General features: G+C 38.5%; 6 protein-coding genes across 22 annotated transcripts; 3 read left to right on the top strand and 3 right to left on the bottom strand.

The window, feature by feature from the left end:
* Positions 1-5331: 5331 nt before the first annotated feature.
* Positions 5332-18167, top strand: TCEANC (transcription elongation factor A N-terminal and central domain containing). Of its 6 annotated transcripts, none has more exons than XM_062601103.1 (3): positions 5332-5386; positions 6358-6494; positions 16907-18167. In XM_062601103.1, exon 3 carries the CDS (start codon positions 16915-16917, stop codon positions 17995-17997), a length of 1083 nt encoding a protein of 360 aa, XP_062457087.1. In that variant the 5' UTR covers positions 5332-5386; positions 6358-6494; positions 16907-16914; the 3' UTR covers positions 17998-18167. The 6 variants fall into 6 exon arrangements, 5 of the variants coding, with proteins under 5 accessions (XP_062457087.1, XP_062457102.1, XP_062457095.1 ...); XM_062601118.1 differs by lacking the exon at positions 5332-5386 and adding an exon at positions 5393-5420; XM_062601111.1 differs by lacking the exon at positions 5332-5386 and adding an exon at positions 5472-5645.
* Positions 18168-26021: 7854 nt separating this feature from the next.
* RAB9A (RAB9A, member RAS oncogene family) lies at positions 26022-35498 on the top strand. Its single transcript, XM_062601082.1, has 2 exons — positions 26022-26129; positions 34417-35498. Exon 2 carries the CDS (start codon positions 34452-34454, stop codon positions 35055-35057), a length of 606 nt encoding a protein of 201 aa, XP_062457066.1. The 5' UTR covers positions 26022-26129; positions 34417-34451; the 3' UTR covers positions 35058-35498.
* A 3728-nt stretch (positions 35499-39226) lies between these two features.
* TRAPPC2 (trafficking protein particle complex subunit 2) lies at positions 39227-45230 on the bottom strand. The gene is made up of 5 exons (XM_062601092.1): positions 45142-45230; positions 44314-44423; positions 42125-42267; positions 41220-41307; positions 39227-40523 (listed from the first exon to the last, which is right to left on the bottom strand). Exons 2-5 carry the CDS (start codon positions 44404-44406, stop codon positions 40425-40427), a joined length of 423 nt encoding a protein of 140 aa, XP_062457076.1. The 5' UTR covers positions 44407-44423; positions 45142-45230; the 3' UTR covers positions 39227-40424.
* Positions 45231-45477: 247 nt separating this feature from the next.
* Positions 45478-82576, top strand: OFD1 (OFD1 centriole and centriolar satellite protein). 6 transcript variants are annotated; one of them, XM_062601005.1, is made up of 23 exons: positions 45479-45503; positions 45635-45736; positions 47697-47897; positions 48700-48768; positions 48855-48885; positions 49701-49808; positions 50291-50427; positions 51687-51860; positions 53752-53858; positions 54674-54793; positions 57321-57394; positions 58122-58213; positions 58382-58571; positions 59498-59628; positions 59973-60084; positions 61570-62181; positions 68170-68302; positions 73353-73453; positions 77274-77393; positions 78614-78768; positions 79787-79957; positions 80368-80438; positions 81565-82575. In XM_062601005.1, the coding sequence occupies exons 2-23, from the start codon at positions 45641-45643 to the stop codon at positions 81608-81610; spliced, it is 3051 nt and encodes a 1016-aa protein (XP_062456989.1). In that variant the 5' UTR covers positions 45479-45503; positions 45635-45640; the 3' UTR covers positions 81611-82575. The 6 variants fall into 6 exon arrangements, with proteins under 6 accessions (XP_062457004.1, XP_062456989.1, XP_062456997.1 ...); XM_062601020.1 differs by lacking the exon at positions 45635-45736 and having other exon boundaries at positions 45478-45503; XM_062601013.1 differs by lacking the exon at positions 45479-45503 and having other exon boundaries at positions 45564-45736; positions 78617-78768.
* Positions 82577-83309: 733 nt separating this feature from the next.
* GPM6B (glycoprotein M6B) lies at positions 83310-196297 on the bottom strand. Of its 5 annotated transcripts, none has more exons than XM_062601044.1 (8): positions 113685-113745; positions 106035-106154; positions 95383-95569; positions 92430-92586; positions 89392-89563; positions 87595-87668; positions 87215-87280; positions 83310-84748 (listed from the first exon to the last, which is right to left on the bottom strand). In XM_062601044.1, exons 1-8 carry the CDS (start codon positions 113743-113745, stop codon positions 84599-84601), a joined length of 987 nt encoding a protein of 328 aa, XP_062457028.1. In that variant the 3' UTR covers positions 83310-84598. The 5 variants fall into 5 exon arrangements, with proteins under 5 accessions (XP_062457028.1, XP_062457052.1, XP_062457044.1 ...); XM_062601052.1 differs by having other exon boundaries at positions 84661-86395; XM_062601068.1 differs by lacking the exons at positions 106035-106154; positions 113685-113745 and adding an exon at positions 196180-196297.
* A 15703-nt stretch (positions 196298-212000) lies between these two features.
* On the bottom strand, positions 212001-240671 carry GEMIN8 (gem nuclear organelle associated protein 8). 3 transcript variants are annotated; one of them, XM_062574512.1, is made up of 5 exons: positions 240596-240671; positions 239665-239716; positions 234944-234982; positions 231841-232282; positions 212001-214078 (listed from the first exon to the last, which is right to left on the bottom strand). In XM_062574512.1, the coding sequence occupies exons 3-5, from the start codon at positions 234944-234946 to the stop codon at positions 213822-213824; spliced, it is 702 nt and encodes a 233-aa protein (XP_062430496.1). In that variant the 5' UTR covers positions 234947-234982; positions 239665-239716; positions 240596-240671; the 3' UTR covers positions 212001-213821. The 3 variants fall into 3 exon arrangements, with proteins under 3 accessions (XP_062430496.1, XP_062430512.1, XP_062430504.1); XM_062574528.1 differs by lacking the exon at positions 240596-240671 and adding an exon at positions 240298-240446; XM_062574520.1 differs by lacking the exon at positions 240596-240671 and adding an exon at positions 239869-239930.
* Positions 240672-246389: the final 5718 nt, after the last annotated feature.

The following is a 246389-nucleotide window of genomic DNA, read 5'->3' as shown; positions in this document are numbered from 1 at the left end:
AAAGGACAGAAAGACAACCAGCCAACCTTCACCTTCATCTTTAAACAGCTAAGGAATCTTTTATAACAGGGGAGCTGTTGTGTAGGTCCGCTGAGACTTCAGAGCCCATATGTTATATGTCAGTTCAAGGACTAATGCCAAAAGTATTCATTATGCAGTTCAAAAATTGAGTAGAGGTAAGACATACTACACAACGTATCTTCCACAGCTATCCTCAGCTATTTTTTCTACAGTTAGGATGTCTCAGGAACAAAGATCCACAATTTTGTTAGTACCTTTTTGCTCTTGTCTTCATGCAATCACAATGAGAATGATAAAATAATCCTCATGATCTAATCTACAGTAACATCATGTGCAAAATACCAGTCATGTTTACTTCTCCTCAGGTGAAATTTTTCATCATTGTTTAGACACCACTTTCAACCACTAATACTATAACTCAAATTGCCATAATGGCTGGTGAATAGTGAAGGCTTACCCTAAACTAAGACAAGGCAATACAATCTATAAAGTATTAAAATATCCCAAGGCACAAATTCTGTTATGATATCCTCCCACTGAAACAAACTGGCCACTACATAACAAAATGTTGTAGAAATTAGACATTAGGCAATCTCAGAACAGGAAAGGTAACCCAGGATAATGATAATTAATTGGAATATAGCAGAAGTAGGAAAGCCTATGTAAAACTCAATATTTTCTTGTGTCTGATCTTACTACTCCCTGATCATATTAATATACACTCTTACTACAAGATTTGGTAAGTCAATCAATCTTGTAAATAAACAAAACACTTTGAAAATGTGTATTTCAGCTTCTTCTGCTGTCCCAGCTGCCTTCCTGCACAAGATGGAAATGATTTGAGGGCCTTATGCTAAGACATTTATAATTGCATACTCCACTCAAATTGCATGTGAAATTAAAAGCCTTCTTTTTGACTTACATTCCTCTGTCAGAAGACAGATGCCTCATCTGGCTAATGTCTGTTAGATTTGAGAGTCAGAAAATCTTGCAGAGAAATGAAATCTGTCAGTGACAGATTCAGGAATGAACTTACTGGCGAATCAGGGCTACATGCTCCCTGAGGAATTTGGCTGGGAAAGTCTTCAAAATCACTGGAAAATATTTTCTTATTTGACTCCCACACCTTCAACTTCTCCAAAGTCTGCTTTTTGCAGTACTTGCCTCTGCTTGTCACTTTCTGCTCTGCTATTTCAGCAACATCTTTTCCTTAACACAAAGACATTTGGGAGCCCTTCAGTTTAATCAGTCAGTACTGTTCTTAATCATTCTTGGCTTTCTAGGTTTTTCAAAAATGATATAATTTTTCCTAGGCAGGAAACACAATATTAAAAATCATGTTTCAGAACCTGTGACAGGAAATGTCCAAAATTCTGAACCTCTCTCTCATTTTATCTTTGCAAATAGTCATATTATCGAGGAGATTTAGTATGAAAGTCTCCCATGGCTAATTCAGTGCTATGCAAATGTATTTAAAAGGGCTGCAAGAAATATAAATCAAACAAGATTATGGTTCTTTGTAGGATTAATAGTATTTTTAATAATAGTATTTATAATTCTGCCTGTCTTTGATTTTCAGTCAGAAAGCAAGGGTATTTTTTGATCATTCATCACAACTTCAGCATTCAAACTTTTGGGTGAAGATACAGAGACAAATTCTGTTCTCAGAAATGCTTTTGTAAATCTACTACTCATCTGATCTCCCTACTGACGTTTTGATTTTATACTGATATTACTGAAAGCAGAAATTGACTTTCCCTCCCTATTTAGAAATATTTCTAGCAAGTGACCAAATAGTTCCTTTTTTTTTCAAGGAAGTTTCCCTGATTCCGTTTTATAACCTGTGCACAGTGTTTTAGAAAGTTCAACTCACAAATTCAGTGCTTTTATCTAGAGATTATACAGGAAACACCTGTTAATCAGTCCTTCCCACCAGAACATATTTTGCCTGAGCTAATCTGAAAAGCCAATGTTTACAATTCCAAGAATGGAGGGTAAAAAAGTAGACACTAAAACTATACCCTTCAGAAAGCAAATTAAAGAAAGAAGCCAGTAATATGTAGCAGTGTGGAACACTGCTAGGGGAACTTTAAGGGAATTCACACATACTTTGTTTTAAATAACTTTCTTACAAATATTTTGTAAATGAGAGTACATCTCTGCAATATTTATTGCTAACATATCATCAATACACAACATTTTCAAAACTAGTTAAACCAAACTTTTCATTTCATTAGAACAAACTGCATTATCACTGTTTTGCTTTCAGTGACTGTGATCTCTTTCACAGATATACATATAAATTAATAAATAAAGTAATAATTGTGGCAATTTTGCAAGATGTTTTCTGCTTGATGGCATGCCACAACTATTCTTATGCTAATGTAGTCCTTCTGTAGATAGTAGGTAGACAATGTTGAACCACAGCTGATTTAACTCAGAAATGTTAAATTATTATAGTATGTCAAAAAATGATGTGTTATATCACTTTGGGATTACATAAGAAAGCATTAATATTACATGACAAAACAGCAGGCATTGCTAGTCCTGATAAGACATAATTAAAAAAAAATAAATAAAAGCTATAAAAATTAATTTCATAGAATAAATATCACCCATCTATTTTGTTTTAATCTTTTTTTTCCTTTAAAGAGAACCGTTGCTTTGGAAGAAATCTTTTTTAGGGAAGCTTACTGGAAACTGATACAATTCTGTGCATGAATCTTATGATGAATACTGTTTGACTAACCTTTTTCCAACTAGTTCTGTAAATACCTTTAGCAGCTGGTAGAATATCACATTTTGTTGAATAATGGTCTATGTTTTTAGAGTAGTAGATACATACCATAGCCAACAGTGAAGTCTCATGAACTTGGAACTTGTAGGTGTTATAGTAGCACTGATCTGATTCTGAAAAAAATGTACAAAGATATATATATATATACATCATTACACACACATGTATATATGAATATAGCATGTATATCATGTTTGTCAGATTTCTATTTTATTTTACTTCAAGAGTAATTGAGAAAGCGTTATTGTTCCTGTTTTATAAATGGAACAATGACTCGTTATTCATTAACCCAAAGATGATTTAATGGAGAAGCTGACACAGTCCCTTGAACTGGAATCAGACCTTCGCACCCACCCTGAGAGGGATGTGCTGGGTTCTGAGCCTGGCTCAAAAGGGACTAATGACAAGGGACAGTGAGTTATGCTCCTTCTTGTACTTCTCTCTGCCAAATGAGCTCTGTGTCTTTGGGGTGGGCAATACACTTTCAGCAGAGGGTGTAAAAGAATCCTCTAAAAACCATATTCAAAATCTTAGCAGATAGAAGAAGTTTAAAGAAAACTAGCTTTGGAGAGTTCTTGGGACCCTCAAACTGAGACTATACTGAACGTCTCAGATACTGCAATGGCAGTAACTGCTAAGTTCATAATAAATGCATGCTGCAGAAAAACATAAATACATGCAAGATAGCCCACTGGATGCTGCATGGACTTGAAAGGCTTGGACTATGTTGCTGTTCTCCTAGCAGTTTGCTGGGACAGGTCTTGGAAGTCACCCTTTCTGTTCCAGAGTCTTTATCTCCTCTTATCTTGTAAAACTACAGACTCTTTGGGATAGATCTTGTCCCACACCTTCTTGCTGCATGAGCCACAGAGATGAGGCACAGAGCAGGCCACATCTCAACGGTGGTCTCTGTTTGCCTGTAATAGGTACCACTATGGAACAACGCTAACCATTGCGCCATGTGTTCAATCACTAATGAATTTGTTAGCTTGATACACATAAACTAGGAGAAGAGTTAATTATTACTTGAAATCAGCAATCATTTAAGATTCCTCAGTTATCAGTGTATAACTCCACCACTGCAGCACTAATAAAGTCTGCATCTTCAAACTCTACAGACCCTGATAGTTCAAGATGATTTAATTATTCTTATTCTTATGCCACTTTACAGTATATACAGCAATTGTAGTTTTTTTTTTTTCCTTTGATTAGTACTAGTGATATTTATTATGTAAAAAGGCAGGGGAATTGAGGTGTGTCTGTCTTACATGGTATTAATGCTAAAAAAATGCATTTGAAAAGTTCAGGTAGAAGCCTTTATTGTCAGCAGAGGGCACCACTGGCCTCATTAGTAATTTAAATAAAAACTTGTCTTAAAAATGACCTGGATTTTCCACTGTGATTGAGAAAAAAACATCTTCTATGCACCTCTGCATTTGCAGTAAAACCAACTATATGTATTAATCTTTTACATGAGCATTTTGAATATCCTGTGTAAAATACATATGAAAGAGGAAAGTACAGCAATAAAAAATCAGTAACAAACATAGTAGCTTTGCCTAAAATACATTAACTTCTAGATGTTTATTGCTGAATCAGGTATGTTCAGCACATGTCATTATATCCGAAAGCTTTACCCTGTGAACTATGTTTTATAGTATTTAACTTGTGTATAAGGATAGTTCAATTTGTCATAAAACAGACTGTATGGCTATACTGAAAGTAATGCAGCAGCCTGTTGAAAATGGGTGGGTTTCCAGTGGCTTTGCTCTTCTCAGTTAGCTGCAGATATCATACTCATTTACATTACTGAGTTACACCTTATTTCTCTAGCTGCCTTTGATTGAGAGAGGTACATACTCACACTGAGGTTAAATTTTAAAATTAAGCATTACCTATTTTTCCACAAGGCTCAGGACAGAGCAGGGCCAAAGTGCTTTTCCCACTTCCTGGAAAACTCGTGGCCCCCCCAAGGACGCCGCTGCGCAGCACCGCGGGGCTCCCCGTGGCCTCCGCACTGAGCAGCGACCCTTTGCGGCCCCCTGGGGAGACATGCCCGCTGCCCCATGCACCACACGGCCATTTCAGAAACCGGAACAGTGCAATGCCAAAATCTTGGGATGGGCTATGAGGTCGGGACCTCAGTAGAAGCTATGTATTTTCATGCCTGAGGCCATTTATGATGGAAAAGCTTTCTTTTTATTTTTTCCCTCATCCTATTGTTTTCTGACAGGCACACTCAGCTCTGCTGTGACTCTGGCGGTCAACACCAGGGCCCCCTTCGGGCAAGGCGCACCCCATCCGATAATGGCGCGGCAGCAGTGCTGCGCGGGGACAGCTCCATGCTCTATGCCCCAGCCCAGGCTCCTCCCGTCCACCCGGCGAGCAAACAGCGGCGTGTCCGCACGCTGCTGCGAGCGTCGACACCAGCGCCAGGCACCAGGTTGCCTGCCCCGCGGCGCGTCAGAGGGAGCTGGCGACAAGATGGCGGCGCCTGGGCAGCCCGCAGAGGGGCGGGAAGTGGGGGAGGGAAGAGGGGGAGGCGCCATGTTGAGGCCTGGCGCGGAGGTAACGGTGACGGTCCCGGTGGCGGTTGGGGGAGGTGGGAGTGCGGCACGGGGGCTTCCTCCGCGCTGCCTGTAAGGTGGTGCCGGGGGAGCGACCCCGCCTCGTCTCCGGGCGTTGGGAGCGCGGGCAGGGCGGGCACGGCGCCCCCGCGGCGCCCCGAAATGGCGCCTCGCGGCCTCCCCCCCCGGCGGCGCCGCGGCGCCCAGAGCCGCGGGCAGGAGCTGTCCGCGCCGCTTCCCCCGGTGGCGCGTTGATACGGGTGCGCGGCTGGTCCCGTTTCTCCCGTGGGGTGACACGCGTGCAAGCCCGGGCTCCGGCCCCGGGGGGCTTGGAGCAAGGGAGAAGCGGTGAGGGGCGGCATGGCCAGCTGGTTTTGATGTGGAGGAAACACCGGCAGGTTTTGTACGAGTGTGTATGGCAGGGCTGGTTGCCTGTGCTGTTGTGATTATGCTCCCAATTTATCGTGAGTGGCCGTAGTCCTCTGCAAGAGGGTATAAGCAGTATTTATGGAGACTGAAAAACAACTAGACATGCAAAAATGTCCGAGGAGATCTGTCACCTAAAAGTCAGCTTTAAGCCTGCAGCTCGCAGCAAGCACTTCAGTTCAGTAAGAGGTTCAAAATTGATTTTATTTAGCTGAATGAATGAGAAATGCAAAAGAAAGTCAGAAAATAGTGAAGGAAAGATCTAGTGCTCAGCAGGAACTTGGGAGATAACTTCATTATAGGTGAACATGGAACATATTGTCAGGCTTTTGCAGTTTTAATAAAATGCTTATAATTTTTCCGTTTCTTGAAGTACCATTTTCTGGAACCGTATTGGACATGATGGTGTCAGCTTTCTTTTTCAAATAATTAAACTAATTATTCTGGGTGTGGAGGGCAGGTGTGAATGGTAAAAGGCTGTAAAGAGAGAGACAGAGAGAACTTCATAAATGGAAACTGTTAGCATAACTGTATTGCTTCCTCCAGGTAAATTCTGAAGAAAACACCACACTCCCTTGGAAGATGTTTCAGCCTTGCTGCAGCAACTACTCTGTTGGTTTGCTGTCCTAAGCAATTGGAAGTATGAATTTGATGGTTCCCGTCCATCCAGATTAAAAATTTAGGTAACTAATCTGTGTTGAATTAAATCACTTATAAACTATGACACTTAACATGGTTAAATAATATTAGTGTCTCCTCTTGGTGTTTTCTTTCAGTGAGAAAAATGCTTACAGCATCCACCTGCAATGAGAAAATAGTGAAATACCATTCTTCAACTTGTCTTTCAAGTTTTATAATAATAATAATAATAAATTCTTTTGCTTTTAAAATCTATTACTATGGAAAAAATATGAATGTTAGAAAATGAAGCAATCATTCCATGAAGTGCAACTGAAATAATTTCAAGCAGTGAAGTTTTAATTGCATGCTATAGTAGATGATATGAGAATGACATAAGGAAAAACTAGCATTTTCTGCTTATTTCAGATTAAGCTTTGCTCTTCATGACAGGTGTGTTGGCAAAGTACAAAAGATGCTCCTAGTAAGCTTGATTTTTTTTTTTTTTTTTGTGCAGATAGTAAGGTATACTGTGTAGTTTGCAAGAGAGCCTGTTAATTTACAATCAAAATAATTATTTTATGATTTGTGGAAAAATTATATGCAGCACACAAAAAACATAAACCCCTTGAAATATGTTGCTCTAGTAGGTCAGATTAATTCTTGCAAATTACATGTGTCACAGTCCTTATTCCCACCATAGCTAGTGAGCAATAATTCACAGTTGAGTTTTCTGTTTAAATTTTATTGATCACTTTTATTTTCCTATGAACTATTATTTGGCTATAGATGATAAATATACATGTTTTGAACATGTGCTCCTTATTTAAAAGCTTGACTTCTGACCTGCTGGGAGCTCCAGCAGAGAAAAGAATCAACATTCTTATCTACTGGACACCGCTATTGCCTGATCCTGGCAAATACTGCAAAGTGACTGAGAGAGAAGATATTTCTCTGCCAGATACAGCTTTGTCACAAGGATTTGGAAAAATGGAGAGCCCTTTAGAAAATTTGTTTGATTTTTGCATCCACATTTTAAGACATAATTGTGAATAGAATCAGTTAATACTTTAAAAATCATCTGATTGTAGGTTAGAGAAGCTATGTAAACATTTCTATATGTGAAATGGTGCTGATCTTAAAGCATATAAAAACAAAGTAATTCATGGCAAGTCTATCTGAACTATGTATTCATTTTATTATTGCTATATGGAATCATAGTGTATTAGAATAGATTACAAATCTGTACAGCTATCTAGTCATGAAAAAGATAGGCTAATACCTCTACTTGATCCTTGCAGTCTGTAACTTCTTAAAGCTAAACTTTGCCATTTTTTTAACTCCTTAAAAATATTATATTAAGAAAGTTGAGCATATCAATGGAAATTAAAAGATTCAGAATCTGTGGAATAATTAAATACCTGTAACATTTTCAGGCTTTGAGGTGAAAATCTGCATCTTGTTTGTCTAATTTAGACAGAGGACCACTTAGTTTAGTAGAAAAATTCACATGGTAAGATAAGATATGGGAAAAGATAAAATACCATCCAATGAGAATTAGTTTAATTCTAAAGTAATTATTAAGAGAAACTTTCAGCAAGGTAAAACCTCTTTTGGGATGCATGTTTTTATTGTAAGATCAACTAGAACTCTTAGAATAAAACAGCTGTAGCATGAGTGGTTTAATTTGTAGATAATGTTGTCAGCTAGTTTTACCAGTGAGAAAAGTCAGAGATGTTATTTGCAAGGTGCAGCTGTAACGTTTTTAGTCCTTTTTTTTTTTTTTTTTGAGCTTCAGCATACATACAGATACCAAATGAAGACAGTGGCTGAGCATTCTAGTAAGGGCAACAGATTTTCCTTTCTCATTAAGTCTATACATGTTTGTTTGATCTTATCAGAAAATGCGCTGGCAACTCTACCTTGTTCTTGATCCCCGAGGCCTGAAAACTTCATTATGCAGTCTATTGATTTTTGTTTTTCTTTCTTTTTGTTAAAAAAAATATAAATTAGAATATAATTAAAAATTCAGATTCTAGGGGAAGCAATTCCAAATTAGGATAAAAGTTAGCCTTTTGTTTACATCCTCACATAAATGCAATCTACTGCCTCCAGTCTCTCCCCTGCAAACTCCCTATCTGGCAAAGAAAGCCATGAGAATGGATCAGTGAGAGAAATCTAAGGTAGGGACAGTATAAATCCAGACCAGCTAACACAACTGTAGTTAAAGCAGTCTTTTTAGTGTAGGTGATGCAGCATGAAACTATTGCTCTGCCAGACTGTTTCTTATTATTTACATGCTCTTTTTCCTTTTGTTTTCAAAAATGTTTTTTACATGGTATTTTAACATAATTGTCTGTTCACTGCAATTCCACTGTGCTGTGAGCAGTGAAACAGAAAGTTCATTTGCCTCTTGTACTACAGTTACAGAGTTTTGTAAGTGAAGGGGAGATTTCTGGAATGGCTTTGCGGTACTGTTGGAGCGATGTTTAGAACAACAGTCCTACTGAGATCATGTACTCTGCTTCTTCCAGATCTGTGACTAAGGTGACTCTTCTAGTCAGTGAGTTGTCCAGTGGTCATGGACACCTGGCAGTGGTACTATTTATTATCTCAGCTGTTATTGTATTAACTCAGTTTTATTCATGTGGCTTTCTTTAAAGTTGACACTGTAAAGTTCAGAAGTCTTTGTTGGGGGACGCAGTCCCACTGAGAAACAGGAAGAACTCTGCTTTTTGGCCACAATTAAATAAAAGCACAGGAAAATGATTTATTGATGATGTCTTTAATATCTGCTCTCCCACTATAGATGGGATGAAAGAATGCTTTTTAGGTCTGGAGACTAGCTGTGAGAATTCTCTGATTTCCTTTTATTCTGCAAGTTTGAAATAACATCTGATCATTTTCATTATTTATATGGATTTACGTTGCCCAAGGCTTCCAGGGCTGTACTACACAGCATCTCAACTATACCATTAATCACATTTTTAGTAGAAGATTTTTTGCACCTATAGGAGAATTCAGCCTCTTCTGATCTTTTTCTTGCTTGTTATCTCGGTTTCTTCTGATTACATAGAATTCCTCGGCAGGAGGAGGGAAATCATCTACATCTCAGGTTAGGCTGAAGGAGAAGGGGATTGGTACTCAGCCTTCTCTGCACTTTCAAGATATTCATACACACCCACTTGGATGCATTGAGTTTGTCTTGGAAAATACACAAGTTAGCTACACTAAGGCAGAGTAGGCTATGGCTCTGAATTGATTCAGGCATACTGTTGGGACAAGGCGTTTACCCCAGTTGAGTTTGCAGAAGGCCCTGTTTTTTTTCCAGGGATTGTCTTTGCAGTTAGCAGCAAATGTCTCGGCCTGGTTGTTGTTGTTATTTTAGTCATTTTATTGATTTTAACTTTTTTAAATTTAGTGTTACTACAGTATTAGTCATTTCAAATCTGAGACAACCTAATCTTTTTTTCCCTTAGAAGGGACTTAAAAATTTTAATTGTTCACCATTGTTTATTTCTTTATAAGCAAGTGACTCATTAGACTGTGCAGTGTGAGAAGTCCTGAACATTTGTCAAGGAAGTACCTCATAAGCACAGTGTTAAAGGATCTATTTGTAAATATGAGTCAGTCTTTACCTTGTAACCTTCAAGTATACAGTTTCAATTGAAGTGAATGTTGTCATGCACTGATAAAGTTAAGCAGAATGGAAATGCCATGTGTAGTTGCAGGAGAGATGGGGACTGTTTATTTTGTACAGCACAAAACTGTCATCTTGTTACTGTAGATAAACAATAACAAAAATGTATGATGCATTTCATAACCTCAGAGAAAGAACATGCGTACTTGTCTTTTTCTTATATTTCTTTCCTATTCAACTAGCAAGACAGCAGAATACCAAAGGAGTATGAGTACATGATTCAGTTAGTTTTACCAGTGTTTGTTCAGCATATGTTAAATAGTACTAAATCAGGTAATGATTTATGAGTGAAAGAGAAATGTGCAGGACAATGCCGAGATAAGGGGTGTGCACTTCCCCTTGTCTCTGTATACCAGCACCTTTGGACATACAGAGGCTTTGGCCAACTTTAGGCAAACAGGTACCTTAACAATGTGAAGTCTTCATAGCTAATCTTAAAGATCTTAGAGAGGAAAATAGTTTTCTCTTTTTCTTAACAGCCTGGAGTTCTTTATTATGCACAAGATTGCTTGACTCTGCTATATTACAGCTCCCTCAAGTGGCAACATTTTATCTTTTAAAACTTCACCTAGCTTTTTGTGAAACTCTTAATTTCTCTTCAGAAAGCTTTGAAGCTTTCCCCTGCTTCCTCTTTGTTTTGCCACTGTTCGGCTGTTCATAATGTTGAACATTTGAGATCAGGACTGTGAGGCTATCGGAGAGGTAGAGCTATGGGTTGAGATGTTGTGCTTGTGTTTTTTATTCTGCAGCTTACTTACTGAACCAGGTTAGGAAGGCCATTTCACCCTGTAAGCCTTACTTTTGTCATCTGAGAAATGGAGGGAATTATAGATACTTGTAGAATACCTATAGCTGTTTAATGTTTCAATTTCTTTACTTGTAAGTCTTCATTTCAAACAAAGATTTTGCTTATCTAACGTAATAGAAGATTACTTAAAAATTTTGGAACAGCAGGAGAGCTGGCTACTGTCTTGGACACCACGGACTTTCACTATTCTTTTTGCATAGTAACAAAATAAAGCAAGCAAAGTTCTACCTGGGAGAAGAACATAGAGTGTATGTTTTCAATTTTGCCATCATTCCACAAAACACAGAAAACCTGTTTCGCAGCAGAAGCACCATCGTTCAAGGAATGGGAGTCTGAGCAGTAAAGAACTCAGACATACTCTCCTTTGGCTCCAAGAAAAATACTGCTAGAAAATGTACTCCAGTGTTACTGCTAGCTTCACACATCAATAATTCTTTATTCTTCCCTACAAATATATGAAAAACACATTTTCTTCAATTGTTGGGGGAGTCATGTTGTGCATCAATCCTAGAAGCAAAGAAGATTTTGACATCCAGACTTAAGATGATTGGCTTTGACGTTTCCTGCTATTAGGGAACAGCTCTACCTCATCCTCTGAAAAAAGCCTGTAGTAGTAAAACAAACCATTTCATAACCTTTTATGTGCTTTGTAAGTACAAGAATCTCTGTATTATTATTATTACACAGAACTAGAAATTAAACTCTCCCATCAGCCATAATGATTAAAATCCAGTCTTTGCTTTATTTACAGAGCAAGAAGTGCATGAACTGTTTTTTCCTACCACATTGCCTTTTAATATGAAACTGAGATGAAATTTATGATTGAGTAGTTAGCACAGTATTTTATATGTATGTATTACATTTCATACCAGAAGATCTTAAAATTCCTTTCAAACTAGGTTCCTTGCTATGCTAGGTACAGTGCCATTCCAAGAATGCATTCCTCACAGAAACTTCTTTATCGTCATTGATAAAGATGTGCATTACCTTTATTGAGTGTTTTCTCTGCTGGCTATGTTTGTTGTGCTTCAGCCAGTTACCAGTGAATATCCCATTCCAATAAAGTCATTACTTATGGGATTCGATTCAGTTATTATCATATATTTCAATGAGTTATCTTTTCTGATTCTTCTTTCTAGCCTTGCTGAATAAGTTTGAAGGGAGACACTCAGTTTTACCTCTTTACTATTCATCATACCTAATTGAGGAAAGCCTTTCCTAAGAAGTGATTGTTTAGCCTTAAATGCAAGTTGCCTATTGAGTGTTTGAATTACTAACATTATTTTTAAGTCATTGTTCTTAATTCAGTGTTCATGTTCTGTTTTGAATTTGTTTGTTTAATTGTTCCATAGTCTTTACGTACTTGAATTTAATGTTACAAAAACTCAGAAAAGTCAATGCATGACTACAAAGATATTTAAATTTTCAAGAATTTAATTATTACCTTAGTGTATATATGGGAAAAGACAGTAAGGAGAATGTATATACTACATTTAATCCAGTTGAAAACAACCTATATTTGCTAGAGGGTTGAAAAAACGGGCTGTCTTAGACTTGCCTATTAGGAAAAAGAAAATGCATCTTATTGTGGGGTAATGAGCTGGTGTATGTCAGCTCCTTTTCAGTAACTGTGTGTTCAGTACGTGTAAAGTAATTTACTGTGAATGTGTGGCAGAATAGCAGTCTGTGCAGATGCCAACGCATGCGTTCCAGCACCCCTCAAGAGGCTGTGTTAGTCAGCCTAGCTGTAAATGGTATTCATACTTGTAGAAATGAAGGAATCTTTTCAGCCACGTGATTTTCTTATGTGAGATTGGCCACCGAAACTGGCATGTCTTAACTCTGTCACCCTGGTGGGTTGTCTGGCATCAGGGGGATAACCAGGAGCAACAACCATTAATGTAAAGCAGATGACATGTGCTGACTTAATGCTCCATTTCCTACATACAGGTCCTCACTCTGCAGTATTGGAAAGGAAAGTTTGTGTAGCCTAGTCCTCAAGGAAAGAGGATCAAAATACCTCACCTTTCCCACAGGGTAAAAGGATGTACATGGACAAATTACCACCCGGGCATTTTTTGAGTAGTAATTTCTTTTCATGGCATAGACCCCAGTGTAGTAAGTGGGAGGGAGGGAAATTTTGCAGCACCACAGCTATATATGATAGGCTGTGCTAAGCTATGGCTCCCATTTGTAGCTCTTTCTCACTACAAATCTGTATCAGTACAGTAAGACTGAATATACATATATAATATATATATATATATATATATATAAAAACTGTATCTTTTATAAACCTGCATACTGTATACTAAATGCTAAATACTAAATTCATGAGTTCGTCTTACATTTGGATAAGTAAACTATTTTCCAGTATGTTTTGTGTAACACAATACATATATATAGGTACAAGAACTGAAAAAAAAAAGTTTAAAGTGGAGTGCATTAGAAGGAGCAGAGCTGATTCTAAGGCACAAGGCAAAACGTTTTGGTTGAGCATATGACAGTGGCACTATGTCTGCCCTAAAAAAACAGTAAATGTCAGCAGATTAGCATCTTCTAACATAAACTGCTTAGTGTTTGGGAGATAGGTTCCCTATCTACTGTTAATGATGGCCGCACTATATAAAAAACCTCTTCCCAGTCACACAGGCCCTTTGTTGTCCTACAGCAGAACAGATGAGCGAAGATACAATTATACATACATTTTGGTATGAAGATGCATAGGGTTCAACTAACATATTTGAAGAATGCATCCCGTTTTTTTCTTTGTTTCTGGAACTGTACCTGAGTAGTAGATCTGTTTCTGTAATACCTATTATTGAGGTCTCACAAGATTTCAAAAATGTCAGGCAAGAATGAGCTGTTAAAAGACAGGCTAAGTGAATGCAGACAGTATTCACTGTTGAGGTTAGGTTTATCTGTGGTTCCTGATTGTGGAAACAATATGTAGGTTTGTCCTTCTTCTCTGTCTCTCCCTCTCTCTTCTCTTCTTCTTCAGACCTCTGAGGCCCTACCTAAAGTTTGAACTTATTTCTGGTGCAGAGAAAACAAACAGGGCTGTTAGTTACTGAAGACAGCAGAGTGTACAAGTTATCCAGCCATATCTCTTCTCCCTCTTCCCACCTGTTTTGGGGAGATTTCGTCATGGAAATAGTGATAGTGCAAGACGTGCTGATAAGTCCATTTAAATATACACATGGGTAGCTGGCCTTGTCTCAGTCTCTATCTCTCTGATGACTGTTTCTGGACTAGAATCAGGATTTATGCAGCTTCATACAAAACATTGTGTATGAATTGAGAAGATAAAATCCTATGAAAAGAGGAACATGCTTATGCTCACAACACACTGCTCAATTCTGTATTCAATTCTTCTTGGCAAATGGGAGAATAATCTTTAGTATTAAATTTGGGGGTAAATTTGTACATTGTTCTAAGCAGAAGATTTTTTGTGTATGTAAAAAGGTTTTTAAAAAAAGAAACAAAAGAAATCTTATTAAAGGCATGCGAATCTACATTCTAAAATTCTTTTTTCATTTAAAGCTAGTCAGAATACATTAGGGGTGCCTTATGAATGTTATTACTGTAAGACAAAAGATATATGAGGTACTTCATAAGTATACAAGGAGGTGTCTTTAGCCTTTAAGAATTTGCAGAAATAGGAAGTAGCAGTTTGTAGGTCAGTGTTTTGCAACTACCCTGTCCTGATAAGCAACTGTAATATGATGACAGAGCCAGCAAGGGAAAGGGTGGCGTCAGAGTCCTTGGTTAAAAGTTTACTAGTCAAATTCACCTCTTGGTTGGCAGCTGTAAAGGGAAGCTGGTGGAAGAGGAATAATGCATGATCTTTTGCATAATGGGTGAGAGGTGGAGGTGTTTTTTGAGGGTCATGGGTGCTCTAAGGACCAAAATCTGTTTTTTGGTTCAAGATCCAGTGGATTGTGTCAATCTTGCTTGCTTAAACCTGATGCAGAGTGGCTCCCAACCTTAGCACTGCAGTTTTCAATAAAATGTATTCAGCTATTTGTTGTTGATTAACTAAAGAAATCCTTTCTATCAAGTCATGGTCATATATGGAAATTATTTTAAAGGCCTGGAAAGTCTGTCCTCTTCAACAAATGCCTGAAAAAATACCTAAAATAGGTCAGTATTTTTGATCAGATAATATTCCCTCATTAGCTGTTTAATTTTATTCTTTTGAAATAAAAAAAGGCTTGCGGAAAAAGTCTGAAATAAAGAACCAATCCACATAATTTCATGTCTGCTGTAAATGTTAATATAAACTAATATAATGTGGGTGTTCACATTTTCAAAAACTTTCAAACTTGGTATGTTTTGTGGGGAGTTCTCAATATACATATATATTTTCTGCATATATTAATAGTTGTTTAATGCTTACAAACAGAAAAATGGACTTCTAGTTTATTTGTCAAGGCAAGAATGTGATTCAGTGTCATACAGATGAGTGGCAACAACAGACAAATTTTTGAAAAACATAGCTTTGCTACGTGTTATTCCCCACTCCAGATTAGGCTTGTAAAGCCAGTACCTTTGATTTTAACTAAGGAGTTTGTTATGAGAAATCAAATGGAAACTTTTGTTCTCTATTAAAAAAAAACGAAGCACAGATAGCTAAACAACTCAGCATTTATAGGGTTTGTGAAAAAAATCTTACTAAGTTAGAGTATGGCTGTAGGGACAAACTGATCTGGAAAACAGAAAAAAGAAAAAACATCATAATACAGATTATCTGGACACACCTTTTTTTCTTTTTCTAACATTCTGTACCATTACAACTTTAACTGAGTTCATTTTTAATCAGATGCTTGAAAGCTGTGAAGAATGGGAAAAGATATTTAAATAAGAGTTCCCAAAAGCTGAGATATAACTCAGTTTTTCTGGGAAAGATAACTTTACATATGCATTCTAGAAAGATGGCAGCAATTAGATTTGAGTCTTGCGGTAAACTTTCATGTCACTGCAACTTTCAGATTAAATTAGTGTAATCTGCCCTTGAAGATTATCAGGAAGCTAGTACAGAGTGCACTTGACAGCCTGAGGACATTGTTATGTTACTTAGAAAACTGATACAGCGGTAGATCACAGACATTTTTTTTAATAGACTGTGTAAATCTGTGATGGAGAAAAACACTGATTCTGAAAACAGCATTTATTATTCAACTCATCTGGTTAACACCAATACTATGAAAAATCCAAATTATATTTTTCTTGCTTGTAGATATGTGTAAGGAGGGGGAGTTACATTGCCTATAAAGCTTTTTCTTTTCTCTTTCCTGTCACTCTCTTTCCTGTCGCTCTCTTTCAACGTTATTTCCTAACAATATCTAGATTTTATACATCAACAAGTGTTCATCTGGCTCTTTTGTTGAAAAATATTGAATTTCAGAACTCACTTGCTCCTCAGTGGTCCAGTGGATCTGGAGTCTACAAATGTACAAAGCAATGTGTAGAATCTAGTCTCAGAAATCTGGCAAAGTGGTGGTGTAGTTACCTGTGTTCTTGCAGTAGTTCAGAATCTGCTTGTGTACTTCTGATTTGGCATTTGTGCATAGAAAAAAAGTAGGACAGGCAGTGTCTTTGTTACTATGTTTTTTGGCAATAAACTATGCTTTTCCTTAAAAAATAGTGTCATGCCCTACTTTTTAATTGTTAACCCTGCCCCAGCAGAAGTTGCTAGTCTCTTCTGTGTCCAGACAGTATTTTCCTTTCAGAAGTTAAACTAGCTTGCGCACTTGCACATTCCCAGGACCCAGGCTCCTCCACATTTTGATTTTGCCATGCCCACTATACACAGATTCATGAAAAAGTTGGCAAAAACAGTGATAGATAAAAATAAAATAGTTTAAAATCGTATACAACAAAAAGAAAATCTTATGAAAATATTTTAAAAATGAACTAGCAGATGACATAACTATGGTAAATATTATAAAACTTTTTTTGGCTTTCAGGTTTAAAAATGTCTGACCAGAAAATTATTGTGCACAGAGCCCATTGTATTGAAAAGCTACTGTCTGAGAATAATTTCCAAGATATTGAAAATCATCTTAAAGCGCTTGAAGGTATTAATATGACTGTAGAATATCTTCAGGGGACAGAAGCTGCCAAGACGGTATACCGAATACTCAAGAGCTGCCCTTCAGCAGTGTTGAAAAAGAAAGCAAAGCATTTATTATCTAGGTGGAAAGCACTTTACAAGAATAACCATGTTCACTCAATGCAAGTTAAAAAGTCAGGCTCTATGTATTTGGAAGAAGACAATGAACGTAATGTGATTCCAAAAGAACAGTCACTGTCAGATGGAGCATGTCAGCAGGAGGTATTAGATGCTACTAGTTCTAGAATTTTGGTCCCATCACAAAATATTGACAAAAATTTACATAATGATCCAGAAAGCAATGTGGATAATCAGCTTTCTCTTTTTGAAAAACAGCATACAAGTAATGGAGATTCTAAACCTCTTGTTGATGAATCAAGCTTGCAGCAGGGTCACATGAAAGCTCTGAGGTATAAATGCACAGATCTTCTTTATAAAGCTTTGACTGATTCTACTGAAGATGAAAAAGAAATCAAGAAGTGGCTAAAGCTGTCAAAAGAAATTGAAGAGCATGTATTTGCTCTTCATGCTAAAAATGACAAGAAGTATAAAAATTGCATCAGAAGCAAAATCTCTAACTTGAAGAACCCTAAAAGTTGTCACTTAAAACATAACCTTTCTACAGGGACTTTGAGTCCAAAGGCCTTTGCTGAGATGACAGTGATGGAAATGGCTAGTGATGAACTGAAACAGCTCAGGGCTCTTTACACAGAATCTTCTGTTCAGGAACATCAGCTTCCACAAGTCATAAACGGCACACAGACAAACAAAATAAAGTGTAGGCGCTGTGAAAAATTCGATTGCACTGTCACAATGATTGCCAGAGGAACTCTCTTTCTTCCAGGTTGGGTGCGAAACACAAACCCAGATGACCAAATGATGACTTACGTTATTTGTAAGGCATGTGGAGAACAATGGTATCATAGCAGATGGGTCTGTTTGTAATATTGTAACTCTTTATAAGTGATTTAGAAACAAAAATTGCAAAATGTTAAAATACTTCTGCATGGATATGAGAAGGCATCTCTGTTGAAACTGTATAATTTATAGTTTATGTTGATATTATTATATAGATGCTGCAACTAATAAATTGCAAGATGCCAATTAAAAAAAAATACTAGGTTATTTCTGAAGGTGATTTGATCAGATCTTCTGTGATTTTATAAATGTGTGTCAATATGTTTAAAACAAAAACAAACCAAAAAAAAAAAAAAAAAAAAACCTCATGGTTAGTTACTGTGAATCTGAAAGAGGAAATACCCTCTAGTAAATCCATTACAAATATTCCAAGTACTGCAAAATCTTTTTTTTTCTCCTCAGATGTATTGATTACTTGGAACTTTAGTTATCTTCAGCAAGAGTTCTTTCACAGAATATGAGTTTATACAAAACAAACTATTTACAAAACTGCAGTACACATACTTTTATGCATTGTGAAATGTTCAGCATGGATTCAGTCCTTAATTAAATCACTTTTTGCAAGTAAATGCAAGATAGATATTACCTATCGAACCAATATATTTAAAAGCAAAAAAGGAATGAAAAATGGTGTGTAAGAGTGGGGGAAGGCAGCTAGCAAATGAAAGCAAAATACACTTTTATTTTAGCTTTTTTTGAGCTATTGGGAAAAATAGAGTAAGACTGCTTATCAGTATGGTTTATGACACAGTCTGTCAGGCTGAAGCTCAGACTTGCACTGTTAGATGTTATGTACTGTGCCTGTTAAGTTCATGGATAACTGGACAGTGGTTTATTTCATGAAACTCTGCAAATCCATTATTAACTTTATCCTTCTTCAATAAATAAAGGTATGAAACTAATCATGTTCTGATTGGCTATCCTGTCTTGAACTGGGACATCTGCCACTAAGATTATTTATTCATTTAAAAGAAAACAATCTTTTAAAATAAATTCCTCTGAACTGAGCAAATTAATGTTTTTATGTCCTGCAGGCTACTCAGGAAAATTAATAGAAAGAAATTTATTAGCAAAGGTTTTTATAAATCTTTTTCATTCCAAAGTCAATAGTGGCTGTATATACCAGAACTATTTATTTATCAGAAAAAATCATACCACCTTAATGTTCTTCTCACTCAACTATCAGTCCTATTTTTTTCTCAGGAGCTTTACGTTATTCAGAAATCAGCCATCCAAATACTTTGAGTGGAGCATATAACAGAAGTCAGGGAGATGCTTTTTTTCTTAGTTGCTAGAAGCACCCAAGTTAGGACAACATATGCTGCTGTGTCTGTAAAATAATACGTTCATGTTCTTGTGTCCATATTTTGTTTTTTTGCATTGTTTCTTACTATAGCTTCTTAAATGTTAAAAGAAAATGGATCTTCCATTGAGTTCTAATTCTCTGAGGATGTGAGTGTGTCTACTGATGGACCTAAGGGTATAGGATATTGTAAAAAATACATCTACCCTGCCTGAGAGGCTTGGGACTTGCAGCAAAGCAGTATCACTGTCAGGAAACATAACTTTCATAGAAGGTTCCTTGTTGAGTACTTACTAGCTGGTGAAATGGGTCAATAAATTGCCAAAGGAAATGGCACAAATATCAATGGCCCAAATGCAATTCATGTAATAACCCTTTTGCTTTAGGCACAAAGGAAGTTACAAACATAATAAAACTATATACTTGCCATTGTTGTAGCAGTGGCATAATGTAGATTCAAAATACACAAGTATTCTGCAGTTCAAGGCTAAAATTTATTAGCTGAACAGAGAACCTATCAAATACCTGCCGGAGGAGTTAAGGATGGTTCCTGCACCTGCCTTCCCGTAACACAGCTGAGGCTTTTTAGCTCCCCTGGGCTAACACACTATCCTGGAGCCATCAGAGGAAGTGGTTTCAGAGATAAGATGAGAAAATAGCTGCTGGGGAATTCAAGCCAACTAGGACTAAATATAAAACAGGCTTTTACCTGAAAGAAAAATCTTTTTCATTCTTTGAAGCTAACAGTGTGAGTACTTTCAGCAAAGTCATTTTCTTTGGCATTACTCAGATTTTATCATGTGAAAATGAACGGAGCTAATGTAAAACAAGTATTGAAGCATTAGGACAGACCTTCAGTGTTCAAGGGTATAACCGGTCAGTTCATACCTGACATTTCCAACACTTACGTGTGTGCTGGAATTGATGTCTATGAAGAGTCTTGTTTGTTTATGTGGAGTTCTGTGCAAAATACTATATTTAGCTTTCAATTAAACCATAAAACAATAAAATACTTTGATGGTTCACAGTAAGCACAGAATTATGTGCTGTCACTTTGGAGGTCATGGTCCTACTGAGAGCTGTACATTAGTACAGCACCATATAAGAACATTGTGTAGCAAGACACTTTATTTTAGCTGTGAACAGCGGACACTTGTAGTTTTCTGTCTGCAGACTCTTTTAAAGCCATTCCAGTAACGTGCAGCTCATCCAAGTTTTGTCCTAGAGAAGGGAAATATTAAAAGACATGGACAGCCTTTTTAAGAGGCAGAATATATTTCAAAAGTAAAATCAGTAGCCCTAATACTGACTACAGTTGTGACATAATGTGAAACATCATTTTCTTTTAAATGGCCCATCACTAAATGTATAGCATTAAGCTATGCACTCCAATGTGACTGAGGTTTTCTACAGAGCTCTATTTACTGAGCAGTTAAAGAATAAACAGTGGCTATGCTGAAATTTTCTAGATCATTGAACACATTTGCCTCAATGTTGACCTGAGTGAACTGTACCTGCAGCAGCAGCAAGTGGGTTTCCTTTCCAATCCTTTCACTTGTCTTTTCTCCTAAGAGTAAGAATAACAATATCCAGTTACCAACAACTGCAGTCGTTGTTTATGATACAGAAATGATTGTCAGTAACTACATAGTCAAATCAGTTATAACCATGCCCCCTTTGCTACTATCCTTTAAGCTTTCTGTCATCCATTTGGAATTGATTGCAGGTAGTACTCTTAGGGCAAGGTCTCAGTATCTTGCAGTTCTAAATTCAGAATTTTTAAGTAGTTTTCTATGGTAATAAGACATGAGCAGGTATCCTCCATTGCCTTCCTTCCCAATAACAGTTGAACCTGATAGCTGTCTATAACTATTCTTTTTACAAGGATAGACATTAAAGGAGGGTATTTCTATAAATTTTGTGAAATTCAATAATCATAACAACAGAAAGAATTTATGCTCTTACTGAAAGAGACCTTAGAGCTACCTATTCTGCTTGAGCTGTTAACTCTTACACACACACATACACACTCACACAGTTTCTGGGTTTTGGTATTACCTTAAAACCAGTTACAGAATATGCTGCTTCTTGCCCAGATACTAGTTTGGGATAGGGAAGAGATCTGGTAGTTGTGGCAGAAATGTATTCGGCAGGAGGGAGGAGTGAATAGGGATCATTGCAAGTATGATCAGGCCCCAAATCTATATGAAATCAGGCTTTGTTAGTCCTAGTGTGGATAAAGAAACTTGTCTGGATTCAGTTTCACCTTATACCTAGTTCATGTTCAGAAATGTGCTGCTTGCAACTTCATTTAACAGTTGGCAAAACTACATAAAGCCATCAATAATTGTATTACCTTCTTGATCATCTTATCTTATGCTATTATCTTCACGTAATTTGGTTTATTACTGCTGTAGCCGTTTTTCCATCTGTGTTTCCATCCAAACCTGTTTCCTATAAAGCATATATGATCTATCATGTCACTATGTATCTGAATGCACTACTGCTGTGCAGTGCCAAGTATTAGAGGCAATAATTCAAATCGAGTAGACTTTCTGCTATTATTTAAAAAGGTGTGGTCTTAGTTTTTCTATGCAAAATACAGCTCCTGACTGTAGTTTGTCAATAGGTTATATTGTTCCTATCTAGATTGTGTAACAGAGCAGGCTTATAATGTTTGACTGGATAAAACTGTATGCTTTGGCTCAAAATGGCTCCAAAAAGTCAGCTTGCAACTACACAGCATACACGTCAGCATGAGGGTCCAGATAACTGGAATTCAGGAAGTGTCAGAGTCCAGAAGCAAAAATAAAAGGAAAACTTTCCAAAAATAGATTATTTTTGTGTTGTTGAAGACTTTCTTTCTACAGTTGTTCCTGATGGCAAAAATCTCTTAACTTTTTCAAGCAGAGACAGTTACTTTTGGTGTGATGTTTAGCATATCTATGGTGCTACTCCACAAAGTAGCACAATGACATTAGAGGTACTGCAAACTGAGTACGCAGAGTAAGGCTTAAGTCCATCTTTGTCTTCACTGGGATTTTCCAGAAATGCTGCCTGTAAATCTGTACACAGCTACTTCCTGAATTCTCTGGTTTATTAGAAAGGCTTTAGATGTAGATTGTACTACAGCTGCAAGACATTTAATATGCGGCTTAGGATGATGATAGCTAAATTCATAATTAATTTCACACATTTTTAATGTAAAAGCAAAGATATTATGCTGAGAAGTATTTTATTAATAAATAAGACTTGATATTGCTTCCTTAATGATAAAACTCCTACTGCTTCCAAGAGTTTCACTGCAAGATCCACTGCATTCCATTCTGTTAAAGGCCTCTTATATCTGCCTCACAACTATTTCACTATAGCACTTTTCAGCGGAATATTCTGCTGCCATTTGTTTATATCTTTTTCTTCCTTTCCTAGCCAAAGGGAAAGTTGGGCTATTTATTTAAAATGTATTATTTTCAGTCTGCAGTGCTATGTATATTTGTTATTGGAGACATGAACTGTATCTCTTCAAACAGAAAAAAGAGCCACTTCTTTTTTTCAGGAACAAAGAAAATTTACCTGGTAACACTATCAGGCTAGGAAGCAAATCTGTTGAATCACAGTCCTTCAGGAAATCTTCTGGGTGTAATGGCCCAGTTCATTGAGTGCCTTAAGATAAGGAAAGAAACAAGAGCACTTTGATAAATTCTTGGATTGCTTGAGGGCTTGCTTGCTGTTCTCATATTAGCAGAGCCATAAAGGCAGATGACTTCATATCCCCTTATTCTGTACTGCTGTAATGCAGCCAGGGGGTGACAAAGTTATGTTTTATTGAGGCCATGTCATCACTTGCCAGGATGGGACAAAGTCTCCTTGCCAGCTACGGATGGTAAAAAGCATTATTCACAAGCTCTGCTGATACAGAACTTTTTCTTACACACACACTCAAAAAAAAAAGTCCTTTATTTGCCATTGGGATGTTACTCTGAGCCATTTGCTAGCCCATGTGACATCAAAACAATTATCTCTATTCATGATTACAACTATGTGAATAAAATCTTTAAGGTCCGAAATCGAGTTCCCGATGCACGCAGCAGCAGGAGCTGGTCGCTCGGCCCAGGAGGTGGACCACAGCCAAGGGTGACGCGGCAGCCTGTGGCAGTGGCTGCGGTGAGGAGGGGACGCAGTCCCCCCAGTACCCAAAAAAGAACAGAGCTGTCCGGCTGGCAATAACCAGGACCAGCCCAGGGTTCGGGGATCATGAGGAGCCCGTGGCAGCGAGGCAGGACTACGGGGGCTGGAGCTGCACGGAGGAGGCCGCGTGGCGTATGCAGCCCCCAGGCCAGGGCTGGAGCCAAACCGCTGCCCCCAGACACAAGGGGATCCCGGGCAGCCGAGGCGCTCCTGCTCGGCTCCACGTGATGCTGGGGCTGGCCCGGGGCCAGGCAACCGCGTGGGTACAGCGGGCCTGGGGCAGAGGCATCATCTGTGCATCTAAAACCAGAATGATTTTGGTGTATGCATTTCGAAACGGCACTCAGCCGGGCATTTTTCCAGCTGTTCCTAATTACTGCCAGGTGTTTTTCAGGTGCACAGTCACAGGCCTATCAAGGACATAATTCATTCTTGAGTTTTTTTCTCATTCTACAGCAACTATTTGTTCTGCTGTAAACATTAATAATAGGGTGGAAGAGATGCCAAAAAGCAGTCTTAGTCCCTGATCCTCAAGCAAGTTTTATTTTATATGCTTAATTTTAACCGTAAGAGTAACTCCATTAATACGTTTACAAAATCATAGTCATAACAGGTCATGATTATGCCATGTTCCTTTTTTTATTTACTTTTCCAATTTAAAGGAAATAAAACTAAATCTTTTCACATAAACTGAAGAATTTTGTTTCTAACTAGAATTTTAAAATTTACCTAAGTGCACCCATGTTCTGAGAACAAGTGTTGTCTCAAGAAAAAAAAAAAGTTGCTTCATCCCAAAAGAGACTAATGCAAAATAAATATTTCTTCCACTTCTAAGAACAGATTTTATTTTCAAATCACATAATACCACCATAAATGATCAGAACTTATGTCTTAGAATTATAATTTAACTACACCACTTTCTACCCCCAGCACTTCCTCATATTATGCTTCAGCATTGTATAAATGCTGATCACAAGAAAAAAAGAACTGAAAAATTTTCAAAGTCCAGCTTTGATAAATAAGAATGGGTCTCCTATCATCAGATTTGCCTCTAGCATGGACTGCCTTTTAATAATCTGCCTCTTGCCAGGAGGAGATATTTCCTCTTGATATTATTGAAACCTTGTTTTCCATTCCTTAGGCCATGTTGTAAATATGATCCAAAAAGCGATGACTGTGCAAATGCTAAAGCCAGTCCAACTGCATCTCTCATATTGCATGTGAAGTCTGTTAGAGCAGGCTGGTACTTTTCAAATGCTTTTCCTTTTAAGTCCAGAATCACCTATTCCTGTTGAAGATGCAGAAATCTCTTTAAATAAATGTTTTTTTTTTGGGGGGGGGGGTTATTTACATTTTACCCTAACTTTCTGAAGTGTTGTTGGATCACAGAAAATAGCTTCAGTCTCTTTCGATTTATTTCTTGCAATATTGTTGAAACTCACAGATTGGCCTTTTCTGAATGATTACAGAAAACAAGGTGTCTGACTAAATGCTCCTTTTGAATAGTACTCTTCAAGATTTTATTTAGTTCTTTCACTGGTATATACATTTAAACCTCTCTGGCAGTAAAGTGAATCTGTCCTGCAATCATGAATCTGCCTCTATGGGCCTCTGGTGCAGACAGCTCTAACACTACTACTGTGAATAACCAACTCTCAACTGCCGCTAATATATAAGGCGATTTTAAAGCATAATTCAGAGAATTCTAGAGCAAACAACAACAAAAAAAAAAAGTTGTACCTTCCTGCGACAGAAAAATGATTTTTTTTAAAATATTACATAATAGTGTTAACTCAGAAGTATTGGCACACTTTGATAACTGTCAATATATTGATAACATATTATCAATATATTGTATCATATTATTACATTATTATATCAATGTATTGATACTAAGTGTCACATAGCAGCTTACTGAGGCAGAAAGTTTTCTCCTGTTCACGAACAGGTGGTTGAACAAAAATATCACAGTCTGGTTTTTCCCTGCTTACAGGGGACATTGGTTTTATTCTACTTAGTCTAAATGGGGACTCCCATGGGAATCCCCAGCCCTGAGACATTTATGCTAAATACTTTCCAGAAAGGAGAGCTTTTCTCAGTACACATCTCTCCAGAGAGCTTACTTTCAATAAATGTGTAAAAACGAGTGCAGTTAGATAATAAGCTTAGTTAAAGAACATTGCCGTTCGGGTGCTCTATGCACCACCCCCTTTCCCTGGCTCCTTAGTTATTATTTCTTTCACACCCCCCTCGAAGCCCTAGCAGTTCAAGTTAATTTTTTTTTAACCAGGATGGACCACACCAAACAGGCGCCCCACCTCGGGTGCCACCACAGCCCCAGGCCGTGCCTGCTCCCCCGTCCCAGCGCCAGGCCTCAGCTGTGGGCAGCACTGCGGGGAGGCGGGGGCACGGCGGCCCCGCCCCCCAGAGACCCCGCCCCCCTAGGCCCCGCCCCCAAGCCTTGCCGTCCTGGCGGGACAGTGAGCCACACACACCCCGCCCCCGCCCCCGGAGTGGGAGGGGCCTCCGGGAGGGCGGGCTCTGCCCGCGTGACCCCGCCCCCTTCCGCCATGTTGCGTCTTCCTTCCCCGGCGGCCGGTGGCGGTCGTGACTTTGGGCAGCGGTGCAGCCCCGGCTCGGGACCGGCAGCGGCAGCCTCCACCCGCGGGCAAGTATCGGCTGCCGTGGCGGGGCCGCCGCCACCCTTCCTCCCCTCCCCTCCCCTCCCCTCCCCTCCCCGTCCTCTCCTTTACGCCGGCAGGTGCGGGGGCTTTGCGCCCCCCCCCCCCCCCCCCCCCGCCGGGTGCCGTGGCCCGGCGGTCGCCGGTGCGAGCCCGCGGGGGCAGCGGGCCGGCCGGGAGCCGCGGGCTGCGGCGGAGCCCGCGGCGCGGGAGGGTGGCGTGACCGGGGATCCCGTGACCGGCGCCTCGCCGGAGAGGCAGCTCCAGCCGCGCGATTCCCGGCTGGCGCGTGATCCGTCTCCGCGGCGCTGCCGCAGCGCCGGGCCTGGGCTCCCCGCTCTGCCCGGCTGAGGCGTGGGTTCGCGGCTGCCTCCTCGGCATCCTTCGCGGTAAAGCAGGAGGATCCCTTTTGGTGCCTGCCGGAGAAGCGGTGCCGTGTTTCCCGGGGGACCCTGAACTGCTAGCGCGCTGTGAAGAGGCGGCGTGAGTTAGCGCTGTCGTGTGCGGCAGCCGGTGGCTCTTGTGGCCGTGCAAAATTCCATTTTGTGATGGCCGGAGAGCCGCAAGCAGTGGGTTAGCGTTGTTCAGTCTTCTGTGTCAGTACTAGACTTCATGGTAAATGTTTCTTCTGTGAAATAAGTGGATCAGAAACAGACTATTACAAAAGTAACAGCTTTTTAAACCTGTTTTCTTGCAGTATCGTAATGCCATCTCTAGTAAGGTTACATATACACGGGGAGCACTGAGTTCTATTAACTTGGGTGAAGTAGGCTGGCAGGGAACTCCCCTTGGCTAACTTCTTATTTAGGAATTTAAACAAAATGCTAATTAGTTTGCAGATAGCTGTTATGGAGTCTGCTACCCTATGTCCCCCTCCCCCCCCTTCCCCCCCCCCCTTCTGTACAGTTCTACTAAATAAGCATGTTTTTGTTTGCCTTGACTCTTTAAGTTGTTGTACAGTACTGAAATTGTCACTATCCTTACTGGTTTCATGCTTTTTCTTTGTTTCATTTTTTTAGAGCAGTAAGGTTTATAAAGTAACAACCAGGAAAGGCAGGCTGGAGGGAGAACTGTTTGCTGGACTTACCTACTTAAGACTTTTTCTGGCACCTTGATTCCTGGAGAAACCTAACCAAAGACTCCTACTGCATCTCTGTCTCTGTTACAAATGGAGTTTATAATGAGCCCCCCTTCTCCCCCCCCCATCCCCCAGGTTACTCTGAGTTCTGTTTATTTTATTAACTTCAGTAAAGCTTTTTTTCCCATTAAGTCAAAAATAATGAGGATTAAAGAATTCAGGGTGATCTCTGATTGTGTGTGTTTCATTTCTGAGTGGTCAAATGTTCCATTAATTTTCTTAAACTTAAAATATATTGTAATAATTGCTGAGTATCAAATGAGGTATTTGATTTTTTTTTCAAGCTGTATTTTTTTCAGTTTTATAATAACTTGTGAGAAACATCTCAGCTTCTTGAGACTGAAATTTTACATAAATATTTCACAATGAGTAAGAACTTTCCAACAAAAAAGCATGTCAAATGCTTTAAGGCTTTTTTTTTCTTCTTTCTTTCTCTTCCTTAATTCTCTTGAGCATATACAGTCTATTGGTCTAATACTGAGTAACTCAGTTGCTTTCTTAGGGATGGGATTTGATAACATAGTTACAGTGGAAGGAATATGAATTCGCAATGTAATCTGACAATACAGGCTTCTACTGCTAAGAGTCCCTGGAGAAAACTAGTGTAAAGGAGAAAGACTAGCACATATGAACCGAAACAAATGCTTGATGAGACTGAGAGTGTGGAAGCAGTAACAGAGAAGTGAGTTGCAAGGAGAATGTCAATTAATGTGGTCTCACAAATCCATAGAAATAAAGATTGGGCCAAGCCCAGCAGCACTTAATGATGTTTTGGAGTTGGCTGAAAACAATGGAATATTTCAGATGGGAGATGTTCAGCTGGGAGCTGCTGAGAGAGACCTGAACTAGTTAAATCAGAAAAAATAAGCAACAGATTTTGCTCATTCTGCTTGAAAATAGGAAAGATATGGAATGTGAAGGCCAGGTCCCTGCGAGACTAAATTAGCAGAGAGATAAATGCATGCATTTCTCCTGAGAAGTTTTATTAATTGAGTTTTGTGGTTAGATATGAGCTCTGGTAAGTAGAGCGATCAGGCAACAGACACTGGAACAGTTTCATGATCTAGGGGTTATGCAGACTTCAGGAATTCGTGCTTTTGGCTGCTGTTTCCTGCATGGTCCTGAGTGATGGCAGGGCACAGTTTGAACTAGAGCACTGAACTACATAGGACTTGACACTTTTGAGTTTCTTTGAGGTTGTTGTTGTTTGTTTTGGTTATATATACGAGACACAATACCACTTTGCTGTATGTGTGGGGGAATCTCCTTAACTGCCAGTATTTCCCCGTGTGGAAATTTTAAGTGCGTATGGAGTTGTAATGGAAAATGGAAGTGCAACTTCTATCAGTGTGTTCTGTTGATTTTTTTTTTTTTTGGTAACTTTTTTATTGTGTCACTCTAGTTTGAATTATGTTCATATTAAAAATACCACTAAATTTTATAAGTATTCCTATGTTAGGTAGATAAGGTATGTATAGTCTAGTTGGAGCTAAGGACAATTCAGATGGAAGGAGGATTCAAAATTTGTCCAACACACAAACTACTGTCACAGCTGTTTAGTAGCAGCATCACATAAAGGAAGGAAGGCTTTCAAGACATTAGAATCTCAATAGGTCAAGCTATGTGATTCCTAAGCTTCCAGATTTATTGAGAAATACGTCACTGATAATGAGTATGTCAGACTTTTAGTAAAGGAGTATTCCTAATACGTAGCTCTTACGTAGGTCCCCTATGGAAGGAAGATCAGTTTTGAGGCTGCATCATATACAAGCTTGTAATGCGTTCAGAAGTACACAACATACAGCATTTTGACTTAATTTCTGTATGTTCCCTCTTTTATTTAAAAGAACCATATATCTTAAGGTTAAACACTAAAACATGGACTAATTTCTTCTAAGTACATGAACAATGAATGGCCTGAGTAGAGGGAGAAGGAGTAAACTTGCTTCTGTCCTTCTTAGCTTTGTGGAAACTTGCAGATCAGCGGTGGTTGATCAGTATAAATATGCTGTAGTAATTGAGGGCTGGAGGATAAAAAAGAGTGAGAAGTAGTTTTCAACACTTGAATAGTTCTGGGTTCTGCCTCTGCTGTTGCAACGCTGCTAGTTCTTCTGATTTTTCAGATATCTTGCAGAGAGAAGCAATTTGTGTCATTATGAGCTACTGCAAACAACAACCCACAGGAAACAACTTTTTCCATGTTAAAATGATAAATAATCAAATGCTTCAAGTTAGCTTTAAGAAAAAACTACTTATGAGACAGTAAATTGATACTGTAAATTGATACAGGGGAAGTATTTCTTTTTTCTAGAAGAAACACTTGAAATGTTGGTGTCCTTTTTCTAAACCATTAATGTCTGATACTTGTGGCTTAACAGAGGAAGGTGACTTAGTGAAGAAAACTGTGAATAACCTTCAAAGCTGATAACCTGCTATCTCAAATTGACACATTAAACACATTGTTATGAAACATTGTCCGTGTTATGGAATGGCTAATTGTGAGTACTTGTCAGTAAAAAGATTTTGTTTTTTGAAATACAGTGTTTCTTCTTGAATGTTTGATGAAGATGGTCCTTTTTTACAGCAGGCTTGTAGGCTGAAAGTGTGAAACAAGCATGATTAGTTGGAACAAATTTGAGTCTGCCTTATCTCAGATTTGTAGTGATCTCCAAGTCAACTGGCACTCCTTAACAACTTTAGTTTTAAGCAAGTATTGGAGAACTGAAGGCTTATTGTTTTAAGAAAAATCTTTAAAGATTGGCCTCAGGGATTGAGCACGACATTTTGAAGGAAGCTTTTGAGTTTAATCTTGATTTCATATAGCAAGTGGTTTATGTAGCAACCATTTGCTGAAAATGGCAAATTGTGTTTTCTTTTTTCTTTTTTTACTCTTTCCAAGCGAGAAAGATGGAAAGTAGATGCATCTGGAGTAGCAGTAGTCTGAAAACTTGAAGTGTTGCTTACATCTGTTTCCTTTCTTCAGTAATATGGGGGGGGGGGGGGAGGGAGGGCGAAGTCAGTGATTCAGTTGCAACAAAGCCAGTTTCTGGAGTTCATTTAAAATTTTTTTGCAGCAACTCATTTTTTTTCTGTTTAGCTGCTAGGTCTTTTTTCTGGTGTATTGCTGTGCCTGGTATCACTCTGGTAAAAGTGGAACTGTAAATTGGTTCAACTGGCTCTGTTGACCTAATAGTTTTAAGTGAGGCTGTACCTTGCTGCACCATAGCTACAGAGTGATTACTGTGTTGGCTGACTGTGTTTCTATAGACAATGCTTGAGTTCAGCACGTGCACCCTTTTTTGCAGCCTTTGGCACTCTCTGATTAATGATTTTTATAATAAAAATGACATTCCTAGACTAGATTTGCATATTGCTGCTATGGTTTTCTAGACCTAGACAGAGAATCTATTTCTGTTGCTTCAGCACCTCAAAGTTTAAAAGAGCTAATTGCCCTCAAAGTGAACAGGCAGCTTCAAAGCTGTCTTCATGAAATCAGAAAAATAAAGGCAGAAAAATACTTGCCCTGTCTAGTCTGTCTGCCAAAGCTTTGCAGGGCTAGAAAACAAAGATTTTTGTAGTGGGGACTGATTTTCTGAAATGACTTAGTGTGCTGTTTTCAGTCTCACTATCAAATGTTCAGACTGCTAATAGAAATGGTTCAGACTTGCCATTCACCATTTAAAAGGGAGAGTCTGTGAGGAGACTATTAAATTACTACCTGGCTGATGGTGTATGATAGTGTTAGAAATTGTATTTTAGTAGAAACTTTTCTGATGTTTAAAGGAATACTGAAGTCAGTGGTCTAGGAGCTTTATTCCTTAGAAGCTAGAGGAGGAAATTTGGAAATATTTTTCAAAATGGACCGTAGTGGAGCTGCTTTTTACTTGTTTGTTCTGGATTTTTTGTTTGGGGTTAAATATTTAAATAACAGGGGAATGTGAGGGGAAATAATCTGTTTACAGACTCCTTTATGCATTAGGTTTTGAGACTATTTTTGCATTAAGCAAATTAAGCTTATCGCATAACGAGAAATAACTGGAATGAATATTTATCTATAGTTCTGTGGTGTTTTGCAGTTCCTGATGTTGGTTAAAACAATGAGATACATATCGGAGATCAAGTTTTCATTTTGTTTTCAGATGCTGAATGATGATTTAAACTGAACAAATAAGGCAATAAATCTCCACAAATATGATATCAGATGTTGATGGTGTTTTTCCCCAAAACATTATACAGATGAGCTTAGTATGTAATAGGAGAAATAACACTAATCCTCCAAGAGACTTAACTATTTTATTTCATTGGTCTTTGTTGGAGTGTTAGGGCTTTGTATTTTAGAGAATTAATTACAAAAACTGATCTTTAAAAATATAATTTAAGATGTTGAGGCTGGGGGGAAGTATGGCAGCAACCCACTGTGCTGAAACTATTGTCCTGATCCTGTAGATACTCTAACTCTTGTAAAAGTCAGTGGGACCACAAATGATTAAATACCTGTAGGAGTTGGTTATATAGTCAACAGAAGCTGTTTGTAGTTATATAAAGCCTTTGCTGTTTCAAAACATACACACTTAGGTTTGCCTTTAAACATGTTTCTGTGCACCTTCAGGTGAGGTTTCTAAGCGCATGCCTAAAGGACTGAAAATATATCCTACTTATTTCAAACTAAAAACTTTACGAAGTGTTGGTTGAGCCTGACAGCTTCTACTTGTGGAAGCTGAATGTACTGGAATGTGATGTTGCTTGCAGCATCGTACTGAGATGCCATGAAGACTGCTTCTATAGTCTTTGTGTTAAAGTTGCACCAGTTTCGTTCCAGTCTGACACACACTTTTAATAGCTTATGTGGCTGACTTACAGAGTAACTGTCTGCCTAGTGAAGGTATTTTTGTGGTCATCAATCTCTTAAGACCTCAGTGTAAGTTCCATGTAGCTTAAATAGTTTAAGTTAACTTTTCAGGTTCTAGATGCACACACATACTAGATATTGTTTAACAGAGTTTCCTTATGATCTGTTTCAAATTGGCTTCTACAGTTAAAAAAAACTGCACTTAGACAATAGTTCATATTATGAAATTATCCATGAAGCCACAAGAAACAAGTGCATAGTACCAGCCTGAACAATGTTAGTTGGCTTCTTATTCACATTTTGTCTTCTAGAGAAGCTGTGATTTCAGTAGAACAGGCAAAAAAAAAAATTTTTTTCCATCCACTGAAGTGGAAAAACAGTGAAATATTCAGTACCCTCTGTTCTCACAAACACATTATATCGTAACAACTTCTAATAAATAATGGAGTAGGTCAAGTAACTTATTCCTTAACTAATAGTAAGAACTAAGAGATAAATGGAGACACTAGAGCATTTTAAAGACTTCCAGCATGAACCTGGAAAACATATGCAAATAGTCCAGTGACTGTATTAAGGCTGTTGTTCACATGTATATAGAATGGTATATGCTTGTATCATGAGCAATTATCCTGTAGCTCTGTGAACAGTAACTAAACAATCCACTTGTAGCTCTTCAGCAGTTTTTTTCAGTACTGTTGTGATGTAAACTTTGTTCAAGTACTAAAGATTTTTAAACATTATTTTTAATTATGCAGTACAAGCATGAATAAACTTACTTGTTCTGAAAAAACTCTTACTGGAAGCAGTTTTTGTTTCTTACATTTTGAAAGGATTTCTTATGAACATCTTACTGAAATTGTTTCTAACAAATGTTCAATGATGGAATGCTGAAGATGAAAGAATTCCTGAAATTCTCAGTTTCTAATGTAGGCCTTGATTCTAAGGCAGCACTTACCATGTGATTCATATGCCAGCTTGTATCAGTATTAATTCTATAACCATATTCCGCAGGTGATGTATATACCAGTAACACTAACCACAACTAGCAAGACCACATTCCTTCCCTCAGAGAAGGAGATGAAACAGCCTACTTACAACCTAGTTCCACTTCAAATAGGCACTATTTTAATAGAAGCCTACTTCTATTTTAATAGAAGCCTGAATTAATTTGAGCTCAAGTAAAACCGAAACAGCAGTTCTTGTACAAAAACTTTGAGCTCCTCAAAACAAAGCTTTACCCTCAGGATTAAAACACTTTTTTCCCGCTATTTTTACAGTATTACTGTAAAATTATTGGTGTAATGAGGAAAAACCTTAGGCAGGCAAAAATACCAATGAATTCAAAAAAAAAAAAAATTACCTAACCCTGAAGTCTGACAGTTAATAATAAAAAGAAAAGTCTTTGTTGCCACTGATTTACCATCCCTGTGCTGGCAGTCAGACTCTTTTGAGCACTTTGAGGCTTTTTGAGTTATTTTAGGGGAGGTATTTACTATTAACTGAACTGTTGGTGTAGGCTTGGCCACAGTGTTTAGCATTTTTCTTGAGTACAATTTTAAAGCAGCAGCAGTGAATTTGCTTTTGTAGTAGTTGTAATAGTAGTATTTGCTTCAGCACCACTGTTTTGCAAGGAGTATGCTGTTTAGTTTTGAATGTGTACCAATACTGTCTTACAAAATGAGCTAGCCACATGGCTTACAAAATTACAGTATTTGCATTTGGGCTGTAGATTACTGTATTCCTTGGGAGCTGATTTAAGAGTCCTTATTTGGTTGCAATTTGGAGTAAAGTGTAGCAGTAATTACACTAGAACAGATAATGTCCTGCTTTATTCCTAAAGCTTCTTTTTCACTTTTATATATTAAAAATAACTTTGATAAAGAAATATGGGGCTGAAGTGACAAGTTATAAAGGCATGCACTCTACGAAATCTTCTCACCCCTCTTCGTCAACAGATTATTTTTCAGTAAATGTAAATGAGTTATTGCCTTCATCAAATTTGTTCTCTATTCTACACAATCTGTGGAGGGTTACGCTGTATCTTAAGAACTTCAGATTTATGGGGACAAATGTTTTAAGTGCCATGCAGACTGAAGTCTGTGGAAGAGATCTCTTACGATAAATATCTACACCTTACCTATTTAGTATACTCCTCTTATTTTTGTGGCATTTGATGTTGGTAGATTTTAATTAAGTTTCTTAGCTATTAATGCGTGTACATGTGTTTAAAATGTTCTGTTCATTCTTTCACAAGTCCACTTTTCAACAGTTTTCTTCATCTTTGCAGGTCTAGAAAAACCAGGAGGATCCATTCCCATAACAATGGCAGCAAAATCATCACTCCTTAAAGTAATACTGTTAGGAGATGGTGGAGTTGGGAAGAGTTCACTTATGAATAGATATGTCACTAACAAGTTTGATGCACAGCTGTTTCATACAATAGGTGTGGAGTTCTTAAATAAAGATTTGGAAGTGGATGGACACTTTGTTACAATGCAGATATGGGACACAGCTGGTCAAGAACGTTTTAGGAGCTTGCGAACTCCTTTCTATAGAGGTTCTGACTGTTGCCTGCTTACTTTCAGTGTGGATGACTCTCAAAGTTTCCAGAACTTAAGCAACTGGAAGAAAGAATTCATTTATTATGCAGATGTCAAGGAGCCTGAAAGTTTTCCATTTGTGATACTTGGTAACAAAGTTGATATTGATGAAAGGCAAGTGTCTACAGAAGAAGCCCAAGCCTGGTGCAGAAATAATGGTAACCATCCCTATTTTGAAACCAGTGCAAAAGATGCCACTAATGTTGCAGCAGCCTTTGAAGAAGCTGTCAGAAGAGTTCTAGCCTCTGAAGATAGATCAGATCACTTTATTCAAACAGATACAGTAAACCTTCATCGGAAACAGAAACCCAGTTCATCTTGTTGTTGACTTAACTTTTTTCGGCCAAATTACTTTTGACTAGTTTGCTCTATATGAGGGTTGGAAAGGTGTGGTAGATAAAATAACAAATGGGTTCCACTCTGTTATTAAAGTTGTAATTCTCTGCTGCTTTCTTGGGGGAGCGAAGGGGAACATAAGAAAAACTTCCATTCATGAGTGACCCATTATTGAATTAGTGACATCTTTTGTTTAGGAAGATGTCAAGAAAAAATAGACTAAGAATGTAATTTGTCAAGTTAATCAAATGATAAATACTATGAATATAATTAAAACTTGAAAGTTCTAGAAGCACTACTTTGGAGAACCTGTTCTGGAATTCAGACATAAAAGAAACTTTTATATATGTGTATATATTTTTATGGAATCAGCATTCCATTTTTGTTTCACTAAAAGTCTATTTCATAACAATGCTAGATATTAAACTTCAATCTCATTACATTCCTTTCAATGTGTACTTTATATATATAAACTTTCTTAATATAAGTTAATATAATCCTTCAGGTTTTCTGTAACTGCCTAACATCGCTAGCCTTTATGTAGGTTTAAAGGTAGGAAAAAAAAATTCCTACATATTTAATGTTTTTTTCCCTTCATTAATATTTTAAAGCCATAGTAATTTTTCCTGCAGTTTAATGCAAAATACTCATGACTTTTAATGTTAATACATGTCTCTGCCTTAAGTCCTGTTCTAGCATGTTTCTGATTGATCAGGTAAAAATATGGGTAATTGAAGTTGCAACAATTTTAGTTATGTAATATATATGCTTTATTTGGAAAGCTTCTAATAGCTCTTTGGGAGATCCAAGTTATGACAAATGTGTAAGAGGACTTCTAGTTTACAATTCAATTCGAAATTTCTTGGTACTGTTTACCCGAGCTATGAATGTATCTATTGGCAATCTCTGTACTGTGAAACTAAGGATTGGCAATACACAGAGAACTCAGGAAGCTCTTGACTTACTGTGATTGTGACAACTTTTAGCTCTAGTGTAAGTAAATGCCAGCAGTTAACATTTGAGCTGAATTTGATCCTTATTTAATTTGCCATTGTAGGATCTGGAATTAAAAATTCCAGTATCTTTAATATTACTGTACCTGTTAAAGGATGATGAATAGAAGTTCCATATTTAATAGTCTCTATAAAGTAATGCAGATATTTGAGGTTCTCCATTGCAGTTCAGTTGTAGAGTATTTGTAGAAGTTGTTTAAAGTTAGCTCTCAAAAGAATAGTATTCACAATATGCTCTTGTTTCAGTGTGTGATCTGACTGCTAACAGGCATTCCTGCACCCACATTGTAGACTTCAAACAGAAGTCAGAGGCTTATAGGACAAACCATGTTATTCACTATGCAGACTCTACTTCTTGTAGAGCAACTTTCTTTTCCTAACATGGGAAAAGCTTTCTTAAACATATAGTAACTGCAAGAGTTTTCTCGTATCTGTTCAAACTCTGTACCAGGTGTAAGTATTTGAAACTAAAGCTTGCAAAACAAACTGTACTTATAGCTCTTAATATACTTTTTTTCCTCCCCTCTGGATTTATGGTACTCTTATTTGTACCTTTCTAGGACTGATTTTATTCCATAGATAAGCTTTTGCTTAGAAGTGACATCTTTGTGCTCATTGTACTTTCTGTCATTCTAACAGTTTTACATACATACACTGCCACAGAGCTATTTTTTAAGCTATAGCTACCTAATTGCTAAAGGTAGATTGAGCTGCTACTTATGTCATATTTAGTTTAGGTTTGTAGTCAATGGCTGAAAGATCTGTGAGGAAAGAAAATCTTAAATCTTAAGTCTTCCAACTAACTTTACATTGAGATAAAAAGCTTGTTTTGGGGAATACTAAAATAATATGAAATTGTTCTTGTAAAGTAAACCTATACTTCAGTACTTAAAGCTCTGTTTTACCTTCAGATTAGCAGAGGTAAGGTTACAAGAAAATAATAATAGATAAAGGTAGTATGATTTGGGTAGTGTAGATGTAACTCAAGTCAGTGAGCTAAAAGGAAACAGATTAAGGATGAGAACTACTGTAAAACTTGGAAAGATTGATGTGATTTTCCTGTGCCTAGCAGTCCTTGACCGTGTTTTGCCCTTCGTTTCCTTTCTATATAATGTCACAGTTACTAAGTCTGCAAACTAAGAAGTAGTAGGTTTAATACATTTGCATTATATTAAGGTTTTTTTATTACTTGTGCCCTAGGAACGGCTGCAGCAAATACAACAATACTGCGAGGGAGACTGAGTACTTGAAAGAAATAGGAGAGAGGAGGAGTAAATTCTGAGAAGCAGATATGGATAACTCCAAAAAGCGCTTCATAATTTTTAAATAATAAATATGCACTCCTACTCTTTGTGAAGGCTTAGCATCTATGATTCAATATGGAGATAAGGCAGGTACTTCTGGCTTATTTTTCAATTCCACTATTAATGTAGCTGAAGTATTAGGGGTCTTGTTAGCAACAGTTAGGGTTCTGTGAAGTGACATAAAGCATACTACAAGTTACATATGCAAAATTCCAGATCCCTTAAGAGGAGCAAGAAAGTTATTAGAGAAGCAGTTCTGGTAGAACATACTCAAAAAAGGAACCTGAAAGTAAAAAGTGTCATGCAAATAGCTTTCACCAATCTCTTTGCATTAAAACAGACTCAAAACAGGGATGAGGGAAAGAGACTGCATTTCTGCCTAAACTTCAGTGTACAAGAGTTAGGACATATGCTAACAGCTTATGTTACAACATAGTACATAGATGCTAGGAGCACAAGACTGCTGTGAGAACCAGTCTGCTCCTTATTTTAGTGGCTGTATAGTTGCTCAGACTGATCTAGTTCTAAGTTGACTCAGTTAACTAGGACAGATTCCTTAATAACAGAACCTTGCTGGAAGTTGACTCTAGGAACTGTATTTCCAGCTTGGTTTTGTTAAGGCTGGTTCATACTCTTAGCTTGCTGTCACTTCTTTTTGTGTGTGTGTTATAGAGCAATTTAACTTATGGGTTTTTTTATTTTATTTCATAATATAGATTATCTACTACTTTCTTGTAGTTTCTGCAATTAAGTGCCTTCATTTGAATTTGTATGTCTGAGCCTCTGAGCTTGGATATGTACTTAATTCTTGGAAAGGGGGTCTGTCTTCTGCCCTGCCCACTGACCTTCAGGTTGCTGGAAGTATACTGCCTGATGCATGATAGAACTATGTATTTCATAGCTACAGCACACTTGTGACTTAAGTCCTCCCCCTGTTGCTTCCAGATGTCACTTTCTGCAGTAAGATGAAAGAATGCTAACACAAAACACTAAGCACTCTGTGTACTGGAAAATCCAAGAGACCTAACCTAGTCTCTTGGAAATTCCTAAGATAAAGTTTCTTCCCCTTCATGGTCACTGATAGCCCATCTTCATTAAAGCTTATAGGACCTACCTTCCTGTTTACAGTTCCTAGTTTCAGAGGAAAATAACTGGCAGAAGGCAGAAGGCAATTAGGCAAATGATACCTGTTCTTAGGAGATTCACTTTCATTTTATTAAAAATCCCTACTCTAATGACAGCAAAGAATGCAATTATCCTGGTTTAAGTGACAGAAACTCTCAGCACTAATCCTTTATTTTTACCTTCTCATTATCATCTGAATGACTATTTAACATTAGTATTTCCTCAGTGGACCTTTACTATTTAGTATTGATTAGTATTTTTCTAATCAGCTGCTACTGAATTAAAAGGTTGTTCTCTTAACTTTCTCACTCATAGATTCCTGCAAGTATGGTAATTCTTACTTTCAAACAGCTAATAATGTCTAATTAAGAAACTTAAAATATTGTATATGTCAATATTTAAGTGAAAGTACACTTACTGCCATATTGGGGGAAGCAGCAGAAACAGCATAAGGGCTCCACCTAAATGGCTCCTACTGTCTAAATAAGAATGCCTTACCTCAGGTGTGTTTCTCCTGATATAATGTATGTACCTACCAAGAACCAGTTGATTTACATGAGATTAGATGACACTATCAAAGTGTGGAATGATGCAGTTTTATGAAATACTACTACAGAGAAGTATTCCCATCTTCACTTTCTATCCCTCCAATAAAAGGTAGCCAATGGCCATCTACTTTTCTCCTAAATCATTTCAAGTACACTCAACAGGCACCCATACCTCATCATATCACATTTTATTTAAGGTAAATATCTGGATTTTACATATAATCTTACTGTTTTTTTCATGGCATATTTTACAGTGACAATTTAGGAGGAAGCATACATTACAAAGATAATAACTAACTATACATTCGAAACACCTAGTCACATGGTTTTTTAAAGTAGTGCATACAGACTATGCAAAATATACCTTCTAGAACAGCTTGCTACTTCCTTTAGAAATTACTTTAAATATCTCAAAACAAAAGGTGCAAGAAAACAGTTTATACAGTTTTGCTGGAAAAAGAAAAGACTTTTTTAAAAAAAATGTACAATGAATGAAAGTTAGATGTTTGCTAAATTACTATTTCAAAATAATGTTAAGTTTTGCAAAGAAGTCCTTAACCACAATTCATAATGAAATAATGCTTTTTGGAACCTCAGCAAATGGAATTTCACAGTAAAGATGGATCTCAATATGTACATTAGCATTTTTTCTACTGTGAATTAGATTGAAAGTCAGAGGAAACCAAACTGTTTCTGTCTACTTTATTCACTCATTTCATCGATACAACACTGCAGCTAAGTATGTATTGCACTAAACATCTGGTAATTTGCAATTTCAAGCTTTAGAACTTGCTAAAAGACTACAGAAAACTGCAGAGCTTTTTCTGACACCCTTCTCATTCCTTTATACTTAGCACTTTACATATTTTACAATATTGATATAGAACTGATTTAATACCATGACAGGTAAAATTAGTCTGTTGTTTTTCAGAGTAAGTTTTCTATCTAAAGACTGTAAGTAGAAAGCTTTATAGCAAAATTAAGCATTTAGGCCAAACAGTCAAAAATTCCTTTTTGCTCACGTTAGATCACATGAATTAAAGACATCTTTTGTGTTTAGAACAAATTTTCTTCCACCCTCTATAAAGAGGCTTAAATTTTGCATATACATTGACACCCATATGTCCCAAAGCGTACCTACTCAGCCTGACATTTTAAAACTTAATTTTCGTAAGCTATAAATGGAAACTACATCTTCTTTTCACCGGAGAAGCTAGGTTGTTTTTGTTTGTATCAGCAAAAAACCATCTTCAGCATCCAATTTATCAGTGTTCAGAAAGATAAGCGTCAGGCATGCTAACCAAAAAATACTACAGTTCAAATAATCAGAAAAGTACAAAAAAGCACTGACTTAGGAAAAGTTATTTATTCAGCTTAAAAGGTGTTTCTTCCCAAGGAACTGCACTTTCCTTTCAAAGGCACTTGATCGAATAGGAGAATTGGGTTCATAAAATGGATTCATTGCAAACTGAGGAAAGAAGAAAAACTCATAAATATACACAATGTCTAGAACTGAAAACAAGTATTTCAACTGACAACTAGTATTAGCTTTCAGTCTATTTAGTGCTATTTAAGAGCACAGAACACTTAAATACTGACTTTCAAGTCACTTGCTCTTATGTTCTCCCTACATATTTTACTAAGGGATGATTTTGCACATATTCTAAGACATAATCCATCATGACACTGGTGGAAACTTCTGTTTTAAAAAAAAAGTAGCACCTTTTGAGTCTTGGTAGGAGGCTAAGATGGGCATCTTGAAATCAGTGTTTGTAGTTGCTCCATCTAGTGGAAACATAGCCCAGTTGTGAAAACATCGTTTACTCCTGCTCAAGAGATGCATTTTTTTTCCCACACTGTTCTGTAGAACAGTCATTTGCTTTCATTCTCACCATAAGTGACAAAATGCTACCCCAAATAAGTGGACTAAAATGAAAATCTGAAGTGGCATAATTTATAAATGATTTTAAAAAATCTATTTTGTTAAACTGTGTATACAGCATTTATGTCACACATTATCAACTCTGGCTACTGTAACAGCATGGGTGCTTTTTCCCTTACATTGGCCAGGATAAGAAAACATGGTAATATAGGCATGTTTAAACATGTACAACAGAACACACTTAAAAGTATTACTGTGAGTTCATAAGAAGTTGGTTCTTACCTTTATATACAAGTCATAGACATCATTAAAGAAGTTCTTAATTCCATCTTCTTGCCTTACATCATGAAGCATTATAAATCTCATATGTAAAGCAATTAAGGAAATTTTAACTTTCATCAATATCTCTCCAAGTAATTTTACAAATAAAAAAGACAAGATTTAAAACATCTTTGAGATAAACATTTACACCTAATTCTGCACATATGTAAAATATTTAGCTGTACGTAAAATAACAGCCATTCCATGGGAGGAAGCATTTAAAGAAATAACTGAAGCACTAAATTTAGAAAGCATTACATTTCCATCTACATTTAAAAATTCCCCCATTTGAAAACAAAATGAATCACCTCTGCATTCAAGCTTATTCTTTTTAAAGACAGACCATTCTGAATTGGAATGACCTTCTCAGCAACTTTTGCCCCATATCCCTGAAATTACAGTGACATTCAAGATTATTTGCTGTAAATAACAACTGTTTCACAATGAACACCTTCATATTTTTGTAAGATCAAGCTTTGATACTTGTATTTTCAGAATGTGGGGGACCACACATGTTTATCCCTGCTTTTCCTCTTTAGCACTATCAAATGGATGGAAGTAGAAAAGCTTGCACAGACCCTCTCATACCATTCCCCTCTCATTCCTCTTTCCTTTACTTCATATAATCCTCACATTTCATCTGGCTATTTCAGCTCCTCCAAAAGGAAACATCCATCTTTCTAATTAATTCCAATATGCAGTAACTTTTGTGCCTCCCAACTTACTTCCTCCTGAAGTTTGTGACTCTCTAACAAAATAGCTGAAACTAGCAGAGATCTGTTTCAAAGTCACTTCATCTAATTTTTCACTTTCTGGCAAAAAGCTTCATAATTACAGGGAGAGAGATGAGGGAAGGAAGGATATGTCCAGCTGTGACAAAAGCAGAAACAAACCATTCATTAAATTTGTCCACAGTCTTCAGATACATGTTGTTAGAAAGCCACATGTTCTCATCTACTAGGTCAAGAGCAGCATGGGCAATGAACTGGTTGAGATGGCGATGATCATCCTAATACATTTTCAGAAAACAGATGATTAGTAATTCAAGGAGTTAAATCCAAATGATAATTTGCTCAAGCTGCTGAACAACTAGTGCTCAAGTTACACGAGGTTCTATACATCCTTCTTTTCTGCCACATATGAGCATCTTTTGATTAACTTAACTAGTATAACATGTAGTCACAATTTTTGGTTTCAAGATTCAAAAAAGGTGAAGCATCACCAAAACAGTCTTGTGAACAGTAAAAACAATAAAGCCTGTTACCTGTGCATTTACATATCAACGACTTCACATGTGGAATCACCAAAGTTTACCAGATAAGGTATTTTTCCTGCATGGCAGTCATCTGCTTTTCTGAAATTTATGCAATTTAGGATATTTTAGACCATAACTTCTGTACCAGATTTGACCAAAACTGAACTATGAGTTAAAATATGTAAAATGTAGGGGAGAGGAAGGCAAAATAAAAACACAGAGGACAGATATATTGATAGCATTATCAGTGAAAGATTCTCTTTTTTTCAGATTTGCCTAGAAACACAGGATTTTTGTTTGTTTGTTTGTTTTGGGGCTTCTTCCCCTACCCGCTCCGGCCAAAGGGCACAGCAGTCAGAAAAAAAGTCCTACAACTGGTATTACGTATATCTCCAGTAGATGTAAGTTGCATCTCTTTATAAAATATACAGTAATGGCCTTCATACAGTAAACAGTGCTTGGCCTTGATACTAGAATAACTTGTATAGGGAAAAGTTCACTTAATAGAACCAGCACATTAGCAGACATCCGCTAAAAAGAAACATGGGCTTAAATCATTCTATAAGCTTCTATTAGACTGGAAGTGTGAGTAGTCTTGCATAGTTTCTTGTAATATTGTCCTTGTACAATACTGTACAACATACTATTAATGCTGCTCTCATACTTTGCAGTGCACTATATTCTTCCCCCAAATCAAGTCTGACTCAGAGTATTAACAGCCTTGCCAATTCCATTAAAACATACTGAGCAATAGACTAAGCTGTAAAGTTTAAAGAGCAAAAGCTTGTGCTGATTTACATGTACATACAAGATGTTTACTTCAGGATGCTGTGAATCTGCAGTGAATTCACTCTTAAATGATGCATCTCAGAAACAAGAGTGATAGTTGCCAATCCCTACTAGTTTTTCAGTACATACAGAGTTTAGTCTCTCTTAGGAGTAAATTTAGTACTAAATCTTCAATCAGACAAGAAACTTACCTGAGTCAAGCTATTTTCATGAGCACAATGCAGAAAATGTTTTCTTCCACTATCCAAAACATTCCCATACCAAGTCTAACCTGAAAAATCTTATGTTCTTTTACAGAACACTAGTTCAAAATATAGATGAACTCATGCTATTTATATCAGTGACAGCACATACTTCCATTTTTTGATAGAGGCATCCACTTTCATTCTAAAGTCTACTAATTCTTTGATGCAATATGACAATTAATAGATTTGTTCTCTTCCAACTACATATTGAATAGTCATACATTTCTCATACTCTCAAATCCATATCAATACATGTTTTAAAATTGCCTTACTGGAAAGGAACCATGAATACTAAATAAATGTTAAATGGTAGATTTTTTTGTATCATAAATATTTAAAAGAATAAAATACAGCTTTCAAATTTATACCCCTAACTTTTCCTTATTACTGTGTACAGATGCACTAAAAGAGGTAATTACATTAAGCAGTATTAGATAAAGAACAATCACAATAAAGGCACTATAAACTAGCAGTAATGATTGAGGCATGACTAGCATATAAACTTCACAATACAGCACTAGGGTATATAAGGAAGCTATGTTCATGGAGACTAGTACGATCTGGTGAGAAATTTTAGAAGACTCACTCCTCCAGAGTTCTGCTCCCTATTACTAAGTTTCTGTAAAAAAACACAAGATAGTGGATACTAATATGACTTTTGACAACATTTTGTTTGTTTCCAATACACTGTAAAATTATCAAAGAGAACGCACCATAATTATGTCACAGAGCAGTACAGGGAAAAACAATTCACACATACACGCACCTTGGTTTCTACTTTTCCAGGAGGTAGAAATTCCATTTCAAATATGGGATTATCATGATGACCCACAATTACAAAGTAGAAGCTTCCAGACATTCTTCAAAATAATGTTTCTTAAGAAAAAGATACACACGCTTTACTAATGATGCTACATACAAACTCTTAGTGCATCTCAAGGTCCTCCTAAATATCAGCCAACACACTTCCTATTCACATTTACTGTCGATTAAAAACTGATAATCATTCACCCTGGCAGGTATACTTTAAAAAAAAGAGAAAAATAACTGGAGAGCCTATCATCATCAGGAAATAATTCCAATTACTACTACCTAAAGACTTATTCTGGAAATGATGAGTCAGTTTATCTACTGACAGCACTCCCAGTGACTTAGATGGTACTGATCATGTGAAATAATGTCGTAAATCTGTCTCCTAAAATTATCATCTTTTTCCTCCTGGGGGTCCTCCATACCATCAGTAAAAAGGGGAACGGACGGAGATGAAGAGCTCCGCCGCTCTCTGGGCGTACATCGCCCTGCCGCGCAGCGTGGGACAGGCCTGGCCGCTACCCGAGGCGCCGCGGCCCGGCCCCATCCCTAGCGACTCCAGGGCTACCCGGAGGAAAAGAAACACCGCCTCAGGGCTCTCCTCGCCGCGCCACGGCCTCCTGAGCACCGCCCACGCCCTCGGGCCTACGGCAACACCGCCCGCTACTGCCGAGGGCTGCGGTCTCCAGACGGAGGGCCAAGCTCCGCCGTGAGGAGCTGGCGGGGGGGAGGAGATACCCTGCACCCGCCGGCGGGCCGCCCCGGGCCCGGCCCGGCCGCCTACCCCGAAGCGCGAGCTCTCCAACGGCTCCCAACGGCCACCCGGAAGCGCTCTTCCCGGCGCACCCGCCGTGACGCTCCAGCGCCGCGACCAATGCCGCGGTACCGCCCGGCGGCGGCGGCGGCGGCGGCGGCCAGCTCTCGCGAGAGCTGCCGAGGGGCGCTCCGCAACGGTGCGGGAGCGGCCGGCGCCGATTCGCGAGAGCCGCTGCCGGCGCCGGGTGCGCCGTGACGGCGGGGCCGGGGCAGGTGGCGGGCTCCGCGCGGGGGGGGTGGGGGGAAGGGGGGAGGAGGCTCGGGCCGATCGGCCTCGGGAAGCCCCCGGGTGCCCCGCGGAGCAGCGCAAGCGGGAGCCGGCGGTTGGAGGTGCGCGAGGTTGCCGCCGGCAACCGCCTGGAGCTGGCGGGCGGGGGCGGGCGGGGACTGTGGGCGCTGGGTGCGCGGCGCGGCCCGCGGGTCGAGCTCGGAGTCGGTGAGGTGTCTTTCTGGTGCCGTAGGGCAGGATGTCCTCGGCTCAACGGGAGGCGCTGTCCGAGGATGAGCTCCGGAAAAGACTCTACCAGACTTTTAAGAATCGAGGTGTATTGGACACACTTAAGGTGTGTGTTTTATTTTCAGCGGGTGCTGTCTATGACTCGCTGCGCTAGCTGACACTGAAAGTAGTCAGTGAAACTCCTGATTAATAAATGTTTTCCATTCTCCCCATATGCTATTTTTACTGTAGCATAAAGCATATTCAGCTTTCCTAACAGAATGTTTTTCCATAAAGTAGAAACGCTTTTCATTGTTGATTTGTCTCGTAGTCTTTGCCAGGAAGATTAATAGTTTCTATGAGGCCTTTAAAATTTCTGTGTTTGCGAAGGACATCAAGTAGGAAGGAGAGGAATAGAGGAGCATACAGGTTGGAAAGGACCTCCTAGATCGCAGAGTCTGCTCGTTACCATAGATATTTTAGCTCCTACTTTTTATGTCAAATTCATTAAAACATAAAAAAAAATCACAAGCTGTTCTTTAAGAAAACCACTGTTAATCTTATAGCCAAAATTTCCTCAGGACTGCTTGTTTCTTTCCTTTAGTGATTGCTATACCAAACTTGCAATACTTGAACCATTCCTCATCTTGTTTGATTTAACTAAGTCTGTCAGGTGACTTGCTATTCACATCATTTTTTTTCTGCTTAATTTTCCTTGTCTAGAAGGTTATTCATCTTAAAAAATGTATTATTTGCTTTGCTGAGCTTAAGAACTAATGAAGTTGGGTTTCTTGTGGGTGCCTGCAAACACTCTTGCATCTTCCAATGAGAATATGCTCAACTTCCCAATGGTCTTTTCTGACTATCTCTGCTGTTAGGAAACAGTGCATACCTTGGTTGATCTGGAGCTAGACATGTGCTGAATGGCCAACTGTTACCTCCTGTCAAAAAGGGTAATTGTGTAACAACTGACTGATTTCCCCCCTCCCCATCCCTGTTCCCTTAGCAGGGACAAGGATTTAGCCATCCCTTTTCCATTTGTGCTTTGTTACAAGATGTGTAAGAGATTGCTCATCTCAGCTTATTTTTGAGACAACCTTATCACTGTCAAAGTTAGTTAAAATTGGGTAAGTGCAGAAGGTACTGAGGGCGCTGATTATAACCTTCTGTCAGGAGTATTCATTTCTTTTTGTTACCAACGCTGTATCTAGAAAGAGCCATGCTAACCTATCAGTATATTCTGATTTGATTTAGCCCTGGTAAGTTTTGGTAAGCATTATTTGTTTCATCTCATTTTTGGTAGCACACTCTTTCTTTAGTCAACTTTAGAACTTTGTCATGTGCACAGCTGCTCTTGACAGCTTAAAACACTAACTTCTGTCACATTTTTGTAGTACACTATAGACATTCTGTATAATTACAGAATGAAAGTTATTATTTCTTCTTATAGTTTTTCCTTTCTGACTTCAGGTAACTTCTTTTTCTATCAGAACACACATCATTACATTGCATTTTTACTAGATATTTATTTGTGTGATTGGTAGTGCCTCTAGGCATTATTTGATTAGTATGCTTTATTTCTCTGCAGAATAATTGATGATATTAAAAACACTGCATTTCCTGTTTTACCAGCTACTTTTGATACAGAATTAGTGGCTTTTTGATTTAAGGCTTAGAAGAGAACTTGTGCGTTTTTCAAGCATACCTGAAACTGAAGCCATGTTAGATGGGCTTCACTTAATACAGAGAGAAAGAGAACAGGAAAGCAGTAATCTGAAAATGAAGCTGAGGGGAGGGAGAGTACTGGCATGGTATTCATGTGAGTTTTTTGACAGAAACCATTGTTTCTTCTCAATCCTATGTTTTGAGGAAAGTCAAACATCACTGTAGAACCATTAGTGAATGTTGAAAGTGTGAAGAAAACCATGGGTGTCCTGCACAGTCCAAATTTTGCTAAATTTAGTCTGCCTCCCTTTCTGTTACATAGATTGTAATACAGCTGATACAAATACAGTGAGACTGCCATGGTCTTTGAAAAATAAAACCTCATTTTCTCTATTTACCTATTGTTAACATTTCTGTACCAGACACAGCTCCGAAACCAGCTAATCCATGAATTAATGCACCCGATTTTAAGCGGAGAACTTCAACCACAAACTGTTACAAGTGATGATGGCTCACTTTTGATCATAGCTTCCAACAGTTTGGTAGCAGATCATCTGCAGAGATGTGGCTATGAGTATTCGCTCTCTGTTTTCTTTCCAGAAAGTGGATTAGAGAAGAAGAAGGTAAGCTCAGTAATTTACCTCTTCTAAGACATCTGGGAGCTTTGCAAATATTCCTCTTTCAGCATAATAGGAAAATCCCCCTTTTGTGACAGTGCAGCTTCTGAGTAGGGCTATTTTCACAAATACTTTTAAGCTGGCAATAAGCTAATGATGTTGTTTTGGAAAGACATAGAGTCTCTTGAAGTCACGCTTGCTTCAACCACAACCATAGTCTGCTGTGACCATCTTTTTTGCTATGTGGCAGATTACTTGAACTGATTCTGATTAAAGGTAGTGTCTTTTTTTTGACCCAGTTAAATGTCTGAAAGTGTGGTTCACCATCAGTTTAAGCTGTTCTAACTGCAGGTTGTGGCTGGAAAGAGCAATCCTGGTCCTTTGTTTTCTCTCTGTGATTACTTCATAATGTGGTGAAGATGTTTCTAAGTGAAAATTTGTCGTTCAAACTGCAGAGTAATTAGTATCATTTGTATTAATGAGCTGATCTGCTCTATATGATGTAGCTAGAAATGATACAAGGAAAGCAGCAAGAACGTGTCTGGTTTGAAAAGAAAATAGAAGCATCTCTTCTCAGCTTCAGTCAGTCATGATACTGCACACTGCCAGATATCTTAGATAAAAGAGATAGTAAACATGCTACTAGGACAGCAAGCCTCTGAAAATGGTTTTACAAGGTGATATATAGACCTTTCTCAAATGGAAAACATTGTAACAGTGTCAAATAGTGGCTGTTACATATTTGAAATGTTTTGAAGATAGTTAACCTTCTCTAATTTATCTTTTTTTTTCTTCTTTTCCCTCAAAGCTGTTGACTATGCAAGATCTTCTTCAGTTAATCAGGATCAATCCAAAATCCAGTCTTTACAAATCATTGGTAAAATTATTTTGGTTAAAAATTACAGTTGAATTACAGTTGTGGTGAAATAGGCTGGATAAAATGCCATCTTTTGTTTCTTACAGACTTTGAGAACTCAGAAGGAAAATAAAAAAGGTATATGATGTTTATATTTGATGCACACAATGACAGTCATGTCAGCTTCATTTTAATTAAGATATGAGCAATGGAAACTTAAATTCCTTGAGTATACATTGATATTGAATAATTTGGATTTAATAGGATTTTTTTAAAGAAACTTCTAGTACATCTGGATAGTAAACATTGTATTTCAGGATGATGTAACTCTCAGTTGTGGTAGAGATGAAGCATTAATCTTCACATGCAAACTATAATAAATGACTTATAATTATGAAAAAAATCTGTAATCAGGTATTAAATATAATGCTCGTTGGAAGCTTTGCACTCTAATGTTGATGAGTTCAGGTTTTGGTTTATTTATAACCAGCTGCATTAGGTTGCATGGAGTGCTTCAATACCTGGTCAAAGATTTAGTTAATTTTTCATTGTGTTTTTTCGTAATAGTTATCGTGTCTGTGTGGTGAAAGCCAACTACATTATACAGCCTAAGTGGCTTGATCTTCAAAAACTCTTATTTCTCTTGTTGCATAACATCCTCATAATTAAAGTAGTAATAATTTGCCCTCTCAAGTAAGTCTGGAAATCAAAGAGAAATACATAAAAGGAAAAGTAGCAAAAATACAGTCTTTTTAGAAGGAGATGGACAGGAACATACTCATAATAAAAATCTTAATAGTTTACTAGCATTGATTTTATTTAATTTTTACTGGATTCCTTCAGTAAATTGGATGTGTTTTCATTGTTTAGTGAATATTGGTTTTTTTAGTTTTATGCTTGAAAATTCAATTTGTTATGAAATCAGAAGTAACTAATATATTGGATCTTGAAAGGTTTTCTTATGCAGATCTTAATGGAACTGATTGAGCATCATCTAAGTAAGGAAAGTCATGACACAGAAACTCAGACAAGCTTAATGCCTCCTTTCAGGGAATCTCTTGGTAAGTGCAACCTTTGCAGGCAATGATCCCCGAATATTTTCATATTAGATAAATGGTATGGATGAATAAATTGGATGAATAGTGTTCATTCATCATTTATTCATGTGCAGCCTAAAGTAAAAATCAAGCTATACCTAACACTAATACATTCTTTTCTCACCTTTCTTAAAGTAAGATTAAAGTCCTATCACAAATCTGTTATTGCTCAGATGTTTTCTTAGATATTTAACTAATAGTTACAACATTTGGGATGGATTGTTAATACTATGTGTTGAAATATGTTCTGGAAAACATGATGGTAACTATGTGCATTACTTCTTCATGTCGTTTCTCTGTTACCGTGGCTATTGTACCATGTGGATCTTTCTGTGATTGTCCTACTCATGTACACTAAGGAACTTTATATGGAGAGACAAATCTCTATAGTCTTTGGTAGTCAACACAGTTATCCTAATTTATTTTTAAATGATGGATTTTTATAGCTGAGAAGCTTCAGCTGATAGATGAACAGTTTGCAGACTCTTATCCCCAGCATCAGAAATATGAATCTTTGGATGTAAAACTTCATGAATATAAAAAAGAAATAGAGAAGCAGCTTCAAGCAGAAATGTCTCAAAAGGTATAATTCCAGTCATTAAATTAGAGTGAGAAATTTGTTAATTTTGACTTTGCAACTTAAACTTTTAATGTTTATAAAAAATTTAATGAAATGATTTAATACTAATTTATAGTAAATACAAAAGGCTAAGTTAATCCAATATCAATAGGTAACTTGATGATGTTGCATGTGTATATTTTTCATTCTCCTTTTTTGTTAGGCATATACAGATTCTTAAACTTTTTTACTCTTATGTTAATTTGGAAATGTATCTCTTTTTCTTTCTTAATTTGGTAAACTTTATTTGTCCTTTGATTTTCTTTATATTGTTTTATGGAGAAAAGTTTACTCTGCTCAATCATAATATTTCTTTTCATCCCAGTAAGATTTTGAAGCTTGAATTTCAGTATATTACATAGCGACCAAGAAAAGCTAATTGCTGCTATATAGTTAGAAATTGAGTTAGTTTTTGGTATTGATTAGAATCTGCATACCATTCTAAAACATTGAAGAGAAACTCAACAGCTGCAATATTTTTAATTATTTGTGGTTTTCTTCGTACTAGAATTGAAGTTAGAGCTTTTTTTGAGGCTTTTCCCTGCACTTCAGGAGTAAGATTACAGTCTTTTTTTTTTTTTTTTTTTCCTGCATAATCCTTCCCTAGTCCCCGAGTTTGAAAAGTGAAACACAGAGAATGTACTACAGTTCTCTTAAATATGCTTTTTCCATGATTTTCTGTTAAAGTGTACTTTTTTAATACTTGGCTAGAAAGATTTACTCATTGGTTATTAGTTAGAATATTTAGGCATGCTTATAAAAAGGCACTCATATACATGTAAATTGTTTGAAAATATAGATTTAGCCATGTTTATTGGGATAGACAAATAAAAGCATGGAAAATTAAATCTGAAATCAATGCATTTGATCTTCATTCTTCGTTCATTCTTCATTTCCCTGCAGGCACTGTCTTATTAGTACGTAAAACATGTTAATTTTTGTGTAGTTAAGTTTTTCTCAGTTTAGGCAAAGCAGTTGCAACAAAGGAGACCGGGATCTTGATTCAATTTAGAAGTGATTTATATCTATTTAACTTTACATAGATTATTTAGCAGTGTGAAGTGAATTAGTGAACTTCTAATCCAAGTTGTGTATGTACAATGGAAGCTGTACTGTCTCACTTTTTTTAAAAAAAAAAAAATTTCCACATAATTTATGCCAGGGATTGTCTGTTCATTTGAAGATGGACCTATTTAAATCTCTCTTTCTCCTTTACTTAAAAGCTAGAACATTTTAAAGAAGTTGAAATAGCAAAGATTAAAATGGAGGAGAAAGTGCAGGCCCAAAAAGAAATCTCTGAGCTGCGGCGTGAGTTTGAAAGAACACATCAAGCCAAGTCTGAAGCCCTGATTTCTCGTGAAAGGAATGCTATTGAGAGGCTTCAAAAACAACAAGAGGTAAAGCTCCAAATATATATATTTTTAATGTTGTACTGAGTGTTTCAGTGAGTTGATTAAACTTGATCTTTTGGGAGGTCTACATTGAGATCTTTCTTGTCTTATTAGTGAAAACTTTGAATTTACTGTTGTTCCCATAAATAAAGGAACATCATTAAGCAGCTACACAGATGCATATGGATAAATATTTAAGTAGACCTTGATGGAATAGGAATAGTTCTGTAAGCTAGGACTGAAATGTAATATGTACTTTTTAATCTATTTTAATAGTTTTTCTGAATTCAGACCTCTAAAGATTTTTTAATAGAAAGTTGATGTGATCATTCACTTTTGTTTGATTCCAAAACACAGCATTTAGTTGAAGTAGAATTCTTCCTATCAATTCAAAGAATTTATAAACTAAATGGAATATATAGTCTGCATGGTCTGGATATACTGTTGCAGTATGTCACAATATGTTTAATATTTTCAGTAGCTATTCTCTTTGCGGCAAGCTGTCATCTTGTTTCTTTGAACACTCTGTGTTGATGAGCTACTCCTTTGGTCTGGCTGTTAACATTTGGTGTTTTGCCAGAGTAGTAAGTATTAATGCAACACAAAACAAATCTTATATAGCCTAAATTGCTTCTCACAGATTCTATGACTTCTCAGTTTTTGATAGAATATGTTGCTTGCTGTTCTGTCGTTCATTTACCATCCCCCCTCTGTCTGCAGTAGACCTTCCTATGTATGTAATTTAGTCATCCACAAATGTTACCTCTTTCCTGCTCATGTGCCCCCCACTTTGGAGCATGGGGTATTCATTAATGAAGCAGTCGTATAGGTCTCTAAGCACTCTGCTGTTGACATCCTTCCATTTCAAAAATTAAACATTTTATCACTGCTCTGTGAAATTCTTTCATGGTTATGTCCTTAAAAACTGTGCATTTTATGCCATCAGTCCTCTTTAGGCATGAAATTAATTCAGTAATTCAGAAAAATACATGGATCAGCATATCTGTCAAGTTTTATGTATGGATATTTGGTTGTTCTTGTCAGCTTCTGCACTTCCATTTACCTGGAGGTTCTTTTAACAGAGACCAGCAGCTCTACTGAATTAAAGTATATTTGTATTAAAAGTAAAAGGTCATTTAGCCTTTACTAAGGTGATTTTATGCCCAGGAAACACAGCTTGACAAATCTATTCTTTGCACAGGGAACAGCAGGTAATTCTTTCAACATATGCGCATGACTGCAGACTTGATAGGAGCACCTATAGGGCAAAATCATCATTTGTTTTTTTTTCCCTTAATGCACTTAGTCTTTCTTTGGAGAGAAATAATACCTTGTATGCCTAAGAACAACGTAAGCTCTTTTTTTTTTTTTTTTTTTTGGTAAGAAGATATGTGACTTCTGGGATTAACAAGTTCATCACCTTGATTCCTTTAATACTTTGTTTAATTTGTGTAAGTTAATTTGTGAAAGTAAAAAGACTGCTGGTTGGATCAATATTTCAGTTTCAAATCATGTTTAATCAGAGATTTTTGCATTTCTTTTTTCACTGTTGTCTTTTTGAAGACCATAAAATTGTTTATTAAAAAGATGTTTGAACATGTTTATTCTGTAAATAATGAAAAAAATCTTTTATGTAAATTTAAACCCATGCAATTTCTTAAAAGAGAGCCAGTAATGTCTTCTTCCAAGGCATTTTTACTCAGCATAACATTAGGATAAGGGGATGTAAAGATAATTACATTAGATTCTGCATGTTACTTCAAATTGTGAATATATAAATAATATTTGTTGGGATAAGACTGATTCCTGAAGAAGTTCCTTGAAAGTTTCAACATGTTAAACAGCAAATACTGTATGAAATGTGAAGTAAAACTAACGATAATATTTTCTCATTCAGATTGAAGCAAAGGAAGTATATGCTCAGAGACAAACTCTACTGAAAGATATTGAAGTCATAAGAACCAGAGAGGCAGAATTGAAGCAAAGAATCGAGGCATTTGAAATGTGAGTTACTGGTGGGCCTATGCAATACTAAACATTGTTCTTTCTTTCTAGACAACATGCTTCAACATGCTGTTGCTTTTATGAAGTTGAAAAGGATTTTACCTATTCCAAGAGTTGTGAAAGTGTTTTGAGCGGTATTGCATATCTGCCTTTCTTAGCAGATATACGGCAGGGACACCTCATACAGAGCTAAGCTTTAGTTTTTTCCTCTCATCCAACCAAAACAGGGTGGCATTGCTTCAGAGGCAAGGAGCCAAATGTTTACTTTGCAGTTCAGGGAGACGGGAACAATACGAAATTGTAAAATTGAGGCATGTAATCCTGCTTTTGTGTTGATATCTATTAAAGTGTTGTGCTTAAAAAGATTGTTTTTCCTTAGTTAAAAAAAAAAATTTTTTTGCCAGGTTTTCAATACTGCTTAATTTTATTACTCTTTCCTCTGATTTTGTTTTAGAGAAAAGAATGTCACAAAGGCTTGTTTTTCAGCATACCAGCAGAGGGTGCTTATAGAATAGCATGCTCTGCATTATGTTTTCTGAAGGCTTTCCTAGGTGGGAAACTGAGCTTGGGTTACCCCAGGATAGCTGCATAATAGATTGGTGCTGGTTTTTAAATAGGGCAATTTAGTGTGTGCAAATTCTCCTTGTTCTTAATGAATGACAATGACAGATTCTGATCATAATTTTAAATTGCTAAATTTCTCCAAGCAATCAATTACCTTCTGACTTCTCTAAATGTTATTAAAAAAAAAAAAAGAAAAGAAGAAGTTTTGCCTTCATAACTGGTCACTGTCTATATATTTATGAATATTTCAGCACTCAGAAACTTCAGGAAGAAAAGAATAAAACAATTGATGATGCACTTCGACGTCGAGAGGTTGCCGTGAAGAACATAGAGGAGACTTATGACCAAAAGCTTAAGACTGAACTCTTGAAGTAAATTTTTCTTTTGTCTCTTTACAGAATACATATTTCCTATGAAAACAGAATAATATATTTTATAGAATTTATTGATCAGAAATATAACAAAGCAAGGACTTTAAAAATGTGTGCTAAGATTTTTATTTTAATCAGTCTGAATTGTTTACATGTTGCTTATATCTCTGCTACTGAGACTTGACGATTCTGTCAGGTTAAAAGAAAAGCTTGCTATGTGAAATAAGTATCTTTTAATCCTAGGTTAGGTTATTTTTGTAACTTAAGTTTTGTGTTATTACCTGACAAAAGGTTGTGACATGGATTTTTGTTTAGACAAGAAGATGTGAGCAATTTTAATGATTTCCTGTGGCTGGAATTTAAATACTGATCATTTTACGAATGCGTAAAAGGCACAGAGGTGAAGTTAGCATTAAAGAAGTGTTACTATTTTCTTGGAGAAGGGATGAGAGATACAGTAGCCCATATGAAGTACAGATAGACAGGTTCTTACCTCAACCACCCATTCACCTCCTTTTTGGGCATCTGTCTTACAGATCACCTTATGTTATTAAATCCCATCTGTCTGAATGTCTAGTTTCAAAGAGTAGTTCTAAGCAAATTCTTTGAAACTACAATGTTATCTGTGACCACTTTTGAAACATTGCAAAGGGTTTATGCTGACTTTGCTGTTACAGGTGCTTTGAGTGCTTTGGCCACTTGAGGGTTATTTCAAGCTTCAGTGTAGGCAAGTGCTCTCAGGACATTGTTGCTCATGCCTACCTGATGGCATGAACCTCACTTCCAGTTAGGAAGGTCAACCAAATGGCTCACACACCATGATTTGTCTTCAAGCCAAGTTATTAACTGTTAGTATCAGCTATCAGTAAATAGTAGGTATTGTCTATGCTGGTGTATCTTCATTTAAACTACAGAAGACAGATGTAAAGAGTGGATGTTGGTAAAAAAGGTGCTTTAGCTGAAACTGAGTTATTTCAGTTATTTGACAGAGAACAACAACATGCAATGAATTGTTTCACCTTGGTTAAACCCATGTATCTTAATTTATCCAGGTAGTCCATAACTGCTAGTTACAAGTAATGCTTTTAAGTGCTTTTGCTTCATGTGGAAAAGGAAGTCATTTTAAGGATCATCTGTTGCTTAGCTTATTTTATCAGTAAACAAAATATTTTAGGCATTCTCCAGACGCTCAAGTAGATAAAAACCATGTCCTTATTAATCTTTGATGAGAAGTAGTGAAGAACTGCTATTTAGTGTGTAGAAATAATGATGTTTGTTAGAAAATAATTTTTTTATTATTATTAAGTAAACTTTAAATTCCATGACTCGGAGAAGGATCTCAGTGATCTGGGCCATTTACAATTACAAGATGGGGATAGAGATATTTGATAACGTTTATAATGTAATGTGTCCCAATCACACAAAACATTGAGTACTCTTAACTGTTGTAGATTTCAGTAAAATTGAATATTGAGGTTGAATGAGTGCTGGTTGTGGATAGTTGGGCAGTGCTTAGTGTCTTGCTGGTTACTGATGACAAACAGAGAGCCCTTGAGGCCAGTACTAGGACTTCTACTATCCAATACCTTCATCACTCACCTGGATGATGACACAGTGCATCCTCAGCAAATTTGCACATGATGCTTGATTGAGGGGAACGACTGCCATAACAAATGGCAAAGTTTTAGTGCAGAGGGACTTTGATAACCTGGTGATTGAGCCAATATAATCTCAGGAATTTTAACAAGAAGTGCAGAATTCTACATTTGAGACCAAATATCTCTGTGAAGTGGTTGTATATAGGAAAAGGAATTTGCTGAATAGCAGTGTTTCTGAAAGGGACATGGGAGTTACAGTTACTGTCAGGTTGAATATGATGCAGCAGCATGCTCTGGCAAATAAGGCAAACAGCATGATGGGCTACATTAGGAGGTGAATAGCCAGCAGGCTAAGGGAAGTTGTTACCCCTTCAAATATTGCTGAAGACTGCACCTGGAATACCATGCCCAGTTTTGAGGTCCCCAATTCAAGACAATTACGGAGAAACTGAACATGATCAGGGCCTAGTAGAAGTCTGTCAAGATAGTTATGGGACTGTTGGTCATGAGCTCTGAGGAAAGTTTGAGGAGGAGTAGCTTGTTCAGTCTGTTGAGGAGGCTGAAGGATGATCTAACAGCACCCACAACTACTTGAATTCAATTCAGTCATTTTTTGTAGGTTTTTTTCATATATTTTGTTGCTTGGGAGTCCTAAACGATCTAGTGGACCACAGTGGCCATAAACTGTGGCTTGAGAGGTTGGATCTTAAGGAAAAAAAGATTACTAATAGAACAGAGTAGTATTTGCATAGATTCCCCAGGGAGACTGTGGAATATACATCTATCATCAATTTCTGTGATTCTGTGAGAAAGAATTTTGTCAACAAATAATTGTGTAGTTACAGTTTAGTCTGGGAAAATTTGGAATTCCACCCCCCTACCCTCCACACACATCTACTTTGGGAATACATAACTGTTTTTACTTCTAGATATCAGCTTGACTTGAAAGAAGAATACATAGCTAGAACCAGCAGAGTTACTGAAGATGAGAAGAAGAATAAAGGTATCTCTGAGATAAATGACGTATCTGTTGTTAATTTCTAGAGCTTTTACCAAGAGGCTTCAAAACACTATTATCATTAAACTAAAGTTCAGTGACAGTTCAGTGTGAGTGACAAAGAGAATGCCAAAGCAGATATGGAAAAATATGTAACAGGATCCAGGGACACGTCAGCAACTCCTTGCAGTTCAGAATACGGTGGGAACCAATTAGCTGGTACTTCACATGGAGGCTGCAAAGTGTCCTTCTTTCTCTGAAGGTTTCCCAGCTACTTCTGAAGTTCTACCAGCTAGTTCTGTAACTGAAGTCTGGTACAGCCTGGTACTGTATCCTTGAAAGGTTGCCAGCTGCTACATTTATCATGCACAAGATGTTTAACTGAAGCTTGAGGAAAGGCAGCTGGAATGGATAACATATTTAGACTTTTAAGTCAGGGTCATGTGGAAAAATTATGTATCATGCGTGTGAATTTATGACTTAATTATGATGAAGTGTGTGTATTCACATATATATGTATACATGCACACACATATATACAGACGGATTTACTTAATTTTGAGGGAATGTGCTTGTGTGTGTATATACACACACATATAAAATCATTTAAATTTTGAATTAAATTGAATTTTTGTCTTAGCAACCTCAGTTGGGTTTTGCTGATGCAATATCTATCTTTTTTTAATGCAGCACTCTATACATTTTAATTTAACATTTGTAATTCTCCTTGCAGAGAAGGCTATTCTTTTGCATGAAGAAGCCATTGCTGTTAATTCAAAAAAAGAGGAACTGAAGCAAGCTATCTCACGTACGAAAGAGCTTGAGGTAATTGTAAATATTAATTTAGAAGAGCAGTATTCTAATTAGCGCATTTGAACTACATTTTCAAAAAAAAAAAAAAAGAAAATATGAAATAAGTAATTGCTAACTAATACAAATTTGTTTTTTGGGGGAAACACCTTTTAAAGATTCTGAAATGTTCTTTGTCTGCAGCTGGATTTGGAGTCAGCGAAGGCCCAGATTCTGCTGGTAAATAAACAGAATCAGTTGTTGACAGAAAAACTGAAAGAGGTTTCAGACTATCCCTTGCTAAAGGAGGAGAAATTGGAGCTCCAAGTGCAGAATAAAATACTTAGGCAACAGCTGGAGGAGACTCGCAGTGAGAACCAGCATCTCCGAGACAGTTAGTGTGAATGATTTTGTAAATTTCTTTTTTATGTGTTTCTACAGGTACTTGTTTAGAAATTTTAATTAAATTATTTTTATTATGTTTACTGGTAGTTCACTCTAATCCTTGATTTATGTTAGTGAAAAATGAAACAAGTGTCTTCAAAAACAATCTCAAAGCTTTGACAACTTGTTTTTATGCTGTTTTTTTTCTAGATAGATTTATTTTTCCTCCTGTAAATTTTTAACTTAGTTTGTGTCTGATGATTGATTAATGTCTCTCTTATTTATAGAATCATAAAGCTTCATGTCTTGAGTTCAGTTTTCAGATAGGTTGTAACATTTTGGCTGAGTTTGGGTGAACTATATAATCCTTCTCTACTTCCATTTTAGTTTTTTGAAAAGCATCTTTAAATAATAGTAACATCTTTGTTTAGTTTAGAAAATCATTGACAATAAATGCTATTTTCTTAAATACAACTGTATAATACAAATTTTGAAATAAGAGATAAATATAGTGATAATATTATGAATAGCCCTTTCATCTTCTGAAAAATACAGTATAGTATTTCCCTCCACAGCAATAGTATGGTTAGTAAAAGTAAGAAAAACTTTGCATTTTTTTTTGAGGGTTCACCTAACTACAGTTACAAAATGTGCGTCTGAGATTATGGCAAAGAAGAGATGTGCACCCAGTTAGGTAAGGTAGGAAAGTAAGGGTAAGAAAACCCTGAAGTAGCTTTTAAGTGACTATATCAACAAAAGTTTCGAGACCCGTATAAAAGCCAAAATATATCCCTAAGTATTTTATTCAGATGAAGTTTAATTGTGGAAGATTTGTTATGGGCTCAAAAACAAATCAGTTTGAAGTTTCAAAGTCATGTTATGTAAAAAAGTGAAGGCTCATATTGTTAAGTATCTTCTTTTTCTTTTTCTTGAAAGAACTTGCCCAGCCCTCAGCGGAGCTTCTGGCCTGCCAGGCAGAGTTGAGAAGAATGGAACATTCTAGAAAGCTGGAACAGGATGAATTTGAAAGTCACAAGCAATTTCTGGAAAAGCAGCTACAAAGTGAGGTAAATTAATTACTCTTTCTAATCTAAATAGTTTGAATACTACTTCTTCCTAACATCTTGATAACATTTACCCTTGTGTATATCATTCTGAATGTTACTGGAATGCTTTGAACTCTTCTTATTTTTATGTAAACAACTTTAAAAAATCAGCCAAAGTCTATCTTTTCCACCCTTTATGTTGTTGGTACTGACTTTCATTAGTTTACTACATATATGTGTTTTGACTTGACATGGAAAACACTTGGAAGTAAACAAGCATTCAGCAAGTCAGGATATTTTTATTTATTTGGATTATGTGTCTCTTCTCCTCCCCCTCTGCTCCCCCTCTCCCCAATATCCTCTAGGTTGAGCGCTGTGCCCAGTTAAAGACCCAGCTGTTGGACTCCGAAGCTACTCTGAGGAAGTTAAACATACAGGTTGAAGAACTGAAACTGCAGTTGAAACAAACACAGGCAGGTTTGTATCTCATACAAAAGAAGCTCCTTTTAAAGCACTCTTATCAAACCAACCTAAGCATTTCCAGAGGCTTAAAAAGGTCTTTGGTTACGTGGAACTAATATATCATCAGTGCATAGATTTCAAGTTTAAAATCATCTGTTTAAAAACGCAGTTTAAAATGGAAACTTACCCACAGCTTCCTTGCCTTACAAGAAAACTAAGGAGAAAACAAAAGGGAGAAAGGAAAACATACCTATCTGAATACTATCATTTTTTTATTGTTTATGTTACTCCTCACAATGAAGACATTAATGTTTGGTGATAACATAAATCACCTTAGTGGGTGTATTGTGTTTTAATGCTTTTTCATTCTATAATGTTAATATTAAAAATAATCATTTTGAAATTGTATTATGTGTCTCAATTTTAAACCTATTTTTTTGACAATTGTAGTCAGCGCTGTTAACTTGAGCACCTCATATGAGCATAGGAAGAGGAGGGCATTCACTCTGCCTAACACATGTAGTTCTAAAGATGCCTATCTGTCAAATTTCTAATATCAAGTAAAATAAATTTAGGTTTTGATACATAAACTTAATTAAAAATATGCAGTGGATATATACAACAGATACTGAAACAGGTAAAGTGTATATTACATGCAGGATATATTGCACATAGTTCAGTATATGAGATACTTAATATTATTCACTAGACCAATAAATATATTTTCATGTATGGTACAACTGTAGGTACCATATGTGATTGGAATTTGATCAGTGTCAATATAATAAATATTTTGAAAATAATTTTGTGTCTAATTAAATGACAAAGTACTGTAAGAAATTTTGCATCAGAGATAAGGATGTTGTAATCGTTTGTGTAGAATACAAGAAAGGTAGTAATTTGTGTGGAGAAAGATACTGCCCTCTAGTTCTGGGCTTACTGAAACATGCAAAAGCAAACCAGGAAGCAGCTAGCCTCAGAACAGTGATATTCAGTTTAACCAATAATTTTTGAGGAATATTTTTCTTTTAAACCTCATGCTGTGTGTGTGATGTGGCTTGTTCTGAATTTCTTTTAGATCTAAATATGACCAATCTATTAAGGCTTCTGGCCTACGCTGAGTCCCTCACACTTTGAACAGCATAACTGCATATACTGTGAATCCAAAGTGGTGAAACTTTAATTTTGAATGTAAGAAATCACAATTTAAGAAATCATGCTTTTTAGAATTGTTTAGTAAGAATATATACTTCAAATAAAGATTTACTTGAAGAGGAAGAGAAATGTATAAAATAATGAAGAATATCAGTCATAATTTGCACTTATGCAGTCTTATAAAGATATATTTAAATGAGTACATTAAACTCTCAGAATTGAAGTAAGTTTCATGTTAAGATCATTTTGATTAAATTGGAATTTAAATCCTGTCTTAATCTTTATGTTTACTTACAAGTCTCTCTATCTCTCCCTCTCTCTCTTCATGTATTCTTGGTCGTGTAGTTCTAGAAAATGAAGTGTATCGGAATCCAAAGCCTTCACTTGTTGACCGCTCTATCATTGACTTCACTGATGATAGAATTGTGCCTCCTGATATTTATGTGGATAGCGCATTCTTGAAGACTCAGATTATGAATGATGTCATTAAGGGAAATGCTGTTGCAAGAGCTGGTTATCGTCAGCAGCTGCAGACACGGAGTGCTTCTCCAGATTCTGACCTGGAATGTATGGCTCAAACCAGGGCTAGAATAAAAGAACTAGAAAAAGAGGCAGAATACTTGGAAGAAGCCTACAGAAACTATCAAAACCGAGTGATCCAGGATGCAGCTGCAAGCAGAGCATCAAGAAAGCAGCAGTCCCCTTTACTTCTACAGTGTGCTACTAGCAGAGCCCCCTTGACTACACAGCATGAACTTCTAGAGGACAATCCTAGCTCTCAGCATTCCCCTCTGAGCAGTCCAAGTGGTCCAAAATACATTGGAAGAATTGGGCAGGTTGATATCTTAAAAAATCCTCTCACACCACCACACAAGAGGGTGTCTTCCTCAAGACGCCTTTCTTCCACTCCTGTTTCCAAAATGGAAAGAGATCTCAATAAAAAGAAACTTTCAGATGGTAAGCTACTTGTTAATATGGTATGGTTTTGGTGTTCTGTTTATTGTTCCTGATTCATGATTGGAAGAGGAAGATTTAACAGTGATAATCTTTTACTCATTTAGTATTTGCTAAGAGGCAGGAGAAGGTTAGAAGCAAAATTTACTAACTGAATGGAATATCAGTTCTTCATGAAAACAATATTGAAGAAGTCCATTGAGAGAGGGTAAACATACTGTACTTAGTTCAGGTACTTTTAAAGATAAGACTATGCCATATAATTCACTGCAATTGTAATCTTATGCAGAGTTTCATTTAAAAGTTGGTATTTAGTACTATGAGACATTAATTATAATTTCCTAGCTTATACCAGCCTTTATATCTATTCTCATCTTTTCCTTTAGCAGCTGTAGTTACATGTGCACAGCAGAAGGTGATTACTTCAGCTGTCTTCTGTTACATTCAGGTTTCCAGTCTCAAAGGACTATATTTGCTTTTGTTTGTGCATTTTACTATGGCATCTTTATCATCAAATATTCTTGAGCAATTGTGAGGTACAGAAATACAGAGTTTTTTTTAATTATTATTGTCTGGTCATGACTGGAATAGTAATTTGCTATTAATTTCACAATGTCTAATAATTATTTTAATAATTATTTTTAAAAGTGGCAGTAGTCAGAAAAGCAAACAAAACAGAAAATTGAAAATAAAAGAAAACTTCATGCTATTTCAAATCTGTATATTACACCTGTTGCCTGAATCATGCAGTTCTTGTCATCCCATCTCAAACTTGATTTGGTAGGATGAGAAAAAAGTATGATAACAAGGATGATAATGATCAGCTTCTGTATAAAGAAAGGTTAAATAGGAAAAGGTAGTTCAGTTTGTAAGAGAGTTGGTTAAGGTGGGCTGTGGGAAATCTGAAGAGCCATGCATGATGTGGAAAAGGTGAAGAAGAACTGATAAATCACTGCTTCACAGAATGCAGAAACTAGGGGACATTCTGTCAGGTTTAAAGAAGGCAGAAAGTACTTTTTTGCATCATAAATAAGTTGTGGAATTTATTGGTCCTGTGGCAACAAGGATAAATCCAGGAATAAAACTTTCTTATCAGGAGGACCTGAAAAATTACAGATTGTTGAAAGCTGGGATAGAGTAAGGTGTCAGAGGTAAAATGTCACTCTATTCTTATTTTTAATTTTACCTGTTCCAAATATTTAGTAATGGATCTTGTTAGAAACAGGTTACGAAGAATGGTCTATTCTAGCTGTTTCTGTGTTTCTACATGTAGACTACGACATTCTGTTATTGAACCTGCTGTATTTTTATATTAGCAGTCAGCCTTTGTGTGAATTACTTACAGTCTATTCTTGTAGGCCTGCGCACAAAAAATCCTTCGTAACAGTAAAAGTAGGGTTGTGTTGTGAAATTAAGAGATGTCAAAATTTAAGTTCTATGTATAAGCTTAACAATCTTCCCTTTCTTTGTATCTGTGAGAGGCTAGTTGAATGATAGTTTGTTTATTTTTCTGTAGGATCGTTTCCTTGTTTAGTGCACAAGATTGGTTTGGTTCTGGAGAGGAATAGGAGTTGTCAAAGGAAGGCATTAACTGACTTTGGTATTACAGAAACTAGAAGATAACCTTGAGTGTGAATCAGAGTTACAGCTAGGTATTATGGTTTCAAGGTGAACTGAGTTGATCACTGCTCTCAAAAAGTGTTTTTCCACTAATACAGGCATTTTGTAAATTTGATTTCTTCTTCCTAAATACTGTACATTTCCCTTGCTATTTTATTGAATTATATCATGTTTGTTTCACTTAATATTTCAAATTCATAGCTTGTTTTTTTTTTAAGTCACTTCTGCCCCTGTTTTATGGTGATTTAATCAAGATGACGTTTTTCTTTCTTGCTGATGAGAATATTGTGAGGGACTATGTCAAGGCCTATTAAAGTAAAAATGCTATATCTGCCACTTCCCTTTATGTTTTAGAAAGTTTACTCTGTTGAAGAAGTTAAATAAGTTTAACATTACTTATTCTTAATAAACCCTTGGCAACTGTTGTGTTAACCTCTATGAAAGCTTAGTCTTGTTTACGATAACTGGAACTTCCTAGGTTATCTGTTTCAAGAAAGTAAATCATTTGCTATTTAGCTCTAAGAATTTTCAAAAATAGTGCAGCTTCAGTACATTCCTACAAGCTTTCAGGTAAATTTCATCAGGTGTTCACGCTTCGGAAGCCTTTAACTCAGAATCTTTAATATCTCTATTATTATTTAACGATCTTTAACTATTCTTACTATTTTTTTATATATATTTGTTGATCTTCCATCTGCTTCTCAGAATTTTTAGCATCAAGTATGTAGTGCATATTAATGTGAATACTGATACAAAAGAGTGACTATTGCTATTTTTTATCAGCATTTTTTTTTGTTTATCAGTAAAGAATATCTGTGTTTTCTTTTGACTTCCTGTAATTATTACTGCTTATCTAGTAAAGCACTACAGCCAGACAGAGATACTTAAGTTCTTGGACTGTGTTTAGAAATAGCTTTTTGTTTCGGAGAGTGGGGAAATTATGTAGAGAAGTAGGAATTTTAAGTGAAATTCTGATTAATAGGAAAGAATGAATTGATGATCAGAAAATGCAAGTGATAATGAAGTGGTGAAATTTACAGGTCCAAACAGAAGAAACAGGACAATAGGTTTAAAGGAAAGCAACTTTGAGCATCTTCCCAAGAAACCCAGTTTCCAGTCTCCTTAGCTTTTTCAAAGACAAAGGAAGATTGCAGGTGATTTGGCAGTTTGAACAACAAACTAGCTGAATTAGGTGGAAAATTTAATGACAGACCAATATAGCTACTGCAGTAGCTCTTAAACATCAAGAAGTACAAAAAGTAGAGCAAAGGGTACATGAGTAAGGGTAAATACAAAGAACAGATATAAATCAGCTCCTCCTTCATCAGGACTTCTGCCAGAACACGTTAATAAATCCTCAGTTTCTCTTGCAACTGATTTCTCACAGCCGACGACAGAATATGTCATTCAGCAGTGACCACCTCTGTACTGATACAGTACGTGCCCCTACTGAAATCAGAGCTATAGTTTCAGTGCTAATGTGCTATGCAGTGATTTATGTGCTTCCAGGCATTAGATTGCTACCGCTTTGATATCCCTCTGCTCTGTAACAGCAGGAAGTTTCAAGAGTCTTCTCATGTTTGTTTCACTTTGTATTTCAAATTCACAGCTTGTTTTTCTTTAAGTCACTTCTGCCCCTGTTTTATGGTGATTTAATCTTTTATGCTGGTATATAGGCGCTTTTATGTTGGTATATAGGTTATCCTTTTTGCCAGAGGTGGCTAAAGCGCTAATTAGTGTTTTTTGCTAGAAAACCATAAGTCATTCTGGAACCTTCCATGGAGTTTTTCAGTGCAGCTGAAGATGCTTATCTGAAGAGCTCAGGATAAATGTCAAGATATATATATATATATATATATATATATATATATATATATATATATATATATATATAGACATACATATATATACCCTGCATGTGAGCCTGAGAGATTTGCTTTTCCTTTAAATGAGCTATACTGGAGTCAATTCATGTGTAAGAATAAATTCCAGCTCAGTTACCAGCAGCTATCTTCGAAGGATGAAAGGAAGGAGTTGGCCTTGTGTAGCACTTGCAGTTAACGGATCCAGCAACTGTTTGACTATATAATCTGTCAGTTGAAGGATGTGCAGTTTTCTCTTGTCCTTTAAATTAGCTTATATATTTGACTGCTTTCCTTCCCAAGCCCATGCATGTTTGATGTTTTTCAGGCTTCATCTTTCTGTTGGGAAGGAGTAAGCCTATTTCTTGTCAGAGTTACTAAAAGTGGGAAAGGATCCTTTTTCTGTTCTCCCCTATTTACTGTCTCCTTGTCTCCAATCTCTGGTGGCCCTTGGGCAGCATTACTGATAAAGTGATAGAGGACAGGGTCAGACAGCATCAGAATTTGTTCTTAGTAACCAACTTTTTGCTTCTGGTGAGAAAGAGCAAGGTTTGCAAGCCTTGCAGGCAGCATGCTGCAAGCCAATAGCTGCACCTATTTGTCTTTTATTAGAAGATCAGTAAGTTCAAGTCCAGATAATTTCTAAATAGTAGTAGGCTGTGGTGAATTGTTATATGACACGGCTGATGCACCACGTGTCCTTCCGTCCCTACAGTGCATGTTAGGCTGAGTAAGTTCATGTAGTAAGTACCATGTGTGCTTTTTTGTTTTTATTTTGTTTTATTTTTTGGTTCCTTTGTTCTGCCTGTGATAATTTGCCTCTTCATTTTATAGCAGATTAGATGTGCTTGGGCTGAGGGTTCCCACTATTAACAGATACTGCTGATGTGTCAATATGACATAACTGCAAGGTCACATTCTGTGAGTGCTTCCTTAGAGGGTGTTCCTGTATGTTCCATGGGTAAAGAGGCTATCTGCAGTAGTATTGTTTTTATTAAGCATTAGTCTCTTGTTCAGACATCTTTCTCAGACAGCCAGTTTGTTTGCGATATACTACAGTCTGTTTCATTAGACTTAGGATTCTTCCTCTTTGAGTGATGTACTGCTTGGAGCTCTCCTGAAGTTACATATATGTACTCAAGACCTCAAAGAAGAAAAAAATTGTCACGTTTATTGATAACTGAACTTCTTTAAGGTGTATTTTGTACTTATGTTCCAGTCCTTTTTTCCCTTACTTTGTTGACTCAGAGTTTTTTGACTATGAAGAACAAATGACCTGTAAGTTGCTCTGATTGTTCTTCCCTTGGTCTTTGGAATGAACATTGTGGAAATAAAACTACAAGGGCAACCCCAGTCTAAAGCATCCTGACTTCTGGTACGTGAAGTGCGCTATGAATAGTGCACTGTTATACAGATATCTGAAAGAACTTCAAGTAGGGAAGTGTGAATAATGACTTTTGCTCTGTTGTTAGAGCTGAATTTGAGTAGACTGCAGTAAAAAAAAAGGGGGGGGAGAAAAATGCTAGTACCTACTTGCTGAGTGATACTGGCTTTTGTGGGTAAAAGAAAATGTGCAATCAAGTAATGAAAGACTTGTGCAGCTGTACAGGAAAGGAAAAATAAGATTGCAAAGCAAAATTTAAGTAAAATGCTGGACTTCCCAATTTTGATAAAATCTTTTTAATGCAATTTTAATTCATTTTTTTTTTACCTGAGTATCTTAGGAAACCCAGGACTTCTTTGTTGTACTCTGTTATTCTTCCCTGATAACTTTACAGCTCTTACAAAGGAGATAAAATGTTCAAAGATTTTTCTTCTTTACTCAGCCACCTATTTTCACAAATCTGTAGAAACTGGAGATTTCTCAGAGAAACTGGAGACCCTAGGCATTTTCTTTTGTTGGCTAGTAATGACATCCCTACCTTGAAGTCAGTCTTAGAACTACTTCTTCTAATTCCAGTCTTGGAGAGATTCTTAGATGTTGAGGAAAGGCAGTTTTACGTGAGCGTGGAGGTAGAGTGGGGAGTGGAAGATGATAAGGCTTTCTGAAGAATAAGTTTGTAATAGTGAAGGCTTGTAAAGGAGAATTTATAGGGAAATGACTGCAAGCTGGTAGTTCTGCAGCTGACAATGATTTATTTAACAGCATTATTGCTTAAAAGCAATTACAAAAAAAAAATGCATTTTAATTCTCCCCCCCCCCTTATACTTTTTGCATCACTGACAGACTTCAAATGCTGACCTCTTCTGTTTTTCAGGTCCCTGCCATTGAGGAAATTTTTGTTGTTTTCATGACAGGTCCTAACCCAGCTCTGAAGAAATGAAAGTACATAGTACAAGAAAGCCCATAATAATCCTGGTAGATTTTGATGCCAGTTGTGCCATAGTGGTGGTGCTTGCACAATCCAATCATGGACATTTTGTCTGAGAAGTCTTAGTGTAAAGAAGTGGTTAATACAAATTAATCACAAAGCAAATTAATACAAATTGCTTGTTTTTTGTTCTACAGATACCTGTGGCTCATATCTTGCCTCTTCCCAGCAAAGTGTTGACCAGGTGCTTTCTCCTATTTCAAAACCACGCCATCTTTCATCTTCTGAGTCTATTCCTTCCTCACCATCCAGTCATGGAGAGAAAAACAGGTAATATTGTTTACAAAACAAAATTTGTAACCTTTTTTTTTAATAAAAAAACAAACCCATAAGCATATGTCTAACTGTAAGACACATGATGATAGCTACTTTTACAATTCAAGTAAGCCATGAATTTTATGAGTCAGAACTTTTCTAAAGTTGCTTCAGGAGTTCCATTCTTGAATGTCATGCCTCAAGAAGAAGTTAGTTCGAAAAAAGAATCTTCCCTTTGGCAAATATGACTTGACCTTTTCAGTTCTGTTCTATCTGTGCTTCTTACAGTGCAAAGTATGTGCAGTGCAATACGTGAACCTCAAGTACATCAAGTATATCGGAAACTTCAGACGATTGCAGTATTTCCAACTTAGTGGTTGTTGGTGTATGCACTTTTCTGAGAAATTGTCAGAATATATGTATAAAAATGTAACTAAAAGAATTTCAAAAATTTCTGTCTTAGCTTGTGACAAAGTAAAATATGATTGGTTTAGAAAATGTTCTGCAAAGTCATTTCACTACTGTAAGTGAGGAAGGGTGAAAGATTATTCCAGACCTTCCCTGTGTTGGGAAGGAATGGGAATGTCAACACTAACTTCAAAGCCTAAAAAAGACGGTGCCATGAAAAAGTGGTAGATGAAGGACTAAGAAGCCAGGAGAGTGAGAACATGAAGAAACCTGGAGAGACTGAGGTAACCTAGAGGCACGTTGTTTTTATGCACATGTAGCAAACTGATAAATATTCACCAGTGAAACGTAGCTCAAATTCTACTCTTAAAGGGAATTAGTTCTTCTGTTTAGAACTGAGTTTCTAAGCAATTTCAGTCTGTGTTACTTCATTCAGTTTAAATATTCTTGCTTAATTACAATTTAATCTATGGGTTCTGAGATAGACAATACTTCATTTAGTGTTTGCACTGCTCGGCAGTAAGACATACCTCGCAGATTAAGTTGTATAAAGTTTAGAGGTGCCTGGGCTCAGGCCAAACTAATTTACCTTGCTGACTTTCTGACTGCTGTATAGGTATCTCTTTATATATAGCTCTAGATTTAACCATACACCTTTTTTAAATCCTTTTTTAAAAACTTCATTTATTTATGTGTCAATGTTGTAATGAACTTTTGAAAGCACTGAACACTTGATTTAAAACAAGGTAACTCTAGATCCTCATATTTTAAGACAACCATTATACATTGCTTTAAAATCTGTTACATCAGTGTAGACCTTTGTAGAACTTCAGTTTGATTCTACTCTTCTTACACAGTAGACCATTTACAAACAGAGCTGAACAAAAGCTTCACCATTAATAAGTAACTAGTCAATTATTCACTGATTTCAGAAAACATACTTGCTATTTTTTCCTAAAAGTAAATCTGTAGCATGCAAGTCAGCTACTCTTTAATTCTGTGCAATATCTGTCTTGACTGAATTTATTAAATTTATTTTATTTTTTCTCTCAAATATGTATGGGGAACTCTGGACATCAGAATCTCTGGGGATTAGGTTCAGGTCAGCCTGAAGGTTAAGAAGGCTCAATAACAAGCTGTCTGAGATGTATATGACTTTTCCTTGTGTTCCATCACACTGGATTGCATTGATGATTTAAAAATTCAGCTGCATACTTTTTCAATGCAAGAATAATGCCTAATGGACGTTGCAGATGGGAATATGAGATATTAATGGTCAATTAAATGACTATCAATTGACATGTCTTGTTAACAACAGTACTATCAGAGTTCCTCACTCTTACGTGGATACCTGAATATGTATGTATTTTTAGCAGCTCACTGTCTTGAGCTTTAGAGGATTTGACAGTTTTGGACCTTGTACTAGGCTTCTGTGCCAGTGATATAAATATGATCCTGATAAGGCTAATGAGAATTACTGACATTGTAGACTACCACAAGTACTTCATTGCAGAAGCCAATGTTGCATCTTTAGGGCAGGATAAGCTTCATGCTTAAATGATTTGAAATAATTCTGAAGGAAAAGGTAGAGCTACAAACTTATCATAGGTTCTTGTCCAAAATGGTGATGATCTCTCATCTTTTTCATATCAGAACATCTCTTTTGCATATGTTTGATGTTAAAAGGCTATTGAGATTATATTTGAGACATGCAAAAACTTTTAAAAACACTAATTCCTTTAACAACAATATTTTTCTTTCATTATATGTCTATTTTTCACATCTGTGACTTGAATGACATTTTTTTTGTTAGCTAAAGCTCAGTAGTTTCCGCTGGCTGTTTAAATCACAGCAATTGAGTATTTTCACTTCATTCATTAACAAGTTCTAATGCTAGCATTTTTTTTCTCTGAAGAGCTGGTTCATGTGCCCATATAACCTTCTGAATAGAAGTCCTCAGTCTCCCCTGCATGTGGGAAGGGGGTGGGTAGCTGGACTTTTCTCTTTTCTGTTGTTTTGTTATATTTTAAATAAATTAATAACTTTTCAAACTAAATTGCACAAAATCATTTCCTCTTCCCGTGTTTCTTTCTTACCAATGGCTTGCTAGTGTTTCTGCAGATGTCTCGTGAGCACTACTCATGAATGAGAACCCTAAATAGGTATCTTTAGAAAAAGCATGATTACTTCATCTATAATTTTGCTGCTCTGGTAAAGGACACTTGAAATAGATCATACCCACCACCCATCATTCCAGATTTGAAGACTAAAGAAAAATAACTTGTACTGAAGCAACTCTAGCAGGCATTCACAGACCTATCTTATTTTGGTGTCATCCAATACAATATTCCTCTAATTTAATGTAGAGAGGATTCTTTTTCATAGTTAGAGTTTGGGGAGCTTTGTTGTTCTAGGACTTGAAAAGAACCTGTTGGAATTTCTAGGGACTGTGAGATTTGTTCTGGCTTTGCTTGGTGCCTCACTGTAGGCGCTTGTCTCTTCCTTCCACTGCTCTTTCACACTTGCTACAGCATGCTTTAGATTTCCTGTCTTCCTGTGACAGACCATACCAGCTGAAGGTTGAATGTTACCTGCACGTGAAGGCTACATGGGGAAAATGTTATAATACTGTGAGGGAGTGTACTTTTTTGAGAGACCTTAGTGTCCACATTTTACAAAAGGAGATGCACTGCCTGGATAATAAACAGTGTGAACAAGTTGTGTTGCAGAGAGTAGGCCAGACTCTGAGCAGGCAGCATAAGTTATACTTGCTGTCTTAGGTTCCTCTTGACAAAACAAGGACATGAGTCTCGCTAACTTTCTTGACCTTGCTGCTTTCCCAAGACTTTCTGTAAGGGAAGATATTCTTTCCTTGAATATTTTTGATTCTCTTTTGCCTTGGACTGTTTTCTATTACATAAAATACTTCATTTCTTTATGTACTTGAGAAATACATATGTTGGCTTTTCCAGATATTTTTCTTCACTATTAGGCAAATGGCGCATCATTACTGTGTATTTTGAGATTAGTTCATGATCTATAGATTTTAAGTGGTGATGGAAACTTACTTTAAGTAAAATACGATGCTGTAACACTCGTAAGCCATTACAAGTTAGACCTCTCTTAGCAGGGGAGAACAATTACTTCTATGACTACAGGAACTCTCTGTTTATTTTTATTTCAAGATATGAGTGAATATGAAGAGGGTTAATAAATACAAACAGGAAGACTAGAGTTATAAAGCAGATTGCTATCTAAACCATTCCTTTTATGTTGAGGGCTGAGAAAAGTGATTCTGAGTCAGTTTTAATGTAGAGAATTACTTTTTAGCTTGATAGAAGCCAAGTGTTGTTGGAGGGTTTTTTGTTTATTCTTTAATGGGCTTTTTAAGTGTAACTTGTGAAATTCAGTCATTTGGTGTTGATTGGCACACCAGTACTGTCTTATGGAATATTGTTGTTAAATACAGCTCAGGTTTTGATTGTCAACTTTGTTTGACAAAATGAATTTTGAAAACGATTTAAAAATTCATGTATTTAATTGTGTTAATGAGGCACAGCTCTCTGTTTACTGAATCAGAGGGACTGAATTGAATGCCTATTCAGCAGTGTTGCAGGATACAGTATTGAAGAAAGCAGCATGCATGTGCTTGAACCGTGGACGCTGAAGAATTATTTAGCTACTAACTGTTTCTATGAAGGAGAGACTAAAAACATGATGTAAATTTCAAAAAACTTGAAGTTCTACTTAGTGTGTTTTATTTAATTTACAGTGCATTTTTCCCCAGTGACATTACTGAACCATCCTTCTCATAAGGCGGATTTATTTGTGTTTTTACCCAGATTTACTGTTTTTATTGAACATGTCTCTTTGTGGTGGTTGTTTTATTTGTTATCCCCTTCCATCCCACTGAAAACCTGAATTCCTTAGAAACCGTAAGCCCAAATGTATTTATGCAATGATAAAAAGCAACAGCTGGTATGAAGTAAGCTCCTTTATAAAGTGCTGCTGGTGAATTTCATTACTGACTGTACTACTTTTGCTATTCTGATTCTGGTTAAGTTTAGTAGCTAGGGCATGTGGGAGTTATTGTTCTTTCATGTTATTTATCTGATTAGATAAACAGGGAATTAAAATGAGGGCACTAACTCCATTTTTCATAGAACCCAGATTTTCATCAATGCATCTATGTTTTGCCAGACATCTAATCCCGATATTTTTCTAACACATCTGTTAATATGATGTCAAAGCAAAACACGTTGTCTCAAAAGGTAAATTTCTTAATTTCAGTCCACTGTGTGTGTCACACTTTGTTTTCTTTCTCCTTTTTTATTTCCTCTTTATGCCTTTTCAGAATATATCTTGTTTTAATGTAATGCGTTTATCTTAGTTATATGTGGGCCTTGGGGAAAGGCAGCAGGGCAACACCTGATCAAAGAGATGGAGATGAGGTTTGGTGAAAGTTGGAGAACTGTATTCAAATACTTCAACTTGTAAGTCAGAACATTATGGCATTTTTCTTGTATGCTTTTACACTTGATTTAGTCTGTTGCTAAACATGTGAGTAATCCTTGTGTTTAAATCTCAGATCATTGCTTGCTTAAAAGCTTAGCAATTATATTTACTAAATTCTTTGTGTTCTTCCTTCTTCTTTCAGACTTCATAATCAACCAGCAGACAAACAGTATTTCAGTGATATCCTCAAACCAGAGAAACTAATATATGAGGACCTTGAAGAACATGTTTCTTCCCTTGAATGTAAGTTTTGGAGTATTTTAGGCAGTTATTCCAGTAAATTGGAAGAGTAATACATCCTACTTTTTTCCTTTGAATTGTCTTATTTTGCCCTAGGATTATCAGAGACTGTTAGTGGATACATTTAAAAATGGTAATTTATAAGGGAAAAGTGTTTAACATATTAGGGAATAACAACAGCAAGACAGTTGGTATGATAGTTTGAGACTATAGTTGGAGAGGAAAAATTCTGATGCTGAGTATAAGAAAAACTGGATCAAATGATTAGGGACTAATTTTCTTCATATTTGCTTCTTTAGAAGGCTAAGTTATATATTAAGAAGTAGATATTAAAATACAGTGATTCTGAAATCTGAGATTATACTTTTTGTTCAAAACTTGAATAATCTTGTTTTGATTATTGCATTAGGTCTGACATTTGTTTCAGAATGTTTTAAAACTATATAAAAATATATTTTTTAAAAAGCAAAATGTATAATAAGTGCATAAGTTAGCTTGAGGTCCTATTGTATTTATTGCATAAAACAAAGAACTCCAAAGAATCTTTATGTACCAAAATTGGAGCAGTATTACCAAATGTAGTTCTGAAGATGAATTTCTGCAGCCTTTGCACCTGCTATTATTGTAGGTTTCTTTTCCCTTCAGTCACTGAGACTTAAATAGTATTATGTATTAGAACTTGCCTCAGAAGCATCTGTAAATACATGAAAAACACTTGAAGTTACAATGGCGATAGTCAGTATCTCAGATTGTTTTTGGAATATATGGTTAAGTTACTGGAACATGAATTTAATCCTGTTTTTTTTTCCTGAGATAAGCATGTTACTAAGGTATTACTGCTACATGTTGATTGCAGAGTTTTGTCATTATTGTTTTATGCTGCATACTGTAAAAATGTTTCCTTCACCTTTATATGTTGGAGTTAAGCCTGCAAGATCAATTTTAGAAAGTTAGAAATGAGCTAGTAGATGCTAATGTACTTTATAGTCACTTAAATGGAGAGAGAAATAGAAGCACAGTTACTGTCTTTTATTTCCTAGTTTTTCAGCATACAAGGGGCATATAAATGTTAGGCCTGAGCAGCCTTATCTACTGGAAAACTGTGGGTTTTAAATAAGTGAAATAGTTAATGAGAAGGATGTAAGCAGTAAGCTTCTGTTTTCCAAATCTTTTTAGGTCTGTAATGTCTTGGGACTGATAAAGATATGTGATTTGGTGTTACAGTTAAATTCACGGTAAAATTCAAAGAGGTGCTAATTATCATACAGGAGAAGCAAACCCACTGATTTCAAGGAAAATGTTATTCCTAACTAATGCGTGTTTTTCTGGATACCAGACTGGCTCATGTATTCTGTTTTTGGTTAGGTCATATTTCATATATTCACTCTGCTGAACTGTGCATTCAAATGACAAAAAAAAAAAAAAAAAAAAAAAGGAAAAGGAAAAAAAATAAAATAAACACCCCAAACCCTGTTTGTTTGCAAAGGAAATGTTCTGATAGTGTTTAGTGATAACTAGAAGGAGGAATGACTTATCTGTGCATTTCTCCCTGAAGTTTTACTCAATATAGGGGTGTTTTTAATTTATCTCATTTCATTTTCTTTTTACCAGTCTTAAATACTTACTGTGAACTGAGTCTGTAGCCACTAGTGATTTCTACTCATCTCATAAGTCGATTAGATTTGATTCATTTGTTTAATTTTATATTAGAGACTTTTAGGAACATGCTCTGTATTTCGTATTGCTTTTATTTTATCAATATTAGACTAGATTGACCTTTTTTAATAATTAGGCCGGAGTAAATGCTGTGCCCAAATAGCTTGCTACTATATCATTCAGTGACATGTGGCAGTCAAAAAAATAATTTTAAGAGTTTGCATATATTGTTGCTTTCTAAAATAACGTGTTTCAATTGGATCAGATTGCGTCACAAGACAACCTCAGTATGTCTAGAGGGAGATCAGAAAGGCTAAAAAAGGGAGAGGGTGCCGGGAAAGTTTAGCTGGGAAGAAGCACGTACAATCTAAAAAAGTATCTGTAGTATAACATACAGTGAAAAAAGGAGAGGAGAACCAGAATATAAAAACAATGGTATTCTTCCACACTAGAGACTATGAAAAGCTCTTTAATTCTAATGTGAGCAAGCTCCAGCAAGAAAAGATTGGAATTTCTCTTGGCAGTAATGGCCATTAGTTGATACAGCTATCTTAGGTGAATAAATTGGGTCTCTTACCATGCTTATATAAAAGAAGGAAAGTATACAAAAAAACAAGTTTCTGCTTATTTTCTTTGCAGAATGGGCAATATAAAGATAATTCTTGCTGTATTATTTTGTTTGAGTGGTTAATTCATTTTTAAGAGTTGGATACAATATTTAGCAGGAATATGTTTGTGATAGAAATTCTTTGACTATTTAAACAAGAATCAGTACAATAGATATTTTAGATCTTGTTTAAAGCCTTTCTTATTATTAATTCTCATCTTTAAAATATTTTTAAATGGTTTTGATAATGAGTTATTCCTTACCAGTTGTACAGATCTGTCTTGAAAGGGGGGTAAAAGTATCCATGAGCTTCTGCTCTGCTAAGCATTACATCTGCCCTGAGTACATACTGATGCTTCATATGGAAATAATTTTCATGTTGATAATCTTATAATTTAAACCTAATGTTAAAGAGAGAGCAAAAAAGGTGGTAGTGTTTTTTGAGGTTTTTTTTTTTTTTTTTTTTTTTGAGTGTGATAATCCATTGTTTTGCTCTAGCATAGAACATGTGTAGAATTTGCTTTCCTAGGCAAAGCTGGTAGGACCTCCTGTTGCTATTGAAAGAAACTAGAAGCCTTTTCATAGCTTTGATACACTGACAATTTGGCTCAAATTTTCTATGATGCTTTAAAAAGCCTTTAAAAAAATTGAAGTGATTCAGACTTTTTTGAGAGTGAGGCTAATTAGTTTGGGTGTCTTGTTTTTCTTTGTGCAAAATATTTTAATTTTATTACAACATGGAAAAGAAAAATTTTTGAAACCATGATAATATTTAAAGAATGAGAAATTGATTTTTCTTTACATTTTTACCAGAACTTAAGGAGAAACATAAGATATCTGTGCTACATTACACTAAATTCCTGGGAGAATGGTCCTGTATAGTTGAGGTTGGGTATCTAGAGCTAGTGGATGCATTTGACTTTTTTCTCTTTACTTGCTTTCTCCCATAAAATTGGGATAGTATTGGTTTACATATGGGTTGGAAGTAAATAGTTAAGAAGCAGTTGAGTACAGTAGTGACTAGGATCACAAAGGAAATACAATAATATTTTTGTAAGTAAGTTTGGAGCTTCATGGCACAAGGAGAAGAACATACTATGTAGAATATCTAAGTTAGAAGTATCTATCCTGTGCATTGAAGAAGTCAGGGATCCTAATAAAGAAATAGTATGTGATCAGATAGTTAAAAGATGTTTCATATGCATGGAAAGAATGAGCTAAACTTGGACATGTTATTTTTGTGTAATATGTATCTTAATTATGTAAAGAAATGAAAACATTCTGGTGTTCTATTGTATATCTGTCCATGAATCTGTTTTGCATTTGTTACACATGTGTTCCAATAGCTATTTTCAAAACCAACAATTCTGTAATTGAAAAAGCAAGTACAGTTTATGATAATTCTTAATTCTCAGGAGAATGGTCAAGTTGGAGGGAAAATGCTCAATTAGTGCTTATATTTGTGTTCTAATGCAGCCATTCCCACACTTTGTGTCCTTTTCTTTGTCCCACTATTGTAATTACAAAATAATGAAGCTATTGTTCAAATATCTTCTCCAGATCAGGGGGACATTCCAGAGCAGTGTGAAAGTGATGTCTTGCATCCATTTGAGGACACTGTCAATGGAAACCATGTCACTACCGCTATGCCAGCAACAGCCTCTTCACAGCAGGACTTGAGTGAGTTCTCAGCTTAGAAACAGAAGTGAATACCCTTTTTAGATGGCAAATGTGTGACACTCCTCCTATTCCCCAATATTTAACATTCTGTAGATAATTATGCTGAAGTGATTTAAGAAAAAAAACTTTTTCCAAAAGTGGTGATTATATAATAAAGAGGAAGGAATGCTTTCTTCTGCTTTATTGTGTAAGGACGATTTTTTCATCTTTGTTTTGGTTGAATTTGTTTTTAATTTAATCATTTTAAGCCCACCATCCCAGCTTATAGAGAGAGATTTTGATTTCTTTTTCTTTGTTTAGGAGGATTACTAAATATTATTTCTTATAGAAGTAAGACATTAAAACTTCTTTTAAAAGTATTTTCCATGCCTCATCTGATTTTTTTTTGATTTTCTTGATGCATAGTTCACAAAGTGTATTATCAGTTGCTGATTTAATTCTCTGGGTAGATGAGGAAGATTTCAATGCTATTTATGTAACTTTTCTGGTTGTTTTTGATAGCATTATGATTACTTTCATGTATAGTAGAGCTTTATAGCTTTTAATAATTCCCATTATTTTCTTTGACCATCTAATTACCATCTGAATACTGTTCTACTTGCATAGCTTTTTAAATCTACTGATCAAATTAGCAAGAGTGTCCTTAAATAATTTTCAAAGGTTTTTAAAGTATTTTTGCTTTATAAATAAAAAAAAACAATATCCAATGACATTCCGCAGATGAAAAGAGCAGTGTGAATTTTAAGATAACAGAGATATATGTAAGCTGAAAATGACATCTTCTTTAGCACCTAAATGTACACTTATTTCAGTGGAGACTTACGTGCATGCACATAGGAATTTTCAAATTTAAAGAGAAAGTCCGTGATAGGAATGAGGAATGTAATGAGATTTTTCCACTCTCTGACCTCTATTTAGCTCTGCTGTTTAGCTCTTACAGATGCATATATCAAGGTAGAAATATGTAGAGGTGGAAAGAAATGTTGCCAGATACATTAAGATAATTATGTGTGTGGAGGGGAAGGGCGTATACACATGTGAAACATATCTAGTTGTTTTTCATTTACTATTGTATGTCCTTTATTTTGATTTTGTCCAATCTTAATTACAAACTGGCTTGTTATCAAGATGCTTATTACAGTGGATTTCAGTGTTTGCTACTGTAGTAGATTACTGAACAATGTAAATCAAATCATGGATGTTGAAATAATTTTTCACAGCAGTGTTGGATCAAAGACAGACTGACCAACAGAAGAGCGAAGATGAGAAAAAGTTGGAAGAAGAAACAAGAGGTAAAGAAGAAAGAAGACAGAGAGAAGAGCAGGAAGCTTTGGAAAGAGAGCAAAAAGAACTGGAAAATCTTAAGAAGGACATGGTGATTTAGTATTTTAATTTCTGACAGTAATGTGGCTTTGTAGTGCCATATATTTTATGATTGGTATGTTTGTTACTTGATTAAAAACAGATTTTACTCTTTTTTAGATGAAAGTAATACAGGCTAAATTCTTTTATGTATGTGTGCAATTAACCAAAGAGTTTTGCTAAAATCTCTTCTGTATCAAGTAACTTTTTCACTGGAAGCAGATACTTTGATTATACGAAGCATGAAAGAAAAAAGTATCAAAATCAAAAACTCCTTATTTCATGTAACTAGAAACTATATAGTTTTATGACCAGAACTTAGAACTCAGCTATCTCCAGACTATTAAAACAAGCTATAAATTTGCAGTCTTTCTGGTCTGGACTGTTGCTGGTGTAGCACCACCAGATGTGTATGTCCACCAATTGATTAATCTGTATCAGGATATTTAGGGTACTTTTTTTGGAAGTAGGAGTTGCAAGAAGGCTTTGTAGTTGTCTACTTGTTTAAATCCCCTTGAGCTGATGTAGCACATGTTGAAATAGTGTTCTGAACTTCTGGATCCCGTAAAAAAGTTGGTTATTGCTCCCTCCCCTTTCCTATTCTTGTCCCCAACCTTAAACCTTGCTTAATTTGATTCAGCTTAGTGCTGCTTAGCAGGTATGCTCATGTCGCATTCGCCTGCTAGCAAATTGAGCCCTTCAAGGAACTTGCACACCTACCTCAGCTCATCCTTTTTCAATTCATATGTAAATGTTTGCCTCAGCCCAGATCTTTAGCCATATGGAGAAGCCAGGACCTAAGTACTCACAGCATTTTAGTCATTCAGACAGGTTAGAGTGTGATTTCTTGAATGACACTGGAGTTTAAAGCAATAACTTAGTTCATCTTTAACTAAATGTAACAAGCTTAGTGCTGTTTAGCATATTTTGGCATATTTTATGGAGTTTAATATGAAATCCTGTATGTAGTACAACATGTAAATACTTTTCTTGAGCTGATCAATATTTAATTTTGATTTTGTGTCCTGAAGTGTATCCAAGACCCGATGAAAATAGATGAAGAAAAAAAAGAAAAGGAAAGAGAAAAATGTGAAAACAGTAATTCTGGTGCTGAAGATAACATAAAGGATTCGTCTCCAAATCCATTAGAAAAATACATGAAAATAATTCAGCAGAGCAGAGAGCAGGAACTGGCCAACAAGGTGATTATTTCAAAACTGGGCCCCCAAAAATATGTTACTTAAATTGCTTTTTTACTAAGTATATTTAGATTGCAAACAATATTCTCTTCATTTCTTTTTTTCATTTTTCTTCATTCAGAAGATTAAAATAACCTCCTGAGATGAGTGGTTGGATTTGTGCTGTAGAAATCTGTTGATTCAAAAGGAAAAAATGGAAAACTTTATTTTTTATAAAGTTTTGTGCAACTATGCTGTGTTTTGTTAGCTACTAAGATGCTACATTAAATTTAAATGCCTGCAATTTTAGTAGCCTGCATTTAATAAGATGTTTCAATAAGCTGTCTTAAGATACAGATGCAATTATTGGAGTCACTGATAAAGCTAGACTTAAGAACTAATTACAGAAAGTGTATTTTCCTCTTTGCTACTAGGATTCAAAAAAGGAAGAAATGGAAGAATTATCACTTATAGAAGGACTTCTTTCTAGTGAGAAAGATGACAGGTAAGACTGGTGAATGATTAATAACTTTTGTTACTCCTTTATTAATAGTTACAGTTTGATGGTTCAGAGATACCTGTCTTTTATAAAGCAAAATAAACAAACCTGTAATCAAAAGCAAGTATGTTGAAAAATTGAGGACCCTCCCAATTCTTGTACAGGTAGAACTAATGCACTGTATGGAATTAGGATCTAGGAATTTCATTCAATGATTTGTTTCAACAGATGTAGTAATAAAAACTTTCTTTCTGCAACTGAGCAGTATCTATCTCAGTTCTTTCAGTGAACTGAAGTATAAGGGATTCTTCCTTAGCAATGACCAAAGTTTGTTAGTGCTGCAGGTTGCTTATAGTCTGTTATTAGCATTGACTCTAGCATTGATTTATTAGTAGCATCACAGACTTCAACAAACTAGTTTACACACTTTTTCAGAGAGATTTAAGCAACCTGCACTAAGCTAACGTAGTTAGGGTATTGGCTATGATTATCTCTAGAAACCAAGAAATAAGGATATATAGTTTTCAGTTCCTTGATAGCAAAAAAAAAAAAAAAAAAAAAAAAAAAATCTTTGTCAAATCTTTTAGGTTTTATTGAAGATTTAGAATTGAAAATAGATATAAGCAAAATATTGAAGAAAGAAAAAATAATATACTCAAACCAGAAGTAATAAAGTTTTGGTATTATTTGCCCATTTGAAGGGCTATTTTATATACCAGACCCTACACTGAGGCATCTGAATTATATCTTCGTAGCGTTCTTTTTCACTGAAAATTAAGTTAATCCTAGTATAAGAAGCATGTCTCTGTGAAAGTTGGACTGAGAAAAGATTTCCTACAAAACAGAAGTACTGGATGAGTACTGTGGAAGTAGTAGATGGTATTGCTTTTTGGTAGATGTGAGGGCTTGCTGTTTATGAAGGACTAAATCCTTACTTTTAAGGAGGATTTTTACTTCAGTTTACTGAAAAGTAATCCTATGTGGACATCAAATAGCACTTGTGACTATATGAAGTCCCTTAAAGTGCATGGAAATTCAACTTTCTCTTTTAAACAAGTATGTATATTTAAGATATAGTGCTTTGGAGCAATACCACTCAATATTTTTTTTTTCTTCCTGTTTCCAAATACAGTGCTGCAGGCATTTCTTACGGAGAGGCTGATGAAAACTTCTGGTGAACAGCTACTTCTAGGTTATTACAGTAAAAAATTAATTTTTAACAGCTTTTTGGCTGTAAGTGAAGCTGTATGAAATGTTACAGCCTGTACAAGGATTGTATGCTGTATAACTGTAAACATACAAAGCTGACACGGAGCCATCTCATCATGATGTCAGTCATCATTGAATTCAAACAGTGAGTCTAGATGTGTTACTAATTCATAAGGAGGCCTGTCCTTTGAATGTAGTGACAGGACAAAGCAGTGTAAAGAAGCAGATGGATATGTTCAGGTAGATTGGTTTGACATTGAGTCTCTTTACTTTGACAGCTTTTGAAGTGTTGTTTCCCTTCCTCATTACATGATGTTACAAATAGTAGGTCAAAGAGACAGCGTAAGTAAAAGTAAGTAAGTGTAACAAAAAAAAAAAAAATCAAATATTGCTCGTTTTTAAAGGTACTCTTTGGAGAACCTTGGCTGATGCAGTTTTAAGAGCAGAGTGTGACACAACCAAATTAAATTGCTCCCTTTACTGCTATTTTAAGGGAAACAGACACTTTTAAAAAGAGCCTTATTTCAAGCATCGCTTTTTTTGGTATTAACCACTTCAGAGCGGAGAGATTCAAATAGAATTGCTATTTCACTCATCTTTATTTAAGCTTTATATTTTGTAGGTAGATTATAGGCAATATCATTAAACTTTATTTACAATATAAAATACAATATTTCTAATCAGTGAAGTAGTTTTGATTGGCAGCATATAGTACAACTCACACTCATTTGTGGCTGCTCACCCTGACCTAAGTATAAGAACATGAAGCCAAGTTTGACAGAAGTTAGGGGCAAAAACTCAAGTTCTTACTTGAATTTATTGGATGTTGAAATGCTGTGTACCAGAAGTGTGACAGAAATAAAGCTTGTTTTTTAAAAAAAAAAAATTAAGATGAAGAGTGATTTGGTGGCTAGTCCAGTTTTACATGCTGCTTAATTTGGTGTTGTAGCAAAGTTGGAATTTACAACATTCTGTTTGATGTCACGAATGGGATGAATAGTGCTTGTTGCATTATGCTGGCCTGGAGCAATCATCAAAATTTAATGCTAGAAAAACCTTTAGCATATACCTACAGGGCATCCTTTCCCAGTTCGTTATCAAATGGATAATACTGAACAAAATATGTTTTAACGTCTTAAGAGAGATGTAGAGCAAGAGATGCACCAGTATAGAATAGCTGTAAGTCTGTTTTCAAATAAGCATACACAAGTGTTAGGTCTATTATCTACAAATATTTATTGTAACACTTGGATGTAACTACAGGAAGCCCTTGGCACTGATAGAAAATATTGGTTCACTGTTAGGTTACAAAAATTTATACATAGCAAAATTTAATGCTCTTTACATAAAAATATTAGACTACTTAAACAAAACTTCAAAAAACTCCCAGTAATAGCTACACTGAATTAGAAAAGAATTAGGCTTTAAGACACTGCCTCCATTATTACCCTTATGCAAACACTGGGCTAGAACATCACCTGCATTGCTGTAGAAATGTCTCCTTCATGCAACAGGTAAGAACATACACTAGGCTATTTTGTCGTATTTGCTCTACATTGATAAACTTTGCCCCTTTTTTTAAACTGTCAAATTAGACTTCAGTATTTTACCAAAAAAATCATATTTGAATAACCCTCCCCCCCAAAAATCATTTCATTTAATACTGACTTGAAGAAACTTGTGCTTCCTTTTATTTATATTCAGCAAACAGTCAAAACTATCAAACCACACGTCAGCTTAACATGGGTATGACTTGAATATTTAATTTTTCAAATGACTGATGTATTTTACTTTTCCCCCAACATTTATAGATATATCATATAGAACAAACACCAAATATACCATCACTAATACTCAAGATATCACTGAATGCTTCTGAAAAAAAACATTAATTAGAAGGCAGACTTCTATGGGAAATGACTTTAAAATGGCACCATTTTTCTTCCAAACACCACATTTTCTTAATGTGCTAGTTAAGTTGTAAAAAGGAAAACACATAAGCACTGACTATAAATTTGCTAAGCACCAAGATAGAGAAAAAGGTGGACATCCTGTGTTCTGCTTTATGGCTGTAATTCTTTTTATTGTTTGTGTAAAACTGCAAAATTACTTCTCCGCTCATTTGGAGTAGTTAAATTGGTGTCATTTTAATAAGGTAACACTTTTCACTTAAAATGTAGGATAATGGTCTCCTGCTGCTTTATAAATGCTAAGACATTTATAGAAAATAAATATTAAGGCAAAGCTGACATTTATTTTCAAAGAAGGGGATCATTATCCAGATCCAAGGATCTACATTCCATTAAATAGTTAATAAAAAAAAAATAAAACTTGGGACATCTATTCAATGCTCATGTAAGCACAGTACTGTGACTGCTTCTTTATATAAAAGTGTGGCACAAAAGTAGATTGCTATTCCTGTGGCTCATTTAAAGAGTGTCTAAAGACTGCCCTGTTGTAACTTACTTGTCTAATGAAATACTGCAACTGTGCTGTCAAATAAGCACAAGTAATTAAGTTTTAGCTAGCCACAGTTTCATTTGGTATATAAATTGAGATAATAAATCACACATTGTACATGTGCCTTTGTACAGAGTCTGTACAAAGATCTACTACTTGCTGGTTTGGAGCACCTGCCAAAGTCTTGTGCAGGAATTCATGCTGTAGTATGTGTCAAATATTAAATACCAAAAGTCTTAAAGAAGAATAATTTGGTCACTTGTTGTGAAGTGTTGCCTTTTAAAATGTCTGGAATAAAACCTCCATTCTCTGTATTAAAGGATGGAAGATTACCCATGGGAAGAGTTCCCTATGAACATGCTTCCAGGAGCTTGAATTTGAAGCTTTTACACTTCTGTATTATTTTGTTTGGTAGACACATATCTGTACTGCAGAGCAGCTATTTGTTGATTTGTCAGAGCTACAGAATCCTTCTGTTGAACTACTGTGGCAAACATTTATGTGTAAGAATTGAGTTGCTCTTTTGACCGAGACTGGATGTCCTGAAGCTCCTGCTCTTCTTTTGTTTTGATATCTTGGTAGGCCTGCATTTTGCTTGCATCCTTTAAGTAGGCCCAGTTAGAGGACAGTATCATGAGGAAGTGGATCTGGAAGAGAAGGGTGAGCATGATGGCTAGTGAGCATGTCAAGAGGCAAAGCAAAGCTGCTAGTTAGATTAATAGACGCTCTTTACAATAGTAAACAAAAAAGTTATTCTACGTTAATAAGCATTCTGTTGTTAAAACAAGCACCAGAGGCTATTTTCAATGATCTCTAGAATTTTGCATGCTAATATTTAAATCGGTTATTTAAAATTTAGAGAAAGTTAGTACAAGTAATAAAATGAGCTAGAGTTTTACTGATCAATTAAAATGCAGAACAGGGAAAAGCTGGAAAAAAGTTTCATATATGGCAATTTAAATCTGTAAACAAAAAGGTGCTCAGAAGAACTGCTTTCTAAGGTTGTGGTGTTTTCTGTATTTACAAGCACAGATTCTGGTAATTCTTTTTTCCCCCCAACAAGCAGATGAGAGTTCTACGCCCCCCCTACCCACCTCCGAAAAAGACTAAAATTGTAAACAGTTTTATTTATATGAACAAAGCTACATTAACATACTGAAAAATTAAACAACAAAATGTGAGTCCAAAACTAAGCAAAAGCATGCAATCTCTGGGTTAAGAAGTCCTAATAACGTATTTTTATAACTACATTTTAAATGCCCATTGTCTAACTTCTTAAGTTTTATACCAAGTATAGAAATTGGTTGGGTGTTTTTGTTGTATGGGTGTTTTATTTTTATTTTTATTTTTTTTTTTAGTTTTTGAAGTGAATACATCTCTTTCCAACTTCTTTTCAGCATACTTCATGCAAAAGAAATCTACATCTGAAAACACTGATTCACCGCTCCTTTTTCAACAGTGTAAAAACAGCACTATGATGTATGCATGGTTTTGCTTCCTCTGTAATCATACTTACATTTTTGAGATCTGGCTACTGAGAAATCAGTTACTAAAGTGCAAGCCATACAAAAACTGAAGTTATCTGAAGACAATTTCCTATTAGTTTGGGTTCCAAAAGAAAATGTGATTGTTTTACGCAGACCTAGTACAAGGATATATTTTATTCCAGAGAGAGCATGGTTTGGCAACCACTTGAAAATTAATTACAAAAAGTCAGTTTTATCATCAGTACACCAGAAATGCAGGCCAACTAATTTACAATACCTGGGCTTTGCCAAAAGATAAAGATGCTAACACTACTTTATTACTCTTCTCATACCGTATAAATTGTAAGCTCCCAGTTTTTTGTAGTTGGTGTTCAGGATGATGATGAACAAACTAGTAACTCTGACCCTGAACTGTTCAAGTATTTGTTTTAGAGATGACTGTTAGAAAGTAAGTGGAGATCTTAAATGAAAATATCCCAGTCTTCAAAAGGATGATCTGTAACACCCCTACAGTAACTGAATCCTCTCAACATGAACCAATAGCCAGATCTCATCCACATTATAGTTCATATACAAGAAGTCATTTTATTAATCTGATAAGCTAAATGGTGCTTACTGAAGCTATTTACAATTACTGTAACAAAATTCAAAAAACTAGACTTTTAGCCTAGGGTGTCAGTGGTATTTCAAGCTACGCAATGCAGCTCTTTACTGGGCTTATACAATTTAGAATTTAGTGCAGCAATCTTCCCGACTCTTAAACTTCAAAACCGCATAGTTATATGTAGTAGCCATCATGTAGATCAGCTGGTGGAAGAGAACAAAATACAGGATAGTAAGATACAAAAAGGTGACGGCTCAAGCCCATTTGGGCAATTTTTTGATAATTACAACAGCTGTTATTCCGAGCTTCTTCGAGGACAAAGATGCAAGATAAATAATTTGCCGTCTCTCTTTAGAGTATAATCTACAAGCAGACCTAAGGCTGTTTCGTCAAAGAATAGTGAATATTACACTTGGACTTGGCTGACAAGAAGTTAGAAGCTGGTAGCTACAGGAAGTGTTAGACATGTGAAGCAAATCCTCTTGTTACAGTCCAACTGCTATCTTTAACTGGCACTGCAGAGCTGGACTACTCAATTTGCCTGGGTCCAGACAAAAAGAACAAACAGTCACAAGCTGCTGATCAATTAGAAACTACAAAAATGAAAAGAGATAGTTTGGATATAAAAATTGTAGAGGTAGGATATTCAAAGGGGATGCAAAGTTTTTTTTTCCTAAGGATGGAAGAGGTGAGTTAATACAATTTCTTAAAGCAAAAATTTGAGACTTTCTGATTTGTAATGACCAAAACTAGGAATTGCTACAAAAGGGGGAGTCAGACAAGTCAAAAGTTTGGAGGAACTTACCAAGTTTTAAAGGATTTTTTTTTTTTTTTAAGGTTAGACCCTGTTGTAGGTCCTAAGGTAAGAAAACTGCAGCCAGTGCCAGAGTAGCAAAGTTATACTTAGCTTGCCTTCCTTAATCTGTAGTATCACTATTTTTTAAGATACACAAAACTTAATTTTAAAATACATTAAACCTGAAAGGAACGTGTTACACAAAAACAACAAAAATGCTACCCACCAATGCTATGACAGTGGCACCAGCTCCAGCACAGGCCACAATGAACAGGTGATAAGACATGTAGAACTAGGGAAAAAACAAGTTAAAAATGTTAAAGTATTTGGGGATGGTGAAAAATACATTCCAGCCATTTTAGAGAATAAGAATAATAAAACTGGCTTCATTATAAGAGGTTCAAAGCTTTAAAAACCAAAAATTTTTAGAAATGATTTTCATTTTTTTTTGCATGAGAGAGTAATTTCAGTATTCTACTTAAATCAATCTCTTTATACTATTAACTTGAAGAGACTGCTAAGTTTTCTCCAAAACTTTTGAGTTTTTATCACTCTGTGCCTATGTAACTTGGAGGCAAAAGTTGCATATAGGTTATTTTTCTGTACCTCATTCGTGTTGCAGATATTCTCTAAAATTGGACCACAAGCCCTGCCCGGTACAGCATTCCAGGGGATGATACCTGAAATATCAGAGCAAAAGAAATCACTAATTCTAACAAGCAACACACTGTTCCTTTCTACTCTTTCCCACCCACTTGCTAGTTGTGTTCCCATTTTGTGCATCCACACATTGACCAGTACAGCTTTGAGTTGGCAAGTAGAATTAAAACAACTCACTCACATTGTGTCTTCTCCTTATACCAAGGCTTGCTGCCAAGAAATGTTCTCAGAGGTGGTTTTCCCATATGGCAGCCAAATGGTTGGTTTTTTTGTGCTTCAGGTCCAGTCACACACTGACTACTCCCCCACTCATAATTGAAAGGGATAATCTGCATCTCAGAGATACTTGGCGCCTTTCAGGATAGCACTTAATATCAATTCTTTACTAGATTAAGTTCTACTTGACCAAGCAAATACTGTAGGGGAGTGTGAATATGCAGCCAGAGGGAATAATTACAAAAGGATTTTTTCGGTTTTAGTTCCAGTAGAAACAGAAAAAACACCACCATCTCCTCAACATAACTTGCAGTTCAGATTCAATTGGTTGGAATGAGCAGCTCTGTAAGAAATAGGTCATTTCAGCTCCGGCTTTCAAAAGGATTTTTTTAGGATTTACTTTAGTTAGTTTCTCTGCATGTTCAAAATACACTTGAAGCCACTAAGTTATCAGTACCACCACCTCAACGGTAGTTGAGTGACATGAGAGAGCAGCTTCCGAACAGGCTAGTCCTGTCACTCCCTGAAAGCACCAGTCCATTAAAAGTTGCACTAGTAGAGCTGAGAACATCAGAGGTAGAAGGAAGTAGGAATGGATATTCCTACTACTCTTCCAGGCTTTGCTGCTGAAGGATACGTGCTTCCCAGCCTCTTGCTGTCAGTTGCTAAACTAGAGTGCAACTGTTGTTTAACCAATTTGTTTTTTTTTTTTGTTTGTTTGTTTTTTTTTTTTAAGTAAATGTACCTTAGTCTTTTGTACTGGACATAAATTCTGGATAGAAAAGCATAAACCAAACTTTCTTCCTTTTTCAGCTCTGCATCAATTTCTCACTTTTCAATGGATCAGTCCAAAGAACTGAACATTCTTAGAAAATGTTAGCTAAAATTAAGCCAAAAGTAATTAAGGCACAAGCTTTACTGCACAAGGGCAGCTGAAAGGATTAACTTCAGGAAAAAATCACCTTAAGGACTGAACTTTTTGAAAAGCGTAACCATATTTTATGTTATTTTTGCCCTCCTCTGCTACTTCCTCTCCCTTTATATTTCTACATCTAATTAGAAAGCAGTACTAATTCCTTAATATTTGAGGCAGACTCTTGATTGCATGTTTTGGGATTTTTAACCAAAAGTGATTGGTTAGAGCAAAGTTATGTTAACTTCAAATTTAATTTTAAAATAGCTTTTTGAAAATAAACGATATGTAAAAGTGGGTTCAAAGAACAGAATCTGGTTATCTGTTTCTTAGCTCTGTTTCTAAGCAGTATATTTTGAGGCTGATCTATTTTTAAGCCTAATATTGTAGTACTAGAAACAGCTACAAAATCATTTTAGATAAATGACTTGCCAGCTCAAATTGATTGCATCTGAAAGAAGATCAATGTAATCTGAATTAATTAGAAAAGTAATAGCACATTCAGAGATACTAGATGCTGTTGCATTTGGTTCATCTGATAAGGGTGAAACAAAACTACTGAAGCTAGACCAAGGAGAAAGGATAAAGCATTTAATCAGGATTGAAATAAGTACCATATTGCCTGATATCCACGCAGATCTGGTCCCCGGGAACTGTCATATTCGTCTGAAGCGATTTGATGACTTCGCAAGTTGACCATATGTTATAGAACATAAAGACAGGCACAGCGGAGAAGCCAAAGACCCCGAGCCAGGCCACTCCCAGCACGTAGGTGAGGAAAACAAACTGAGCAGAGAAAACATACGCACTTCACATTTTTCCCCTGGAAGGAATACTTGAATCTACCTTAAAAATGCATCAAAATAATCTCTAAAAGTACATTCAGATTAAGTAATAAAAAAGTTCATATCCGTGCACAAATAAAAGTGGTGTCCTCACTGCTCACAAGTACTTATTTCTGGTACTTGAAGTGCCAGTGGAATTCAGGCATTCCTCTTTTAATCAGTCTGCTAAAGTAAACAACTTGGCCTCCTGAAAGAGAAAATTATTAATTTCTCAAGATTCTCAGCTAACTAGGAATTCTAGTTGTGGGCTGAAATGAATAAAACACCAACAAAAATCAATTAAATAAGATTTTATTAACTATAACACACTAGCATTTCTATACAGCTTGCAAATTAAAACAAGAGAGGAATTATGTCCACAAAGCTCTCCTGTACTCCCTGATTTATGGAAATCAATTTTTAATAGGAGTTCTCAATCAATTTTGAGAACTCCTATTTTTGAAGACATACCATATTCATTATAGCAGATCTGAAAGCTTTAATTGATCTAATACACATGGCTTAGGAGAAAATCAGTTTTAGTTCACCTTAGAGAATCATGGATTTTTCCATGGAAATTTGCCAGTCTAGATTATCTGTTTAAAAAACATTATTATATGCATTTTCTTTGGTAAGATTATAACGTAGGACACTCGCTGCTCCAACTTACCCCTGCCCCTGGACCTCCTCCTTTTTCCCTCTTCTTGTTAAGTTTTATGGTGAAACATTAGCTCATGAGATCTGGCGTTAATTCCTAGCTTCCTTTTTCTTGTGAGACCCAAGAAATAGCAGAGACTACGATTTGGATCTAAATTTCAAAGTGGGGAAGTGTTATATGCTGTATGTTCCCTTTTCAGTGTTACTTATTTAAATGTAGGTTCTTTTAGGAGTTTTACTTTGGAGAACTGCTGGAATAGGCATTGATAATAATACAATCTTGTTTAAAACTTACAGGCCAAAAAATAATAGTGAGGACAGGAAAAGTTCTGAAGGGCAGGATTTGTTCAGCCTGGCAGCAGAACTGAAGGACTGAACAAATTTTGCAGTGGTGGACGTTTCTATTGTCATAGGACTTTGTCCAGGCTAAATGACACTGGAAACATTATATCAAAATTTGAACAATTGGTGAGTTAGATTTTATAGTTAAATAACGTAGTATGTGGTGTGATGGAGGGGAGTTGGAGGTACTTACAAAAAGAATACACAACGCAGCCAGTCTTGCGTTTATACACAACTGAACTGGAATACCCTACTTTTTATTAGTGTCATACACCAGAAGTTCTCTCATTGGATTTTGGTAAACACAAGTGGATCAGTTTAAAGAATTTCTGCAGGTCTAGTATATGTAAAACGTGGTTCTGCACATCCATATGCAAAAGTGTGCATGGGAAGAAGAGCACGAAGCCTTTAATTCCTAAGATAGCTTAGAAAAAACACCACCTCTCTCACATGCACTACAGGTAACTGTTGGAAATGGCTACTCTGCATCATCACAGCCAACAGAAATGATACAGGAAAGTCAGAAGCCTGCATCTTTTGTAATAATCTCATGTAATATGGAAGGGACTGCCTTTTAACGCCTAGATCTGTAATGTAATTGAGGAAAAGGTAGACAAGGTCTTGATAAATAAGCAGAAACTCACTATACCCACATGCTTGTTGTTTTCCCCTAATGCAGCCACTACTGTATTATATTACTTCTCCTCATAAACCTTGCTCTAACCCTGGTGGATTAAGCAGTTCTACCACTACACAACAGCATACAGGCATTTTTAGGCCATGACTGTCACCACTAACTACTGGTGTGTCTTACTAGAGCTCCAAGCCATTACTCAACTTCTAAACTCTCTCCTTCATTATACAGGCAAATGTGCAAAAAAAAAAAAAAAAAAAAAAAAAAACACGTTTTGTGGCATATTTCCATGTGTCATGCTGGTATTTGTATAAGCAGGCTCACAATCATGTGCCTGCAACCACTCAGCTGCACAAGCAATTATCGGCACTAATGAGATGCACATATGTGTATGCTTCTACTCTATTTCTGATCTTTGGAAAAGATGGCTTTAGATATAATTTTGTTCCTCAGTGAAGATCATACTTTCCAGAAAAAAAGAGTGGTAGAATAGCTGCTTAACTTGTCTTGCTTAACTTGCATGTCTTATTTTTATTAGCTCTTGAAAATTTCAATAAGTATCCAGTAGCACAGTAGAAAATTGTTATCCCTCTTGAAAGTAAACATTCATATTTAGCCAGCTGAAAATACATATTTAAGTACAGGATATAAGTTGTATATTAAAATGCAACAATCGCATCAAAAGCCTCTTCTCTTCTCACCCACACTTTCCCGTGGGCGATCTGTCATATTGCTTAGCTTCCTCTGTAACTATGAGCTTTGAATTCAGATTTTTAGAAATAACTTTGAAATTCTGTCTCAGAGACACAGCAACGTTTCTGTTCTTGCAGAGACGCCCTAGGGGGCAACGTGGGTGAGACTCTGAAGTTTTATTTTTACTTAAACTTTGTTTAAAATTTTGTACTAACACAAAAGTATACTGGAGGGAAGATGGCTTGTAACTTTAAGGCTTTAAGTGTTTCAAGTTGGTGAAAAAGATTCATAATTTTATCTGTATGCCTTGATGCCCCAACTGGAAAAGCAGGGCAGTAATCCTTGATTTAAATGCAAAGATTCAAGTGCAAAGACTCTGACCACCCTTAAAGAATTAAGCAGGGTAGACAGTGACATACTGTGGTTCAAAACCAGGGGGGGTCAAACAGCACAAGGGGTTTTAGCAAGGCAAGACACTCTCACCATTTCTACAGCTACTCACCATTCCACTGATGCAGCGCCCGCAGACTGTTGTTTTGAATTCTCCATGCAGCTCCTTCACAGCACTTGTTGTGTAAAAACCTTCTGCCAAAAGGATTATTCCATATAGGAAGAAAAATGATGCAATGCCATAAATTACATACTGCATTAGCTGTATTCTAAAATGGAAAAGGAAAAAAAATCTAATTAGATTTCAGTACCATTTAAACAAAGTAAGTCTTCTTTAGTCATGATAGGTATGTGATAACTCATTTTCTAGAAATACAGTTGAAGCTCAATCCATTTTAAGCAAGTGCACTGCAAGAGAGTCTGCTGGTACCAGTATCCCACTTTTACAGGAAGGCAGTACTGATGTGCATTAGTCTTAGGTCTGTTCGAGCATCTCTGGTTTGTGTTGCAGTTCTTACCTCACTGGTATCAGTCACAAGCTTTAAGCCTCGATATCATGCGCCTGCATACATGGAGATATTTCTCTCCTTGTTACTGATCCTGACACCTCACTCGGACAATGTCTGACAGGTACGACATAGGGAGAACACTACAAAGGCTAGAGCAGAACTACCGGCTGAACTGCCGTACAGCAAAGTAGTCTCAAATGCTCTTTCCAGAAAATCCAGTTAATGTGTGTTTGCAAAAATTTGTAAATTCAGAGGCATTTGATAGAGATAAAACTTGGCAAATGTTATTGAGGCTTCTTTCTCTGAAGAATATTTTGCTCTACCATCTCAGACATTGCCAAGTGGGCAGATACTTTCAGTGCCTTAAGTCATAGCAGTATTGAATTCCCCAAAGTGTAATTACTATTTATTTTCTTTTCAATTGAAAGAAATGTTTAGGAAATCTTTCCCTTTGAGGTACTCTGGGACTTAAGGCACAGGGGGAAATAAGATCACTGGCATAACTACTTTTTTGGATGTTACTTGAGAAGGTTCTTGATTCTGTAAAAATCTACCGTCTGCAATGACTCTCATATGGTAGTTTTATTCTGGCTAGAACAGATAAATGGAAAGAATCATTACTAAATATTATTAATCTAGTTAATCCAAGATTCAGTCTCTAAACTTGACTGCTTTGGAAGACCAGAATCCCAAATCTTCCATACAACATTTCTTCTAGTCTCCAAAAAACATACTTTGTTACTACCACAAAGTTATCAGAAACTTTTTTTTTTTTTTTTTTTTTTTTTTTTTTTTAAAAAGCCTCACCAAACAGAGAAAGACATTCATTTTAGTCATCCATACTGCCAGGTTTTTAATGACACTTTTTTTTCCCCCTCAAATGTTTATTTAGGTCTTACCACACTCCCTTAATTAGCTGCTTGCCTACATATACATCTCCAAGGACCATCTGCATGTTTTAGCTTAACTTAAAGAAAAATGATGACTGCCATTTAGTAGTTAAATATATAGTCAGATGTTATCCAGACATAAAAGCACACTCCTTGTATCAAAATAGGATATTGCTCATTTAAAATTGTATTTAGAAAGCAGTAGTTATGTTTATTTTCGAAAATAATTAAAAATAACGGGCTAGGTTGCACCTGTGCTGCAAAGCATAAAAAAAATTAAGTCATTATCTGAGAAAAAAATAATTCATTTTGCTGTCATCATCAGTCTAGGAGGGATTACGTGCATGTTTCCAGAAACAAATAATATGAAATGTGCTTAAAAATGTATTCCACAAATAATGACCTGCTCATGTATTTTTCATTTATTTTATGTCTCTTTCGCCTTAAATTATTTGGCCTTTTCTAGCACCTCTTCTCCTTTCCCTTTCTTGTTAGGCTACCATAGAGTCAGAACCACAGCTGCTTCAGCAGAAATAATGTCTTTCCCTAGATGCTGATGCTCACTCGCCAAGAACCCTTTAACTCTCCAAAATTCAAAACGTGCTTTCTGTTATGGCAACTCTCACAATTTCTTTTTGCTCAAGTGAACAAATGAACCTTGATGCAGGAGGTATTTTGATAGGCGGCTGCTGAAGAGCAACTACTGCTGTTGCTTGCTAAATTTTAAAGCTAACCGCAGTGTCCCTGTGGCTTGTGCAACAGAGCTGGGGATGTGGTGCCCAGCTGCAGCCAGGGCGTAGAGGGCACTGCTGGGAGGCAGTCAGCAGGTGAAAACCTGGCGGTGCTTGGTTTGTGTGGCTGGGGAGGGAGGAGATGCCCCAAAACCATGCTGTGGGTGCTAACGGCAGCGCTGCAGGAGGGTGGGGAGGGGGCACACGTGACAGTCTCAGGCTCACTGCATGCAAGCTGACAGGTTGATGTGCACAAGCACTGAGGGAGGCAGTAGCAAAAGGGAAGCAATAAAAGGAGGACTGTCTTGAAAAGGATGACTGTGTTGAGTGAGATCGTGATGCTAAAGTCCTCAAATAATGGCCTCAAATATTCAATGGGGACTTAGGGGCACATAAGCAAGATATTTGTATCTTGCCCATTGCCAACACGCTGGTGTGAGCAATACACACAAATGTGCGACACAGTGACTCCCTGCTCTTCACAGAAGCATGCAACCTGAACAGGGAGACCTTCCTAAAGTCTCTGGGGCCGTCGGCACAGTCCTGCTCCCCTCCACGCACCACGCTCCTTCCCCAGGAGCGAGCACAGCCCTCTGGGGCAGCCGTGCATGGGACTTGCAGCCCTTGCTGCTTCGGGGTAGGCAGAGGATGAGAGAACGAGCCCAAAACTACTGAATATCCTGCTCCTGGTTGCTCGTCATCGTGAAACTCAGCTCAAGTACAATTTGTAAAATAAAATCAATGTAACGAATATGAACAGGTCAAGCGGAGTACACATGGGTTCTGCATGTATGAAAGACACCTAGCACTGGTTAATAGATGAACAATTTAATACCCAGAACCAGAGCCTGAGCTTTGAATCCACCTCTGCTCATTTATAGTACAGAGGTGATGACTTTCTTTTATGAATAATGGAAATGGGGGGGCATACTCACACTTCACTCAGCAAAGCATGGTCACTGGCATTTGTGGAGAAGTGCTGTTCGAGGATGGACACAGTTCCTGTGAGCGCCACGTGGCCGCAGCCGCAGAACAACGCTACCCCCGAGAAGCAGAGGATGGTGGCCACCAGTGAGGCATATGGAACCCCTCCCAGGCACTTGATGCAACATTCAAAGCAACCTGGGCAGCAGGGAGACAGCAAAGGAAACAGTGTAAGCAAAAAGCAAATTATGAGGAAAAGAATATTCATTCTTCATGTGGTAAAAGCAGCAGGGCCTAAAAGGCCTAGAGATCAACATGCCAAGTGGAAATCTATAGATGGTGCAAGAAAGCATCACCCTCTAAAGCAGTGACCTACAGTTCTGTTGGCATGAACTCAACGGCCAGAAAGTGAGCTGAGTGCTGCTGTCTTTACGGGCTCAAGAGGAAATCAATGAGACAGCCTATGAAATGGAAAAAGAGAAAATCACTTGTCTAAAGTGATCTATTGCAATTCAGCTGCTGATAGCTCACCACATTGCAGAATTACAAGCACCAGGTATGCTGGTGCCATTCAAGGAGCCAGAGAAGCAAATACTCAGGACAACTAAACCTGCCTTTTGGGGGGGAAAATATAAACACACACACACACACATATATACTTTGCACTTTCACTGAGAGAGGAACACATTTAGGTGTACGAAACCCTGCACCTTTCCATGGTTGCTGAGTATCTTTCTGTATAAATCAATTAAGATTATATCTAAAGATATTTAAGCAGCAGAAAGTCTGAACAGGGACTAAAGAGTAGCAAAGAAAACATTTTTAATAAGAGCAGTGAGAAGCTGTACTGCACACCCAATATATTTCCCACTTTATAGGATATAATGGATTTACAGTGATCTCAGAATACAGTCTGTGGTAGCATAATCATAGTTTGAATGAAATTTATTTTTAAGCAGTCTGAGTTAACGAAACCTCAAAATTGCTGCTCAACAAACACTGTAATAAGATAGTTGCAGTTGAATTATCAGATTCCTACTGACTGCTCTGCCTGAAAATCCATCTGCTTGCAGCACTGGGAAATGTAAATCGGAAACAAACACAGCTTTTAACTGTGTTATAATGGTAATGGCAATCCATACCAATTCATTACTTCAGGGTGATGGCATAAAGCTGTCTCCATTAATGTACATTTCATACTACCGTTCAAAACATAAGCCATTAAGATACTGCTTAATGGAACTGCCGGTGGAGACTCCAGCAGAAACAGTCTGTTTCTTCTAATAGGAGGCGTTAAATGAATAAAACATTTGAACGTATGGAGACAGCAGGCGAGTGCACACATCGCAACTTCCTGTCTCAGAAATTCTAAGCAAAGATAGGCAAGTCTCCATCCATCAAATGAGGCAAGTTTATTTTTATCATCCTCACTTTCCCACTAATGAATGAGTTACAGAGCCAGCACTTCCATGAAGCACTGGGGAAAAATATGCATACAATAATTGAAAGCTTTCCCATTTCAGAAATGTAAAACTCTCATTTTAGAAAGTCACTAGCAATTGTCCCAGGCAGGTTTAAACAGCTATCACCACCAAAATGACTTATAAAATGCCACTTCACTAACTGCAGACAAGATTTAATTGTATGGAAACAAGCCTGGGAAGCTTATATAGCGGAGTCCACAGCTGGAATCCACTCAGTAAGAACTATCTTCACGACAAAAACACTGCAGAATGAATAAATACTGAAGCTTGATACCTGAGGGACAGAGCATGGCAAACAAAATACAAACGAGTGGAGGAAGTTGTCTCTGGTAGGCATCTTATCACAGAGGTCCAGAGTCAATCAAATTCAGATACTAAACCTGGCAGAGCAATCCTTGGTTGTGACACTTTGGGAAATTTGCCCAAGTGCAGCTCACAAGTCACGTCAGACACAAGGCTAGCTTGTGCACCTCTGTCTGTGCTGCCAGATCAGGCTAAAATCTCTAAGAGTTAACCCAAGAAAGTCTTGTACCTGGCACAGGATTAACACTGAAAGATTATCAAAGTGCAACAATGATCTGATCTGATCAAACAGATTATTTCTGGTCTGGAAGAAAAGCTTCAAGTTCCAATCTGCTTGACAAAACTCTAAAAATCTATGTAAACCCATAGTTAAAGATTAACATCCCCCCAACTAGGTGCCCATTTCCAGGTATCCCACAACACAGAGCCCACTTTCCAGGCCACTAGCAGGACACTGACCTGGGAGAATCTTCAAGGTCACTTATCTGAAGAGATCCAAGTATCTACTATTAATCCACAGACCCTTGTTGCAACCTCTCTCCTGTTTCCAAGCTGTTGGCAGCAGCAAGCCTGTTCAGGTACTGTCTGTGTCCTCCCTAGGCACTCTACAGCACAAGTGAAAAAAGGCATGAAAATCTTTGGGTACTCTTCACTGTGTTAGGGCAGACCATGGCCAAGGCACCCCCAAAGAACTCTCTAAAGTAATATCACTACTTTGGGGGAGACAGAAAAATGATCACATGTGGAACCCCAGCAAGTATTTGCCCTTGCATCAAGAGCAACCAAGACAGAGGTACTCCAAAGAGCAAACAGGGAAATAGTTCACTGCCAGCTTGCAAGTACACGAAACATCCCAAATCAGCATGTTCCCATGAGACATAATCCATTCACAAAGTCATTCTGCTTATAAATTGACACTAGAGCTTCTGCACAGCCATTCCTGCCAAAGATAACTGCATTGCAGGACACATACTCATTCACTCCCGTAGACCATACTATGAATATGAAAATCTTTGTAAAGACCATAGGATCCTCATACCTAGCCAGGAACATCTTTCAAAATCAGCTAAAATTAGAAGTTCATCAGGCACTAAGGTATTCTTATCAAGTTTCTCAAACTAGTACTGAAGGAAAACAGTGGCTTTCTTCCACATATTTAAGCTTTCCATGATCTCTCCATAAGCCCAGGTCAACAAGCATTTTTACAAAATAACTTGATAATATCCTGATGACAACTGCAGGCTGACAGCCTGTAAATTAAATATTTATAAAGCTAATAAAAGTAGCACTAAAAAAAAAAAAAGTTTAGTTCAAATTTTCTGTTAGTTTCTTTTTTTTCATATGGGCAATATACTCAACTTTTTAGCTGTAAACCCACTTACAACACAGCAGTGTAAAATGATTTAAATATGAAACTATACGGCACAAACACACATCACTGCATCTCCCTTTTCAATGGCCATTTTGTGCAAGGCATCACTAGAACCTTTTGTGCAACTCAGCAGAATAAAAACATTTTTTGTCCTCAGGCTGGTGAGCAGCAGTTGCCATGGAGGCTGGTTAATAACAGCCCAATGATTTGCCCAGAGCTGCCTGTGATCTTGGCTACAGATTTAACACATTCCCAGAAGGAGGCCAGCTAAAACAAGGACTGAGATTATTCTCTAGGGAATGAATGCTAAACACACACACACACACACACACACACAAAATATTCTTGCTAAAGGACAAAAATAAAGAGAAGAGAAAAAACAGGAACCAACTATTCTTTTAATCTCTTGGAAACTCTCAGCCACAGGAAATTGGTAAACCTATATATGTACACAAATCAGCATTTGGTTGCTTAATGTAAAAAGAATAATCATACAGCATTCGCAGCAGTGTACAGGCTATTACATACATGCAGGGGCTTAGCCATTCAATTTCCCATGTCAAATGGCAATTGTGTGGCTAAACCTTCTTTGGTACTTTAAGTATGGGTTTAAGATTTAAACACAGAAAAACAAGGTAATGCAGAATTAATGGGAAGAGGTCTTAAAAAAAGCAATCCTCTGACTCCCACTCATCCTACTAAGGTCAGGACGAACTGGAATGACAAAATCTGTGCTTAGGATTTGAAAACACATCACATGTGGGTGCAGTGGGATAAGGTTGCCGCCTTGGGTAGTCCCAGGACTCTCTCTGGGATGTTAACACATTGGCTCCTGGACCCCAGACATGACAAGCAGAAACAGGCACTGTCCACAAAGCCGCCACTCACTATGGAGCATGGAAAACACGATATAAGGAAAGATTATCCAGAGCCCCGCATGGCCAAAAAGCCAGACTGTCTTCTTATGTCCCAAATCTCTCCTAGGCTGGACCACTGCCTCAATGTATCTCAGGCACAAACAGCTGGTATCACAGACTGGTCAAGGCTGCTGTAGAACAGAAAAACAAGGAACGCAGAAAACCTGAAATAAGGCTGGAAGAGCTCTCAGCTTCAGGAAGCTAAACCTCAAGGCTCCCTTGGCCATTTCCTGTGTTAGTTCCTACTCTCTTTTCCTTAAAAACATTCTTCTTCACAGATTTCTACGTGAAAAAATTACATGGATTACATGGCGTGTTCCACCACACAACCATAGTCTCTGCTATGTTCAGCACTGTAGTTAAGGGAATAAGTGCTGAGGAACTGTTTTTTACAAGAAGAAAGTTTCAAGAGACTCAAGGAAAGAAAAAACACTAGATAACATCTTAAATATAGTTATTGCATGTAGATCAGGTTCATTATTACACATCCATGTGAGCCTTGTGTTGGGAGCAAACTCCCAATTCACATATAAACATAAGAGGAGAACTCAGTGCTTCACATTCACCTTCTATTTCGCCACTGCAGAAGATTACCTAATACCAAGCATATATAATACCACAGGAGTCTTAAATCACCATGGATTTTTGTTAGAAAACTTCATGTCAATGAAAGCAAATGCCAATTTTACTTTCTACCACCCACTATATTTTTGAAAATCTCCATTCTGAACGGCTTTATGTATGCTAGAAAGTACATTTTCATACCTTACTGTATGACTGACAGCTACGGGGGAAGCAGTAAATGAAGTGGGAATATGCTAATACCACAGAAGCAAAAATGGAATTTGCCTCCTCCTTCCGTGTGTTAGGACATGACAGTACCTAATGATAACTTCTGCTTCTCAAATCTGTCACCCACATCAGCAGCCAAGGGTCAGGGGTAACAGTACAATGAGAAAAAAAAATTAGTCTTACAAAGGTAAGTTTAAAGCATGTGACAGATTTCTCTCCACACTTTAATAGGGGCACTAAAATAAAAAAGGCTGTGCGTTCAATCACTTGAAAGCCTTTGTTAAAACTCCATTCTTACCCCTTCCCATTCATCTTAAATTCAGCTGATTTATAAAACATGACACATTAAGCTAAAACCTTTGTTATTAATTTACAATAAATGCCCACTCACCACAGCTGGGGATTAAGTGAATTAAGCAGACTAAGTAAGCAATCAGCTCAAATAGAGCAAATTTTCTTTGCATGCACCTCTTATAGCTGTTCCATAGACCACCTCCTTTCAAGTTCAGCCTTTCCTAATTTTGCCTTCTTCTTCCTCCCCAAATCAGAAGAGTTGTGAAATCAACTTAATACTGAGAAAGAACCCTTCATGAGAGCTAGAAGACTTCATCCAAGGGTGTTTCCTAGCCAGACTGGTAATCTCCCCTTACATTCTCCTCCCTGCAGAGGTGCAAATCAATAAATGCACCTTCGTAGCCAACGTGCATAGTACCTGTAAGGAGGGAGACCCGGTCCCTTGGGGACCACAGCCAGCAGGGCTGCCATAAAGGATCAGGTAAGAGATCCACTCAGGCCATCACTCTCTCTCTTTCCAGTACCTAACAAGAGAAGCTTCCAGTGAAAATGCAGTGAGACCTGGGACAATCTGATCCAATCTCTACTATGTAAGAGCTAATTTAAGAACTGAAGGAAAAAAAAAAAAAAAAAAGTTCAGCTTCCTCTCTGAAGCTTACAAGCATTATCTGCATCTCCTCCAGATACTCTTGATACACATATGAAATATATGGTTTCAGCGCTGTCATACAGCTGGTTCCCCATTTATTGTACAGCTTCTGAAAAGGTCTTCCTTGTTATCAATTACAAACCTGCATCTTTAAATTGCATTAGATGCTTCTGTATCTTTGTGTAGCAGAAAACTAAAAAGCCTTGCTTTTGCTTCCTGTGCTGAAACTGATGCAGAGAAACAAGGAGAACTGGTACACAGTAAAAACAGGCATTTCAGAGACTGGAACCTGCATTAGTAGACTTATTTTTTTTACAGTCTACAAAGCACTAGGAATCTGTGGTACTATATATATATATATATGTGTGTGTATGTATATGTATGTATGTATATATATATGTGTATATATATATAATGATAATAAACTGCTCCTGACAGCTCCAGTAAAAATACTGTAAACATAGGATTAAGATCAAGTGCATTTTTTCAAAAATGATTAATTTAAAAAAAAAATCCTTGAAGAGGTTATCAATGTTCATCATCAGAAAGGGCTAAAATATTTCCTTTCAGTAAGAAGAAAAGAAAATGAGAAGCTCAAAATGGAGAAAAAAGTTATTTAACAAAGCAACAGTTCTCTCTTCTGGATGCTATTAAATGACAAAGGAAAGACTCTAACAACAGACAGCAGTAAATATATTCCCCTTTTACCGTCACATCTTAGTCCAAAACTGTCATTTCTTAGAGAGGGAAAAAAAAAAAAAAAAAAAAAGCACCTCCCACCTCCAGGAATCAGCAGGTTAAATTTTAAGACCTGTTGCCAGGAGATCTGGACTTTTTTTTGAAAAGAAAAACAACAGCAACAAAAAAAGGCCTTATCTAATTTATCTTCTTCAATTCATTGAAATACGCACTCTCCCATTTATACAATCCCTAGCCTTCTGCAAGGCTCATTAAGTTCGCAGATGTGCTGAAGGCATCTTTTTTCAGACAGTACAGTCTAGAAAATACGTAGCACTACATCCATGCTTATTGGAAGCACCTATCTTAGGCTGTTTGAAAAAGCAAGAATCAACACTTGCACGTTACGAGTGCTGCCTCCTCATGAGGCTGCAGAACAAGAGCAATTCTAATTCTCTTGTCCAGCTTTATCAACCTTGGACAAGGGTCAGGCAAAACATTGTTTAATTTAATTTATGTCTTCTCTGTTGTGCTCTCAAGCCCATGAAACAGTGCAAACTTTGCCAGAAGAAAGCTTTTTAATTTACCATTTGCAAAAAAGCCTTCCTGTGAACAGGTACATATGCGACCCTTTAAGTATGGGTATTTTCTAGACTTCTGGAGGAAAAAAAAGTATTGATATGATTTAAATAAGCGACTTTTTGCATAAGGAGTAGCTCAAGTAGTACCAATAAAAGCTTCGGTATTATTCCTCCTGGAGACTTGTCCTAGTGTTTTACTATCCACATTAGCCTCGAGGACTCTTGCACACCCTGAGTGTGTGGAAGGGCTCATCTATATGCAGAGCTCAAAGTGCAAACACGTTCCACGAACAAGGGCAGTCTCTGGTCTAAACTAAGGCTGTAACTCTCAGCTGACACATACACAACTCACTGCTTAAAATGCCTGCAGCTATTGCTCCTTTTCACCCTCTCTCAGACATCTCTCCCCTCAGTTCACCTTCTTCTGCTTTCTTAGAGAAGTAGTTAAGAGGTTGACATGCAAGAACTTCTGCCCACTACTCCAGTAGGTGCCAGGCCAAGTAATTATTCTGGACATGCTCAAGCCAAACAGGTATAAAAAAAATGAATTAATGGGCAGATTGCAAATGCCTCAAGATTCAGGCAAATTCACTGGGATACAGAGAAAAGTCCCTGAACACTCAAATCTCATGAGTGACTTCAGCATTTCTATAATGCTTTTGTAGGAATATTTGAGCTCCCTTGATTGAATCATCATCCAGACCCACTTCTACTTGAAAAAAGCACCATTTTCAGAGCTCATTTTATTTTAATCAAAGATCAGTCTCTTACCTGAAAAACTGGAGTTGTTAATCTGAGATCCACCTTTCTGGCAGTTGTAACTCACCTTCTAATCCATCAGGCTTCAGTATTCAATGGGAAAATAAGACTTTTGTCAGACTGGATCTTGGCCACAGCTACTGACTGCTTCCCCAGTTGACTCCTCCCTAGCTACAAAGCAGCAAGCGAAAACACAACCTCTCTCTCCCTAGAGTTGATAATCAAAACCATGCACATGTAGGGAGGATTTCAGCCCAGTGGATCTAAGATTCAAAAGGTAAATTCTCCATTTCAGAGCTCGTTAAAACTACTGAGATCTTTAGAGATAGTTTACCCAACTGTGGAATGAGAGCAGTGGTAAGAAACTTGAGCCACAACAACTGGAGTCCTTTGCATGGTAATAGCTTTCAAGTAGCTATTTGCCAATTGATTGTCCATCATGTTATTTTCAAATTTTAAGTCTGTTTTAATAAAGGAGTAGGCTGTTTCAATGAGATATTCTGTGTTCTCCTGTCTTCTTGAAACAAAGCTGAAACATCTCCCAAATTCTGGAGAAATAATTTAAGAAAACGATTCCCATAAAACAAACAGTAACTAATTCACCTGGAAGAATGTCTACAGTTAAGCTTAAGATAAACAACCATTTCTAAATTACTCTCTCTAAAGCAAGGAATGCTACTTTACTTCCTGGGAAAAACAGCTTCCAGCACTTGGAAAGGCTCATTAAGCTTGCAGGTGTTCTGAGGATGCCTTGTTGCAAGCACAGCAGCGATACAGTGTCTACACTGACTTCAAGTTAATCTACCCTTATTGCTTAAGTGCTATATGAAAGCTTAAAATGGGCAAGACAGATCATGTCATATGCTGAGATCTGTGAGAACAGGTTGGATTGGCCAAGAGGAATGCCTTAAAGTTGCCTTCCTAATAACGTCCATGCTGACACTGACAGCAGCAGTAAATATCCACAATGCAAAGGCTCCCTGGAAATAATCCGGCGTTTCAAAGGAACCAAGAGTTTGTCTCAACATACTAGCCAATGCCATCTAGCAGTGGGGAGAAGTATGCCAATGCTGAAGTGACATGTATTATAGTTGTGACTCTGTTGTCATTAAAGTAATGTTTTCCTCTAAGGGAAAGGAGTAAAGACCAGTATTTTCACGGTGGCTATTCCACCTCTGGCAGATTGTTCCTACTCAAGATCCATTCAGAGTAGTTTTGTTACTGCCTAGAAACCTTTTAATTTCCCTAAATGCAGTCACTTAAAGCACCTTGCTTTGAATCGGCATCTCTGCTTTCTATCTTTTATTATTATTAATAAGCAGCAAGAACCCTTTCATGTTCAGCTCCTCCATAATGAGGCTCATGTTCAGCTCCTCCATAATCACATTAATCTGCATTTCACTTCAGGAAGCTTCTTCCCAAGGCAGCCTGCATTGAGCTCAGTTGCCTAAAACAGAGGCTTCTAACACCATTTTAGGTGCCAGACTCCCAGGTGCTGCAACAGGAGGCTGCAGATCTTGACACCCTGGCTCATCTGTGCCAGCACTTATGGATGTGTCGCATCACCAAGGCAGCTGATGTGGCACAAGACCCTGATAACCATGCGCTTGGCCCACTCCTTCCATGTCCTTCACAGGCCAGGAAGGTAGCATTCGTTATCCCTCCTTCCCATTCCTGGGACATTTTTCCTTTGTTGAAAATACCCCACATCCACAGATTTAACATGCATTTTCTTCTCGGATGCCTGAATGAAGTTTTGGAATGTCTTCTGGCAACCCCAAGCCCATTACCTGGTCATTTATCATAAAACATGGCCAAAATTAATATTGATATTGAAAATGGGAGGTGAGGATCATGATTTACAACCTGTGGATTTGAGAAGAGAACCACAATAGGAAATTGGTGAAAAATGCTATTATGAAATACATAAACATTTGAAGCCTAAAGAGCAAACATGGTGAAAAAGTTATATAAGGGGAAGGATTAAGCAGAAAGCTTGGTGAATATTACCCCGCAATAGCTGTTAAAATCTCTGGTGCGGAGGCAGAAATCTCCAGCAAACAACTTGTCAAGCTGACTTCAGTCAATCAGCTGCATAAAGTGAAGAGGACTGCTGGTAAAATTAGGTATAAATGCTGTCTTTGCACATTTATATCCTTCCTTGTGTTAACCCTCAGCCAGACTGGGACTTTCCAATGCAATCAACAGTGTGCTTGATTTCAGGTGCTTCAAACCTAAATTTCCCCCCAGATTTTTAAACTGAAGCTTGCAGAAAACAAAGATCTTCTTAAGCACTGAAGCCAGATAACAGAAGGTCAGGCACGTGGAATCACCAATCACTTTTTAAAATATCAGCTTAAACCTTTCTTTAAAAGATGACTTACAGTTCCTAACAAATGAAAAAACAAGCAAACAAAACCACAGAATATTGTCTGGAGAAGCATTTTGTAGGAGCTCCAGTATATCTCATGTGCTGTCACTGGTTTAGTGGCAATTACTCTATTCATAGTCCAGTGGCTCATTGGTTTGACTGGTTCATCTGCATGAAAAAAACAAAGTATGCTGTATCACCTGTAGACAGTTTTGAAACTATTGGGCAGCAGAGTTAAAAGGAAGGTGTCCCTCACTACACATTACTGTCTTTCAAGCATTAATGACAAAATTTATATTTATGTCAAGTATTCATATGAAAGAACTAGACTCCTTACAGCTTTAACAAACAAAACAAAAACAGAAGAACATTTATTTCATATTGTTAGGGCTATTGCAAAGCATTAGGTTTGTGCTACCATTTCTGAACTCTCCATTTCAATTTTACCCAGCCCTTTATTTACCTTGAATCCCCAAAGGACTAATATTGCCTCTCAATGCTGGCACATGATGGTACCGGTGTGGCCTTGAACTCCTGTACATCCAGTGGTACCTGCCAATTTCCATTTCTGGTCTGGTGATCACTGCCAATTTTAGGTGGTAAAAAGTCAGTGTCACCAGTAAGATTTTTCAGTTCAGTACTTTTAGTCATTTAACTTAAAAAAACCAAAAACAAATAGACAAACAAACCAAAAAAAAAAAAAAAAAAAACAACAACAACAAAAAAAAAAAAAAAAAACAGAGCCCAGAAAAATATGCTGAAGTCTCATAACTGAAACAGCATAACTACCAAACCAAGTGAAGGAAGAAGAAAAGAAAGGAAAAAAAAAAAGAAACAAAAACCACCCCCCTCAAAAACCCAAGACAACCAACAGGGTAATGCTGGTACAAATATTAAGAAAGGCTGAATACTTAAAGCTCCAGCTAGGCTTTGAATTAAACACATAGGAAAGGACCCTATTACAGCTGCTGCTCATTCCCCCCTTCCTTCCCTCCACACACCCACTTTCTTCCCCTCTTCTTTCACAGCAAGAAGATCCACTCTAGAAATTAAGGAAGATAAAGTTGTGGAAAACAAGTAACTGTTTTTCTTTTCAAACAACCTAAATCTAACAAAGAAAATGATTGTTATCGGATGTAGAGACAAGCTCAACACAAGAGTTTGCTCTGTTGGTTTCTTATATAAAAAAAGTTGTGAGCTGACTTTATACAAGCTCTGTTCATTTGCAAAAATCTGCATAAATATGTTTAAATAGACTTATTCCAGGCTCACAATGAATGAGTAGTTATCCTTCTTCTCCTTATCTTTTCAAAATACAGATAAAGTTCAACAGCAATACATCATGCACAAAATACAATCTGATCTGTAAATTCATCAGCAAAGAACTTCAAAGCTTAAATGCTCCTGAGCTCTATGAAAGAAGCCATTGGCAAAACAACATCAAATCTCTTCTGAATCAACATTTTCCCCCCTCGGCACTGCTATGGAATTGTCAGGCTGTCAGGGCAAGACAGATCATTACTTAAAATGCATCAAGTCCCACTCCACAGCAGCTAAATGAAAAAGGAACTGTCATCTCTGGCCAAAATAAATTTGTCTTAGTAGCATTTTGGCAGGTGAATGATGTGAAGGTTACAATGCTAAAAAAAAAAAAAAAAAAAAAAAGTAAAAATGCTATTTATTGATTTATTGTAAACTAAATCAGCAACAAATTTCTGGGCATGGGAGCGAAGGAAATAGGAATGGCATTAATTTTTTCTCTGACAGAAGTTAGGAACTTCCTGGACCTGTTCCTTCTCTCGTGTTGTTTTTCTACTGCTGCAACAGCAAATTCAGCCCAGCACATTCACATAGGTCGGAAGGGAAGAATGCTGGCCTTAAGTCCAAGTATTGGATCTAGTGGTTTGACACAAGAATTCGTTCATCTCCTACACTGGTGAATAAATGCCAATACTAAAACAATCCTTTGAGTTGATACAATTTTAATATGGTTCTTTAAAGGATACTTTGTGGCTTGGTATTCCCCCCCCCCCTTTGTAGTTCACACATAAATCATCAAGCAGACATCAGGTAGTATATTTTTTTCTAAAAGAAATTATTCTGCTTTGTATGACTTGCACTTCTTTTAGAAAGGGCAAATTCTACATCTTATAAATACAATCAAATTCAAAACATTTAGAAGGTTTCATTCCAAAATGACAGTGCAAACTCAAGAAAACTTCCGTAATGATTTCATCTCCTTCTGCTCACACAGGAACAATCTTGTTCTTCAGATCACAAAAATCACTACAATAATTGAATTAGATACAAAATGGAAAATAACAGAATTGCCTGCTAGTACCACATGCTACCTCTCCGCCTCCTCCCACTTGATTAAAAATTCAAAAAAACCAAACCAAACCAAACCAAAAACGTTCTAGAGAAAGAAAGAAATTCTTCATTGGTATTGCAGCAGTGTATTCACAAAGCCCTTGGCACATGCTACCAAATGGATTTTATCCTGCCATGCTTGAACCCACAATTCAAGATTTCTCCTGCAGCAGCTACAAAACCAACTGGCTCAAAGCAAGAGCAGGCAGCTGCCTTTCTTCCTTAGCCCATGGGGGATGCTGGTGAAATCACTGTCTGCTGTGGGACAAACATCAATTCCTGAAATATGGAGTTAGCATGAAAACTTTGTAGCATCACTTCTATGAATTAAAATATTCTGTGAAGTTTCTTTAATTAGATGTTTCTGGATTTGCAAAAACAGGACGCCTTTCATTTAAAGATGATTCAGATTCCTTAAGGAATCTCACAGTTTTTTCCATTTCTTTGCAAAGAACTATTTGGCAGCTGGCTGTTTTGCAGTCTTCAGTGAATTTCTGAAAGGACCTGTACAGTAAAAGATTATCTTTTTGCTGACCTAACTGGGACCTACTGAGATTCATATAGGTCCACTCATGCAAAAATAACAGTCAAGTCAGATGCCCCACAGATTTCAGTGGCAGTGACAACTACTGCATACAATATGGAGAAATTAGATTTTTAATTCCATACCCTAGATGTTTAGGAAATGAAATAAGTTTAAATTATTTCTTTATATTTTGCTTTTTGAGAGACTGACTGGGCAAATGACACTTCTAGGTCTAGTTTATTATACTCTTCATGTACAGCCAAGCCCATAAACCTCTATCCATCCTTTCTGGATGTCACACTTCTGAAGCAGGTTGAACTTGACGATGAACAAGATGACAATGTTTTTATGTCACACAACGCAGGCACGTTGACGGCAATCGTGGTGCTCAATATTCATTGTGGATGAATCGTCTTGAAAGCCTGCAATAAAATTCCCTGTCTCCAGCATCCTCACTCTTGCTGTCTTTAGCATACGGTTTTAGAGGAAACAAGCTGTTATGATTTTCGTCTGTCATACCTGATGAAAGAGTGCAACAGTTCATGGAAGCTGGGCGAGCGTTATCGTTTGGTCATTTAGGATCTGATAATCTGTTGACGAACACTACGCTAGGAGCAAAGCTGCCCAGGTAACAGGGAAAGGTTACTGTACCCAAAGGAGGTTTCCCTGCTCCCTCGCCCCTCTTTTCTCTCCCCTCTGCCAGCACTCCCCTCTTTAAATGCTTTGCTCCTCTCTCCCACTGCATCATCTGTTGTGCATATACGTGGCCATCTGGGGTCTTTTCCCCTGTGGCACATATGTCTAGGTTTTCTGCTTTCATGCAGTCATTTAGACAAGTATGAGTACGTTCTCTAAGTGCTCCCCCCACTTAGAAACCAAATCCTATTCATTAAAAGCTAAATCACGAAAGCCAGCCAAATTATTATCCCTGGAATATAGTGTGTCCCAGATTCCTCCCGGGCTGGACCTCTAACATTCTCTTCCTAGAGTTATAGCCTTCAGACACTTAAAGCAGTATTACTTCCAGGAGACCTAAGCTACCAACAAATTGTTTGAAACAGGCAAAAAATATGCAGCACATTAAAAATCTTTAAACAGCTTGACAGCTCTGAAATCACTGTGGGAGCCTAACAGTAGGGGATTATGTTTGAAAAATTTGGCTAATAAGCAGAATATATATAAGAAAGGTTTTTCAATTTGCTAAAATGAAAAATACATCTCTCTCTCTCATGTATCAAAATTTTCCTAAGTTCATTGCATAAAAGAACTTCGCTTAGTGATACTAGCTGTAGCATATCAGCAACTTTTTTGTACCATCTCATACAGTTGTACAGTGGTGTTTAAGAGAAGTATTTTCTTCTTATTTCTGACTAGTATATACTTGTCTATTTAGAGTTTAGAATTTGAAGTATTTCTTCATATATTAGGAAAATAATAATCAAAGCTCATAGCCCTTCCCAAGCATAAAGTCCCCTTCCACCAAGGATATGTTCTTAGGGAACACCAAGTCAAAATGAATTTTTAGTACTCTTATAGAGGCTGTTTTTCATTATTCCTGAGTACTGCGTATGCAATTTGAATATCGTATGCATTCATACAAGGAAACTATATCCTACTATTATGGCTTTCTTCTACACTTCCATTACTTCCATGTCTAATCTCCATGGTCATCCCCAATGATTTTCTTTTTTTCTTTTTTCTTTTCTTTTTTTCTTTTTTCTTTTCTTTTTTTTTTTTTTTTTGAATTTTTTATCTTGGTAATATTTCTCTTAGCTAAATGAAAAGGGAAACTTCTTGTCTCTGTTAATGTGTATCAGGATCTAAATCCTTCATTGCTGATGCAAAACGGCATTTCGTTTTTCTTATTTGTTCCACCTCAGTAAATCTGCCTGCCCAGACCTCACGTTTTGATTTAATTTAATGCCTGCAAGATAAACCCTGTCGTTTGTAATAATTTGTAAACATTCAGCTTTAAAATGATCCAATCTGTCCTGCAGCCCTGTAAAGTATCTGCTAAACATTTTGCTGGAGCTCTGCTCATGGTGTTCTCCTCTGATAAGAGCTGCTGATATGTAATACAAAGCTGACTTATTTCTTATCTCCATCATCAGCATGGGGAGTGTTCAATTCCCAATTAAAAAAATGGGGCAGCAGCCACTCATCTGGGTGCAGAGCAGCAAACGACTGATAAACACGAACGCGACAGCTGGGCAATACTGCGGCCTGGAACAGGCAGGGGAGCTCGGGGAGAAAAGAAACCCTATTAAAATACAAAACTGGGAACTCACCTACGACTTAGCGAACTTTAGAAACGTGAACAGGATTAAGCGTTTGCGTTTATCACGCAGCAGATACTCGTAAAGCACAGTCACTCGCGTAAATTGTCTCAAGGATGTGGTGGCCTTCCGCATTGCTGCAGGTATGGGAAACATAAACCAGTGCCCCCACGGTTCAGGTCCGACGCACTACGAGATGCTCTAACTCTTGCTGCTCATCCTACAATCCGCACCACCCCCCCAAAAACAAACAAACAAACAAACAAAAAAAAAAAAAAAAAAAAAACCCAAAAAAACCTCCACCTCTTAGTGGAACAGTGCATAAGCTAATAGTTCAGTGCAGGCACTTTGTCCAGATCTTAGCAGAGCAAAAGCGCCTGCGTATGAACCTGAACATCCGAAGGGAAATGCTCAGGATCTTGTCCTGTTCAGCATTCATTTTTGGTTAACGCAGTAAGCCGGAGGGCCTGGGAGAGAGCAACAGGCACGTCCCCCAGCCCCCCCCCCCCCGACTTTGCTCTGCTGCATCTCCTCTGCCTTTGCCCTTCGCTTCTGGAAGGAAGAGGAGAAATACTTCAGGACAGCTCTTGAGCTGCTTCAGGCTGTCACGGTCGCCTTCCTGGCTCCGGATCCGGGATGCTTTTATAGAGGACGATTATTACACTAAGCTCAGGTGCAATTTTGGAGGAAGCAAATGTTACAAGCCTAGCAAGCAGGCAAGTCATAGCGACGAGGAGATCCAGGCCGGGCAGTGAAAAAACAGACTTTTTGAAGGGGCCAGCTGCCATTTTATGTACCCAGACAAAGCAGCAACGTTGCCCAGGAAGTTTCTTCACGTAGGGAAAAAGCCCATTTTTCCTCCGTGAAAGCTGCCACTGCAGAGCCCTTCCAAAGGATCCTACCATTTCCTTGGGCCCATCCAAAAACCAGACAGGCCTGGAAATGCTTAGGGCTGCTGAAAATCTGTCGCCTTTCCCCAGGGAACGAACCTGGACGTGCCTCCTACAGGCACCCCACCACCTCACAGCAGGCCCTCTGCCCACGGGTCTGGATTTGCTACTGAAAATAATGCAAAATCGAGTGTTTCAGCTTTCCACATTTCTAATGGGCTGGGAAATGTATTTTGGAATTTGAATGGAAACAGAGACCCTGACGTGAGAGGCCATGTGTTACAGTAAGAAATTAAGGAACTGTCAGGAGCAGCGTGCTGCAGACGCACATCCATGCGACATGTCCAAAGGATAAAATTATCACAGGAAAGCCAGGAAACTGCGGTGCAATTAAACTCTGAAGTTCCCCTCTTTGCTTGCTATGAAAATAATAGATCAACCACCTTGTCTTGGATAACAGATTTACTGCTCTGGATATTCACTACATATTGCGCTTTCATCCTTGCCAAATAAAAAGGGAAACTATAAACTCATGACAAATACGCTCAGGAACTCCTCTCGTTTTGCACAGCTGCTAACGCATACGAATAACTTTGTTTATTGTTCACTGTACATTAATTTTATCAGTTTAAAAGATACTCACCAAACAGAAGGAAAAAAAAAGTAATTTTAAAGAGATCTAAGAGATCTAAGGGATCAAGGTGGTTTTAAAATCAAAGTATTTAGGACATTTTGCACATTAATTACTCAAAATCTGCAGTGAGGTGGGTTATTGCCTACATGTACTAATGGCTTTCAGAGTTTAATCTCTCATCAGTGGAACTCCTTTTGCAAAATCCTCACGGGATTATGTAGTGCTATGTCTAATCACTTCACAAATTTCATTTATTTGAAACTGAAGCTATCTTTGAATTATACAAAGCAGGTAGGAAGAATCAGTTTCAAAGCAGGAAAACAAAATCTGGTCCTGGACATTTTCATTATGTACATATTTGCACAACCCGAAAATAAACAAAACAGTGCTTACTGAAACACATTAGCGGCAGATACCTACAAGCTGCTCAAATTGCTTATAAATGATACACAACAGGTTTGAAGATGAACCACGAATCATGTAAAAAGGCAGGAGATATTTTAATAATTTCGCTACTGCTGTATAATTTAACCAAGATTATTGTTACGATTTGTACAACAGCCTGCTACACAAAAGAGCCTCGGTTATTTGAGGCTCTATTTGAGGCATAAATTATATGATGCAGCAACAAAACAGTCCTCTGGTAGCTGAATTTACTCGCAGAGGTTCAGCACCCCAGACCAAATAAATCACCTGAAATGCTGGGATTAATGAAGTACCTCTCCTCCCGCACTGCCATTTTCTTAACTCAGAGCAGTTAGCATGGAATTGTTTTCCCCATTAAGGAGCAATTCTGGATGATTAGCATATCCTGAAGCCTAATGTTGCGAAACTCATTGGATTATTCTCCTTTATCACAGCACAGGCAGACCTCTCCATAAACAACATGCCAGACAAAAATGGAGAAAATGAAGAGAGAATTAAAATTAAGAGGAGCATTTGGCAACATGCTAACTACACGCAGGTTGTGCGATATTATCATCTATCATACGCTGTTATAACCTAGGGCTCCCACACTGCCTTGCAAAGCTCTGTTACATAGCCAGTCTCAATGAAAATATCACATCGTGGCTCTGAAAAGGACACGGAGGCACACACACACACACACACACACACAATCTCTAAGCCCAATTTACCAAAAATCTATCAAAGGTGCAGCAATAATAAAGCTTCTTTGGCAAAAAGGTCATATCTGGTATGGCTAGGAAAGGCTCAGAGCAAACATACGCATACAGGCAGAAAGATTGCTGCTCTATTAATTTGTTGTCAAAGCTGCACAGCACAGGATCCCTGCAAGCTAGAAGATGCAGTAATGATTGTTTAAGAGCTGTTCTAAAAAGTGACAAAACTGGCCTAAACCTCTTTAAGCACCCTCAATGAAAAGATTTAAACAGGCTATTGTTAGACCCCTGGGTACCTTTTTTCTCTTGGCTTTGTTCTGCATTTTCCTCCGCTGCAGTTTCCATGGCTGGCTTCATACCATCCACCAAAAATGCTTTCCCCCCCGCCCCCCCCAGCAAGCACTTTGCCTCTTTGCCTCCTTTCTTACTCCCTTCCGTCTCTTATTTACAGCTGCAGTGATTGAGCGGCTCTGTTCTTCACTACAGTGGATTACAGTCCTTTCCAAAATGCAAAAAGTCTTGTCAGCTTCAATTTCGCTCTGCTTACTGGTCCACAAAGATCCGTGCCAGGAAACGTTCAGCCGTACGTCACCACGGACCCCAGTTATAAAACGAGCCGATCTGTGGTCGATTGTGTCCCAACTTCGCGCGCCGCCGCCGCCGCCGCCGGGAGCGGAATCACCGGCGAGCCGCCCCCTTTCCCCTCGCCCCTTTTCTCCGGAGGCTCCCGACGAATGCTAATCAACCCTCCCGATCCGCGCCGCCGCCGGGAGGGGCGATGCGAGGGAAAGGAGCCCCCCGAGCCGCCGCGTGGCTCGGCCTCGCGGCAGCCCCCCGCGCGCCGTCTCCCGGGAGGGCGCGCGTCGGCGCGCTTTCCCGTGGGACCTTATCGTTACGCTTCGCATCTTGATTTAGTCCGTACGCCCTCTGCTCTCCCAAGCAACTGAGGGGAGGCGCCGGGGCCGCTCTGTTTATTTGCTCCCTTTGCGGAGCTAAGTTACGCTCGCGCAGGGCAAAAGCCCATATGAAAGCAGCAAGAAAAGTAAATGTGGGCATCTATAGGGAAAATATAAATTCTCTCTCTTACTAGGACATATCACAAGGGGGCGGCGGGGGGCGGGGGGGAATCCAAGCAAGCAGAAAGGAAACAAGCCCAAGTGATCTGAAATGCACGTGCAACACTTTGAAACACAAAATGGTTAAGAAAACACAGTTTGGATTTTTAAAAGTGTGCCTGCCACTGGAGACCTAAGCCAGTGTTTAAAAATGATTGCATAGCGACTGTTAAACACGTCTGATCACCGCTCGAAATCCAGACAGCCTTCAGCACAATCTAAAAGGTTTTTCTGAGCTGTCCCTGCAGGCAGCCAAACCCGGACGTGCCTCTCCTGCACAGCGCGCAGCGACGTCAGGTGTCCCCGAGTCAGCTCTGAGCAGCCCTGTACCACAGAGCCACCAAGCAGGATGACACCGTACAGAGGTGTTATTTACCTTCCAAAACCCACACTGACTGACATACCTGGGGGTACTGCACTGGGGCTCATCAACCTTGCCTGTTGCTGTGGGTGTCGCAGTGGCCTCGGTGTGCAGACATGCCCAAGGAGAACCCTTTTTTGCATGGCGGATGATGGAGCAACTACCTGGAAAAATGGATTTAGCAATCTGGCAGGTTTCACTGCCCTAACTACTGTAGCTGATTTTGCAGATATCAAAGATGCCTAGTGGGGATTCAACAAACACTGAAGATCTTAAAACCTGCACGCTCCATCTTTCATACAATGGCACCAACCAGGAGAACGCAAAGATAAAAGCAGATTTGTAGCTGCAACGCAGCCTTTTCTGGTTACAGCTACTACACCCATGATTTAGTTGTGTAATTTATTTCTATAGGTGTCTGATGAAAAGCACCACAAAACCCAAATCCTACTTCTTAAAGTTCCCTTTGCTTGCAAGAAATCAGTACCTGAATTTCAGTTTTACTTCTCTTACCATGGTCACCACAGCAGTGTTTGAGCAGTACTGCCTGCAGCAAAGTAACAAACGTATCATGCTCCAGCTTCACTGGGAAGAGGTCTTGGACTCCTCACTGATCCTAAGGTTTCATATCACAGCATGAGGTTAAGCTCACTCCTAAAAAGCTTTCTTAAAGGCCAGGACAAAGCCTGCAGTTGAAACTCCCACCACACCAGACTTTATACAGGCAGGAGGAAGTCAATTTGCAGAGGAGATGAAGCTTCCTCAGGAACCAGCGTGAGGCAGTGGATCAGGCTGCTGCAGCTGATCGAATCAGCAGCACCAGCAGAAACCTCAGCACTCAGGCGTAAGGCGTATTTCTCCAAGCTGCTGTGTCTCCAGCGCAGACACAGCAGCCTATCTACATATTAAAATCCCTGCTTAAACAAGATCTGGTACTGAAAAGATGATTCTCCTTCAAGGAAGAGGCTGAAAACTGAAATCATAGGTGATGTGTTCGTCATATTGTTTTATGCATTGCTAAAATGACCTCAAGCCTGCAGTCAGAAAGGAAAGAGAACTTCTTTAGATTTAGGGTAACGGTTATGTAAAGAAAATCTTCTCTAAAGAGTGTTTTTTGCATGTAACATTGATAAAATTGAAAATACATAGTAAACACCCTACTTGCTGCAGCTCTCACAAATTTTAGCCATTGGTCAAAACGGTTGATTATTTTTGACATTAAAGTTCTGCAAGACTCTTGGAACTTCTCATAATTCTGTCAGCATTTCTACTCACTGCTGTGATAGTCTATACCTTAGGTTAATTTTCTTAATGATTTTTGCTTACTTTGAAAAGGTCTAGAAGTTTAAAAGCTTGAAATCTCATTTACCACTATGCAAAGTACAGAAAGCCTATTCAGAAACTAATCCAAGATGGTATAATATTAATAGATTTATTAATATAAATATATAGAAAATACAAACATCATCTGGAACTTCCTTTCTTTTATGTAAAAATATATTCAGAGCCTTTTGTTATAAATTGTTCTCAGAGCAAACCCACTAAAGAACCACTCCACTCTGTTTCAGCAAGACCCACTCATTCAAATGACTGTATATTTTCCTGGTTGATTTTGTTAGGTGGGCTCAGGATTTTAGAGCAGATGTTTGATTAACACAAAACTAACGGGGGTGGGGATGGGGGAATGACTTTCTCCTAGGATAACCTCCTCCCCATGCAGCCAGTGACAAAATAAGTATACAATACCATAAGAAAGCATTAACTGCACACAAACTTGACCTGAAGACTTTAGAAGCCATCGATCTAAACTATTCAAAAGCATTCATTCTACCTACTAAATCATCCTCTAAAAGCTTTAAGTGATGCGTGAGAGTGAAGTTCTCCCCTGCTTCTCACTGCTTTCCAGACTGCTGGAAAATATGATGTGTTTTAAGTAGCTACTCATTGTCTTAAATCATTTCTTAACCTTCCACCTCTGTCCCATCATTAATAAGCATGGCAGATAGAATAAACTATACACCATTTCTTCACATGCTCTGCCAGTGCTGTTCTTGAGCACCTAGTATAGATCTCAGCCAGCACGTTATCTCCTCCAACACTGCCTTTCTTAATCAGATTTATTTAATTATCCTTTTCATAAAATGTGATGAATCAGAGAGACATCAGATCTATGCCTACAACAATATGGCAAAAGATAATGCCACAAAGTCAGAAGTAATTCTGTAATTATTCTATTGTCTTTTTAAAATACTGGAAATATATTTTAAATTGAAAAAAAAAAACTATTCAAAGATTGATATTTAACAAAATCTGTTGTATAGATCAGGCTGATTCAGATAAGCAAGGACCAGGGAAGATGGCTAGTTACTTGTCAGAAGTTCAGTCCACTGCTCTATTTGCAGCTCAAAATAAAAATGAAAATGAGGAGTGGGGCTGAGAAGTGAGGGATTCTGCTGTGAAAACACAGCTCTAAGCCCATGGCCAAACCCCAGGAAGAAAAGCAATGGAGCAGAGTATGTGAGGGCATGGCAGACCAAGTGATATTCATTGCAAAATAGATTTTTAAAAGGATTTTTAAATCTATTTTATCTAGCTTTTAAAAATATTTAATTATTTTTCTCAGTCAAGTAAAGTATTTAAATTGCACAAGTTAATAAAGTTATTAAAAATCCAATTCTATTCATGTGCCCATTTGGTTTGAACCACCTGTCTTTAATGACATTGAATCCAGTTTATGTTCCTGAAGGCTAAGGAGCTCTGTCTTAAGTTATAGAAAATTCTTTAGAAGCTTTAAAGAGAAGAATACACTTTGCTATTTCTACAAAGTCTTCATAGAGCTGTAATAAAGAAGGTTCTCACATAGTTCAAGAAGAATTTTAGATTATCCTATCAAATTTGAATCTTTGAAGGTAAAATTCAGAGACTATCTTTCAAATAAGATTGACATATATTCCAAACAATTAATTTTAAGGAGAGCTTATAGCATACATTTTTAAAGAAATTTCAAGAAAATGAACTTGCAGTACATGCAGCTACTTGGTGTGTCTCAACATAACGACTTATGTTTAGATCAGGTTTAGACCAGTAACCTAGATGTGAATAAAAATTCTCAAATTTTGCTTATACAAAAGCAGGGAAATTTTTAATATGGATAAATTCAAAGCATGACAACATTTTTTCAGTTGTGCAGTGGTTATGTACCTGTGAAATGTTTTTTTAAAAAAGCATGCCCTATTCTTTCAGAAATACGAAATTGCTTGGAAAATGAAATCATAGTAATAACCTCATGAATGAATAATAGTAGAAAAACTGCACTTTTAACACAATACAATAAAAATGATGAGTGCACATTTTATTTAGAGATCTCAACCTTAGCTTCCTCTGCAAAGGGCAAAACTAAAGGCTTCAACGTGGATAGTATTATCTCTGCAACCAAAGGAAATCACTGACTGAGCTGATGTAGGTAGTTCAGGAAGGTGAGCAGGCCTTAACTGTGTAAAGATGCCAGTCCTAGGACCTTCTTAATAAAGCCATGTCACGATAGCCATGACTGCTGCCGACATAAATGCCTGGGTGCATGCAGGCAGCAAAATAGACATCTTCCATTTGTTAGGTTTCATACGTTTCCCTGCTTGGCCTGCTAGATTCTAGTTGGACCCCAGTGCAATAGCCCATTGCAAGTTTTGTTGTTGGTGGTGGTGTTTTTTCTTTCTTTCTTTTTTTTTTTTTTTTTAAAAAAAAAACTTCTGTGAAAAGGACAAATAGATATTAAGTATTTTCTAAGAACTTCTTGCATAGGCATAATGTTTATTCTCAGTGAAAGAACAGTTGAAGAAATAGCTCATATCTTGGACCAAACACTGCTGCCTTTACACATCTGAGGTTCATGTTAAACTGAAAAAAAAAAAAAAAAAAGAAAAAGAAAAACAATCATTTTCAGGCACAGGTACCTATGTTCATATTTATGTTCCTACTGGCAGGTCACTTGCAAAAGCCACATTCTGGAGGACCTAATACAGACTGAAAAAACAAAATGAGAGCCAAACCAAGGACTCCAAAAGTTTAGTGAAGACACTCTCTTGCTCTCAACCTAATGAAATATTCCTAAAATAGCAAAACTATAAGCATACATATCTTCACAGGAAAAGTCTGGGTAATTGGCTTCACATAATGAGAAAATAGTTTTGGCCACTGGAAAGAATCATAAGCAATAAATAATCTGAATCCAGAACATATGTGGATAGCTAACCTTTATTTGGAACATAAAGAGGGGGGAAAAAAGTTACAAGAATGAATAGATGCTTTTATATGGGCTGTTCAGTAGTTAAGCCTCTGAGTCTCATCAAGTCTTATTCTCCAAAAAGTATTAAATGGCAGAGATGTGAAAGCTACCAAAGAAAATAGTCCAAAAAGCTATAATCAAAGTCACAACGAAAGCAAAAGTTAGTGATCTTTTTAAGCAGCTGAGAGGTCCAGTTGAACTTAAGAAATGCAGTCAACAGCACGGAAATAATTAACAAAATATCTTAGATATTATCTCTATTTCCTACGTGATGGCTTTAGTAAGGGACTTTGAGGAGTAAGAGCTGGGGGCATTATTTAAAGGATAGATATGACAGACAGAACAAAGGAATGCCAAATAATCATGCTGAAGACTTATGAGGAAAAGCTATAAAAATGAAAATAAAGTAGGCTGCATTTAAAACTGACATGGAAGTAACATCACCTCTTGTTTCACTCCAGAATGACCACTCCTGGATTAGCACCATGTTCTTGGCATTCTCAGCCAGAAGCAAGCTTACAAATTGGAGGCCATTCATACTACAGCTAAAAGAGCATGAGAGAATACGGCAATATTAAAAAAAAAAAAAAAAAAAAAAAAAATCAGAGAAAGGAGGAACAACCTCCAAACATTTACAGAACATAAATAAATATCAAGGAGGAAAAAAACACTTTAATATAATAAAAAGAGGATGTAGTTGAAAGGGAAAATTCCAACTAAATCTTAGGCAAACTTCCTGACATCAAACAAGCCTCTAAAGGAAGTAGAAAAATCTTCTCTCCTATGGGACTTTTAAAGCCAATAGACAAAAATACAATGGATATTCTGGAGAGAAGACAGATTCTGGCAGAACGTACTGCTTGCTGTAATAGGACTTCAAATTGTATTAAATGTTGAACAGTTACTACTCACAGTCACTCATCCTTTGTCTGCAGAACACTTCAGTACAGCTAATGAAAACAAAGGCAATCACATCCTTACATTTACACATTGACAAAGTTTAGCAGAGACCTTCTTGGAATGACAGAAAATAGGGAAAAACAAATCTCCAGAAACCCCAGCATCTCCACCTGAAGTAGCTTTCATTCAACAAGCAACACACAAGATGCCAGCCTTGATGGTCGTCTTCAGCTTCTACTTCAGCTTAACTCATAAGATGTTCTATGGCAGTATTTAGTTTCCTATAACTGCAACAGATGGCCAATTTTAAATGCATTAAAATCAAAATTATACAGCAATAAAAGGCTTTGAGTTATCCAAACATATATGTTTTCTGTCCATGCAACTGTAATATTCTCACATACGTGACTAATGTATGATGCTCTTCAACAGTGCTTCCAACACAGACACACTCCTTCGTCATTTTAAGGGTTAGGGTACAGATTTGGCACATACACCATCCTTTTTGCGCTCTATGACATCTTTGCAACAGAGATGGTCAACTCTTTCATTGATCTCTCCATCCCTCTGCTTGGAGTGAAGCATTCAGCAGTAAGAATGCTGGCTGCAGTGCAGCAGGACACTGACAAGCTGAAGGTCCTTTGCCATCCTTCCCTAAATCCTGCAGTTACAAACAAGCCAACATGCTTAGCTTGCCCAAGGCTACTGCCATCTCAGGAGACTACCATGTATTCCTAAATACTTGAACATACTGAAAGAGCATCCTAGATATTTATGTAACATTTGCTATCAAATCTACATGTGTACCGCCTGTACTTACAGAACTTCAGAGTTATTTCTACTGAAATTTTAGGAGACAGCAATGGTATTGTACTCCTGCTGATCAGGCTGCTTGTCTTCAAAGTACAGGAGGGTTTGAGATGGGATGAGAATTGGGAGGCTACTTGCTGAATTTTATATACCCATATATATATATATATATATATATGTCTCCAAACCTCAGTGAGTTCAGCTTTGACATAAACTTATTCTTCTATTCCACAAAGTGGAATTTAAGCAGATAATCCCATATTAACTTTACATCCAGCTCTGATTTTGAAAATTGCCCTCCCACTCTTTGCATAGACTTCACCATCCCACCTACAATCTCTCATCTATTCAGTGCTCGTTTTGTTCTTCAGTCTTGGCTTCAGTCCAGTCTTTTCACAACGTGTGAAAAAAGCAGGGCGATATAAAGAAGTATAAAACCTTACTGCTCCTCCAAAAGCGACCGGAGGTGCTCATTATAAAACAGTATCCCACACTGGAGGGATGTGAGAAGACAGAGGTGAAAATACCTCTTGAGTCTCCTGAGGGAGATCATGCATATTTCACATATATACATACACACCCCCCAACATGTCTGTATATGAAGAAAACATATATATGTATATACATACTTATATGTATGCAGAAAACACAATGTATACAATTGTATACATATTCTAGTGAGTAGATAACCTAATCAGTTTCATCAGAACCACAACAGAATAAAAATTAATTTACAGCACCATATAATAACTATTATTTGACAGTGAAAGCATAAACAAACACATCACAGTGTCACAGCCTCTTCCAGCTGCAAATTTCAGAGCACTGAGGGAGCTCTCCTACAACTCCCACAGAGCACAGCTTTACTCATGTCATTTCACAGATGGAGGAGGAGAGGCAGAGAACTGAGTTATCCCCAGCAGCGCAGGAATTAACAAAGGATACAGAGAAGGCAGAATTACTGAATGCCTTCTTTGCTTCAGTCTTCACTGCTAAGGGCAGCCCTCAAGAATCCCAGAGCCTGGAGGCAAGGGAGAAAGTCTGGAGAAGGGAATGTTGAGGAGGATAGGATTAGAGATCTTCTGGGCAAGCTTGATGTTCACAAATCCATAGGCCCTGATGGGATACACCCACAGGTACTGAGGGAGCTGGCGGATGTTGTTGCCAGGCCACTCTCCATCATCTTTGAAAGCTGATGGAGAACTGGAGAGATGCCTGAGGACTGGAAGAAAGCTAGTGTCACTCTAGTCTTCAAAGAGGTCAAAAAGGAGGACCCAGGAAATGACAAATCAGTCAGCCTCACCTCCATCTCTGGAAAGGTGAAGGGATAGCTCATGCTGGATGTCATCTCCAGGCATATAGAGGAAAAGAAGGTGATCAGGAGTAGTCAGCATGGATTCATGAAGGGGAAATCCTGCTTAACCAATCTGATAACCTTCTATGATGGAATGACTGGCTGGGTAGGTGAGGGGAGAGCAGTGGATGTGTGTACCTTGACTTCAGCAAGGCTTTCCACTCTGTCTCCCATAACATCCTCCTACATAAGCTCAGGAAGTGTGGGTTAAGTGAGTGGACAGTGAGGTGGATTGAGAACTGGCTGAAAAGCAGAGCTCAGAGGGTTGTCATCAGTGACATGGAGTCTAGCTGGAGGTCTGTAGCTAGCAACATCCCCCAGAGGTCAGTCCTGGGTCTAGTCTTGTTTAACTTATTCATCAATGACCTGGATGAAGGGACAGAGTGCATCCTCAGCAAGTTTGCTGATGATACCAAACTGGGAGAAGTGGCTGATACACCAAGAAGGTTGTGCTGGCATTCAGAGAGACATGGACAGGCTGGAGAGGAAGCTCAAGAAGTTCAACAAAGGCAAGTGCAGGGTCCTGCACCTGGGGAGGAGTAACCCTATGCACCAGTACCGGCTGGAAACTGACCTGCTGGAAAGCAGCTCTGCAGAGAAGGACCTGGGAGTGCTGCTGGATGACAAATTGACCATGAGCCAGCAATATGCCCTTGTAGCCAAGAAGGTCAATAGTATCCTGGGGTGCATTAGGAAGAGTGTTGCCAGCAGGTCAAGGGAGGTGATCCTTGTCCTTTCTCTACTCAGTCTCAGCAAGGCCACATCTGGAGGACTGTGTCCAGTTCTGGGCTCCCCAGTACAAGAGAGACATGGAGTTACTGAGAGAGTCCAGCGTAAGGCTACCAAGTTGATCAGAGGGCTGGAGCATCTGCCCTATGAGGAACGGCTGCAAGAGCTGGGCCTCTTTAGCCTGGGGAAGACTGAGACATCTTATCAATGTGTATAAATATCTGAAGGGAGGGTGTCAAGGCAATGGGGACAAACTCTTTTCAGTTGTAGCGTGTGACAGGACAAGAGGCAATGGCACAAACTGAACAACAGGAAGTTCCGCCTGAACGTGAGGTCGAATTTCTTCCCTGTGAGAGTGATGGAGCACTGGACCAGGTTGCCCAGAGAGGTTGTGGAGTCTCCTTCTCTGGAGATCTTCAAGGCCCGCCTGGATGCAACCCTGTCTAACATACTCTAGGTAACTCTGCTTGAGCAGGGAGGTTGGACTAGATGATCTCCAGAGGTCTCTTCCAACCTCAACCATTCTGTGATTCTGTGAATTCTCCGGTGTAGCTAAACCATGTAGTGAGCACTGCTCCACAAGCCCAGCTATCTGCTCACTTAGCCATTGCAGGGTGAAAGGCTCGCCCGGCATTAGTCTCAGATGTCAACAGGTCTGGCATCCTCTCATGGATTACCTGCCTATTCTGTGTCAGTGTTTTAGAAAAGCCTACCTAACCTGGCAGTAAAATGTTGACGTAAAGAAAGCATTAAAATAACAATTGGTACAAGGTACTGAAATTCAGTGTTTAAAGTCTTAACAGTTTGTAAGTGACTTACTGTAACTGTTTCACTGTTACAGAACATACTGTTTTCAATGTAATTAAACTCTACTTTGGGAAAGACCCTCGCCTGGTTCTGCCAGCTGCGGCCTGCCTGTTGAACTGCAAGCGTATTTGCTGTTCGCATACAAGGCACTAGTCATGAAATCCTCAGTTCAGACAGTAACTAGAGGGCTCCCAATTAATGACTGTATTCTTTGCAAGCACAGATAGCCTCATTAGGAAAGCGGCAGGACACTAACAAGTTCCACTTTGAGGGTGTCCAATTAACTCATCTACTAAATATGTGCAGGCAACTTCAACTAGCATAGCTTTTCCAATTCCCCTCTGTCTCGTTGCACCAGTTGGGATCCTGGTGGTGTATAAAGTAATGGTTCTTTCTGCGCTTTACAATGCCTTTGAGAACACCCTTTGCGGACAACAAACAACGGCCACTGAAGTGTTTAAGGGGTCTTTCACTTACACACATAAAAAGTTAAGTGCGCACTTGGGAAGTTCAACATAATTAACCCCCCTCACTACCACCTTTTACCTTATAAACAGTGAATGACTTAACCTGGCACTAACATGTTTGGAGCTCTGTCTGGATCGTGTCATGCCTACATTTTGCTATACCTCATGAACGGGTGATCCCGCATACACAACAAGCTCCAGGACAAAAGCGCTATAGGGTGAGTTAAGGACAAAGTAGCAGCTTTCAGTCTGAATTCCCACATAGGCTGTCAAGTAAAATCGCTTGCTGCGGCAGGATTTCGCCAGCACGCACTTCCAACACTGTGTCCCATCTATTATTTTTATTTATTTTTTTTAAAGCATCCTGAACTTGGAGCCTTTGAGTCATTTGGTTGGAAAGGCCATTCTGCAGCCCATCAATTTGCAGGAACAGAGGAACGGTTTTGAAGTTCAGCACAAAGAAGGGCTTTCACAAAGGCAAGTGCCAGCCCACGACGGCCAGGCTCCCTCTCCAGCCAGCAGAGGAGTGGCTTCTCCAAGGAGTGAGCCGCAGGGCTCCCAGCCTTTGCAGTGGTCCCGAGGGAAGTCGGTGTCCTCTGACACACGGTGGGCTGCGGTGCGGCATGCCGGCTGGGGAACCCCATCCCACCAGGGCCAGCCCTGCCGAAAACCACCCTGCCTGTCTTTTGCGTGCATCTTCCCTGACACAACCTCATTACATGCCCTTTCTTTAATTTCTTTGCAAACACGGCACGCACTTGTTTCAAACAGCTAAAAGCCATGTCTGCACTTCGGCATGAGTCAGAGTGAAGTTCATTTAGCATGCACTTTTCTTGATCTCTTCCTTGGATGAGTTTCATTCCCATCGCATTTATTTTTGTTCTCTATATTTAGGTACATTTGTAACCCTCTCTCTTGCACTTGGAACTTCCCAAGACTAAACACTCAGCATTATCCCTATGTGTTTGCTTAGGACACCCACGCATTCACTATTTAAAATGGCACTGGGCATTTTTGCTCTCTGTAAAATGCAGTAATACTCTCTGCAGTAATACTGCAGGCACATCTTGTTTTTCTCTATCACTACTCCTGATTCCGGAAGTATCACCATCTGCTCCCTGATTCTCAACCATTTAGAGAGGAAGCGAAAGGAGCTAACAGATTAGGGAAAAGGAAAGGGGATGGGTATATGCGAAAAAAATGGAGGAAAAGCAACATCCAAATCTTGGCTAAGATTCTCTGTTTGGTCTATAGCAAAGGGCTGTATCTCTGTATCAAAAAATATGTCCTAGGCCAAGCCTGCTCGCTGGCCTGGAGGTGGTCAGAGGTGCATTGCTCAACTCAATGACAGAGATCTCGTCATTACACATCACAAACTTGCCCACAGTTTACAGAAAAAGATCCTCTGAACTTCTCAAGCCTGAGCAAAATCAACTAATTCAATTTGCCTGTTCACCAGTTTATTAGTATAAATAAGCAACTGAAGAGCAATCGTTGCTTTAGAAGTATTTTTAAACACTTAATTCCAGTTATGGTTCTCAGAAATAATTTAAACTAATTGCATCTTCGACAAGCTTCGACTGCAACACGTACTTCTATTGCATACGAAACATCACCAGATTGCAAATGCAATCAAAAGCGCATTTACTTAGTTTAATTTGCCATTAGTATACTGCAGGTTTATAGAGTCAAACAACTAGTACTATAATCTCATTCTCTTTTCAAACCATTTCTAAGCAAATGTCATACAACATCATCAGAACCTTTAGCTCATTTAATTCCCATTCTCTACAATAAAACAAAACTAGGACAAATGAAAAGGAAAACAGAAAATGTACTTTTCCTGGGTAAATAAGAGAGTCGAGTATCTCCCCAGTACCAGACCAACAGGATCATCTGCCTACAAAAAAAATCTAGTGCAATTCGAAGATTTTTTAGTAGCTTTAAGGAGGAGGAAAAAAGGTAGTTTTTTTACGTATATAGCATGCAGTATTGAAGAGTAGTGCTTACAGATGTTTAACACACACCAAACACTGATGATGTATTCAATTATTTCAGCTTATCAGCATATAAATAAGTTGTAGTAGGCTAAGTAACATTTCACAGATTCCCTTGTATTTGATAATGGGGGAAAAAAAAAAAAAAAAAGATAAAAGAAAAAAGAAATGGGGCAACAGAACCTCTTTCCCGAGCTGAAAGCTTCCCTTTATTCTCTTTATTCCGGGAGCTCAGTGCTCTGCAGCCGCTCCCATCCCCGCCCTGCGAGCGCTAGCAACTTGCAAAAGCAAGCGCTGCAGGCTTTAATCAGGAAAAATCAGTTATTTTACCTTAACCTACGTGCCGAGCTTTTTTCCCTAGGACTAAGCTAATGGAAGGCAACTGCCTACGCTAGGGGCCCGCGGATCTCGACGACCCGGCTGCCGAAGGGGTGACACGGAGCCCCGCCAGCCGCCCCCGGTCCTCCCGGCCTCTCCACGCTCCCCCCTTTAATCACCGTTCATATCTCTGCTAGGACACGAGCGAAAGGGCTTCCCGAAAGGGAAATGTGCTTCGGATTAGCATCTTTTCCCCTCCATACAACAGAGGCATTAAGCTGCCGCGTTTTGAAAGCCTAAACAAAAGCAGCCGGGCTGCTTTTAGCAGCGCTGTTTGAAGTTTAATTATCTCTCTGTTTGCGGGCGTATTTAACAAATTTGCACTCGCTCTAAAAAGAGGGAAGTGCAACAGATAAAAATCTTTTTAGCAAATGATATCACCCGATACGGTTCAGACTTGGGAAAAGGCGCCCTTTCAGCGTGGCGAAGAGCAACGTTTTATCCGTCCGCTGTTTTCACTGAGCCACACGCGCAAGCCCACCCCTAGGTGAGTCTGTCTGGCCTCCCCGGAGAGCTTGCACGGAAGGGAGCTCCCCTGTCCTCAAGGGTTTCAAAACTGAAGGGCATCGGCAGCACCAAAGGAAGGCTGCTGAAAACAGCAATTTTCAATGAGAAACCAAACTGCTATATTGCAGGGAGAAACAAAGCAGCCTCAGCCCCAGCCCCCGTGATTATCCATTGCTTTAGCTGGGGGGTTCTGAACCTGCATCTCAGAAGTAGCCCCGTCACGAAACGGATTCAAAGTAGAAAGCGAATAGCTATTTACTGGGGAAAGGAGGGCAGGGGGAGGGAAGGAGATGGAAATGGTACTAATTCAGTACAGGCAGGAGAGAAGGGCATAGCGCTACTGTATTAAAACATCTTTGGGAAACCACTGCTAGGAGAACAAATCTACTTCAGCTCCGTGTTACTGGGCTGTAATTGCTCATTAGCACAGCAAGACCATGAGGCAGCTAGTCTTTGGCTTTCTCGGTAAGGAGGCATATCTGCCTTCATCCTCTCCTATGTTAAACAGAATTTTCTCTAAAAGGAAGACATCAGACTATCCCATCAAAGTTTCTATGAAGCTATCAAAAAAAAAAAAAATATATTTCCAAGGTGTTTATGTAATCTTCTATATGCAGCACAGCTAAGAACAAAAATCACACTCCTTAACAACATGGGATTACAGCAGAAAAACAGAATGCCAATGAGCTTGCAGGCAGCTCGGAAGTGAGGGGGATCCAAAAGCTGTACAGAAGAAAGACTACAAAGCCTGGGCTGCAGCCTTTAGGAGGAGTCTTGTAGGAGAAATGGCTACTTTGTTCAGACTCTTCTGCTCCGTTTCAGGAAATTTTCCTGAGGACCAAGATCCACCTGCTTTCCCTGTTTTGTTTCAGTAGCTATGCTCAATATCCTCAACAGTCTCTGCTGTGCAAGACTAAGTCACATCTTACCATGTGCCAACTGACGCCACATCACTATGTTCCCTCCCTTAGCGTGCCAGACTCACGGTTTTTGCAGTTCTGCATTACTTGGCAGAAGAGGTATTCATTTCAGTTCCTTGTTCCCATTAGAATCAAGGGATTCCCGGAGCAGACACAAGATCGTCTCTACAACGCAGTGACTGAGGTCTAACCACGGCCATATCTTTGCCTTTTGCCTACCATTTTTACCGAAGTGTCCTTTCTAGTGCCAAGAACCTACAGTCCAAGAATCAGCTCGCTGCTGACTCACATCTTCCTCTGATGCCTCGACTCAGCCCTTGGCAGAGGCCTTTATTCAGTCCTTAATGTATGGATTAGAGTAAAAAAGCACTCTGTGTGGGAGATAGATGAATTAAAGATCAAATGGAGATCAATCTTACCACTCTTACCAAAACTTCACTTTGGTAAATCCTTTGTGAGATGAGCCCTTTGGAAGGGTTTGATCAACAGGCAGGACAGTTTGGCACAGGAAATTCAGTGAACCACGGCTCTGTTTACGAGTGGCCGTACTTCCACGGCTGTGCCACACCAATTCTGTTCGGTCACAAAAAGGCAGTAAGAGAGGTACCTGCTCAGCAATAAGGTTATAGGTTTCTTGGCAACGGGGTTTGCCAACTAAAACCTTAGGAAAAATAATCTTAAAACTTGATTTTAGATCAAGAAAAGAGAAGGCTGAGGAAAAAGAAAAAAAAAACCCAACTCTCTACTGATGAAGACATCTTAAACCTCATCTGTGGAACTGCTCTTGGGATGGCTGAGGTAAAGAGAAAAGGCGAAAAGAAGCAGAGAAGAGTAAAACACTGCATTTATTACTGCAACTGCCTCCCCTCCACTCCCCAAATTTGACCACCGTACTTTACCAGATTTTTACTGAAAGCTGATTAAACTCAAAATCAGCTAAGGAAACCTTCTCAGATTCCAATTATTCTTCATATTCACTAGATGAAGACAAACTAAAAATACACAGCGCCCGCCCCCGCCCGCTGCGGCATTCTGGCGCAGAGCAGCACCCCACAAACAACAGCACCACTGTTCCTTTCTCGAGGCACCAGAACCCAGCACGCTGCATTCTCATGTGATGAGATGGGTTTCGCAAGTCGTATCACTACAGGATCTCCACAACTGAGCCATGACAGTGCTGCTAACAAAGGCTCCCTTGCTTTGTTCTTAGACTTCAACGGGTATGATATTCAGGCTACAATAAAACCATGATCATTATACTCATTTTTGCATAATGAGTCACTGTCTTTCTGAAACAAAACTATCTTTCACCTCCACATTGAATAAGTGCTATTAACTTTCCCAGTATCCCACCTACTGCCATTTTCTTCTCTGCAAAGTGAACTCGGAATGAGTTTCACAACAGGTTTTAGTGAGAACAGAAAGCAGAAGAAAAAGTTCAAGACATACTCTGCCTGCTCCCACAGGTAGAAATAGTTTCTGGCCTCTATCTTAACCTCAGACAAAACAAACCCCAAAATTATTGGCACTGAAACAGAGACTGACTTACTATGCAGAGGGGCAAGTCCCTCATGTCTCCTTTCCTGTCCTTTTAACTCAGTCTAACATATTTGACTTCCTGAATTGTTACTATTTTTACTGCTTTCTAAACACTTCACTGGCTTGTGCAGTCTATCTGAAGGTATCAAGCTAAGATAGAGGTGATTTTCAGTCTTTTCAGCATATGACTGAAATTTGCTCAAGTTTTTGCTTTAAATGCGAGAGTCTCAGTACCCATTCACACAGAGGTTAAAGCATCCCGAGCTCTCAAGGCTATCTTGGGACAGGCACAGGGCCCCAGAAAATAGAAGACTCCTTAAAGTCAAGGCTGGACAGCCTCAAACATCAAGTATCAAGGCCACATACTGACCACAAGCAAGCCCTGCTTGTGGGCGCTGCTGATATCCATAACTGCCCTGGCTTAGTTATGCTCATTACTGGTAAGAATTTCAGGCAGTGTGAGGCTAAGCACAACAGATTGCTTATTCATCTATGATTTTAGAAGAATTTAGAAGACTTGCCACTAAAATGCATGGAATATGCAGATGTAGTTTCAGCGTGACACATCTAAAGCAAAACCAGTCATACTGCGTGACCTTCTGTAGATTGGTTGAATTACACCTACATCCAGCAAGCTTGTCATAGCAACAGCACAAGGCTGTGGCGCACATCTACAGGAGGCTGCGAGGACTGCCCGGAGAGTGACTGCAAGTCAGCACACAGAGCAGAGCAAGGAAGAGCTTTTCCACATTACATCCTACGCAGGGCTGGCAGAGTTTGAGTGCAGTGCCTGGACTGAGGCTGTTACTCACCGCTACAGAAGTTTTCCACATGGCAAAGGATCATAGCCATAGGTCTCAGGCATGCTGCACAAGCTAATCCCAAACTAGAGAGGGGAGAAATATCCTCTTATAGTTTCCCCACAGAAATGTACCTCTGAAGCATGCAGCTCCAGAAATGGTCACGTGCTCATGTACTTAAAAACATACTAACCACTTTCTCTCCCAAAGCCATATTCCTCTTTCCTTCCCATCTATAATACCACATCACCATGGATGCTGACAAAAGTTCTTCTTTCTCCTATGTAGTTCAAAGTTCAATGCTTCTAAGCTCCATACAAAGCCAGTTATTCCACATACAGCAATCAAATCTGTGAAGTGATCTACAAAATTTAAGTCAAAGGTAATTCTCCCAGATTTTGAATCATCTGATGAACTGTTAGACATGCCAGTCCATTCTTGTAACTATTCTGCAAGACTTTTTTCTCAAGACACAAAATACCTACTAACAATATACAGAGTTCCAACTTTTAACCCCTACAAGTCAAAGCACTATTATGAATACCCCACGCAAATAAGCCCTTTGCAATCCCACAGTGGGGGTTGGGGATGGGGGGTGAGGGGGGAAAGCATATCTCAAGCTGAGCAAATAACCAGAACTGCAACATAAAGGGAAGACACAGAAACAACTATTTCCATCTTAAAATATTTGTAATTTCCACTACGCAATCTGCCACTTTTTTTCAAAAAGCCTTTGCTTCTCAGTGCAGATGTAAACCACAAACTCAGACATGAGGGGAAAAAAATTCCATTCCTTTATAATATGCATTATAGAGGGAATTTCTGACTCCATCTAACCTGGACCACATTTCAGCCTGAACTTTAACCTTCTGTTGCCATGCAAAATGTGCACATAGGGGAATGAGATTAGTGGAAAAAATCTGTTTATGTTTGGAAACATATCATTACAATTACAATATTGCAAAATAACTGATGTACATAAAATGAACTAACTGTGCCTTTCTGCTTCTTTAGATACTTTACAAATGTAGGAGAGGTGTATTTCACTTTCTATCATGTAAAATAGGCCAAAAAAATTGCCATCACAAACATTAAAATGACTCAGTTGACCTTTCACCACTGTGCCTAGATTCACAGCTGGACTTTCTAAATTACAAAGGTCAATTAAATGCAACAAATATCTTCAAATATACTAAATTATCTGAACAGAAAACGTTAACAAATATAACAGGCTAACATTCATGTGTACTACATCTTTCAGGAGCAGGAAGTTACTTTGAAGTTATCCCCAAGGAACATTTCAGTAATACGTCTCTGGATTTTTAGCTAAGCTATTTCTTTGACGTATTACTTTTGAAACTTTATGAGAGTTGCCTAAACTTTTCAAGTGTTTGACCACTCACTAGCTTCTAATCCAATTCACCATATGTGGGCAACGATCAGTATTCTTTGTATTAAAGACTTGAAACTCTGTTTAAGTCGCTTCAGTCAAACCTTGGCAAGGGAGGTATCAGCCAGGAACTGAAGTGAGCAACATCAATTACATTTCCATTGGATACCTGTTCCAAGGTCATACCAAGTCTGGCTTCTGAACAGCTTTTGTCTCATTTACCGTTTATTTATTTTTGTGCCTAAATGCAACATCAGAAGCACAAACAGCACGGGTCTCACAATTTACAGTTCTGAAATACTTCTTTGTTAGCAAACTGTTTCCATTTTCAGCAGTAGATTTTAAATTGCAAGTGAACTCAGCCACAGCAAAGTTCCTTTTTAAGAGACTGTGGGACAGAGCCAGAGGCAAATGGAAGTGCTGTTTTAAAAGTGAGATGGTTAAGAATTGTACTGCACTTACAAAATATCCACACACTGGGGACAATAACTGGGGGCTATAACATTACATTTAAACATGGTCAGCTACCAAATACTTACTCATTAGCGTCTTTCTGGAATTCTTCTCTTTTTAAGAAGTTTTGTTCTCTCACCTTCAAAGTAGCAATTCTTTACTATTACACGATATGCCTTAAACCCCCTCTGACAAGTTCTACTGACATAGTCATACTTATCCCACTTACATTTTCACATAGCTTGAATACGCACATTGTGAACCTCCTCTGCCTCCACCTCTCCTCTGCTACATTATGTGCAGTAACCATTTGTTTCAGATTATAAAAAGCATTAGTGAATTCTGAAGCAACTAAAAAGAAGCGATTGGTATATGGGAACTGTGGGAAATTTGATCCAATGAGTCTCAATTCTAGAAGTAACTGATAAATAGGAGAAAAGTGTCAAATATTACTGTATGTTGGGCATTCCTTTTAAAGTTGTACAGAAAACTGGAGTCACTGTCCCTCAAGAAAACTGCAAGAAACCTAGGTTTTGGAACTAAACAGATGGCTCTGGCTTCAAATATAGGAGACTTCCTACACAAAACAAAAGGTTCTGGCTCATCGTATGTGGATAGAAGGATTTTTCTAGGTATTTTCCTGGGAATCTGTGCATCAAAGCAGTGGAATAGCAGGATAAGAAAAATGGAGGAGAAAAAAAGAAGAGAGAAAAAAAAAAAAAAAACAAAAAACAGCTGAGAATAAAGAAGAAAGCACCAGATACAGAAGAAGTGGTGACAGCAACGTAGCTCAGAGGAAAAAGCAAACAACATAGCTTTCTCAGCTGACGGTGTGTGCAAATGTACACAGGGGTTCAGGTTACCACATTGACCATCATTTCTGAATAGCAAAAATAGGGACTAAAACAGACTTGAGACAGTGAGTGTAGAAATGATTCCAGTTCAGATACTGGACACAGCTGGGCTCTGTCAGCCTCTCTGACAGAGGCTTGGTCCACACTGCGCCCAGGAGAACAACCCTTCGTGCTTTGTCATGTGGGCAGGGTTGTGTCTAAAGTCTCCATTAGGGGTTTCTCTTTGCAGCTAGACCATTTTGGGAACCCAAACCTGCATCTCTGCCATCAAGGCAGCGACTATCAGCAGCTGCTTTCACAGTCGTAGGTCTTCCTCACTTGATGGTGATCATCTGTGATGTGCTGCTGGCTCACTTTCTTTGTCTCCCTTCCTAATAACTCCTTTTTTTTTTTTTTTTTTTTTTTTTTTTTTTTTTTTTCAGGCTGTACTTAATCCTACAGGAAACCCTGCTCTCCCTAGAAGAAGAGTGCTTCTGTACATAATCTCCAGACAGCAGCTGTGACCCCGGCACCCAGAAAGGAGATCATTGTGCAGAACCGTGGTATTAACGCTGAACTTCCCCTTTCCCCCCCACATATTTAAGGCCTGATGGAAGCACACTGTAAGTTTATGCACATACCCTGCCAGCAGCAATTTTCTAATTTTCTCCAGGAGCTGTGGCGAGCTTGTCCCTTATCCTTCATTGCAGGCTACGCTCAGAATCTGCACAGCCATCTTTTTTTTTTTTTTTTTTTTTTTTTTTTTACTTTATTATTTTGCATTTAAAGCGATTGACCATACCACCTGCTAACATAACAGCACTTGTTTGTGCATTCAGTCCCTGAGGCTATGGCAGTATTACTGAAAAGTCACTTTGTCCATTTTTTAATATGCAGAAATACCGAACAGCTGTGCTTTCTCATAGTCCTTTTGTGCAAGAGCGGCCCAAACCTTGGATCAGAACTATCAGGGTGGGGAGGGGGGGCAACAACACACTTCCTTCCTTCCTTCCTTCCCTCCTTTATTTATTTATTTATTTATTTTTCACTAGTTGAAGACATGCTACCTTGCCAGCACAAGTCAGTAAAGCAACAGGTGTTATTTTAAGGCAGAAGAATTTCCAAAATGTAATCTTTCATGGCAGGCTTATCAGTCTTTTAGCACATTCAGCCTTTATTATCCTGACACAAGATAAACTTATGTAACCACACTGAATGTACTCATTTATGGGATAACAGCATAGATACAGAGTTTAGAACACTGCACTTTGTTTCAAAGTATGGCGATTTCCCATACTCCTAGAAAGGCATATGGTGTACGAACACTATTAAAACCATCCAAGTAGAATTCAATATTTTGAAAGCAACTAAAGTGGACTAGAGTGAGTAATAAACATGCTTCTGTAGAATAGCACAAAAAAATAAAGGACTAAAACTCTAGCAATATTGAGACAATTAAAATCTCTCCAGCTTTTGGTGCAATTGATCAGAAAAGAATATAAAAGAGTTTCTAAATCATTGCAATCAGCTAGAAACTTTACTGTCCTCTCATGAAAATCTGTAGCTTTGGAACATATAAATGCCACCACTGGGGGAAAATGGTGAGGAAATATGCTTTCATCAAGCTGAACAACACTCATTCTCTCCCTCCTTCCTTTTCTAAGGCTTCTCCATCACATACATCCATCTCCACTAGAAGAACATAAGCAGTCATCCATCCAAGAACTGATATCTGGTAGAATAAGAGCTGGTTCAAAAAGACTGTCTGGAAAGACAAAGATAATTGAAAAGGTGAAAATGCCATGGAAAAAAAATTAGCTAGGATTTTCTCTTTGTTTTCCAAAGTTATTCCTTTAGACTTTATCTGTCAACCTAGAGAAAAAATACAAGACACCTCAAGGGCAAAGAAATGCTTTTTACTTCTAGCTCAGTAAAAGTTCTGCAGACTCTTTCCACACAAACTATGACATTTGTTCCTTCCCAGAACAAAGCAACCCTGGTGAAAGGTAGATAGTAAAGTATTAAGACTGGATTCCAACCAGTCGCCTCACTGAGACGGATCATAGAAAACCTGTATTTTCTTTGCTCTGGTCCTCCCAGTGGTCTCCTACTCACTCCTTAAACTATTGTTGATATTAAAGACCTCAAGTAAAAAAGAAAGAACACCCAAAAACACTAACAGTGCTTTCTCAAAGGCTGAGACCAACAGATTTCCAGAAGGGGTTTTATACTGACCTGCTCTTTGCCCACCTTCAAGGCACCTCTTCCCTTCCTTCTTAAGTCAGAATTATATTTAAAAGAGGTACATGCAGGTATGCATGTGTGCTGTCTTTGGCATGTGTCTTCAGGCTTAGTGGATCCAGTGATGAAAGAAACTTTGCAACCATGGGTGGAAGAAAACTCCTGGTTATAATTCCACTGTTGTGATCCTTTCCTACTCACATCTACTTCCCTTTTTTTTTTTTTTTTTTTTTTTTTTTTTTTTTTTAAGAGAAGTACTTTCTCATATATTATCTGCTGTTCCAACCCCACATACTCAAACTGGACCACCTATTAAAGTGTTTATATGAGGATCTAGGCCTTCTACAGACCACATGCCTCTGACCAGTAGACAGGCTGAGGACCTCATCCCACAGTGACAAAATGCTGCAGACTGCAATGGACCCAAAGTGTTCATATAGCATCATATATATTCATATATCATCATACACATTCATACAGCATCAGAAAATATCATCGCTGCTTCAGGTGGCTGGTTTGGGGACTGCCTTGTTTATCAAGTGTTTTTGGTGGATAAGCAGATCTGAGAGATTCATAATCACTGCAGATGCTGTTTGCCTATCTTCACCATGTCTATACAAGTGAACATATGGCCTTCTAGCACAAGGAGAGCTTATATAGTTATTCATTAGATATAATTTTAGCCTGTTCAAAGTATCTGATACAAGAAGAATCTGTTCTCTGGCAGGAACATCCTTGTGCTGGAGAAACTTTCTCTCTTTGTAAGCTCTCCCATCTGATGAAGAGCCTTCTTTTTCCTGTGACAAGATAAATGTTTTTTTCTTGCAAACTTGGGCACAGCAATGCAAATACTGGACTTTCCAGTGAGTTTCCTCTCTGGTGAGCAAAATGACTCACTACAAGCAAAAATGAGTGCTCTTCTCTCTCCTCTGACATGCATTACTATTCTCAAAAGATTGTGTGCTACAACTTCAGAACAGCAAGGCATTGCAATGCCAGCAATTCAGTCATACTGCAAATCTTAGGGGGCTAGCCTTCAAATTCAGTGAAATCATACAGATGTAAGCATCTTGTATGTTAGACACACCTCATGCTGCTGTACAAAGATGTGTACTTGGTGAATTGTTGGACTCTGTTTTTAAATGAAGAAACAGGAAGAGGATTAATTAGGGCTAAAGCATCAGAAAACACACAAGTACAATTCTGCTAACAGGTCAAATTTTGCTAAGATTCTGTCTCACTGCACTTCATGTTCTCACATAGCAGCACTGAATTGTACCCGGCACATATACAGCCCCACTGAGATCTGCTACTCCAAGGTGATCTGAGCACATGAACACCTCATTGGGGAGTCCTCATTAACACACACATACAAAGGAGGACTTTAAGCTCCATTTTCTTCCTTCATTTCTCCTACCACCATACCAAAGTTAGTAATCTATCACTGTTTGCAGAAAAGCATGGCACATTCATGGAGCTTGTAAGAATTTTCACCTTGTCTGGTCATAAGAAATTGTCATTTTATAAAGAGAAAGATCTGACCCACAGGCACAGTTTGGAGATAGTAGGGCAGAGGACCTTCCAGGTGAAATATGGGAAGTCTTCAGCAAAGCAACAGCATGTATGTTGGAGAGAGGACTGAGGATTTAATAGCAACAACAATAACAACAACAAAGGAATTTGAGGGATGGGATCAAATCTGATTACCCTTCTTTAATGGTACCAAACTATTACTGAATTATTATTCAAGATCTTTTTAAAATGCTCTTAGCAGCTCTTGATGAGACATCAGCTATAGAACAAAAAGGTGCCCAACAATAGTGACTCTTTAAAACACTGTGTTGAATCTTTTTCTGTAGAAGCAGATGGGCAATAAGATATTTCCCATAGAAGCTAGATGGTTCACTGATTTCCCCTTGAATCTGAATATCTGCATATGCTTATTAGCTGACCAAATAGATCTATTTGAAGGTGGGCTGACCACTCTTTCATGTCAATCCTGTCAGCTTACTGAATTGTGTTGCCAGAAGCACCAGTCTCTCACAGAGCTGAGTGGTCATGAATTACAATGTATCTACTGATTATCATGAAAGGATATTAAATTCACTGTTGTGTTTCACTGCAATAGACTTTTTATAAGTCTGTGCTCCAGCAGATTCTCAGTGTTAGTTCAAAAGTTATATTTTATGCATCTACAGTGTAAGTATCATGCTGTGCTTATGTAGCATATACATCCTTTTCCAATTCCTGATTTCCAATTTATTAAGATTTGCTTAGCAGTCACTATTTTACATAGTTCTTCAACTTCTGAGGCTGGGAACTGCTGCCACTGCCTGCTGTTCGCTGTTGTCAAGCACTGGTATTTTCCTCATGTCTCTCTCCAGAGGAGGTCTTCCAAGCAGGAAAAAGGCACTGGTACATAGACCACTGTTACTGGTCTATGTACAACATAGGAGTTCTTCTTATTATTTATTCTTATGCCCATATACATTTATCAATATCTTCTATAAACAGAAGAGTTCCAGGCTCATTTGAATTCTTTGCCATGTCTCTGTCCCCATCCCAAAAGTCACAAAGAGTGATGGCATAGGGCTAAGTACTGCTGAACATGGTTGATATTCACATGGCAGACTCTGGAGAAGGATTTGGCACCTCAGGAACTCAGTCTGCCCTAACAGGCTGGAGATTAATCACCAAACTGGCCCAACATCTGGTGATCAAGCAATGCAGTAAATTGGGGTCTCACAAGAGGAGTAGAGGGACAAGACTAACTGCAACTTTAAGAGACAGCTTCTTACTGACATTTTGGATGGAAGGAATACATATCATAGAGACTTGCCAAGCTGGACAGTGTCGAGTACTCCTCAATCCTACAGGATCTATGCTCAAAAAAATAGTGCAGAGCACTGAAGAAAATGATCAGAAAAGATTTGGAGAAAGAGAGAAAGTGGTCTCCCTCTGGACATTTGCATGGTCTGCATTTTGCATCTCAAATCACGTCATGAGAGAAGCAGAGCTCTCATAGATCTGGGTTCTGGAAAAGGGACACCTAAGCAAGCATGGGACCAGAATTATTTTGGGTGTGAAGGATGATGATACTTAGCTCTGACCTCACAGAAAGGGCACCAGCCACAAACTGGCATACTCTGTGAGCAAAGAGAAGAAATGCTTACCGACAACGTGATGGTAAAAGCACACAGATTACACATCTCTAACCATTTACTGGACTAGTGAGTCCAGCAAAAGCTGCTCTTCGAGCAATGACACAGCTCCAAACAACTCAGAAATGTCAATAGAAAATATGATTTAGTAAGTTTCTTCTCAAGCTTTCTTGAATAGCAGAACTTAACTGTATGTAAAAGCATGCAAGATCTAGTCTTTCTCTTTCTTCTCCACAGAGCACTAACCTGGATCTTTTTTTGTTTTCCCATTTCCTCTGAGGTCCAAAAAATGCTCTCTTAGAACAGATTATAATGTGCACCATCCATTCCTGCAGTGAAAAGACTATGACGCTAACCCACAGTTCCTTCAGCTGCCAAAAGCCACTTAGACATTTTGGCAACATAGGGGACATTCTTTATGTTAACTGGCAGCTACTGTCTGACAGCTGTTTAGCAGCCTATGTGGAAAAAACAAAAAAAAGTTGGCCTCACTCCACTTCCCGACAGTCTTATTCCAGATCACAAAGCTTCCAGATTATTATAGACCAAAGTGAGTCTTGCATCATCAGTCTTTCATCTATCTTATCTACACAGCCACATCATTTGCTCTAGAGAAAGACATCCCACCTGATGTCATTAAAGACTTTGCCAGCTGGTCAATCTATCAGATTTGTGGGTTAGTTCTTTCAAAAAAAAAACAAAAAACAAAAAACAAAAAAAAAAAAAAAAAAACAAAAAAAACCCCCAAAAAACTCTCCCCCCCAAAAAACCTCAGCATAATAAGAAATATTCCTCATAACTAGCATGCATTTTGTGCTCAATTTCTGGACATAAAATATTGTTATGCCTCTGCCTTACGAATCAAAGATCTCTCCTCCATGAGAAATCTCCCACTCAGAGGCTGACCTGGTCCCATCTTAACCTTCTCTTGGATCAAAGAGAAAGCTCACTCTCTCACAGTTTTTCTAAACTTAGTGTTGTCCTTGCAACTTGTGGATCATCCTCTTTCACACAGTACTGAATTCTTGTCACATCTCTGTCCAGGGATCATCTGTGTTCTTTTATTGAGCATTCTATACTAAGAGTTCATGTCTAGTTATCCATCACAAGTTGTAAGTGCTTTTCAAATTGCAGGTCTTTCCCCTATTGAATAGTGATCCACATTTGCTTTCTACATACATTCTCTCCTTCAACTGTGCCAATACTCTATCTTCATCACCTCTAGCTGGCTGAATTAATTAAAAGACAAATTTTGCTTTTTCTCCTACATCCCCCCTAAAACCATCTCCCTGAAGCCCACTAGATTTTCATCAAAGCATTTTATATTAATTGTGCAGTAAACTGCATAACTTACATTATTTATATATAATTATTTATAATTTTTTACGTTTTAAATTGGGCTATTCAAGATTTTCCTATGCATTTTTTTTTCTCTTTATTGGGAAATAAGAGCAATGTAAGAGCTACCCTTAACCACACTTTTTGGACTAGGCAGCTCAAGTACTCCAGGGCCTGCTTACATGAAGTGAATTACTTTTCCATGCCTAGGGGTGGTGGGAGGGAGAATAAAAATCCGAATATTGCTTTTTAGGTCACAGTTACAAAGTCTTTCATCTCAACTCAGCAGTGTGACAGTTTTAAATGGCTTCTGTGACTTTGTACAATATAAAAGATACATGTCTCTACACTACTTGGCTGAATTCTTCCCAGAAAAAACTGATTCTTTAGAAGTATCTCAAAATATGACACTTCACCTTGCAGCGAATATTGCCTAATGCTTCATTAGATCCATGTTCTTGCTTAAGTCATGCACCACTTAAAAAGACTAGCGTATGGAGACCAAAGAGCAGCATATCACAGGAATCCAAATTCTGTTACCTTCCTCCATCCAGCCTTGGCAGTACAACTAATTGCTTTAAAATTTCCTTTATGTTGACGGCTCAGAAACTCTGTACATCTGCAACAGGATAGCACTGACATATCTATATTAATAACTGAGATATTTGAAGAGAGATATTTAATGAACTACTTTAGAACCCCAAGAAAGGAAACATCTAGAATAGAGACAACAAGATTTTCTGGAAGGCATGCTTTTTCCTGTCAAAACATTTAAAGTTAGTCCATACCATGGAATTTTCCCTTCCTGACCTGTGTGGCTTGGGGCACAGCTACAATACGATGTCTTGATTTCAATACAGATGCATTCTTTTTACTCATCTTAAGTATCTCTGGCACAGGCAATCAATATCCTTTCCAAAAGCCATAAAGTAAATCAAAAAGCTTATAGAGGATTAGGACAGGATACCCTTGCAGCTTTATGTGTTTAGTTTAAGCCATGTGAAAATTTAACACTTAGACAAGTTTTGAAACAAGTACTTACTTGGAAAGAAGTAAGTACTTCTTGCTGGGAAGAGAAAGGTGTTCAAAATAAATGCCATTTGTTTTTCTTAGCATTCAGGGACTAGTGATAATAGATGTAATCCTTCTACGCTAGTCCAGAAAAATACTAGGAAAGCTAAAGCTATACAGTACTTTAAGTTTACTATTTTCATTCACCATATAAGAACCATATCTTGACCTTGCAGTCAAGTCTTGATCTTGACAGCTTGTTGCAGTACCAAGCCACTACCAAATCATCCCTTCCCATTTCTTTTTGGTTGTTAGCAGTCAATCATGTAGAAAGTACAATCACATAATAGAATGACATACTCATGCAATACCATAGGTATTGCATATTTGATAGAAAGTAATTTCAGAGAATCATTGAACAGTTTAGGTTGGAAGGGATCCCTGGAGGTTTCTAATCCAATGTCCTGCCCAAAGCAGGGCCCATTACAGCAGATTGCTCATGGCTTTGTCCAGTTCAATTTTAGAATATTCCCAAGGAGGGAGTGTCCACAGCCTCCATAAGCACCTATACCAGTGTTTAACCACTCTCACAGGGGAAAAAATATTTCCTTATATCTAATTGGAACTTCTCGTGTTCCAGCTTAAGTCCTTTGTCTCTCATCTTAACACCATGCACCCTTGAGAAGAGTCTGGATCCTTCTTTTCCATACCCTCCCATTAGATAACTGAAGACTACTGTGAGAAAAATAATATACTCACTTTCTTTCCTCCATTTTTAACATTTCAGCCAAATACAAAATGAATAAAGTCTTCAAGTATTTTGCAATCTCACACAATTATTATGGAAGAAGCTAAAAATATTTGTAAAGAAATACAATTTAAGATGATGCTTCAGTAGACCCCTGCTAAAGACCTTATTCTTCTCATTCACTGATTTAAAAAGAAAACTGACTCCTCAGTATTAAAGAAAAAGCAGAGAAGAGAATTTTCCTTTGTTAGTGCCAAAATCTTCCACTCTTTAAAAAAAAAGAAAGAAAAAAAGAAAGAAAAAGAAAAAGAAAGGAAAAAAAGGGAAGAAAGAAAAAGAAGAATCACATCCTGTAGTTCTAAAAGCCACTGCAAGAATCAACGTAGGTTTTTTTTCAACATTTTTTTTCCAGGAAGAAGAAAGTTAGTTTCCCATCAGGCGATCACAGTTAAAACAATTCATCCACATTGTGACTAAATGAAACTTAAAAAATGTACTCAAAAGCTACATTCATTCCTGTAAGGAAGAATGACCTCCCTCATAATGAACCCTAAGGCTGGCAGCCAGTTTACAGAGGTTTTATAATGGCCAGCTTTGGCTTCAGAGCTGCTAGTAGCTTCATTCTGCATGTAGCATAGCAGATTTTGGGTCCTGCTGAGACATTTAAAAACTGGACTCAAGAGTCTCTATTTAGGTTAGAAAATATTATCTTTGTATTTTACTAACATATTAGCTTTTATTTCCATTTTATGTCTTCAGATAAGCACTAGAATTGGATGCCTGAAGACAATCTCAAATACTGTATTTTAATATTAAATAAACGTGACATAAGAAAGTTCCTATATACTAAAGAACGTAAATTGAATCACGAGACAGACAACATTCCTGAATGTAGTTTGCCTACTAAAAATCCTAGGACGTGTAAGAGTGACACGTAAAAGAGAAAAGACGCCCTACCTGCACTGGAGCTAAGAAGATGACAACAGGTCCACAAGGCCCACGGACGTGCTGCAGAGCGGGTCTGCTATGTGAGCCATGCTGCAGCAGCCTGCAGCGCCCTGGCACAATGCACCTCTATTCTCACCACCACCATTAACATTATAAACTGAACCATGCAAGACATACGTAAATGGAGGACCTACACGTGGCTAATAGCCGCAGTTTGTTCATCTAGGCCTAGATAAAAAAAGAAGGACAATTTCTAGGCACCTAGGGTGGATTGCAGTACTTTGAGCAACATAGCGAAGCTCTGTGTAAGACATAGGACTGCACCCGGCATAGCAGATCTACTAGCACAGTCACAGGCAGCTAGGGTGGGATCCAAAAGCACGCTCATGCTGCATACCAAGAGAACCTCAGCTCAGTTTTTCTAAAGATCTCAGGTGAGAACTCCTGCATGCTCCAGATCCAGGTCTGGAAAAAGCTGAAAAAAGGGGGACTTCTTTTCCAAAACCTGCAGGCCACCCAAAGAGAAGGCAGCGGTAGGGGTAATAGGAGTGGTAGAGTCACTCACGTACAGCAAGGGCACATGCATGTGTGCAATAGCATGGGCCATGCCTGGAGCCCCTCATGCCCTCCTCCTCCCCAAGGCTTTCAAAGTACACAATGCAAGGAACTAAATCATGGAAACCCATTTGCAGGAGACATACATGCTCTTCTCTGAACCTCTCCCCAGTCTTGCTATGACATAGCTCAGGATTAAGAAGAATTGGTGGAGCTTGCCCAGAGCTCCAGGTTTAAACAGAAGAAAACTCCCTTGGTTGCCCTGCATAAGGATAGAGCCCTGAAAGTTTCCCAATTTTAATTGGGTTGGAGTTTTCATATTTGTAAATTCAGCCTTAGGTAGCTGAAGGCTCTTCCAGTGTGGAGTTTGGCCTGGAGTTGTTATACTTTAAAATAACTACCTCTGATGCTACAGCAGCATGCCTTTTTTTCAGATTGAATATACTGGACATTTTACTGTTGTTTATCCAAAATAGAACATATAATACTTTGATATATGTGCCTACAATTAAATGCTAAGAAGTCAATAGCCAAAAGATGGATGAAAAATTGACAAAGTTTGTAAAGCAGCTTACTAGAGAAAGATTGCTCAGAACCAAATCTCTATCTCTTTAGCATCAACATTAAACACAATGTGAAGCACAGAACAGCACCATCCTGGTCTGAACTGCGTGAAAGATTCCAGTAAGTGCAATAAATGTTTACCGAACCTGAAACGTGATCAGTGGCGTTGGCACTACTATACTTCAACACCAACATCCATACTTCAGAGCTAACAGCGGTTGTGGCCTCGGTTCAAGATTTCATCTAATTCCAGTCTTCTGCCAGAACACAGCACCAACATAATGCTTGAGCCTTTTTTCCCCCTCTTCTTCTCCATATCAAGCTTATTTTAGTCCAGCCAGTGCAGCTCCCATCACAGCAAAAGAACAAAGAACATATTTGAAGGCTAACTTAATAATGTTCTGCCCAGTTACTGAAATCTAACTAAATAATAGCTTACTGTGGTATTTAGACCTACCTCTAAAGGGGAGGTAGAAAAGGCTCTTGTGAAAAGTATAATTCAGGGGAAAAGTAGGCCTTTCAAAAGTAATTCAGGAAGAGGAACTTGAAATACTCTTTTGGTAAGCAATACACTTGAACTGACACCTCATAGTACCTGGCAAGCTTACTCAAATGTATGCTTCTGGAGTGACACTTTGGATATCCAGCACTGAATAAATAGTGTCATTTTGTCACTACGAATAAGTCAAATTAAGTAGGGTAATTCAAGGGGAATGAGGAGAGACTGAACATAAATAAAAACAAGTTGCACCACAAATATTTTGACAATTTTGATTCTAATTAACAATCCTCTTCCAGAGAGGCTTATAAAAGAATACATCTTTTGAATTAGCAAGAGGGCAGTCCGTTAGTTAAAAAAGTATCAAAATGAAAAAAAAAAAAAAAAAAACAAAAAACCTTTCCTTGCTTTCTAGTACCTAATGCTTATTTTTGTGGGAATTCTGGATAGAATAATGCATTTAAGCGAAAGATACAACAGGAATAAACTGAGAGGGGTGAAGACTGGAAGAAAGCGCAATTACCTATACAGTTTTTATGCATTTTTCTCTAGTACGAGTCACTGTCAGAAGTGTGACTGTAATGCAGGAAGATATACTCAAATTAGATTGTCTCTAGCTAGCATAGTTACTAACCACAGCCAAGTCAAAAGGAAAGAGATGTAAGAACAAGCTGTACGCATTCAAGTACATAGGCATTTCATCTGAAATGAAATGATAAATTCCACAATTTCACTTTAGAGCCCATGAAACTGAATCTGCTTTGACTAGTACGACTTGACATACTTCAGGCTTGCCTGCATTTTTACTATAGTTACATCCAGCAACAGGGCTTGCCACAGCACTTCAGACATGGTGATTTCCTTCCACTGTCCTATAGCTGCATCTATATTACCGTTTGCAGCACATTAATAGACATAAGCAAAATACTGGTCATTTTTTCTCCTCCAGAATTACAGTCTGCTTTCTAGTCACAGCAGCAAATGTATGCTAAATACATAAGCACTATAAAAGCCTTAGGATTTAGGCATAATGAACTTAAGAAAAGAATATGATTCTGCATTAGCACAAAGTGCACTATGCAGTTACAATAACTACAAATATTTTATGCTGAAGATTTATTGGCAAGCCTCTACAGGGCCTATATCCCTAGCACAATTTCCTGTTCTCTTATAAAAAGAAGATAACCTTTTGGCAATGGTTTTCATAAGAAGGAATTAATGGCTCATGATAAGAGCTTAAGTGGAGAAAGATAAAGAGTTTAATTGAAGAAAATGACTGCAAAATACATTCTATATAATTCTCAATTTTTGAAGATGGTGATTAAACATGAAAAGTCTTAGAATATTAAAGAACAAGAGAAAATACTCAACAAAACATAGAATGGCTGTTGCAAAAATGCTTTCCAGCCAGCTGCAGATAGCTGGACAACACCGAACACACATTTGACTTTCCCTTGGGTCATTTGTGAGTTTCTTGTTGGAAATTGTAGTAACTGTGATATACTCAGACTTCTAATTCCATGTTGTAATGGGGTTCTTTGTTACCATGTGATTGGGACACTACATAAATGCATGCTTCATTTTACTCAGAAAAGGAGTCTGAGAAATTTTAATCAAACACAATGCACACACTGCAATATACAGCATAGCAGAAATAATGTAAGACATCTTGTCTTAGGTAGGACAATTGCAACCCTAACAAGTTACCAATTTCTAGTCTTGATTAAAAGAAACCACCAAACCCACAATATGCAATAAACTGAGAGGCATGGAAATAAGAGGATTACTAAACATGAATTCAAGGGTAGGCATCAGCAATTCTGTGCCTGTAGGTGTTCAGAGTTACTATTACTAGTTGCCACAGCAACACAAGATAGGCTGGAGAAGGCAGGAGGAAGCAAGCAAGCAGATATCCAGGACTGCATTGGCTACACTCATTCATCCTGCACCTCACAAAATGTTGGCAATTTCATGACATTTAAAACTGCTCTAGAAAGACCACTAGAAAACATGCATATAGATCAAAAGATATCCATCAGATATTAAGTGGATATTGCAATGGCTTGACTTACATAAATACCAGCTCCTATATTTTATTTCTAGACATTTCTACACATCAAAAACAAAATAGAGGCTTAAAGAAACAGGTAACTAAACAGTATGCCTATGCCAAAAGTTAAGCATGGATTCCAGCTCACTGTCAGATTCAGCTTTTCCTACCAAACCATATCAGTCTGCACACAGGTACAGTTGGGACCACATTTATACAGAGCTTCAGAGCACCCTGAAGGGTGAGGGATTACACCTAAAAGTCATTCCAAGCTCTTCCTCAGCAACAAGAAGAAGGACGGATGCTTTCAAATTCAGCTTCCACCTGGCAGCAAAGTGGACAGCCAGAGCTTGCTGTGCTCTAGCCTGTCCCTTAAGTATATTTAGATAGCATGCACTGATGAAACACCTAGATCACTGCCTTTTCAGGCAACAGTAACTGCTGCTCCAGAATAGAAAGATCCATATTAAGAAGCAGAAGTCCCAGGATTAAACAAAAACAAGCAGGAGAATCACACTGATCACTCCACAGTAGGGAAATTACTAAGAAGGAAAACTCCCTTCAGAAGAGGAAGGGAAAGTCCAGAAGAGCAAAAGGTTTACTTGTCCTAGAACAGAAGACTACATGTGAAGGAGTTTCCCACAGCTGATGGCTTCTGCAGGGCTGGCAAAGAGAATGAAACCACTCTGACACTGGAGAGTACCAAGCTTCAGAGAAATGGAGTCAAAATTCTGCAGCTGAGATTCATTTTATTATCTAGATCCTGAATTGGCAAGGTGTGAAAGTATGGGGTAGACCTACCCACTTTGGACACTTGGAGTTAGGTATGTGCACCTGCTAATCAGCTACATAATCTATGCAGTAGATGTTTATCATCGCTTTTCTAAGCAAGAGGTACTGTGCCCTCAGGTTTGCCACTGAAAATCTACATATGAGCCCCCCCAAATATATCTCCTTTGCCTAAAATACGCTAGGGAGCTCTCAAACAAGCAGCTGTGCTGAGAGTAACAAATACTCAGGTTCTGGCATGTGGCTTGTATGCAGGGTTCACATCTGTTTCTGCCTAAAGGGAATAAGCATTTAATGAAAGTATTTTTTCCAGATGTATAGTTAGCTTTAAAAGCCAGACTGAATCCGGAAACTTAGACAGCTCTTTGCTTGGCCTGAATTCAGAGCCTGATATGAGGCACTCATGGCAAACGTACTAGTGTCAGTGCACATTTGAATATGGAGCTTTCTTCTCCTCTCCACAGGAATTGTCTTCAGATTAACATACGTGATCTTAAGAGGCCCTAAGAAAGTAAAAAATAAACAAACAAACAACAACAACAAAAAAAACCAAACCCTCAACCTTTAGCACAGTTATAGATTGTGGTGGAGAGAATCTGCATCTCATTCCTTTTTCTGCACAGAAATGTTATGTCTCTGAGGAAACAAACTGATAACTTATGGTAACGTAAGCCTGAAGATGACAAGCATCTCAAATACACACTTATGAAGGACCAAATCCAAGCCATATTAAAGTTCAGGGGAGTTTTGTTAGGCTGCTAGCAGCTAATTTTGCACACTTGTGAACAACTTCAAGGTCTAATGAGATTTTGACCTATAACAAATAGAACAAATCCTGCTCATCTCTGTGTGAAGTTTCAGCAGACAGAGACGTTCATATGAAGGATAATATGGGGTATGAACCCAGTTAATTTTCATTTAGCTGCTTTCTTCTAACTAAATAATGTGTGTTCATTGGAAACTACTCAGGAAACAGGTCATAGATAAGCACAATTACAAACCATGGGAACAAGATTCTGTTGAAGTACAGGATAAACATTTCAAGGCCTTGTTACAGCGTACATGGACATGTATGCATATACAGAAAAGTGACTTGCTGGGGAATCCAGACGAATTAGAAGTGGGAAATAACATCTAAGCAGAACACAGCTGGAATGAGTGCTGCCTAATTTCCCCTTTCCTCCCTTCCAGTCAAGAACCTATGTAGAACTGTTCGCTGACAGGGTCCCAGTTCAAAAAGCACACCCTGCTTTCCAATGAGTCCTTAAGTGCTACCTTTGAACCACCCCTACTCAAATGCTCTTCCAACTCGGAGGCATAACAACCAAGACCTCATCACCCTTAGTTCACATGGGGCATTCAGCAAATGAGTTGGGTAACACGTGACCCAAAACCATGAAAATGCAGTAATGCAGAAATGACTTGCACTGTCTCCTTGAGTCTAAAGAGTTTGCAAGTTAAGGTCCTAAGACTGCACCTTCGCTGACAGAAATTTTGAAACAAAACTACTGTAGTTACACACAGATAATTTACAAGACTCTGACTGTCTAATTGGAAACAGAGGTACATTTTTCTTAGCAACTGACATCTCATGAGACTAGCTGCTTTCTGAAGTACAAAGCACATATGCAGGGTAATACAAGGTCTGTCATATGACCTTCATGTCTTTTATAATCATTTTGAAAAAAAAAATCTGAAAGCATCAACCCTTGGCACATCAGGTATCTTTTTTCCAACTAAAACGTGACCTCTGTTTTGTTTTCTTTCAACAACTGCAAAACATTACTTTTCCAAACAATCAACAGTATAATCATTTATTCCAGCGTCCCTGTCACTTGTAGCTTAAAACTCCACTAAAGTGAAGTAATTGCCAACAAGTGTTTACAAGTATTAAATCTTTAGACTTTTGTTGAGCTCTTAAATCATTTAAATGCTTCTCACCCCAAATTTTTATCAACTCTTTTAGCAAATCAATTAACAGGACAAACTAGGCACAAGCATGTTTTCATGCTATGTGTTATCTGCGAAGAAAGGACTTACTTGCTCGAGTCCTTGCTCACTCTAGTCATCTAAAGTCTGGCACTCAGTTGAAGCTAGCCACCTAGGCTTCCTCTACAGTCAGCGGATAAAAATAGCACATACGCAAGGATGGAGTGACTCTCCTGAGGGAGGCACCTATTGCACTGCACCAGCTACAGAGAGAACCTAGACACCTAAGTTATAGGCGGCAACTATAATGCAAGATGAATCCTCCCTCCTGGAAAAATGATATGAACTTTAAACACAAAGGGCCAAGCTTGAATCTGTTTTCTGTTGTTATTCCACGCACAAAGCAGTTGACTCCATTTATGCGTGCACAGAGCTTGGCTTTACTCCTCAAAAAGACTAAAATAGCATTTTAAATTAGTATTATTTTCCACAATTTATACTGTGCTGTTTGTCACAAGAACTAATAGATTTCTTTTAGAAACAACAAATACCACTACCCTGAAAACTGTAAGTAGTTGAGTGAAGTATTTTATTTGCACACAGCCCAGTTTTAGATTAAAACTCAATGAACGTATTCCTCCACTGTTCATATACTGTGTGTTGAGTCAATGCCTGTCACAAAATGACCCACACTTCAGGCTAGAACAGAATGAATAAAATAGCCATAAACTGAATGATGTTCTGACTGTTTAATTTAAGATGGGCTGTTTATGAGCCTTCATTGAATAAATAGGCTGTGGTTTTAGATACTGAAAAAAACAAAAAGCTCTCCTTAAGAAACATATTTTCCTTCTTTTAAGTCCAAGTTTTAAGCATCTGCCTCTGATAAACATTTTATTTCCATGGTACTGCATAGCAAACACAATGACAGATCCAGTTTTAATTCACTTCAAGGCTTTAAAATATGGCCTTATTTTGATAGTACAGTACACGGTGATATTTGTTGCGAAGATCCTTAGCAAGGCTAAGTGAGTATTTCTGTAGCTCCAAAGCAAATGTTGAAGCTCTTTAAGACAGGTAAAAAATGTTATATATTCTGTGGCTCATCTTTAAATCAACAAAAAATACTTTTCTGTAGGTTACCATACTACTTATCCATCATCCGTGCTGATTTTAATATTGTAGAGGACAAAAGTCTTGAACAAACAAAACCTTTCATTGACACAGAATCAAACTTTTCACTTCAGGTACCATGATCTAGTAAGGTATTTATTGCTATCATCACCGTAATTCCATTATTTTAGACCAGATAGTAAACACAGCTGCATTCCCGGAAGTCTTCTGACTTACTCTGGGGGGAACCGGGATTTCAACAGACAATTGAGTAACACATATCTCTACCTCAGATGCTCTCAAGGTCCCTTCAGACAACAAAATCAAAGAGAAATGGGGACTTGCACTGACCAGGACCAAAAGCCAGGCTGCCCAAGATATCACTCAGCATTATTTGCACTTTCTCATAACCAAATGGTGATGTGAAAGCCTTTTATGTCAGAGTGATGTCTGCATGCATGGACAAAAGTGTGTGGAACAAAACACTGTCCACACCTGCACTGGACATTTGCTTGTTGAAACTGTATGGAAGACAGACATGGTGCTGTACAGCCATTTGTTATCCAAGTTAAGAGAGGAGGAGGTGAGCAATCTTCACTTTCTGTACATTAACTTAGCATTTTTGTAATGCAGAAAGTCAGTACAGGACACAGAACATTACCAAGTGCAAATGTGGCTCACTGTTGAGTAATATCGCTATTTTAAACCCTCTGCTGCTAAGCAACATTGACAATATGGTTTAGAACATTTTTGAAATAGTGAGTGCTTCAGTTCTTTCCTGCCCCCCCCCCACACGTGCAAAAGCTGTTCTCTCACTGTATATACAATCAGAAGCTATGCCAAGATGGGGGGTCAGTTTTTATTGGGCTGGTTCCCAACAGTACTGCAATGACATGGGTCAGTATTTGAGTAGTACTAATTCTGCAAGAGATGCACAAATCCAGCTCCTTGATCTGTTTTTAGATATCCAAAAAGCACTGTTTGCAGGAAGGCTCAGCAGTCAGCTGTTTATGTTGGACATTCACAGCTAATGAACAAACAAAACTTTTTCAGTAACCTCAATTCAGGTGTCAAAAACAACACAGGCTTGGACCACCTCTGAATGAGATGCTTACCAGAGCTGTCCAGAAAAGGCAGTTTGTGTTCGTTGTTTCAAGAGCCAGGACACTATCTGTGACCAGTGCTACTACTAGGTAAGCAACTGCTTATTGATAAAGTGAAAAATGTACAAATCCTGTACAGCAACAGGAACCGAAGACAGCAAAGGGAAAGTAGAAAACCTAATGTTTAAGGAAGTAGCCAACATACGGGAAAATTTTGCTGCAACTGCACTTACTGCAGTGAAGAACACTTATTTTAAAACTTTCCGTTTATCTACACTTCAGTAGGAGAAGGTGTGAAACCACGCTTGGAGGTTCTAGCACAGGGGCTGCCTTCAGTCGGTCTCTTTAAAGCAATCTCACTATGTGAAGATTCACACCCTCTTTTCCAAGCAACAGGTACAAAATGAACTGGCACTGATTAACCCTGTTTCCTGTTGGCTGGACTCTTTCACAAGGTTTGCCTATGCTGCCTCAGGCAGAAGTGTACCTCTGAGATACCTTTAAGAAAGGTGAGAAACCTTTAAGAAAGGTTGTCCAATTCTGACAGAACATACCTCAAACTTTTCATAAGCTTACTCCTCTCATTGTTACTCTAATTTATTCAAGGGTATTTCATTTTGCCTCAGACATTAGTGAGGTTACAAATATTCATGCCTCTCTCCAAGTATTCATTTTATGGTACCTTTCACTTCTTCATATATTTAACCTTGCTATTAACTTACATGGATGATTTCATTGCCAGTCATTTCTATTAAAACCTTTTAAGACATTTTCACTTTAATACTGAAGATGTAGGTGACTGGGAAGACTTGTTTGTCTTCCTTCTGCCTCCTATTATCTAAAATTAAAATGAAGTGGCCAGCACAGTGTGCCGTACACATCCTACAATTCTTTCACAGACAGCACAGGTCTAGACCCAATTAATGAATTTCCAAGGAATGGCAAGGCATAGCCTACCCTAAGAAGGCATACTACATCCTCCTAGAGCAAGAGCGGCTCCAAACATGGGGATCATAAAGGTACCGTTACATAAAATGCATTGAAAAAGGTTGCATTCATTTTCCAGTTGACTGATTTTTCCTGTAACAAACTCAAGTAATTTGATAGGAAGAGAACTATGGAACCATGTGATTACACTGTACTTGTAAAACGTCTTCCTAACTACAAAAAAGGGTATGTAAGATGACTTCTCTTCAGACCATTTTGATTATTCTAAAATAAGGTCCAACAGTCTTCTCTATCCACAGTTAACAGAGTCTAGTAATCCTAATCCTATCACATACACCTTCCTGAACTGCAATGGTCCTATCTTGAAGATGAGCTGTTGTGGAAGACAACATAATTCACCTTCTTCAGCTATCAAAAGGCAATTTTTTTTTCTGTCTTCATCACGACACACTGAAAAACAAGACACTCCAGCATGACTAAGGAATCTCTGAATTCCCATCTGCCAATACCAGTCAATCAAAATTTTACCCACTCACCCCCAATTACTTAGTGTTCCAAAGCATCTGTTGAGCATAGCACCTAATCTGCCTCAAAATGAGATTCCTGAGAACCACAGTGCAAGTTACGGAACAAAAATTTCCTGGCAAGACCCTGGACACCTATTGCCCAGACCTATTTGCTGTTATACAAAAAGGTAGTTTTGATAGCTTTTCCTTCTTTTGTTCCACAGTCAAGTTTCATCAGCTCTAAATCACAGGAAGACCACAAAGAGAGTTCATTTTCACTTTCAGATTCAGTACCAAGGTTTACTTTGTCCGTTGTTGGAGTAAAAGACTGGCATGAATCATTATCTAACATGCATTTTAATGATTTGCTTGCAAAATTTTTATCTTTTAAGTCTCTCTACATTAAAATCTTCAATGGCAACCCCCCAGTGTTTTCTTTTTTTTTTAATGTCTTGAAAAAAATTGTAGGAATTTACTATAGGAAAAACTGATCTATATTGCTTCTAAGCGTTTATTGTAACAAATAGTCTGCTAAGATGCGTCCTTGAAAGATTTTAGGAAAATTAAAGCAATGACAGCAGATTGTAATGCACTTAGTACTATCTTGTCCAACTTCACTAGTAAATTGGCAAGTCCTCTCTCAGTATAATTCCGTTCTGGTCTTTTCTCAGTAGCCTCTTAAAATGTCTAAAAAGGGAGGTGAAAAAGAAGCTGCATCTTCCAGTTAAGGATAAAATCTGTGCTGCTTGCCCAGCATGGCAACCAATCCAACACAGAACTAACAGAAGTCATTTTGTAGGTTCTTTTTGTTTAGACTGGCATGACCCCAAAACCCTTCTTAGCTTTTTCTGGATAACTTACGGTTTTGCCAGGACTGAGGCAATATGCAGATGTTCTATTGTGGATGACTTATCTTTTCAAAGAACAGAAATAAAAACTGACAAACTTGTATTTGAAAAAGTTACATAGACTTGACACCAAGCTCTACCTGGATCAATGCAATATTTTAATCTATAGAGAATAAATTAGGACAACACAAACTTTACCAAAACCCAAAGCTCTAAGAGACCCAATGTAAAATGACTGAAGAACCATTTTGGTCCACACATAAAACTGTAATTGTGACAGCACACTCCTTCTAAAGCATTTCCTTCTGGATTTAAATGTCAGGATGAAAAATTGAACAATTAATTTAGATTGCTTAAACCAATATGCTTTTTAGATCAAAACTACTGAAGAGAGGAGACAGTGGAAGTGAGGGAGCTCATTCTTCTCTACTTATTTCAGTTGTCATTCAATGGCCTGGTCTGCTAGCCTAGAAAGTCGAAATGAATCTCCTCTCCTCCACTGATTTTCTCTTTTCCTCACTTTACAAACAGTGAGTCCCACTGAAGCCAAAGTCAAACACTGCTGTCAGAAAAAACTAGAGCCCAGACACTCAATAATGGCATAATAAAAAAATGCCTAGAAAGTACTGTGGAGGGGAATTTACATCCATTTTGATGCAAGCTTGCTCCATCTGGTGATACAAAAAAACGCAGCCTGACCTGCTCAGTGTGCCTTGCCCACTCTGTTATTGTCTTCCGTAAGCATATTCTTATTTTGCTGAGAAGCCACCATATGTTGTAAGCTGTCACTATCAACAAAAGTATTACTACATTAGCACCTACAACGCCTGATTAGGGACAAGGCTCCTACTGTGCCTTGGCATGTCACAAAAGAAGAAAGCAGACTGTTGTAATCCTAGACTGAAATCTCTGGAACATGGACAAGTTGCAGGAGCTAAACAAAAGAAACAGATGGGAGGTAATATCCTATGAGTAAAAGGATTTATTAAAAATAATAAAATCAGGGCACATTTTATCAACATTTGAGACTTCAGTCAGATGTCAGGGATGCTGTCAGCCTGATACTAGCAGAATAGGTGCATCCTGGAAAGGTTCGAGAAGGGCAAGCATTATGCCTCCAGCCATGGAGTTCTTTCCACATGCACATGGCAGCACAGCAGAGAGCCAAAAAGTATATGCAGAAAAAGCAAGATGAAAGTCAACAGAGTTGTTTGAGCAAGAATCCATATTAAGAGCAAGTTAGTGACAGAATATTTTGTTTGTTAACAAAACCTAGAAATTTTGTGCTTTTGAGAAAGTACTTAGTAATAATCCAGCACCAGATTAGCTCAGAGCAGGCGAGGAGAATGTCAGCACCACACCACCAAATACTGTTATTAAATCGCACTAGCGTGTACATAGGATGGTGTAATTAGGCAAACATTTTTTTCCCCCTCTTCACTTCATGCACACAAGTATGCAAAGGTCAAACATAGCTTAAGTCAGCAGTGATTGCTTAGAGTGATTAGAGAAAAGTCAGTGGGACTATAGTAGTCATACTGTCATGAAGAAGCAAAGAATGGGGAACAGACAATGGCAGTAATTCATTTTTTTTAAATGACATGTTGCAGTAAGACTTTTGGGAACTGCTTCCCTTAACAGAAAGCAGCAAATGTGCTCTAATGCCCCATTCTCTCTTCTTTTACATGATTTTCCAAGAAAAACAAACAACAAATATTAAGTAGTATCTCCCATTCTTTACTCTTTGAAAAACTCTTTCAGAGCACCTGGTTATAGAGCATGAAGCCTGACCTATCAGTTTCTGAATGCACCATAACCAAAGCTGTCCCAGTAAAAGCAAATATTCTTCCTATAAAATTGGGAACAATTTGTTTCCATGGCAGCCAGAACAGTGATGAGCAGCTCTGGCAAATAGCTCTAGAATTACTAGGAGCACAAGGTGGATCAGATGATTTACATACAACATAAATAGTACAGGAGGTGATGAGAGCAAGCAATAGTCTTTTGAAGTATGAGAATTACAGAGCTAATCATCAGATCCAGAGTTATGTCTTTCCCTTTCATCCCTGCAGAATCAGGAGAAAACTATTAGTGTGGATGGATAAACAGCACTGCAACAGATGATATTCAGAGATATTCAGGCATTTCTGAACCCTAACACTGTAATCCTGAAATGGGCTTGCTAAAATCGGCATCTGTGTTAGAACAATACTAATTTTAATAATCTTTAAAATGAGGTGCAAACTTTGCTTAATCTACACTTTGCAGCACACTGTCAGCTGTTAGCTGAAACAGGTTGCCAGATATTGTAGTATTCTGTTTGTGGAAGGAAGTTGCACACCTAAAATACATCTATCCAAAACTCGATTTCTTCAGTGAAATGAGTGTTGCTCGTCCCCAGTTTTGGGGAACCGTCACAAAAGTTAAAGGTCACCTGAACCCTTGATAAGAATCCAACTCAGGCTCACAATCATCTGTACTTACCACAAGATTTTACACCCTTTCTCTACATATTCGTCCACAAATGTGCTCATTTATTAGAAGATATGACCTTAAAATTGCTGTGTCTCAGGTCTTCACAATGCTGAACTAGAATATAACCCCAAAATATACTAGCAAAACTAGATACAGAGATTGTCATCCAGGTGCAATAGTTTCTGAACCAGCACATTAAAAAAAAATCTTAACTTTTATAGAATACAGATCTGCACATCAGCTACAAGTTTCTACACTATGATAGAAGATTAAATTCCCAACAAGGTTTTTTCTACATGGCTTAGCTTCATTTTATTTATTTTGAATGTTGCTAGCAGGTTCATTCTGAGAACAGTATTTCTAACACCACTATGACACTGCAACCTTGAAACTACCTTGGAGATTCAGTAGCATCACAGGTATGCCGGCCTAATCCACTTAGCAAAATTGAGGTGGAATTCCTAGCTTGACTTTTCTGAGAACAAGGTGGCAAAGCTATAAGAATTGTCGAAGAATTACCGAGAATTACCTATTATCGAAAGTTCCCCGTTTAAGAAGAACCAGAAGGTTTTCAGGGAGATTATATCCAATGTATCCACAGTTTGATGGAGCTATCTAATTTTAAAATTGTTTATCCTGTGTGGGGCAATGTAACATTTTGCTATCCCCGTCAGGTTCTCCAGCCCCACAGAACGCAACAAGAAACCTGCCTTAAACTGCTGAGAGCCAAAGACAAGCTCTAAAAGAAGCTAGATATGGTATCTTCCTGTTAGGGGAATTATCTTCTGCAGCCATCTAGTAGTCTTGAAGTAAGAACAAGGGAAGATAAGCACTATGAGAACACATCCATCCCTCAGCTCACAAAAAAAATATATGCATGCATATGCACAGCGGAAAGCCTCAACTTTCCTACTATGTTGTTTTTTGGGGGGAGGGGGAGCATTGACTTATGGAAGTAATATCTATAGCATGAGGTTTGTGGGAACATGGGAACGGGAATTTCATGTCGCTTAAAAATATAAGAAATGCCCAGCCGGGTCAGAGCAACATCCATCCAGCCCGGTATTCTCACTCAGAGAATGACAAAAGCAGATGCTATTTAGAGAGTTCGTGTGAATATGGCTATTTTTTGCAACCCTTTCCCATTATACTCCCCGAGGATCCAGAATTCTTATATTAAAGACACTACTTGCAACTTACAACTGAAATTCTCCCTGGAATACTGCATCCTCTCCCAATGGTAACTTATGCCTTCACAAAATAAACTCTCACTGCGGTAGGTGCCGTACCCGCTTCATCAACAGCAGTGCACAGCTTTCAAAGTGATGTGAAAGAGCCTCAAAAGTGGTGTTTGTTTTGTTTTTTTTAACAGGGACAGGCAGGTCCCTGTAACTCATGCGCATATTATATATATAAGTACATATATATAATTTTATTATTATTATCTGCATTTTTCAAAGGAAGAAAAGTCTCCCTTTAAGTTAGCTCAATTCCTATTTGTTCAACTGGGAGTATGGAAAGCTTAATTCCATTAAAAGTGATGGAAGCCAAGCTAACACTCACCAAGGATGTAGATGGGAAGAAAATGTAGCTGCTGCCTTTACTTCCTTGCTGAAGGGCATGAAGGCACTTTGCTGAAAGAACATATTTACATTTCATTAAGATATTTCAGTCCACCATTTTTGTAATTTTTCCTCCTGAATGCACATTTTCTGTCAATGTTTCATCACTTTTATAGCATTACACCAAATTCTAAACCTCAGATTTGTTATTCATGAACTTCACAGAATCAGTTATGCATACAAGGATTTACCAGGAGCACAGTACTATCACTGTATCACCCAAACTCAAGCTTAGTCATCCAAGTTCACCGTAGTCCTGAAGTGGTTGCTACCATAACATCCAGCCTCTGTCAAAAGTCAAAATAAATCACCTGTTTTAATCTCCCGTGCATGTTTGCATAAAGATCATGGATTTATATGCAAAAGAGTCACACACTGAAGTTTAATCCCACTCTGCCAGTCTATAGAGAACATTGCCTATGCAGCAAGCAAACTATTTAAAAACTAATTCCTGAGTGAATTTGTTTTGCTATCTAGTCAGGAAATGCTTTTGCCTTCCCCTGCTCAAAGGACATCAGCATTATTCAGGTATAGCGAGAGCAGCCATTATTCTGGCTGAAAGCGATAAAACATCATCCTTTGAGTACATTAGCTGCAGGAAAGCTTTGATGTGAGAACAAAAGCCCAGAGAGAAAACAAATACATAAAAGATACGGTTACCCTGAGATCCACGGGGAAAATCTTGCTAAGGAGTAGATTCTAGTTAAAGGGCTGCATAAGCATGCTGATGCTTTTTTTAAGCTAGATTCAGAGGCTCCCCGGCATCACTGCAGAGCCACTAGAGTACGATAAGGCAGTGACATATGACATTGGTTTCACAGAAACCTCCGTGGCCATCAAGTATTAGCTAAAGTTTGAGTTTGTTGCACCAGGAAGAAACCCATGGAGACAATGTCTGAATCTCAAACATTTAAACACTGGTTTATAACACACTCCCTGAATTAGCCTTGCAGAGCAATACTTGCTCCAGATCAAGAATACACCGACACCCAGTGCCTTTGCCCTCTGTCAGCATGCCTGAATAAACCTGGGTTAAAAACTTAGGACAAAAGCAGCCAGGAGAAGTTGAAGGATCACCTGAACTTGTCAGTGAGAGCTCCTTGGTTTGCTGCTAAGTCAATGATGCCCTTCTTGTTGAAATGGGTCAAATTAAATTAAAGCACATCAGTCAAGAGGCCAGTCCCTTCAGGATCTTGATAGTCAACACCACCCAGAGCACGCCTCACATCAGCTGCTTTCTCCAGAGCCCTCTTCTGCGAGCTCCTTCCTGCCATCTCTCACAGTTAGCTACAGAGACAGCCTGGAGGGACTAGCCTCCAAACCTGTGCATCTAAAGTTAGCTGGTAACATAGAAACATATTCTCACTACCCACATCTCCAGATGTCAGGTTAATTTAAATGTATTTAATCATATCCAAAATCTTTGTGTTGCCAGGAAAAAAAAATGTACTAATTTTTACCTGTGAGAATTTCAACTGGCAAATCTAGAAGTAACATGTAAGGGATAAACAGCTTAGATAGTGGAAATAATCATGCATTTAGTTTTGATTGCAAGCTGTCAATGTATGTTTTTTAGCAAGGAAAAAGCATTTACACCGAGATCTACCATATGAAGCATTGCCAAAAAGATCAGCTGCTAGTAGCAACACTGCCATCTCATGATTTTATTGCAAGTCTCATGATATTCAGTGCTTTTCTTGGGGCTTCAGCTTTTCAACTGTTAAACCTCAGCAGCAAATTGTTTAAAAAAACCCACAAAACAAATTTTCTAGCTTCCATGTTTTCTGAGAAAAAGCCGGAGAATGTAACCTTCAACAAGTAAGAAACAGGCAAAAATGAGGAATTCAAAGCATATAATTTAAAACAACCCTGTGTTTTTGGACCATGACTCTCTGTCAACCTGAACTTCTACAACAGATCATCATCGTGAGTCAGGTAAACTTAATTACAAACCCAAGAGATGGGTTCACTAACTTGATCAGAGAAGGTTGGTGCTTTGCTGTATCAGCAGCAGAGTTCAAATTTCAGAGATTTGAGGGGAAAAAACCCAAATACAAGAGCCCACATCTTCCTTGCACACAACAACTGCCAGAGGCCAACAGTATGTCCCATAGCTCACCAAAATGTTTAATTCCTAACAAAACCTAAATGCTCTAAAAGGACAAACCACCCACAAATCCTTTCTCCCCCACTGACAATTTTTCTGGCAAACCGGCTTTATAAATAGGCTGCAGAACAGACCCAGTATTCACTAGTGCATTAAGAATCATTTAAATCTGAAGCAAGAATGTCTTTTGCTGTTCAAAGCAATGTGTTTTTCAGAAGAAAAGGACAGAAACACAAACCACAAACTGAATCCCCTTTTTAATATTGCTCACCTTGAGCGCAACCCCCCCCGCACACTTTCTCTCAAAGCCCTGTAACTAAATCAATTTAAAGTTTCCTTTCAGCTCAGCAGGAACTTTCGGCTGTAAATGAGAGATTCTTATTAGCAGCTTAAGATGTCTATCGACTTCATCCCATTTTATTTAATTCCGGATAGCTGGAAGGCTTTCATGCAGTTTTAATTGCCTCCAAATCTGATTTTCGGAAGGGCAGGAAGAGGTTAAAAGAGACGATAGTGGATAAAGCACCTCTGTACCCCGGGACTGCCGAGCACACCAGCCTCAACGTGCCGTGGTCCCTGGGCGCCCGAAAGCCAAGGACCCGCAGGGGGCAAGCCGAGTGCCCGCGGCTTCTGCAGTGCCACCTGGAGCACAAACTCCAGAGGGATTTCTTAATCCCACTTAAAAAAGTACGGATTTTCTACACTGTTAGGTTTCTCAAACCGCAGAGCTTGCGATTACTTTTCTTTGCATAGGTGCGCCAGTAGAGGCCACCATAAACCCAGCTGAACAGGTTTTCAGCTGCACAGGTACATGCGTTACATGTACCACACTAAACTGCTACATCTACCACACTAAACAGAAAGGAGACTGATGATGGGATTAGGGCTTTAAGTACGTCTGGGCTAACGTCCGAGCAAAGCATCAGCGAGTGGCAGCATGGACAGTCAGCAGAAGCTTCTTACGTACTGCTCACAGGTTTGGAGGGCTTTTCCTTCAGTTTGAAACTCATTCCTATGCTCAAAAGAACAAAAGAGGGGAAGAAAGGGGGTAAATTAGACAATACTTTCTGTGTACAATGGAAAACGCTGTGGCATTAAGCAAGAAGAAATCCCAGTGAATGCTCTCCAAGAGAGGCAGGAGTTCAACCACACTCCTTATATCCTTATGTCCACGTAAAGCCTTGCCTACTGATTCAGAAGCCCGTTTCTGCTAGGACAGACTGATATAGCCTAGCTATTTTTCTTCCCAGTCTCCTGCTTAGTTAAGTCATCACCTCGAGCTCCCACATACCTTCCGGCTCCTGTCCTTGCACTCACTCACTCATTTCTTGAAAACAGTTATTGGTTCAGCAAAACATATGGAAATGCATAAGGGGCTGCGGATCATACAGAATAGCTTAAATTTAAGTTATATAGTGCCACCAGACTCATAAATTTAGCATGACCCAGCAAGTTCAAGCCAGGCTTGTTTTTTTTCAGAGCTGACACACCCCAAATCATACTTCAGTCTGAAATGCCAGATACTTCTACATGTGTACAATTTCTGCAGGTGAGAAGGCTGTGGAAAGGGGAAATACTTGACAAATGTATTTTTGGCTGATTCTCTTGAATAAAGACTAGAAACCTGAGTTGACTGCAAGGCTACTTGTTAAAAAAAATATATATATATAGATTTCTAACTACACACAAGATGGTCTGGTGTTTGTTATTACCACAGTACTGAAGCAATACTGCAATTTCAAACACTGCAGCAATCTCCCAGCTCACACTTTTCTACTTATATACGCTTTCAGGCTGTGGCTTCAGTAAGTATCAACAGATGAGCAGTATGCCTACAAGTTTACCCAGACTTTATTTTATCATGACACTTCGAATATTGGTCTATTTTTCTTAAACTTTTCCGTAACATTCCTCAGGCACACCTCTCTTTCTACTGCTTAATATTTCAATTATAGTATTGACTAGAGATCCCAAATAAGACAAAGACAGGTGCTAATTTTTGCACCTTTGCTCATTATCTACAAGGCACGTATCAGCTGTAGGAGTTAAGGCAAGGAGGACTCCCAGTAATAGTTCAGAGGCTGTTTCCTGGGAAACATTGTAGGATGGAGCTTTTTTCAGCATCCAGCAACCCACAGTAACCAAACAACACTGAATACAGGAGATTACTTCTTCCCACAGCCAGAAATTTTAACATTTAGCAGTTTGAGTGCTAGCATAGCCCCCACACTGGTCATGCATGATACCTCTCATGGGTAAACTTCTGAAGAACCATAAGCTGGGTAACTTTGAATTTGAAAGGAATTAAATTCTAATAAGGGAGCAGGCAGAAAAAAATGCATAAAGTCAAAACAGTCGGCATACACTGTCTTTAAGAAGAGACAGAGAGAAGAGCAAAGATCAGTAAGACTTAACCTTCTACATACGTTTATCTCCCTTGTAACTGATCCAAACTCCAACATAAAATCCGCAGTAGAGCTGGGAAATTGAAAGCAGACTTCCTGGGCCCACAGCTTTAGCCTATTTTAAATTAAAGGACTATGGTCATCGAATCATTGTCTGTTGACACTAAAAACCAAACAAAAAAATCTCCCACAGGCCCACAGGATGTGCAGCTTCTCTTTCCACAGAGACTTTGCAAAAAGAATAAATATCATATATCAGTATTTTAAAGACAAGCAACTTGTCCACCATCACATGCAGTAAATCTATCATGGAGCTCAGTTAACTTTTTTCCTGTCATGATGATGAGTCACTTTCTGCTGTGCACCAGTAAACAGAAACTTCTAGACTCGAGTGCTTTCTGACTTGTGCTAGAAAGCATTATGCAGAAAAATCTAAATGTATATATGCAAGTTTTTAAAAGATGCATGCAAAAAAGTAAACTGAAAATATAAGAGTATAAGACTGTTTAAATATCAACCCCACAGCTTTACAAAACCAGTGGTAGATTCTGCAAAGATATATTGTGAACATTTTCTAGCAGATGCATGTATGAGAGCTCATCTGGCTTGGAAGAAACTTTAAAATATCTTAAGCTACTGCTAATCCCAAAGCTTCCATTAAAAAGTCTTTTTTTCCCCTAAAACATGGAGGCCTTCAGGTAACACTGTCTGGAACTTCTGCAAGTAGAACATACAGTGCACTTCATTATTATACTTCAAACTAACAAACAAACAAACAAAAAAAAAAAACCCTTACAAAACCCACAAGCCCTCAACCTCGGTTCTCCAGCATTGCTCTGGATCTTCACTGGGTATAGCTGCTAGTCCCAGCAGATCCTCTTGAACCAAAACTCTCCCTTTCTGCTGTTCCTTTCCACTCCATAAAAACGAGAACAGCAGCCTTCAGACAAGAGAAGACGAAAATCTCTCCGGGGTTAAGCAGAGGGTGTTTCATTTTGGATTCTGTGGGAACTGATGCAAGGATCACGAGGTGCTCAGGTTGGGCTCACGAGGCTGGGCAGGCCTCAGAGACTCACACGCGCACACACATGTGTGCAGCGATCGTGAAGCAAGCACGCTGCACCAAGTCACCAACAGGCTGAACTAATAGCAGCACTTGGACCCAGCAGGCGAGTATAAATCAATAATTGTAGCTAACTACTGCAGCCTGCTGTTTCTAAGTCATTCATCATTGCCTAGTTATGTGTTATTGTGTGCTTCATTAAATGCATGCTATGGGTTAAAGCCATGTAAATCAAGGCTGGAGTGATAAAAAGCCAAAGAGCATGTATACATTATTTTTAGACTCACATATACCTCCATCTACCATTAATTGCCTAAAAAAAAAAAAAAAAAAGAAAAAAAGAAAGGAAAATTCTGGACATGTGAAAGGTTTCTGCACAAAGGATGAGAATGTATTGTCTCCCATGTTCGCCAGGGACCGTACAGTTGGCTTAAAATGTCAGTAAAGGGAATTTAGCCTGGTTATTAGGAAACTGGAAGGAAGGAAAGGGTTAGGAAAAGAGGAACAACCAATAAAAAAGACAAAAAAAAAAGATACAATTCTTTAAATGTAAGTACTATTAAGATTAAGTACCAAAACAAATCACCTGAAGGGGTTGAGAGTTCAGTCCCTGGAGGATTTTCAGAAAAGGCAAAAGTAATGCTTGTCGGGAATTGTATGGATACTGCATGGAGCTGGGAGAGAACCAACTAGATGATAGATTTGTGTGCCTTCCTTACAACGTTCATGATTTGGTAGCAGAATTAATTCCCTTTCACTCTGGCCGAGAATGCTTTCACTAACAGTCATGCATCTATTAGACAGCTGACAGCAGATACCTTCTTAGAGGAAATGCATTAGCTAGAGACGAACGGTAAAATTTTAGATTTTGAAAATGGTCTAAGAGATGAGTAGAAGATCTTACCTTTATCAGTCCACCACCGCCTACCTCACTTTTTGATGCCCCGTATCAGACTGTCTGATGACTCTGAACTGCCCCCTTGACAATGCCTTCTGCATTGCAAAACTGCACAAAGACACGTCAGAGTGGATTTGATAGATTTTTAGGAATGTGGATATTACAATTTCCTTTTCATTCCAAGGACTGAGAGGGAATAAAGTTTACTTCACTAATTTCTGCTACCCAGTTATCTTTTACTGGATAATAGGTGACTGAAACAATAACAGCTTTGCTATTCTGTTGTTCAGTCATAAAGATCAATACTTTGAAACTATAACAATTATTTCTCTAGGTCAGTAGAAGAAGGTTGATCATGCTGTTTTTTAATCAAAAACAATACAACTAAAATACTATTTTCTTCCCTCTTCATATATATTAAGCCCCTTAAAAATGAAATTTTGTAGAAGTTACTTTTGTTTGACTACATAGTTAAATAAATGCTATCCTAATGCTCTGAATAATGCGTAACAGCTTTTATCCACAGGGGTTTTTAGCATTTGTGTCAGTACAGCTGCCACAGAAAGCAACAGAAAATTAAAAAATAACACCAGCAATTTCTGAAAGTCTTTTTTAGTTCATTAGTGAGCAGATCTTTCCACTATCTCTTAAGACGTATGCAATTCTTTCCACTCACTGCTATTGGCTGCACTCCGTAAATGTAACTTTTCAACATATATATTTGTGCAGTTTGGCCATAGGCTTTTTAGAAGCAATTTTTCTATTCAGGAAAAATCCAATTATGAACCTGCAATACTATAAACCTTAATCACACAACACTGCTAGACCTCAAACTCAAAATTTCAATGAAAGTTTGCTTAAAAAACAGCAGATATATTTTAGACGCACTTTGAAAAGGAGTTAAAACCAAGCACCAAAGGTTCAGGACACTCAATAACTCTCTTTAACATCAGAAAACACTTAAACAAATGAGTGTCTGAGGAAACACTTAGATAATCTGTACTGCTTTTAATCCAATAGTGTCTGAGGAAACACTTAGATAATCTGTACTGCTTTTAATCCAATAGTGAAGAGTAATAATTTAAAACACCTTATGTGCGCCTATAAAACAGATTATATTGCATACTTATATTAACACACAGAAGTTATTGCAGAGGAGGCAATTCTACAATTATTCACAGATCATCCACAGAGCACAGAGGACTGAAGAACATCGTTAGCTCTCTGGTTTCATCCCTTATTAGCTAGGTAACGTGCTTAGCGAGAAAATGGTGACGCTGAGAACTAAGGCACATTGAGTTTAGCCCTACTGATCACATGCTGCTAGCTGGCAATCGCGATGCAAGGGAGCATGGTCCTGGATTGCCAAAGATCCTTTGTATGCTGGGTCTATACAAAAAAGTAGCTCAGGGAACAGGGGTAGCAAGCTCCCATGCACCTTTCTTGATCCCTGAACAGCACTGCAGTGGGCATCCTGGATTTCTTTTTTAAACTGAAATACAAAAGAGTCACTGATTATTCAAAGTGTCAAAAAAAAAATCTTTAGCTTAAATGTACTGTTTTCTTAAGATGAGAGGAATGCATAATTAATTGGCTTCTTTATACAAAGATTGGCTCCTTGTAGATAGATAAATCTAACTAACAGATAAACACTAAGTCATCTGACCAGCTAATGTCTAGGGAAACAAATTTTCATCAACTCTTTAAAATAAATGTTTGCCATTTCAAGGAGAAAATGGAAAATTGTCTTGTGTTGACTGATGTCATTCCAACTTCTGCGATTAACGAGCCTCTAAGGTTGCTCAAGTCTTTGCATTATGCAGCAATCACGTAGAATCAGCCATGAATTCTCATAAAATGGCATGACTCACTAAATAATTCGTAAGTAATATAAACTCATACTAAATCTTCCATCATTCAGAAGGAATGGTCACCAACAAAAAGAGTAAGAGACTGTAAGACTACACAGTCAGGTTATGGGATGATAAGCTTATATTAAATCAAAGCTGAAACTTGACCTCATTATGGATTCTTCACCCTCCAGGCGAACACAGTGAAAAGTGATGTAGACACCACCTTGTCACATACACGCTGCTAATAGCCATAGAAACGCATTCCACTGATACTTACTATCCATCTAAAAGTTGATGTAGGTCTTTTTAATCAAGAAAATCATGACAAATCACAGATGGGCAAAGATCCCTGTAAGCTTAGGCAGTAGTTTGAAAGACCAGTTGTCCAATAGGACTCTCTCAAGTAACCAAGATAACACAAACTGTTTCTTTTCCAGAGATTTCTCTCCCACAGTTACATATCTATCTTTTCTAGGGAGAAGAGGAAGGGACAGGACCATGAACTCCACAAAGGTGTGCTACAGATTGTGCAAATGAAGTTCAAATTGCAAAATAATTTCATTTGAAAGGGAACTCTGAAGATGAACTAATCTAATCTCCTGCTTAAAAGGAGGCTTATTTCAAAATTAGATCAGGTTGCTCAGGGCCTTGCCCAGTTGTGTTATGACAGTCTTCAAGGACAGCATTTCCACAATGTCTCCGGGCAACTTCCAGCACCGAACCGCTTTTATTGGGCATAAGGAGAAAAAAAAATGTTCAGTGAAAGTTCCTGTTTTCCAAATAGTGACAATTGCTTCCTGTCCTTCTGGTGCATACATCTGAAAAGTATCTATCTCCATCCTCTCCACATCTCTCCCATTATGATTTGGCAGCTAGATCTGCCCCTGCTCCTCAGCCATTTTATCTCCTTCCCCCAACTCTCTCAGTCTCTCCTCTTATGTCATACACTCCAGCCCCCTAAATATTTTAGTGGATTTCTGCTGGGCTTTTTTTCAGTGATCTCTTAATATTAGAGAAAGCAGCTACAAAGAAAGTGTAACTCAAAGAGCAGCTAGTTATTATTAATCTATTTTGAACATTTCAGCAGTTCTAATACTAAGAGAAACCCCAAATCATCATCTTCTGGACAAGCAATAAGGATAACAAATTATCCCAAAGGCATGTTGTTCTTTTCTTGGAGCAGTTAGGATAGTCATCAACAATTTCCATTTCACTGACCCCTTAATAAGGGCATCATTCTTGTCAAAACCTTTTTACCGTAACAGGGAAAAAAATGCATTGTAAAAACAATCAAGATACACACAGATGCCGTTTGGATAAACAGTAAACTTTCTGGACCATAATAGTTTACTTCTTTTTATTATGAGCTGTAGCAAACACCTAGCAAGCACAACAAGAATTTTTATAAAATGTCTAGCAAATATAACCTACCCATTCCACGTTAAGAAAGGGAACACAATATTAGACAAAGGTTTTTATATGCAACAAAGGCTTTATGTGTCGGTATATGTGTGTATGTGTGTGTATCCATACATATTTGCATGTGTGCTATGCATATTTAAGTACTTTCACTGGCTTACATGATGGAAAACCAAAAAAAAAAAAAAAAAAAGTCTTCTTCTGACCAACAGTACAATTTTATATACACAGTAGACTCCCACAAACAAAAATACAATGTAAGAGTTTAAACCTTGATTCAGCTCCATAAAGTATTCTGAGAAACAGCATTCTGCCTCCCTCCCATTAACAAAACATGATTTTCCACATTGGTGCAGCATTATTCCAGCTCCAAACAACATAAAGAGATTTCCTGATTTCTCTTCACAAGAGCTACCTCCCCATCAGGACTTCTTGTAGAAAGTGTGAGGTCCATACTATCCTAGATTAAACGGAAAACATGTAGTGTCCATTTATGTTTTTTTAAGACATTGAGTTATTTCTTTATAAAGTGCATTTTAATCATTTCAAGTTGGAAGTAAAGAGGGAATACAAGCAGGGTGTGTAATGGTGACAAAGTGATGGTGAATGCACTCCTGCTGTATTGAAGCAGAGGGAAAAAGCCTGCTTAATAGAAGTAACCTTTACACTTACAGGAGGCTTAGCCAGTGATTGCCATGCACAGCATTACATGACCAGATGTGAATCAAAACACGTAGCTTCTCCTGTATACCAGCTGATTGGTTTTATGGAGGCACAAAAGCAAGCACGCCAGTATTCCCACTTCAACTGCTCCTCCTCCAAATGGCACAGTCAATCTGCTGCTAGGGCAGAGGAGGTTCCACTTTGCTGGAGCTGAAAGAACTATTTTTCCAAATGATTTTAGAAAGCAGAATGAAATAGAGAGGGTTTTAGATAAGATGAAAGATAAATGGCAGCAAGTTCTGCTTCTGCATCCCAAACAAAGAGCACAACATCAATTAGGAGAGATGACAACTAGCGAGTTGTCATCACTCACACTTCCCATGGTCTCCATGTCTAATACTTCATCATCAGTTTTGACTTACCATAATTTGTTTTGTGTATAGGGTTTGAAGAACTGCCAGAGCAGAGAACTGATGATTACTACAAGCAATTAGACTAGCCAGTTCTAGCAAAAAAAAAAAAAAAAAAAAAAACAAAACAGGTAAGAAATGATTTTAAAGGGGGTAGGAGAGAGTGGGGAGTAGAGATAAGGACAGATGAAAAGCATTCTCAACCAGCTAAACGAAAACATTATTAAAGAAAACGAAGTACCTCAAATCCTTTACATTTAGAAACTGCAAATAGTAAAACTGCTACAGCCTCATGATCTTCACTCATAGGAGATGGGAGATGCAAAAACACTAATGAGGACGAGGTCAATGACTGAGCAGAGTTAGAGATGCAACTGCAGCAAAAAGGCACCATTCATTTTTCCTTCTCTACTTGCCACTTAGAAATAAATAATAAGGTCTGAGCCTGTAATGGAAAACAAGTACTTTTTGATTTATTTGCATGAATCTTGAAAACTGAGATTTGCTGAAACTAAGCATCACTGAGCTCTATCCCAGATTTGTAATTATCTTCACACACACCCCTCTGGAAGATGGCCTTACTAATCAAACACATTCAAGAACAATTCTATAGGAAACAGTCTGATTTTGTTTGTCCCAAATCAATTTCTGGCTCTCTCAGACACTAGAAGTCCACTTTTCCTAGTTCATAGCACTTGTATTTCATGAGTACTGGAACAGATTACAAAAACATTCCTCAAGTACACATGCCAAACAAGTTGCTGGTACTTATCTGCAAAAGTTCAATTCTTCATTCTTCTCATATCCTGTACCAAAAGGTATGCAATTTTGTAGTATATATTCCTATGTTAGATTATGACTTTAATTATATGGTCTGTGTCTTCAGTTTATGTAACGATATACAGGACTTAGCAAGCAGATGCAAAGACTAACATGCAAGTTTCAAGATGTCAGTCTTGGGGTGGGAAGAAGGGGAAGAAATACACATCAGGTTACAGAAAATTCCCATAAATCATTTTCACAAAGCAGTCACAAAGAAAGCATTTATCTTAAGCCCCATAATTAAGTGTAGCGCTGGTCTGCTTTCCAGCTGCAAATTAAACTCTAGCACTGAAAGGAATGTACTAAACCGTTTCCAAAAATGGCCAGATGTGCACACTCAAACATCATTCACACCACTCTGGTGAACAGCTGGAGCCAAGTTTTGACAAAGGCAATACAGCAGTTCAGCACTGACAGACAATGTCATCTGAATTATAACCGACTGATATGCTCCAATCAAAAACAAACCAAAAAAAATGTTAAGGACTTTGCAGAAAAACATTCATAAACCAGGAATTGCCAAGGCTAAATTGCACAGGCAAAATCATCACTGTTCCTTCACAAAACCACACAGGGACTGAACAGTTAGGGTGCATCTACATTACACAAACCCTAAAAAATAGCCTTTTAGTTCAAATCACAAGTGCACTTTGGAAGCAAATCTCCCAGTCATCCCCACTTACCCATACTTTGCCTCGCATCACAGCGTGGTCTTGGAGCCCACCAAGCATGCCCCAGCTGCGTGTGTTTGGCACGTGGAATCAGGTCAGAGCTCATCGGAAGCAGCTCCTCGCTCCCCAGAAACACGCACAGCGAGGATGCTCGGACCTTATCAAAAACAGCTTCGGACCATAGGTCCAGCCCTAGTGAGCTGTGTTACTTGCTGGTGGCCACCTATGGCTACATGTCTCCTGGTTGTGCCTGGCCTGCCCCACATGCCGATGGGGAGCTGGCGCAGGAGAACGGCACCTCTCATCACGCCCAGCCACGGGCACAGGGATTCTCTGACCGAAACTGTGGTATGGGTACCACCTCACTGAAAAAAATAATTTCCTCTCACAGTCTACTCTGAATACTCTCTCTGAAAGCTCAGAAGTTGGGTACAGCCAGCGCTGTTCAAGACCTCCATCTTAATATCACTTAACTGTTTTATCTCTTCCTTGTTAAGTCCTCACTCTCAATCCTAAATAGGACATAAAGAGAGAACTACAGAAATCATCAAATCAAAAAAGCACAAAATAACTAAAAGTCAATGTGAAGTAAGTCACAATAACTTCACTACCATGTTGCATACCTTGCATCTTTTGATTTTTCATACTTTAAATACACTTTTTTCCTTAAGATAGCTCCTACTCTGAGACCCGCCAGTAAACCAAGCAGGGTTGTGAGTCTGCATGCCATGTGTGGGGAGGGAAGTGGGGAGGATGGCAGGGATGCATACTAAAAATAAAAAATGAATGAAAGACTTCATTAGTTTTCTTCAAAAGTAAACCTACTTCTGATCTTTAAAAATCTATACTGAGGTGTACACTGATATAGTATCTGTGTGATTATTGTGCATAGCATATATTCAAGTAGCTTGCATTTTCTGTTGGGCTTTAAAGACACACAATCAGATTAGCAGCAGTCACTAGCTAAGCACTCAGAATTAGATGCTAACTTCTTCTTTTTTTTTTTTTTCTTCCTCCTGAATCTCATATTTTCCTGCAGTTGTTCAAAACATTTCCCTCATTCCCATTCATTCACTAGTGCAACGCTGGTTAATTTAGAGTCAAGAAAGCGATTCAGATTTGCAAAGGAGATAGCTGATGGCTGAGACTAAGAGCAGCCCAGCACCAGAAGGCAGAAGATGACCTGAGTCCAAGCCATCGAACCCCAGCAGCCCCACAGCAGGCAACAGGGGGGAGCCCTCAGGAAGGCTGCTGGGACCATGCGACACCGTCACACAGATGGGATACCCGGCTTGCCCCGGCGTACGTAGCCCACCTCCACTGCGTGCTGATGACGTGGACAAGCTCCGGTCCCCGCGCCTCCCACCCTTTTGCCTTGCAGCTTATCAGTAAAGACTTGCATCCAGACAAGTGTGGACTGCTGGCAAGAGGGACCTCACATGTAGATTTAAAATATAGCGTACATGTAGGCAAGAGCGACCAGATACAACTCTTTCTATTTCTTAACTACACATGTGCTTCCCTTTTAACTGTTTGATACAAGTTTTATTTAAGCTTGTTTTAGCCAACTAACAAAAACTGAAGGTGCTGGAATGCATTAGAAAGGATGCATTCTTCATCCAAATAAAGTCTGATGTCAAACTGATTTTAAAAAAGTGTTTTCAAAAAATAATTTTCCAATAAATTAAAAAAACTCAGATTATGTATCTTCTCAAGACAGAACTGCATATTGTATGCATAACAAAAGTGCAAATTTAGCACAAAGGCTACCTGTAGTTCAATCAGTACGTTTGAAGTGATTACTGGAAAATCAATAGAAAATTAATTTGAAAAGCAATAGCAGCAGATCTGTAGGGCAAAACAGTCGCAGCTGAGGTCTCAGTATCCACCGTATATACATTTTTAGAAAAAGAGTAGGGGAGGTTACTTCCAACCAGCTCCAGTCTGATCCCATGAACTGAGCAACCTTCAGCAGAGCCAACTTTTTAGGTGCCCTGCCGGGGGCATATTTCAGTTCAGTTTTATTTGAAAGGAAACCAATCCACGTGCTCCAAGACTGCTCTAGAGATTTGAACTAAAGCACAGTAAGTGAGAATAAATGAGATTTGCTTCAGAAGCTCACTCCCGGATCAAAAATAAAACACCAGTGAAGAAACTGCCTTTATCTATTATGGTCATTTGACTTGACAGACTTTTCCTTTACTCTCTCTGAATTTATATTCATATAATTTATTTATATATTTATTTATATTTATTTATTTAAAATGTGAAAATAAAATATTGCCCTTTGATACACTGTTACTGTGAAATGACTTTGCCTACAGCTCAAAAGAACTAACAGAACTCACTTCAGTTTTACAGCTCTCAATTTTCAATTTTGCCCAGTGACCCAAGCTCCCTACTAGTACAGCTGGAGAGAGTGCAATGTCTTTTTCTCTTCTTTACACGTCTCTCTCTCATTAAAAGGCGTGCTTATTCACTGTTACTTCCTCTCAGCACAGCATCAAACCTCACCTAATAGAGGGGGCTTACTCTGGAAGTACTCATTTCTTAAAGACATGACTGGACATTTTTTGGTGGAAGTCTCACACTTCATCAGTTAATGCACATGTTCACAAAAATTCTAAATTATTACTTTAGAAGCACTAATTTTGCAGGTCTTACATCTGAGCATTGAAACCCCTTTCACTTTTAGTGGGATGATTATTTATTGTTAACTTGATATTCACTCTGAAGCACAGTTCTCACTGTTGTAAAAGATAAGTAAGATTTTCAGACTGCTGTAATTGGCTCCACTTAAGCATAAAAAGGGAAAATAAATTTGAAAATATTTAATTTAGTACCACTTTAGTCATAGATGGTATAGTAAATTGCCACTAGGAACCTATCTTGAAGTAATGTAACATTTACCCACTCATTCCCATACTAAAATGAGAAGTATGCTTCAGAACTGATAATTTCCAAAATAAGATTTCATGTGATACATAAGTGTAAGACAACTTCTGGTTCAACACAGAACAAATGAACTTTAAGTTTTGAAAATTTCTCATTTTTAAACCTCATCCCCCACCCAGCACTTCACACAGTAAGAGCCTGTGGAAAGTAACCATGTATTTTACATATTACAGATAATAAAATACTAGAAAAGAAATTTTTGTCTAAAATACATTTATTGGAAAACACTGGAATCACTTAATTTTCCCCTATTCAACTGATTTGCTGGGGTAGGGGGAGAGCTACGTGTTCATATAAAGCTTCACTGCACAGCATTAGAGATTTTGGTAAAAACAGACCCAGTGTAACAGTGCACTCCAAAAGAAAAGTGAGGCTTGGTTCAGAAATACACTGACTAATTACACCTAATTCCTCATTATTAAAGAATTTTCTTTTCTGTATGCTCTCTTCACACCTCTGCCACCTCCTGATGACTTTTTCACACCTTCAAAGCCCCTGGAGATGTTGTGTCTTGCAGAACTATTAAAAATAGCATGTTCTCATGCATCAGTACTAAGGAGGTTATATTTTCGAAACTATTCTAAAACATCAGTCAACACCCCAATAATTATGAGAGAATCCCAGCTTGTCATGCTATCGCACTGCCGCCTGTGGCCAACACAGGCTTGCAATACTGGGTGCAGCCACCTCAAGATAGTTGATTTTAGGACTACATCCTCCTTTAAATGAGGAGGAGATAGGCTGAAACAATACATTGCATTACCTTTAACACAGAAATATTGTTGAGCTGCACCTTGATGGGGATCTGCAATCAATCGCACTGCTTGACCTGACTCCGAAAGGCAGTGGATGGGGGAGAAAGACCATTGCCTGCTAACTTGGCAATAAGTTAGAACAATCTTCCCAACAGTAAGACAGTACTTTTCTTCTGCCTTTGGATCGTGAGATGTATTTTTACAGATCTCTATTTCAAGGGAGATAATCATTTGAGCTTGAGGCTTCCACTTATCCTTTGGCAAATTAAAAATAAATAAATAAATAAAAGGGATTGCAAACAGTAACATTTAATAAAACAGAGTCTTAGCATGTAGCTTACTTTATGTCAAAACTATACCTAGTTACCATATTCGATAGTAACCTTCACTGCAGCATGTCTCCAGTCACACACACACACAAAAATAACCCACAGAAGAAAGTGTTACTCAGCCAAATACTCCCATGCTTGTATACATGTTCAAAGTCTTGGTAAATGGATGTTCTGCTGAAAATGGAGCTGCATTCCATACAAAAACTAGCCTTCATATAATGTAAAAAAGAGGTATACATATGTAATCAGATACTCAGGAGTGTGACGAACTTAAAACTTCTGTCCAGATCTTTGGAAAAATTTGACAGCTGTTCTGAAAGATTTTTTTCTCCTCTTTTCATCCTTTCTTTCTCCCCCATTTTCTCTCTAACAGATGCTTTTATTCTGTTTTTTTTTTGTTTCTCCTCTCTTCAGCTACAGAGTCGCGGGGAGGGGGGAGGAAGCGTAGGGTGCTAATGCACAAAGCAGTACTTGTTAAAAACTGGACATATCCAGGCAATTCGCCAAATTTAATTCCAAAGATCCCATTTGTGATTCTGTGCGAAAATGGAATATAGCATTGTTCTATCTGTTTGTAGGACACTGTGTCTTCTATGGAAGAAGAGTTAAAAACAAAAGGATAAAAACAGCTTGCCCCCTCCCATCTCCCAAAGCACACGCTTCATTCCAAAAAATGCCATATTCATTGGCCTTCAGAGCTGTCAGAAATAAATCAAGCAGCAAAAACCAGGATTATCTCACAAACATCATGAAAAAACATTATTGAAGTTCACAGCGGACACAGTAAGAGCCAAAAAGGGGTCAAATTCTGCTGCTTTTATCAGATCTGTTACATTCAACGTTTGCACTTGGACCGCGTCGCAGTGAAAGTTACTCATTAAGAACGGGTATCAGAGCCTGGCCTGAAAGCAGCGCCCTGTGTCCTGGTGGTAAAACACACCGAGTGCTGCGGATGCCTTGAGAAATCTGACGTATTGACAAGGCTTCCGAAATTCTTTTGAACTGGGCTGGGAACCTTGTATTTAATTTGTAAGCAATCCTGCCTGGTGGCTAGGAAGAGACAACCCAGGTGAGAAACTGCTCATATATGCGAGTCAGCAACTTGAAGCTGAGATGGAGTTTGTTTTATGGAAGGGGAGGGAGAGAAAGAGAGAGAGAGAGAGAGATTACTTATGCTTAAAGTCCTAATGAGTAATAGTCACGCATACTCTCTCCCTCTCTCTCTCTCATGATTTGCTATGTGTCTCTCTCTGATTTGGCCAAACAGATGTTAAACCATAACTCATAATAATTTAGCAGTGGAAACCAAGTACTAAATTATGAAATAGGCACACAGTTTAAATTCCAGATGATTTATGCTGGGTTCCATTGTTAGTGTTATGCACCCAAGATAAAATGCATACATTGACATCTACAGAAGTAAAAATACATTAAATTACATATGCAAGTTGCTTGTGGATATAAATCAAAGCTAAAATATTCCATTCATGGGGCCCAAAGCACAAATCCGAACTCCCTTTCCATTCAGAGCATTTTTTCCTTTGCAAGTTTCTTTGCCCACGACTTTCCACTTTTCTCCAAGCACTGCCTTTCCTACCTCTTCTGCAACAACCCTATTTATTGCCCCTCTCCCCTTCAGCTCGGTTCGCTCTTTCACCCAGTTCTGCACCTTCTCTTCCCAAGGCTCAGGGATCAGCTCCTCACAGGGGCTCGCACCAAACGTTCCTCTGCCCCGTTCCAACTGCTGGATCTCCTCCTGCGCTTGAATTACCACTAAGAGCGCACAGCAAACTTTACTTGCGGAGCACAAGAAACAATTCATCCTGAAAGATGGGTAGATGGAGTGAGAGGGGGCTGCATGTCTCAGGAATGGGTTCAGGACCTGGAAAGAGCACAAGAGCTTCCCCATTCAAGATCCTTCGAGCATGGAAACATTAGGAAATACAATCAGTCATCCCCAAACCCTAACCCCTGTCAGATTGCCTCGGTTACTTGACCGAGAAAGAGCTGAGATCCCTCCATCACCTATATTAACTTGTGTATCATCCACCCCCAGTAATTACAGAATGAAACAGTGGGCTGGTTTGCAGACAGGGCATATTTCTATGACCAAAAGGACTTTACAGCAACTCTACAGATTATTCAATCGCTACCTAAACATTGAACAACACAAGTCTTAATATACATAAGTAGGATCCACAGATCCTTTTCATTAATTTTTAGAATATTGTGCTCTTGGCAAACATAACTGTTAGAAAAAACATATATGTTGTCTTCTGACATAACTACAGTGAAATTACCTAAAGTGAATTATCCTATTTAGTGTAATATTTAAATGAACTATCTTGCAGTTCTTATATTTCAAGTTCCTGCAGATCTGGTCTTTAAGGAATCAAAAAAAAATTTTTTTGGGGGGAGGTGTTCAAAATCTCATCAGGTAAAAGAATTGTTGGGCACAAAATATTATTTAAAGAGAATACTAAGTTCCACATCCTCATTTTCTTAAACACATTATTTTATAATAAGGCATTTATTTGCCAACCAAAACAAATTTTCTTATTCAGGAAACCTACTGCAGCTCCTTGTAAAACAAATTAACTATTATAACTTTGATAAGATTACGCACTCAGAAATGCTTTTCATGCTCTTGGCACAGCACAGGTAGCCTGCAGACTATTCACCTGCAGACTAGAAAATCCACTGTAACGGATGGACCCTGAAAGCAGATAGCCCTTTCACACGTTTCTGCTCCAGCGTTTTACATAGAACAGTCCAGCAAAACTGGGCCACTGTTTCTCATAAACTGTTTCTTCTAGGTGGTAGTCTTTTGTTTTTTTGTTTTTTTTTCTTTTTTCTTTAAACACTTTCTTTAATCAGAGAACATGAATATTCTTCCTATCACCCTTATAACAATCTAATTGAAGAATCCTAAATAATCTTCTTACTCTCAAAGGAAAGTGTTTCATCCTAACCACTTTAACAGTTTAGTCCAAGAGCTGCCAACTCTAATGAAGGCTCCGTCTTGAAGTTCAGAGATAAGTGTAGCGTTAAGCATAAGTCTTCTCTGGCTTCCTACGCAGACTGCAGTGGACATCAGCCAAACACTAAAAGAAAAAGACTGGAGGGGCAAAGAATTTAAGGAAGCACATCCAAATGACTTACCATTTCTATAGATATGCAATATCCAACAAAGGATAGAACAAACTGTGCAAGGACCACAGTAATCAACTGAGTTTAGAAATTTTCCTGTTAGGGCCCAGTGTTTGTTACTAACTGCATTTACATTTTAAGTCAATTTAATTTTAAAATATAAGGCATCTTTTGTGAAGCAGTAGCACATCTTAAAACAGAGAAAACTTTTTTCTCTATACCATTTTCATAATTGCTGCATTACAAAAAGGATCTAGATCATATAATTAAGGTGAAGCTTCAGCTCCCATGAGTGATTACACAAGCACAGGAAACAGTCCATGCTCCCAAATACTTATATTCTAAGCTTCTGCTCCACACAGGCATACTCATGTACCAAACCTTCTTTCACAAGAGTAGTTTAATTGATGTATGCATATATTTGCAGAAGGTATGACAGGTAAATATAGAGCATGACAGCAGACAGGAAAAAAGCCACAGTGGCAGAAGCACAAAGTTACACATATCAGAGTTATTTTTTTGTTTAAAAAAACACATACACGGTAGATATGCAACAGAAGAATCTATTTCTAATCCCTTAGACATCTAGAGAAAAGGGGCCATCACTAAAACAAAAGTTCACTTACTTTTGTCTTCTGATAGGACAGAGTTCTGGCAATACAAAGGTATCACAAAATTCTTTCTTCTAAAGAACCCAAACAGTCACTACAAAGCAACACTGCTGTTCAGTAACACTTTATTTAAAAACGGCACGATCTCTGCCACCTGGCTGCTACATGTAGGCGTATGTACTCCCACATCTAAAGAAGTTTCAGCATTTCAGAGGTGAAAATTTGTTTGCAATGTAACAAGAATTTCAAGTACTCTATGTATGAAAGTATTAATTTTTACTGGGAAATGCACATACAGGGGGAGCTCTCTATTTTAGAGGAATGGTCTAATAAGGTTGTAGTTAAAGTACTTATTAGCACTTTGCTATTGAAAAATTAGCAGGCATTTATGTTTTTCTTTGCATTTTATGCATTTATGAAAAATGCAATTCAGAAAAGCACAACTAACATTCTCCTGCATGAGTAACTTATGACACTGCAGACATGGCAATCAATCTATCATTTTAAAGCACTTTTATAATTCTACTAGAAGCACTCTTGTCAAGTAAGTATTAACACTTTTAATATATTTTGCAAACATGAAAACCATGCAACCAGTATACACTTGCAATTATACTGGAAGAATATAATTTATGTTACAATCTCTACCACAAGCAACAGACCAAACATTTGCTTACTGCACTGAATTTGATTGCTAGAAGGAAAACAATGGTAAATTGTAAAAAGAAAGTGTTGCATGGCACTGGAAAAAAAAATGTTCCAAGTCAAAGCTTCCATGCGTGTTACCTTGTAGCTAGCCTGTAGCTAGCGCTAGAAGCCAGTAATTATGTTTTCACATGTCATTTCTATACAAATGCTTATTTATTTGTATCCACACTACAGCATACTTCATTTCCACCACAACTACCTCGTAAGGTAGTACTTACCCTCGATCACATTTTCCAACACTTACAGCACAGAATTTGTTTTGCAGATCTTATAATAATGAAAAGTACTATCTGGGTTATCAAAAAATATTGTTTCCGTAACTGCTGTTTCTGTAACACGTTTCTGTAACTGCTTACCTGAAAGATGAAGCCAGAGAAGTATTTCAGTGATCTTTAATGTAAAGTGACAGTCAACCCAAAAATTATTCCAAATCATGCTTTATGAACCACTCTAAACCTTTTTCCCCCCAGTTCTTTGTCTAATACGAAAGATTATTTTTGATTTCTGATAAAGCAAGCATTTGCAATAGTAATAAAATACTGCTGCAATATGTCAAATCAGCTGAATTCTACCTGCCTAGGAAATATTCCTACCTAGGAAAATGTATATTTTCTTAAGTTTCTTTTTAACACAAGCATGCACCTACAGACCTTGATCTAGCAGAGTACTTGCACGTCCTACCCTCAAGTATACTAACTTTTCCTCTCTCAAGCTCACAGAAACGTTGGTGTGTCTTGGTTGAGCACATACATTAGCACTTTTCTGAACTGGGATAAAACTTCATATTGACAAGTATTTGCTGCTAGTAGACTGCACCCTAATGCACACAGTTCTGCTCCGAGAATCAGTGATTTAAATAAATGTGCAAATGGTTTTATGTGTTTTTTTTTCTTTTTTCTCTCAAATAGCCACTCTGCACCTGCTGTTCCTCTGCAGCTTATCATATAATGGGGATAGGAGGGCTCAGCACTGATCACTGTCATCATCAGAAGACTCATCCTAGATCTCTAGAATTCAGCTATTCATTTTTATTTAGAAATTTCAGGAAAAAAGTAATGGCTAACATAATATTCTGTATTAAGCAATCCACCAAAAAAAAAAAAAAAAAAAAAAAGAATGTTTTTAGCTTTTAACTTCTTCACTCAGTACGAGGGAAAAAACAAGTTAATCCTCCTGTTCTTTGCAACATTAATGCAACAGCACAGGGCTCTTGTTCCTTCTGTTTCTTTTAAGGGAAGATACTTAAGGAAATTGCTTCAGAATTAAAAAGAAAAAATTACTATCTTTTGCTCTGGAGTTGCTTTAGAGCAACCATCAATAAGTATCCAGTAACTCATGGCTAATTTTTAACTTTAAATACACCTTAGAGAAGTCTGTTTTGAGAAAGGATTTAATAAATTCCTGTTAATTAGAATTTCAGCTGAATGTAAAATACTCAAATTAAAGATGCCTACATTAGATTTCCACTAAGGCTCTTTTACTGATTTATTTATTTTTTTTTTTTTAAGTGAAAGTAGTCTGCATGGAGGTTGTTGTTAAAAAAGAAAGACCTACATCAAGACAAATTGAAACTTCTCAGGATAGCCCAATTAACACATGAGCTATGCCAGAGAATATATACACTGTTCAGACTTGAGACTCCAAAGCCTCCAGCATTTTTACCATCATGTTATTTACATTTACTAGAGACTGAACAGGTGGCAGCAGTGAGATCTGAAAAACTAATTCCTTAATGTGAAGTAGCCCAACACCTACAGAAGTTTTACAGGGGAAAAAGGAAATCTCTGCAATTATTTCACAGCATTGTGAGTTAACTGTACTTCCAATTTTAGAGATAGAGTTTTACCAGCATTTTTTACCTTTCTCTTAAAAAGTGTTGCAGGAAGTATGAATAGAAATTCTCTTTTTCCTTCTAAAGGAAGCTCTGATCCCAAGCTCAGATCTTTTCAGTTGCTAGCTGCCTGCCAGCAGACCACCACAGCCATGACACTGAAACCATAAGAGTAGCTGTGAGCAGCTTTCCTTCGCTCATTGTAGTAACTCCCTAATTGTCCTAGTAACAGGCAGATGTTGTGCATGACCCAACTGAATATCATTTTTTTTCCCCAGTTATGGCTTTGGGGGAAGAAGAGTGTTGTACACAGAATTCAGCGTTGATTAGAAAGCACTAACATTTGGCTGAACAAAACCCAAGTGAGCCCTCCAGGCCTGTCTGACCCACTAACCACTGCTCCCTAACTGTTCTGTTACAACAAAGTTTCTCTGAAAAACGCAGAGTCTGCAAAGCAAAAATTACAATGCTCATGTCAGTTTTGTAATGATTTCCTTAATGACATCACTGTGAAAATCCCCATCTCTCCACCTACAAATCTATTGGTTTTGAATTAAACACTTGTAACACAGACATAGCAACTAACTGAGCCTTTTTAGTGACTGCTGGATAGGGCAGCATGGAAATATTAGGTACATTGTTCAAATGTGGACAATAACTTTATAGCAAGACCTTACTTTACTGCAGGAAAAAAAAAGGTAAGGGAAGAAGCACAAAGTGTTTTGAGAACCAAAAATGTAGCAACCCTATGATGTTAAAAAAAAAAAAACAAAACAAAAAAAACCACACACTTTTCCTCCAGGACCTCTAAGTCTATCCAAGGATGCACCCACTACCAAAAAGTACTCCCTGCCTCTCAAGCTCTGTTTCAGATATGTTCCCCTGGGACACAGGCCCTTCACATGTGCTTATGGGCTCTGGATTTGTCTAGGGTTTGTGCTTTATTATGGACCCACAACTGTAAGCCCAATACATAAGGTAAGAGTGTAAAAACAGATGCAAGATGCATGGGACAGATTTAGCCCTCTTTTTCCTCAAGGCAAGTGCAAAGGTGCTAGCATTACCTAGAAAGAGGGACTTGCCAGCTGTACTTGAACTGCCTCTTTCAATTCCATCACTGAGGTTATCAAAGCTGGGTGCAGGCTTAAGACTTGCTTCCAAAGCACACAGGAAAAACTGCATCTTTTATTGGGGCAGGGGGGAAGTAGATTTCCATTCTTCACAAGGGAAGGGAGAAAAATTAAATTAAGTACCAGCCACTAAGTGCTCAGAAACCAAACAGTAAACAAAAGCCTCCCAAATAACAGCAAGTCTTGTGATCTTTTGAGCATTGAAGGACTACAAGAGACAATGGCTGGAAAGGAGCAGGAACAGAGAATGAAGATTTTGTGGTGCTTAAAAACTATGCGCCCACAGCCCTCCAGAAGGATGCTAGTCCGCCTCCTGCAAAGACAGCGTGGAGTTGACAGAGGAAACCCTCTCTAACGGGCACGAGATGTCTCACAGGTAGAAGAGGCCAATGATTATCTTGCAACAAGGCAGTTCTTAAAAAAGCAGAAGGGGGTGTCATGTTTAAGGACTATCAGCTGTGTAGTGGCCTGTGTTCTCTCTTGCTTTCCAAAGATAATTTAGAATTTCAGAGAAAAAAAAAAAAAAAAAAAAAAAAAACATAGTCTAAAAGCACAGCCTCTCTGCATAATTCGCAATTTCCTTCCAACAGGCCTCAAGATGAGGAAACTAAGGACTGGTTTCATTCCACAGTGGAGACAATTCTTTCATTAAAACAAAACAAAACAAAATAAAACATTGCACATTTCAAACATTTTTTCCAACAAAAAAAGGGTTTAATTTCTTATGAGAGAGAGAAAGTTCTTCCCAATATAAGCATCCTTATTGTCTGGATTTTTTTTTTTTTTTTAATGGTTCCTACTGTTTTTGTTCTCCTGCCAACATAAACTTCTTAAATGCTATAAAAATAAACAATAGTGAAAAAAGAAGAATATTCGTTCTGTCACCAGAGGTCACACATATGGAGGGCCCTACCACACCACTGTACAGCAAAACAAAACAAATTGGCTCAGGGAATCTAGGCATTGTACTGCAAATGAACTTAAAAAAAATTAAAAATAAATTAGTAGCTTCCAGTTGATCCCATCTGAAAAATGCCTTGAAAAACAAATAGTAACTTTAACATGACAGATTTTGAGACATATTTTGCTAACTGCAACCAACTTGCCAGTTGTGACAAGCCAATACAATTCAAAATGCTTCTTGTTCAAAAAATCTTTAATGTTTTTTGATGAAATTCCATACTTATAATTTACCATCATTACAAAAACAAGTTTGAGCATACATTCTAAATGGTGTCATCTATATGTAAAGAAAACATAGGCACATCTTATAGTTCATGTGAAAGAGATGAATAATGTAGGGACTTCTGAACATTCAATCAACAGAGCTTCCATGCTTTGAGATTAAAACTCTCTCTGTAAAATTTCCTTGCACTGAGCTATTGAACATAAATTGTCTTTTAGTGAAAAACTCATACTCTTGCTTTTTCCTGAAGCTCCTATGTAAGCATACAGAAAGCAATGTCATTAGAGCCCAGAGAACTTCAGCATTAACGTGGTAACTCTGAGCAGACTTATTTTGTTAGTTAAATATTTCAGGTGACCACAGCAAGAACAATATTCAGTGCACTTATGTATGCAACTGAACTACCTTTTCATCCCTCTTTTTTTCTGCTCCCACAGTCCTGGCTTTCTGCGAGCGGGCTAAGACTGGACATCGGCAGCCATCGACAAGCTTTGTGGTTGGCACCACAGCTCTGACATGTCCTTGTACATGTCAGCTCGGTCCGTATTTTCCCTATGAAGATGAGTGGCTTCAGCCAGCACCTAAACAGATATTAACCCAGTGGATGTTGCAGAGCTATTAGAGTGCACACGTGGAAGGGGAGGAAGAGGAAAGACTTAGCAAAACAAAATACTCATACAGTTAATAATTACATCCTAATTCAAATCAGGCTCCTCTGAAGCAGTTCAGGTTAAATTTAATTACGACGCGTTTTTTTCTCGGCTTAAAGGTTCACAACACCAACACAGAAACCACTTGGGAGGCAGGAAGCTGCTATACTTATTTTACAAGTATCATGATCTGAATTAATTAGTATGTAGTGCTACACATTTCCTTAAATTATCTCCAGCTTGCACATTCCTGGTCTCACGTTGGTAAAGATGGTGGCAAACCTTGCTGCCAGTGGAGCGCTGCCTGCTTCCCCATGCCTCTACAGGGAAAGAGCTGCCAGGACTAACCTTTTGAAAGGTCAGTACTTCCTAGTGTAAACTCCTACCATATGTGCTACAGGTAAGCCCACACACAGTTTCATGAAAAGAGACGGCAGGACACCGAGCTAACTCTCAGACATGGAACAAAGCTGGAATGAAAAAGTCTGCACGCTAATCTATGAGAGATCAAGATAAAAGCCAATTGAAGAGCACGTGAACACAGGCTAGTTTAGGGTTATCATATGAACCATGATAGGAAAGAAGCTATACAGCTTAGGCAGAAGAGTATTAGACCTTCGCACTGAGTAATTTTTGGCCTACTGGTTATAAGGGCATTCTGGCTACCTTCATACGCAAAGCTAACAACTCCACAGGGCTTTTTGTAAATGAAGTAAGTAGTATACGCAAACACAAGGAGGATGGTTTTATGCAGTGTTGTAGCTATGTCCGAAAAAAGTCTTCCATTGTATCTTGATGATAAATGGTGAAATCCAGATACCATAAAAACTAAGCTTTCCTTGCTTCACACTAAGCCCAGATAGGATCTGCAAACACTGCGCTCAAAAATCCAGTGTGGGAAGGATAACAGATGCCCATATCATGTCTTATACTTTGCTCTGCAGCCGCAAAGGCCCCTTGGTCATGCTGGTCTCTGACAAAGGATGCTAAGAGCAGGTGCACAGCTAAGCAGGCCTGCAGTCCTGCTCTCCTCTCAAGCTTCATGTTTGGTATCATTAAGTTCAGTGCTTAGGAGGAACCCAGCTGTCTTGGCAGGTCACAGTCAAGCAGAAAAGAAAAGGTGGTTTCTGAGATTATAAGGGTAAAAGCTCCTTAAAAGCCTTGATGACCTAGAGGAAGGATTTTCAATTAATTGCCAGTATCTCCTGGCAAGAAGCAGCAGCAAAATAATTTGAGTCTTCATGGATGTCTGGGATACAGACCATCACTTGGGCGCTCTTCCCAGCCATCCTCTTCAGGATAAAGGGAAGCATATGGTAGCTGTCAAGCCTGAAGGCTCTAAGTGTCACAGCTCCAACCATGCCTGCCACTAAAAAGTGAAGGCTGTAGCTGCAAGTCCATTTTGGACTCTGGAAGTCATCTGAGTGCTCAGGAGCTAAATCCTGAACGTCTCTTGGACTACACGTAACAGTTCGGAATGAATTCATTTTTGGAGTACTGTTATGCTGTCAGTAATTTAGCCTAACACAAGAAAATACTATTAAATGGTAGCATTAAATAGTATTAAAATATTACTAGTATTTTAATACAATTCATATTATACTACTAATGCTTTAATACAATTTAAATTACAACTGCAATACAGTAGTATTAAAATACTATTAAATTCTGGAGTTCTCTTTTCTCTAAACAGAACATATCAAAGGACTTAAGGTCAGTACACTCAGCCAGACGCAATTTCAGGGCTCCCTAAAACAGTGATTCCAGCATATCATTTCCATCCTGTGTTTAAATTTGGGTGAGGAGAAGGGTAGATGGAAGAGGTTGTTGTAGAAAAAATTTACCATCTATACCTTAGTCAAACAGCAGAAATGATGAGTACTGATAGAATTCAAATCAGAGTTAAACCTTGCTGAAATCAGAGTCAAATACAAATCCCATTCTAATGAATATATCCACCTGTGTGTATGAAATTACAGGATAAGATCTTACCTCAGTATCAGAATAATATATTAAATAATCTTATTCTCTGACCTTACTGCTGTGATTATAAGGTGTTTTCTTAGGGAGATGGCTTATAACCAACCAAGGGAAACTACAAAAGTGGAATTCTTATAACAGATATCTTAATATTTTTTTCAGTAACTACTAAGTGTTTTTATTCTACAGAGATTTAATAACCTGATGTAAATGCAGAACACAAATGTTGGAGCAATGAAGCATATGCAACGAAGAATATGACATATTTTCTGAGTAAGGCAATATAAAACACTTATTTTATTTACTAGGTACATGACCTAACATATGGGACATTTCACACACAGAGATGAAGACAGACTACTGACCATGTGGAAAGTGGGCACAGCTGTCACACTCACAAGCACACACGAAAGAGAAAAAGACACGTTTTCCTCCTACTGATCTTGCCATCCTCATCCCTAAAATACAAAGGGTTAAGGATCAAGTATTTTAAGAAGGATTATAGTAGATGAGAACTTAAGCAGGCATGATGGCATTTTTGAATCTATAAACCTGCGTTATACCATGGGAAACAGGAAGGAATGCTTCAGGGTCGGAACTTGCATTTTGGCTGACCATAATAACTACCGCTCCCCTTTTGCCTCTTCTTAGGAAGTCTGAATAAGACTTTGCTCAGGAGTTCTGCACAGCGACTCATTTAGCATGTTAGAGGAAGACTCAATAAACAGAAATTTCCAAATAACTTTTCTTTTCAAATAAAGAAAAGCAGGTTTATTTCCTTTCTCATCCCTTGGTTAAACTATGACAATCTTGTTGAAAAGAAAGGATACTCATAATTCTCTAAGCCATTTCAGTAGAATTCTTTCTAAGGGGGTAGATGAACTTCAGAAAGTAGCTTGCCATCCTGTGTCCAGCATACCAGTCAGTTTGGTTAGTACCTGTACCTACCAGAAAAATCAGTGCTATCTACTGTTATTTGCTATTATGCATATAATCAAGCATGAAACCAAACAGTTTTAGCAACTAGACACATTTCAGAAGGGGAAGAAGTAGACAGTGGTGGCTACAGTTATACTGGTATTTTCCTGATTTTTTTCTTAGTATATTCTTATAAGAACAGAAGAGATTCAATATACAGTAATTAATATGTTTATACACTAGTTTATAATATAGCTGGGGTTTTGCCATTAGCCTTGGCAACAATATTTAATATTCCCCAGGTACTGTGCTATTCAATTACTGTGCAAACAGAAATCCAAACCTTCCACTTCCCTTCAGTAAATCATTTAGTTTTACTTTTAAGAGAGTGTCTTTTGCACTTGTTTATAGTATTTCTCTGAAACAGCTATTTCTTTCTTTAAGAAAACAATTTAAGAAAACAATTGTTTTATTTCTTTAACATGGGTGCATCATTTACTGTGAAATTAAAAAAAAGCTAGCATCTATTGCAGAGATGAACCATCTGCAGAAAATATATCTGTAAATTCAAAGTACATCATCTGATTGTGTCACAGCAGTTCTCATCTACTATAAGCAAGAGACATAAGCATGTAGAATCAGCAAGTGCTCTTGGTCACCATTTCAATGAGAAACTATTCAATGGGAGATCAAAAACCAATACAAAATTGTCCAAAGGCAGGAAGAAACAAGACAGATAAAATCTTTCACTATGCAAGGAAATAGGAGAAGAAAACAAAAGCACAGAATTACTACACAAAGGGGTAATACTCACCTAGCAACTGACTTCAGAGTTGCACAAGAGACAGTAAAGGGGTGAATATCATCCAGAGAGAGAAAAGAAAATATTTTGAATTAAAGAAGTGGAAATAAATTAAACCAATAGTCTTCAGAAAACAAAATCTAATGAGTACATATTAAAAAGTAGGAATAATGAGATCAGAGAACTACCTATCTATTTATCCACGCATCTGGTCGACAAAAGATCACAGAAAATAGATTAGAGGGTGGAAAGAACAAAGTTTGACAATGAGGTCGTACACCTCCTCTCTGCAAGGATGATCAAAAGAGCCTAAACTATGTTGGGGCACACTGGGGAGCTGACTCTAACAGGCAGTTTTTCATTCAGCAGTTTTATGATGACAGCCATGGGAAACCTAAGAAAAAATCCAGAAATGCAGTTTTGCAAGAACTTCATGTTAATGAAATCCACAGACTGTTTAAAGAAACAAGTCAAGTCTTGACTAAAGCTGTTACCTCATATGGGTTTTCTTCTGGTTCCACACACTCCCAAAATACTTGCCTTCAGTCTGTCAAGGCTACTTTAAAATACTGCAGTTGAATCTTTTTACCGCTGTTATATTTTCACTGAAGAACAAGAAGAATTCAGTATGTGATAGACTATGATGATTCCTCAGTCATGGTTTTGCGAGCTTATTAGTGGCAGATAAGATAAAGCAGCGAAGCAGAATTTGAGGAATAGGTTAAAGATTAAATATCCATTATATGCATCTCTTAGCTCACATTTGAGGGAAATAGCAGGTATTTTGAAAAAAATTAAAAATCATTTAAGGGAGGAACTAAAAATAAAAGGCTATAAAAAGCAAGATGACTGAACTGGCAACTTTTCATTGCACATCATTGTTTCTTTAAGTTCATAGGTATTAATTGACATGCAGGATATTCATCAGATAATTACATAGCGTGAGAAATCACCACTTTAATTTCAGCATGGAGCAGGGGAAGTATCTATGAAGCGAAGATACTGCATTAGGAAAATGATTAACCTAGCATATGGCACAGTAAAGTCCTCTCTGCATTGCATTTGTGTATTTGCTTACATAAAATTCTGGTTTAATGAAGCATTTATCAGCTTTACTACCCAATAACTTTTTTGGTTAGGCAGCAGGCAATAGATTGTATAATAGACTGTTACATCTCCCTGACACTGTATGACAGGTATCTCTGACATTTCAAGAGTCCCAGCTTTTGTACCAGCACCAATCACAGAGTCTAAGCAGGTATTATACAAAGTGTCATCGTTTAGTACACATTGCAAGCTGTGGGCTCCTGACAAGCGTGCTGGAGAAGATCCCTGCGCTCGCACCAAAAGCTCTCAGCTTCAAGTACTTCTGCTAGTCATCTCTCTTTACTCTCGACTTCCTTGTAATACATGCTTAGGCAGCTCAAGAACACTCAGTTTCCCACAAGGAAAGTTCCATGCTGCAAACTTCGTTTAGCTCAGCTGGTTAGAGCGTGGTGTTCACGCCAAGGTCACAGGTTCAATCCCTGTACAGGCTATGCTAAGGGTTGGACTAGAGGATCTCCAGAGGTCCCTTCCAACCTTACTGTTCTATGAATACAGATTCTATGGAACTCACTTTCAGCTGTGTTCCTAACAAATATGATGTCTCATTTTACACTTTTGTTTGAGGAAAGTGCACGACATACGTCAACACCGTTCTGGTAACAAAAGCAGAAGTTTATACACAAACAGTAAAACTTCCAACCATCTTTTTCTTCAACAAAAGAAGAAAATTAAAATGAGTTTAATAGAAAAATAAGGAAGTAATCTATTTAATGGAAAAATTAGGAAAAGTAGTTAAGATCCACTCAGAAATTTGCACTAGTTCAGACTTGCGCTGAATTTGTAGGCATCACATAAGTTGAGGACTTCATTCCAGCAAATTCTGACAGAGGTTCCTATAATCTGAACAGCTTTAAAAAGACATCTTAAGTTGCTGAAAGCATTTCTCTTATGTCATAAGATACTTGTATTGCACAGGAAAGCAGGGAAGACATAAATTCAAAGAGTTTAAAGTATCAGTGAAAAAATCTCTCTTGAAGAGATACCATGATTCAGTGTCAAATCCCCAACCAGCCTCCTCACAAAAGGCACAGACATGAGATGGCACGCAACTGATTTATCCAGCCCTCAGCATGTCTCAGGATTAGCATTTAAAAGCCTCAAAGAATTTTCTAGTGCCCAAACTGACAAAAATGTAGATTAAAAGGTAAAGTGAAAAACAGATGTGGGAGAGTCCAAATCAGCTTCAACTTGCTGGCAGCATGAGAAATTCACTTTCCTCTTTGGGTAGCCATCAGCAGCAGGCTCCACAGCTCTGGCTCTGCAAAAACACTAATAAGCCCAAATAGATGTTTTAAATATTTAAGAAATGTAATTTAGCACATTACTAAATGTAATACATCTGTGACTGGACTCCATCATTTTCTCTGTGTTTCTCGGATCTCCACAGACTCCAGACCAGCTGTACTCTTAACACAAGGTGTTCTTTCTAATTGCCCATCCACAAACCAGCAAAGCAAGCTAGCTGCTCTCTTACTCAAGAGTCACTAGTAGTAGCATAAGAGCAATTTTTGTCCTGTGTACCATCACTGCAATTCTACTTGCTACAATTTTTGTATGGTTTAGATCTGGGCAGTTCATATATTTTCCTTGGCACTGAAAGAACACTACATAAAAGCAGAGTTTCAGGTTGCAATATGTAATAGTTTCCCTATGCTCCTAATACAACATTTACACCCCCCTCCATAAAATTATAAAGGCTATGTCTTAAGCTGGATACTCCAGATCAATTTACAACTTCAGGAAGTCCAGTTTTCTTCATGACCCAAGTTTCCACTATCTTTGGATCACAACATTTTCAAAGTTCTTTGCCCAGATGAGAAGCCTCAAACACTACACACGTTCCTGAGATCTGTTTCTACAGGTATTACTTTAGGCTAAAATTTTCTTGTGTCACATGCATTTAAGTGTCAAAATATACAACACACATAAAAATGATGAATAGCAAAGCACTGCATTTTATATCATTCAGTAACTCTTTTAGAAACATCTTTCTATTAATGAAACATAAGTTCCATTCACACTTGGAAATTGCTGCTTGCCAAGCAGCTCAAAAACACTGAAGAACAAAAGATCCCGAATTTTTAGTTTTATGCGTTGCTTGTAAACTCTTCCCAAAACTGCAACTTCATAAACATGCTCCTGAGCCTAAGACCTTAGAGACAAATAATTGTAGAGAGGGAGACTGCTAAAGCGCCAAAGGAGAGCAGAAAGAAGAAAGGAACAAAACAATGAGGACCAAATAGTACATACGATGCTATCTATGTGTTATACTGAATGGTCAAACTCTTCTCATACCCTACTGTTCTCTGCTACGTCTACATGAGATGGGTAACAGGGAATTCTGAAGAGTATAGCTACCTTGATGTCCCAGCTACCTACATTTCATGCCTAACTACAGGAGAAATGCTGGAAGAGTTTAATGAGATTTGAATTCCATTCCTGGTACCGTCACTTACTTAGCATATAACCTGGAAGAAACCACCTTACTACTCCATGTCTCTGTTTTGTCTTTTGCCCATTTTGAGTATGTGCATGGAAATTTTCCCAACTCAAGTTCCTGCACTTGTACAGAGCCAAACACATTCCGCTGAGATCCAATAATTTAATACGAACAGCAACAACTTTGAAGTCCTTTACTGTCGCGTGAAGATTAAACTCTCTCTACATTTGCTTACCACAATTCAAACCTCAACTCATTTGTTTCAGCTCTCCTCACTCCCCCCCCTATATCAAAATGGATTTTAAGAAGTAAATCACCAGAAGAGAAGGGATTTTGATTTCTCCAACAGGCTCAAACCAACGAGGCCATGAGCACTTTGGCGTGAATTCTGCAGAACGCCCAACCACGCACTTTGCCAGGCAGGTGCCCTGGCAAAATGCTGTGTGCTCCAGCAGGAGTGAGCCTTAGCCCCGTGCTTTGGAGGCAAACAGCATGCATGTTAGAAGCACCTTTTACATTGGACTTCTCTATTCTCCCGACTCCTTCTGAAGGAGAAGCACTTCTGAGCTGCCCTACTCTGCATGCTACAGTCAATTCACATTTGTCTCCCTCTAATCTTCCTCAGTGGAATGTGGAGAGGAAAAATAATGCGGAGCATAGGAGTGGAAAGATGGCATAGCTACACTTCCCCCATTTTTCCATCCCAGCCTCTTCATCTCCAGGCACTGTAAGCAAACACGTACGCTCTTCGCAGCATTAACACCGTGGCACCACAAAAGGGTTCAGAGATTTTGCAGATCGTCCTGAGCGACTCACCAACAGAAGCCTCCTCCAGGCAGGTACAGAGGCTTCACCTCCCAGCTCGGGGACGCCGAGGTGGGCGAGGGGCTGTCGTGCGCAGAGCCGCCGGCGAGTTGGCCTGGGCGGGTGCAAGGGCAGAAACTACTGATGCAGCTGCGGGGACCAGGTGCATGCGTGTCTGGGAGGAGCAAGCAGCAACTGCAGTTAGTATGGCGAAGTGGAGGACAAAAAAAAAAAAAAAAAAAAAAAAAGAAAGAAAGAAGAAGAAGAAGAGTAGAGTAACCATGGGAAGAGCAGATACAGTGGGGAGCGTAGTAATTAAACAAACCACAGTAGCTCTCTCTGCAATCTTTTCTGCAATCTTTTAAAGACTTCTCTGTAAGTTACTGCTAGTGAAACCACACTGGATACAATCCTCCGACACTTCTAGAAAGACAGCATTTGCATCCAAAGACCATCAGTGAAAGTACAATAAACACAGCAGTCCACATTCGGCTGGGCCAATAGCGTATCTCAGGAAAAACAAAATCCTCACTGTGAAAACATGCAAACACAGATGCACAAGAAATGCAAGACATACCAAGAAATGGGCTTCCCTACTTTTATTTGCAATTTATATAACTTTATCCTGAAAGACAATTCAGACTATTTTTGAAAAGTTCTGACTTTAAATAGCAATACTATTGAAAAGCAAAGGATATGGAAGAAACACTGCCTAAAAATGAAATTTGCAGTATGATGACTGCTGGAATAACAACACACAGAAGCAAATTTGATTAAAGGTATCTCATTTAAGAAAAAAAAAATACTTAAAGTGCTTAAAACATTAAAAGTGACACACATATTTTAACTGGCTTAAGAGGTTCCAGAGACACTCTGAAAGACAGATAATCGAACACTGCCACAGTTCAGCTCTCCAGGGGATCAAATCTATAATCCAGTACATTTTCCTGAAACATAACATTTCAAGATCTATCAGACATATCATAATTCATACAGACAAAAACAGATTTCCTACATCACTGAACCACACTTATACAGAGGGCAAGAGAGAGGATCTGTAAACATGGTGAAACCACAGATTATTTAGAATACTGGGAAATACCTGAAACGCACAATGTTTTCTTCTCCAGCGTCTTTTCAGGCAAGAAAGATTATTGCAACAAGGTAAAACTAAGTACTTTTTAATAGTCTAAGCAGGTGTTATGGAAACTGAGGAAGAAGGGCAGTATAAAATTTTATACTTCATAGGTTTTCAGAGAAGATAAACTAAATACTACTTTTTTTTTTAATTTTAGGATCAAGGTTCAATATATTGAAGAGATGCAAGATTTAACAAAATACAGACTACGAGACTGTAACTGAAATCTAGCCACCCTTAATGACCAATACTAATCAGATTTTACTATTACTGTGACACACAAAAGATCTCAAATACTGCCTGGACAAAGTGTACAGCTGAATAAGAAGAAAGATTTTCTTTCAAGATTTGCCCCCAGCTGTTTATAAGAAGAAAGCATGGTTTAGGGAATATTTGAACATACTTTGAACACATTTTACATAAAAGCAAGGACCTTTTCTACATGTGGTAGAACTATATAAGGTAGAGCTCTTGGAACTGCGGCCTATGGGAAAAGGATGGCCCACACTGGGGACACAGGAAAAAACTCAGGGCAATGCAGGAACAATTAATTTGGGGGGAGGGGGAGTAAGATGCACTTGTAGAAGGCCTCACGGACAGGATGATGGCCGAAGAGTGTTAGAAGGAAAAGCCTCTGAGTACACTTGAAGATTTGGGGCTCTTCAAGGGAGCAAGTACAACAGAGGCATTGCAAAGAAACCGGACATGAAGCCTGTCTTCCTGTGGGCTTATCTGATCCTCTGCTCATAGACATTGTCCTCAGTATCTTTTTTTTTTTTTTTTTTTTTTTAATAATAATATGTATACATACTCCACTCCAACCTCTCTTCTTATTTGAGAGCAACTTTGGGGGACAGCAAAAAGAAGAAAAGATATAAAATTATGAAAATATACAGTTCCCAAGAAATTACACTTTCTATGTCATTTGTGTAGTGCTTTGGGAATTTTTAGAGGGAAATTTTGTAAATAAGTCTCTCCCCCAAACCAAGATTTTGAAAAGTTTGTGCTGCAATGTAAGACACTAATGGCTGGTTCTTCTCCCACAAGATGCACAAAATGTCATTTTTTACCAACAATCCTACAGCCAATGCAAACTGTAAGTGTTGTTAAATACAACGGACCTGACTTTCAGAAGTGCTGAGTGAACCAAAAGCCTAACGAAATCAATGGCAGTGATGGACTCTCAAAAAAAAAAAAAAAAAAAAAAAAGGAAAAGAAAAGGAATAAAATCCGTCTCAGCGGGACAGTCTTCTTCCACAAAAGTTTTGTATGAGTAAGGACTATTCAAATGGTCCTAATTAGAAAAACTCAAATATATCTTTGCAACTGGATCAGCAAGCTTGGTACAGTGCTGAAGCTCCAAACAAACCCTGGTTAGATAGTCAAATTAGCCTCAGCCTACATAATGCTGAGGCAACAGTTATGTAATAGCATAAACAAAATGTCACATTCATGAAGGACTAGTTCATCAGCTGACAAAGCCTTCTTTTTTGTGACTCTTTTTGAAGTATTGAATCTGAAATTGCATTAGAAGTCTCCTCTCCAGATCGAGTACACCACAGTTACCTAGTCTGGCATAACTAAATAAGAACAGTAGGAAGAGAAGAAGTAGGCAAAATTTGGAGTTTAGCGCAATTATTATTAGCAAAACATTCAAGAAATGTTGTCCCCGTTCCACTTCCCTTAATTTTTCCTCAACAGTTACATTTAGGATAATACATGTAAAACAAACATGTTATACACTGTTGCAGACCCACAACTTACAAGACTAATACTAATATTTTCCTAAGATTTCAGTACTAAAATACATATTTGCCTCTTCACAAGATAAATTATTTACAAAGATTTAAAACAGCTTTTAGATTTCAAATCCCATGCAATTTAATTTACTGAGGGAAAAGTCAATTTCACAGATCTAATAATAAAGACACTTAGGAACGATTGCACATGAATTACTACCTAATGTATTTTATTCCCCTTTGCCCGAAATAAGATGTTGTAATCCACTGAATGCATTGGATACTCTTTTCTTAATAAGGAATTTGGAAAAAATGCATTTTTCATTCTCTCTCTTCCCTCTCCATTCCAAGATTTATTTGACATCAATCCACGACTGCAAAGTAAAAGTGTGCATTAAGAGGATACAAAGTTGCATTTAATTTCATATTTAAAAATATACCTAGTGAAAACAGCCCCAAAAAAGTGAGTATCAAAATACACATGGAGGGTGGAAAAAGCTTTTTGGTAGAGATAATATAGCTGATTTATATACTTCAGTTTTCAGAATTGAGGAGTCAATGAGAATCAGTGCTTTAACATTTATTTAAAGTTTTTTTTCAAACTTAAAAGGGGTTATTAAAAGGACCATTATACTATAGCAGTCTGATCTTCACTAAGCTATGGAACAAACCAGTTAATAAGCATTTAGAAATTAAGAAGTTAGGTGATGCGAATTAATTTAACAAAGTAACAACCATAGGAATTGTCAGCTTCCTTTGGCTTTGGCTATGCAATTACCTTCTTCTTCCCCCCCCCCTTAATTAAAACCAGAGACAGTGCCAGCATCCAAATGTGCAAATTAACACATGGACACACTGGTAGTTCTGCTTCAGCAACTGCAGCCTCTAAGCAATAATATAATGCCACTGCCAAACTGGACCAAAGATCCAGCTGTATTTTTCTATCATTCATTTGAAACTTTATAACTTGCATTACTGCTTAATTCATTTGGGTCTTTTGTTGGCTGAAGGGAAAGCTCGCAGGAAACAGCATGCACTAAAAAGGCCTGTTATGAAAGGATGTGAGTGCCGAATGTGTGCGCTGACTACTGAGTGACCCATGTGCATGACAAATCCCTGTCTTGGGCCCCACTTCTGCTCGTGTTAGCTCGCTTATGAAAGCAGTATCTTCCCCATAAGTTAGAAAGTAGAAGCCATCCCTTTTTACTGATGCCCAATTCCCTTCACAGATAACAGCACAGAACCCAGCTAAAGATTGAAAACTGTTTAGCGACGCTACCCTAAAAGCCTATAGGATTTTCTGACGCTTAAGCAGAAATGCATTACATACGGCATCACAGGCGTATAAAACATTCCACGTAGCGTTACAAAAACACATCGCTGCCCCTGAGCTTATCCCTCCTCTCCCCAGCTACCCATACACCTCGGGGCGAAAACTGAACCTCGCCGCAGTCGGGGAGCAGCCCAGGTCGCACACGAGGGCTAAGATGACACCCGGGGGCTGGACTGGGACCGAGCCGAGCCGGGCCGGGCCGGGCCGGGCCCCCCACGCGCGCCCGAGCGCCCCACGCCGCACTCCGCGGCGGCCGCTGCGCGGGGCCTCGCCCGCGAACGCCGCCGCCTCCCCCGGCCCCGCGCAGCGGCCGCGCGGAGCGGCCGCCCCCGCTTCAGCAGGACGGGCGGGAGGGAGAGAGAGGAAATAATAATAATATTATTAATAATAATAATAAAACCCCGCATTCACGCCCGGCTGGCTTCATGCAACCGCGTCCAAGAAACTACAGCTCCGCTACGGTCTTTTTTTTTTTTTTTTTTTTTTTTTTCCCTTCCCTCTCTCTCTTTTTTATTAAGGAAAACGCTCTGCAGCTGGAGTCGATTAGCAGCGAGGTCTCCGCTCGCTGCCGGCCGCGCCGGCTCTGCCCGGGACGGTCACAAAACCGCGTCCAGCGCCGGTGCTGGGCGCCCGCCGCCTTCCCCGCGGCTCCCCGGGGCAGCGGTGCGCTGCTGCCGCCGCCGCCGGGCACGGGCGGGCAGACGGGGACACCCTGGCCCCGCTCCGCTCAACAGGCTGCAGCGGCCCCCGGCCCCGCACCTGCCCCCGGAGCTGCGGCAGCTCCCCCGCAGTGGGGCGTCCGCGCCGCCCGGCTCGCTTACCCATGGCTCGCTATCGTCGCCCGAGGCGCGCAGGGGGAGCGGGGCAGCGGCTCGCCGCGCCGTGCCGTGCCGGGCTGAGGCAGCGGCCGCAGCTCGCACACTGCCGGGCTCCGCTCGCCTCGGGCGGCGGCGGCGGCGAGGGGCGGGCGGCGGGGGCGGGACGTCCCCGCCTGCCTGCGCCGGGCCGGGCTGCGCGGCGCCGGGGCCGGGGCAGGGCGGGTGCGCGCCGCCCCGCGGCGTGGCGGGGAGCGGCGGCAGCGCGCCGCAAACGCGTTTTCCCTCCCGCAAACGGCTGTCTCCGAGCTCTGCGAGGCGGGGAGGCGAGCCGTGCCCTCGGCGCCCGCCGCCGCCTGAGCTCGGGGCGGTTCGTGCCCCGGGGGTCCGCGGCGGGCTCGTCCTGGCACGGCCGCGTCCCGGCGGGGCGTCCCGCCCGCCCGGCGAGGGCCCGGCTGGTGCCGCTGGTCTTGCGAAACGGGGCCACGAGCGAGCGCCCGTGAGTTTCCGAGGCCTTCCCAAACGCAGGCGATGGGTATGGAGCGGAGCTTGGCAAAGTCGGACTTCTTTCTCGGTTCGGTTGCTTTCCTGAGTTGGGCTTTTAACGTGGGAGTGAATTGACTGCACAAGGCAAAAGACGACTCTTCCGTCAGGATGAATGGATCTACTGCCATTAATATCAATCAGATCGCACTGATTTACATTAATTGGGTACTTGGCATGTAGTTCCTTTGTCATAGTGACAGCATCTTAATTTTTGTTATTTACGTATACTCTAAAGATATATTTCATTTTTCTTCCATGATTAATAGTAAATTAGTCTATTAAATCATGTAACCAATTATTCCCTTCTAAATGAGACAAATTGCTTAGGAACATAATATAACATGAAGGCAACGGGAAGGCAAAAATGTGAACACTTCTTTTCGGGGAATTTACTCATACTTTGTAACTTTAGCCTCCTGCTACTGGAGAAGTTTGTGCGCACTTAGAAAGTTGCAATGTTAAAGCTATGGTTTGTTTTCTATTTCTTTCTTTCTTTTTTTTTTTTTTTTAATAGTCCTATCCTATGATGCTTTTGCATTCATTAGGAGGTGTATTTATTTTACCAGCAAGAACAACAGGCCCAACACCATGTAAGTATTTCAGGATCAAGGAGTAAATAGTTTTTCTCTAAGAGATAGTAAGTGGATTGATTGAGTATGCCATGTGGTAAAGATAGAAAAATTTACACCAACTCTGATCACTAGCAAGTTGCTGCCAGTCCCCACTGGGAATTAGAGTAGCTGAGCACTACATCTTTGAAAAATAAGATTAATTATGGAAATAGCACATGAACCTTAACTAGAGTGGCACTAAATAGCATTTAATATGGAGGAAGCTGAAGGCAAATGGTAAGAGCATCCTGGTGTGTTTTTACTATATATTGGTGAGAGTATGTTCACTTTAGATTTTATTTTAAAAATAAATTCTTTAGTTAATTTTTCATTCTGTGGAGCATTTGCAACATACTATTTGATTAATGTTAGGAAAAGCAGAAGAATAAGGCTCAGATTCTGACCATGCTTATGTCTTTGTACAACTTTTTGTTTCATTAAAAACAGTGGAACTAGTGGTGCAAGAAAGTTTAAGCAGCACAGTCAGCATTGCCTGGATTGGGTTCACATACTTGCATCACGCTATGGGGTAGACCTTCCTATAACAGGGCACGGGGAATTGTGCGTATGCAATAAGATGACTCTTTTGCATTAGCTTTTTGTTGTCCTCAGAAATGCTGGACTCTTTTCCTCTTCAAAGTGTAAAGTGAAGAACAGCTGTCCAAATATTGGTTATGGCTCAGCAGTCAATGAGGATTTCCAGTCACAGACATACTGAGTGTCCAACAAGTAAAGAGAGAAGTTAACGATGCTGATGTTAATTTTCGATTGCTTGAGCAAAAATAAATTACATTACTCAAATAAGGTCAAGAAGGCAGGAATTTGGCTGGAATTTCTATGAGGAATAAAAACTTATGGATCTTACTTCAGAACTAAAGTATTTGTAGGAACAGGTACTTTCCTTGTTGTGCTGACAGATGAAGACTTAGCACTGGATTCTGGCCGCCTGTGCTCTTTCTCTTTTACCTTGTACGTTATGGAGAGGAAAGAAGGTCTGGTATATGCAGCATTTCAAAAGTTTCAGAGGTCAAATAACACCCTGGATGCTATAGCTGGTAGCAATAAAGTGCTAAAGTAAATAAAATAAAGTCATAAAGTAAATAAAGTGCTAAAGGCTGCTATAAATTACACTAGAGGCCAGATTGGTCCGGACAATCTTGACATTAAGGGATTATAAAAATGACCTGGTGTGACTGCAGATTTGATCTATAAAAGAGAAAGCGAAGATCAGGAATCTGTATCGATTGATGTAATTTGTTATCTGCTCTGGGTTCTTAAACTCTTTTTCCGTAGCTTGACTAACAACCTCTAAACAATTCTGTGTAAGTAGTGTTACTAGTGGGGTGATACCAGGCATCTAAAGAAACACTTCCACTCCTGTAGAAAAATGTTTAGTGCATCTCCTGACCTAGTCTGCAGCAGCATGTTCTTCCTTTGAGATGTTTTGAAGAGGCCATTTGATTTCCAGAAGAAAATTGAAGCTCAAGTTCAGTATCAAGCTCAGTCTGGAAGAGGTAAGATGGAAAGGGAGTATCTCAGCAGTTGTAACTGAGGGCAGAGTATCAGTCTGAAGCTCCAAATTTCTCCATATTTGACTGTATCCAGCAGTCAGTAGTAAAACAGGTTTTCAGAGCAAATGTAAATAATTCTTTTTTGTTTTTGTTTTAAGATACCAAGCTCCACCTGTGTCTGCACTTCACAGGAGACTATCCTAGCTCTAAAATTAATCTCTGTTTTCTTTTGTGGTGTCATTTGTTCAGAGCTAGAAGGAACTGTGTGGTATCTGCAGCTACCTGTTTTCTTGTCTCCATTTTCCACTCCTACTTTCTTTCTCAGGCTGTGTAACTACACAAATTGTCCTGGATACAGAAACTTTTCCAGTTAAGAACAGAATCAGTCAGTATGTTTCCACGGAATATTTTAGCTTTGACTAAACATTTTGTTACAATAAAGACAGTGATTTCACATGAAAGTATGCTAGTGGGGTGTCTGCATTTGAGTTCACGATGTCCTGCTGTTGACTGCATGTGAGCCCTGTTCCCATGGCTCCCTGTGCTAATAGTGAAGTTATTGTTAATGCTGAGTATTACTTCTTCTAAGTAATATACAAGCAGTGCCAATGGGTAGCAGTCATTTTCAATTTCTAGAGGATTAGAGTGAGTGTGTAGGTTTCCAGTCCTGCACTGGATCTTACAAAAATCCTGTGAATCTCCAAAACCTAATAAATCAAGGCCTCATAAAACAGCCTCCCTTTCAGTGTTAAACACAAGTGTATTTTAGATTTAAGGCAATCAGAAGCGATAAAATCTGGTTTTAGTTGTAGCGAGTGTTCTTTGCGACCTTTCTCGACAGGGTATCTCAGTCCTCTCCGTCTTGAACTTCTAGGATTCTGCATACAGTCAAGGACGTGCTGGGGTTTTTCTCTCCCATGTGATCTTCTGTTCAAAGTGGCGTTACAGAGACCACGGATGTTGAAAGGAAGTAAGGCGACAGTTGGATCGCTTTGTACTGTCATCCGTGTGCGAAGCAGCAGTGACCTTTTTCGTGTTTTGAACTCAGCGTCTCGGTGTGGATTAAGAAGAGTGACTCACGCTCTCCTATGTCACTTGTACCTTTTGTGTGGAGCTGCTCTGCTTTAGACTCCAACTGCTGCTACCGAAAAACCCATCTTTGTGCTCGGTGCATAGAGCTGTTTGGAAAGTTTGTCTAGCAAAATGCTGAACTAAATTGTTAATATCATCACAATTTCATAGTCCGTAGAAAAACGGAGAAAAGGATCAGGCAAAAAATGAAAAGTAATTTAATAATTTAACCAGCATGTAGACTCTGGTATCTAACATTCAGGTACAATAGCATATAGAATAAATACTCTTTGAGTATTTGAAAATAGAAACTGTGTCTTATTACCAAGTAGGTCGTATTTCCAGCAACCATTTCTCAATATGTAAATATGAGCAGTGATTGCTTTAGAATAGATATAATTATATATTCAGCAGAATGCATAATTCTACCCAGTGAACCGTAGTTAATTTTATCTGAAAATTGGTGATTATCATTTTGGTGTTAATTACAGAGTACTAAATACATCTTCAGTGTTAAAAGACAGACTCGTCTCTCTATCATATACCCAAGTCACTTGTGGAATAACCAATATCACTTTGTGATTTTTAAATACATACAAAAAATACCTCCGAAGATAGTACTGAAAATAAAGGATTCATGTTCAGATGAGGACCTCTAGCACCTGAAGAATAACCTTTTACTCAGCTCCGCATGATGTATCTCGCCCACTCAATGTTTTGCCCTATGTACGTGGCTATTCTGTGAGCATCTGTGAGAAACATGGGTCTGGAGGGAGACCAGAGGGAAGAAAAGAGTAATATTAACCACATTTCTTTCCATTCTGGATTCCTGTTTTTGATCCTGTGCCTTTAAACTCTCTGCAGGGCATGTAGAAAACCTAAGAGGTGATGTGAGGTCTGAAAGAGGACTGATGGTTTCAGTAAAACGTTGTACAAAGAGTAGAAAGCTTGTAAGTGAAAAAGAGTCAGCTCACATCTCTGAAGGCTGGTGTCTGTTATATAGAAAAAATATTTTTTGTTATGAACTTTCCCTCAGTATCAAGCCCACGTAGTTTTGCCCTCCCCTGACGTACCTGGGAAATGTCAAAGGGAAGCTCCCTGACAACCCTTCCTCTAGGTGAGGGAGAGAAAAATCTTACTTCCTGCTAGGATTGTAACAAAATGATCCTGGGGAAGGCATTTTTCTGCACATGTCATTCTAACACATTTGGGCTCAAAAACGCACTTCAGTCTGATCAAAGATGATAGGATCAGTCTAGCAGGCTTGGCTATGTAAATAATTACCAAAGTGCTTTGCTAAATTACTGTTATGTTGCAGGGTAGGATGATGTGGGCTGGAGAGCAGCTGACTTAAATAAGTGAATTATCTAACATTTTCCTTAGTACCAGTGGGAGGATTTGAATGTGGAATAGTTACAAGTGAAGAAACCAGATGGGGGCAACATACATACCCAAGGCACATTAGCATTCAACTTCAGAGCAATTTCTGTGTGACTATGTATCTATTCATTGGAATATCCTGAAAATAATTGCATACATATGTAGGTTAGCCCCACCCTCTAGTAATATCAATAGACTTAAGTTTTATGTTGAGTTGCAAATTAAGGAAATAGATTTTATTTTAAGAGTGTTGAACATATGGCTGCTGTCCAACGACTTCAGTATGGCATCCACCCAAGAAATTGCTCCAAGGCAGCCTAATCAAGACAAAATTTCTGGCAAAAATACATTCTGAGACAAGGCTCTCACTCTTTTTCCAAAGTAGAAAACTCCTTTGATGGCAGTCACAGAGAGCATTTAAGAACGTTCATTCTCAGGTGCTTTTTTTTTGCAAACTGAAAACCAAACTCAAAGAGCTGGGGAAGAAAATCACAGGACTCATTTTAACACTTTTCCCTAATCCAGTTGGACAATGGTGATTGAATAACAGCCGGCTGGTTTCATTTTAATTCTCATGTTTTTTCACTTCTGAGGGAGAAAAAGCTCTTAATCTACTACAGAAGGTTTTAATTCTGCTCTGTAAACATGAATGGTGTCTAAGATTTAAACTGTAGCATAAAGTTGAGTAAAATTGTCTCATAATGGCCTACTCAGCTTTAGTTTTTTTGCTGACATACTTTTCAAATGCTGTTTTGGATTCTTTTTCTTCCTGTTTCCCTATTACGTATTATTGCTCCTGTAGAGCTTTTCATGCTTTGCACAGTCCAGTTCTAGTAAACAGCTGTAGTCAGAGCTGTGGTTTGTGGCAAAAATGTAATGCGTTGGAGAAAAGATAGGAATGACTCAGTACCTCAGCAGCAATGTAACCCGCTCTGCGTGCCCAGCAGTGCGGCAGGATAGTTAACACAGGCTGCACAGGACAGATGTTTTGGGCTGATGTGTGAGATACGATGGCTGTTACCATCTAGCAGGTTCTTCACAGGTAAGTAATTGAAATGGAAATAAAATGTGAAGTTCTCCACCAACTCTGTGAAGCGTGGCTTTGAGAAAGGAGGTGTGGGTGCCTTCAGGTTGGCTAATACAACGGAATCGCTTCGCCTCCATCTGACTTCACGGAAAGCCAAACATCAGACCTGCCAGGAATGTGCCATTCTGAAAACAAGAAAGGCACAAGCCTTTCTGGTCAGATGAGGCCCTGAGAGGCCTCCAGGAAAGCCAAATCAATATGAGAATGCAACAGAAGTACTCGAAAAATAACAGTGAGATCAAATATGATATTAAATCTTGGTTTTGGAAAATTCATTTACTATCTCATCCCTTAGACTAATAAACTTGTTTGCATATTTAAAAATGAACCCAAATACCTATTTTAAACCTTAGCATTTATCTCTTATTGTTGGTCCAGGCACTGAATGACTTTTGCAAATGCATGAGAATATGATTAAAGTAGTAGAACACACTAGTCACCTACATATATGTCCATTCTCCAACTTAAGTAAGTGGAAGTGACAAATATTTTACACTAGTAAGTATTTTCCTTTACGGCATACATAATAAAGATTGGAGAGCCTGTACTAAAGATCTCTGCTTTTTAGGACTCTTATCTGATTCTTATCTTAGATATCATATTCAGTAAGTACAAAACCAATACCATTCCAAGAGAGGAACATAACAAAACTTTTTGTTAATGCTATTTTAAACATGGGCTACTATAATAGGCAGATTTGGATTCTTACTTTTTGTGAATATTTTAAAATTAAGTTCAGATCACTCTGAAGTGTTTCTTAGCTGTCAGAGAGCCCAGAACATTAACTCTGACTTCCCACCTTTGAAGGAAATTACTTTTTCATGTTTGAAAGATGAAAGGGCCAAAGGCAAACCAAACATCACACGAACCTAGCAGATAGAATGACCCAGTACTGTTAAACAAGGTACTCAAACTGTAGCTTAGGAAATTATTCCTAGATGGCAACAGCACTTCTAACAGCCCTCGGGCCTTTGTTTTTGGAGTCCACATTGAAAGGACATTGAAGCACGTGCCCTGACCTTGAAATAGTATGCAATGGATTGCGGGAATGTGAAAGTGGCAATATGAGATGACTGTGTGATGAGCTGAGAGCTGCCCATCTAGAGTCCTGGTGGTAGAAAAAGGTTCTGCATTACCTTTATTAAAAATCACTGATGTTCAGGAGGAAAAACGGGAATCATCCCAGGACATAACACTTTGCACTGGTTTTTAGAGCTGCTGATTTTTTCCAGTAGAGTGGCTGAAGCATAGGTAAATGAGCCAGAGCCAGGCAAGGTGGTAATTACAACAACAAAACAAGTGAGAGACCAGGAAAACAGGTAGAGAGGTAAGCAAGGCTTTGGAGGCAGGCACATTAGGAAAAATATGGAGAGAAAGTGATCAAAACAAGAAAAAATGGTCATTTTTCAGAAAGAAAAAAAATCTTATTGTAGCAGTTTCTTCAGGCACCAGCCGCTGCTTCACTTGCAGCTACATGTAGCCACATCTTTGTAGTGACTGGGTATACATCCTGGGCTTGAGTCCTACTTCCTCTCCTGTGATTCCCACAGTTTTGGGGCACTACCTTCACAGATTCTCAAGCTTCAGAATTCCAGCAGTTAGAAGTTAGAAACCCGTAGCCATCAGAATAACGGGAGCTCCCTAGGGAGCGCAAACATGCTCTGCAGAGAATTTATTATCAACAGGAATAGAAGCCTGTATCAGCACTTTACTGGGGGATAAATCAGTGAGTTTGCTAATGATGTTTCAGTTCTCTTGATTGAATTGGATTCGTAAGACAGAAATGCAGCTGCAAACTGAATTGCGTATATGACAAGAGAATAATGACAAGCCAGTCCTGACCACCCAGTTTCTGCATAGATGGGATAATTTAGCTCCCGTTACTGTTGTTGTTATTTTATATGCAAATGAATTATCAATGCCTTTATATAATCACTTCCTGGACCACTTGCAAAAGAAATATCTTCCCCTTATTCTAGCCACAGTTTAACTCTAAATCCCAGTCCTGCCAGAGTCTATGGGAGTTTTATTATAATATAGATATGATCCTTTTAGAGGACCCTAGAAGCGAGTACAAAATACTGTAATTGCCTGTAGTTATGAGACTGTTATTGAGTTAGTTAGCCTATTACTTCATACTATTATCTGCGTGTTACATGCACTGGGCTTTACATATTTGATATTTCTTTAACATGTGTAGCTGGTTCTTTCAATAGTAGTGCTTTGGAGATGATCTGGCTAAGTGCCACCATCAGCCTTTTGCTAAGTTGTTCTCTGGGGTTCCAGCCATTAAATCTGTAAATGTTTTAAATTCTAAATAGGCTGCTGCTCTCCCCCATAGGGATCAAGCTGAGCTGAAGCAATGCCTACTGGAAGAGTAGAAAAAGGAATGCCAGCTGGCAAAGGGGTCTGAAGAGAGAGAAACAGATATAAAATGATTATGAAATGGAGAAACTGCCTTAGCAACATCCTCATCTGCCGGACAGGAATAGATCCTGATTGCCTGGTCTTCAAACGACTGAACTCCTAAATTACAAACTTATGCTTTTCCATTGGAGAACTAGAATTGATAGGGGTGTGCTTTTGAGACACAGTAGGACTTTTAAACATACGGATTTTGAAGTTCAGACTCTGTATCCAATAACTGTTCCTCCTGCTAAGGGGAAGGTCTTACAAAAGCTTCCCTTGGTGCTTAGCCTTGGTGGTTTAATTCCACTCTGACTTTAGAGGTTTTAACCAGTAGTTTAGACACGTAGAGATATTTACTCTTGGGGACTGAGTTGAGCTTGCCTGGAGTGGTTTCACAGGAATGAGGAAGTCTAGGAAAAGAGGAAAGAGTGCTCCCTCTCAACCACCTACAGATCAGGAATGGAGCTAGCAAGCAAGTACTGAAGACACTGCTATGATAAGGGTCTCAGCACCTTCTGCTTTCAGCATCTCTGGTGCCAGAGGCACCGAATTTTTTTCTGGTCCATCTAGATTAGTCCCTTTAATTTGCTCTGTTGGCTACTGAGTGTCTGAGCAGCATTTCATACCCTACTTGGGGGGAGAGAAACAGGAGTGCTGGAGCACAGAGCAATGAGAGCAGAATCAGATCCCTGAAAAAGACTGTTGGGGGGCAGGGATACGAACTACGTAGGAGCTGGGAAAGAAACTTCTGTGAAAAAGAAGATGACAGGGCCGGACCATAGGTGAACTAAAAACGACTGAAGTCAGAGAAATGCGGGGAAGTGTTTAGCTAGATCCTCAGAGATCCAAAGTATGAGTGACACTGAGAAAAATGCATTGCTATGCATATCCATTTAATTCCATGCAGCTTTAAGCTGATGGTAACAGTGGGAGAGGCAGTGTAGGCGTTTTTCCTATGTTAAGTATACATTCAGATGTTATTTCAAGCCCGTAAAGTGTGACTAATAAGGCACTTGATATTTTAAAGGTTTCTCAGCTAAGAAGTGTAATTTTTTTCCTCCAATTTTATTTCTGAAAACAATTAAAATAAGTCTGAAAAATCAACAAACGCAAGACTTTTTTCTTCACTCTGATTACTAAAATTTTGGGCACATTGTCAGAAAAAAAATCCACAATTGTGCTCCAGACTCTCTTGTACATTTTTAGCAATAAAAAGTGAAGCTTTATGTCATTCCTATTATTATGTCATTTGTGCCAAGCCTAGCAGGAAGTAAGTTAAACTAGCAAAATAAAACTTTTCAACTGGTACCTTAAAATTTCAGCAATCTAAATTATTGTTATGTTTTATTCCAGTAGGATGTGGTATCATCTTGTACTGAAGTGAATATTCTGTGAAACTGAAAGGCTTTTCACAGACTATCATCTATGCCAGGAATGACAGTTTCTGCAACATAACACAATATATTAGTGTGGTTAATTACTATCAGTGTATTTACCATGAAAGAGCTTTAGCTGTGGCCATGCTGTAGAAAAAGATTTCATTTTGCTAACTTGAATAACACAAGTAATAAAAGCAATACAGATAGACTAAAAGAGCTATTGAATGGAAGAGACTACAGTATGGTGGCTCTTTTTCTTCTTTTAACAAGATTTAACTGCTGTTGACAGGGGAAGTATAGGACATCTTTCTAGAGCAGGTCAGCGTGGTAAAACACACTTGTGAAGGGCAAATAACTAATCTCTATAAAGTGCTCTATAAAGGCACTTCTACACTCCAGAGATTCATGTTTATGCTGTAATACTGGAGCTGTAGATGACCTGAAGAAGGATATTCTCAGTGGAACAAGGGAACACCTATGTATTTATTTTGCCAGTGATTTTCTGTATTTTCTTTGCTGGAAGTAGAGAGCAATCCCTGAATAAGAGCCTTCTCTATTACAATGCAGCTGTTCTTCTGGTGGGTTCCTGCAATGAATCCATAATCTGCTGTTTATGGTATCACAGCCTGTGACCCAGTCACGTCACATGCTCTACAATACGGCTTTCGGAGCAAGAGCAAGCCTCAAAATGAGTGGTATGGTTTCCGTGTTCATGTTCAACAGTTGGTGAAAAAGCTGAAGTAATGAAGACCAAGGTACTGATGTATAATGACAAAACCCAACAGCCACGGCAGCTGTGCAGACGCGAGGGTTCTCAGCAGAGGTGCCAAGGAAGAACTCCATTTTTACCCCGGAATGTCTAGACGGGCCACTGGAATCAAAACAGGACCAAAAGCTGGCTGTGGCATTGCTGCGACTTAGCTTTGAGGAACAGCAGTGCAAATGGAAATGTGGTGTGATGCTCAGGACGATAGGGTGTAACAAAAATTTCTGTCTTGTTCCTAGGGCAGGGTGATCTAACATCACTGAAAATCCTAAATTCCTTAACAGATATATAGAAATCTGAGAGTAAATCACAAATAGTAATATTTTCCCTCTGGTAGTAATTGGGTGACGCCCATTACTGATTTTTGTTTCTGTTTTGCAGTCCATTTCAGATTTATACTATACAGTCTTGTAGGAAGGACTATTCTGTTTAGAGCAACTCATTAAACGTCTGTGTTAGGAGCTCATCTCAGCCATTGCAGCCTACCTCACCGAGGCTTTAGTTCAGCCTCACCATTTTGCATGAAAGAAGCATAGTGAGATGGGAGCCTTCAGTCATTACTTGCCAGTTCGTTTAATGTGCTGCGGTCCAGAAGTGTAGCCTCTGGTGTGTTATTAAGTAAAAATATTCTTTAACTATTTACTTCTGTCACAACAGAAACTCATTTCCTGCTGTTCAGAGGAAGGATATTACAGTATCATAAACAATAAAAAAACCCCAAATACATTAATCTATATTTGTGCTCGCATTTAGACTTTTGGAGCAGTCTCACAAAGGATGACTTAGAATAAAATCGTGGCACGCTTGGTATTTTATCAAGTATTGTAAGAAAGCAGCAGGCCATACAGCCTCAACTAGTGTGAGCAGGGCTGGCAGCAAACAGAATTTGTTTTAAAATGGAGCCTAATTAGTTTCTGAAATGGATTAGACAACGTGACTGCCTGAGGTAGCAAAAACTAGACGTGATGACCCATGAGACCTTTTCCTCTCCAGTACAAAGAAGGGGAATAAGACTTAGCCATGTGAGAGTCAAAATTAATGAAACACAGGGTATGGACATTCTCTTGCTGGATGTTTGTACATGTCTAGACTAACAGGAGTGATTGATTCTTGGTCCTTCAACTCCTGCTATAGTTCACACCACAGCAAACGGCATGAACCAGAATCTTTTAAGTATATTCCTTCAGCACAATGTCTGCAAACTCAGGACAGTAATTTTTACAGAGAAAATAGTAATAAATAAAATCATTAGAAATCCTGGAATAAACCCTTCTGTGGATTTGTCTAAAAAGAACCTTTCCTTTTACATTTGACATGGAAAACAAGCACATGTATTTTTAGGTGTTTTGTAATAGAGCAAGCTGAGGAAATAAAAATAAAAAAGCCTGAGGAAATAAATGCAAAAGCTTATTTTTATACAAAAGCAGGGGAAAAATCTTGAAGGCTCTGAGTACTACAAAATAAGGTTCATGCATTCTCTTCTGGTTGTGGCAACATGGCCTTACGAATGTTTAGGCCTGTGGAGTTTACCACCTCCATAGATCTGCTCATCTGATTGCACAAGCGAATGCTTCCCTTAATCCTTTTCACTACAAATAAGCTGGGTTCCTTTAAACAGCTTAGTATTAAGGCTCTACCAAATCAACTCATTTTGACTTAACAGCTAGGGAGCAACCACACAATTAAGAGCTGCTGGCAGACCGAGAGGGCAATATACTTTGGCAGAGTTGAGCCATTGGGGTGACTCGTCGCTAAGAAAAAGGACGTGTGGGGCAGTTGAAAAGGGAACTTTGGGCCAATATTTCACTCTTGATTTCAGTATAAGCACGTGGACAGCTTCTAAAAATTGCTATAAACAGACGAAAAGTCTGTTTAGCTTCCTATGCCGTCATCCAATGACAGCTGTATAGAGAAAAGTGTAGGAACAGTCCACAAATAAAGCACTATTTTGTTCTCTCTTCCCAACTTCTAGTAAGGTGCAGCTTATGCACTTCCTGAGACAGGAGTTGTAGCTTCATGTTTAATAACATTTGATAGAGTTGCCTCACTGCTTTATTGAACCCATGTTTTCGTACACTGTTGCTTTATTTAGAACAGTTAAAAAATGTAGGAGGACCACTCTGATCTCTGCTTGGAGTTTACCTTTCCTTTCCTACCTGTCCTTTCCACTGTTCTCTTCCCTTCCTCCCCACAAATGTTTTTGGGTTTTTTTTTTGTTTTTTTTGGGGGGTGGGTGTAAGCAACAGTCACAGAACAGCAGTTTTGTGTATTTTGGCCTTTCAGAAGGCTTTGGAGGAAAAAAATTCCCCTCAGTGTAAGTTTAGGAAACCAACAGTGGGACTGGCATCATTAAGTTGAAAAGTATTTTCTTTTCAAGGACCAGGTACGTTCTTACTCCTTCTGTTCACTTACTTTCTTAGAATAAAATGATTCATGATTAAATGGAAAATAAAATCATTCGACTTCATAATTAATAGAGTCTATTTACAGAGAATCCTGACTATAAACTCAAAGCTCAGGATGAGCAAGTTTTTCTGCACGTTTGGTCAAGCAAGACTTCTGAGCTGGTCCTGCTCTGTCTGAATTAGTATTTGATGTGCGTGCACTCAGCTGCTTCAAGGAATGGATCGAGTCCAGACAACTCGTGCTGTAATAGCCAAGTCTCAAAAGAATACCTGAATAGGAATGAATGTCGTGCTCTGTCACCTACCTGGAACTCCATTACATATGCCACTGCGCAGCAGCTCAGCAGTTGCAGCTATGTAAGAGTATATGAACAGAAGCAAAGTCTTGCACTTTGTACTTGAGGTATAGTCTCCCTTCAACAGTGGTTGAAACTGCCTTATAGGCTGCTACTGTATGCAGGAGAAAGACCACAAGAATTTTCCTTTAGACTATCCAGGCATGATCACAGATGACAACAGAGTAGGTTTGACAGGGTAGATGGCTGATAAATTAGGACACAAACATGAAGACAAACTTTTTTTATGGCATGAACATATGATGTAGCAGACAGTATTTTATCTAGTAACTTATGCTTTTAAGAAACTATAAGGAAAACAAAGTGTTTTCCTGTCTAGATGTTTCCTTTTGAGAGACTGTATTTCACACTTGCCCCTCTTTTTTCCACAAAAATATTCATACTATGGTGCCAAAAATTATACTTATCTAAACTTAAGCAGCTGAATCAAGGTGTCTGCCTTTTGTAATCCCTATTCAAAGAACTGGACTCTGATTAACACAAACATGCTGAAGATGATGATGATATTTTAAATATACCACTTTTTAAGACTAAGTCAGAAATTTTTTCAAGTAGAAAAAGACATGTAAGAGTGAACAGCATTTGAGTTACTTATGTATTTATCCTTCACAAAGGCTGTTACAGACATTTAAGCTGCTTTGTAATATTTAGCTCCTTATGAGTATGTGATATTTGTAGCCAGTCATTATACAAGACCAGCATCAAAGAGGAAGAATACTTATCAATAAGGATGCAGAAAGGGTAAAATAAAAGTTATGCTAGTCAAAATTTTTTAATTTCCTCAGTTGGCCTGTATATACAGACATATCTGTCAGCTGCTTTACAGGGAAATAATTCTACAAGGACAAAGATTCTTGCCAATGTCACCAATGTATAAGTGTAAGCAGTTTTTCTTTTGGTATGAAATGTAGAGGACATTGCTTCATTTGTATGTTAAACATACACTTGCCTGTTCTGAAAGGCTTTTTTTCCCCAAGATACTTACAGTAAGAAAGACCTATTATCATTTTTCTCCCATCTTCAAAAGTGTCTTTCAACCAGTCATAAACTCCTCTTCCAAATATGAGGCTGGTCTGCATATTTCCACGTAGCAGATAGGGAAACTGAGTTTCTGAAATTAAGACTAGTTGTTTGTATGACAATGTATGTTTGTGACTTTAAAGTGCATCTTCTGCTGGAGCTGTGAAAAACTTGTGAGAAATACCACCATTAGCAAGTAAAGACTTCCAATGGGGCAGCACTGCAGAAGCAGCTGACATAACTGAAAACAAGGGCATAACGTTCTGGACAAGGAAGAATCAAGTCCACAACACTGCATTTGTCTTCTATTCAAGAGGCTTACCTAACATCATATTTGGATGAAAAAAATGTAGTCCCATGATTGAGGATTGCAGCATAATACATATGTGCAAGACAGGAGAATGTTCTGGCATCATAACTGAATGAGCATTTTTTGAGTTGTAATTGTATTGCTTCCACGATCAGATGTTTTCGTATATATCTTAGAATTGTAAAATGACAGGGGACATGGAATAAGAACAACTGTATCAGAAAATCTCCATGCTCCGTTAAATTACCAGCAAAATGGGATTCCTGGCCAACCACCACCAGCAGCCTGTCCCCTGAGATATGGGAGCAGTAAAGAGATTCTTTGAAAGCAACTTAAATCTGCAACAGTGTATTCTTTTCTGTCAGGCCTTAGGATGTACTTGATTCATTAGGAACATTACATCCAGGTCTCTCTACTTTCAATCTCATGAAGTAGACTAAAACCTCTTACAAATAATTACACTAAGGGCAAGGACATTTTTTGTGTATTATATCTGAAGTGGGAAAGGAATGCAAAGTTTGCCTTGTATGGAGTCTCTACAAATACTCTGGGATATCAGAATTTTTGCTTCTGCTAGCAGAACAAGTTGTAGAAACATCCAAGGCAAGAACTGAAAACTGGGCAGAAGGTAAGATAGCCCAGTCCTCATTGCTTCTTTCCTCTGTACTGAACTGCACTGGGGAAAAATGACCACCACAGTGGAAGCACATTTCAAAGAGAAACTCAGAGATCTATGCACATAATCTGGGACAGCGCTTTCCCCCAGCAAAAGCTTTCATACACTTTGTGCCATACCACATATGCATGGCATTGATCAGCATTCCTGTGAAAGTCCTGTCAACACTCTTTGTGCTTCTCACTGTGTTAAAACTGTGTTTGCTCACACTGCAACCTTCCTTAAACACAACAGTGAAGAGAAAGCTTCAGCGTTTGACAACTGGCATGTTAGAGAAGTATGGAAGTTTGCTAAAAAAAATTACAAGATGTTACAAAAAGAATTTATTTGGTCAACAATGAGAAATCCAAACAAAACACTGAATTTCTGACAAACCCATCCAAAAACAAGAGTGAAGACAAACACAGGACTATCACCCACAACTCTATTCCCTCCCTTCCCACACATGAGTTTTACAGATTAGTCACATCAGTAACAAGTCTTGAAGGCTGGGGACTTTTAATGTCAGTATTCTATTTAACTCCATCTCATCACACTAAAATGAAGGAGGTGGAACTGAAATAAAAGTGGTGCTTCTAAAAACACAGTAATCCTAATAAGAACAAGGAGATTGCAAACTAGACTTCAGATTTGCTTTGGTGCAACCGGCTGCTGCAGAAGGCACAACAACTACAGTTGTGTGTTACAAACTACATGTGCTACGGAGACACAGAAGACCCCATGGGCATGAATTACAGTAAGAATTTCAGTTGCGGCTTTCTCTGTTCCCAAAAGGATACATGAATGTTCATGAGAATTAAAACAGTGTATTTTTCCTTTTGTGGAAAAGCTGCATAACACAAATTACAGATCTTCAGCACACAATTTTACGTAGTAGCAGTGCTTTGCAGAAAGTTTTGAAAAGGAGTGTCCAGGGTACCATTTTCTAAGGAGTCACCAATACTAAGGGGCTAATTCTGCTTCTCTTTAACAGAACAGTTGTGGTTCACTCCACCACACCAACTATTAGTGGGGCAAGCACAAATGACCAGAAGTAAAGGATGAGAGAACTGGAGCCAAACAGCCTGTGCAGATGGATGAGCTCTCACAGAGGCACATCTAATCTGCCTATGTTTAAGTTGTGTGCATACAACACAAAGATTGCTCCTGAAGCTGCACCTGAAATGAACGTAGCTCTCACAGCTACATAGCTTCCAACTTGCACATACAGTGTATGGATGCAACTTTAGGCTATCAGGCTAGTTCTTCTTTTTCCTTAAAGCATCACAGCAATCAGACGCTTTTTATTAAAATGGCAAAAATCACTGTTGGCATTGGCCCCAGTAGTGCTTTTTCTTCTCAGAGGTCTCTTCTGCTAAACAGACCTCTAACAGAGGGTGCCGTGTCAGGCATTTTTTGTTGTTCTCTTTCATTAGAACATTTTTTCTATATAATTTTGCTTTAGGGCTGAATTTCTGCCAGCTAAGTATCAGTCTGGAAGAAAAACTTCCTGACTTACTATAAACCTTTTAAAAATAATTCAAATGGCTGGGCTATAGTAATTTGATATGTTGTATCTAGGCCAGTGGGCTCCTGGTTTCCAAAAATCAAAGATTAGCAGACACAACATTTCAAGCTGTGCTGTGTTAGACCGGATCCAAAAGCTACTATTTTAAATAATAATAAAAAATTGGGACTACTCACTTTTCTAAATGGAAAGGGTAGACAATTTGTATTGTCTTTTTATGGCATTGCTCTAACTTTTCCCAGTGAAAATTTTACTGAATGTAAATGAATAGTGCTACATTTCTTGCAAGCACAGTCAAGGCAGACTAGCATCAAATGAGAGAAACTATGGCTTTAGACAGGTAAAATGTTACTGTCTCTCCTTTTACAACCTGACAAGTATAGACACGTAGAATGGACTGTGAGCATTGCTGACAGATAGTATAAAGAAAAACAGGGCAGAGAATCATTCTCCTCCTTCCCTTTCCTACCCTCACCACAGGAAAAAAAGAACAACCAAAAAACCCCAATTACCCAAGCAAAAGCAAACACTGCAATTTACTCTTTTAGCTTCACAGACTGACTGAGGCACACATCACCACAGCTCTGTGCCAAGTCAGAGCACAGTTCAGGTACTCACAATTTGAGAGGAATAACAGGCCAGTATTTGGGCTGTTTTTTGTCACAGTTCCTATCAAAGGTAAGCTGCATGGCAGTTTCCATTGCTTGGATTTTGGCAGCTCCAGTGCCATAGAGTTTCTTCATTTCTGCCATTCGCCTCTCCCCAGGTCTTTCTGCAGGTGGCTGCACAGAACGCCCTGTCTTCACGTGAAGGTCATGATCAGCCTCCACATATACTTCTTGGTGCTCAGCTTCCAGCTGCTGCTGTTTCCCTAGATAAATAAACCACAGAAGACATAAATTAATCATCTATCAACCAGTAATAATTTGGTTAAACTTTTTAAATATTACAGGTTCAAATTTGTGCTGGGTCTAGAGAGTGCAGAGCCACGTGTTCCAGAATGCAGCTTACTTCCCCAATTTACAAAACACATCACGTTATTTTTTATGCTGTGTTCATCATTAGGCATAATGACAAATTCCTACTAAACAGTGTAACCAAATTAGATTGGAAGCAGTGAGGAGAAAGAAAGACGATCCTGGAATTGACTCCTGAAATTGCAAAAAACCTCTGAATTAATAATAAGAAGTAAAAATCAGCATTGTTTCATTTCTCCCGCTCATACATGTTTCTTGGGGAAAAAAATGCGAGAGAACTCATTTCCAAAGTAATTACTTAGCAGCTGAGACAATGAAACAATGCACAGGAAAAGGTAACTTTAGCAGAGCCATGGCCAACAGAAATTGTAATCAGCTACTACCCCATGAAAATGAACAAAACACTGTCATACAAGTGCCAGCCATCAAGTATATCCAATGAAATACAACTGTAAACATTGTGTTTAGACACAGTAGCCAACCTCAATCATTCCTCAAGACTTCCAAAGTCCTCCTCAACACAGCATTATTGCTATTGCTTTAAGACAAAACAAAACAAAGCCCAACATAAATCCCTGCAGCACATCTTTTAAAGAGGATTTGAAGAGTTCAAAGGGGTGAAAGACTTGGACCAATCTGCCCCCCAAAATCCTCTTTCGCAAGCCCAGTCTGGAAGCAAGAACTCAATGATTTTGTGTGCCCAAAGTTAGCTCCACTTGGTGGGAGCTAATTTGTTCAATCAGGTGCTGCACTGAACAAATAATGCTTCAGCAAGGTGAGCTATGCTGTTAAAACGGTGAAGTGCTACAAAAGAACCCATCTTACGGAGACATTCCTAGAAGACAAACGAGATCACCTGCCAGGTGTTTAACTCCTTCACCAACCAATAACAGATGATAGTTCTCAACATTTCCATCACAGAAACAGTTCATTACCAATATTCTTTAATAATGAACAAATGGGCTTGAGAACAAGTTCTTCCTAAACAACAAAAGGGACAGAGCATCCACAGAACAGGATATATCAGTCACATACAGCACATGTTTCTCTGTGTTCGGTGCCATGTGCCTCTTCCCTCCTTCCCCCAAGACAGAGATTTAACTCCCATAAAACACATGACATCTGCAAACCCTAAACAAAAGTTAAGTATCCTGACATATCTGTGTCAAACATCTGCTGTTTATTTTTACTCTGGAAAGGACTGTAGAGAGCAGCCAACTGACAGCATCAGCCTCACTAAATAAAATATCCCCCATACCTCAGTCAGGGAAAATAAATATTTTTAAATAGTATAATCTGAAACTTCAATTCTGGCATCTGTTTGTCTGAGAGGGACAGAGAAAGCTTTAGTCCTGCCCTTTCGAATACCATCCACAGTTGCGTGTTGGAAGCAGAAGGGCAAGAGTACTTTAGTGTTTATTAGTAATACATTCCATAGAGATCTTCCACTCTCAGCAATTTTGTTTTAAGGGCACACCTCCGAAGTGTCCTGCTTTGCCAGAATTCAAGAGGAAATATACCTTTGGGTCCATATGCATTTTTGGAAGGGTTGGATTTATTTGGTGTCAGGCCATTTTAACCACAAGGTCTGAATTAGAAGAAGTAATGCTGTCCATGGAGAGCCCACCACTATGAGGACAGGCTGGAGCTCTCAGACTGTGGCTACGCAGGTCACTTGCACGCCGGTACAACAGGCTTACTAGGATGTCAGGCTGCCCACAGGTATGTAGCAAGCTTTTCAGCATAAACTTGATTCAAACAATGCATATTACACTGAATATTATTAGAAAAAAGAGAAAAATCTATGTTGGAAAAACAGTATCTCCCACTATAGGTTACACAGCAAAACTTTGCAGGTAGGGCTCTGAACTGAACTTGTATTTGCTGGCTCTCTTGGGCCACAAAGATGATTCCTTATGCTTCTGTATTGCCTATGGATGTTTTTTATCAATTAGTTCCATAGCTGCATGTTAGAGACAACTGCTTCCTCATTCGCTCGCCTCAGAATGCCCTGTGATAGCTCACTGCACACAACAATACTTAAGATATTTCTCTAGAGATCTATAATGTATGCTTGCGTTTGGAAATTTAATGAGTTTTTAGGAGAAGTTTTATGACAGACAAGTGGATTACAGTTTAGTGTACGTGAACCTCCATTTGGGGCACAAACCGAACAGTTTATAAACCTGCAGATTCTAGCGTTAACAACCAAAACAGTCACCCTTCTGAACCCACTCTCCAAACTACCTAACGAACTTCCAGAGTACACATCTTATTTTACACTTACCAGATGTACTGCCTTTGACTTTCTAACCTAACTGGTATTATTTCACAGCTTCTGGTTACAAATTTCCCAGAGCAACTCTATTACATAGCCTCAGACATTTAAAACCAGTGCTGTACAGAATCCAGGGAGAGGCCAGGGACAGGAGTCTGTGAAAAGGACATACGGCTTTTTGTACTAGAGGCTGAATCTGAATGTAGAATAGGGCAGCTGTTGCTAGTAATACCACTTGGCAATTGTGTGGAAGGTACTGTAGCTTTAGATCAGTTATTTGTGGGAGATATAACCATGACAAAATCTACCATCAGTGAGGGCACCATTTGCCATCATAGATAATCATGGAAAGAGAAGCCATGGAAGTAAAACAGTATGTAAACTAGTGCTTTTACAAAAGTAGGATTTCTAGTCAAACACAGAGATAAGTAAGAGATGAAGGGAGAGAAAGCTTTGTCCTGCTAAAATGCACACTCAGCTTTCTTTGGTGGGCAGTAGCTGGGAAGTAGAACTGCTCTTAGTTGCAGCAAGCCTGTGTTCTTTCCATTATATCAAGATTTACTTTAAAAACAAAACATAGCAATGCCACTTGTGCTAAGTGTACGATTATCTCTTCAGCAGAAAGATAAGAATCTGTCAATGGACAAATAAAATAAGCTGCTTATAACAATAACCACCTATGGAAGTATGCAGAACTTCCTGTATTATTTTGTAATATATATTATTATTCATAAATTATTTTATTTGAAAATAAAATAATTTCATATTATTTTATGAATTAGGTAGCAAGGCTTATTATAAAACCAGTTCTCAGCCTGTAGTGATGAAATCCCTAGCTCATTCTAAAATCAGAGTTCCATGCTTTAAATTCCTAAGTCATTGTGCTGCCATATAATAAATGTGAAACAGTTTTACACAGTTTTGAGTAGTTCCTCCTTCCACTTCACATAGACTAAAATAAATGTGCTTTCCTCTGCATCATTCAAATTCAACTACTGGCAAGCTTCCCCTAATTGCAGAACAATGTTTTACAAATGTTAAAAAGCTGGGCAGCCAGCTGTGGTGTTGTTTGGTTACTGTACAAAGAATAAGCATTGCTGATGTTTTTATAATTGGTGAGCTTTGTTTCTCTCCAAAGACTCTTTTCTCTTGAAGCTCTTTTCAGAATGAATTTATTCTTACTAAATACAGTTCTGCTGGGAGGTCATTGTTTTCTGGCCCAAACCTGTTGGGACACCTTTTTTCAAACACAGTAAACAGCTCATTTGCTTTCTTCTTTCAGGAGTAGCAAGATTTCTATGCAACTCACTTCACTGCATCTTTGGACACCATCAGTGATTCCGGGCTTTCTGAAAGAAAGTCTTTTTAGTTTTTCTACTGGCTGTGAATAATTACTTTTAATTTGGGGTATACCAAGTGAAAAGAATTGTGTACCAGTACAGACAACTATGTCTGTCCTCATGGACTGCCAAAGGCAGGATGAGCAGTAACTAACATGCTAGCTGTTCCACGCATTTGGAGCTTCGTATGGAGACAAATGCCCTCTTAGCTACCTTCTGCAGACTATGACCATTCTTAAGATGAAAGCAGTTTTTCCTAAGGGACCTCAGAAGCTCAGGTCCCTTATTTCTCACTTTATAAAAAGAACATTTAGTAAGTCTGTACGTTTGATCCACTTCACTCTTCTCTCTTTGTAATACCATTTGAAAAGCTTAATAATAATAAAAAAAAAACCTCTCTGAAATTTACCTCTGAATAAAAAAAAACAAAACCCAAATTCAAAACCCAAGTAATTTCTCTTACTTGAACGACATCTCCATGAAGAGACTTTTTAACATTAAATAGCAATAAAAGCAGAGAGGGTAATTATCTATGTTAGATTTTTAATGAAGGTACAGAAAGATTCATACCCATCACGGTGTGGTTCCTTGTACCATTTTTAGCTCTTAGTATGTATATACCCAGCCTTTAGCAAACTGTAACCAGTGATAATATGCAATTTGGCATCATTTTTCATAAAGGCAGCCCTCTCCACAGTTATTCAGGTGTTGGCGCGCTCTGCCACACACGATTTTAATCATATTTATGGCAAGAGACAAAATGGCAAATGACTTCTCCTTAATTGACTTTCAGCTTCTTGCTTAGTTAGCACATTACTCTTCAGGGAAATATTTCACTTTCCCCAACCTTGATCTGTTTTTTTTCCCCTCATTTTCTGTGTTTTCCTATCGACCTATACCCCTGTTCATGTATTTGTCTGCTTATTTCAAATAATGAATGATTTTTCTGTTATTGCAGCATGTGCATTTCTGAGCTTTCTCATCTTCTCTTAAATGCTTCCTGAGCTGATTTGAGCAGCACACACTAACAGTCACATACTACTCATTTCTACTGATTAAAAACCTAGTTCTTAGTCTTTGAATGTCACTTCCCACAAGCCTACTGTTGTGTTAAATATTCTTCCCACACAGGATTCTTCATGAAGCTCCCTAGCAAAGCTAAGTAGCTTTACTATAAACTCACATATGAAATTTTCTGAAGTGATAGCATCAGACCATCTTATTATGCCAGTATTTGCATGAATCAGGTATACCATGAGGCAGCTCACTATCTTTACCATGAGGAATTCCAACAAAATACAGATTTCAAATTTAAGATTTTGTAAACAGGATTTCCAGGGAGTTTAATTTCACTTCTTTAAAAATCTACAGAATTATGTATTTCCAGAGGCTTGGGATCTCAAGCATTACTCTTGATCAAGTGTAAATCTTTGGAGGACAAAAGCCTTCATGAGTGGGAACCTGTGGGACACAAAACAACAGACTTAACTCTTCATTTGTAAAGATAAAATATTCACAGTTATAGGAAGAAACATTGCCTTGTTTGCTGAAGGGTTACTTTAAAACACTAAGCAACTTAACAGAAATTGTAGAAACGTACTCAAAGACTCTTTAGCAGCAGAACAGCACCATTCTGGCTTTGAGTTGGCTCAGGGAAGACAGACTCACGTTTAAGTGTTTCATTAAAGTGTTCTATGTGAAAAAAAAAAAATGTATTAAAAGGATTACAGCTGATAAAAGTTTTCCCTTCCCATTTCTAACAGGTAAAGTCTGATAATCAAAGAAGTGTAGACAAGCCACTATATCAGCAGTATAATGTATGATGAAAATCAATGACTGTAGGTGGTTTGAAAACACTATTCTGGATTAACAGTGACCTTGCTTGGGAGTAGTTTTCTCCACAGATTAGCTCTCAGCCACCACTGTGACAACCAAATATGAAACAGAACTACCACAAATGCTAAAGATATTAAAGACATAAGTGTCTCTATGTTGATAGATTTTCCATGTGCTAGTTGAGGAGGGAATGAGTTAAAAGAAATTGAATATTTCACCACAAATATCTATAAGTAATGCAATACTCTCAAGAAAAAAAGAACGTGTTCTGTTACAGACTGAAATAAGAGCAGATGTGATTCCTTGGCAGGCCTGTAGCAGTCTGAAACTGTGGTTCCATGGACATTTTTCTCAGCTACAGAACTGGCTTATGCAGTTCCTGTTCCCCTCCTTCTCCCTTAGCTGTATGCTCCAGGTCCCAAACACCTCAAGGATGCCAGTACAACTGCCTATGAGGCCACACGAGGATTTCTACAAAAAACTGTTATATTTAATCCTGGAACAGTACAGTGTCTTGGCACCACACATGCTGAACTAAAGAAGTAGCATGGGAGCAGGAGTGAATAGCTAGGAAGAGGAACTGCTTAACCTGGCTTTGGCACTGACAAAAGTTAATTGAACCATAGCCTGACCGAAAAGCTATTAGCAAGAGCAGGAAATAGTCTAAGGAAAGAAAGTATACTCCTTAAGAAAGAGACAACTGCAACAGGCTACCAGAGCAGACAGAAAATAGCTTTTTTCCAGTCCAGAGTATTGAGTTAGATATCCTCTCCTTCACTGCAATAGACGTTTTCTATTAATTTTAAAGAGTAAAGCTCTGTAGAAACAAGGTTGAACATAGCAATTTCAAAAAGTTAACACTTAGCCATTTGAAGTGGTTAGAAAGCCAGGAAATGGAGTTAGAATCAAAGTGTTCCACCTCCAGATTTGCTGCTGAGTGGTCCATATCATTCTTAAGTTACTTAACTACATCATACCTCACGCTAATGAATCCGTAAAAAGAGTCTAATACCTTCCTACCTGACAGACGGTTTTGAAGGATTAATTATCACATATTATTTTGAAAATCATGGGTTAAATAACTTGTAGAAAGGTACACAGTTAAGAGGAGATAAAAGCAACTAACTTCTGTTTTACAAATAAGATTAGGAACTCAAAAGGGTTGTCTTGCTGTCTCCAAAACAAACTGCCAAGGATCCTAGATGTAAACATGAACTTGACGGTTTGTGTTGTTTCAACTAGCAAAAGGCTATACTGATTACTGTCCACCTAAATAACCTTTCTTTCAGATTTTCTTCTATTTTCTACCATAACGAAACCCTTAAGAAGGGATCTTCTTGTCCCTGACAACAAAATCAGTTGAACAGTCAAAACTAATAAATATTAAGAAGCCACCTTGCTTGGTGTAATTTCAAGCAAAAGCCTGCTGTAGAAATTACAATGCTATAAACATAATCCATATTCAGATAGATAGCTATCTCTGGCAGCTCTGTAGAGGATACAAAATACCTAGATGAGCCCAATGTAACCAAGGTTCTGCATCACTTCCACCACACAGACACCAACATTCACATGACAAAACACAGACACTGCTGGAAAATTTATCCAGACTACACACTCGTGCCATCTGACAGAATTAAAAAGCCAGCAAGTTGCAGACCACTACTGAGAAATTAGCGCAGGATCAGGCATTGGCAGCTGCCTCTAGTAAGGATCAAGCCTATAGCAATAAGATTAGACACAGACCAGCTGACTCTGTGCTCCCATCCCCCCGAACAACTCCAATCTGTCACTGATGGCAACAATGCTGACGCCAGACAAAGACACCGTGCTAGAGTAAACAGAAGGATTACTTAAATCTTTATATAACTGTATCTGTATACACACATACATATATACATCTCACAGGCAGAGGAGAGTGAACACATTTCAGCTTCTCAAAGGAATGTTCAAATGTAGAAGTGCTTCTTTAAAAAAATAAATAATGAAAACAATGAAGAACATGAGTTTCGCTACCAAGACAGCTTTTACATGTGCTCTGAATAGAAATTAAGTACATGAACTTAGAAGAAAGTGCTCCATGATGTATAGAGTGCTAGGGAGGGAAGGAGGAAAGGGGGAGGGAGAAAAAAAAGAAAAAAAAAAAGAAAAAAGATTTAGTTTCATCAGCTTTTAGAACAAAATTCTCACATTAGAACTTTACATTGAAATTCCTTTCCTGACTCCAGCCACAGACCACACTGCTGAATTCAGTGTGGTATTTTATTTTTTTTTTTTATTTTAAGATATGGCAAAGCAACTCAATAATATACACTAGGAAATCTATTACTTTATTTTCAAAAAAAATTTTGTTTTTTAAATATTTTTGATAAATTGCAATCGTGTTGTTGGGTTTCCTTTTTTTTTTCTTTTAAAGAAATCAGAACATATTCAGGCTATGAACCAACATTTCAGTTTACCAGCAGCTCCTTTAGCCAATATTACTGCAGACGAGCAGAATTAAATAAAAACACTGATCCAGATAAAATTAATCTCATCAAGTAAACGCATATGTTTGTCATGCTGCCCGTAAACTACAGTGGGCATCCTGACCAATCATTTTGTAAGGGGCATCTAGACAGAAGGTCAAACTAAAGAAATCAGCAACGTATACCATAACTTGCAAAAGAAAGGGCTAAGACAGCTTACTTCTGACCTTTGCTTGCTACTTGCTCATTGCTACCATGCTAAATAATATTACTTACAGGCATCAATACTGATTGACAAATTGGTACTTTCAAGCCATCATAAGAGTTTAAAAGCAATACTAGGAAGCATACAAACCTAATACATATTAAACCCTTGGGTTCTGTTTTTGATACTGCTTTTCACTTAGCGTCACTTAAGCAGTCTAGTAAATTAAATGGAGTTACTTAAATGTCCAAGGTTAATCGCTACACTTAGGACTACAAACCACAATAGAAAAACAGAAAATATGTCAGAGGAAAATTCCAGATGTGGTTCTATCGTACTTTTGACATAAGAAATAATTTAAGAGTCTGTTGTGGAAGCATAAGTCTAAGCTAAGCTAAGCATCACCTCTTTTCAAAAAGGCAGTTGGCATTCTGCCTTTTAGAAAATTAATACCAACACTTCTTAGCAAGTGTGAATTTCATGTCTCCCTCAGTGATTTCAATGGGGCAATTCATACAGGAAGAAAGTGTAAGTGACTTGATGAAGAGAAGACTTCACATAAGAAGAGAGCCATCGAGGCTCACAGCCTGTTCAAAACAGAGGTCAACAGATGACGCCAAGCAAAAAACACAAAATCAGGGCATACAAATCACCAGCTTTAACCACCGAGAAGTGGGAAGATTGGGAAGAGGTAGATACTACTTCTTGCATTCCACCAAGAGCCAGATGCTCTTCTAGCCACCACCTCAACACCTCCTCCACCAATTTGCTCTGATACTGGATGCAGTTTCATAGTTCGGATTCATCCAAAGTTTCTCAGCCTTGCCACTGGTCGAAAATCCCAAAGTAACAGCAATTAAAGAATTTTAAAGCAAATCTTCCAATGCATTTGCTTTACTACTGCTCAGCAATTGCTTCAGAAATTGCAGACCTCCTAGAAATGAATGTGATATTCAAGGCCTGTCCAAAGTGGGAGAACAGCAGTGTGGCTTGTTAGCATTTGTGGACAACCATATTAAAATCATGGCCCAAAATATTCTTCAGAGACCTACATGCCTTGGTAAAGTCTCCCCACTTTCCATGTGAATACACAGTTGACTTTCAGAGTAACAACCACCATTTCAGCAATTGCAAATGAAATTAAACCCAGGAGGTTCTCATCCAGCTAAATGTGAATAACAATCAATAGTGTATTTTATTTTACATTGCTGCCATGATTTCAGTGCACTGCAGAATCGTGTTTCGACAACTTAAGATTTATTTCCTTGAAAATATCAGGGGAAAGCTCTGACACTAGCTAAACAGGCTGCAGTACTTGGGGAGCAAACAACAATTGTAACACTGATGAACAACTGGATCGAACTATATTTAGCAGTTCACATGGTGTGTTCCTCAGAGGCAGAGGAGGGCTATTATCCCCATATTACAGGTCTAAATCCACAAAGCATCTCTGGACACAAACTCCTAGAGTAGAAGGTTAGATTTAGACTTCTTGAAATGGGATTCACAGAAGACTGCATCACAAGGTGGCTCAGGTACTTAACCCAGCCAGTGACAAAGACAGACTGACAACATTCCCTTGCACACTTAGGTTTAAGATATGTCTTCCTTTGAGTATGAACGACATGCCCCCCTTTACTTTGAAGGCATGGTTGGAAGAGAAGAGTTATTCTTTTGCATATCTGTTTCTAAATTCTACCCATGTTGAAAGCTTTTGTGGCTCCAGTCCTACATGACATGTGCAAGGTCATGATGGAAGTCTGGAAAGGTCACCCAAATCTGAGATGGGTAGCTTAACAGCCTCTGTCTCTCTCACTTGATTTGGTGCATGTGAGGAAGCGAGTTTTGAAAAGACCCAGGCAGAAGTCTCTGAACTCTCACCTTCTACCTCCAGAGCTCCAGCAATTCCATTATGGTAACGGACTGGAATTCCATCTGGATAGCAGGAATAACTTACGTGTCTTCAAGCAAATCTGTACCAGAGGTTTATAAAAAAAAGAAAGACTTCAAATGTTAAATATTTGAGATACTTTGCTCCTATATTCTGTCCCTTGGACTGCCATTGTTTACTTACAAGGCTGAAAGTACCATGTTAAAAGAGGTCTGAATTCAGAGTCATTAGCACAGAACTGTGTCAGAGCTCCCTCCAAAAGTAAAATCATTCAGGGATCCAGAAATGCTGCATGTAGCACCTACCTGGAACCAGTAATCAACAAAGTTTAGAGGTGATGGAAAAGTGCATTAACTGTGAAGACAGACTGCCTGAGACCAGCAGCTAGCACAGAGCAGCTTTTATATCACTTTTCTCTAGAGCTGTGTCTGACAGCATGGTCTCACCTGCTCTTTTCCACAGCAGCTGCAGCTACTTTCACAGGCTCCCCTGCAGGGACGAAGAATGAAGAGAAAACTAGGGGAGCCACTCAGAGCAGCTGCAGATGCTAATGGAATAAGCAGGCAGATTTGCCTTCGGAAAGTTACCAGCACTAGTTCTCAGTAGAGTTTGTGCCCCCAGCACTACCAAACTGTTCCCATATGAGGGAGCCTTCTGTAACAACCCTCTCAAAGCTATTTCTGCTCTTACAACAAGGCTGGGAAGGGATTCCCTTTCCACATATGGCCTCTCAGCCCTGGGATCTGCTTGGGAGTTCCTTGACAAAGCTCTGCAGAGCCCAGGTACATCACAGCAATGTGTTTGGGCCTTGGAGACTGCATGGACACAAAGCAGACACTGGCACTCTGCTTGTCTAACTTAAAATTGACTTACTTCATGTATTTTCTTTGTAAAGAGCAAGTCCCAATCCTTCAGAGCTGTAAAAGTGACAATGCACAAAACAGCAAGCCATTGACATGTTTCCACAGGATCCTTCCAAGACCATCAACTATCAAGGAAGAGCACTAGAAAACAGGTATGGCACATGGACGGTAAAAGACAGGTGCAGCTGAGAAGCAATGATCTGTCCCATCCTATGCATCTTATTCTTATAACCTCAAGAAGCAATTCCAGTCAGAAGGAATTTTACCACAGCACTGATTTACTGTATTACCTAACTGTTCTTGCTGACTCATGACTAATGGACTCATGAATAACTTGTGGATAAAAGCTCTCTACGAGAATGGATAGTTAAAACTCTGTACTTGTCCAGTAAAGATAACATCAATAGCATGTCTTTTGGTCACGGAGATGACATGTAACTTAACAGTTAAGCAAAAGGCTGGGATTACCAACTCTTCTCAGACCATCCTCTTTGTTCTTCTACCACTCAAGCCTTTTGCTTACTTCCAAACGAGGCACTCAAAATCCCTTATAAATATGAAGAGTTTGAGCCTCTCAACAAACCACTTGAGGTATACACTATCTCCACTGTGTTACTGTGAAAACACTGGGGCAGACAAAAAAAGGTGACATATTCAAGCACAGGTTTCTAAAGTTTCATGTTCTCCTAATAAGGCAGCCACTGAGACAATCTTCATTTCCATAAAATGCAGGAGGAAATGGAGGTGCTTGCCACCTTGGCATTCATCTTCAGGCAGTATCTACACTACAGGTATGCTGTAGCACATGAACTTCTTTGCCTGTGCAGCCAGCTATAAATCTGCTGCAACTCAAGCACCAGTCACCCACAGCGTGCTCGGAAGAGCTGAGCCCTGTGCAGCTGCTGGCACACAGGGCAGCAGCATTCCAGGGCTCAGCTCCACTGTACTGGCCAGGCTGTGTGTTTGGGAGTGCAGTCCACAGCACCTTTAACATGCCCCCTACAAGCTCCAACTTGGGCCACCCCTTAGCACCTAACAGTAAAATGAGAGAAAGCCTAGTCTTGCACTTATATACTTTCAGGGCATGTCCATACTGCCAAAGAGTCTCAGTCTGAGGCAAAGAACAAACAAGATTTTATATACCCCAATTTCCAGTTTTATTCATTAACTCTCACATGACTCTCCGGAGCACGCAGCAAAGGATACTTCAAAACTGTACCCAGTTCAGTAAAACAGAAAGCTCACTGTTTCCTCAGCAGCTCCTCAAGCTATCTACTGTCTCTCTTCCATTAACTTGCAGAGCAGCATGTACACCTGTATAACATAATGCACACTGCGCACTGGATTGCTAGGCAAGTTATAGGCCCAGGGCCTCAGTGCATAGCGAAGCTATGTATTTTTCCAAGTTCAAGCTCTGTTTCAAGCATGAGATCCAAGGACATTTTCTTGACTATAAAATACTCCAGGAAAATCTGTGTTCCCAAACTGATACTCTAAGTACAAAGAAATCTTTGTAGTTTATGAAAGTGAAATAAAACTATGGCCAACTGTTGCTTTCCAAACGCAATTCAGAATCTTTATTTTTGCAAATATATGTATTTTTTAATACAAACATGGTGAAGATTGTGCCACTTTTTCTTGTTTCCCTCTCAGGGAGGCATTTTTCTTCTCTTAGCTTTGAGTACTAAATAACACAAAAATTTGTTCATGTGAAACAGGGCTGGCAAAGCCATAAAAGTCAATTGGACATTTATAAGGCCATCATCTACACTGCTTTGACAGACTAAGGTACAGCAGAAGTGAAGGAGACCCTGGAGACCAAAAATAAGAATCTGAACTCTGAAGTCTAGTGGAAAAGAGGCAGAGGAAAAACAGGGAGAAGCATTTACCAAAACTGAAGGAAAATGGAAACAACCCACGGTGGCAAACAACCTGCATAGCAGTCAGCATTTTCCAAAGCACCACAAAGGCTTTAAAGAAGAATAAAATCAAAAGCTTCATCCATTTGGTTCTATTCAAGTAAGTTAAAAACATGGAAAATTCCATCACACACTTCACGGAACAGGCAGAGGCAACAGTCATCTTTCAGAGAAAAAGAAACCCGAGGGGGAAAAAATTACAAATTGCAGATTTGAGACAAATATCTTCGTTCCGTTCATTCCCCTTCATTTTTTTTTAGCGGTTTTCCATCTGGCTTGAAAACTTTAGGCAATATTATTTTGGGAAAAGCTGGAGGGTATGTGTTGGCAATACAAACAGAGGCTTTCATGGAAAAAACTAGTCACGACATTAACAATTGACAGACTATTATCTGTTCATAATGAACTAACATGACTGCAGTTTCCTTTGCTTCTCTTTGTTTTAACTAAAGGACACCATCTCGTTGCCTGTTGACTACTACAGAATAGTTCTCTATGTACTTGTAATGCTGTATTGACTCAATTATATTAGTCATTTTCTCTTTAATACCATTTATGTAAAAAAGGGGAAAGAAGAAAAACAGCATAAAGACAAACTATGTATTTCAAAGGTTAAATTTAAAAGTGTAATAAATAAAATACATGCAACTAGATAATTTACCAGTTTGTTAGACCTGGGAATTTTCTTTTCTTGGTTTTTGGTCCTTTTAATTCTTAAAGCTACTTACTGTATTCTGTCTTTTACATCTAGGATGCTTGAGGAATTAAAGTATACTAGTTAGGTCTGACAGGTGTGTAACACAGAAAAATGACTTCATGCTTTGAGGGAATGTTTCTAGTTACATCTAAAAGTCTTCCCAAGAAGCAAAGTATATTAGAATATATTAGAATCACCAGTTACACTAAGAACTAAAAACAACAGGCTAGCCTGACAACAACAGAAAAAAGGGATTAAAATAACGGAATCACTATGGTTCCATTGAAGAAATAACTGAAGATTCTTTATAACCTACTGTTAGAAAAGAAATTAAACTGCCTGTAAGGGTTTTTAACTGAATGGCTTGTTTGCAGTATATTTAGAGTATGCAATAGATTTGTTGTACATTAATGTGTCTGACTGAGTTCATACAGTAAAACTCTGCTCACAATTAGTTTGGGGTATTCCAGGAACACATAACATGACTGCAGCACATAACATAATATAAAAACTAGGAAGAATTTGACCTGAATTCAAAGACCAAAAGAAATTCTGTTTGTGAATAGCTCTCCCTGCTGAAGTGTTAAATCATGCAGAGAGACTCAGAGTTTGCCAGTTTCAAAGGCTTTACTGTACAAGTTAGTGAATCACTGCAAATGCTCACTGCAAAACTAAAATTTAGTACATCATTTAGAAATCCACATGTTCTTGAAGTTTGTGGTACTTGCTGAAAAATGAAATAAACCTGAAGTTTTCTTCTTCTGTTAGTCTGACCTGGCAGCTTTTTTCACTTTCAAACTCTTCTCTTTGCAATTTATGTTAATACAGGTATATACAACCAACCTGCCTTTCCTGCCTCCACCTTCACCCTATTTAAGTCTTCCACCCTTACAGTTTGTAAGATCTTCTCTGCTGATGTCAGCGATCACTGTTACCTCCAGCAGATCCTACATCAAGCATTAGAAGTGAGAGTTTGACATGAACTAGGATTCATTTTAGTCTATCTCATTACCTTTTTATATATGGAGGAGACACAGATTGTATGAGGGAATCAACTATATCTAAATATGTAAATCAAGACTCCCATCACACACATGGCCAAAATATGCCACATTAAGGCTCTGTAGTATTTCCTAACTTTGCAGGGCTTCAAAAATACCAGACTAATGGCAGTCATCCTTCAAAGATATCAGTCCTCTACCTTCTGTACCAGTACTCTCATCCTTACACACGACATTCCTCTTTCTTTCTGTCCCATTGCTATTTGTTTCCTACATACTTTCAGATACTTCAGTAAGTTGCCAATTAACATAGGCCAAATTCTTGCATAGCTTTCAATTTAAAACAAGAGCAAACCAGGTGTTTGCTCCCAAATGAACAGCAAGGTGCAGAGGTGAAAGGCTGTGAACTCCACCTGCAGCCCTTTATCTATGTCAGAGGAAGCAAACTTCACACACAGCCCTCCCCTTAACATGCCCTAACAGCTGGCTTGTACTTCGTGTGCTTATCAAGGTGGCTATTATGCATTCTCCTCTGCCATGTCCAAATCTTTCCACTCACTTTAGAGAAAACTTAAACTCTGATCTCAACATCACAAATGTCTCTTTCAGAAATAGATACCTAAATTTCAGGCACTGCTGAGCTTTATAGCACCCAAGTTCCTTTACAGATCTGCTCATACAGTGGACAATTACGGCCCAAGACTTACAGTTTGGGATTGGAAGTAAAATGTGTCTGAGAGAAAATATTAAGTAACTGTGTTTTTTGTGTGTATCTGCATTATCTCCATTTTCCTTGAGGACTGATAAAAAAGCTAAAATGATTCCTCAACACATTATGAAAGATATAACCTGATAACGTCACTGAAATTTAGGGGTTCATTAAGCTAGGATTGCTTTGCTCAGAAACAGACCCAGGATAATGAACAACACTGTCCCATAAAAGTAGAGTAGTAGTGTCTTCAGCAGGGTCTCCATACATCTCATCAAATGAGTATTTTCCTTCTGCTGCTGCTTGTATTATTTCTTCTGATAAATTTCAACAGAATTAAAACTGTATTTTATTTTCCTTCCTCCCCAAAGAAAATTATTTCTGCACAAGCTCATACTATATTTTTAATTACTTGCAAAATTAGCATTTAGATAGCACCATTTACTGAAGAGTACTGTAGCACTTTTAAGTTTCAATTAAATCATGCACTGCACTAGTTCACTTTTGCTTGCTTTGAAGAATTACAGCCAATTATTACCCTCACTTTATCAGGAAAACTACAAAGAAACTGAAGAACACAGAAACTAAAGGCCAGAGTCTGCTTTCATTTACACGAAGATCTGCAATACTGTCACTCAAGTGAAAGGAATTACACTTACCCAGAACTAAGCTAAAAAACGGCACAGAGTCGAGACCTAATTATTCCAAAAGCTTCGAAGTACCTATGTGGTAGAAGGATCAAGGGTCAAATCTCTCCATTCTCAGTCACCAGCCTCTTCCTGATCCACTTGCTCATCGTAAAGAATCAAATCATATTTTTAGCAAGAACATAAAGTGAGAGGTCAGGAAGACATAAAATAGTTATATCAATGTTATATAGGGTATTTGTGAAAAAGAATCTCCAAGCCCAGATTTCCTAATTTCCAGGATACTGCTTTAATCACTAACATGCCCTTAAACAGCATAAATCCAAAGAAAGCATACTGCATTTCTAGACTTAGCCATGCATCTCAAAGCATCCTGTACCTCTTCAAAGGAAGATTTCAGAGAACAGCAAATTCACTCTGCAGAAGCAGAGCTACACTGATGAGAAAGGGCTGCATGTCAGGCACTACCACTGAGTTCCTTAACTCACATTCCTCCACTAACTAGAGAAGCTGCACACCACACCGAAGGAAATGTGAAGTTAATCTGGGGTGTCTCAGTTTACTAGATAAACTCCGATCAAAGAATTTAACATAATTTTAATTCTTTCTCCCAATCATTGTCTTTATTCTGCATTTTTAGAGCATTTCTTTATTTCAATATGCGTAACAAGTTCTATCAAACATTCATTTCGGGTATTTCCTTTCTGGAAAGAAATCTATTCAGTTACCATTCTGGTATGTGACTTACATGAGGAGAGTTATTTTCATCATGCTGTTTCTTAAAAACAGATCATAAATTTGCCTGCAACATTTGTACTGACAATTTACTGTATATAAAGTACAATATGATACTCAGAGTTATTGGGCTTTTTCATTTCTGTGAAATCTTAAAGGAAAAAGAGGGTTGAGACCTAAAAATGGTCAAGTCTTTGTCTTATGTCCCCTACTTAAGGGTTTGGGTCCAGATCAAGATGCAAAACAAAGAAAAATTTCTGGTACGGTACAGAATGCAGAGGACCCAAGGGATGTAGGGAGAGAAGAGAAGCCCTTGGAATTCTGCTGTTGGGTTAGCCAAAGAACAAGAAGTAAAATGGTTGATCCATATTATAAAGTACATTAAGGTTTACCCTAGGGTTGTAGTAAAGTTCTTCCTCTGGGTTCCCCTTTCAGAGATATATCATGTAATTAGATTTAACCTTAAAAATTCTGGAGTTTTCACAATATTTTGTACTGAATGGCACTAAAAAGTCCTTCAGCTAATTTAAATCTTTAACTCCAATTTTAAAATCTAGCATGAATTAATTTTGGATTTTGAAATGTAAGTATATCTAAATACTTTTAACAGAAAAGCTGACTGATTAAATGTTGTTTTAAAATTTAAGCAAATTTTGTGAGATAAACCAAAGGATAGTTAGAAATGGAATGCAAAAAAAATGCGAAAGACTGAGTGAGTGGCTCTTAAAAGAATGAATTCTGAAATAAAATACCAGTGGAATCTGTGCAATTAAGAGCACTGATCATTCTACCCACGGACAGATTTTCTTCAGAACTGAAGATGAATATTGTCTTCTCTTCCTTACAGTCATCATCTTTTCTCTCTCATAGAAAGACCTTCTAACGTTTTCCGAGCCTTATTTCTAATGAATGGTCCTGACCTGAGTGCACCCACAGGTTTTGCCTGGTTCGTTGCAGTGCCCCCTACTCCTGTAAATTGTTACAAACACTCTAAAACACTGAAGTTATCCATCATCCAACGCGATGGCCACCAAGCACCAGAAAATATACAACACACACAGACTTACGCAGTTCTTCCCGGTGCCTCTCTGTCTGGGCAAAAAACTGGCGAAGTTCTTCTGTGATCTCCATGTTACTCAAGTCATATTCTATCTCCTCTTCGGACTCAGAGCCTTCCTGCATTTCAGAGTCCCTATCAGCATCCTCCCTTCCTGGGTGGGCAACCCTGTACTGCTGAGCTCCACCATGGTACTTAGCTCTGCCACACCGCCTGTAGCTAGAAAAACAGCTAGGAGTATGTGGTAGGTCATTCCCATCCCAATCTGAGTAACGGCTACTTGGAGAGGTTGCAAAAGGATGCCATGGTAAGTGATAGAAGGACTCCATGGCTTTCCTGTAGGCTTTCTGGTGTTTATGCATCCAGCGCATGGCTAGATCATAGTGCTTCCAGTATCTTGCATACACTTGCTGAAAATACCATGGCTCAGTGTCTTCCTGTGACAATTTCTCCTGGGGAGCAGGGGGAGGAAAAAAAAGGAAGAAAGAGAACACAAACAGTAATTGAGGGGAGAAACACTGTGAAGGAAAGCCCTAAGTTTGCCTTTTAATCATCAGTCATTCTTTTCCTATGATAAACAATACATACCTGAATGAGAATGGTAAGTATTTATACGGTGCAAATGTATTACACTTCATTACTCTTACAAGAGACTTTTTCCTCATCAACTATCAATAAAGAATTCCTAATAAAGCAATAGTATACAGAAGAGATTTTCTCAAGTGTTCCTGCTACTGTGGTGAAAGTGGATATATTTCACATTTCGCTACTTGCTCATCATGAACTTCAAGAACTGGATCATTCCAAGGTGTATGCATTACAACCTATAACTGCTTTCTAAATTCAGAAAATACAAGAGATTAAAATTCCTCCATATTAAACAAGGGCATTAATTTTATCCAGTACCACATTTCCTCCATCTGCCTGAAAAGATAACTTTCACAGAAAAGGTCAAATGGCAACTCAGTCAAGTTCATATATCCATTATGGTTTCAGTTGAAAACAAGACTGTATTCAGCCAAGTACTGAGCTGCCAGTAAATCTTCCTTTTCTACTCATCAATAACCAACATATGAAAAGGAGCAATAAAGTCCCAATGACAAAGTACATGGAAAGACAGGTCTTCAGGGATAAAATGAAACATACCATCTCCTGCCCTCCAGGTAATCTTACTTTACCTGAAACAGCAGTTTCACCCTGTTAGTATTTCACCAGCAACCAAAATCCTGGTCCTTCCAGCCTTAATCCCTCTTCCTACAGACCATTTTCTCTCCTGCCTCATCCTATTCTCAAAAAGGAGGAACACTGAAGCTCTTTTAAGAAAGCCATATGGTAAACCAGGGCCTAGAACACAGTTAAAACACACATGGCAACTGAGGCTTCTTTCACCTCTTAATTTCCAGAGGAAAAGCTTCCTTCAGGGCCAAAATGGAACACCTGTACTTTTAAATCAGAAGAATTTTAATTAAATCATGCTTTGGCATATGGGAAGATTAGCTGAGGTTCTCAAAGGTGAATGTGACATTTATGGTCCTTTATTAGTTTGTTTTTTTTTTTTTAAAAAAAAAGGAAAAACTTTTTTGAAATGTGTTTTCCTGATCTGTTTCAAGGCTACAGAGTGGTGTCAGTTCAATGATCTCTTGGAGGATGAGGTATTGAACAAACTTAAGAAATACTTTCCATTCAATGCTGGCAGTATCACATGAGGTTAATTTCATTTACTTAATCTTAATTTGTTTTTACTTCCTGGTTCTCAGACAATAATGCAAATGCTAGAGTTTGTGATAATAATCGTCCCTTCTTTCTGCAAAATTGAGCTCACTACCCCAGAAAAAGTCTATAAATATTGTTCCTTTTCAAGGTAGTAACCTTGAAAAGCTAAGTGATTTTAGGTACAAAATATCTCCAGCCAATATATTCCTTGCAGAAAAAACAATACAAAACTACATTGCTCAAGAAACTCTGATCAAAAATTGCATCCTATCTGTGAAGAGTATGGGGTTCAGCCATGTGATTAAAACACCCAAATTATCTTTCCTGAAAGATAACAGTTCATGGAAGTGAGACTTTATAGGGCAGGTTCTCCTCTTAGAGTAGCACTGCCCTGCTACAAGACCACTCATTTCTGAAATTTATTCCCAATATGAATGGGTGCAAGAAAATCACCTACCTTCCACATAGAATTTACCCATTCTTAATCATCCAATCACCTAAAAACTAGCATGTGCAATGTTCTCCTTATTTATTGGTCATGCTTTGCTTAAGAATGTCAGACTGACTCCTTATCTTTCAGCACTCAGATGAGAAGGTCCTGTTGTCAAATCTGATACATCCGCAGGTTAGTTTTAGAACATTTTGTGTATTTTTTCTACTACTTAAAAATCCAGTTTGGGAACATAATAGAGCAGTTCATGCAGCTTGACAAAAGCAGAAATCTCATACATTCTACATATTTCCAAAGAGGACAACTTTTGAGCTCTAGAAGAATGTGTTATCTTCAGTTCTTTTTAAATGTTTCTAAAAAGGGCCTTGACAACTTTACTGAAAGCTCTGGAATCCAGCTGGCTGGTTTGCCTAGCTGACTAGCTCCAGTTGTTAATTTCAGGGAGAGGAAGACAAAAAGCCAGTTCATGTAGGCAGAACTGTGATGCTGGTGCCCGTCCAAATACTTTTTGTGGCTTTTTTGTTCAAAGTGACCCTTGAAAACCTCTTTTATATTTGAATTTTAAAAATCCATCTGTTCAAAAAGAAAAGTTACGGAAATGTTTTACAGTTGGGTGGAGAAAGGAAAGGAATACCTTAAAGTCTAACTTAGTTCTATGTCTGTGCTTTTTCAGCTGTGAAATAAATGGAAATAAGAGATTTCCTCAAGTGAACAAAAGCTATAAATCTAAGACAAATGATCAGGGTCCACAGTTATTTTTCCTGTTATGTCTCCTGAGTCTTCCCAAGGGTAGACAAATCAGAGCGTTTAATCTGAATTCTATTTTGAATGCAGTTTAGCTCCTTTCATATATAATTTGTGCATGTCTGTATTGACAGTAAAAGTGTTTATATGCATTTCCCATACATAGGACTAGCTTATCACAAAGACACCCATAAAGACTGCTTACCATCTCTTGTGGAGTTTCTTGTGGAGTGATCAAGGTAAACTAGAAAAAAATTGTATATATGTTTATGAATTAAACAAATACTAAGATGGCCACAAGTAATTAATATATTTTAACAAACTTCAATACTATGGCCTATAGCTATTAAATATTCCTCCTGGTTGTGGCTAGTGAAAGTCTCTTATTTATGGCTTTTGATTAGCTTCAGAAATAATCTCAATTCTTAAAATTCCTCACTACAATTTGAAAGTTAAAAAGGAGCCATTTTTACTATTTTTACCACAGTGTAGTCTAAAATGCTGAAACTGAAGAACACACTTTGTTTCATTACCCTTATCTTTTCCGCTTTCTCCCACAACTTACACTTCTACAACCTGTATTTTCTAAATTAATGGCATAAAATCATACACTTAAATGCAGCACATCATTTTCCATTTTCTCTTTTTAGCAGCATCTACATAGAGACATCCGTAACAGGAGCAATTTCAGGAAAATGCCTAAATCCATCTTGACAGCACACAAGTGGTAAGGTTTCTGATTTAAACATGTGATGCACTTCTACTTGCATACAATTCCTCATTTTGTTTTATTTCTTTTTTTCTTCAGACATCTCATCCCAATCTTGCCAACAGTAAAGGAAACAAACCAATTTGGATTGTAATCATATCCTCAGATGTGAAGAAAAACAGAGAGGAAGAGGGGCAACTGGAAAATAAACAAACAAAAAATCCCCAGGGAGTACAAGATACCTATAATCACCAGGCAGGGTTTAAAATTTTCAATGTGATTTGCCAGCACAAACCATTTAGAAATATTACAAGTAATTCCCTCCCTACCTGGCAATATTTAATTACATTAAGATCACATATTTTTCCTCATGTTATCACTCACAGCTTGAACTTGATGCTATGCAAAGCTGGTGAAAGATAACAGGAACTCAATGCACTAAACTACCCGAAAGTACTAATGTGCCAAATTACTACTAGGACACGGTAAAATGCTATTTTCAGCTTTACTGGAATATAGCCAGCAGCATTTTCTTTTTCAGAACTACTACAGATTTATACTAGTGTAACATGAGAATTCTTCCCAGTGTGTATGAACACAGGACATACACCACAGTTGTACTGTCTCATACATACTAATTAAATAGCAACTTTTTGCCTCTTGAAACAAGCAGTACTGAGTGAAAGGAAAATAGGAACTGGTAATATTCAAAGAAAATGCTACCACTAAGACAAACTATCACCCTTTGCATAGCACAGAGCAAGCTCAAATGCATAAACCTGTGATCACATCAACCTATCTACAAGAAGTCCTACATACATGAGAAGTCTCATTGCAACTAAAGGAAACACTCATGCAAGTAAAGGCTTGCAGAATTGGGCATTAGGCAGCCAAATGTGCGACTTCATCGTATTCTCTCCTGTCTGCCTAGAGGAAGAAGAATAAAACATAGAGCTAAGTCCACTCATAAAACACTGCAGTGACTTGTACCACTAGTAAGCCACATATACATTAAAGACTCATGGGAATTAAGATGTTTGAAGCGAACGAAAATGAATAGTTCATGCTACCTGTTCAAAACTTGTGTTTCCATTCTCGTGGCTTACATATGTACTTATTGTCTCTTCTACATCTGGACAGCGTCAAGATCACTGTAAGACTCTTTTTCTCATACTTTAAAACCTAAGCTCATGGTAATGAATTCTTTCATTTTCCACTTCAGAAAAATGATGTATATTAGAAGTTCACGATCACTGTAGTTCTTACGTGGCAGAAGTCTTCGAAAATAGCTTCAACTTAAAGAGCAATCAGGTTCACAACCTAATGTAAACACACTATTCTCACAGTTTTTAAAGCAGTAGATGGTGAAGTCTTATGCTACATCAGTATACAGCATATACATATGCTCTCTGAAGGGAAAAGAGAGGAAAGAGAAAAAAAATCTTGGAAAAAATCTATCCAACTATACTAGTTTACTCAATATGAAAAATCTGTTTTGCCAAGTAGAATAACTTATTTTCATAAATAATTATGAAACATGACTAAAAATATAAGGCATAGCATAACATATCTACAAGCTGGGACACTAAATTAAAGAATGAATTCATTTTTATTTTATGTTGAATTATTCTTCCAAAAATAATGCAAATATGCAAAATAGGAAATACTGTAAGCAAAAAATAAATGTGATAATTCTATATTTTTAAAAATAAAACATGAAAGCAACTGACCATATGAAATTAACCAGAAAATCTAAAATTTTAAATATCTGCTTTTCTATATTCATCAATAATGATAAAAAAATTTTAAAAGTTACTTTTAATAAATTTTATTTCCTTTTTTTCACTTTCAAATATTTCTCCATTGAGATTAAATACGGTTGCACTGCCTTTCATCAAAATATACCTGTCTCTATGAAATAAGCATTAATGAAAATAAGTAGATCTAACTAAAGCAATGTCAATTCCGCTGGAGTCAAAAGAAGTTGAGACAGTATCTGTCATATTCTGAGAAACAGCTATGAAATACTGTTTTTTTTTTTTTTTTTTTTTTTTTTTTTTTTTTTTTTTTTTTTTGGTAACTTGGTAATATAATTCATACTACAGGAGCAAAGCCCTCTAGTGGAGTCTTGCACACAATGCTTCCAACCGCCGTATTTGAAGTTACTGGTAGAGATCAAAAAGACCCACTGATGTGGTGAGAAGGAGGCTTTGACCTTATTCAGAATACTGAAGAGCATAGGATTAATTAACCTGTTGTACAGTTTAAGATGAAAAGACAAGATGTAATTAAAGAAGGTGAAATTGCAACAAATTTGGCCAAGAACTTTATTAAATAATATATAAAGCTTTTCTGAAGAAGGAAACTATATTTAAATCAGAAACGCCAAAACTACTAACTACCTAAGATGATCGCATCTTTCGCTTACTGCTGCTGCTGCTTTTGTATCTGCTCATTTAGCCTGTGTGACCTGTACTTTTCGGTCAGGTCAGAGATGTTCCTAAGTTTCTGGAAATGGCCAGTAACAGATACTTACTAAAATGCAACACTAGAATAAACATACAGAAAATACTATTTCTGATATATTTCCTCTGATTCCTGCAAGTGGCTGTTTAGATACTTTTTCAGGTCCAAACTGCCTTTGGCATTTAAAAGCTAACATCCGACTTATATTCCATAAATGTGACATTTCTCTGAATCCATGAATGCTTGGGGCTTTCACAACCTCCCATGGTAATGGGTTTCACAACGCAGTATGTTAAACACCGGTTTTACTATGTACTTCAAACTCACCCCTCTAATCAGTGATAATATACTGATAATATACTGACAGATTCTTTATACCTATAAGATTTTTATGAATAGGGCAGATTTAAAACATAAACATATCAGGAACTACAAGCATATTTTAAAAAAATGGCTTGTCATAGAATGGGAACAGAGGAATGTGCCCAGGGTCATCAGGATTTTTTAAGAAAGACAAGCATATCACTAGTACGCAATCATCGAGGGTAACAGCACATAAGGTGTCAAGAGGAACAGAATACCCATTTTAATGGGTACCAAAGTTCTCCTACCCAAATCAGTACCTCAGGCAGAAGGAAATCGGTGAAATATGTGAACGGGGTGGGGGGGGGGAGGGGAGAAAAGGGAGAGGGTGGAAAGAAAAGGATTCTTATCACAGTATCTTAAAAACAGGATCTCCAGAAATATATTTCTAGAAATCTATGTGAAAAATAAAACAAATAGGTACTGCACATCCAGTATTCCTGCAGGACACTATTTTTCATTCCACTTGTTCAAATCAGTGAGTGGAATTTCTGGCCAGCATATCACTCAACACATAAAATTGGCTGAACCTTAAAAATAGATGTAGAAATTAGAAACATTCATATTAGAGTTTTTTCAAAAATAAGGTGAATATTTAGTACAGCAATTCATATTTCAGAAGATTAAATTAATCAGAAAGGAAAGCTTCCACCCTCAGAACCTGTGAATAGAGAAATCATGTGTTTAACAAAATTCTGATTAAAAACATCACAAATTAAGGGAAAAGGCTATCCATACTGCTACTGATGACAGCAAGGTGCAAAAGAACACCCTCCACCATTCTTGTTAATTCAGCATCCTCCTCCTAAGGCTTTAGTGGATTTGACTATACTACCTGATTAGTTCAAAAAAAAAAAAAAAAAAAAGCCTTTTGTTAGGCATCTCCAATTAGCCAACCTTCTCCAGTTGTGTCAAATATATAAAATGTTGACGTCCTACTACACATTCTCAAAAATACACCAAGAGTCCAGTAAGAAAAGTATGCCTTATAACAGTATCAATAGTAGGTATCTTCCCACAAACACCTATTTCATTTTATACTTCTAATGCTTACTTTAGTGCAAGATTACCATCAGGAGAAGAGAAGGTGTGAAGAATATTTGGGCGCTATACTTCAGATTAATGCTGTGTACTGCTGGTGTATTACATTAACTTTAATACCAAAGTGCCCCAGTTACAGTTATGCAGAAATTTAAGTCTGATTTAAGTCTGTGAATGCCAAGGAAGTTGGCAGCACAAATATTTCCCTATTAAAAAAAAAAAAAAAAAGTAGAAATCCACAACTTGTTTGTGCATGGCTGCAAACATAGGATTTGGCAGGCACTTAGGATTCAGTTATAGTTGACTATTATCCAACTAGGAGAATCAGTTGAGCTATGAAAACCTACCGATCACTATGATGTCTTCACATCAATGTCCTCACCCCAGCACTGGTAATTCCTGCAAACAGAAGGTGAACAAATTACATATATGACAAAATGATGTTCAGGGCTTGGGTAGTTCTCTTAACTATTAAACCTGTCCTCCCCCCCCCCCCAAAAAAAAAAAAAAAAGCCAATCAAGCTTTAGTATTTGTTAAGGCGTATTTTTACCAAAGCAGAGCCTGATACAGTGTAATCCTACAGTGCTCTCAAGCAGAGGGTCTTCTCTGGGACTGAGGAGAGAAATCCAAAAGCTATTTGGACAAGAACCAGAGGCTACAGGTGAAGTGCTGTACCGTTATTAGCAGTCCCAGTTAGCTTTTTGTTTCACAGGCTTTTGTCACTTTAGTCATAAATAACAGCAACATGGATGGGAAGGGGAAGAAACTTCCAGGCTATAGCTGTTTTTAAAGGCAACAATAACCTCCTAGCCCAAGACCTGCAGTGCTCAAGCTCTGATCAGGGTCCTCAAGCATCAACATATCACACACACACACACACACAAGGATAAACAGCTCTTGATTCTGCCAAGTGCTGCAAACAGATGACACGAAGATGGGGCAGGAAAGCAGGCTGCTATGCTAAGGTTTACCCACGCACCCCAACCTCCACCACATGCGCACAAGCCTTCTCAGCCCGGAGGCCTGCATCTCCCGCAGGAAAGACATGGAAAAGCCCCGACACTCTAAGCCGATTTGTGTGCAGTAACCGCCCCCGGCGCCCCGCCACAGGCTCCGAAAGCAAAACTAATTCCCTCCCACACCGTTTGCTTTCCCGCCAGAGCCGCCGCCGCCGCCCTTCCCCCTCCGCCTCCCTCCGTCCCCCAGCAGCCCTCTCAGGGCAGCGGCCACGGCGGCAGCTCCGCGAGGAAGCGGGGGCGCCGCCACCCCGCACCCACCCGGCGGAGCGGGGCTGCTGCCGGCGCGCGGAGCCGAGCGCGGCCGCCCCCAGCGCTTCCCCCTTCCCTTCCCTTCCCTTCCTTTCCCTTCCCTTCCGGCGCGGCGCGGCGCGGCGCGGCGAGCAGCACCTCCCCAGCACCTTCCGCCCGGCCCCTTCCCTTCCCTTCCCTTCCCTTCCCGCCCGGTGTCGCGGCGCCATCTTGTGGCATCGCGGAGAGGCGCCGTTGCGCGCCCGGCTGCCTCCGGGGGGCCGGAATGTTTTAATTCCTAAAATTTCTGTTTGGTTTTTGGACAGTTGTTGAGCTGATACCTTCACAGGACTATGTGTGAGCAGTCAGTTCAGGGCCGCCTGTCACTACCGGTGTAGCTGTGATTGCTTTCTCCCCTGTACAGTATTTTACCTCTGCCTACCTTAAATTTTCCTTGCAGTTTCATTACCTGCTGTTATCATGTGGTGCCGTTCTTCTTCGTGGTCAATGAAACCCTTATCTTTACCATAACTAGGCAACAGTACCATTACCAAGCTTTCACAAGCTTTCACACACCCGTGCTGTTCTCCACATCATTTTTGGGCGCGTTGAACAGTGCAAGCCTGGGTCCGGGCAGGATTTCCTCTGGTTGTCATCTTCTAGTTCTGGACAACTAACATTTGCCTCTCCTCTCTAATTTTCCTATTTTTAATCAATGTTTCTATACAAGAGCTTCCTATTCTATTCCCATTTTTTAGCTCTTTTCAGCGTTGACATAACTGCCTGCCTGCTGAAAATCCAAGCAAACTATAACAAGACAATTTGCCATGTTTACCAGCTCCAATTAAAAAACTCTCATGTGAAGCATGACTTCACTTTACAAAGAACTATATCAGCTCTCCTTCAATGTATCAGGTCTCTGCATATATCTCCCATATATCTACTGAAGTTATTCTTTGAAATAAATTCCACTAATTTGCCTGGTATGGGAATTGGATTTAATAGTTTGTAAGCTCCCCAGATGTTTTTAGGAAGCCATTTTATAAGTGCCATCAATTCAGCTACCTTGTGCTTTTGCACTGAAAAAGTTTTAAGTGATGCAACTTGTTGATACTTGAGTTCAAGCTTTAATTCAATTTTTAGTTCCTTTCAGAATGGCTAGGTAAATCTTACCTGGCCCCGCAGATTTTTCACTATTTGCTAAGCTTCTACTTTTAGAAGCTAGTTTTTTGTCACCTGCACTCAGATGTCAGCTGAGAAAGATGGACCTTTCAAGACACTAGCATAGGAGCCTCTCAGAGTTCCTCTGTGATGAATACAGATGTTAAAAAACTGCTTTTCCTGCCCCGCTCTGGTCTGTGTATTGCCACAGGTAGATCTGGCTTGCCTTCTCTACCTCACACATTGGTGCATGATTTTAGGTATAGTAAACTGATGGCTGAAAGTTGCAGGCAGCAGAGCATCTAGTTTAACCCAGAGAGTCACTGAGCTAAGAAAAAAGATGTTATGCACAAAAGGTATTATGCAAATTCATATAAGGTACATCTATCTGAGGGTAGGAAAAGAAGGTAATCAGGAATAGCCAGCATGGATTCACCAAGGGGAAATCCTTCTTAACCAATCTGATAACCTTCTATGATGGAATGACTGGCAGGGTAGATGCGAGAAGAGCAGTGGACATTGTGTACCTTGACTTCAGCAAGGCTTTTGACACTGTCTCCCATAACATCCTCCTACATAAGCTCAGGAAGAGTGGGTTAGACGAGTGGACAGTGAGGTGGATCGAGAACTGGCTGAAAGGCAGAGCTCACAGGGTCGTCATCAGTGGCGTGGAGTCCAGTTGGAGGCCTGTGGCTAGTGGCGTCCCCCAGGGCTCAGTCCTGGGTCCCATCCTGTTCAACTTTTTCATCAATGACCTGGAGGAGGGGACAGAGTGCCTCCTCAGCAGGTTTGCTGATGATCCCAAGCTGGGAGGAGTGGCTGATACACCTGAAGGCTGTGCTGCCGTTCAGAGAGACCTGGACAGGCTGGAGAGCTGGGTGGAGAGGAACCTCATGAGGTTCAACAAGGGCAAGTGCAGAGCCCTGCACCTAGCGAGAAATAACCCTAGGCACCAGTACAGGATGGGGGCTGACCTTCTGGAGAGCAGCTCTGCAGAGAAGGACCTGGGAGTGCTGGTAGGTGACAGGCTGACCATGAGCCAGCAATGTGCCCTTGTGGCCAAGAAAGCCAACGGTTTCCTTGGGTGCATTGGGAAGAGTGTGGCCAGCAGGTCGAGGGAGGTGATCCTGCCCCTCTTCTCAGCCCTGGTGAGGCCTCATCTCGAGTACTGTGTCCACTTCTGGACTCCCCAGTCCAAGGGAGACATGGAGCTACTGGAGAGAGTCCAACGCAGGGCTACAAAGATGATCAGACAGCTGGAGCATCTGCCCTGTGAGGAACAGCTGCGAGAGCTGGGCCTCTTCAGCCTGGGGAGGAGAAGACTGAGGGGGGATCTGATCAATGTGTACAAATACCTGAAGGGAGGGTGTCAAGGAGACGGGGCTAAACTCTTTTCAGTTGTCCCATGCGAGAGGACAAGAAGAAATGGGCAAAAAATGAACCACAGGAAGTTCTGCCTGACCGTGAGGGGGAATTTCTTCCCTGTGAGAGTGACAGAGCACTGGACCAGGTTGCCCAGAGAGGTTGTGGAGTCTCCTTCTCTGGAGATCTTCAAGGCCCGCCTGGATGCAACCCTGTCTAACATGCTCTAGGTGACCCTGTTGAGCAGGGGGGTTGGACTAGATGATTTCCAGAGGTCCCTTCCGACCTTACTGATTCTATGATTCTATGATTAGTCATAAAGATACAGTTCTGCCTTAGGAAGTCCCTGAGCAAATTACCAGATGCTCAGAGAGTATGCTAAGAGAGAATTGCTGTTTGCTTGCCCTGTTCGTTTCCTAGGAATCTGCCATTGGCTACTCTCAGAGAGAATATAATGGCCTGGACAAACCTTTGATCTGAACTGAAGGAATTACTTACTGAAGTAATTCCTATGTTGCATATATATTAAAACAAAGGCATGTGGTACTGCTGAATTGCTGTACTTTGTATGGAGAAAGGCATTATCAAGACAAACTATACAAAGGTATGGCCTGTGTGCTGTTTTTATTAAGGCTATCAATATCAAACAAGGACTTAAAGTAACACATTACTGATGCTGCCTTGTAGTTTTTTAAAATGTGATTGTACAGCTCTTAGTTTTGTAGTATTTTAGTTTAAAAGTACAACTTTTCTGGATAATATTTCTTCTTATCAAACATACAATGTTCTTTTCATTCGTTAGTTCCTGTTTTATTCCTTTCTACCTGTTTTACTTTTGTGTATTTGCTATTGCAGTTATTCTCTGCATCGAAACACTGAAGTTAACTATCTTCTGGGACCTCAGTGAATATCACATTAAATAAACTTGATTATGTGCATTTTGTGAGCAGTGAGATCAGCACCTTTTCCCTTCTAATGATTGATTTCTTTCTAATTGTGTCACCTGATTACTGCCACTGGATCCCTTCTGAATCATTCATGTTACAAAATATCTACTGCTGTAAGAGCTGTTTTTACCTTGGAAGCCTGTGTGGATACTTTTTACATCCTCATTTGGTCTCTTGCACAATCCAACTGTAGTGAATATCTCACATGTTAATTCTTAATTCTTAAATCCTTTGATCTATACCTATGAAACATGAAATATGTAAACTGGGTCTAAATGAAGTAAGTGCCCCTCCATTTCTTTCCCAAAGCTCACACAGCTGAGGAAAGGGTGGCTGCTACAGACTCCAGTGAGGTATTCCCTTATGGAACTGGGACCAGAAGCATTACAGGGGAAGTTAAGCCATATTGATCAGTATTATCAGCAGTGTCCTGTGATGCAATTGAACCCTCTTGGTCTACTTCGTTCCGTAACTAGTTCCTTGCAATTTTCAGTGTTGCTCTGGTGGTTGAACATTAGTCTAGAACTAGGCTGAAAATCAGGATGATGCTTCCTGGCAACAGAGTGAAGAGCTAGACCAGGACAACTATTAGAGTAGGGAAATGTCCTCATGAGAAATGGTGTCTGCACTTGTCAGGTCTAGACATCATTACAGAGCATTTGTCTGCTACTCAGATTCATTAATTAATCATTTAATTAACATAATAATTTAAGATGCAAAGAGTAGAAGGAATGGGGATTTTTTTTAAAAATAGGAAGTTTAAATTTACAGCACATGTTACCACTTATGTAAAATTGACATCAAATCTGAAAGAATGGTAGTTTCCAGCACAGGGTAATAGTGATAGGAAGTCAGAAATTAGGCAATAATCTGTTTTTTTGATACAACTGTTTAAGCAGTGAGCATCTGTTAACCAAATGTGTGGGTAAGTTAAATTGGTGCAAATTTTTGTATAGACCCATATTTTGAAAAAAATGTATTGTTTTACTACTGCTTAACTGAGTTAAATATAATCCAAAATAGGTCATTCTTAAAACTGTAGACTAACTGTTGACCAGCTAAAGCACTTAAATACCTGACTTTACTTATCATTTGCTAAGACAAAGCCATATTTAACATTGTATTATTTGTAGCAGATTTTCTGTCAGGATGCAAATTCTAGTTTATATACAAGCAAATAGCTACTGTGAATCTTACTTAGGTTCTAGCTCTTGCATAGTCTGAACCTGCAGTTCATAAAATTTCTAGGAAAAGATTGATGCCTCTTTCTGGTGTATATGTGCAGGAAATATCATGTGAGACTTCTGCTATCTAACACAACCTTTCTGATTTTCCACTGTAATGAATTGCTTTCTTAGAAGTGTCTTTCTCTCACCACTGACTGTAGAAGGAGCTCAGGTAACTACTTTAAGGTGTGAATAAAACTGGTTTGAGATGTTTGTGGTCCTTCCAAAGCGTCGTATAGGTCCTTACAACATAAACACATTTAAAGGGAGAGGAATTGCAGTGAAGGGAAAGGAGCAGGCCACTTAGGACAAACAGTGGGGAGAGAGGTAGAAACATCTTAAAGCCAATTTTACTGCCAAAGAAAATGTACACTGGAACTTGACTCCTGAACTAATTGCCGTCACTCTTAGCCAAAGTTAGATGTCTCTCGATCCCTCTCTGCTATAGTGCCTGTTGCCGTATGATCTAGATACAAGTTAATTCATTAAAATAAGTACCACCTCTGAAGATTTTCCTGACTGGAAAAGGGTGGAAAATTCCTTTTACTGGCTTTACATGCTTACAATATGACAATGATACCTACATCTGAGCTAGTCACTCTTCAGATCCCATTGTAGTCACTGGCAAAGCACATGTATGATTTTCAGGTGTTGTTTGTCTGATGTATGCTGGTTACCTACTTAGGGATGAAATAAATCACACCCTAGAAGTGCTTAATTCTCTCCACTGACTTTCAAGGAAGCCTGAGACAATGTACATGAGGTGCTTTTATTGCAGATGTGTAAATTTAGCCAGATGAATCCTGTCGAGAAGAACTGTACAAGTGCAGAAGGTTAATAAAGGAGAATGTGGCAGCACTCTTGATTATAAAAGATAAAACTTCACCTAAGCCAATAGATGGGAATATTGTAAATGGTAATACATAATCCTCTCCTTGAAACAGCCGTGCTGAGGAATCAAAACTGGTTGCTTTGGAGGAATAGAAGATCTGCCGGATAGCCCTGACATGTTGCTGTTGCTTGCTGAAGTATGATGTCTTCTCTTAACTTTCTGATGGCACTGGGTCACTTTTCATGAAAGCTGAAAAAGGGACTTTGTGCCATTTGAATTTTCAGAGTCTGAAAAGG

Source organism: Rhea pennata, chromosome 1 (genome assembly GCF_028389875.1).
Source record: "Rhea pennata isolate bPtePen1 chromosome 1, bPtePen1.pri, whole genome shotgun sequence".
NCBI lineage: Eukaryota > Metazoa > Chordata > Aves > Rheiformes > Rheidae > Rhea > Rhea pennata.
Note: the sequence above shows the minus strand (reverse complement) of the source record. Positions and strands in the feature narration are given on the sequence as shown.

Coding starts and splice junctions, on each gene's coding strand:
- TCEANC (XM_062601103.1), top strand. CDS start 16,915: ATGTCTGACCAGAAAATTATTGTGCACAGAGCCCATTGTATTGAAAAG.
- RAB9A (XM_062601082.1), top strand. CDS start 34,452: ATGGCAGCAAAATCATCACTCCTTAAAGTAATACTGTTAGGAGATGGT.
- TRAPPC2 (XM_062601092.1), bottom strand. CDS start 44,406: ATGTCTGGAAGCTTCTACTTTGTAATTGTGGGTCATCATGATAATCCC. Junction 41,308..42,124: donor TCTGCTTTTGTCACAGCTGG/ACATATCCTTCC, acceptor CTTAATTGCTTT/ACATATGAGATTTATAATGC. Junction 40,524..41,219: donor TCTATGACTTGTATATAAAG/GTAAGAACCAAC, acceptor TTCTTTCCTCAG/TTTGCAATGAATCCATTTTA.
- OFD1 (XM_062601005.1), top strand. CDS start 45,641: ATGTCCTCGGCTCAACGGGAGGCGCTGTCCGAGGATGAGCTCCGGAAA. Junction 47,898..48,699: donor GTGGATTAGAGAAGAAGAAG/GTAAGCTCAGTA, acceptor TTTCCCTCAAAG/CTGTTGACTATGCAAGATCT. Junction 50,428..51,686: donor AAGCAGAAATGTCTCAAAAG/GTATAATTCCAG, acceptor TTTACTTAAAAG/CTAGAACATTTTAAAGAAGT.
- GPM6B (XM_062601044.1), bottom strand. CDS start 113,745: ATGAAGCCAGCCATGGAAACTGCAGCGGAGGAAAATGCAGAACAAAGC. Junction 95,570..106,034: donor TAGTCCTTTGGGGATTCAAG/GTAAATAAAGGG, acceptor CCTGCTGCCCAG/GTTGCTTTGAATGTTGCATC. Junction 92,587..95,382: donor CATGCTTTGCTGAGTGAAGT/GTGAGTATGCCC, acceptor TTTCCATTTTAG/AATACAGCTAATGCAGTATG.
- GEMIN8 (XM_062574512.1), bottom strand. Junction 214,079..231,840: donor GAGGCACCGGGAAGAACTGC/GTAAGTCTGTGT, acceptor TTATTTATCTAG/GGAAACAGCAGCAGCTGGAA.